General features: G+C 42.2%; 14 protein-coding genes across 19 annotated transcripts; 9 read left to right on the top strand and 5 right to left on the bottom strand.

Moving 5' to 3' along the window:
- Positions 1–45,668: 45,668 nt before the first annotated feature.
- LOC118115973 (SLIT and NTRK-like protein 3) lies at positions 45,669–62,043 on the bottom strand. The gene is made up of 7 exons (XM_035167238.2): positions 61,651–62,043; positions 58,376–58,656; positions 57,953–58,204; positions 57,708–57,823; positions 56,522–57,451; positions 55,082–55,301; positions 45,669–48,274 (listed from the first exon to the last, which is right to left on the bottom strand). The coding sequence occupies exons 2-7, from the start codon at positions 58,589–58,591 to the stop codon at positions 47,135–47,137; spliced, it is 2,874 nt and encodes a 957-aa protein (XP_035023129.1). The 5' UTR covers positions 58,592–58,656; positions 61,651–62,043; the 3' UTR covers positions 45,669–47,134.
- Positions 62,044–68,559: 6,516 nt separating this feature from the next.
- LOC118116556 (nardilysin) lies at positions 68,560–92,645 on the top strand. Its single transcript, XM_035168319.2, has 32 exons — positions 68,560–68,912; positions 69,472–69,849; positions 70,884–71,139; positions 71,529–71,610; positions 72,883–73,036; positions 73,759–73,832; positions 73,997–74,092; positions 74,290–74,412; positions 75,710–75,767; positions 76,736–76,809; positions 77,280–77,349; positions 78,021–78,098; positions 79,526–79,646; positions 81,852–81,910; positions 83,577–83,631; positions 83,715–83,819; positions 84,549–84,672; positions 85,000–85,086; positions 86,363–86,482; positions 86,605–86,656; positions 86,977–87,127; positions 87,281–87,408; positions 87,572–87,734; positions 87,888–87,919; positions 88,182–88,320; positions 88,411–88,458; positions 88,551–88,603; positions 89,523–89,606; positions 89,848–89,938; positions 90,168–90,284; positions 91,557–91,646; positions 91,864–92,645. The coding sequence occupies exons 1-32, from the start codon at positions 68,575–68,577 to the stop codon at positions 92,077–92,079; spliced, it is 3,816 nt and encodes a 1,271-aa protein (XP_035024210.2). The 5' UTR covers positions 68,560–68,574; the 3' UTR covers positions 92,080–92,645.
- A 6,135-nt stretch (positions 92,646–98,780) lies between these two features.
- LOC118116554 (protein FAM163A) lies at positions 98,781–110,618 on the top strand. 2 transcript variants are annotated; one of them, XM_035168317.2, is made up of 5 exons: positions 98,781–99,182; positions 99,757–99,878; positions 106,584–106,686; positions 108,117–108,231; positions 108,913–110,618. In XM_035168317.2, the coding sequence occupies exons 4-5, from the start codon at positions 108,139–108,141 to the stop codon at positions 109,288–109,290; spliced, it is 471 nt and encodes a 156-aa protein (XP_035024208.1). In that variant the 5' UTR covers positions 98,781–99,182; positions 99,757–99,878; positions 106,584–106,686; positions 108,117–108,138; the 3' UTR covers positions 109,291–110,618. The 2 variants fall into 2 exon arrangements, with proteins under 2 accessions (XP_035024208.1, XP_035024209.1); XM_035168318.2 differs by having other exon boundaries at positions 108,114–108,231.
- Positions 110,619–112,519: 1,901 nt separating this feature from the next.
- Positions 112,520–117,049, top strand: LOC118116513 (rab GTPase-activating protein 1-like). The gene is given in 9 exon segments (XM_035168249.2): positions 112,520–112,994; positions 113,610–113,690; positions 113,838–113,948; positions 114,653–114,757; positions 114,853–114,936; positions 115,058–115,129; positions 115,341–115,604; positions 116,583–116,700; positions 116,703–117,049. Coding segments are annotated over 9 exon segments (1,065 nt in total). The 5' UTR covers positions 112,520–112,883; the 3' UTR covers positions 116,822–117,049.
- Positions 117,050–117,207: 158 nt separating this feature from the next.
- On the top strand, positions 117,208–120,478 carry ebi3 (Epstein-Barr virus induced 3). The gene is made up of 6 exons (XM_035168379.2): positions 117,208–117,477; positions 118,002–118,116; positions 118,277–118,382; positions 118,995–119,109; positions 119,256–119,419; positions 120,090–120,478. The coding sequence occupies exons 1-6, from the start codon at positions 117,390–117,392 to the stop codon at positions 120,243–120,245; spliced, it is 744 nt and encodes a 247-aa protein (XP_035024270.2). The 5' UTR covers positions 117,208–117,389; the 3' UTR covers positions 120,246–120,478.
- An 8-nt stretch (positions 120,479–120,486) lies between these two features.
- On the bottom strand, positions 120,487–122,284 carry odf3l2a (outer dense fiber of sperm tails 3-like 2a). The gene is made up of 5 exons (XM_035168378.2): positions 122,236–122,284; positions 121,641–121,745; positions 121,335–121,457; positions 120,911–121,052; positions 120,487–120,832 (listed from the first exon to the last, which is right to left on the bottom strand). Exons 1-5 carry the CDS (start codon positions 122,282–122,284, stop codon positions 120,487–120,489), a joined length of 765 nt encoding a protein of 254 aa, XP_035024269.1.
- Positions 122,285–125,284: 3,000 nt separating this feature from the next.
- Positions 125,285–144,854, bottom strand: crlf1a (cytokine receptor-like factor 1a). 2 transcript variants are annotated; one of them, XM_035169164.1, is made up of 9 exons: positions 144,433–144,854; positions 140,102–140,380; positions 138,035–138,164; positions 135,063–135,232; positions 129,683–129,840; positions 128,477–128,551; positions 128,296–128,389; positions 126,331–126,519; positions 125,285–126,158 (listed from the first exon to the last, which is right to left on the bottom strand). In XM_035169164.1, exons 1-9 carry the CDS (start codon positions 144,506–144,508, stop codon positions 126,142–126,144), a joined length of 1,188 nt encoding a protein of 395 aa, XP_035025055.1. In that variant the 5' UTR covers positions 144,509–144,854; the 3' UTR covers positions 125,285–126,141. The 2 variants fall into 2 exon arrangements, with proteins under 2 accessions (XP_035025055.1, XP_035025054.1); XM_035169163.1 differs by having other exon boundaries at positions 126,335–126,519.
- A 10,312-nt stretch (positions 144,855–155,166) lies between these two features.
- On the top strand, positions 155,167–171,505 carry keap1a (kelch-like ECH-associated protein 1a). Of its 2 annotated transcripts, XM_035168704.2 has the most exons (13): positions 155,167–155,393; positions 158,262–158,356; positions 161,098–161,880; positions 162,808–163,007; positions 163,227–163,383; positions 163,886–163,978; positions 164,260–164,406; positions 164,858–164,964; positions 165,739–165,868; positions 166,675–166,871; positions 168,652–168,857; positions 169,530–169,706; positions 170,721–171,505. In XM_035168704.2, exons 3-13 carry the CDS (start codon positions 161,668–161,670, stop codon positions 170,897–170,899), a joined length of 1,806 nt encoding a protein of 601 aa, XP_035024595.1. In that variant the 5' UTR covers positions 155,167–155,393; positions 158,262–158,356; positions 161,098–161,667; the 3' UTR covers positions 170,900–171,505. The 2 variants fall into 2 exon arrangements, with proteins under 2 accessions (XP_035024595.1, XP_035024594.1); XM_035168703.2 differs by lacking the exon at positions 158,262–158,356.
- A 25,612-nt stretch (positions 171,506–197,117) lies between these two features.
- zgc:110158 (uncharacterized protein LOC553590 homolog) lies at positions 197,118–235,897 on the top strand. 2 transcript variants are annotated; one of them, XM_035168558.2, is made up of 18 exons: positions 197,118–197,335; positions 205,588–205,660; positions 207,376–207,437; positions 212,550–212,634; positions 223,759–223,848; positions 226,822–226,905; positions 228,018–228,077; positions 228,204–228,270; positions 228,855–228,919; positions 229,128–229,189; positions 229,315–229,360; positions 229,688–229,723; positions 229,833–229,887; positions 230,083–230,153; positions 230,755–230,833; positions 230,926–230,954; positions 231,070–231,171; positions 232,989–235,897. In XM_035168558.2, the coding sequence occupies exons 1-18, from the start codon at positions 197,280–197,282 to the stop codon at positions 233,157–233,159; spliced, it is 1,293 nt and encodes a 430-aa protein (XP_035024449.2). In that variant the 5' UTR covers positions 197,118–197,279; the 3' UTR covers positions 233,160–235,897. The 2 variants fall into 2 exon arrangements, with proteins under 2 accessions (XP_035024449.2, XP_035024451.2); XM_035168560.2 differs by having other exon boundaries at positions 232,704–233,132.
- Positions 235,898–236,573: 676 nt separating this feature from the next.
- Positions 236,574–241,458, bottom strand: LOC118116714 (ankyrin repeat domain-containing protein 34B). Its single transcript, XM_047341667.1, has 4 exons — positions 241,246–241,458; positions 240,501–240,683; positions 239,757–239,964; positions 236,574–237,878 (listed from the first exon to the last, which is right to left on the bottom strand). The coding sequence occupies exons 1-4, from the start codon at positions 241,456–241,458 to the stop codon at positions 237,013–237,015; spliced, it is 1,470 nt and encodes a 489-aa protein (XP_047197623.1). The 3' UTR covers positions 236,574–237,012.
- A 2,552-nt stretch (positions 241,459–244,010) lies between these two features.
- LOC118116622 (RNA polymerase II elongation factor ELL) lies at positions 244,011–252,720 on the top strand. Its single transcript, XM_035168421.2, has 11 exons — positions 244,011–244,405; positions 246,188–246,232; positions 246,590–246,711; positions 247,435–247,595; positions 248,477–248,778; positions 249,078–249,202; positions 249,680–250,275; positions 250,370–250,436; positions 251,026–251,197; positions 251,470–251,514; positions 251,629–252,720. The coding sequence occupies exons 1-11, from the start codon at positions 244,271–244,273 to the stop codon at positions 251,755–251,757; spliced, it is 1,899 nt and encodes a 632-aa protein (XP_035024312.1). The 5' UTR covers positions 244,011–244,270; the 3' UTR covers positions 251,758–252,720.
- Positions 252,721–253,174: 454 nt separating this feature from the next.
- Positions 253,175–259,168, top strand: d2hgdh (D-2-hydroxyglutarate dehydrogenase). Its single transcript, XM_035168037.2, has 10 exons — positions 253,175–253,337; positions 254,540–254,917; positions 255,002–255,059; positions 255,135–255,274; positions 255,950–256,143; positions 256,274–256,442; positions 256,581–256,724; positions 257,042–257,184; positions 257,469–257,634; positions 257,767–259,168. The coding sequence occupies exons 2-10, from the start codon at positions 254,575–254,577 to the stop codon at positions 258,045–258,047; spliced, it is 1,638 nt and encodes a 545-aa protein (XP_035023928.2). The 5' UTR covers positions 253,175–253,337; positions 254,540–254,574; the 3' UTR covers positions 258,048–259,168.
- Positions 259,169–259,889: 721 nt separating this feature from the next.
- Positions 259,890–267,624, bottom strand: acvr1l (activin A receptor, type 1 like). Of its 2 annotated transcripts, none has more exons than XM_035168038.2 (10): positions 267,468–267,624; positions 266,164–266,247; positions 265,236–265,490; positions 264,495–264,709; positions 263,861–263,960; positions 262,849–262,995; positions 262,155–262,430; positions 261,349–261,546; positions 261,126–261,256; positions 259,890–260,068 (listed from the first exon to the last, which is right to left on the bottom strand). In XM_035168038.2, exons 2-10 carry the CDS (start codon positions 266,234–266,236, stop codon positions 259,937–259,939), a joined length of 1,527 nt encoding a protein of 508 aa, XP_035023929.1. In that variant the 5' UTR covers positions 266,237–266,247; positions 267,468–267,624; the 3' UTR covers positions 259,890–259,936. The 2 variants fall into 2 exon arrangements, with proteins under 2 accessions (XP_035023929.1, XP_035023930.1); XM_035168039.2 differs by lacking the exon at positions 267,468–267,624 and adding an exon at positions 267,224–267,452.
- A 2,355-nt stretch (positions 267,625–269,979) lies between these two features.
- LOC118116365 (otolith matrix protein) lies at positions 269,980–278,149 on the top strand. The gene is made up of 10 exons (XM_035168040.2): positions 269,980–270,048; positions 270,838–271,047; positions 271,205–271,341; positions 271,753–271,855; positions 272,034–272,219; positions 273,281–273,455; positions 274,099–274,166; positions 275,613–275,797; positions 276,140–276,311; positions 276,495–278,149. Exons 2-10 carry the CDS (start codon positions 270,957–270,959, stop codon positions 276,503–276,505), a joined length of 1,128 nt encoding a protein of 375 aa, XP_035023931.1. The 5' UTR covers positions 269,980–270,048; positions 270,838–270,956; the 3' UTR covers positions 276,506–278,149.
- Positions 278,150–278,529: the final 380 nt, after the last annotated feature.

Genomic DNA, 278,529 nt, shown 5'->3' with positions numbered 1-278,529 from the left:
CAAAAATAAAAATACCATTGCATCATCAGATTGTGGGACAAATACTGTGGACTGCGGCTGCACATACTGTAAATATATGCACAGAGGAAATATATGTAAATGTATACATACATACATACATAAATATATATGCATGTGGGAACTGGGAATCCTAAATTAACCTTCCCTCTGTTCTTTTAAGTCCCAATAATTTCCCTTCAGAATTTAATTCTGCTGTGGTAATTTTGAAACAGGGCCCACGAGACAGGGCCACGTAACATATAAACGAGATAATGCAAGACCTGTCTTGAGCTGAGGAAGTTTATGTGTGAACGCAAATGTCCGAGTGAGAGCCTCCGAACTTTCTGAGGACTTTCTCCACCTGGCTCCCTCAGCAGACAGTCAGCAGAAAAACAAATGAGAGCAAGGAGAGTTGAGCTACAAGCTAAAACCAAAACAATGAGCTGAAAGATGCTACAATGCTCCACAGAGCTGAGGGGTAGGGAGGGAAAGTTCCAGATAACGTCCGGCGCAAACCGACTCAGACATTTCCCTCAGAAAATTTCAGGGAAAATGTCTGAACTGCATGTCTGAAAGCAGCTAAATGAACTCTGCTGAAGAGAGGAAAACCTCCTTGAAGATAATAAAAATATTTTTTGTGGTACAGTGAATGTTTTTGGTGTAGCTTTACCAAAAGTCCTACATGAGCCAAAGGTACAAGTTATTTTATTTGAAGAGTTTATTTACTTCTTTCTTTGAATAAAATAAACTGTTCCACATCAATTTTGTTGTTACTGCTTTTGCCCACTCATCAACTGTTGTTTAGATCCACAGGCCATAGTGGCAGATTCCATTGTTTCCAGGAAACCATGCACCACATGTATTAGCTAATGCAGCTCACACACTTTTGTCTCTATTAAATCTAGATAGATGTTCAAGTTCAATTCCTGGAGAGTTTAAATAGGACTAAAAAAAAAAGTCCTTCTCTGTCATATTTAGTTTTGTTTGAATGATTTTCACTGTCAAGTTAAATCTACAACTTCTTTCCCACCAGCAGTAGAGTCACGGGGGATTTACCTGGAGGACACTTAACCCACCACCCATTCCGATGTCTTATTAGTGCCCGTGCAGGCTGCTGTATTTAAAGTGACGGCTGAATGAAAGCAGCAGCTTTGCATATGTTTGAGTGCAGCAGGTCCTTCAGCACTTTGTGGTGACTTAACACCACTTCTGCACAAAATCAGTCGGCCAATGTCTCCACCTGCTGTAGGAAATCAGTTCGGACAGCACAATGCAGCACATATCACACGTAGGATGATTAATGTGGACTCCTGCTGAACTCTTATCTGTCATTGCACCATTGTACGACTATATTTTACCTGTGGTGTCCTGAGAATCAATATATTACATATTTTACTACCTGCCATGTTTTTTCCCCCAGATTGCAGCGCTGAGGATTGTCTTATCATGTGGTTGAGGCGCACACTGTTCAGGACATTTCTGATGGGCCCAGCAGATTATCATCATCACCACCATCATCATCATCAGAGCCATTATCCGCTCGACTGTCTGGATTGCTGCTGTCTCCGGCATCTTTATTGCATCTGTAAGTGTGGTGGCAGGAACTCAAGTACACTCGTAAAATGAAATTGAAACAGGCTAAAGACTAAACTCCTACTGAAGTGGATGTTCCTGTTATATTTCTGACTAGTGCGTCAGGTCAACAGTCGTCATACTGTGCATTTAATGTAAAGGTCAGGAGCAGTAATTACCTCCGCCAAGAGGTAATGTTCTCGCTTATGTATCTGCATTTGATCTTATTTAGGTAGCAGGGTTATGCAAATTTTCTGAACGGATTTCCAGCGGATCCGAATCATTGGGCAGTTCCAGGAATATTTTTTCCTGGAACTGGAAACGAGATGAGGCATTCTTTTACATTTTTCGTTGATTTCTCAGTGAATAATTCATGGATCTTGTTGAAAAAATCTGACATTTTTAGGGGATTGGTATCAATTGTATTTTAATGTGGTTTTAAAAGGGGTGTAGGCTTTTTTCAGCTGCTGAATGGTAATTAATAGGGATAGAAACCTGTAACTACCACCTGATAAACATAACGTGGCCTGAGCTACAAGGCTTCTCCTGATTTAAGGAGACTGTTGGGCTTTGGTGGCGATATGCGCTCTACTGTGAGTACCATTCTCGTTTTAATCAAAACTTGCTGCACACTGCAACTTAATTGCTTATCAGAAAACTAAAGAAGCCTTACTGTGTAGATATCAAATTTGGTTATATTTAAAAATAAGTTAATGTTGTTTGTTGTTGCTCCTCTGAGGAAGGTATCTTTTTCTTTTTTTTTTGGCTGAAGTCGTTGAAGACTGAAATATAAGAAATTAAGAAGAAGAAATGAAAGAGCATGTGTGATTATGTTGTTGTTATTGCACTGATAACAAAATGGAAAATAAACCATAGAACAGGCAGATTGCTACTAAACAATTTGTCTGAACAACACAAGTTATTGTGAGCTGGAATCTTCAGCTGAAGTTTTCTGCCGAAAGCTGTTTCCTGCTGCTGAAGGGTTCAGCGATTAGAGCGGTGAAAGTTATCTGAAGCAAAAACATGGATGGATTGTCTTTATTATCCCCCACGGGCAATTTGGCTCACAGTAGTCCACGCTGATGCTCACATTACTGAAAAGAAAGAGACAAAATAATAAATACAGGACAAAAATATATAGACATACGGTGGGAGTCATCACTTTGAAGTTGCAATGAAATATGAAAACACAACAGGACTCTTCATCCTTGTTAAAATGTTGATGCAATAGCCAGGTGACCTACAGCTTGTTATCCATCCATCTATCCATCCATTCATCCATCAGACCTTCATCTGCACCACTTATCATTTGAGGGTCACAGGCAGGCTGGAGCCAGTCCCAGCTGAGATTGGGTGAGAGGCGTGGTGCACCTTGGTCAGGTCCCCAGTCCATCACAGCGCTGACATACAGAGACAAACAACCATTCACACTCACACCTATGGGGAATTTATTGTTTCCAATTAACCTCTTTATACTGCGGGAGGAAGCTGGAGCGGCCCGGACAGACACAGGGTAAAGACGTGACACAGAAAGGCCCTCGTCTGCCGGCAGGTCTTAACCCAGAAACTTCTTGTGGTGAGGCAACAGTGGAAACCACTGCACCACCATGGCGCCCGATGATGGAGCAAATGATCACACATATTTGTTGGATCCGGCCCTCCTGAGGAAGGCGTAGCTCCTCCCTGGTGGCAGGAGACAAACCTCTGGGTGGAGAGCGTGTTGAGTGTACATCCAAACTTTTTTTTACCTTATAATAGCATCTTCAAAATTAGTTTAATGACACACTGACTCGTAATATGAGAATGGTGTCACTTTCATTTCCACCCGAACACCTTCTTCTTCTTGAACCGACAGATAAAATTAGACAAGATAATCCTTTATTAGTCCCACAGCGGCATTACAGCAGCAAGAGGGCAGTCAAAAATAGACATCAGCAAAGTAATGATAAGTAGCATGCAATACTTTTAAATGTAAGGAGAAAATATAAATGGAATACAAACGATTATATACAGTGTAAACAGAATATGAACAGTGTGAACTTATCTACAGTGAAATGATTGCATACAAGCCATTGGGGTTCACAGACAGAAATGTACATTGCAGTTAAAAAGTGAACCTGGGTTAAAGTGCAGAAGTCCATTAAAGGTGCATGCTTCACTGGTTGTACAGTCTCACTACTGCAGGAGGAAAGAACGACCTGCGATACCTCTCCTTCAGACACTTAAGGTGGATCAGTCGGTCCCTGAAGGAGCTGCCAAGTGCTGTGACGGTGTCCTGCAGGGGGTGGGACTGGCTGTCCATCAGAGACAGCTTCGCCATCATCCTCCTCTGTCCCACCACCTCCACTGAGTCAAGCGGCTATCGCAGGACTGAGCTGGTCCTTCTAATCGGTCTGTCCAGTCTTTTCCTGGGACCAGTTGAAATGCGGCGGACCCAGCAAACCACTCCAAAGAAGATGGCCGATACCACAACAGAATCAAAAAAGGTCTTCAGGAGCGCCCCCTGTACTCCATAAGACCTCAGTGTTCGCAGCCTAAATTGCCAGAATCAGATCCAGCAAGTTCAAGAGTAATGTCGAACAAAGTTTATCTCCAATATTAAGCCAGGAAACATTTGAAATATGAAGAATTCTAAGCAGAGTTTGGTGTATTTGTAACAGCAGCAGCTCGTCTGGTTCAGGAAGCTAAGGATCATGGGTAATATCCACCACTCAATAACGATTGGCTTCATTTTTTCGCTACATGAAACCCACTTAATTGCTCAGACACGGAGCCCAACAGAATTTATCATCATGTGTGGCTGCAGAGGGCGCTGTTGCTCTGTAAAAGTTATATAGTGTTTCTTTAATTAACATGTTAACAACAATGAAAGAGTTAGCTAAACGATGCTAAAATACAAAAGCTAAGGGATATTGTAGTCCGGCGTTGATCACTACAAGTAGAACCATCCAATCATTACTGATTGTTAATAGAAATATGGTAAGTGTAGTTTAGCTCTAATAAGGAGAACATCCAATCGAAACAAATCAAAACATTTGTGACTACAGCACTTTTTCCTTTAAGCATGTGAAACCTGCAGTTTTCTTTCTGCAGTGCTGTTGGATCTGAAAGAAAGAGCTGCGCCGTCATCTCAGCTGACACTCACTGTTGCATTGTACTCTGCGTTGTACATTGAACCTGACACTGATTTATGCTGACCAGCATGTTTCATACATCTTAAAAGTATCGAGGATGTTAAAGGACAAATGTCTCTGGTCTTTCTGCTCCATCAGGTTTGTTTTTTCGCCACACACAGACACACACATGTATTTTCCCTGCTGTCGGTATTGAAGTTGAACTTAAACGCTATTACACACCAACCCCCCCGCCCCTCTCCCCTTATTTTGTTTCTGAAATGTTCTCACACTTTCAAGAAGCAATGCCGTCTGACCATTGATTTTCATGGGAGTGTTGCCTTCAGACCATCCTGGTGGTGTTTGGAGCTGGGGGCCACAAAGACAGAGCGGCGCGTGATGCAAAGGAGGCATTTGAGCGCCTGCTTTGCATTTTATCGACCTCTCACTCTTTCATCAGCAGCGATGAGAACTTCTCCTCAGCCACGATAAGAGGGGCATGTAGAGGGATGTAAATTTAGACAAGATCATAGAGGAAGCTGCAAGGCTTAACCAGCCAGAAGTTAGACAGATAAATCAGGTCAAACAGAACAGGGGGACCGGAGCAGCGGGAAGCATATGTGGAGAGTTTGGATTCAAAATCGAAGATCCATGGTTTTAAAAGAAGTGACACGCACCCCATGACCACATGCAAATGTGTTCGTTTTAATCTGTATTTGCATGTGTGATGTTTTCCCTCTAACGCCCGGGAGCAAATTCAGAATCCACCAACAATGTGGCATGGTTAATTATGTGTCCTTTGTGCTGCATCTCTCACCATGGGAACATCATTGGTAACACACCAGTGCTGTTTCTGTGCTGTGATGTTCTCTAAATCCTGACGGAAAATCTTCAAACGCACCGTTCCTGGGCAAATAATCACATAATTGGTTTGCAACAGCTTTTTCGAGGATTTCAGAAACGAAGGCGAGGTTGGATGTAGGTCGATAGCTGGCTGAGACATCTGGGTCAAGAGTTGGCTTTTTAAGCAGAGGTTTAATTACTGCAGCCTTAAAAACCTGCGGCACGTAGCCTGTTAATAAAGATACATTGATCAGATCTAATATGGAAGTGTTAATTAAAGGTAAAATATCCTTGAACAGTCGAGATGGAACAGGGTCTAAAAGACAAGCTGATGGTTTGGATGAAGAAACTATTCAAATAAGCTCAGAAAGATCAAAACAGAAGACGTTATAAATATCAGGTGTCACGGTTGAATCTGAGGTTACTGTGCCGGACACAACATCTGTGCCAGTCGGGGGAAGGACATGATTAACTCTTTTCTCTGACGGTTTTTATTCTATTTGTAAAAAAGCTCATGACGTCATTGTTACTGAGACTTAATGGAAATATTTGGCTCAATAGAGCCTGGATGAAAAGAAACCTGGGTTTGATCTTAGTTTTCCTCTATTAACGATGAATAATTACTTCTGACACTACGGAGGGCTTTCTTTCCGGGCTGGGTGACATGTTTGTGCCTTGAACCACAGAGCTGACGTCCTCTGATTCACCAGCGACAGCATCCAGTGTGGTACGCACTGAGGCTGCTGCACTATCAGGATCATGTGTGGGAGTTAAGCTGAGATATAACTCTCCTCCATTGTATCGACACATGCTGTAGTGGTTGTCTTAATCTTAATTAGATTTTGATATATAACTCCTCCTCCGTTTTCCTTTTGATGTAAGTAATTTAGGTGGTCGGGGGGCGGACACAGTTTCTGCAGGGTTCTGGGTCGGGTGACTGCTCTAATGGAAGTGCAGAGAAGCGTGAAAGATGAGGACCAATTAGTGTGAATTTACACGGTGCTTTTCAGAAACTATTAGAAAAGAATGGACACGTGAAATAAATTGTCCTCGAGGAAAACAAACAAAATCACAATCATCCTCGTTGTATTGGGGAGGTTTCAAAAGACAACATTTCAATACCTCAGCTCATTAAACCTAAAGTGTCTGACACAACTAAAGCTGTTTTCAGACATGAACTCTGTGTCTGGACATTGTCCGGAGTTTGCCTTTCACATATGAACAAAGCTGATCCCAAAACATACATGTTAACAACAGGAAAATGTCCCGAAAATTGGGTCTGGAAATTTTCCCTTGACTTCACATTCCCCGTATGTAGAACACAGCAGGAGATTGTCGGAGTCAGACGTGATCACAACAACAGGAAAACATCCTTCAGGCGAGGGGTGGAGCCTTGGTAGAACATTCAGGGGGCGGGATGTGCCACTGCGGAAATCACGTATTATCGTTTTCAGCAGCTCAACTTTAGCGGAGGCTCATATCAACAAAAGCTCTCGAATCTAATAGTCATCCTGTTTAGTTGACATCTTCGTCGGCTCCATTAATTGCAGGGCACCTCTTGTTCATCCTGAGATATTTGTATTCTTTTTGTTTCTTTCACTTTCGCATATTAGAAACATCAACATGGCCACTTGCTGTTTTTTTTAACTGCTGCATTCTCACATAAGCAGGAACAGTTGTTCTGAGCAGCTAACTTAGACATTCACATACAGCCCAGATTTCAATGCAATGTCTGAAAGCAGCTGGCGAGAGTAAGAATATGTTTATTTGTGTATGCATGCATTTGACCTGCGTTTTGTGTTTGCCTACACAAACAGATCTCAAGTTAGAGTGAGTACTGCTCGCTGTACCGCGATGGACAGCCGTTGGATTTGCACACGTTCAATTCTCCACCTTGAATATTGTTGCTTCTACAAACATTCGCACCTGGGAGAGGAAGCCCTGTCGGCTACTGTCGACTGCTGAGCGGCTCCACTGGAGCATGTGAGTGCTAACTGCCTTTCTCATTCATTTTTCCAGTGCATGCTTTCCATGAGCCGACCCGGGGAGCTGAACCAGAATTTGCAGTCTCCAGCTTTTTACCTTGAGGCTGCCAGAGCATTGAAAATATTTATGGAATTACTTATGTTCTCAGCTACATTAGATCACAATCTCCGTTTGGATGGATGTGGAGGTGAGATCGCGGCGCTGATAAAATGCCTCTCCAGATTCCTAACGTGTTCGCGTGCGAGGTGCAGTGAAAGTGGTCGCCCACTCTCCCGGGGAAAAGGGGAAATTGACAGATTTAGGTTTCAACTCCTGAGCTTTTTGTGAATGTGGTGCAGAAAAAAAAAAATGACTTAAAAAAACAGCCAAACAAACAGGATTAACTGCAGCCACAGTTAATCCCATTTTATTGCAGATACCTCTCTGAGTGTGATCCGCATGATCTGTTTGTGTGTGTGTGTGTGTGTGTGTGTGTGTGTGTGTGAACATGTGCATTTGGACATGTACTGCTTGGATGTGTTCATGTGTGTGTTAACGTTTACAGGCATTGTGTTGATGGAGGGATTCAGAAGCTGAATCTCCTTTTTTTAGCATGAATAAATTATTGTGATGGCAAGCATCTGTGTCTCTATGTATCTGTGCCTTGCACATGTGTGTGTGTGTGTGTGTGTGTGTGTGTGTGTGAGTCTTAACGTGAAACACACGCCTGCTCTGTAAATCAGCTCCCTGAGGTATCACCACCTCTCAGCTCTCTTCACATTTTGTAGCCTCATTTTCAGCCGCCTTGCACAAGTTTGCACGAAGTAAAGCGATACAGCATCAGCAGTAAGTGTGTGTGTGTGCATCCATGTTCCTCTGAGCAGCATAACATGTTTGATGAGGGCAAATGTGTAAATGAATAACTATATCGTTGCTTGTTGTTATATGTGCTAATTGACTTGATGTTTCCAAGTCATTAAACTGTGTATTTCCATTGGCCGAGGGGCAATTAGCTTATCAGGCGAGAGCACACACACACCCAACCCCACATACACACACATACATACACAAGCACACGTACACGCATGCACACACACACACACACACACACACATAGATACTTGACAGTTTGATCAATGGATGTCTTTCTGACCATAATGACTCAGTACAGCCCCCTTTCAATGCAGCACAGCTTGAGTCCAAATACAATAACCTTTTATCACACACACACACACACACACACTTAATAAAAGGCACATCAATCTTAATCATTGGCACCTTTAAAGACAATGCACCCGAGAAGAGAAGGGAAATGGCAGATCCCTAATTACTGTCTCACTGTTGTTTACACCCAATTATCAAACACGAGCACACATTCATACTGTATGAGGGCTAACTCACGCACATGCAGACACACACACACACACACACACACAATCGAAGGCACCGAGGGAGGATGATGAAGTTTCTTTAAAGAGAAATTGGTCTCGTGGACCCAGACGAGCTCTTAGTGCCACAAATCTTCTCTTCTCCACATACTCTACGTGCACACACACACACACACACACACACACACACACACACACACACACACTCAAGAGATTCATGGATTGGTTGTGCTCCTCTCCCTCTGAGTGTAAGTGATCTATTGATCTGGTGGATCTCTCTCCCAGTGACCCACCACTGAGTTGGGAGAGCCAGCCGTCCCTGGAGATTGGAGCAGGTAGACCGTCTCCCATTGATTAAAATGAGTCATCAACAAGCCTTAAGACTGCATTCATTTCACATCACGATATTTCTCACAACATTTAACAAAAAGCTGTCATTTACAGCCTTTCCCATGTCACGTGTTAAAATGTAGCTGCTTTTCTTCAAACCATATTTTCTTTAGTCCCAAACGGATAAAACTTGGATGGCAGTGGGTACTAGGCCATCAACAGTCCCCTTTAATTCTGCATCAAATAAGTCATGTTAGTTTGGACATAGTTCTACAACTATTAAAGATATATATAGACTGTTGATTCCCAAATGAATCCACACATTGGTGATAATTACATGTTTCTATCTCTATCTGTTACCACACGGCGGCTAAAAGCCACATTTCAATCTGCTAGATCTGTTTTTTAATGTGGATCCGCACCAAATTGCAAACACTCAATGGGAATTACTTTATGTAATTATTAAAATTCATCAAGTTTCTTATCTTGCAATGAAAAAAGTGATTTTAACATTGCTGGATCTGCCTCTTTTGCTGCTTTAAGAAACACACTGAACTCCAGATAATCTCCTGAAATTATCCGGAGGGGCTGTGTGTGAGAACGCGATGCCAGAGTCAGTTGCTGTGGACTTTCTCCGGAGTTTCTCCCGCCAGCCCCAGAGTAAAATCTCTGAGTGAAGCAGTGGGAGAAAACAGCAGGAGACTCACCAGGAGTGGGAGCATTGATGACGTTTCTAACACACAACGGAAGCAAAACAGAAAAAAAAAAAAGAACACAAATATCTCAGAGGAGATAAAAAAAGAGGTGTCATTCATGTTGAAGACCCAAACGCAGATCCGAGAGTTTCTGGGGTGCAGTGTGCTACAGACAAAAACACAAGATCTCTGCATACCTTATGTCCTGCATGTCTCCAGCATGCTGCGCCACCCTCGCCTGCCAAGGAATCTCCAGCAGCGTTCTATATTTATAAAAGGCAGAGCCCGAACCCAATTGTCAGACATCTCCCAGAGTCTCGTCTTAAAATGGCATTTGTCCGGATCCTCACCACAATGTTATTCTTTCTTGATTGTCCCATCCTTTCACCAATGTTTTGTGGAAATCTGTAGTTCTTGCGTGACCCTGCTGACACACACACACACACACACAGGGGTGAAAACATAACCTGCCTGGAAGAGGGGGGTCACGGCCGTGGAGCTTCGTATTTGACGCGGCTGTTAGATCTGTTGGACATGAGACATTTAGGTCTTAGAATTTAGTGAATGAGAGTTGAGCCAATAGAGCGTCCTCACAGGTGTAGTGTAGCCACCGTGTGTGGTGAGCGTGAAAATGCTCATGCAGAGTGGAACTTTTCCCTGTGGCCTGTGGGGACTCTGGCCACAGTCTGCATTGATTTTCTCGGAGGAAGTCAGCTGCTGTAAGTGGAAGGTTTCTATTGAATTTATTCAGCCCTTTCCCTTTTGTTTTCTTCACATCATCTCTTGTTATTTTCCCCCTTTTGTTTTGACTTCCCTTCATTCAAATCATCCGTCCCCTTTCCCGCTGTCTGCTGTCTTTGCCTCTCTCTCTTTTATTTTATCTCTTTTCCCTCCCTTCCTTTGTTCCCCTCTCTCGTTTTCTCTCTTTCTGTCTCATTTCCATTCTGTCACTGTTTCCCTCTATCTGCTTCCTCCGCTCCCGAGTGTTGTGTTTTCGTCCTCTGCAGCCGGCGCCCGCCAGACAAACAGGACAGTAAATTTGCATCGCAACACAAGAGTTCGCCATCACCGTTCCACCTCGCGCTGACGTTTCCTCCGCCGCCTCTGGCTTCCTTCTTCATCTCTTCAAGAGCCGCTGTCGACAGGCTGCACAAGGATAATTGAGAGTTCTATAGATTGCATGGGGAACATCGATTCCCGCCTCTTCTCTATTCTTACTTACGACTGCACCTCCTCACCTGTTTTCACTTCCCTCTCTCTCTACACGTCTGTCACTCTCCCTGCGTCTTCCTGCCTCTTGTTCCTTCTGTGATCACAAGTTGTAACTGCTGTGATTCGCCGCATAGAATGATTCAACCACCTCCTGATCTATCTGTCTGGTAATCTGTCTCTCCCTGTCTGTCTGTCTGCCTGCTGCACAGCACATCATTGTTCGTGGTGGCCAAGAAGAGAGAGCTGGATGGAGAAATAACCTTTGAGGCCGAGAAAAGAAACTAAGAAAGAAGCAAAAACAGAAAGCCTTGGTGCACTTTCTCAAATATCGAGTTGAACTCCCTTTTGTGCATAACAATCGTCTCTAAGAATAAGAATCTTCTTCAACCTGCCTCCACTTTATTTACAAAGGCTTGTTAAAATGTGACATTGGTAAGGTGGTGTTGCTTCTACCAGGATTTGTCTGCTGTGTTTTTAAGAGGAAAAAATGTCCTCAAGTCAAATATAATCACCGTCTTTCAGTTATGATAATCCATTACCTTTTAGTGCAAGTAAATGTCAGTTTTTATACTTCCTTTGGGCAATTAAAAGAGCACAACAGTGTTTTGAGCTCAGCAGCAGCAGGAGTTTGACTAGAGGAAGTGGGCAGTTTGCATGCAAAACACTAACGTCCATTTTGCACCATGCAAACAAAAGCAGCTCCTACTGCAGAGACATAACCTTTAACAATCCAAGGAGAAAGAATGACGTCTAAATGACGAGTGCTCTCCTCAGAGTAAAGTGCATAAGCAGCGGAGCAGTGAGGCGCCAGAGACATAAAACAAAAACAGCTTTTCGCAGATATTTCTCAGCCCTGACTCAAGATAAGGATGCTGGATCTTTTTCCTTTATTTTCTTTTTTAAACAACTCCTCCAACCAGAGAGCAGATGGCTGCCTTTCCTTTGCTCTTGTAAGACTGGGTTATTTGCACATTGATCTGTCTTCCACTACTCTCCTTCACTCCTGATATGGATTCTTTGGCTCGGCCTTGACGAGCTCGCTTACTCAGTCATCTTGATCTGCTGCCGGCACCGAACTGCAAACAAAAACAGCCGACTCCCATTTAATTTCTGCCACTATCTGGTTTGCAAACACTCATTGTCATTGTTATCAACGGAGGTGTGTTACTCTAATGTCCACTTCTGTTACAGTGTGTAATGAAAAATGTTTTCACATACCTCTTATGCAAAAATCCAATTTCGGTGACTCATTCTGTAGTTATATCTATTTTTCCATCTCTGTGGCTCATGAATACTTCCCAGAAAGTGATTGGATAATGTCAACAATGCATCGTCACCCATCCAAAATTAAAATACTTTTTTTGTGTGTGTGAAATGTTGACTGTGGAGATAACCAGGGCTGGACAAGGGCCCTAGAGCACGTCAAGGATTGGAGATATGGTGTCTGAGCAGCTGGTGAGTAGTTGTTATGGGACCCACAGTTTTGAGCCTTGCCCCTGATAACAGCGACATGTCTCTGGTTTGTAGAAAAACCCAGTCGGTACACAATACAAAATATTTATTTTATTGAATAGTTTTCATTTGACATTGAAAACATTATAATAAATTTGAATATCACCCTTATCAAGACTGTGGAAAATAAAATAACAGAAATGATGTGTACCATGTGGGAAGTGCTCAGTACAGAGATTGCTGTATTTTTTAGCTTTATCACAACATCGCCAAAGAAATCCATTTTTGATAAACACTGAATCTTAAATTTGAGATGAGTAACAATTCAAGCTCACAACCCGGCTAAGTAGATAGCATATGTTGGTTTATTAAACTCACTTTAAATTTAGTCGTAGGAAATGATAGTTGTATTTTCATTTGCAACAATCGCTAGTCGGTGGACTCCGCTGTTTGTATGGTAATGCTAGCTGTAGCTAACGTGGAGCTAAATTTGGTAGCAGCAAAGTCCTCATGGGCGTAATGTCGTTTAAGACAAGTAAAAGTCTGCCTCTCATTTTAACCTCATTGAAATAGAATATATAAATGTGCAGGTCTTTCCTGTATGTACCTTAAGAAAATGTGATGTCACAAAATAAAATTTGGGTGCAGTTGAACTTTAATACACAAAACCTTACCTTTCATGTTTTGGAAGTTACTCTAATATATCATGTAGTTGTATTTTTCAATATTTTACTGAGAGGAAGGTTTTCTCGTTAACGCCGAAGCCTGGAAGTCTTAAAATGTAATTCTGACTTGATCAATTCCTGAAAGCAGAAGGCAAAAAGTAAACATTTCTTTCGAGTCAGGTGATGGTTGGTATTGCACGCTGCTCCGAATCATCATCACTTAGCGATATCATCACTTAGATGTTTCCTATATGTACCTGTGAAAGTTGTAATGTTAGATGTAGATTTGTGGTGAACACATAACTTCCCTTCCTGCAGCAGATCAATGTGAAAACATTTTTCTAATATTAAACTTCCAACAAACATCATTCTGCACAGCGACGCTCAAACCGAGTGAAGTCAAAATAACTCACTTTAGAGTGCAGGTGAACTTTCATGTTGAACATTATGGTTCAGGCTAAACAAAACCTTTCCTTTCATGCTTCGAACTTTACTCTAATATTCTGTCATTGTATTTTTGCACATTTTCCAGAGAGGACGGTTTCTCGTTTATTCAGGAGCCTGGAAGTCTTGAAATATAATTCTGACTTTATCATCTCCTGGCAGCAGAAGGCAAAATGTAAACATCACGACTAGGTGATGGTTAGGTAATGCACGCTGTTCCGAATCATCATCACTTAGCGCTGCTTAGTAGTCGTACAGGGTGACCTGTTGCACGGGCGCCATCCCAGTCTTACTGTCTGCTTCAACTTAAAACGAGCCGCGGCTGAAGGAGCTGTGGATTCATCGATTCCACCTCGAGCAGGAATACAGAACGAAATTTCTCTTTGAAAGTGGTCAGAATTTTAACTCTCCGTCTTCACAGGGTTTGTGCTGACAAAGGGAATTTACAGCATTGAACAATGGCAATTAACAACAGGCAGTGAGGAGAAGGAGCAGGCTGAGGAGGGAACGTCTTAAGAGAGAGATGAGAGACCCTTTACTTCCTCATCAGTAAATCCTTGCTGACGGGCTCCGAGGCTTCTCCCTCCCATGCTTCTTTTCCACTCTCTCTCTCCTTCTGTTTTAATGAGCGCGCGCGCGCACACACACACACACACACTTTCACTACTCAGCCCCACATGCATACTCTGTATCTCAATTCCTTTGCCCATGTTCTTTTCTTTCTCTTTTCACACCACACACACCACACACCACACACACACACACACACCCTCTTAAAAGCAGAGATTGCCTCATTCTATCATCATTGGCCTTATTTTGAGTGAAGTGTGTGCAGGCATATACCGCAGAAAATACCCCACCTAAGTCAGGAGGAGAGCAGCGTCTGGTTTCTTTCAACAAAGCATTACATTAGACTCGAAACCCCCTCCTCTGTTTGGTGTTAATCTAATGGCCGATTACCCCACCTGTCATCATGAGAAAATGTGGAGGAAAAAAAATAAAACTCTACCTGACGCCCGTCTCCTCCGCCTGAATGGGGATGAGAATTTTCTTGTCATTAGTTTGTGTCTGCGTAAGTGTGTGTGTGTGTGTGTGTGTGTGTTTATGAATGCGTATGTGGAGCATGTACTTCGGGGGTCTGCATGTATGTGTTTCTATAATGGTGGGCTGCTGTGTGTGCATATAAACGGGGATTGTTGATTCAAGCAGAACAATCTAAACAGTCTAAACAATGCCACTTTACAAATCCCCTTCTCTCTCTCACTCTCACTCTCACACACACACACACACTGTGTGCTCTGGCATGTGATCTGTGAGAACAAACCTCAGAGTGGACACTGTGACGGGGGTGATAGCTCTTGTTTATTTGCCACTAGAGCCGAATGTTTACCACAGTAACATGCAGGTGTGTGCATTCATGTGTGTGTGTGTGTGTGTGTGTATTTGTGTGTGTGGTGTGCATGGGTGTGTAAGTGTTCATCTGGATAAACGTGTATATGCCTTTTGTGGACCAACTCAAGGCTTTTGGTTGCCTGGCAACCAGATAGAGAAAGTTTCACCTACAGTAAAATGATTTCACTTCGACGTTGACAACACCCAAAATAACCAAACCTGAGCAAACACACCCACCTCCATGTTAACACACACACACACACTGTACAGTGCACGGCTATTACGAAAACCAGGATTAACTGCGTTGTGACCTTTGTTTTGATCATCTGTATAATGTGCATGTTAGCATCCTCAGCGAGATCCAAAATAACCAAAGCTGTGCAAATACAAACACACACACATAACACACTTGTAAATAAAGACGTCTTGGTTAAGCATGCAAATTGTGAATCCTGTTTTGTTACAAGCTTTTCAAGGACTTAAATGTGTGTGTGGTCTTGCACTGGAGCGAGTGTTTCCTCTTTGTGCGCCTGAATCCTTGAAAGTGAGTTACAGTGTTTTCAGTGTCTTCCGCCCCCTGGTACGCTGCCTGGCTGCTTTGAGACCCATTAAATTATCCACAACCCCCCCCCAAAAAAACAAAAAACAAAAACAAAGCAAACACCAACAAAAGATGAAGGCTCATTTTCTGCAGCCCCTCCTCGCCATCTCCTCTCGCCGTCTCTGTCGCTTTGCCCGCCACCTCTTGATCCCGCTTCTTCCATCGAGAAAATAAATGCAATCCATTATCTTTATGGACAAGAAGAGATACAAGGACAAAGAGAATGAAACGCCTCGCATCGCTTCTTTTGACACATTCATCACAGTTGCGACGAGCACGATAGACAGGCAGCGCGCCTCACTTCAGCGGCTGAAACAAGCCCGGGTGCGGCTTAGGGACCAGAGAGGCTGCAAGTGACGCCCACACTAATGTTCTAATCTTATTCCCGGGCCTATATTTGGAAGCAACCCATGTAAATTTAGCTTCACGGATGCCTCGACACACCCAAGGCGCTTCGGTTCCTATCTCACATTTGAATAAGTCTGTTTTTCATCAGCAAATCTATTCCACAATTACACAGCGGATAATTACCTACAGCTGAATATGGAGGATGAAATCATTATTCACCGTCAGATTATTAATCACGACTCCAGACCTGATCTGGCCCCTCAGCTGTGAAATTGTAGTTCTACTTTAGCAAACAACAATAATGGACTGTACTGAGTTAAACAGGCTGAGAAGGAGGGAGCCAAAAAGAGAAGGAGGGAGAGAGTGAAAGAGAAGCTGAAGAGAGACTGAGGAGGAGGAGGAGGAGGAGGAGGAGGAGGAGGAGAGGAGAGAGAGAAAAATATTGACAAGAGAGGAAGAGAAACTCAGGTGGAAAACGACAGAGAGACAGGGCAGGGCGAAAGGAACAACATGGGAGAGATGAGTTTGCTGAGCGGTGTGCTGGAATCCAGAGCAATAATTACTGCGCCGCTCTTTCCATTGTGTGTCTTGGGAAGCCGAATCCAGCCACAGCCAATTTCTATTCATCTTTATTGAAGCTATTGTCAGTATCCTGGCTGGCAGAGAGCGAGGGGAGAGAGACTGAGGTGGGAAATGGGACAGAGGGAAGTGCTCGGGGAGAGGAGACAGAAGGGGACGGCTTGATGCATGAAAGGATGAGAGGTTCCTACACCTGTCTGGCTGCCTGCTTTGGCAACGCACATATGGTAATGGAAGCAGGTTTACCGTCTGAAATTTGCTGTGATTTTTAAAAAAACAATTGGTCCTCCAATTTCACACAGAAGTAAACAAAAGCAGGCTTCTCCTTTTTAGCTGATGGCTGTGAATCATGTCGGCTGGAACGACAACAGGGCACAGCTCACGAGCTTGTGTTTCAACGGAAACGCTGCTCATTCACTTTGAATAATGTGATGGCGAACTGCGATGTGGCTCCGTTGTTTTTCGCTTTTTTTTTGCTAAAAAGTTGAGAAAACACCGAACCTTTCAAGTGACAGGTGCAAGCCAATCAAATAATATCAACGCACAGGTCCTGCCCATAGACTACGTAAAGATGGACGACGCATCTCCACTTCCTCCCACTATTCAGAAAGGAAGCCAAATATCCTGGAAAGGAACACTGCTAGCTAATGTCGAGGACATAAAACGTCAAAATTAGCCCAAGGAGAGGGGGTGTAGAAAGTTGTGTGAGGGCTGACAGCTCGGAGTTAGAGCACCGCCCTGGTGGGTGGGATGGGAGAGCTCCACGCCTTTATAAGGACAGGTGCTGGCAATTACTGCTTCTTTGTCTGAAGCCTGGTAGATGGTGACGGCTCTGTTTGTGCAGGTAAGGAAGACTGGGAGAAAGAGATGGGTTTTATTTTTCGGCTTGAAATCTAATGAGGTTTCTTGTACATTCAGTTGTGTGGCTGTGTCTCGAGCCAGATTTCTGTGGCCCAATGCTCGAGAGGAGAAGATTCAGGGTTCGCCTCTCCTCTGTTTGAGCCACAGTACAGAGTCGTCCATCCATCGTCGCTGTAAAGTAGGGCCTCATATTGACCAAGGTAATGTTTAATAGCAACATAAAGGGTGATCCCCTCTAATGTATTTGGTTGCAATTTGATGACTGACCTCGTCAACCCCCCTCTTCGCAGATCAAGTGCCAAACTGCTGCTTTGCCTATACCAGTGTTGTCTGGCCACTGGTTTCTGTATTTTATACTGTTGGTACGACGTCTCAGGCATCACATTCCTGATGGGACTGTTCGACTTTTAATAATTGTAGTGATTTTTTTAAAAATATTTTGTGACCCTGAACCAACTGAGTCTCACTCTTTTCCTTGTTTTAGGTAAGTGGTAAGTACGCTGCCTACATAATAGTCCCTGCTATTTGTGTGCTATTTATGGGTTGTTTCACTGTGGTCTCAGTATTTCAGTTATTTTAGCTTTTATAAAGATTACGAAATAAAAATGATTTGCTCTTACTTACAATCGTCTATCTTTTTCCTTAGTTCCTCCATTCTAGTCCTCCCAATATAAATATTTAATTGTGAACTGAATGCACGTCTGTGCTCTTCTTGAACCCCAAGAATTGTATTGCCTCCATGCACACTGAGGTCATTGGGGTCTAGTATGACCCATAAGCTGTTTTAAAGACACATTTTCAGTCTAAACACTGTCGGGTCACATGTGTTTGTTTGGTTGTGGAGTTCATTTCCCTTGCACTTACCTTTAGCATTGCATGGACAGCTAGCATTGGATGTTAGCACAAAAGTTGTGGTTGTCAGTAACTGTCACGAGCTATTTTTCTATGCTCTATAGCTAGCTAGTAGCCAGTTAACCTTGCGAATCCTAAAAGCATATGAGATGCTTAAAAATCCGTTTCCAGCTAATGCTTGAAGCCATCAACCCGACAAAAGGGTCCCTAACGTTTGTCGTAACGTAATCCAACACAAGAATTGTTGCCTCTGCCAAGGAGATTAAGTTCATTGCTGTTTGTCTGTCAGCAGGATTTGTCAAACTACAGATTATCATGGAATTTTGTGGAGGAGTAGGGACATGACTCAAGGAAGAACCCATTAAATGGGCTTATATAGGAATTATTTTTACTCTCCTTAACACGGCAAGAGGCGTTAACCTTGATGTTAATATGTCCAGAATGTATGAGGTATACATTCTGGACATATTAACATCAGTTTCCATTACAACAGAAACACAGTGGTGTATTGTTTTGTACGGGAGCTCTCTGACACTTGGCCATGCGTCCACTCAAGCACATGCACGGTTATATTGTGGCTCACTTCAAAGTTCCATTGTTCCTACAGAGAAAAGTTTACTTACATAAGACGACTATAACAGCACCCAATCAAATGTGAGACCGACTTCATGAATAGTTTAATTATGCTGCGAATATTACAGTCGGACGATATCACATGTCGTAGCGTAGCATTAAGCAGCATATGGGTTTGTATTATGGATGATTTCATTTACTTGTGTCGAACAAATGAAGCTGATCCATTCTGAGGGAAAAGTTGCAGTGCAGGCAGAGGTCGAGCTCGTCTAGTAGACTTCGCTGTGAAGACGTAGCTAAGCAACCTTTTCATTTCCAGCAGACATTATGGATCTTGCACAAGCTTAACAGGCTTGGCACAAGTGAAGAAACCATCAGAGGAGTGTGTGACTTACAGGATCTTTTGTTGTCTTATGAGTAAACGATAAAATAAATGTTACTGTTTCTCCAAAGCTACCAGCAGCTACCGGGATCTTTTAAGACATGAAACATTTTCTTGTTTGTTACTCAATGCATGAATTGACGTTGTGAATCAATCTATACACCTAAGATGTCAAAATGGTTACTTTGACCTTTCCTTTTGCATTTATTGGCTAATTCTCTCTTTTTGCGATGTTTGGCTCTTGAAGTGCGTTAAAGTTTTAACTGGATTAAGCGAATCGTAAATATTCTCCTCACTTGAGAAAGAAAGTGGCAAAGCAACATTCCTGTGCACCCCAGCAGCACTACACCTATGATGTCTAATCCATTTCTTACACTTTTGCTCCATTTTTTTTTTTGACGGTTTTTAAATGTGCAGTTACGGTTGCTAAGCTGTAATTGGATAAAAATGTTCTGTTGTGAGCAGGGTTTTATGTAGGGCATTATACATGTATCTGTCTGCATCTGTGCCTCCGTCTGTGTTTGTATTGTTGTTGTTCCTGTTCTTTTTTCCGAGGCTTGCTGGGAGCCATGACGAGTGATGTGTCCCAGAACAATGATATTCAGGGGGGTTGTTTTTTATAACATCCCCTCTGTGTTGGCATTGAAGCCCTTAAACAGGGCTCTGCTAATTTCCATGCATATTGACTCTGCTGTCGTCTTTGGATGCGTCTCTACCAAGACCCATCACAGAGGGAAAGTGTTTTCTTTAAGACGTATCTTAGCAGAGTCAACCTTGCTGAATGCCCCTTTGAAGCGATTTTTCACAGCCGCAGAATGTTTTCAGCACTTTATTTAAACACACACACTCACACACCTCCAGAGGAACTCAGGAGCAGTCAACCTACAATACTGGCAGCTTGGGGAATCGACTGTAACCACCAGCATTCAGGCTTTAAGTTCTTTTCTTCCCTAGACTCAATATAAATTGTTGAAACAAATACAGAACTAAAAACCCAGTCTTAGAAATGACTGTGTACTGAAGAACGTTATATTTCTAAGAAATGGCTATATGTACATATGCCTTTTCCTCGAGAGTAAATGTAAATTGAGAGATGTCAATACAGTTTGTTGGCTATTCTTTGCCACAAGTGGAGACATATATACTACAATGTGCAAACATACACTGGATATAAAGATGGATGATGCATCTCCACTTCCTCCCGCTACCCAGGAATGAATCCAAAATATCCGGGATACAAATGCTGCCATCTTGCACATTTGGAGTCAGAGTCTGTGCAGTAGCGATTGGGGGATGGAGCCGAAGTGGCAAGGTCCCACCAATATATGCACTCGACCAATCGTCAGTCAGTCTCAGCTGTCAATCATGACGTTTCGCCTCATTTTTATGACCTCAAATACCTTTTAAAACCAACCCTTCTGGCAGTGTGCTAAAACGATTTACAACATCCACTTCAGCTAGCCATCAGGTGGTGTTCAAGATGCTGTTTGTGCAAGTTCGTACCATGCCATGGGAATAAATTATATTACCGCCCAAATTAAAAATGACACTTTAGACCTTTGCTCAGATGGAATAAATAAAAATGTTTAAGAGGATGGATAAACTGGGTTTTTAAATCATTGACTGATTCGTTTAAGGTCACACAAAAAGCTTTTCTAAATAGAGTTTTCAAACGTCATGTCCACCAAAAGAAAGCCTCACTGTAGATACCAAATAGGGATACTTGTTCAAAAATTATAAGGTGTGCTCAGATAACCAACTCTCACCAACCATGACGCGAGGCACATGAGAACACAACATGCCAGACGTCGACTCTCAACCTGCAGCTGCAGATAAGAGAATTGCCTCCCCAATCTGCAGAGGGTGAGATGGACCTCATGTTTCTTGTATGAATTTGGGCACTTAAAGGTGACTGTGGAGAGATGAGATTCTTATCCTTGAGTGCTCCCTCCACTGTTGGTTGGCATTCATCGGTTGGCTCAGTGCCCGGCGCTTCAGTTGTTAGTGTGCGGCGTGGACAACATCAGCCTGACCTGCCATGACACTGCAGTAATACTGTTTCAACAGGAAACAGCATAAGGTGGGTGGAAGTCCTTGTCCAGCTAAACACCACCTTGCAGTCTGTTTGACACGTTGGCACTTTCAAGCGGGTTTCGTTTAGAGCAGCCAAAACAAAGGAAAAGGTATCACACTGTAGGGAATGCTCTAAAATTAAAGTGTAACAGAAAACAGCAGAGCGGTGGAGATAAGACCTCTAACAACCACTGACAGGAGGAAATTAAGAACAGACACTGTGTTTCTGGAAGTTTCTACACTACGAAAAATCATCTTCAGAAAAGGTTTCTCTATAGAATCAAAAAATGGGAATTATCCAGGTCCTCTACTGATTAACATTTCCAAAAATGTGTTGGACATGTACCTTTAGTTTTTGTATGGTCCATGTCTCATCTGCTAACATGGAGGAGGTGGGGTTTACAGCCTGTACTGCAGCCAGCCACCAGGGGATGATCATGATGTTTTGGCTTCATTTCTTTGAGCTATCATATCGTCCTATCAACGGTTGCAACACGCAGCTGTTTTTTAAAATCCTCCTTTACACTAAATGCTCAGAACCAACTGCTGATAGACACAAATAACAACTAGATGATGAACCTAACGGAACATTAAGTACACAAATAGCCTCATATTTCCCCAAAAGTTGGTACAGCTAAATGAGTTAGAATACTTACATTAATCACTATTCATTAATACTAACTAAGTATTACTAAATTCTGGATGTTTAAAATGCAACATCAACTAATATGTTTAATTATACTGTAGACTTTAAGCCTAAGATAAAAACAAGTATGAGCTAGTTCAGTTATATAACCGAAAATCATACGTTTTCTGATCTCATTCCTTCTGTCAATATAATATTGATACAGTATATCTCCTGGCTCTCGTATAAAGCAATGAAGCGGCAGAGAAAGAAGAACTACAAACTGTGAAGCTGAGATAAAAATGGGACTTCTAAAAACATTTCACCCTCTGTTAGTCTTGACTCCTGACTCCCTGCTTCCTACACTCTCACTCGAAATACACCTTCCTTCCAATCACATCGCTGAAAATTGTCAAATGGACAAAAGTGTATATATGGAGCCAGAGACATCGAAAAGCATTTGATAGTAGGAACAGAGAAGAAGGCAAAGAAGAATCAGAAAACAAAGAAGCCTTGACAAATTTAGCGTAAGGGTGAAAATTCTATGGGTGAATTAATGGAAAAGGTGTTAATGTTAAATAATGAAAATGTATTTCTTGGTGAGCATCAGAAAGAGGCAGAATATGTGTGAGGAGAGGCAGTACAAGTAGAAATACAAAGACGATAACATGCAGGAAAGGTCAGACACCAGATTCAAACCCACAAAGTTACAGGCGCACAAGGTTTGCCTCTGTTGAGTCCTTGCGATCCATTAAATTGACCTCGGAACATTTGTCAATGACTGAAAAATGCGGCTCCCTAACAATCAGTTCGGCTCATCAGGCTTTGCCGCTGCCGTCTCTGTGCTGTCAGGCTGTTTGGGAATCAGCAAACTGTAGTAAACAGTAGGATGTTTTGTCAACCAGCCTAAGAACACAAAAGAAAATGGCAACTCTGGAAATGAAGATGATTTATGATTCATGCCAATACTGGTGTTACTAATCCCGCCAGGGCAGGAAGCACAATGACAACTGTTCGTACAACACAAAAAGTGCATGATCAGATTGTTGCTGAAAAAATACATCGGTAGAACCTTTTACTAAAACCTTTCCCCCCAAACTACAGATTCATTTATAAAAAAGAGAGACCAATCAGAAGCACATATATGCTTCATATTTACTGTTTGTCAAGAGGAAAATAAACTAGATTATATGAGCTTTCGTGATCATGTCTAACTCTAATCCTAGTCTGAGAAACTGTGATTCTGGACTGTAAAGCACGTAAAATTCCAACAGCTCCCTTGAATTAATTTAGCCATGCAAGAGGACAATAAAAAAAGCAAATTAATCAGAAAGGCAATAAAACACAGACATGGAAACAAAGTGTGAATCTTACCGAGCTCTTTGATTCTCCAGCCCTATTCCATTTGTGTGCTGTCAAAACTCTAATTACTGAAGGTAAGCCTGACAATGTTTTAAAAATTGTTGTTCTCAAGAAGACAAACTGCTTCATTATGCTATCTTGATATTGACAAATTGACAAACAAATTTAGTTGATGAGCAGGTACTCAAAATGAAGAAAAGACCATTTCACAACACAAAAAAACTAATTGTTTCGCTAAACGACGCTACCAGGCTTTGTTTTCTATTTAAAATGATTCTCACAGATGAAATTCACAGACAGCGATGAAGACATCAAGCTCAATCTCAATCTTTTGTGATCTGAGGACCTTGTTTTTGCCTCATTCACTACAAACTAGCAAGGTCACGGGACATGAAATCAAACCTTTACCTGAGCTACTGTGGCACTGTAGGCTACTGTGCCACATGTCGTGTTACTTTGAGCAAATTTAAATTGATTTCCCGCGATCAGTTCCAAAAGCGGCACTCCTCCATTTATAAACAGTTTGAAGAGAACAAGTACAACCAAAAGATGACAAATGACTTATTTGATTTCTAATTATGCCCGCATTACTTTTGACTGACAGAAAACCATGAATTTTAAACAGGCGCGAGGCATCTTCAGTGTTGGATGACAGGAGATATGACATGATGTATTACACAGGAAAAAAACACACAACGACAGAAGGACTGGAGGACAAGTGGGCTACAACAACAGTTACAGTTAGTCGCTCAGTGTGCGTGTGTATCTGTAAGTCTTCATGTTAACTGCTAACATTTTTGCGCTCATGCTCAAAACCATTAAGCTAATATGCGGTGGTTTAACAGTTTTAATATTTACCATGTAGACATCTTGATTTAGAGGTGTACCATGTTTTGTGTCGAATGTTAGCATGCTCACTGCCATACTAAGCTAATCCCCATTAGCATGTTTGCATTGTACCTGTGAGCACAGGCTGTATATAAAGATGGACGACGCGTCTCCACTTCCGTCCACTGCACAAAAATGAGGCTAAAATATTCCTGTCGCAGACGATTCCGTCTTACGATTTTTACACCATTTGTAGTCAGAGTCTACGCAGCAGTGATCGTCGTATATACTTGACCAATCGCAAATCAATCTCAGCTGTCAATCTTGACATTTGACCCCGTCTTAGCAATTTAAAACAAACTTACTTGAAAATTTAACTAACATCTGTGTGAAACCATCTTTGTAAAACAATGATTGGGCTCTGGCTTTTTTAGTTTGGGGCATGTCTCATCTGCTTACATGGAGGAGGAGGGGTTTATGACCCGTACTGCAGCCACCTGCCAGGGGTGATCCAGATGTTCTGGTGACGTTTCCAGGATAAGTCGAGGTTAAATATATTAGAAAATAAAGAAATAAGTCCACAATGAAACATAAGTGTAAGTCTGTCTTGTTTCATCCTTGACAGATTTATATTGTGTGTGAAATGAATGTTTTCCATTTCAACTAAACTAAAGGACTTAGAATTTTTTCATATTTGGCTGCTCAGTACTAATATTTAACAATTTGGTCCTTTATTTCTAGTAAGACTATCAAGAAAGGTTTTTTATGGAACTGCCAGATGTTTGAATGAGGTTTGACAGGAGGTTCAGGGGGACATTCTCCTAACATAGTAACAAGTGACAACATTTTCCCTCTGACACAGATATCCAACAAAAGCCAGTGACAATATCGTGTTAAGTTGCTCTGTCAGCCTCACCCTGGGTCCGGGTCAGCAGCTGCCTCTACCCGTCACAGACATCTTCCCCATGCGGACAGGACAACTTGACAACGTAGTGGAAGGATTTCATCCCGGAGAGCGGTGTGGAAGCGGGGAGCGCTCACTCTGCAGCCACTTCTGGGGTCAAAGTGTCCCCAAATGTAAACTGAGAGACAGTGTGATGATCGAAGTCTTTGACTTTAAGTTTTTGCAGCCATACTAACAAACTTCTATGCCATTAGTATGCATCACATCAGATCAAACTTCAATAACTAATTTACACTTTTTTAGAATGATAATGTGATACCATCCCAAAAACCCCCAATGCAATAATTATTAGACATCAGTCAAAACAGCAGAATACAAATCATTAAGAAGTGAAGAGCTGTCAAACCTAACTGTTAATATTTATCGCTAATAATATTTGTGAATTCAAAAATTGCAAACTGTGTCAAATCTGCCCTCAGGCACTGGCGGAGAAAAAAATATTTTAATGAGCACCTCTGACAGCTGGTAGAGTGTTTTTTTTTATTAGCCTATGTCATTTACACAGTTTCCCTTTGCCTGGAGTTATCAAACTCATTGAAAACACGGAGGAGAGTGCCTCCTTTCTAAAAATATAAACATATAAAAAGCACAAGTGGCGATATATCTCTGTTATCTTTTCCCTTTTATCTTCCAGCGAGTTAAATTTGGGTCCCAATTTGAGAAGCCCTTGGCGAGTAACAAAGCAACTACCAACTTCTTCTTTTCTGTTCTCTGTTTTGCTTCAGCGGCAGCCCACCAAGGCGCCTCCTGGCACCCCAGCTGGCTGCTCAGCTACAGTGCAGGAGTAATGGCCACGAGGCTCCTGTTATTCTGCAACAGCGTTCTCCGAGTTTCCTCCCCGATCTGCGGCCTGTCCGCACGGCCACTGAGGCGTTTTTAATCGTGGCCTCTGATAGTGGAGAGGTATCAGGGAATAGAGCGAGAGACTGATGCTGAGGCAGGCAGACAGCGACCGGGAGAGGCAGATGGACACAAGCACACACTCAGACACTTGCATGCGCGTGCACACACACACACACACTCACACAGTTTGTGCCCAAAATTCTGTGACTTTGAGTGAAAGCGTGACTGTGACAGTTCTGCTGTGGGGTTATCAGTGGCCAACAGAGCATGCCCTGACACACACATACACAAACGCATATATACCACCCCCTGCACACACACAGAAACACACACACACACACACACACACACAATCCTGAGGGCTCTCCAGTCACTCTTATGTACAGTTCGAGTCTGATGGGAGCAGACTTGGCCTTTTCCTTGCCTGCCATCATCTCTCCTCAGCCTCTCTTATTCCCCCGTCCTGCACCTCTCTGCTCCCTCTTTTCTCCTCTTATCTCTCAGCCCAAAAACCCTCCCACCATGCCTCTCCTCTCACCTTCTCATCTACCCCCCCCCCCAAACCCACATTATCCTCTTAAGCAAAACACCCCAATCACATTCTTCGCCATCATTGGCAAGTTTATTGCTGAGGTCACACTGGCAGACAGACGAGCCCCGCACACGCATGCATGAGCGTAGGTGCCCCCGCAGATGCCAGCGAGGCAAATATGGGTGTCATCATCTGAGAGATCATACCACATGAGCAGGACTGTCTGTCTGGCTCCCTCCCTTAGATTTCTCTCTCTCTCTGCAATAACAGTTTCACACTCCCCTCTCCTCTCCACTGGGAGACAAACATTAAAGGGCTTTCTCATAATGAGGGAAACTACAGAGAAAAGACCCAAAGTACACACACGCTCACACTCGCATGGGGCACGCACATGCACGTCGAATCGTGTACACATGTCCCATAGTTACATAAAGGTTATGTAAAAGTCATGAATATTAAAAGGACTGCTAGTGCTCGGCTGTCATTAAAAGTGTACGTACGCTCATGTGTGTGTGTGTGTGGGGGATTGTTTGTGTACACGTGCATCATTAAAATACCTAATATTTCATGAAGGAGCAGGATGGAGGTGATCCTGGAGCAATTTAATTAGAGCTGGTCGTGCAGGGATGGGAACTCTTGTCAGGTGGTGAAGTTATAGACAAGCTCATCCTCCATGATCTGACAGTCAGTGGTTCACAATAGAACAAGAACAATACATTATAATTACACAGGGACAATAAACTATTAAATATGAACCCCCTTTTTGTCTTTCAGGATCACCACAGCGAGAGATTAGATTAGATCATCAGACCTGACAATTACTATTATAAATAGTTTATATCATAAGCTGTACATAAAACACGTTTCCACTTCCTCTCGTTGTACAAACATGAGCTAAAACATCCTTTGTACACTCTGCTTATTAGTCACAGTGGTGCGGAGCCGCGGTATTGAGGTCCAACCAATCACGAGCCAGTCTCAGCTGTCAATCGTAGCATTTCACCCCCGTTTTTATAGCATAAAATATCGAATTAAAACTAAACCTATTGGAAAATGAATACTTGAAATGATAGAACCCATCTTAGTGAACATTTTTTTTCAGACATCTACTTTTTAGTTTGGGCCATGTCCCACCCACTAACTTGGAGGAGGCAGGGTTTGGGACCTGCACTGCATCCAGCCACCAGAGGGCGATTCACAGGATTTTGCTGCACTTGGGAGGAACTGTCATGTCGTCCATCTATATACGTCTACGGTTTTTCCCATAGAATGTACTAAGACACACTTTTGACTCGTACATTGACTCACTTTTGGAGCTAGCCTCAAGTGGCCAGTCAGTGAACTGCGGTTTTTGGCACTTCTGCATAGGCTAAATTTGTCAGCCACTTGGTTTGTTCATTCTCGTTTGCGTCGTCAAGTACTGCAGCCCTGAGTGCAGCACACGCTCAGCTATCAGCTGGTTAGCATGGTTAGCATCCTCTGTCATGTGAGCAGCCTCTAACACTGTATAAAACTGATTGGCCTCACTTTTGGGAGCTGTCATGTCGTCCAGTCCACTGTTCATATTCTTCTCTCACAGACATATCATTAACGTGCAAGGGACCAACTTTACATCCCCACCTGGAAGCACTAATAATAATCGTTTTCCCTATATAACAACGATTGCATGCATGAAAAATGAATCTGGAAGGTGTTTGAGACGGGTGAGTTGAGGTGAGGCCAACCTTTCACCCACAGATGATTAATGCCTCATGCCTCAAACCCAAGAGTCAAAGAGTTACAGGTTCACGGAAAAAAAAAATCATTCTTCTTTGAAAAGGGAAAAACTGAATGTTAAGGGATGAAAAACACCCTCATACGTGGGTTGCAGTATGAATTCATGCTGCACTGTTGTAAAAACTTTTATAATGAGATAAGTTACATTGAAACAAGGTTATATTCTGCGAGTTTCATTCATTTCCGTCCAAATATTTATGATATTTATAAAAAATGTTGCTACGTGCTGTAATGAGGATCGGCCCGGAGTAAGCTGCGAGCAACCCACGCCTTCAATAAAATATGAACTCGTAGTATTCTGAAAGGTATGATAATATAATATTTACAGTTATTACAATGTAGCTGCTTGTTCTCTTCAGTTATGCAGAGTGCAGTCGAGGGACAGACTTGTCTCTGCCGTTCGGGAGCCTGTAAGATATGATACAAACAGACACTTTGGCCATAATGAAACTCGACAGCTTTTTCAGTAGGTGTTGTTCCCACAGCTCGTAGTGATTTCCCATATCAGGCTGTTCTGACTGCTGACATCAAATATAAAAATAAAAAAAACCACAGAGAGTTAATGAGGTTCAGGTGCAGCTCCCCGTCTCTTTCCACGGCTACGACCCGACGCAGCCACCTCAACACCAACCGAGGCTCCGACTGCCCTGCATCACCAGCGAGTTTGTTCGGTAAAACTGAAACAGCAAGATTTCAGGGTTTAGCTGCAGCCTTGAGCAAAAGTTTCATTGCTACAGAAGCTCGTGCAGACGTGTGGCTCAGCTCACCGTCGCTGCTTCTGGCTAAAAAAATATCGATCCAAGAAATAATCATCTTGAAACTAAAAAAGTAGTCTGGCTGTTGCAGAAAACAAACCCCGACCCATTAGCTCACTTTTACATGCACAGACATCAATCACATCATTCAGTCTTAACCGTAGGATTTGGAATGAAGTCCAGTTTTCAGTGGTCTGAAAGACTTGTTGGCCTTGTTTTTGAATTTGAATTTCCATTATTTTAAATAGATTATTCCCTGTTTTACCCGGATGTTTCATACCCTGCGTGTCTTTGCTTGTTTTACTTCTCTGCCGTGTCCGAAATCACTCACTAATCACTCTATATAGTCCACTTTTTGCTGAGCTCACTAAATAGTCCTCTATATAGAAGACCCTATAGCAAAGTATGGGTTAGTGAGTGAGTGAGGGATTTCAGACACAGTCATCGTCTTCCTCGTCTGGTTACCTTATGTCTGTGATCGTCTGTCTCACCCTAATGGGTTTCACCTGTTCCCAATTATCCAAACCTCCCATTTGTATTTAGTCTGTGCTCCTCAGTCTTCGCTGTCAGTTCATCTGTTTCGTTCCCTCAGGTTTCCTCTCAATTTAGTTCTTTGCACCTGTTCCTGAGTTTGTACCTGTTTTGCTGCCTGAGTTTTGAACTTTGGATAATTTTTTTATCCTCTCACGTAAACTGGTAAGCCGTTTTTTGTTATTAATTATTTTACCGCACACCAAACTGCTTCGTCCTGTCTTTAGTGTACCCCCGGAAACACTTCAGTTGTGTTGGATTTGGTGCTGTGAGTGTTAAGTTGCGTTTTGAGTATTTTCAGTGCATATTCTCTTTGCTGTGTTGTCAAAATGTCAAAAGATGTTTTCTCCATTTGCATGTGTTGCAGTACGTTGAGTTCTCAGAGCCACTGTGGTTTTAATCATGTTGTTGTTGTTGTGCATATAGACTGTTGAATCAAATGGACAAAGCGTCTCCACTTATCTACGTTTGGTGGAAAATAATCCATTAAACAACAAGCTAAGATGAGGGAAGTTCATAGCCTCACATTGACCCATTATGCTTCACTAAGATTATAACTGAGTATTCTGCGGGCACATTGTTGAAGGTGGATTTATCGGTTGGGTATAAAATGTGTCGTTGCAGACATGGACACTTGGTTTGTACTGAACAACACATTTCAGTACATTTGAAGGACTGGTTTGGCTTCCTCCAGAGACAGGTAGATGTTTTACAACCTTCCAATGCCCAGTAATGCATCAAATTTAAGGCCTTCCAGTCACAGGGGTTTGACACTGAATCAAAACCTAAAAAGCTGTGTCGGTTACAGAGCGGCTGCCACTGCATTCGTATATAAGTTATAACCTTTTCATTCAGACACTTCAAAGACCTTCTTTAAATAAAGTGGTATGCACAAAGTACGGGATAAAGACAACATTCATCTTGAAAATGCTTCTGAAAAAAACGTATTCAGTTTTCAGCTGTTTGCATCAACTTAGCCTTGAGCTTATGCCGCGGCAGTTCTTCCTTTTTGTCACACATATTTACCCGGCGCGACAGCGTGGCTCGTATTGTTTTCATCCTGAGTGTGTGTGTCATCGTGGCAGAGTGTGATCTACTGTAGAGGGAACCACCACTGAGGCACTTTCAGAGAGCGGGTAAAGTCTGGACCCAATTCTCCGGACTTTATCCGCAGGTCATGTCTGAAAACGGCTCAAGGGAGCATCACAACTGTGCAAGAGGCAGTCACATTCAGTCGTGTAGTTGAGATAAAATGTACAAATTACAGTGCAGAAAATGTACGTGATATTTAGCAGTTTAAGTAATTTAGTGCAGTTAAAACCCATCCTCACATGCAAAAAGATGATGGGACGACTTGATTGATTCTCATCCATCACATCATTATACTAGAGATTATTTTACACATAAACCTTGCCTCCTATGAAAAATAATGATGAGTCATTCTTTTAAAAAAGAACGGAGGCATAAGGGCTGACTCTGTTCAAAGAGCCTAAGTTCCCATAACTATTGCTAATTATCACTAAACACAAAGTACTGAGATTGATGGGAATGTCCTTTGTTTATAGGTATTTGGTCAAAACAAAAGCAGCCGATAAACTGGACATTTTGAACAGATGTTTGAGAAAAAAGTTGAGGGTTGGCCACGTGAATACCTGTACTTCTTTACTTTCCAGTTTCATAGCGAACCATCCAATATTTAGTGAGATATTTCAATTTGCACCCAAAATGTCAACGGACCCGTTGGCACCGGAGGAAAGGTTAGGGGATCACAAAAGTCAATTAAGATTTATGGTCATTTCGTGGCAATCCATCCACCCACTGTCGAGATATTTATCTCAGTCTGGATCAAAGCGGTGAACAAGGCTAACAGATCGACATTCCCATCCCTGCAGCCAGAACCGATAGTACAGCTCAAAATGTTCATGAGTCGTAAATTAAAGCTTTTTTACAAGTAACGCTGACGAATTACAGCAAAAAAGTTAAGAAATCGACTTAGCAAACACACAGTTGTTCTTCACAATGTGCGATAACTGATCTATACAGTGCTAATAAATACTTAAACATTAATTAATCAAATTCTTCTCACTGGCTTTGAGAACTTGATATTATCCCCTAATGTGCACAATTTTTATCCTTAAATATTTAAGACTTTTTGTATTTCCTTTTTATTCAGTTTTTTATATATATTTTTATATTCTTTTATTTGCATATTTTAAGCCTGCTCAGTACTTTGGTTGTTTTAAATGTGCTATATAAATAAACTTTGACTTGGCGTAACTTGAAACCCATTATCAAGGCCATTAATCACAACTTATAAACCATCTTTGTTGGCCCTAAAATTATTTAATGAAAAGTAAAAACCAGAATTAAATGTTTTTCAAATAAAGGTGTTTGTTGCAGACTAAAAACTAAATAGTGGACAAACTAGCAACTTGCAAAACAATGTTTTGCAAGTGGAAGAGTTTTTCAGTTGGCAGAGTGAATCACACCTCATTATTTTTCACTCTTCTGTCTTTGACCTACACAAAAGTTAATGTGCAGGAGACTTATGTTTCAACACATTGAGGTCCTTTAATGTGTTCTTGTTTCATTTCAAGAATCGTGGTTGGTATACAGCCTGATTAATTATTAACGTGATATATTCTCCTGCAGGGGATTTTTTAACGCTCATGTTGTTGTTGAGCCTGAATCATTATGAAAGCTCGACTTGGATCTCACATGCTCTGCATACTGAACCAAGCCGGGACAACTGCTATACATTCTCCCACGTAATGCGATTCCTCAGAGGAGGTAACTGCCTGTGAGAGCGACGCAGTGAAAACCTACAAGGACATAAACACATTCCAGCGACAGCGAATGTCAGCGGTCAACAATTTATGAAGTCGTGCCAAAACAAAGGACGCCGCGGAATGAAAATGTTACTTGAGGTGAACTGTTATTATTACTTCCAGTCATTCAGGGCTGCAAATAAACATACGGATCATTTATGTGCATTGAAATGAACACAGAGTGAAGAGAGTGGAGATAATAAATGCAAAGATGATCTCTGAAGACTGAGGCCTTGTCCACACTTAGCAAAACCAACTTATTTGACTGTGTTTGAGCCTCTCATCCACACGCAAACATTTTAAGTCACTAAAGCAGAGATTTTTACAAATGCCTTCAAAAGTAGAAACTCTGGTTTCTATGTATCTGTGTGTAGCCCTCATTTATAATGGAGTCCTTGGGAAATGATGATGTCACAGCTTATTTTGTGCATGTTGTTTTGTGTAATGATGCGTCAAAACAACACCGTGACACCTCTTTCCAATATTTGCACGATAACGAAGAGCAAAGAAAGGAGATCAGGTGTGACAGGCATATAAGTAAGTTAACATTTATGCAGGTTAATCATAGAAAAAGTCTATATTGGCTAAAAATATATTTAAGACATAAGCTTCAGCTTCAAGTTGATATTAAAAGCTACTGATCGTAAAATTATGTTAATTGTTCTAAACGGAGGGATATATATATATATATATATATATACATTCAAGAAATATCCGCAGTAGTGTAGACGAGGTGTAACATGGCCAGTCCAGTCCAGTGAGAACGAACTGAGCTCAACCCTGAAGATCAAGTGTAAACACGTGCTCGGTGTCAATTTCAGCTTCTTTTTTTGATACCGTTTGATCTTGAGAAGAAAGAGAGTAAGAGAACGACTTCAAATGTGCACCTTAAAAGAAAGTGAGGTAAATAGAGTGGGGCAGATGGAGAGGGGCAGAAGGAGAGATTGTGCGGTTCAGTGTTTCTGCGAGGCTGAAATGAGAGAAGGTGAAAGTGCTGGGAGGCAGCCATGTGTAATAAGGCAATAATGGAGTAAAGAGAAATACAGCTGTAACAGGTAAAAATGTGAGCTCTTAGAAGCAGCGCATAAGGAGCCTCGGCACTTTCCTTACCTCTCACATTTCTACTGTTAAAACTGGATTTCGTGTGTGTGTGTGTGTGTGTGTGTGTGAGTGTGAGTGTGTGTGCGCGCTGGTTTATAACCAGCTCATTATTTGAATAACAGAAGGCACAGACTCGGTCTGGATGCAGAGCTGCGGACGTGCTAATTCTGCATTTGCATTGCAACATTTAAAAAGCCCTTCTAGGCTGGAATGAGTTGAACAGAGCAGCACATTCTGCTCTGCTGAGTCTGCTCAGCTGTGCAGTTTTCGGGTAGTTTGCTGCGTATTTATTCGATTCAACAATTGGGTATCTGCAGCCTTCTAACCCCCTTGCAATGTCGCAGGGTAATCTCACTTATAATTGCAAATTCTCCGTCATGAGAAGTTTTGTCGAGCTTGGAAAAAGTAGAAAGGAGGCCGGTGCAGCATTTGGTCGGGATCTGGACGGCTTAATAATATTTTGAAATGATCTACAGCAGCATCTTCAATCGCTGCAGTCGACATCAGCAGTCCCCCGGTCTCCCATCGTCCCTCATCATTGTGGGAATGAGTGACATTCATTGTGCCATCAACTGTCCACATGTGGCTGAAGTGTGCGAGGGCTGTTTCTATAGAGAGAGAAACAGCGGGGGGGGGAGGCAGAAGTAGAATGTCCTGTGGAGTGAAGGAATGAGAGAGGAAAATAAAAATGAGGGAAAACAGTAGATTCTAAAAATCGATTTAAAAAAAAAAAAGGTTTTAAAGCTTCTAAAAACACCCACGGTATCACTGTAATTCCTTTTTTATTATTTATCACACCTTTAAGTCCTGAAACATTAAGTCAATATAAATCAATTAATTTAAAAAATAAATAACGTACATTTCTAAAAATTATAATCAATTATTTAAGTTTGCTGGTTTTAGTTTCTCAGCTCAGACGATTTGATGTTTTTCTGTTTGTTTGTTTTTTTTACTGTAAATTGATTTTTGAGAATGTCTTGGATGAAACGCTTTCAGCTTTCTAAAACTGTTTCACTATTTCTTTGACATGTTATGAACCCGTGTTGTTCAAACTGTGGGGCATGACTAGACAGAGAAACGTAGAATGGATCTAAAGTTTTACCTGGGAGAAATAAACAGCTTGTCACCGCGCAGGTAAAGTAATTAGCACCGGGGCTAAAATGTGTAATTTAGACAGAAAAAAAAGGACGTAAATCACAAGACAGACAGATTATTGACAAGAAAAACAGGTGGCGCATCGAGCAAAGATGACATCTAGCTTGCTCAGGGGTTCGATGTCAGCTGGAGAAGAGATTAAATTATATATACATATGATTTTGAACATCAATACAACAGCAAATCAGTTCTATAAGTAAAGATATAGTGGAGTAAATGTGTCCCGATCACTCTCTCTGTGTGCTGAGATCTGAACCTTTCTCTTCACCAGTCCAAGCACCCATTGCACACGTTAGAGCGTGTGCATCCCTTTCTATGACACTGTTAGCCTTCCTGACGTTTATACAGTCTATGGGCTACACGCACCACGTCATTACTGTGCAAACCTTAACAATGATGATAGCCATGCTAACTAGCTGCTAGCCACCATGCAGGATCCCTGAGTGTGTGCTCGCAAGAGCAGCAAACGAAACTGAACTAAACTCATGGACAAAGCAAGCGGTGACCTCCGGGGCCGATACATGAAGCCAATGCAAGAGGCGCAAAAAACTGCAGTCCACTGAGGGGCCACGAGTCAATAAGTCTTCATATATAGACTATGGGACAAAGCATTGACTGTTTCTAAAGATGGACGACATAGCAGCTCCCTAAAAGGGAAACCAAAATCGACCTCCTCCATGTAAGTGGATGCGACATGGATCAAACTAAAATGTGTCATAGTACACGTCAAATAAATGATTCTAGAAGATGGTTTGTTAAAGTGCTCATTTTTGTGCTAACTTTGGTTTGAATTAGTTCTTTGATGCTATGAAAACAGGGTAAAACGTCATGAATGACAGCTGAGACTGACTCACGATTGTTCGAGCATGTGTATCGTCAGGGCCTCGCTAACGCAGCTCCATCGTCCGCTACTGTGCAGACTTTGGCTCCAAATAGAAAAGATAGCACTGCTAGCATCTGGGATATTTTGGCTTCATATCTAAGTAGAGAAGAATCGTCCATATTTATACGAAAAGATAAAAACCCACCCTGTCAGTTGAATGTTTTCAATGTGAAGCAGCAGCGGTGGGATGTTTGACTTAGATGAGCAGTAAGTTAATAACACAGTTCTGTGAAGAAAGTGAACAGTAAACAATGGGACTGTTATCCATGAGATACAAATTGTAAATTACATGCTACGTAGTTTTTCTGTGAATCCCTTGTGCTTGGTAGGTAATCTGAAACCGGCGCAGGAATAACCACTAAAAGCCACTATATAGTGAGCTAATTACTGAATGTAAACACACTGAATGGCTGATGCAGAAAAGTGCCGACCTTAAATTGTTTAAAATGAGACCGGATGAAAACCTTTAGGATTTGAACTTAAAATGCTGTTTGATTGTTTTTTCCACAATATGAGTGGTTCTTCAATTTCACCCCACTGAAGTAGGTTGGTAGGACATTTTTTCAGCTTCAGACAGAAAAACATTTAACATCCAGAGACCAAACAACGTCTGCATCGATCTAAAAAATGATTAGTAGACAAACAGACTGGTGCCGTTCGATCCCAGTCTTCCCCATCTACATGCCGAAGTGTCCTTGGGCAAGATGCTGAATGCCGAATGGCCCCTCATAGAAAAAAGGGTTGTGTGAATGGCAAACTGTACTGTCAAGCACTTTTAATGTTTATTAAGACTAGAAAAGTGCCATATAAATACTGACCATTGACCATTTTAATCCATATTCTGATGATAATCGTTGGTTGCAGCATTGCGCTCAATATCAAGATTTTTAATATTCACAGGGTTAAATGAAGTCATCAAACTGAATCAATCACAGGGGAACTGTCAGGAGAGAGTTAGTAGCCTGAGGAGGAATCTGCCCGAGCAGCAGTGAGTCACAGAGTCCCCGTCTCATGAACTGTGAACACTCCCAGCTTCTGGCTTGTGTTTGCTATTGTGGCCCCGACCCCCTTGTCCCACCATTGTTAATGATAATGTCAGCGGTGACGGGTGTGTGTGTGTGTGTGTGTGTGTGTGTGTGTTTGAGGAGTGTGCTGGCTTTCATGTGCTCTGTGTCGGTGCGTATCAGAGCAGAGTGTGACCAGAGGTGACCCAGTGGTGTCCCTGCTGGTCCGGAGCAGGGATAACACCCTCTGGAGGCAACGCTCATTAATCATCCCATTCAAACACACAGAACGCAATCCATCCTCCCATCCTCTCCTCCTCCTGCTCCTCCTTCCCTCTCCTCCTCTTCCTCCACCACTCCGCGGCACCAACGCTCCGTAATGGGGTCACTGCTCCCATTTAACAGAGACAGACAGAGGAGAGGGAGAAAGGGAAAGTGAAGGGGCTGAGGTGGTGGTGGGGAGGTGGTAAAAAACGAAGTGAGATTAAATAAGAAGTAACAAAGGGGGAGGGACGGCGAGGGAGGCAGAAATAATAAAAAGAGGGGGAGGGAGATGGGGGCGAGAGGGGAAGGAAATAATTACAGAGGGAGGTGTTTGAAAGTGGGAGCGATTAAGAGCAGAGGGAGGGGTAATAGAGTGAGGGAGAATAAGTAAAGGGGGTAAAAATGTGCTGAAAAACAGTAAAAGTCTTTCTCTATGATTAATGTTGCGCAAGAGAGAAGCAAAACATTGTGTTCTTTGGAAATGTGGAGAAGAATCTTTGGAATATGCCGCTGTGAGGACCCAGCACTAATTATGTGACTTTGTGTGTGTGTGTGTGTGTGTGTGATTCACTCTAGCGCTGGAGGACAAGCATGTGTACATAACCAGCACACACAGGGATGCACAAACGCTGGTGGAGGCAACACACACGGCTAGCGTGCGATGCCAGGGGACCTCGGTAGAAGTAGGTTCCTCCTCCTGCTGCATTATTCTCTTTGGAATGTTGTTTTTATTTCCTGGTTCGAAAAACTGCGGTGCATCGCCCCCGGTTATCTGCCATCATGCGCACACAACACAACGCAACACAACACACACTGGATCGTTTCACTCATCCTCGTCCCATTACCACTTTTGAGAAAACAGCCTCTGACGGATGCCCCAAACAAAAAGAGAAACTGGAGGCCAACAAAACATCTGAGCCTGACAAGAAAGAAGAGAATAAAAGTCACTTTCTCTCCCTGCCCTCGAAATAAAAAGTTCACTCTTGTTCCTGGTGGACGAGGCCCCTGGAGACGTTGATGTCCATCTACACTTTGGGAAACTCAGGACAAAATTAGCCGTGTCTCAATACAGGGGCCGTGCCCTTCAGAGGCTGCATCCGGGCAACTAGACAGTCCCATTTGTAAAGCTCCTGAAAAATGCGTTCTTCCATCTCCGAGAAAAAAAGGCTCCGATTGGGTGGATCCTTTTCGGGCCAACCTATCCCAGGATTCATCGCGCTTCTGTTTTTCAAAGAGAATGTCCGATACTTAACTATTAGGCTTCAAATCATCTGAACAATTAAAGGTGCACATGTTAAAAAGCAAAGGGGCATTACAATTTTCTTGTTGAGCCCAACTGCAGTGCTGTTGCTAGGCGACAGCAGTAGGGCGGGGCACGACCCACGAAGACCGCCTCTTTTGTTGGCCCTGTAGACCGCCAACGGAGGCGGACCCTGAATTGGGACACAGTGATTGACACCACTCTCATATCTGCACTGTGTATGGATATTAAAGAGTCGAAAGGGACAGGTGCATTGTGGGATTTTAAATACGCAAAGTCTGTTGTAGTCTTATATCTGAACTGTAGCAGCTTATGGAGACAGTGAATGTTAAGAAAATAAATCAATCTGAAATCTGAACACACAGATACGACAGATATTTGTATCACTTACATACGCTCTCAAATAAATGCTCATAAATCTGTTAGGAAATCTTTAAAAATGTTCGTTATTACTCCAGACGCCATCATGTCTGTTTCCTTTAGCAGCAAAGTCTTTCAGTGCGAGATGTCTGTGCGTCCGAGGACACTGAAAACAGGAAAAACATAAAGTCTGGGCTGAAATCACATTGACTATAGTTGCATCATTTCAGATGCAGTTGGCACTTGGTCAGAGTTTGAAAAGCTTCTGGTCTAATCCGTATGAAAAACCCATGCAAAATACGAGTTCTGAGCGGTGAGCTGCAGAGAAATACCAAGACGTCACTGAGCCTGGCCAAGAGAAGCCTGGCACATAATGACCCATAAAAACAGGCAAACTGTCGTCTTTGTACAGATCAAACAAACGAGACAAAACGTGTTAATTAGGGAGCTTCAGAGGTGGTGTTAGGCCTATTTTGTTAATGTACGACAGAGCAAGGGCTTCTTTTTCCAGTCTTTGTCCGTCCATCTATACCGCGGATCCTTTGAGGGTCGCAGGGGAGCTGGAGCCAATCCCAGCTGACACTGGACCAGCGGCAGGCTACACTCTGATAGGTCACTTCGTGTTTAAAGTTAGGGGGTTTAGGTGAAATCGGATGGTCAAATAATTCCTGAATTATTATTTCTTATCAATTAATAATGGCTTGATATACCTTAAACTTGCCAGATAATACTAACTAGCAGTAAAGCCAAAGTAGCTAAACTAAAATGGAGGTTACTTTTTGTCCGTGGTGTAAATTCAATCGAGAAAACCAACCACTTTATTTTTCATCTTTATCTTTTTTTTCTTCTAAAACAGTCGATATTTTTCATCCAGTGTGACGTCAGATGACGTATGATTATTGCAGGGGTTTTATTTATCCGCAGGAGCAACATACAAACAACCACTCGCTCTCACATTCAGCAGCACCATGCCGCCCTGTCTTATACAGTATTTAACAGATAAGTGAGTGGTATCAATACTGCCATCAAACCCTTCAACCCAAAACCATAAAAAATGTAATGGTGAGCTAATATGCGTCTGTTTCTGTCCATAAAGGCGTTAAACATTAAACTGCCACCGAGGAAAAGATCATGGCTGCTCCTCGTAGTTGCTGTGAATCCAACTCGCAGAGGTCTGGGCATTTGGTGTCGACACAGAGCTCTGTCTGCCAGAGAGGAGGAAGCTAATTTATATAAGAATGGGATGGAGATTAAGACCTCTGTGGGTATTATGGATTTAGGGAATTAAGCATAATGGATTTCATGTAGGGCTTTCTTTTACGAGTCCTCCGTTGGAAAGAGGTACGCGGTCTTGAGAGTAGATCTGATTCATTCCGCGGCTGAAGAACTGGCACGTGCACATGCCAACCTGCTGTCATTCAGTAAAAACACATGCACATTCCTTTTTTTCTTCTTACGCCTGTATTCACATAAACAGCAGCTCGCTGGGATAAACTGTCCGATGCCTTTTGTCTTCCCCAAGTGGTATTTATGATGATTTTTACACTTCTATTTCACACTGGTCTGGTTTTCTGAAACAGTGATAACAAACAAATAAAACGCACTATGCATCAAGTGTCATGGCGTGTGAGAGAAAACACAATGAGGGATAAAATCAGGCAACAGCCTTAAAACGTCACCTGGAGTGTTTTTCTGATCACGAAGCTCCAATATTCCGTTTACGTTTTGCTCTGCGCCGCTAAATGCTTAACTGTGCTCATCAGCAAGTTGCTCTCCTGTTTGTTGCCGTGCACGTAGCACCCAGTGCTTTTTTTATTTGCTGCTGGAAAACAACGTTGAAAAGATCTGCGGTATTAAATCAACACATTAAAGCTGCGGGCCATAAAACTAAAGCTGAAACCGGCTAAACGTGCTGAGTCGCGTTCTGGTTCTGTCGCACGCCTCTCGTATTACACATTGTAATTTGATTCATCGTTAATATAAAAGCGTTGATTAGTGCAGCTCTTTAAGATGCTCGGCGGAGGCCACATAACTCGTGGCGATGTCAATACTTGCAGTCAATTCTCTTCACGATTGATAGGTTGATTAAGAAGCTCCAGACTAGACCCACACCGCATTGTCGCAATGCCGGATTCATTTTAACTTTCAACAGTCTCACTAACATTTGTGTGTCTGGTTTTGCAAACACAAGACAGATTTCAACTTTATACTATTGACTTTGTTATTGCAGCCTATTCATCTGTGGTGTATATATAATACCCTCGACTGTATATGATTTAAAATAAAGATAAACTGCCCCATAAACAAAAAAAATTCTGCAAAATTTGAATTTATAAACCACAGTGGGTTGAGTTAATAACCTTCAAGTCTTCCTCTTTGACTGTAAATTACTATTTCAGCTGCCATTTAATTATGTTCATATGTTTATATCCTGCAAGATGTTCTTTGTGTCATTATCTTTGCAGACGTCAAACTGGGAGCCAGCGACAAGCCAGTGAACATGTTAGCAAACAGGACTAATGTCTTCAGATTTAACGTGGTGCCTTTCGTAAGCAGAGCATGTGAATATTAATTATATGCTTTTTCTATTTTCAGAGGTTACTTCATTATTTAATTTCTATAATAATATCACACATGCTGTCATGCCCAACAGCAATTCATTTATCTAATCATTTTGAAAATAGATTTAATAGGTTTTCGTTTGAAAGAGGTCATACATTGCATTGTTATCGTTGTTTCTTGTTCGCATCCTTCATGAGCTTGCTTTACTGCGGCGTATCCTCAGCTGATCTCATACATGATGCATGTGTGACTCGTACTACACACAAGTATTGTGTTTATTTTTGTTCATACCACTATAGCTTCCATGGTGCTTGTTGTAAAGAGGAGGAAAATATTGACACCCATTTGAACGAGTCACCACGTTGACAAAAACATGCAAATCCTACATTTATGTCTATTTTGTTTCTTCATTGCACGTTGACATCACGTGTGTTTACGCCACGTGTATAATCTCAGCAGCGGTGCCACCGGAGCGTGACCGCACCAGAAACTCTGCAGGAAAGTGTGAACTTTGCTCCATTGAATTGAGACGTGCGTTGCAATAACTCTAGTGTTCGAAAAAGTAAAGAGAGCGCCCAGAATTCCCCCAACTGTGCACAGCACCCATAAATCACAGATACGCCCCTGCAACCAGACACATAAACACAGTCGCGCTCCCAGTTTTCGGAGCCGGCCCTTGGAGGGAGAGAAGACATTCTAGGTTATCTCTGTGAACGGCTCCCTCACCGCCAGATAAACATGTTGTTCCAAACACTGGTTCAACACACGGCGACGGGCGCAGATTAAAGCTGACTTAAGTTTATCATAAATGAAGTGCAAAGTCGACAGTTGTGTGGCCCACTGCCTCTCAATACTAAAACCACCAGCTGGGGTATTTACGTGATGGGAACTGTGCAATTGCAGCCACCAGGCATTCCAGTGCTGAGGTAGGCGCTAATCCTCCGCTCCTGGCTCGCTCCTGACAGGGGAGGAAACAAGTCGAAACAGCAGGGAGACACGTTCACAAATCAGAATTTATGGAGCGATCAGCTCTGTCTTATGGCTTTTTCAGAGAGAGACACTGATCCCGAGGCTCTGCAGTTTTTGTTGTAGCTCCCAATCCAGCGAATAATCTGTACACGGTGATTATTAAGAAAGTGGAACATTGGATTTTAAGAAATAAATAGTGGCGATAGCTGAGCGAAGTCGGATGTTAAATCACTGTTTCCAGCATTAATCTGTGTTCCTACTATTCATTGTTACTGTTAAAGACACGTGATGCTGGTCGTCGCACGTTTCATTGGTGGAGGCTAAAAGAAACCCGAGGTGAACAGGGTCTTCTTACAGCAAGAGACTTCTCGGATATGTGATATTTAAGAGACTTAAATGCTGGTGAAAAGCTTTTAAAAGTGATTTATGTATATTACTAGAATGGCACTCACAAATACCTCCTTCTTAAATTTAAGCTGCACCAAATTGCACACACTCAAAGCTCTCAGTTCCCTGAATGTGTTTTGTTTTTAATCAAGATCTGTGAATTATTCCTTGGGAAATCAGTGGAAATGTCAAAAAACGCCCAATCTCGCAATGTTAAAGAAAGTGAGAACAAACTCCTGGATCTGGCCTCTGATCCGGATCTGCACCAAAATGTACTATGTTCCTCCCTGACCCTTTTCACATGCTTCCACCAAGTTTCATTGAAATCCGTCTTGTAGTTTCTGCTAAAATCCTCCTAGAAAAAAAAAAATCGCTGATGAAAAAACCTAAAATATCCTTCCATCCATATTCTCCTTATTCAGATTTTTGATCTCTCACACAAAAACCCTCAAAACTCACTTAAATGTGCACAAAGATTTACAGCGACACGAACGCGCACTTTGAAAACTCAACCGTCATGTGATGTTTTCAACGTCAACCGGGCCCGTTCCCTGCCATCTTAGTGTCTCCTCACCAGCTTACTGAGGCGGCAGAATGACACAGCAACAGACACATATCAGCTTACCATAATAACACCTAACCAACGTGCCGCGTAATCCACCATTTTGCCTCACAACACTGTAAACAAGCATTGTGGAGCTACAATGGGAGACACGGAAATCTTCATCTTCTGACCGTTGCTGTTCGGTCGACACGTAATTGAGCTGCAAGTCTAATGCCGAGATAATGTGGGTGGCGTCGTGTGCCGGGGAGCAGACACAAAGCAAAGGCGGCCGGAGACGTGTGAGAATCCACTTGGCAAATTCAGTATCTGTGTCTGTTTCACACATCTACTGTAAATCTTTCCGTCTCACTGCCGACTGTAACCCTCCACTCGCGCACAAATTAACAAGTCCTCCCGCAGCCCTAAGCCTGGAAACACCCGCTCGCTGATCTTTCTCCTCTTCTTTTCATCCCCTCCCACCCTCCCTCAAATCTCCCTCTGTCCTCTTTAGTCCCTCTTTCCCTCCCTACCTTCTCCTCAGCATCATCTCCTTCTTCCTCCCAGCATCCCCCCTCACCCTCCCCTCTGCGTCTCCCTCTCCCCCTTTTCTCTCCTCCCCTCCCTCCCTGTATCTCTCGCTCTATCCGTAGGTATTTCCCTCGCCGATGTTGCCCATTGAGAACCAGTGATTGTCTGTGGGTGAGAGCAGAGGAGAAGAGTGGAGCCGATTACTGCAATGCAGAGCAACCAAACAACATCACGGCGCTGCAGCAGACTCCTGTGTGTTTCCATGTGCGCTTGTATGTACAGTTTGTGTACATACTTAAAATGGACTTTGTTTGCCTTCGTATTTGCGCGTGGGGGAAAGTGTGCACACATCTGCAGCACTGATACAATGATGTAAATGTTTATGCAAGTGTGTCTGTGAGCGATGACCGGCTCAACCACAACTATTTGTCATGCCCAAACACCAAAGCTTCTGCAGCTATGCACCATGACTTTTAAATAGATCTCTTTTCACTGACATCAAACCATGGCCAACTGTGCATTTTTAATACCCTGCATGTTTATGCAGAGAAGAATATGGTTTCATGCCTTCACACACACACACACGTACACACGCTTACTCTGAGAAGATCTGCCTATATTGCAGCTCAGGCTAAATCTATTATGCAAAATGACAGTGTTTTAATCAGGCTAATTGTCCAGCTCCTCGCCATGTCTCTGCCATCTCTACTTAACCGATGCCACAGCAGCCCTGTGTTTTTTCCCCCCTTTCTTTTCTTTTTTTTTTAAGGAATAAATGACACAGCGGTGGAGGAAGAGCAAGAGGCAATCTAAGCCACAGAGGCCCACAGGCGTTTGAAGTCTAAAGACTCTTTCATCCTCGACTCTGGGAAATGAATGATTTTTTTTCACACAGTGACAGGACAGCTCTGACAGGACCCAAACACATGAACCATGGCAAAGCTGTCAGATAGTCAAACACACATATATGCGGACGCGGGCAAACGGGGAGACACAAGTGCAAAAAATACCTAAAGACACACATGTACACGCAGCTGGAATGAGTCCAGAGCAGGAGGTGTCGCAAAAAATCAGGCCCTCAGCGCTCATGGGAGAATTGAGCATTAAAAGTGAGATGTAGAGAGTAGAGAGAGTATAGGATGCAGAAAATGATGCTATAATTAGTTGTTTGTTGCTTTAACTGGCATTTAGTTTTAACTAGGCGTCTTTGTCTGCAGACACAATGGGGCTGATGTGGCATGAGTGAACTACACAGCTTAGAGGATTAAGGCCGGACCGAAGCTGTGGCGCCGCACTCGCTCCCTCCGTCACGCACAACAAACAGACACTCAACGAGCTGCACAAACACCTCACTGCTTCACACACTTTCCTAAACACACACACCTCCTACAAACAAAGGCACACCCCTACGAATGCACACACACTCACGAAGTCCTGCGTGTACGCACAAACTCACCCACAGGGGGATTATCTGTGCAACAGAGTTCTGAACACTGAGAGTGAGGAGGCGTCTGAAGAACTGCACTCATCACCGAAGGATGGCAAGAGCCGAGCAGAAACAAAGCAAAAACACACACACACACACACACGTACGTACGCAGACACACTCCGCTGTGAGCTACCTGTGTGTCGAGCAGCATATAGAACAGCATCTCTGTGTCCATCCTGTGAGGCTGAGCTGACAGCCGGAGCAACGAGAGGGAGAGAGAGGAGGGCGAGGAGAAAGAACAAAAGAGAGAGGTGAGAGGGGTGGCCAGGAATAAAGAGGAGAAGGAGAGAGAGAACAAGTCAGATGGAGAAATGAAAGTGGTGGAGTTAGGGAAAAGGGAGAAATTCATTAAGAGAGGAACAGAGCTGGTAAGAGATGGAGCAATTCGCGACCTTGGTCCCCGGGGCCACCGGCCTTACATGTCCTTATCTCACAGATAGCCTGTATTGATTTTATACCATTAATGTGGTAGATTTCACACTATTAGCTTCTATCTCCACCCTTTAGTGTGTGAGGAACCCTGCAGGCGCTCAGCTTTGCTCAACTCTCATCTGATCTCTCCAACACGCTGCGTGGACAAGCTTACAGGCTTAGCATACCTCGAGCTGTTTCTTTCATGCACCATTAAAGCAACAGAGACGCAGAGAGTGAGTGTGAATTTATGGGGGTCAGGGCGTGTGTGTGTGTGTGTGTGTGTGTGTGTGTGTGTGTGTGTGTGTGTGTGTGTGTGTGTGTGTGTGTGTGTGTGTGTGTCACATAGCAGCTGCCATCGCAAGGTTTTTACGTAGCACCCTTTATTGTATTTCGTGGGTCGGCGGTAAGAAGGCTGAACCAGATGCAGAATCATCCTATACATTAATATAACATGATCCCTTACAGGAGAGCTTCAACACGCAAAAACTTAGAATAAATATATTCACAACTGCCTCTACTATTGGTAGGAGATGAAAGCATAAAAAGGTACCTCCGTAAAAGATAATCGATAAGTGGATAGAAGTGTCTGTCTTTTTTCTTTTTTCGACAAAAAAAAAAAAAAATGCCTTCGTGTCCTGTTTTTTTTTTTCCTTTTTTGCCATTCAACTTTCCTCTGAGAAATATTTAAAAATCAATACAATAACCTCGATGCTCTTTTCCGATGAAAGAAAACATGGTGTAGAGGTCCTCGTGGCCCCATTAAGTCTAGCTGATCAAGAAATCAAAAATGCATCCATCGCCACAGTGTCTTTTTGTGTGACAGCCTTCCTTTGTTTTGTCTTGCATTCAAAAAATAATTATCATTTCTCTATCCTCTCTTCCATAAAACCAGACGCCTCTTTTTTCCCCCTGGTGATATCGCACAGCAACCAACCATTCACTGATAAGTCCCTCTGGAATCTAGCTCCGAAGACATTCCACTGGATAAGCAACTTAAGTTAACTGGATGAGATGAAAATGAACTGAACTGCATACAAACAACTCCAATATTGACTGGGTATATTATTATTTTTGGCTCATCCAGGGAATGCAATTATTCGGCGCCTTTGATTGGTTTTAGTCTCAGTCGTCCATCAGCGTCCCATCCGTTGGTAGTCAAACCTCTTTGTTTAGATAAATAGATCTGTATTCATAGAAAAATAAGCATTGACCACACTGCTGGCTGTTCATTGCTAAGGCACTTGGCTGTTTTTCAGTAATTTCTCTCCCTCTCGCGTCGTGTCTCCATCTCAAGTGTCCGCCCGGCTCGCTCCGCACCTTCCGACTGTCACAGTTTGTGACTCTGTGTTTGATGTTGCACAGACCTGGTGTGTTTTCACCTCCACGCAGGTCTTCTGAGAGTGATAATATGAACATAAACGCCCACCACCGCGCTGTCTCCTGCTCAGCGTGGCACTGAGTGGAAAAAACAGAGCCTTGGTTCTTTTGCGATCGTGAGGTGTAATGGAGGAAAAAAAATACTGGAGTAGCTGCAGCGGAGGTTTTGCCTCCAGGCTGAGATCTGGGATCAGCAAATCCTTGCCAATCCTATATGCCGGTAGTGGGGGGGGGAATAGAAAAACTGACCTCAGCTCGTTATCCAGGAATAAACATGGTGTGTAGTGTAGTCCTGCTCCCCCACAGGCTCCTCTCAAAGTCATGCCAGCCTCTGTACAGAAGTCATTGTTACTGGATGATTCATCACCCGAGAGGGGGATGATGAGGAGACGAGAGGAAAGGGGTAGCAGGAAGAGTAGGAGGGAGGGGGAGAGGGAGAGGGGGGAGGAGTGTTAGAACTGGTACGAGCGGTCCAGCACCTCCATGTAGTCCGGTGTGGTCCTCAGTCTGGCTCTCTGCTCTCCCGCACCCTGCTCGCTCTGGCTGCTGTTACCGCCGCCCGACGTGGAGCTGAGGGTGGTGACCACGAGCATTTGGTCGGGTCTGGTGTCCTGTTTAGAGTCTTGGGGGTGGGGGTAGCGGGGCGGCGGCCTCGCGTACCTATCTGGCAGCTCTCTGAACTCTGGGGCGGGGAGTCTGAAGAGGCAGTCCACCAGTTCGACTTTAGGGGTGGGGCCTTGGCTGTCTATCACCGTGGGGCAGAGGATGCCGTTGCCATGAAGGCCGGGGAGCGGTCCCATTGCTCCTGTAACAGTGTTGATGGGTGATGAGGACACCTCCAGAGACCAGTTCCTCTCCTTCTCTGCTGCAGAGCAGTATCCTCCCTCGCTCTCTTTGGAGGCTGCAAATGTCTGTTGCTGCCGTGGTCGTTGTTTCACCGCGGCGTCCTGTTCCTCTTTGTAGATGGGTTTGCTACACATGTGCGAAGCTGCGGTGGGGTCGGGACCTTTCGATGCAGCCTCAGGGGGCAAGATTATGTCGTAGACGTGATTGTGTTCCGGTGGAGGAAGGGGCGGCGTCTCTGGGAGGCCGTGGTGGTGGTGGTGGTGATGGTGGTGCGTCTGCTCAGTGAAGATGCCACACTCCATCTGGATGCCGGCCAAATCCACCTCTCCCTGGCGACGGAACGGCAGCTTGTCCCTCCTCCTTAGGGCGTAGGCGATTAGTGCCGCTGCCGCGAAGAACGCAGAGACAAACAACACCAGCAGGCTGAGTACCAACACCGAGAGAGGGATTGAATCCTTCCCCGGAGGGATCAGGGGGCCCAGCCCGGAGCCGGGGTAGCCAACCGATACACCCCTGTCTGCAGCTGTGGAGGTGGCTGTGTGCTCCTCCGGGTCCTGGTCCTCCTGGGGCTCCAGCTCAGGGCAGAGCAGCTCCATGGAGAGGGAGCGCAGGTCTACGCCTTTGGTCTTTTCCGGGGAATGGCAGACCACCTCTCCCACCACCACAACCGCGCTGAGCCCCTCCAGCCACCGCTTCAGTGGAGCTGCTTCACAGTTACACTCCCACGGGTTCTGCTGCAGGTCCACCTGGAGAAATACACAACACCACAGCGCATTGTCATCGTGTAACAGAACACTAATTACTGGTCTGCCATGCAATGCAAATCCATGAATCACTTTGTGCAATGTAAACAAAAATAGATAATTTTTCTGAAATGCTCATGATGTGTATAAGTAACTTTAAATGTCTGCAGCGTTGAAGAATAGGCCAGTAGCTCACACTCTAATAAGATGACAACAAGAAAAATGATCATCCCTCTGCCACCTTTTCTCTCACCAGCAACAATACCAGCATTTGCATAACAGAGTGCCGCTCTCAACAGTGCCTAGTGTCTTTAAATGATTTCTGTTAAATATGCAAGGGTTGAATAGCACTGATTAATGTAAATAATGCCATTATAGGGTCATCAGCACATCGAAGTGCTTACATTTACTGAATGGCTGCGCACAAGCGTGATATATTTTCCGTGATACGCAGCAATATGAGCCGTGACCAATTCAACTCGTCCCACCCACAAGTGCTCCTGTTAAAAGCTGTTCACACACGCACTACAGCAGGTTACAGGATTATTTCAGTTTACAATAAAGACCACTCAGAGTTTACATAAGTGGTTATTCACAAAACTCACCGGCAGGGTTTTGTGCGACGAGCATGAGAGAGCATTCCTTGTTTTTAACAATAGACGGGATGTGATGCAACGCTCCCCTGTGCCGTAATCCAATAGGTGTGCGCATAAATCCATTTCATTCGCTGCCATATTGATCGCGTGTCCTAAAACAAACTCAAATATTCACTTTGCCGCACTTGAAAAAAAAAAAGGGGGCTAAAGCAGATTATGCACAAAGGGAATCACTTACATCACGTCGTATTGTCTGCAGAACTGATCCATTCCGTATCTTTAGCAATGACACTGGCAATGAAAGCCGATATTCTCTTTGTCACACTTCCAACGAGCCTGCACGAATGCTGTCATGCTAATTTGGTTAGACTGTCTCCCTGGCATGCAGGAATAGATGGATGCTCTACGAGATGATTCAGCATTGCTGTTGCGGGAGCCATGGTGCGAACACTTCCCCATGCCTCACACGGAACAACAGGATGCTCCTTCACTTTATTGAAGTTGGCCCACTGTGGGGTTTTTTTTCCGTGTGGCTCCCATAATGAAATAACAGGAGTGGAAACAACAACTCAGCTGCAGTTTTGACTCCGTTGTATTAAAGGTTCTCTGAAAAGTGCAGCGTTGCAGGTTTCTGTATTATTGTGACATCTGGGCCATAATGTGGCATGAATGAACATTAATAAACCAGGTGACATTTTAAATAAACACTCCATGACTAAAATGTCAGCTTGTTTTGAAGTCTCATAACATAACCACAGTCTTACATCTGCTTGGAATTCCTGAAGCATTTCATTCCCATGAATTGTTTTGTTTTCACGCAGATCCAGGGGCTTTATCCTCTTTTCTCTTTTGAAACCATCTGTCTTACATGTCCAACTCGGTTTACAATTTATACGCCTGGTCACCCCGATGTGTGATTTGCCGTCAACTTGTCAATCAGCGCGGTGTTGTAGAGCGAAATTATAGGCGCCAGCCCGACAGGTGCTAGTCGCAGCGGAAATGCAAGAGCATGACCCCATTATATAGATTTTATTACGAGGCTTTCAGTAAATTCATTCCACATTCCAGCACGACTCAGATGTTACAGATCCGACTGCAGCATTCACTCGTTTGATGCTGCATATTTGAAGAAATTCATTCAAAACACACTTTGGAATTTCCTTCGCCAGAAAATATTTTTAGTCTGACTTAAAAAAAATAGCTTTGTTTTTTTTTTTTATTGGAAACCGCCACATTTACCCAAAGAAGAGTTAATTTTCTCTTGTGGGTTTTTATCCCTATGACTACCGATCAAAGATCAAACAATAACAGTCCAACACTTACTGGGGAGCCATAAAGAAAATCCCATTAAGGGAGAAAGTAAGGATGTTCTCCGTGAGCCACGCGACTAAAAACTGCTGCCAAAACAGCAACATCCTGTCAGTCATTACAATTGTTCCAGTTAACTCACAGGAACAGAGTCAATATAAGCAGGTTTTTTGGGAAGTTGTGGTGCAGGGATTCTGCTGTAGCCTCTGGTGACGTGCCGCCCCTGAGCATCAGCTTGCCAAGCCTTCTCCATACTGATGCATGCGTTTCATAGTCTTTTGAATAGTGCACAGAGCGAAAATGAAAAGAGTGCATTTGAAGAACGTGCCAAACTGTGTATATTGGAAAACTTACTTCATGGCTACAGTAAAGGTATCATGTTATACACACAAGGCCAGTGAGGTGCGTCAATGGAAATTCATTCATGTACTTCTCTCCATCAGTCTGTGGGGGGGGAGTGCATTCCACTTCTTTCTTTTGAAGTGTCATAATTTACTTTCATAGTGAAGTCCCCCTCCCCTTTGCATGCATCGTCAACTTCTGCCTCAGATAGTGAGTTATCATATTTCCCGGAGTGACTTCAGTAACCCCTCGAGAAAGGGCATGAACTTGTTCAATCCATAGGTCTGTGTTTCATGTGGGTGGAGAGGGAGCGGTGGTAATAGCAGAGAGCAGAGAGCAAGTGTTCCTGGTCCAGTGAGGTCATTGTTAGAGCAGAAATTGGCATCTCTGCCTCTGTGTGATCGCTGAACATCAGTGCAACATTATGAGAGTAGAGGAAAAAACTCCCTTGATCTTTTATTCTGAGGGGAAAAACAAACATTGACTTTTAATGCCGCTGCATTAGATATATGGATTTTCTGTTTGAAATGTATGTGGTAAACATGGCATGTGTACATGTAGTATGTGGACATGTATCATCTTTTTACACAGTTTACACACACTGGCTCCCACTCGGGCAACTTCCCTTCCCACGTGCACCTCCTCTGGAGAAGGTGCGGAGAATCTCTGGAGTTCAGTGGATGTGTGAAAGCAGCTTATGTCTGTACAAGGGAAATCTAGCAAATTAATTAACAGTGCGAATGTTCTGTAACTAAACTGCTTAGTTGTTTATCTCAGGCAAATGTTAGGCCTTAATTTAATGTATTTATCGTATTTAATGTTTTTACTCAATGTCTGGTTTGATGCAAATTTCTCCCACGGACACAATAAAGGAAACTTAATCTTAAAACGTTCTCATACCCAAATTTTGTTTCTTCACATTTCATGATTGAATAAATGCTACTAACTAATATTTTTGTAAAATATTGTCCCTGTAAAAACTGCAATATAAACTTTTGACCTAGTTGGGTAATAATGCAATTAACTTTCAACAGTGCAAATAGAAGTACTTAAGTAAACATTAACATACTGAAATAACACTGCAATAATAAATCTAATACTAATTATGTCACGCCATATCATCCACCCCTACAGTGAACTGAATGGAAGTGGTTATTAACACACAATTACTCCTCCCTCTGAGTGGTAGGAAAATCCTGCCTTTCATTTTGCAGGGGAAAATAATCTTACTGTACAGCCAGTGAAAATGGCTTCATTGGCATTTAATGGTAAATCTGAAGTACTGAGACAGACAGTCGATAGAACAAAGGTCTATTTCCTGTCCTAAAAAAGGAAATGTGTGTGTTTCCCAGGGGACGGGCAGAACAGTCAGAAGCTTAGTACTTTTAGAGGCTTTTATCGAGATACTATATTTATGTTTAAAACACCTGTGGGGGTCTTGTGTTTGCTGTGCGGTGAAATATCAACTGTTTATATTGCAAAAGGATCTCAAGAGTTTCCACTGCATAAACACATCCAGCAGTTTATACTGTATAGTGTTAAAAAATAGGTTTTTTCTACGTAGCATGTGGAACAGTCAGCTGAACACAATGGCCTGAGCAAAGTGTTATATTGAATTAGATTTGATCTGGTAAGATGTTAACGGTTATAATCAAGTCTATTACCCGACTCTCAGCTGAGTTTTCAGACTGAATCAATGTTAATGCGATTCACGTGGCCCGTGTTAATGGTCAACGGAAAAAAACATTTGATCATCCTAGCAACTGGGTAGTCGACCAATCTGCACCTGCACCACAACTCTTTACAATCTTTAAAATTCACTATCATTAGGAAGTAGAACAGTAAATGATAATAATATTTGTTGGTGTAGTATATAGTACTTATTGGCCACAGTATTTATGCTAAGCTAACAGACAAAAGAATACGAAGACCAATACCCTTCTTATTTCTGTACACTATACTATAAAAAGTTATAAGTTTAATATTCATTATCCTCAGTATTTATGCTAAGCTAAGCTAATGTATTGCTCACTGTTACTTCATATAAAAGTGTACAGATATTAGAGGGGTATTCATCTTGGTATTTGTTGGTCTTAGTACTTTGTCGTCAATCGCCACATTATTTATGCTAAGCTAAGCTAATTTACTGCCGACTCTAGTTTAAGACTCTAGTTCTAATTGGTCTTCTTATCTTAATCTCTAACATAATAAATACATATTTCCAAAGATTGCACTGTGCTTTATTTGTACATGTAGACTACTGAAGACCCCAGATATCAGAATCGAACTGCAGTGCACACTGGTTAATGTAGTAGTAGTAGTAGTCTTGGTAGTAGAGGTAGTAGTAATAGAGTCAAGTAAAATCCATCATAGATGTTTGACATTCAATGCAATGGTTTTCCTGTCTAACCAGACCCTGGTGTATAATGTATTATTTCCATCTATCTTCACCAAGTGTGCATTGTTTTCTATCCGACATCTCTCAAGGTGAAATGTTCCTGTGGGCAAATTTATTCACTGTAATAACGAGCAGGTGCTGCCAAACTGCACGTTTTTATGTACCGAGAAAGACATGCATCCCTGCACTGCACATATTTCTGGCATCCTCTCAGATGCCGATTCACTTTAACTTAATTTTATAACCTATTTCCGGTTGTTATTAGGAATTATAGCATACAAATTATAATTTTCTCCTCTTTTTTTTAAATAAAGGAGACATCAAGGAGGGATTTTTCCCCCAAAAATACCAGTGCATGTACGTAAGTGGGTGTAACTGTATAATCCCGTCCTTGATTGTGACAGTGACTCTAAGCTATACATGCTGCTGCTTTGTGATTATCAAAATGGACTGTTTTTTACAGCAGCTGCGAGCTTCACCCTGCTTCCATCTGTGTTACCCTTTGATTTCTACTGTGCAAACACTGGCTCCAAAAACATACGCCAGCGCCCAGAAATCCCACTTACCGAGCTTCACACAGGCCAGCAGTAAGTCAACAGGTGATATCAGTGTCACATTATTTTTCTGCCGTCCATGGGCAGCGCTAATGTGGCTTTGTCAGTGTACTAACAACCCAGGTAAATGAATGAATTCAATTACTGTGCCGCAGATTCTGAGCACTACAATGGTGATACTGCTGGGCTTTATGAATATGGCCCACAGTGTTCTTCCATTTGGTGAATGCTGTAATGCTCATAGACATCAGAGGCGTAGAACAGCACATAACCATTATCCGTCTCCACGTGGTTCCTCCGGCTCCATAAACCACCGTCGATCTTCCCTCGAGCAAATATTTAGAAACCCACACTAGCTAGGATCAGGAATTTTTCACGGAGCAAAAACGGAAATTCACAATGACGTTCGGGCTAATCCACACACCCACCTTTCCTCATTCTACTCGGGCTGTCTAAGAAAAGCCTGGTACACTAAATGTGCTGAAGTGAGAGGAGGCAGGATGAAAATAAATGTAATATCTCGGGTTCGGCCGTTATCAGTGGCATTGTGCACAGCAACCAGCCTCATAATGCTGCAGTTAAATGTGCGAGGTGAGGCCAAACACAAACAGTGAATTTAATACATACTGTGCAGTCTAAGCATGCTCGGAAAAACTTGAGGGGTTCAGCTTTCCCCGCTTTAGCCGGTGATTTATTAAGACCACTTATGCAAATCGAGACAATTGCAATTTTCCAATTAGAATACCTGGGGCACAAGCAGAGTCCCACATGCCACAGAGGAGCTCTCAAAACAACAGACGACGCAGATGATGGAGGAAACTGCAGCTGTGCCAGAGACCAGGAGATCAGGGGCTGCCAGAAGTTTTAAATGCAGGTTTGTCTTTTGCCAAGATTTCAGCTCGTTTTGTTTATTTCATCAAGCTGTGAAAATATATGGTCTCAGCAATGACAAATGAAATAATTATGTTTTTTTTTTTATTCATTAAGTAAGTCAATGGGGGTATTCCAATTCAATAATCAAAATTTTTCACTCTGCCATTGTTGCTCAACGAAATACTAACAAAACGTTTTTTGGCCTAATATTGTAGCTACATTATTTGTGTGTGTGTGTGTGTGTGTGTGTGTGTGCAACTGTATGCCAATCCAAGTGTGCGTAATCAAATTTCTAAACGTGTAAAAGAATCTGCAAATGTGTACTGAGATTTGAGTACACGTACAGCAACTTGTAAATGTGTATTCAGAATCCGTACGTCTGATTACACAGACGTACAGAAGATACAGTTAAACAACTCTCCACAAACACACACATGCACACCAGGCCAAATAATTGCATTTCAATCTGCGTATGCGTAGGTTTGTAAACACACAAGGATTCTGAATACACATTTGCAGATTACTGTACACATTTGTAGAATCTCAGTGCACATTTAGAAATCGGATTACGCAAACGCAGGTTGAGATACAAATACACAACTCTCCACACACACACACACACACAAATAATATTTCTACAAAACTGGCCCAATACAGTTGTTCTGACTCATTTACATACATATTACATGCAAACATTTCCTCAGTCATTAAGTAAATACAGTTTTATGTTTGCACCGACCTGTACCAGTCCGGTGAGGTGCTCCAGCACGCCCTCCATAGGAAGCAGCAGAAGGTGATTGTTTCTCAGATTGAGACGAGCGAGATTAACTCCTGAGAACACGCCAAGAGGGAGGCTCCGCAGCAGGTTGGCATTGAGGAACAACAGCTGGAGGGACGGCATGGAGTCAAGTGTCCCGGGATCTACCTCGCTGATCTCATTGTACTCAAAATAAAGGTACCTAAAATAAAGGAGAGGACAGTGTTAGAGCGCCAAGACACTGATGATGGAGGATGGTGAAAAGAGGACAAATAAGTAAACCACTGCATTAGATCACAACAAGTCAATACGATCGTCTGTCTTTGTCTCAGCTTGGTACCAAAAACATTATTATTTTGATTAGAGCACAGGGTGAATTCCTTTTGAATCATTTTATTTTGAAATATTGTGCAGGTTATTTACCTCTCCTGCACCACAGCACGGTAATTACATCAAGTCATAACAGAGATTTGATTTAATCTGCAACCTTCCCTGTTCACAGCTGATTAGACGATCAGTATCAAATGATATTGTGTAATTTAACACTGATGACTACTTACACTTGCCTTGACATGCCTGATCATCATGTTAAATTTAAAGTCCTTTGCATTTTTAAAGTGTTTTTCAATAATAGAAATCCGCAGAGGCTCACCCGCCCTAGAGTCACTGACAAAGGCTAACGAGAGGTTAAGAGGAAAACTTTTTGGACGTCCTGAGAGGATCTTTATTATTGATTTATAGTCAAATTAACAGGGCTCCAAATTTTCTGATCTTTAAATAAAGAGCTGAAAGCTAAAGAGTAGAAGATGTGCTGAATATGAAGATACTATGACACAAACCTTTTTATTCTATATATAAGAAAAGGATGAAAGTTTACTTTAATTAACCGAATAAATACAATAGCTCACTGTAGATATTAGCTGTGTACATTATTTGCCGAGGAATTATTTTCATCAGCTTAATCTGACAATGATACATATGCATCTTTCCTACGTGTTTTTTTTTTTTTTATAATAAGCCCTTCTCATAAATGCTAATTCCTGGCATCACCCAGACGTCTCACTGCCTTATCAACACCTCTGTATGCAAATACAAAAACACATTAATTCTCACGTTGTCACTCATACCAGGCTGACACTTCACTTCAGCGGAATCAGGTGGTGTGACTAACAAATGACAATCCTGGCAGAGAATGGGCACCTTTCATTTCAATCAAACTCCAGCATAATGGTAATCAAAATGTTCTGCTCTGCGCTGTGTCACCATTACAGAGAAAATAATTCCCACATACTTATAAACAAATGTCTAAATACCTTTGCTGACATGTGGTTTCGGTTAATGAATGTGTTTGAAGTGCAGCGAGGGCAAAGTGCTTGAAATGCTGTGAGTGATCCCAAAGCAAAAAAAATAAAAAAATCCTACCTAAGATTCTGCAGCCCCAGGAATACGTGGGGGCTGAGCCTCTCCAGGTTGTTGCCATTCAGGTAGAGGCTCCTCAGGCTTGTCAGGCTGGAGAAGGCCCCCTCCTGCAGGTAAGAGATGCGGTTGTCCCCCAGGTGAAGCAGGTCGAGACTGGAGAAATTCCAGAAGTCTGTGCGGTAGATCCTCTGAATTAAATTTCCACTCAGGTAGAGCTTGCGGCCGTTGAGGGGCCGAGGTGTGAGCTGGGACACGTTGAGGAAGCCGTTCTCCTTGCAGTTAACAGTCAGGCCGAGGTCTGTGATGTGCAGGTTGCAAGTGCAGCCCAGGGGACAGATTATTGGGATGGGGGGTCGTGTTTGGTAGCCGGCCACGGGGGGATTATGGTTGGGCATCAGACTGCGAGGAGTGGGAGATGTTCTGGAGGGTCGGGGCCTTTTCGTCGGCCTCAGGTGCCTCTCTCTGTCTTTGCGCTCTGCTGAGGAGGAGGACGAAGATGTGGAGGAGGTGTGAGTGTTTTGGCGGGAGCCGTGCACCATAGAGGAGGGTTTAGTGGGCCTGACTCGCCCTGGGTGGGCGTTGGGTTTAGAGATAGGGGGCGAATGACGGGGGTGCGACCCTGCCGTGGAAACACCCCCCTCTGATTGTAGCTCTTTGTCCGGCAGGTCGGCACACAGCGCCTTGCGGGGAATTTCCCTCAGGTCCTTGCCGTGAAGGTGGAAGGGATACTCGCATGTAACGTCCCCAACAACAGCCGTGTAGGGGATCTGACCCAGCCACTGCTGAAGCTGAACGGCCTCACAGCCACAGTTCCAAGGATTCTCCTCCAGCTGTAGCTCCATCAGGGAGCGACCAACATACTCCAGGGTCCCAGCATATGCCAAGCTCTTCAGACGGTTTCCCCGCAGGTCCAGATGAGTCAGAGACACAGATCTGGTGCAGCAGGAGGGGGGTAGTAATGTGGGTTAGATAATGTGATAGTAAGAGAAAACATTGGCTCACACGTTCCTTTGCTGAGAAATCTGCTTATCTGATGATTAATCCGTCTTTTATAATAAGAAATAATATGCAACAGAAACACTAATTCAGCATCAGCACAGACCATCTAATTATGTCTGACAATGATATTTTACACAGATCAGTCGTGGCGTAATTCAAAAGCTTTGCAGTAAAATAATGGGGATGTCACCTGAACAGATGAGCAGGCAAGATGGGGATCAGGTTGTCATTGAGGATGAGAACCCGGAGCTTGTAGAGGAACCTCAGAGCGCCGCTGTCAATTCGTTTGATCACGTTGTAGTCGGCCTGGAGGTAGGAAAGACAAAAATGTGTCGCACATATAATTCCTGCACCTGCAAACCACTGTCTGCTCCTGTCACAGCCATCTATTATAATCTTGTGCAACTTTCTGAGGGATTATGATCTCAAACCTACCTGGAGGTATTCCAGAGCCTCTAAACCAGCGAAGGTGTCGTTTCTGAAGACCTCCAGCTTGTTCTCGTGGAGGTACAGGCGTCTTAGTTTGGCCAGCCCGTTGAAAGCTCCCACTCGGATGTCCTGGAGTGCATTGTTGCCGAGGTTTATCGACACTGCGTTGCCAAGGTGCTGAAACCCGTTGCTATAGAGACGCCTTAGAGAGTTCCTCTGGAGGTTGAGTTTGAAAGGGCGGACCCACGACTGTGACACCTGAGTGATTAATTAGAGGTCTGATTAGTTATCGTATTCATTCAACACTTAAAAACACCCATAAGCCGCATTAAGGAGCGGATATTAGACTTGGAGAGTATTTTAATCATGTAAATGCAATAAAGTGCAGCGCAGTTCCACGTGAGAGTAATTGTTGAGAGTGATTGATACCTGGGTGACATTAGTGAAGCTCCGCCCGTCACAGTGCACGTGCAGCACGCCTTCTTTGACCTCGCACGTGCACGGCTCGAAGCACGGCTCGTCCACTTCCTCCTCGGAGTTGTCCACCAGAGGGGTGTGTGTGGAGGTGGGGGTAGGGGTGGGGGTGTGCGACGCCCAGGACAGACACACACACCCCAGGGCCACTGCCAGAGTGACCCACTGCATCCTCCTGCTTCTCCTTCTCAGCTCAGCAGCCTGGGGCTACAGGCCGACATCGGCCCTTCACCGCACTGCACACAGATACACGCACACACATGGTTAAAAGAGGGCAAGCAGCCAGGAAGGCAACAGCAAAAAGTCAGTTCAGGATGAATCAGATTGATGATACATCACAAGCATACTGAAGCAGTCAGAAAATAAGAGTTAAATCGCACGGACTGGAGTGCCACAGGGAAAGAATTACATTCCATTGGAATAATGATGTATAAGGCCGGCTGGAGGCCACTCTATATGCAGCGATACGAGCTGAACCATGGGAAACATACATAACATGTATTTATCACTGGGAAACAAGGCTTCGGGTTTACAGGGAATCACAAAAGCAAGAAATGCTGATGCAAAAACAACAAACTCTCAGCTGCTAAAATGTTGCTCTTGAATTAGATATTCAAATACTGACATTGAAAATCCATAACAAAGGCAAAACATGTGGGCTAGTTCACCTGTGAATCACATTTTATCATTTTCAAAGTGGCTTTTTTGGACGAGTGGAGGGAGGTGGTGCTGGTGGTGGGGGTGCTGGTGGTGGGGGCTCTGATGAATATATTCATCTGTATTCTCAAATGTTCGGCGAAGCTGAAATGTCACGCACGTGTTGTTTTAATGTATGCAATATGAATATGGGTAAATTCAAATCAGATTCATAATGCTCCTGTCTAATGAACTGCTCCATTTAATAAGATGAATGGCAATCAGACAACAGACGGATGAGGCACAAAATAACCGGGTATTATAAATCAGCAGAATATGTTGGGTTATCAGCAGCCATCGAGTCCCGTCATAATCATTACTGTGATAATGACAGTGGAGTGAAAGCGTCGCTGCAAATCAAAACTCGTCAACGTTTTCAAAAAAGGTCTGATGTGGAGGCAGCTCGGTGATGAGCAGGAGCGTGAACTGACAGTGGCTGTGCTGACGAAGATGATGATGATGTTCATGAGAGTGGCACGGCAATAATAATAATAATAACAGAACGGGAACTGAGTTGCTGTCGTCCAGGAAACAACAAAAAAAAAGAAAAAGGAAAACAGCTTAGATTCTTGATAGAGTCTTGCATGGGGGATGTTTCCTCTCAAGTCTTAATGAGATCTAAATTGGATAAAGCATCTCGACCTGCTCATACACTGTTGAACACTGCCACGCGAAATGCAATAATGATCATGATGGTATGGTAGCTGTAATCATACAGCAATAATCTGGCATCAGCGAGTTAGACAAGGAGGCAGCAGTGAAAACATCACCGCCCGGGAGAGGAAGAGCAATCACAGAGATGATTATGACGGGGAGAGATGAAGGCAGAGGTGGAAACGAGAGGAGGAGGAGGAGGAGAAGTGGGAACGGGGAGCGAAAAGGAAAGGAGCAAAGGAGAGACAGACAGATAAAGGAAGAGTAATGGGCAGAGAGTGTGGTACAAAGGGAGAGGAAACGGGTGAGGTGCGGAGAGAGGACTGGGATTGCATAAGCATTAAGAAGTCAGTCAGGGCTGCCACTCAGGACGAGAGCTCAGAGTGAAACCGCTGAAATCTGATATCGATTACATCAAAAGCCCTCCTCTCGCCCTGCACACAATGTACGCCTGCCTCGCAGAGAAGCAGTGCTGGAGCCAAGTTGCCTGCGAGTGTGTGAGTGTGTGAGCAGAAAGGTCAAACCATATCCAAAAAGTATGCCTTCATTGCCTGCCAAGTGCAGGAACAGGTAGCTTGACACATGATGTAGATGAGTGTGTGATTTCGTAACAGGACCGGCGTAAATGCTGCGATAGTTGTTGGACAATCCTGGAGAAGCGTGAGAGGAAGGAGAACATGTTATTTCCACGTATGACGAGGGAAATTCTCCCGTTTATCAAAGTGTGAGGAGCAAGTACACTTCACACGCGCAATGCAGGACAATCTAGGCCAACGTGCTCGATGGTGTTTGACAAATTGGAATACAACGAGAAACACAAGCCATTCAGATGTCCCAGTAGATCCTCATTTCCATCCAAGAAATGCATTGTTTATCGCCGGGCCCGAAGGCCCCCCCCTCGTACATGATGAGATCAATACACACTCCAGATAGACCACTAGGATCCCTCCTGTTAGAATCTGCTTTGTAGGACGGCCATGTCTCCTTAACAAGAAGAAACACAGTCAACAGTCGAGCCTCTTTTTCCAATCAGCCAAGTGGACTAGTCAGCAGTCGGCATTGCTGTGCATCATTATGTTAACAAGAACCGAGAGGACTCGAGTGTTGACTAGTGACAGCACAGCAGAATTCAAATCCATCCATCTATCAATCTATCCATTCACCAATCTATCCGTCTCTCTGTCTGTCTGTCTGTCTTCATGTCCATCTGAGAACAGGCCTGACACAGGTGTGGCTTCTCCTCCTCCTTCCTGTCTTTTCTTGACTCTCTCTGACTCTTTTGAGTTTTTCTTCTTCTCTTTCTTCCCTCTCTCCTCAGACCTCCACACACTGACGCAAGCGAGCCACAGATGACGGTCACTGCTTCATTCTTCGCCGTATTATTCATGTCACATAATTCCAGTGTCTACCTCTCTCCGTCCTCTCGCTCTCTCTCTCTCTCTCTCTCCGTCCGTCCGAACCCACAGTCTCACCAAAGCTTTTACATCATGGGCCCCTGCCTGCTCCCACAGCACAGACCTGCACTATCAGGCAACCAGCAGCAGCAGCAGCAGCAGCAGCAGCATCACTGATCAAACGTATTGGGGGGGCTATATCAGCCTGGATAGCCCAAAGCCCTCCAAGAAAATCAATTAGCCCCCTCTCCAACATTACAGCAGACAAATTGTGATAGTTAGCAGAATTAAAGCATGACCAATTAGGGCAGTCTAGTCATTAACAGAAGCTATTAAGACATTTACCAGGCTATGTATGAAAATCCTTGGCAGAGTATAACGCAATCCAATTGCTTTCCCCATTGTCTGTGTCTCCCCCACCAGCAGCTCCTTCACATCCACACATGCAGCGACGCTCAGCAGAGCAGGGATGCGGGTAATACTCACTCTGTCCGCCGCCAAAGAATTAAGGAACGACCGAGAAAACACTTTAGAGGCTGACTGTCGACATGTCGTTCACATTCAGCCGCACTCCTCTCTCCCTCTCTCTCCTCCTGTAGCGGCTGAGGCGGATGGATGGACGGGGGTGAGGGAGGGGGGGGTGCCAGAGCAAGAGGGGGGACGTGATGAGACTGCAATGAGGTGGAGGATAAAAACCAGAAGAGGGAGAGAGAGTGAGGGAGAGAGTGAGTGAGGGAGAGAGAGAGAGAGAGAGAGCGAGAGAGAGCGAGAGAGAGAGAGAGAGAGAGAGAGAGAGAGGCTGGCTTTAGGATGCAGGACCGCTTCTCCACAGCGCAGCCCGTGGGAGCTGCGGCACCGCGCACACCGCTGGACAGGCGTGCGATGTTGCGCGGAGTTTTCGGCGTGCGTAATGATGGAGAATCCTCTCTTCATCTCCAACACAACCGGCTAATTCATGGAGGAAGAGAGGGAGGGAGGGGAGGGTGGGAGAAAAAAAAAGAGAGAGAGACGGAGGCGCCAGAATTAATCGCGCAATAAAAGGCGGCGCGCAACTGCTCCTGGTTTGTGCACATGGGGCGCATATTACGCGCGCTCGGGGTGGATCCTCCTCCTCCACTCCTCTCGCCAAAAGGAGGCTGTTTAAGTTCCTCATCATAAACACATTACACAGAAAGACACAACAAGAGGCGCAGACAATAAACTTTCCCCTCACGTTGCCCGCGTGTGCAGTCTGCTATAAAAAAAAATGCCCCGACTTGTTCAGCCTTACCGACAATAATTTATAATCTCATTAGTTTATTCATCTCTCTCCTTCTTGCCCTTAAGCGCCGACGGGTTTCGTGAAACCGGTGCGCGTTACCATGGCGACTCGTGCCAGCTGGCTTCGTCGCGCACAAATCCCCCTTCACCCTAACCACCACCACGCACGCGAGCACGCACGCATCAAAACTGTGGTGACTTTCATGAGTGAGGGGGGAGGATTACAGGGAGGCCTGGAAGATCACCTGTCCTGCCACATGGAGGTGGTTGGTGCAGGGGCCCAACAGATGCCTTGGAGGTACAGAGCAATGAAGACACCTCCAGCACAGCTTCTTGAATGTAACCTTGTTGTAGTGATTTTCATCCCTTTGAACTCTTTTGGTAAACGTAATGCAACGCTGAACCATCCAATCAACATCTCATGGTTACAGCGAGCTCCACCAATCAAAGACCTTGCTATTACACCTGATTGTTTTTCTCTAAACCCAGTTGATATCATTCGGACTTGTGGCTTCTACAGGAGCATATAAAATCATTTCACAATCTTGAAGCTTGTGGTAAGTCTACCTTGGATGGTTAAACAGTTAAAAACACCCATAAGCCGCATTGGCTGATATTCTCTATTCATAAAATGAATGGGATATTTTTTTCTTCCGGAACCGAGCTGTAGAGCTCTATAGACCCCTATGTGAGTCCCGGTTGTCCCCAGTGGACCAATGGCAAGGGCTTCCTCCATCAAGGACACCATGGTGCCATGGTGTTGAAAACAAGCGCACACAGGCGTTCCAAATAACAGTCAACCGGTTTCACGGCTACAGGAAAAGATTTAATAACAACATGTCTTCCGCATTACTGAGCTGAAAGTTCAATTTTCAGTTCAATTTCACATTGATTTCAGCGTGCATTAAGGTGAATCACCTTGAGGAAATGGGAGAGGTGCATCTCTCCCATGCGCACATGCTCTCCTCTTCCTCTCCCCACAGCAGTGGAGGGGAAAGCTCTCCCTGGAGATTGCTATCAGAAACAGTAACAGAGACGGTTCCAGTAATATCAGGAAGATGTAGATGATGGTTATAGATTTCAGGGCTCTCAGGTGCATTAGGCTGTATTACAGCCTCCCCACAAGGCTACTTAATGCTTGCTTGCAGTGGAAACAGGCCGGCGGATGCAGGGCATGCATGCACGGTCATATGATTACATGCATTTGTGGAGATTGCTTACAGATGCATCCGCACTTTTAAGTATGCAAGCGAGGCTGCAGCTAACGTATATAAATGAGGCTCAGTGATGCATGGGTTTTGGTGCTGAGGTATCATTTCCAGTTTTAAGATTGGTGATGCCGGATCTAAGGCAGGGGTAATGTGATCCCAGACCTGAGGCCATATCGTCTCCCTGAGAGTGCAAGAATGGCCGTGACGGAGAATCTGGGAGAAAAACACCTTCTTTCCTCACTGTGGTGCTGTCATTGAACCGTGGAGGCTCCCTAAATTAAGAAAACAAACGGAGAGGAACTGAGAGAAGATGGTTATCAGGCACCATCAGATACCTGCGTGACTGTTCTCTAGGGGCAGGAGCCGCTCTGAGCACATAAAGCACTTTTTTGGAGCGTTGACGGGGCCTCTAAAGTAGGGAATCTATTTATACTGGCCTAGTGCTGTCTGTGGAGCTGTCCAGTGCTGAAATGGATGGGGATTCATGCTGTTTCATTTGAGCCACTTCTCCTTTCTTCCTCCTCCGCGTTTGCCTTTCCCAAACCCTTTTCCTTTCTCCCATCTGAATTTCGTCTGTCAGATCATACTTAGATTCCTTCTATTTCGCTCCCCTCTCTTTCTTCCTTTTTGCCCCTCTCCTTCTGTTTCTCCCTTCTTTATTTTCTTACTTTGATTCTCCTGCGGGTTCTTGTCAATTCAGACTGGTTTACATGTCATTCTTTCCTTGATTCCCTCACTTTTGTTTTCCTCTCCTCTCATATTGCAGGAAGTGATCATCCCATTTTTGCGGCTCTCTCCAATTATCCTTTTGTTCGCGAGATATCTACGGGGACTGGCTTGCATGCACGAATGAACACACACTCAAGACTCGAGGACAAGCAGACACATTGACAAGAGTAAGATCGTAGTTTCCTCCCCTCCCTTGCCAATCCACGGGTCAGGAAATCTCCTTAAAGCCAGGCGCTGTTCACATACTGTTGCCCTCGTCCCTTAATTCATGTTTTGGTTTCTTTGGGGGCCTGCACTGCCCCCAGTCTAGTTACTCAGTGGGATGAGGCAATCAGAGAAGCAGGCAAGGGCACTCTGTGCACTGTGGGAAGGAGGAGGAATAGAGGGAGAGAAGGAGCAAAAGGGAAAAACAGGTTGTGGGAGACAGAGATGAGAGAGACAATGAGCAGTGGGAACTTGGAGAGCTGGCTGATATGTGTGGTGATGGGTGAGAAGCAAACAGATAAAGGGGTTAGATATAGGGAGGGAGTAGGGGGAGGTTGGCCGGGAGGGCAGGTAGTTCTGTCATTAACTCCAGATTAAAGCAGAGGGCAACTCCAGACGACTCACCTCTGATTCACACAGTGGTACTGCAGGCAAGGACAAGCCTCCCGGGAGACATGAAACACACACACGCACACATGCCGAAAACACAGCAGTGATTCATACGATTACCCGAAGGCTCATAAACACACACACACACACACATATAGGCATAAAACACCCCCTCCTCATTTAGCATAACTACACACAAGATACACCGTGACTCACAAGAACATGCCTCCCACACACAAGCCACATACAGAGAGTCCATGCAACATGCGCACACACACACATCATTGAACTAATTAATCAAATCTCCTGTTTTAATTAGGATTCAGATCAGTTGCTATGGGAACCTTGCCCCCTTGGAATCTTAAGGTAAAGACTCTCATTGCTGCCGCTGCCGTCTCCAATGACTCTACAGGAAGCTGACTGTGGAGCACAAATTCATAATACCTACAATGATTCAGCTGGCTGCGCTCTGCATTGTGTTTTCATGCAGACAAGTTACACTGGAGAGGCCTGAGGTGCCTCGATCTGAGCTTCAAATTGGGCTCAGTCATTGAGAGGAAAAGATGGGGAATTATGACGTCTCAAGTTGCCGCCATGCATAATGTCGCGCCTTGAGAAGGTCATATGTGTGTGTGCATTAAAGGTTTGCTCTAACATGAGTAGGCCAAGTTTCCATGTGGATAATTCCCTGCTTATCCTAAGTATCGCCGCAGCTCCTGCAGCAATTTCACCCAAACAATGGCTCCGTGGTTGCTGTACTGTTCGCCTGGTGCTGGAAGTTTTACTCTCAAAATATCACTCACTGTGCTTTCACAAGGGCTCCATTAGTGATCAATAGTTTATGTTTGGGACTACCAGCTCAGTGCTTTCACTCTCTGTCTGACTGCTTTAAAGCAAGTTGGAAAATCAATATGCAAACATTTCTGTTAATTTTAATCAGGCTGAGGAAATGTTTACACACCGACTAATATCTGGGCTCTATTTTAAGCATCGTGGAGGTTTTAGTGTTAATACAGTTTCATCTTGCGGGGCTGATAGACGCGCTTATCTCAAAAGACGAGGATGAAAAGGCTCAAAACTGCGGTGGAGCCACCCCGCCTCCGTCTTTCCACAGTGTATTAATATCAGCTCAGGTGAAGGCTGGACTTGATGAATTAAAGGAGGAGAGGATGCCAAGTTAAGCCATTAGGATACAGAAACTCGTGAGTGTGTGTGTGTGTGTGTGTGTGTGTGTGTGTGTGTGTGTGTGTGTGTGTGTGTGTGTGTGTCTGGCCTGCCGGTTGTCATGGTTGCAGTGTTTATCACCTCTTTCTGCCGACAGAAGCCCAGGGGCAAATCAGATTGGCTTCGGACAGAGAGACACATAGAGAGGGAAGAGAGTTGGTGAGTGAGAGGGAGGACATATTGGCACAGCGGAGGGGTGAAATGCCAACACGCTGCAAAGCGGAGGCTGAGGAGGGGCATTAGACAAATGTCAATGTGGCTTATTCATGATAAGATTTTTGTTGTGGACCATTTGACTGTGATCAAAGGTCTGATTCAGCTGATATTAGTCAGTATAAATCAGTAATTCAAATTTTTATGATCTAATCACCTTAAATGTCTCTATTCATTTATTATTTTTTGTGTTTACTCCTGTCTTAAATACTAATACCCTTAAATGCCTTTCTGCCCTGTGGACTATTTATATCGTATTTTTATTATTATTATGACCTTTAGTATTTCAGTATATAGTATTTAATACATTCAGCTCAATGCAACTTAACAGCTCCTTTATTGTGTTATTGTTTTTGTGAATGTTTGTCAGTGCATGTCTGCACACAGGGGTGGGGGAACTCCATTTTACTTAAGTTACAAAAAAATAGACAAAGTACAAAAAAATAGACAAAAATTTACTTAAGTAAAAGTAAATGTAGCACATTCACTTTTATACTTCAGTAATAGTACTTGTTTTGAAATATACTTTCCAAATAAACTTGCCCAGCGTAGTTCATTGATTCTTTGACGAGCACTTGCCCTTCAGGCCCACCTGGCCTTCAAGATTAATTAATTTGTTTTTATATTGTATTATATTATATTGTCTTAGTTGAATATCACATACAGAGTTCATTAATTGATATACATTTTTAAAAGCCCTTTAAATTCGATGATTAAACCCATTGGTGGTGCTTTAACATGAGACTGAGAAGCATCTAAATCCTGGACCATCATCAAAAATAAAGTGTAAAATTGTTTCTGTGCTTGCCACCTAGCGGGCCCTAACCCGATCATCCCAGTTTACTGCCATGTGGAAACGTGTGGGGGGTGCAATTTCCACAGTGCACGGGCGGCTGTCGTGTGGCTCACAGCTCGCGTGGTGCTTCACATTCACTTCCAATCTTACCGAGAATTTAAAACCAGAAAAATGACTGAGCATGACATTTACCGACTGTGACAAAGCGGCGGGTTGAACGCTCTCCGGTTAGCAGCCATTATCCTGAACAACCTCTCCTCAGTCTGACAAGACTCCACCTTGCAGTATTATCACATGTATCATGTACAATACTCATAGATCACATTCATCATGTCACATTAACACACTGTTCCACAAATGTCATAGTAATACCTGTATATTACTATGATATATTATGTACTATAGATATATTTTCCATGTTGCAGCAAGCTCCCGTGAAGGAAAATGGGCAGAGATGAAGTTTTGGATTTTGGCTCACAACTTGCATCCTTTACATCACATGACAGCAGTGAGGATGAGAATGTACTGTATTGTCTTTGTTAAATTTATCTTTTAATCTCATATAGTGATCATTAGCTGACAAACATCTATGAATAACACCCATTGGTGACAGTTTAAAGGGATAGTTCACCCCAAAACGTAAATTCACTCATTATCTATTCACCACTTTGCCGATGGAGGGGTGGTTGAAGTTTTTGAGTCCACAAAACACTTTTGGAGCTTCAGGGGTAAACAGTGTTGCAGCCAAATCCAATACAATTGAAATAAATGTGAATTACATCATGTTTTTAGCCTTAATGTCCGCTCCTCCTAGTTACTCATCTCTTCTTGTAAAAGTCATGAGTTCTCGCGATAGCTGCAGCAGTAACTAGGAGGATATCAGAGGATATTTAGGCTAAAAACACAGTGTAAATGATGCCGCCTCGAGTCGACTTTGAATATCGGGGCTTACCGACACTTGGATGACACCATAGGAGCAGTATGGAGACACTTTCAGTTTTTTGAAGAAGTGGTCGCCATTTATTTCAATTGTACTGGATTTGGCTGTTTACCCCTGAGACTCCTAAAGTGCTTTGTGGACTCAAACACTTCCCCCACAACTCCATCGGCAAAGTGGTGAGTAGATAATGAGTGAATTTGCACTTTTTGGGTGAACTATCCCTTTAATATGAGAAGCAACTAGATCTTGGACCATCGTCAAAAATCAGGTGTAAAAAATTGCCCGGCGTCCCTCGCGGCCTGTGCCTGCCACCTAGCGGGCTCTAACCCGATCCTCCCGGTTTGCCTCCGTGTACAGGTGCATTAAGAAGTGTGGGGTGGGGGGGTGTAATATCCACGAGTGGCTCTCAGCTCACAAAACGCTTCACAACCACTTCCAGTCTGATGGAGAGTTTAAAACCAAAAGAACAACCGATCGTGACATTTCCCGGCGAGTCGACCACCCTCCGGTTAGCGGAACATTATCCTGCACAGACCACAGACAGCAGCTGCTCTCATACAGATGTTCGGACCCGTGCTCCTCTCCGCAGATGTTCCTTCTCCAGCCTCCTCCTGACTGCACAGAGCACATGTGCTAGCCAGGGCCGCAAACCACGCCTCTTCTCTCCCTGCAGCCAATCAGAGCCCGGCACAGTTAAGCCCCGGTTCTCCTCTCGGCCAATCGCAGCGCGTCTTGTTGCGGGGTCACTCGCCGAGGCTCCTCTGCTGTCACCGGGAGGAAGGTTTGTCACCGGCTTCTCTTCCAACTTTCTCCTTTAGCTCCTTTTTCACTTTAAATCACTCGCTAGCCGAGGGAAGCTAAAGCTAAATCTAAAGAACATCCCCACTTTACATTTCTGCCACTAGCCCGTGGCAGCCATTGTGTTTACTTGTGTGTGTGTACGTAGGGAAAAAGTGTTGTCATTCCTTCTGTGGTGTGTGTAGTGTTGTTGTGTGTGTGTGTGTTTACTGTGTGTGTGTGTGTGTGTGTGTGGGTACGAGGGGGTTCAGGGTTTGTGTTTGGGGAGGTCTCGTATTTTAGCTGACATTCAGCTGAATAGGGCGAAACCACCAGACAGCCAGTGTGAATAGCTGTATTGTGTGTGTGTGTGTGTGTGTGTTGTGTTGTGTGTGTATATATATGTGTGTGTGTGTGTGTTGTGTGTGTGTGTGACCTCCAGGCCTCTGCCACACAGACACTCTTGGTTCATCTGTTTTTTTTATTTTTATTCTTTGGTCCCACTGGTTGTCAGGGATTTTCACATTTCCTCCGTCCTCCTCTGTGTGTCTGTCCGGGATCAGGGTCTCCATCATAGCTGTGCTCAGGCTGACACGTTGGACTCTGCCGCTGCTGCTCAGGAGTAAAGTACCGGAGATAGAGAGCTGCCCTGTTGTTTACGGTCGCACCTTGCTGTCAGCCCGCAGTGCCACAGTGTCGTCATCATCATCATCATCATCAACGTTATCATCATCTCTGCTGAGGATGCCGCAGACAAACAAGTCCAGAAAAGCCACGATGCCTGACTCCTCATCTTCTTCGGGAGCGGCTGGAGAGGATCCGGAGCCGGCGTCCCGGGAGGTGAGCCTGGCTGCCGGGGATGCACCAGGAGGAGGAGGAGGAGAGGACAATGTTGGAGACAGCGAGATCATCAAGTCCCCCAGTGACCCCAAACAGTACAGGTAAAAGACTCTCTCACAGCTTTGGGGAAGACTTATGTTGAGTTGTGCAGTATAACTCAACTCTCCTCAGTCTGACAACCGTCATTCATCATGTCACAGTTATAGGATAGTTATTACACAACTTCATCATACAAGTTTGGTGCAGATCCAGGATTTTTTTCCCCCACTTTATCTGATCTTGAATTCATGGATCTTGATGATAAAATATGGCACGTTCAGGGGAATGATATTTATGACTGTGCGCAATCTGGTGCAGGCCCGAATAAAAATCTGGATCCAGTAAATTTAAATGTGGTTTCATGAGGGGGCCGTTTGGCCTTGTCAGAGGTATGTGCTCTACTGAGTGCCATTCTAGTTTTAACAGAGATTTTTGCTCCTGGGTGAGTAAGTTTAGCTTTTGGACTTTTCTTTATGTGCAGAAAATGACTAACTACAAATACAAAGACAAAATATTTATTCAAATCTGAGGTAGAATCCTCCTCATTGTGATTCATTCATGTTGCTTTATGGCCCAGCCTCTTCCATGCTAGATGCTGCCATTCCTCTGATTATTTAATTCATGCACTGTACTATATACTTGTTACTGGATTGATCTCCTCTATTCAGTTTATTCTCTGTCATTGTTATTAATATCATTTCATGTGTGATGGTATTCATCAGGGGATTTTTTTTGGGGTGTTTGTGAATGTGAAAGTGCTGGGAAAAAAATGACCCAGATCCACTAACCCAGATCAAAAATGATATCAACTTCTTTTCCAGCCGAATCAGTACAGCGTTATTGAAGTTTGATGGGACGATTTCATGCTATAAGCACACACCAGTGCCTCGGGCCTCCGTGGGGCATACACTGAAAATTTGCTGTGAGAAAACAAAGCGAGGGAGTCTCACAGGGCATAAGATGCAGGCTGAAAATAAGACATTTTGATTTAACAGCCCGTTGAAAGCAAGAACAATGAAAGCTGTAAAACACGATGGTACAATACTATTTCTCAAAGCTCCCTGTGCTGTTTCACCTTTGACTTGACTCTATTCAGGTACATTGTGCTGGAGAACGGGCTGCGAGCGCTGCTCATTTCAGACTACAATGGACTGGCCGCGTCGGAAGATGAGGACTCAGATGGAGGTGAAGAAGAAGAAGAAGAAGAAGAAGGGGAAGAGGAGGAGGAGGAATCTGGAGATGAAACAGAAGACGAGTCTGAGGAAGATGATGAGGAAGAGGACAAGGGCAGTGATGATGATGAAGATGACGAAAAGGAGGGGAAGAAGAAAAAAGGAAATTCAGAGAAACAGGTACTAGAGGTTACTGATGTGGATTTTTAGGGGCCGAAGCGGATACAGATATTAGGGACTAAAACATTTCCGATACAAATATATTGGCTGATATATATAAAATAGTTTTATCAAACCATTATGACAAAGAAATGTAACTGAGACTTTATATTTTACAATTTTACCATAAACTTAAACAAACTACTGTGCCCTTCGTCATTCAGTACATCACTGTTTCCAATTTGTGTGTTTTTAGTAGCTTTTGATAACAATAGACATCAGGCCACAAATGCAACACATGCTATTAAAATGAATAATTTGTTGGTTTTGGTCTTTTTACGAGGTTTGTCCCTTAAATATCTCTTTTAAGTGCATCATTAGATTCAGACGTGACTTCCTGTGTGTTTCAGTCTGCAGCTGCTCTGTGTGTCGGAGCGGGCAGCTTCAGTGACCCCAGTGACCTCCCTGGCCTCGCCCACTTTCTGGAACACAGTGAGTATTTAACCTGAGAGATTCAGGTCATATCCTTGAGATGGTGTTTCTCATCCTTTATTTGGATTCAATTGTTTATTCATTCTCAGATCCATTCTTTGATATCACTCATCACAGTTTTGATTGCATAGATGATTTTTGTATTCACTGTGCCCTCTTAGCCTCTATTGTCTAGATTTACTTCTGTTAACAATGTCTGACGTTTCCCAGAATACCCCTCTCCCAGGGCCAGGTCTACCCACTTTGGACCCGCAGGGAAAACATGAGCTTTCGGGCTTCTTGTGACCCACTTTTCCTTGATGCTGGCCGTGTATCTAAACAGCCACTAAATACACACAAGCCGTTTTTAGACATGAACTCTGGAAAATGTCTGGACATTTTACTGACTTTGCGTCTCTTGCTAATTTCATGAAAAGATGTTCAGCCCATATCTGAAAGCATCAATTTAGTTCACGCTGCTTCACAAATAGGACTATCTGTCGAGAATCTGCTTTACATCAATTTTAGTTCCTGGTGCCTCTATAAGAGATTTAATAATGAATTGACTACCAATCAAAAGACCCAAACTGGGGTGTTATAGCCCCTCAGAGGGCCTACTCTTCCTGATTGGTAATCCAGCCTTGCTTCCTCTAACGGAGAGGAGGCAGGAACTTGTTGTATTCAATGTGTTCAAGAAAGCAAAAGACTTTCCTGTGGAAAAAAGAAACTTGTACACATCTCTCTGAATTCTGGATTTCATTCCTGGCTATTGATGCTGCTGTCAGCTGAGATATTGTTGTACCTGTCTCCTCTGCTGATGTGACTGTTGAACATTGTTCCTAAATGTTCAGTCTGTGAGGAAACCCTTGTTCATTCTCACCTCCTGTCATGACAACTGTTGTCGAAAGTTCACAGTAATTTTGAGAGCAGAGTGTACAGATCTATCAAATTCTGTCGTGGCTCACCTACAACTGTAACTGTCCATCTGTCTGCATGAATCAGAAAATCACAGTTTTAAGGGACATCACTAAGAAGCTGTGGTGAATTTTTGATTTATAGTCTTTTCTCTTTTCTTTTCCCAATCTCCTCCTTCATCTCTTCTCTCTCTCCTCTTCTCTTCTTTCGTTCTTCTACCCTCTTCCTCTCAACTATTTGCACCTCCTCCACCTTTCTCCCTGCCGACTCTCCTCCATCTCGACTTCTTTTTCTCCTCTCCTCTCCTCTCCTCTCCTCTCCTCTCCTCTCCTCCTCTCCCCTCTCCTCCCCCCTCCCCTCCTCCTCTCTGTGTCTCAGTGGTGTTCATGGGCAGCGAGAAGTACCCTCTTGAAAACGGCTTTGATGCTTTCCTCAAGAAGCACGGAGGGATTGACAATGCTTCCACTGACTGTGAGAGGACCATCTTCCAGTTTGACGTCCAGAGGAAAAGCTTCAAAGAGGCTCTTGACAGGTGAGGAAGCATCAGAAGCATTTTCTTTTTTTTCTTTTTGCTCTTAAGAAGTGGACCTCTAGAGAACTATGCAGTGATTTACAGATCACACACAACCTTCCTTTATTCCTGAGGATAAAATAAACCTGGTAATGAACATTCAGCTACTTAAAGCCACGTCCTAGCATTGTTGTACATTCAGAGAAAACACACTGTCGTGTTCTTGAAGATATAAAATCAAAAAACGGGACAATTCATTTGAATCTTGTCATATCTGCTTCACCCGTGGATTTGTCCATCTCTGCTATAACTTCTGTGGCGAAGTCGGCTGTTTTTTCCTTCCACTTTTGTACGTTTAAATGTTTCTCTTTTGGATATATTTTAATTTTGAACTTTGAAACTCTTGGTACATTTACACTCCATCCTGTGACCCATAATATTCCAGGAATTCCTGTTTTATTACCACTGCAAATGCTTATATATTGTTATTATGTGGGAAAAGTTTTTGCTGTCAAATAACATCAAAATGGTAACAGTGGCACAGTGGCTGCAGTTCATTCTTCATGTTCAGGTCTCAGAAACCACTGGTTTATGAAGTGAACCTACTGATTGGGACAAACGCCACAGGTTCAATCAGTCCTTGTCTGTCTACATCTGATTGGGTCTGTCTGACCTGCATCCTGTCCCATCTGGCTGCTATGTAGCCCCCTGATTATGACCCTTGTGTCCTGTCCCCCTCTCAGGTGGGCTCAGTTCTTCATCTGCCCCCTGATGATCCGGGACGCCATCGACAGGGAGGTGGAGGCCGTCGACAGCGGTGGGTCTTTTATGAGGTTAAAGATCGGCATTTGTGCTCTGGTGTAAACTTTTCGTCATCCGCATTGGTTTTGTTCTCCTTACGCAGCTCTTCAGCACGCCATCAGTCACCTTGTTTCTCTGTCGTCTTGATTTATTTTTTCCATCTCTCCTTCCGTCTGTCAGAGTACCAGCTGGCTAAGCCTTCCGACTCCCACAGGAAGGAGATGCTGTTTGGCAGTCTGGCCAAACCTGGACACCCTATGGGCAAGTTCTGCTGGGGTGAGTTGGCAAACACAACCACTGGGACACATAGTACACACGAGGGCCTCCTTGGGGTATGTTCAGCAATAACAAACAGGAGAACCAAGACAGACGCCAAGTTTACGGTCTTGCTGACAGCCCTGCATTTGTAGACATGTTTCTCTGCTGTGTTTTGTCGTTGTTCTGAATTGATTGCTCACTTGTGACAACACTAGGAAATGCCCAGACACTGAAGCAGGAGCCTAAGCAGAAGAAGATCAATGTCTATAAACGGCTGCGTGCCTTCTGGAAGAAACACTACTCTGCCCACTACATGACTCTTGCTGTGCAGTCAAAAGGTTTGGAAAATCTGTCCCATTCATTATACATCACGAACTAGTCAATTTGTCGATTGGTAGAAATGTCATTGTTTTTATTTATTTTACACAACAAATGAAATGATTAAATGAAAAAGCAATCTGTAGATAAATACACAATCAAAACGGCCATTAGTCGTAACTCTAATAAGGATTCAGCTCAGCCAACTGTAGATAATCGTTCCCAAATCAACTCAAATTGCTTTATTTCTCAAAACAAATCACACAGTACAAACTATCTGACAGATTTTCTTTCAAGCTTTCGCAGAAAATATCACGCAGCTAATTAACTACTACAACAAAGTAAATTGATGACGAGTGTTTGTGCTGAGAAAAAGCATCCTCATGAAACTGCGAACATCAGATTCTATCATGTTTGATAAACCCGCCTTCACCTGGAAAATCAAAAGTTGTAAAGTGTCACATTGATCACTCACTGCTGTAAAACAGCCATAATTGTTGCAAAAGCATTAATAAAATAATAATAAAAGAACTTGAGTGGTAGTCAGTAGAGCTCATACCTCAACAGATTCAGATTTTTAATTGGTTCAGCACCAGATTTTACCTTGATGTCAGTCCCCATCAAATTCATCAAATCCCATGAATTATTCCCAGAGAAATCAATGTAAAGGTTGAAAATCACCCTTTAATTGCACTTTTTTGTTTTATACACAGGCAACACTATACAATCGCTAGTTTGCATTTGAATAATTTCTGATGCTGCTTTATGCTTCAGTGTGTTTGCATTTAAAACTGTAGTATATTTATATCTTCTACTTCTATAAGTTAAATACATTACTGCAATATGTTAAAATAATAATAATCGATGTAGTGTAGAGTAGAGTCTGACTGAGGACAAAGCCGATACTGATATTAGCGAGTTAAAAAGCTCCAAAACCGATCATTTATAGCCTATATATATATAAAAACACTATTAATGATCCCTAAGATCTCGTTATCAAACCCTTATGTCAAAGATATGTAATTGAGCCTTGTATATTTTACTGTTTAACCTTAAAAATGATCATAAATAACAATAAATATGTCTGTGAGCGGCTCACATTGGCTGATTTTTATCGGCCCTCCCATAAATCTCTCGGGCTGTAGAATATATCTGAGGGCAAACCAGTGAGGGAAGTAATTGGACCTTTTTAAGGGCAAAATGCAGTCAAAGCTTGAAGGCAACACCACAGTTGCTTTAAAACAAACACTCTGAACTCTTAGCCAGAATTATTAAGGCAACTTTAATTCATCCTCCTTCACTTGCTCTGTCCTTTAGAGAAGCTGGACACTCTGGAGGAGTGGGTGAGAGAGATCTTCAGCAAGGTGCCTAACAAGTGAGTATTGAAGAAGAGACTCTCAGTCACGGTGATGAGGTGCTGGTGTGATAATAGATGGAGTCTGAATGTCCTTTTCAGACTTTGCTCGAATGTAAATGTCAAGCCTCCCTCCGTCTCGGCTCCTTTTTTCCTCTCTTCGTCTCAGATGTAATATTTTTTTTTCAACAGCGTGCACCTGGAAATGATAATTTCTCCATAAAGTTGAGCTGAATTTATGTTTTCTTACAGAGCTCCGTTTCTGTTTTCTTTATGAGTCACTGCAGTAGGATTTTTAGAGAATAAACTTGCATACCACTGCTTTCATTTCAGTTAAGGGATTACATGCTCCTGCATGGGTTAAATGAATTCTCTCTCATCCATGAGCTTATAAAATCTTCTCAGGCGACTTAAGCTGCTTTTAGATTTAACTAAATTAATTTTCATCAAGCTAAAAACATATGAATAGTTGACATCAGGAAATTCCATCCAGCAGAAACAAGATACTATTTTTGTGATGTATAATTATTAATTGAAAACAGTCGTCCTTAAACTTACGTTTTCAGCGATCTCTTGTTAAAAATATCTGTGATTTCAGTAGAACAAAAATTGTCTCTGTTTTCATGTATTATTCCCTGGGAAATTTGTGGAAATGTAAAAACAAAAACTTGCAATGTTAAAGAAATTGAAGAAAAGTCCCTAGATCCGGCCCAAAATGTAATTGGTTTCTTCTTAGCCTGTGTCTTATCCCTTCACCAAGTTTCGTGGAAATCCGTCATTTGGATTTTGTGTAATCCTGCTGACAAATAATGAAACAAGTGGACTGGGGTGAAAACCTCCACCAGGGAGGTTATCAGATGTTAACGAAACCATTGTGGTGGATGTAATACCCTTTTATTGACGTGTGTTGACACACTGACATTGTTTAATCGATATTAGTCGAGTCTTTGTCATTGTTGCTTCTTCTAATCCTGGTTTTGTTTCTGAAGTGGTCTGCCCCAGCCTGATTTCTCTCATTTGCCGGATCCCTTTGAGACACCGGCCTTCAACAAGCTCTACCGAGGTACCGATCCAGCTCACTGTTTCTGTCTGAACACAGCTGCTGTACTCTAATTCTTAGGAGCGTTGGTCTCTCAACCTCTAAATAAAAGATACTAGAAAGTAAAGCAGAAAAGAAATGATTGGACTGCACAAAAGGAAGATTATTCTTTCTTAGATTTTTTTTATTTTCATTAATTACTAAATAATGTTTGCCTTTTCAAGCCTCTACAAGTTTCGCACTACAAAAATTTCCGAAGGAACGATTGTTTACACTGCCGACAAACCTGTGAATACATGACATCAGATACGATTTTTTCAAAGTCACAAAGCTTTGTGTTAATGGAAGTCAAAGAGGTTGGGGACCGGTGCTGTAGAAGAAATCGACCGATGAGCCACAACATTACGACAGGCAACTGGTTTTAATGATGTGGCTGATCAGTGTGACATCCAGCTGTTTGTTATCTTGTGTTTTCTGTGTTTGTGTGTTCACAGTCGTTCCCGTGAGGAAAATTCATGCTTTGAATATCACCTGGGCTCTTCCTCCTCAGGATGAACACTACAGGTGAGCTACATACAGCAGAAACAATAAAATAATCCAACCTATTGCATCATCGCATGCTGCTAAAACTATTATCCACCTTCTATCTTTCAGACTTGGATTTTATAATGCTCCTTTCTCTGCTCTTCCTCACTGTGCTACTTGAGGTCTTCAGCTTTTTTCAGAAACCAGCAGCTACAATCGTCTCTCTTCACTGGTTGCCAGTGCAAACTAGGGCTTCTCTTTATTTAAGACCACTTTATTTATTGGAGCTAATACTAGCACATACACCTCATTACCAATACCGATAATAGAAATTATAAATATATATATATATTATAAAAGAAGAAAGGGCAATGATTTGTAAATAAACCAGTGATTCTTTTTTTATCGACCAACTGATACTGAATTTGGTCAAACTCTAATTCAAACGTCCTTCTAACACTCACGTTTTTAATGTGTTGTTTTTTATGGTCTTGTGTATTACCATGCTACATCTTAATTCTGCACTCTAAATAAAACTAGAGAGAAATTGCGTCATGCCGTGTCCTTGTCTCCTCTCTGGAGAGTAGTGGCTTTTCATATCGACATAGAATTACAAGAGGCAACCGACACCAGGCTTTGCCCTGATTGTAGACTGCATCAATGTTGTTGTGTTTTTCCTTTTTCATGCTCTTTCCTCTTCTTTTTTTTAGGGTGAAGCCTCTCCACTACATCTCGTGGCTGATTGGCCATGAAGGCACAGGAAGCATCCTCTCACTGCTCAGGAGGAAGTGAGTGTTATTGCCTCGGTCTGTCTGTTTGTTTTTGTGTCTGATTTGAGGGCACTCCACAGCCCACTTAAAAGGTCTTCAATTTGCTCGGTATACATGAGCCTTTTCACGCTCTGAGTGTATCGAGCCCTATCTTCTAACTATACACTTCGCCTGCCCACTCGACGATATGATTCGTAAGTTCTCGTCCCTGGGTGGATGTGGTCGTGCGAGAGCGTTTCCGCCTCCGGTCGCTAAGTGGCAAAGCGATTCGCCAAAACTCTTCTGCTGTCCCACAATACAGTGAGCGACCCCATCCAATAGTCCCTTTACCAGCAGCGCCACTCGCAGCGCTTGATAGAATATTCCTGTTTACTGTTAGTGCTGTTTGCCATTGTTGATAAGTGACAACAGTGACATTTGAGTGTGCTCCGTCTCAATTCCCAGTCGTAACAAAGTGCTGAGGCAGTGGAGTGTTTTTTTTTTTTTTGAGTTCAGACAATCACAACATCAAGGGCCGAGAGGGTGGTTTGAAACCAGGCCACTGTTGTGCTCACTGAAAGAGAGGACTTCTCCGTGCATACGTCATCACACACACACACACACACACACACACACACACACACACACACACACACACACACACACACACACACACACTGTTTGAGTTGCTGATCCCCTGCCTTAACCCTCTAAAGAGCCATACTGGTGATTTAATACAGATTTTAGTGACTGTACTGTACAGCAGATCAATAAAAACCTGTTCTCTACATCACTGCCGGTCTTTTTCAAAAAAGTCCATCATACTTTATTTCTCCCACCACTAGTTTGAGTTCATTTCAGTGCAGTATGAAAACCTTCAGAGATTTAAAACTTTCTCTGTGTGATCAATCACAGTTAACGTCTTTTCTACTTGTGTGGTAATGCAGTGCAGACATTTTTTTTTTTTTAACAACTCGAAGAGATAACGTTTTTCATGTTTAAAAGACTCAAACGCTGCAGACAAATGCAAAATAGAATGATACATGGAATTCCTTCATTAAAGGTTTTTTTGTATTTTTAAAACATGACCACAAAAGTGTATTTAATAAACATGAACCACCGCCGCTACAGAGCGCTGGTCGCCTGTTTAATAATAGTGAATGTATCGTACGTCTAAATCGCACCAAAATCCACAATACACTTTCCTGGGTCCTTCACGATACACATACGAAATTTGAAGCTGATAAAATAAATGGTTCTCGCCTCCTACAGACAGAGATTTTCATGCACTGGTGGCACAGACTCTGGGATCGAACCACTGACCTGGTTTGTGGATTACCCTCTCTACCTCCACCCACTTGCCCTTAATGTGCATTCTCTTTCAAGGTTATGGCAGAGAGTGAATCTTAACCTGCCGTCCTATTTTTTAAATCTTTGTGCGTGCGCCTGTGTGTGTTTGTGTGCAGGTGCTGGGCCATGGCTTTATTTGGAGGAAACAGTGAAACCGGCTTTGACCAGAACACAACCTACTCCATCTTCTCCATCTCCATCACCCTCACCGACGAAGGTTTCCGAAACTTCTACCAGGTAAATAAACTCTATCTAGTTTTGATGTCCAGTTCATGATCATTAATATTATTTCTTGTCCGATTATACAGAATCATTGTGTTTTTTGCTTCTGTAACTAAGATTTACTCTTCATGAACACAGCTGCCGTATTTGTCTTATTTTCATTGATACATCAGATCATTTCAGGAAAACAATCTGTTATCAGTTGCTATGACAACTCTTGTTTAAAGCAGAGAGGCACATGGCAATTATTCAGCAGGCCCAGTGTTATCTAATCTTAAGTAGTTAATGGAGAAAATGTTTCAGTTGACAAACTTGCATTGATAACTGCTGTATAAATAATGTGTCGGCCCTGAGGAGGTTGTTTACTGCGATGAAGAACACTTCATCCTCCACTCCTCCTTTCAAAGAGGATGAACCTGGAGTCTCTCGGATCAGAGACTGTCTGTGTTTTTGAATCACGGTGCAAATGCTGTCAAGTGTGGCTCTCGAAGTGCGATGAGTAAGTGACGCACTTGTAGCATTTTGTTATCTGGAGATGCGAGACACATTTCAGGCTCACGTGGTAACAGTGGGAGGTTGGGAAGATGTATCCGTGCTCGAGACTGATCCATATGGAACACTGATATTCGCAAGTAAAGAATCTCAGACACTCTCAAATTGCCAGATATATATGCAAACAAAGTGTTATTTAACCCTTATGACAAGGACATGTGAGGCTTAACCATAAACCTTATTATAAAAAAGAAAACACAAATACAACCAAATATATAGAACTTCAATTGAGACATTAAACATAATGTTTTTACGGAAAATGTAAACAATTGCAAACAATTTTTGCGTTGTTTATTCTGTGAAATAAACGTTTTTGTATCTGCAAACATAAACATAGATACAGATGTGAGGGGTTCATATCGGCCATTTTTAATCGGCCAACCGATTTATCGCTCCAGCTCTAATCAGTGCGCTAATGGTTGATTAAAGGACAGGTAATGATCATGGCCATCATCTTAACTTGAGATATGGTTGTGATTAAATGATTCAATATTTTTATGTTTCGCGCCGGCAACAGCCAGTGGCCGGAGGCATTATGTCGGGTCTGTCCTTGTCCTTGTGAACACAATATCTCATGAAGGTTTTGAATTTCACTCACGGGTGATCTGATGGAATTTGGTGGTCAGAGGTCAAAGGTCACTGGGACCTCAGGCTCTTGTGAACGTGATATACCGGGACCATCCAAATGGGGATTTCATTAAATCTGGCACAAACATTCACTTTGTCTGTTTGGTCCATAGCCGCAAGGTGTTTGAAGAAATACAGCAAAGTGGAAGAAACTAAAGCAGAGTACTTCTGTACCTACCTCTGTAACTACCTCTGAGCAGAAATTAGCCTTTATTGTGTAGGAGAGACAGGACAACATCCAACATCATACACATAAATCCTTTGTACAAGTAAAACATATTTAAATAAATGAATACCATAAATAATAAATATGAGACCTGGAGATGAAAGTGAACTTTTCTTGACCAGACACTATTTGCATGTGGAACAGACTTGGAAACATGACGGTAACCACTAACCTTTCTGGACTCTCCTCTGGTTGCCTGGAAACTGCTGTTGGCGAAGAAAAAGCCTAGTTCCCAAAATGTCAGACTATTCCTTTTTATAAGGGTCTGCAGTTCAAGAGTCGACCTGAACACGTTAAAATACTCAAAAGAAAATCTCGAGTTAAAAATAAAGTGCTAAAGGTTTACTGTTGTTGAATGTTCCCCTTTTAAACTGCTCAGATTTAAAACACAGTGTTCTGTTCTGTTCAAACGGTCGGGTCAGGACGGAGAAATATTTTGTTCAGAGTTAATAATTCTTATGTTTTAGGTGGAGCTGACATTTTCATTTCCATGTTTGAGTCTCTGAAAGAGGACAAATAAATCCACGCATTACTTCCTGTTTAGTTTTTAAATGTCATCACCTTTTTTTTATGACTGTCAGAGCTCGTTCTAATGGTTTTAAAATATCCACGGTCAACATGATTGGCAGCCTCTGTCTCGTCAGTGGGATTTTTATGGTTTATCAACATTAACGCTGCATTTCTCATAAGCCCAATCATTAATGCTGACAAGGGGGGGTTACATTTGACATTTTAGCATCAAATGAATTGGGGGAACTTAATAAAATTATAAATTAAAATTAATGAAATCTAATTCTTCTCTGTGGTCTTAACAGGTGACTCACCTGGTGTTCCAGTACCTGAAGATGCTGCAGACGCTTGGACCACAGCAAAGGTACTCACTCACTCACTCACTCACTCACTCACTCACTCACTCACTCACTCACTCACTCACTCTCACTCACTCTTTCTCACTCACTCTCATTTCTCCACTCCCTCACTTTCACTCACTCACTCCCACTCACTCACTCACTCACTCCTCACTCTTTCCTCCCACTCACTCACTCATTCTCCATCACTCACTCACTCACTCACTCACTCCTCACTCACTCTCTCACTCTCTCACTCACTCACTCACTCTCTCTCTCACTCACTCACTCACTCACTCACTCACTCCCACTCACTCACTCACCACTCACTCCACTCTTTCACTCACTCACACTCATTCACTCACTCACTCTCTCACTCACTCACTCACTCACTCACACTCTCATTCACTCACTCACTCACTCACGCTTTCACTCACTCACTCACTCACTCACTCTTTCACTCACTCACACTCATTCACTCACTCACTCACTCACTCACTCTCTCACTCACTCACTCTCTCTCTCACTCTCCTCACTCACTCACTCTCTCACTCACTCACTCACTCTCTCACTCACTCACTCTCATTCACTCACTCACTCTCTCTCACTCACTCTCTCACTCACTCACTCACTCACTCTCTCACTCACTCACTCACTCACACTCTCATTCACTCACTCACTCTCTCTCTCACTCACTCACTCACTCACTCTCTCACTCTTTCACTCACTCACTCTCTCTCACTCACTCACTCACTCACTCTTTCCTCACTCACTCACTCACTCACACTCTCATTCACTCTCCCACTCTCTCTCTCACTCACTCACTCACTCACACTCTCATTCACTCACTCACTCACTCACGCTTTCATTCACTCACTCCCTCACTCTCTCACTCTCTCACTCACTCACTCACTCTCTCTCTCACTCTCTCACTCTCTCACTCACTCCTCTCACTCACTCACTCTCTCACTCACTCTTTCACTCCTCTCACCTCTCATTCACTCACTCACTCACTCCCTCTCTCTCTCTCTCTCACTCACTCTCTCACTCTCTCACTCACTCACTCACTCACTCACTCACTCACTCTCTCACTCACACTCACTCACTCACTCACTCACTCTTTCACTCACTCACTCACTCACTCTTTCACTCTCACTCACTCACTCTCTCTCTCACTCTTTCACTCACTCACTCACTCACTCTTTCACTCACTCACTCACTCCACTCACTCCCATTCACTCACTCTCTCTCTCACTCACTCTCTCACTCTTTCACTCACTCACTCCCTCACTCACTCTTTCACTTACTCACTCACTCACTCACTCACACTCTCATTCACTCACTCACTCTCTCTCACTCTCTCTCACTCTTTCACTCACTCACTCACTCTCACTCCTCCTCTCTCTCCTCACTCACTCACTCACTCACTCACTCACTCACACTCACCTTGGTCATACTCTCTTTGGCTTATGGGTTAATTTTAAGGTCGGAGGTAGTGAACACTTCATTATATTTCATATTGAGACGATAATGTGATTGTTTGGCTCTTGTACTTTTTCTATTTATGCCTTTTGTTATTTTTGTTATTTTCCATCATCTTTTTCTCTGAGTTATTAATTTTGTGACATTTGAGACTTAATCTGGGATGAACATAAATAATAATTGTGTGTATTTATCTGCACGTTCATGCAGAGTGTACGAAGAGATCCAGAAGATTGAAACGAATGAGTTTCACTACCAGGAGCAGGTGAGAAACATCCAAACGTCCACAAGCTGCTGTGTTAGATAAGTAAGTTAATGTTCTGTTACGACTGATTTCTGTTTCGTCAGATTGATCCAATCGAGTATGTTGAGGACATTTGTGAGAACATGCAGCTGTTTCCCAAAGAAGATTTCCTAACAGGAGATCAGCTGATGTTCGAGTACAACCCAGAAGTAAGTACTTCACTGGAGAGCCTGACTGAGTACAAATTTCCAATACCGATATATCAGACGATCTATTTATAAAATATGGCAAAGATTCTTAAAATGACTTTATCAAACTCTTATGACAAAGAAATGTAGTTGAGGCTTGACATTTTACAGTTTGAACCTAAACTTTATCAGAAATAACTATAAATGAAAAGAAAACATATATACAATCAAATATATAGAACTTGAAAGAATATAATTAAAAACCATTAATGTAAAATGCACATACAATTTTACATATTGGCATGCACAAACTTAGATGTATTACCAATGTATTTGTTCTTTAAAGTAAAACATTTCGTATTGGCACGTATCAGCGCTGATATTGATTTGTCTAAAAGGCTCATAAATCTAATAAATCGGTCAGAGATGATCCAGGAATCCTTTATTTCCTTTTTTTGGATAAACACATCATTCTAATGTGGGAAAAAAACTCTATTTTATTATTTATTTTGTAGCTTATTTATCGTAGAAATATACTTTTAAGCAGTAGAACTTTGCATATTTTCTGCAAAGCCACATTTTCCTCTTTTTGGCTTTTCTGCTTCTTATTGCGATCGACTGCTTGAAATTGTTCTTAAAAAAATAAAAACAGTGCAGAAGTGAAGAGAAAAAAAACAAAAAACATACTCTCCTTTCTTTGCTGAAAGTAGTTTATTTTTTTGTACCTGTGTTGTCTCTTTGTGTTTGTAGGTGATCAGTGCGGCTCTGTCCCTGCTCACCCCGGAGAAAGCCAACCTGATGCTGTTGTCACCAGAACATGAGGGCCAGTGTCCCCTGCGGGAGAAGTGGTTTGGAACACAATACAGCGTGGAGGGTGTGTTTTTGTCTTTCTCTGTGTGTTTATTTGCTTGTTTACTGTCACAAAACAGCTCCTTCCCACAATGCAGAGATCCAGTGAATACTTTCCCCTTGTGTGAGGATATTCAGTCTGATCTAAGCCAGAAACAGAAATGCCAGCATTTATCTCTGTCTCTTTATTGGCGAACAATAGTGTTGAAACAGCATTTAAATGTTTTTAAAAAGTGTAAAAAACTGTATTTCAACTTTGTTGCGCTAAAGTCTTAAGGTCCCTCAATTTAAAACACAAATCTAAATTCTAAATACTTTGTGTCATGACAACAGCCTTTTTCTCTCCTCACAGACATCCAGCAGGAGTGGATGGAGCAGTGGACGGGCAACCTGGAGCTGAACAGCGACATCCACCTCCCTCAGGAGAACAAGTTCATCGGTGGGTGAATTTACGTATTTATGCTGCTTGCCCACCAACAGATTTCAGTTTGTTATGCTAGTAGCAGGCGATGTAGCCTATGGCCTCAGGCAGAAATGCTGAGTGGGCTACAGAGATCTCGTAGGCTCACATCGTTCCCGCAGACATATTTGTTTTCTCTTTCAAACTTGAAGTCCTCAGCCGCAGCCAATACCAACTCAATGATGACTCTATTTCATGGGAATCAGACTTGGATACAAATCTGCTCTGGTTGCCCGAAGATATTATGTCATGTTGAACGATTCCTGTGAACACGATATCTCATGAACGCTTCGAGGACATTTCTTCAAATTTAGTACAAATGTTCACTTGGACTTATGGATGAACTGAGACCCAACATTTGCATGATTCGCTTCACCTGCTCAAGTTAAAATATTTGAATTTGAGCAAGAAATTCATGTGACGTGAAATCACTAAAGTCAATCGGTGTTAGTCAATCAGCACTAGGAGGTCATCAAGCCGGCCACTGGTCAGCCTCAGGCAGCCAGTCATCCAGATGCAGATGATGAAATCCCCTGAGCTACTTAAACCAGTGGCTGATATACAACACAGATTGACAATTGTTGTCACATTAACCCTGCTGAATGGGAATTTAGTTGAAACCTTGATAAGAATAATTATTTATTTTCCTTTCTAGTGATAACAACAATCCTGTTCTTGTGCTTATAATATTTGATGCTATTTAATATTTTGAACATTTTGATATTTATGCTTGCACAAAACACCATGGCAGATTCCTTTTATGTGTAAACCTACTTGGCAATAAACCCTGATTCAGATAAAAAAAAATTTGTATAAAACTTTCTGGCGACACTTGACTACAGGTTTACAATTTTCAACTTTCTTTCACCACCAATCTGACTGATGCATAAAAAGTTATTCAGCTACCTCAACAGACGGCAATGGTTGATTTACTGGAGCATATTAATGAAAGGTCAAGATTTTTTATTCTGTCTCAGCAAACAAGCAGCTCTGGTTCAATTCTGACCAAACTTTAAGGCCTGATACATTTCGGTATTCTGACAAAATGTGGAGAGAGGGTGCGTCTTCAGTGCTCGCCCTAAGGGTTCCTGAATCATTTATTGGGGGGGGGGGGGACACGACATCTTTCTCTGCATTGAGTTACTGCATGTTCATCCCCTAACTGGACATATTGAATTGTTGAAACTCACACATTATTTATGAGGTTTTACCAAGTGGAATGATGCTGATTCATTGTTTATGTGCATTTGTTCAGCCACTGACTTCACCCTGAAGCCCTCTGACTGCCCAGACACAGAGTTCCCCGTCCGGATAGCCGACAGCGACAGGGGCTGCCTGTGGTACAGGAAGGACAACAAGTTCAAAATCCCAAAAGGTGAAATGTGTTGGAGTCTGTGTTTGTGTGTGTGCATCATTTAGCATGCAAGCTGTTTTCCTAAAGACATTTGATATCATTAGAGAGGTGTTGATACTTGTTTGTCCTCTCTCCTGCTGCAGCCTACATCAGATTCCACTTAATCTCTCCTATAATCCAGCAATCTGCTAAAAAGTAAGTGCAGGCTCAGATATAATCTTGTGAAAATAACATTTGTTTCTCTTGTGCTGTAACCCTCATTAATATCCTGCACCCCTCACTCTTTTTTCAACTGCACCTCCTTGTCTTTTTCATAATTATAAAAAATATTTTCTCCTACTCTTGATTCTCACCCTTATTTCCTCTTTCCCCTCAATCTCATCTATCTCACCCCCCTATTTCCTCTACCTCCCCCTCCTTAACTTCGTTTCGTCTTCCTTTCTTTCTTTCCTTGTCACTTTTCTCCCTCTATCTACCTCCCCATGTCTTTCCTCTCTCTGTCCTCCCTCCTTCAGCGTGGTCTTGTTCGACCTGCTGGTCAACATCCTCGGACACAACCTAGCGGAACCGGCCTACGAGGCTGAAGTGGCTCAGCTGGAGTATAAACTGGTGGCTGGCGAACATGGCCTGGTCATCAAGGTCAAAGGATTCAACCACAAACTGTCTGTGAGTGAATGTATCAGGAATAAATTAACTATTTCGTCATAGTGTTAATCTAAAAACACGTTTAAGATTAAAACTTATACATGAATTATTTCCCCAGTATGTATTGTTCACATTAGTTAATTATAATAATTGTGTGTCTGGTTTTCTGTGCAGCTGCTGTTCCACCTGATCATCGACCGCCTCGCTGATTTCTCCGCCTCTCCGGGCGTCTTCAGCATGTTCTCAGAGCAGCTCAAGAAAACTTACTTCAACATCCTCATCAAACCTGACAAACTTGGCAAGTGAGTAAGACTCATCCTGTGTCTTTGTCTTTTTCTGACTCACTTTCTGATTCATCACCAAGTCTACGATGCCTTCTAGTGGTGAAATGTGACAACCTCAAAGAGAACTCCTCTTTCTCTCTCTCTCACTCACTCCTCCTCTCCCTCCTCTCTTCTGTGTCAGGGACGTCCGTCTGTTGATGTTGGAGCACTCCCGCTGGTCCATGGTGGAGAAGTGCCAGGCTCTGACGGCCGGGCTGACCAGCGACGACCTGACGGAGTTCAGCCGCAGCTTCAGGACGGAGCTGTACGCCGAGGGACTGGTGCAGGGCAACTTCTGCAGCACTGTAAGTCCACCGCAGCTGGAACCCACACAAATAGGTTGATTAACAATAAAATTGGTACTTTCATCGACTGATTCCGAGTGAACTTGACTTCCATACTCTATTTCTCTCTTATCTCTACCTGCTCATTATCATTTAATTGTGTTTCTTCCACAGGAGTCAGCGCAGTTCCTGCAGTATGTCACAGAGTAAGTCAGCTCTTATCCTGAATGCTCTCTAATGAGAACACTAATACTCTACAATCACAGATCTGTAATTTGCATTAGCTTCGGTTGTTCAATGATCCCCTTTTTCACTTTCTTCACTTCTGCCTCTTTTCTTTTTTCTCTTCTTTCTCCCTTCTTTGTTTCCTCCTCTACTCCCTCGGATCCTTACCGGGTTTGTTCTCTCTCTCCTTTCCTTCCATCCGCCCTTACTCTCCTTTTCTCCTCCTCTCTCCTCCTCTGGCAGGAAGCTGCAGTTCTCAAAGTTGCCAGCAGTTGTGCCAGTGATGTTCAGAGTGGTGGAGCTTCCTCTGAAGCACCACATCTGTAAAGTCAAGTCGCTCAATAAGGGAGACGCCAACTCTGAGGTCACAGTTTACTACCAGGTAAACACATCTGCACACATCTGTACAACATACACATTTTAGCATTTTTTGTTTTTATTCCCCATTTAATTTTCCTTTACATTTATCTAGTCTGGCCCCAAGGCCTTAAAGGAGCACACACTGATGGAGCTGTTAGTGGTGAGTGTTTCTCTCTCTTTTTTATCCACCCATTCCTTCATTCACTCTCAGTCCATCAGGTCATCCCTCCATCTTTGTTGTCTGTTTTTCAGATGCACATGGAGGAACCCTGCTTCGACTTCCTCAGGACCAAAGAGACTCTGGGGTGAGTTTTTTAAAACTGTATTTAAAAGCATTTCTGACATTTCTGGAAATTATAATGGGATGAAGCTTTAATTTCTCCTATTCAATATTTATAAGCATAATACATTCATACATTGAATTAATGGATTATAACCTGCTAAATGCTAAATATTCATACTCCAGCTTCCACTTATGAATGACTGTACAGGAGGAGTTGTAGCTGTTGACAAATCTGGTTACAGCTGTGTTATTGTCTGTTTATAAACCATTTATTCAGTTTTTATATACTACTTATGAATTCGAAATAGGAGGAATTATAATCAAGCATTACAAAATCAGCTAATGTTTCTATTAAACTCTCACTTCCACATTGGAAAACCCGTCCTTACAAACTCGCTTTTACTTATATACTTTCTCATAATATCTTTTGAAATTAGTTTACTTTCAATTTTATGTCTTGTCAATATTTTCTGCCTTAACTTGTATAGAAAACAAATTTAAATGTTGATACTTCTTAGATCCTCTTCGATGTATTTGTCAACATTGAAGCTCATTGTTGGAATTCTCTGTGAAAATGTGCTAAATTACTACATTTTAATCGTTAGAATTTTTACATACATGAATATAGTCAAGACAAGGGTGTATATTGATATAGTTCCAGTTAGTGTCTCTGCCTATATGTTTGTCTTCATTCTGAGTTTTTATTGTATTTTAAAAGAGCAAGCCTGTGCTTTAAGTGACTGGAGGATTTTCTTACTCTGCATTTTCTGCACCAAACTGCTCCAGTGACTTTGAAAAAAACGCTTGTCACATTTAGCCAGACTTTAGTGTTTACTGTTAAACTACTATTTAATTCAATTCCAGCCCTTGGGCCTCCAGACTGGCAGGACAGGAAATATAATGCACTTTATTTTCTTCTTTTTTCATTTCTCCTGCCGCAGGTACCATGTCTTCCCGACCTGCAGAAACACCTCGGGTGTACTGGGGTTCTCTGTCACCGTGGAAACACAGGCTACCAAGTTCAAGTGAGTCTGAGACACAATCGTAACCTTTTATTTGCCCCAAAGCAAGACGCGATTTATCTCAACCGCCTTCCCAAAACCAAGGTGTAATGTGTCTTACTGTTCACCCAAATCCAAGCTGCAATTTATCTGTGTGGTTGTGGAAAGAGGAGAGAGAGGAACTGATGAATGAATAAAGGAATCAAATATACCCGAAGCCTATAATATATCTCTTTCCTCTCATGAACTGTATTTTCCCTCTCAGTACCGAGCTGGTGGAGTTAAAGATTGAAGAGTTCCTGGTTTCATTCGGGGACACGCTAAATGCTCTGACTGAGGAGGCCTTTAATACTCAGGTCTGTGAGTGTGTCTGTGTGTGTGTGTGCATTATTTTGTGGGTTTGTCATTTTCCTATGTTTATTCAAAAGGTGAAAATGATTATGCAAAAAAGTTTCAGAAATGTCCAAGGATGATCTTTTCCTTGGTTGGATTAAGAGGACATTTTGTAACCATAAGTGCACGAGTAACTGCATAAGTAGATGAAGTGTGTAGAATTAGAGATTTGTGTGTGTGTGTTATGTACAGGTGACTGCTTTAGTGAAACTGAAGGAGTGTGAGGACACACACCTCGGGGAGGAGGTGGACAGGAACTGGGCCGAGGTGGTTACACAGCAGTATTTGTTTGACAGGCTTAACAGAGAGGTGAGACACACACACACACACACACACACACACACACACACACACACACACACACACACACACACACACACACACACACACACACACACACACACACACACACACACACACACACACACACACACACACACATATACACACACACACATCTTTAGCCAAGTAAACAAACAAATCCATACATCCTATTCTCCTCTGCTTACATGTATTGATAGTTAGTTTATCCCCCTGTTTGTAACTCTAACTTGATCTTTACCACAGACTGCTATCAAACGATTAGATGGCAGTAAAGTATGTGGGAATATGCTATGACTATTAAAATATTGCTGCATTCTCTTACTCTAACTTTATCCCCTATTAGTCGACCACATATGCCTTATTCTCTGAAATGTGCCCCAATCTTTGTCATACATATTCAACTTATTACTCCACCAAGAAGGTTATGTTTTCATCTGCATTTCTATAATGCAGATTAACAAGATAACACAGAAACTACAGGACGGAATACCATGAAACCGGACGCGTTATGGGTCAGGGTACAACCCATCAAATTTTGGTGGGGATCTGGATCAGGGGATGGATCCAGGAACTTTTTACCTCTTTGTTTAACATTGCGAGAACACAAAATTACTCATATGTATGAGTATATGCAATGTGATGCAGCTTGCTTGGATGTAATGGGACTGTTGTATGTGCTCTCTACTGAGTGCCATTCTAGTTTGGATTATGTAACACTCAAAACAAACTGGTCCCATGTGCTGTTCATTCCTGGACACCACCTCCTGACGTCAGCTGATTTCACACCTAATATTAGACCTCTAAGATCCAGAAGAACATGAAAATAAACTGTAAGAGGTGCAGCTCTGACATTTCATCTCTTTAATCTGGCAGATGAATAGCAGATTTTTTTTCTCCCATTGGCATCAAGTATCGGACCACCTGTCCAGTGTAAGTCCAATTTAGCTGAGGCTTGGTCTTCATCAACTCCAGAGGGAAAGATCTGGCTTCCTATCAGCAGGTTGTGTGCAGATAGTAAATGAACTGGTGGAATTAAAGCAAACTCTAAATGAGCTGTAAAAACTAAAAATGGTGAAGCTTAACGAGGCTTAATAGATGGCCGACAATTGTGTGACGACTAACCCCCCTTTTCACAGACGTCATTTGATTCAGGGTTGATATAAAGATATTGATTAATAGAGGTTTAAACTTCCTATGAATGTTTTTTGTCCGTCAGCCCAACCAGTGTTCTTCTTACATCAGTGTTTCTGTGTTCAGATCGAGGCTCTGAAGCAGATGAGCAGGACTGAGCTGGTGTCTTGGTTCCAAGAACATCGAGAACAGAACAGCCGCAAACTCAGTGTGCATGTAAGAGATGCCTGTGTGTGTGTGTGTGTGTGTGTGTGTGTGTGTGTGTGTGTGTGTGTGTGTGTGTGTGTGTGTGTGTGTGTGTGTGTGTGTGTGTGTGTGTGTGTGTGTGTGTGTGTGTGTGTGTGTGTTTGATGGAGAAGATTAAAGATACTTTGCATTATTCTTTATTTTTGCACATTACTCAACACAGTGAATGTATCCCTGTCTCCTCAAGGTGGTGGGATTTGGTGCTGAGGAGAACGATGAGGACGGCAGAGGTAAAAAACAAGAAAGCAAAGACGAGGATACAATTGGCGCTACCTACTGTGAGGTGTCCAAACTCACTTTCCTTCCCGCCTCACCCAAGCTGGCAGGCGCTATTGCCATCATGGATATTTCTGCTTTCACTAAAGGCCTGCCCCTCTTCCCCTATCACAAGATACTGGAATGAACTTCAACAGACAGAGGGCTGAGCTCTGAGCCACATTTGGGGGATGCTGCCTCATTAGAGATGCAGCCGCTTAATATGTGGAGGTGAAGGGCGGTTGAAACGGCTTCGGCTCCTCTCCTGACCTGGATTCTGTCTCTGGGGCCCGGCTGTTGATTTTAGTTAACACTGTGTGCACAAGCAAAAAAAGCCTGGAAGTGATAATAGACTTTTCTTTTAGCCAAGTGATAATCAGTTCTGTTTTCTCACACTCAATTGTTTTATATCCTCAGACACTGGGAGTGTGGGAGAGGTCTTCTCTTCCACTATTCCACATCGACTCAAATTCATGAATCAAAATCTCATTTATTTAGTTCTCTGAGCTCTGCTGATGAATCGGTCTTTTCACTGGTTATGTCGCACTGCAGGTTGAGCCTCATACCGTTTTAAAGTTGTTTGAACTCCACATGTACGTGTTTGAGTGATCGTGTTCTGGATTTCTTGCTCTGCCGTGCACTACTGTTATAAGCTGACCTGGATTGTGCCATGGAATGAAACTGTGCTAAGAAATAAATCTGTGACTGAACGAATTGGAGCCTACAGGAAACATATCTTTTAAGTTGTTTTTTACAATAGAACATCACTTTAAACCAAACAGATGGCCGAGTGTTTCCACAACCCGCTGTCTGATAACCGGTGAGATCTGTCTAAAGTCACAAGTGTGTGCATGCTGATGACTGAGTATGGCATCAGCTGTTTAATTCATGCAGCTTTAATGTATTTTAAATTTGTACAGACTCTCCTCCTTCTCTCGGAGGAAAAGGTTGTTGCAGGCGATATTGTGTGGGTCTGTGGCTGGTGACACTCCGTACTATTGAATGTAATTAAAAACTAATCCGGAGCCGAGCCGAGCGGAGCGTGTTGACAGAACTGACTAATGTGCCCACAGGAAGGTCTCATACTGTCGAACACAGTAGCCTCACAGACTGAACTGTATAGCAATAATATAAAATGGATGGCAAACCAGTTTGTCCACATTTGAAGTACAAGCGATGTGTGTTGCTGCTGCAGCTCTACGTGCTTGTTCGACACGTCATTCCAAAAGCGTGGTGATTAAAGCGCTGCTGTAACATCCTCCGTTCAATTAGTAATGCCACCCTCAAGATTTTAGAACCTGGCTGCAGGGATTTGCTTCTATTCAATGATAAGAGCATTAGTGATGTTGGTCTGATGTGTGATAAGGCCTGGCTCGCAGTCAGGATATTGAATGGGGTTTAGTTGGATGCTCTGCAGGAATGTCAGGTTTCCTTTCTCTTTCATTTTCACGAGTATTTTTAGTTATTTCCGTAAAGAAAGGGCTTTTTAACTGTTGCCACTATTGCACAAAATATAAGGAGCAGCAATTATATATCCCTTAATTCTTTGCTAACTAATTTTGGCCACTTGAGGGCAGTGGATGCACACAGCAGGTTAAAAACAACAACTGACGTTATCATCCATTGCGTAGTTTTTAGCAAACATCCTGCAGTTACTCTTCATTTGGTGTCGAGGGTCTGTTAGCGTTGTGTTTTGTTTGATTAGGACAAATCTTAACAAACTGAACTCAATCATTTCCTGAAACAATCTTTCTAATACTGATTCTAGTGATTCATAACAGGTTTGCATTTCATTATTTTCTTTCAACCTAGCGAACGCAGATGCACTACTCACTCTTTTAGCTCTGTTTTGGTCTCCACCAACTCATCAGATGATAATCTGTCTTTTTAGCTAAACTATACACAATGTTCTTCAATAGTTTCAGAGCTTTCACCTACTTGGGAGTGAAGCAACAGGAAAGTAGTAATAAAGTTTTGGGTAGGAGCTCAAATATCAGTTTAAGTAAATTATCTTTTGGACAATGTTACATTGAACATTAAAAGTATTCACTTATACAACAGGTGTAAACTTTTACAAGGAAGGAGAAGTATAGCCTCAAGTTTCTGTTGATTAACTTATATATATATATATATGCTGGATTCACTAAAAGCAGTTAATGTCACCAACGTACCATTTGATGTATTGCTTTGAACAGAAAACTTAAAAACGTGATGATTCTGGATTTCCAAGGAATGATTTTTCTGTGATCTACAAGCAGCTTTATGGACATTGTTATGCTTCGGACATCAGAGTGAACAATCCATGGACTGTGTAAGTCACGAAACAACCTAAACACGTGGGGAACTGCAGAGTTGGACTATTCCTCTCTGTCCTGTGGGTTAATTGCTACAAGCATTTTTGTGGCCACTTCGATAGATCTTGTTCCCTGCAGATGTTTTGACAAAACAAGCAGTTAAAGCAGTATAATTGATGACATTAAGGCTTTATTCCATTTACGTTAGCCAGTCCCAGGGTCCTGATACTGAACATGCAGGTTAACTGGAGAGGCTTCCTGGGACACGTAATTAAACTGTGGCATTGTCTCACCTGCTTGTGCTGCTATAAGTCAAAGTGTCTGCTGTGACTAATGCCTATTCAAAGTAAAGAGCTTTGCCCAAACAGCCCAAAGGCAAAGATAAAGTTTGTAATGAGAGTCATCGACATACTTAAAGCCATATTGTCACTGTTGTGTCACATAGTCTATATATAGGGATGGACAACATGACCTCTCCCCCAAAGTAAAGCCAATGTGTCTTGATTCCTCCTGGTGGCTGGCTGCAGTATAGGTCATTAACCCTGCCTCCTCCATGTAAGTGGATGGGTCATGGACCAAAATAATAAGTCAAAGAGCTTGCCAAGTCAATTTTAAGATGTTCTCTGATTGTTACTTCTCAGACTCTGCTTCCAATCGATGTCATTTTCACATGATTTCACATTCATATCCTGGATATTTGGGCTTCATTTTTGGAGGAAGTGGAGATGCGTTGTCAATTTATATACAAGATTGTGCCGTGACTGTGACAAATGTATTCTATATATTAATTTAAAGTGCTACAGGGCATCAAACCTGCAAATAATGCTGATGTGTTCTGTGGAAAAGAAGTGGAGAATTGGATATTGTACGTTACAATATTCAAAGAAACATGAAAAGCTGCTAAAAGGAAGTAAACCTCTACCTGTGGGGAACATGGTGTTGTTACACTTTTAGTCGTCCAACATGGAATTCACTCGACAGGTTCTGGGTGTATTGTAGCAACATGCAGCCCTGCACGGTCCCACAGAGCGCTCGTGGTGATAAACAGATCTAATTAGCTTTCAGTTTATTGTGATCTGAGCTGTGTCTCCCTGGTTGATCCGCTGCCTTAATCTCTTCCATGGGGAATACAGGATATTAAGCAAGGGCCGGTCGTCCCACATTACACCAGAGCGGAGATACTGTAGCTTTGATAGACAAAACTGATTATGTGATTATGAACTACGAGCAATGAAGACAGGCACGTTTGAGCTTCAGAAAAGCCTTGGACCTGTTTGTACTGGTACCAGACACCACGTGTACTAGAATCCACCTTTTAAAGAAGAAAAAGCCTTCAGTTCTTTGAAGGCTAAAGAACTTGAAAATCAATTTTCACACTTTAAGCCCCAGGATCTCTTAAAGGTTTAGTGATGTCTTTATGTGCTGAGCTCCGAGGCCGCAGACGGCACTTGACTTTATTTAGGTGTTTATGAAAACACTTCTAAGACTATTTGGCCCCTGGAGGAGCAGTGACAGTTAGGGCTCCTTTAAACCTGGTGCATTACTACAGGGCACTCACTCCGGCTGATATCACCAATTCTCCTCTGATATTTCCTTCACTTTCTTTCTCCTAGTGTTGAAAGCAGGTGCAGTATATACGTCTTTTGAGAAATAAATCAGGTTTTTACCAGTATAACAAGATTTACTGTAGCTATATACTCTTGTCATCATACCTCACTACAGTACAGCCGACCATTTTCACCTGTCAGTGGCAGTAAAAGATTTAATAGTTCATGTCAAGCTTGCAGTGAAACATTTTGATATTTATACCTTCTCTTTGCAGAAAAGGTTCAATTTCAGATTCCTTGTAAACATATATATATATAAAAGTCTCCTTTAGAATCATTTGTTGTTATTGGAGACATTTTATTAACCTTTCTGCAGGTCAAGAAAACAGGTCTGGGAGTTAATGTCAATTCTATGACTCTGTGAGGCTGCACCATGCTGCTGTTTGGAGCTTTTGACGAAGTGCACATCAAATACATTTTTCTCAAAGATGGTTTCTCTCATTTTAGACATAGTTCGTTTTTCTCGTAAGTTTGGTTCTAATTAGTTATTTGATGCTATTAAAAACAAGGTCAAATGTCATGATTGACAGCTGTGACTGACTCGTGATTGGTTGAGCAGGACTTCACTTTATTTAGTAGTAAACCAAAGTGCTGCACTAATTATAAATTTGACCTTATTTTGGCGCTATAAGGAAAATCAAGGATAGACAAAGTTATCACAAGATTGATGTTCACACCACAATCATGAACCTCATGGTGACGCCAGAGGAACAAAATCAGCAGGATACATCATCTGGGACCAGATTCCAACGCGGTCCATCCAGTTGCTTTAGATGTTATAGTCTAAGACATTACCACCCACAGAGCCACCCACCCTAGCACTGCTAAAAATAAACCTATCATCCGTTTATCTCCAAATGCTACATGAAAAGCAGCAACTTATTTTAAAAACAAACCATCAAACCTCAGAAAACAATATGCATTGGGAAAAAAAAGGATATATAAACCTGCCAGTCCCTACATCATCTGTAGTTATCTGTGCTTTTGAAGAAAATGAGAATCGGCTTCCCCGTGTTGTCTCGGTGTGCAACAGAGAGCAGCGGTGTCTCAGCACGTCTTTGGATCGGGAAGTCATAATTCAGCCTTTGGGATGTGTAACTGTGTCACAAGTAGTATTGCCAGTAAATGAACTCAGCCTGCGCTGTCAGCAGTAACTGGTGGTCCCGCTAAGAAAGGCTTTGTGACTTAGTCCCGGAGAGTTGTGCTCACGCTGTGTTCGACTGTCACAAACCATTCTGTCTCACGCGCTCTCGCGCTCCATCTCGTAGACTGAGCGCATACGCGGAGAGGAAGCGTATCACAAATGCATGCAGACAAGCTTGCCCATGAATCAGAGAAGATTAGATTTGTTCAGTGCGCACAAACACACACACACACACACACTTTGTCTTCACCCTATGAAAACTTTCCACTGCTACACTCTGTGTCATTCCTGTTGTCATCTGAGGAACCCTGCCAAGGCAATAATGAACTCAAGTCATGAGGCAGGGGGCCATGCTGGGTGGATGTGTGTCGTCATGTGTGCACACGTGTGTGTTTGTGAGTATCTCAGAGAAAATGAGAGGGAAGGTAAATGGAGGAAAAGACTGAAGAACGAGGCTGGACAGATTTCCACATGTTGTTTGTGTGTGTGTGTCTGTGTGTGTGTTTCCTTGGGCCGTGTATAACATTGTGCTGGTTTTAAATTAATCAGTGCAATGGGGTGTATCTTCTAAGCCGCTATAATGTGTCGGCTCCTTTATTTGATTCGAGCAGTAATCTTAGAACTCCCCACTGGCCTTCCTTCATCGGCCCCGTACTACAAAGCTAACGTTGCCACAGAGACACACAGACAGAAGCAGGGCAGTGCCAAAGAGATGAGCCATTTCTCTGGATTAACATTATTCTTAAACAAGTGAATCCAGCCGGAAATCTCCTCATTATATGAGCATTATGGTCAAGACGGACCTCGTTGGAGTATTAGTTTGCGATGGTTGGCTTCAGCTGCTTAAGGGCATTAGAAAGATGAAGATAGTGAAAAAAAGATTTATGAGTAATTATTTAGTTACTGTAAAGCCCTTTTCAGGCATGAACTCCGAAAAATGTCTGGAAAATAAGGTTCGGACATTTTTCAGAGTTCGCCTATGAACACACAGCAGGAGATTTTCTGTGTCAGATGCGTTCACAACAACAGGAAACTGTCCGGAACATACGTAGCATACAGGACATAACGTTGAAATTCCACTGTGGAAATCACGTTTTTATTTACAGCACATTGAAACTGGCCCCTTGGTTACGCAAAATAAAACAACAACTACGGAACCAGTTTCCACCAAATGTGGTTCTGAGGGATGAAGCCTGGACCTGAAAAGAAGCCATTAAAGTTTGATGCCGTTTTAAGGGATGGATTTTCACTTTCGTCAACTACGTTTTGTGACAATCATGTATAAAGGTTAAAAGCAGAAACTTGCTGTGGCTTTAACATTAAATTTGTCTCTATCCCTAAACAAATTTTATACCTTTTTAAACTTGTAGATCATGTAAGAACATGCAGCCCTCTATTTAAAATTAGCCTGACATATTTGTGTTATTATTATTTTTTCAGTTTTGGTCTGTCCCATGTTAGAAACATCATCAACACCTGCTCCAGGTGGATCCTCCGGAGGATCTCCTGCTGAGCTCATTCAGACATTCTCAGGAGTTTTTACTAGGAGGCCTGATGGAGAAACTCCAGTGAAAGTCCTGAGCCACTCACTCGGACATCTGCGTTCTTACATTCTGCCCCTCCGGAGAATGTCCGGAGTTTACTGCAACAAAAAAAGCAGCTACAGAGTAGGATATATTACTTTTAAACCTTCATCTCAGCATGGTGACGACCCCCTGCCCACATTCACCATGTCCTCCACCTCCATCACCTCCATCCTGGTGAGGAGACATCACACCGCCCCTTGTGCCCCTCTCCTCTCGCCACCCCGCCCCACCGGGACCGGTGGTAGCTGGTGCCAAACCGCCCCCAGGGAGCCGCCGACGAGGAGGAGGAGGAGGACGCAGCCATGCCGAGCGACGACACTCACCAGCCGGACCGCCGCCTCGTCTCATCCGTCTCCAGCGCCTCACACGGGCGGAAGATGCCGTGAGACCCCCCCGCAGGCCCTGGACGGCACCTGGCTGGGAGTGAGGTGGAGGAGCGGCGGACAACGGACGGCGGATAATGACGTGATGGTTCCGGTGGTGGAGCGAGCAAAGCGCGGCTGCCGGCGCCTTTAATGACCGGAGCTGCAGAGGAGAGCACCGGACTCTGACTGTGTGTGGACCCGCGTGTGGAGACCGACACCGGAGGAGGGAGACGGTCTCCAACAGGTTCCGTGAAGGTAAGACATCATGGAACCATCCGTGCGCCCTGAGCGGCTCTGCGCATCAATCTATCCGCTTAATTGGGTAAAAGATGAGGCCAATCAGTGATGGAACAGCCGCTAAATGGAGCTGCAGACACCAGTGGAGTTTGACAGAGGCTGTGTTTGTTTCACGGAAAGTATTAGTATACATTGTTATCCCTGAAATATGTAAATCATTCGTATATACTGTAGTTTGACATTACTCCAAATGATGAGCATCCTGTGGTGAGAGGTGAGTGGACCTGATTCTACCTCCTTATAATAATAAAATATATGTTTGTATTAGAATAAGAAGAAGAAAATCACATGCAACATGTAGTTTGTGGGTAAAATCAATATAAATATGTATTTATTTTTGCACGATTGTGACCATTTTCATTCAGATTTAATGCTTTAGATAAACTACAATCTACAAATATTCCAATGGGCCAAAGAGCAGTGACAGTAAATGAATGGGGGTTTACACAGGAGTGATTAATGCTGGGGGTTTATGATGTGAATGAAAACTCATCCATCTGACTGACCTTCTCTGTCCCTTGCAAACAAACAGGCTCATTTACCGGAGCTGCAGGGCCGACCATTCCCCTGCCGAGGGCCGAGGCTTTTTCCCAGGGGGCTTTGCAGCACTGTTGAGGATGCCACACACCCCAGATGCTGACTTCTATGGTTAAGGTGTGTGTTTGAGAATCACAGTTCAAAAGGGAACCAGCTAATACCTTTTTTAATGAATTTTTTACTTGCAACGAATTTAACCCCTGCTCATTTTATCAATCAAGATCTTACAGTTTAATGAACGCTCATGTAGTCACGACACCTTATAGCATCTTCAAACACAGAGAGAGACCTGGATCACTGTCGGTCATGTGGGGAAAAAACGGATGACCGCATTCTGTTTAGACTATATGAAAATGAAATCATCCACCCCCCCCCTCTTGTATTTTTTCTTTCCGCTCCTTTGCCGCCTTCGAGCCCTCCCGCTCTGACGGTGGGCAGCTCTGTCCTAGATGTGGATGTGTTCCTCTCCTCACACGCCGAGATGAGTGCTTTCAGAGGCGGACGAGGCAGAAAAGTCCCGATTTTTACTACCTGGCTAAATTGCCCCCGTGATGGAAAAATATTGTTAAAGGGAACGATACTTGAATAATTGAAGCCCCGCGGTTTTAAAATTGCAGGGACTAGCTGTGATTTCCAGCGCAAAGTCGGGAGGCCACCGCAACGAAATATTCATATGATTATTTAAGAATGGATAAATCGGAGAGCCACTCAGGTGCTGCCACCCTCTCGCTCCATCTCTCCCCCCCACTCTCTGTGTTAGGTTTCTATCTGCTGTTGTAAAATCCCTCAGCTTCTCTTAGGGTCGGCCGATCTGACCCTTTTATTTCGTGGACATTCTCAATTGAGTAAATAATCCACATTTCGAATCGTGCAGATCGCATCATTAAAAGTTTCTGTGTCAAAGTGATACCGTGCAACTTTTTAACTTAAAATAGCAACTTCGAATTTTATATTGATGGTGCACTGACTTGGAACGGGGAGAATGGTGTCTTCTTCTTGCTCTATGTAACTTCAGTGAGCGGGTACGATCACGTGTGAGAAGAGCGTAATGGACTGATTGTTGTGGTTCAAAAAGCCACAATCAGGTCCAGCAAGTTCAAGACCAACGTCGAACTATAGATAAGTTATAAAGATTTAGAAATCGTTAAAAAACAGATTCTTATTCCAATATTCAGTGAGGACATTTCTGTCTCAGGAAGCTGCTGTGATTCAGTTCAGTGAGTAGGACAACGCAGTCAACACATTGATGGGCTTTGTTTTTTCTTTCTTTACATGAAAACTATGTAAAAATCTTCATCTATTGGACACGGCGCCGAATAGAATTAATCGTCACTTGTGTTACCTGCTGTAATTTGTATAGAAAAATTACAGCCACCATAACTTAAGTTTTTAATTGGTGTCATTTTTGAAAAACCCAATATTTGCTGTCTTTTATCTAATCACCCCGTGATGCTGCAGAGGGCGCTGTTGCTCAGTAATAGTTACATAGTGTTGTTTTAAAGGTTCAGTGTGTAAGATTTAGAAGAAAGGGATCTATTGGCAGAAATTGAAAATCAAATAACCCTTTATGTTTTCACTGGTGTGTTTCACCTAAATGGTACAAATTGTTGTTTTCTTTACCCTACAATGGGCCCTTTAGATTTACATACTTCATATTCAGACAGGGAGCGGGTCCTCTCTACGGAGGCCGCCATGTTTTTTTACAGTAGCCCAGACTGGACAAACTAATCACCTTTTGAGTTTTTATAACAACTGAAGGTTTCCAGAGGTTCTCTTTCATGTTTCATGGAGGGTGAGGGGATGGGTATTCAGCTGCGACATCCAGCTTCACCACTGAATCTTACACACTGAACCTTTAAGATCAATTTTAAAAGATCGGCCCCTGCTAACCAGCCTGTTTTTAGTTCACTGACTGCAGCGCTAAGCCAAAAGTGCGATTCGTTGTGAAATCGTTTGTAAACAGAAAGCAGAATTTTGGGCTAAGAATGCGGACACACATCAATATTCTTGGTCAGAATAAAATCAAGGCAAAAACAGGCTGCAGAGATTTATGAGTTGGGTCTTTAGTGGGACAGACTTTGTGTCCATGCAGAGAATCGTGATTTAGATCATGCATTGTGATCCTTTACCAAAAAAGATTGTGATATGATTTTTTGGGCTAGATCGCCCTCCTTAGCTTCTATCACTGTCTAATATCTTCTATCTATCGGTCTCGAAGGGGAGCTAGAACACGTTCAAAGCACCAATATCATACCACCTGCTTCACATAGTTTTATTCTATTTATCTGCAACGATTTCTAGGTCCCCTTCATTTTCTCTGTTAATATCTTTGTAAACTGAAAATGTTTGTGTTTTAGAATGTGGGTCGGACAAAATAAGTTTTCTGAAGACTTAATTTTGGGCTCAGAGAACGTGTGATGGGTTTTTTAATTATTATTAGCATTTAGATTGGTTTGCATGAAAATAGGAAAATGAAACTCCTGGATCCTCAGCCTGAGTTCCGGCCATATACTTCCACATCTGGGCTGATTCCAGCTGTTGGCTGACAGCAAGATTCTCTGTGTGCACCAGAATGGGTCCAGATGTGGAATCTGAGAGTCATACTGTGCGTGGACAGGACCTGGGCCGGGGAATAGGGCACGTATTGAGCGAGATGTAAGACAAAAATGTGGCACAAGTATTTGCCAGAATAATTTTTCCATCTGAAAGACAGTTTGATACAACTAGTTGGCTCAAAGTGAAGAAACTCAGGTAACAGAGACCAGGAATCACTGCTCCTGGTCCAGAAATACTCCGGCACATAAACCCTGCGAAACTGACACTTTTAGTACGGATTAAAGAAACGACATGTAATGTGTTAATTAGTGAGATTTAGAGGTGCTTGAAAGATGATGAATACTGCTTCACCCTGTTTTCACTCTACGACTGAAGCTAAGCTAATTGGCTGCTGGCGCCGGCTTGATTTTAAATGGACGGACATGAAAGTGATGTCAGTCGTCTCATCTCGGTATCAGCACGAAAGGAAATGATACATTTCCCCAAAATGTCAAATTATTCTTTCAACTTGTAGATAAATTGGATTTTGTAATTAAACTTCTCCTTGAAAATCGTCTCTAATTTTTGTGACTTACTCAGGCGTCACATGGGAGAAAGTTTCAAAGCACCAATCATCATCACATCATCCCACCTGAAACTTCTGAGGGAGGCAGAGTTTTTACCTCTCCAGGTTTTGCTGCGATCAGGGATGTTTAATGTTGGATGTGTGTGTGTGTGTGTGTGTGTGTGTGTGTGTGTGTGTGTGTGTGTGTGTGTGTGGTTGTTATCACCTGTGTGTCTCTCTGTGCGTTTATCCGACTGCTTGGATCATTTCATATCCCACAGAGAAAACTAATTAAAATATGACGCCTCTCTGAGCTGTGTCGAGAGACACCAGAACTTCTAAATATACCTCTGCAAGTGGAGTGTGAAACCTCTCCACCTCTCTCAACATTTCTCACATCATGAAGGTTGTAACTGCATGATGCTGTGGTGGTTTAATCATGTGAGCATGTCTTTCTTTTAGCACAAGGATATGGATATTTTAACAATTTAATAAAATGTTTTGTCAGTTGTTTTTTTTGTTAGATTGCTGAAAATCCTAAAATACCCAGGAGTTTCATACACGCACACAAAGGCTACCTTCAAAATCCCCTGTGAGTCTCAGGGATACTCGTCTGCTGCACAGTGAAGAAGTGGGGCTTTTACTTTCTGTCACTGAAGCTCATCTGACAGATACACACAGTATAACAACTGTAGTCTGCCAGTCACCTGGGACTCGTACACTTAATGTCTTCAAAGAGGTTAAGTGTAGTGGACATCAGATGCCTGTTGGCTCATCTGAGTCTTCCTCATCCCCCTCTTCATCCCTGTCACTTCTCCATGTCAGCACTTGACAGGATTTCTGGCAGATCCTCTTGCTCCTTTTGAGTCACAATGAAATCCAAGGATGGTTATGTGTGTGCGTTTCGTTGGATTTGTGTTTTCCAGTTCAACCAGACAGCTGTGGACCCTCTGAGAGCCACACATGAACTGCATCGGTTAAGATGCTCTGACAGCGTTAGACTCGAGTCTCCCAACCTCCCTCGCTTGGCTTCTTTGTCTCTCCAGTCTGTTGGAAACTCCCTAATCTGAGGCTTTACTTCTGCACTCCCTTTCTAACATAATTTGCTTGCGTGTTAGTCCAAATGACTAGATTCCTTTGCTTTGTCTGTGTTGATATACATCAGAGAAGGCCACAGATTCTGCATAAACCTGCTGCAGCAGCTTCAGCCATCTTAACGCAGGTCTTAAACTGAAGTGATGCCGGAGACCAGGAGGGGAATGGTGTAACGGTGTGGTGGAAGAGGAGGATGGGGTTTGAGAGTGAATGGGAGATGGAGTGTAAAGACAAGACAAGAAGCATAAGGACGACTGAGGAGGTGGAGCGGGAAAGTGAGCTAGAGAGGGAGGAGATGGAGAAACGGGGAGCATGAGAGACTTCACATCGCTTTTAACGACATTATCGTTGCCCGTGGTGTATATAATTTAGTACGATGATGCAATGGAAGGAGCTGCAGCGAGTGAGCTGTCTGGGAGGGAGGCTCACATGCTCATTTCAACTCACACACACACTTTGCTCTGTGTTAGAGCTTCATTTACATTCAATGTTAGGTTGAAATTTATGATTCTCACCTTATCTTAAAACAATTTTTAAGGGGTACGCCAGTAGGCGATTTGTAGCAGGGATGAGGGCGGATTTCATCCTCCTTCATAACCTGCCAGTTCTGCCATCCCCTCTCTGCAATCCCTGCATCTCGAATGTGAGGGCTGCGTGTGCAGGTGAACATCCTGTAGTTAATGCTGCCAACTAAATGTTGGGATCCGCAGTATATTTTAAAATGTTAAATGTTCCACACATTGCTGAGTTATTTTGCACACTCACTGACGGACAGGACCCTCCCCCTGGTATAAGCGAACAAATCACCCACTGGGGTTCACCTCAGAATTTCTGAATCCTATTCAGACATTTACACAGGGAGGAAATCTCTGGCTGGATTTGACTTTTGGTAACATGTGGCTCAGCAGCCGGGCACCAGACCAAAACCAGCCAACCCTGAACCAACATGTTAAATGTTCTGGCTGAGATTCGCCAGTTATGACGACACAACAAGCGCCAGAACAGTTCAACCTTTTCATTAGGAAAGATGATGAAAATTCACTGCAAATTGCAGCCTTGGGAGGCTCGTAGCTTTTCACCAAATTACATTAATTCACCAGTAATGAGAAAGAAACTTGAGTTTTTCAATCAATTTAATTAGGATAATTAAATGTGGTTCTTCTGCTGAGAAATATCTGGATGTTTCAGTTAATCAGCTTGAACACTAGATAAACAAAGTCCTCTAGTGTTGTAATTACTATAATGGCAGCGCTTAAAATGAATCATTTTGCCTCAAGCTTAATCATATAAACGTCTAAATTAAGGTCAAATGAATGTATTTTATGTACTGATATATGAGGTCGTTTTCACTGAGGGAATTAACGTTTGGAATGTGCGTTTATTTGGTATTTGAGTACTGTAACTTGACTGTTAGTGGATTGCGTGTTTATGTGTGTGTGTATGTAAGTATGATTCCTAAGATAAACCCTCGTGACACAGAAATGTAATTGAGGCTTGATATTTTACAGTTTAAGCACAAACCTTTCACTATATATAAAAATACAAGCACATATATAGAACTTGAAAATAATATAGACGTTAAATATACATGTTTTTTAGGTAAATTGTATCTTTTCGAAATTATTTATTTGCACATATTAGACAACATAGACACCAATACTACATCAGCAGTTCGCTGATATTAGCCCTTAGAATCAACTGATCAGTTCACATAATAATTTATTGCTTTCCCTCAGAAAGAGCTGTTTATAAGAAGGTCTATTTAAAGCTAGACGGTGTATTTACTGTGTGCAGTGGAGATAATTATGCGTGCAGACATATTGTGTTGTTTTTAGCTGAGAATATTTCTGCTGCTGTGTGAATCAAGGCTGTTTTGGTAAAAACTACTTACCTGCATCGTGGAACTAGAACAGCAGGGATGAAGAGTTTCTGTACAAACCTGTGTGATTTCTTGATTCAAATGTGTCTTATATAGTCAGCAGAACATTAAATTGCATGATTTCTTTCTTTGAATAGTTTAATAAATGCATCTTTGCTCTTGTGTCTTAATGAGCACCTTCAGTATTCAGTGAATTCTGTCCACATGACGACAATTATCCATGCGACTGTAAGCGCTGCTTCTGAATCACTCACAGAAACCTAAAATGACAGGAGATGCACGTAGGCTTGTGGTTTAGTATTCTGAAACTATACTGCACATATGCATATAACACACAGGCCATATGGCTCCTGTGCAGAGTGGGTGATGCCTGTGTCGTCGTGCTAAGTCCTGAGTGAGAGGTTCACATCCCAAATTGTTCTGGTTTTGAGTCTGTGCAATTTGTGCCCTTTTATGCATTTCATTGCAAGACCAGATTCCGAGTCATGAATAATAGTTAATAGTCGTTTACTGTCAGAATCCTACATGTCAAAGGGTTTCTGCCTCTCCAACGTGAGGATTTGCTGCCTGCTTCTTTTCAAATCACAGGAAATAGACTGCCCCTATAGGAATAGCAGTTTGAAGTACATCACTTAAGGCTGTAATCTAAATCTAATTGGTGATTTAATTCATCCAAAGAGCAGATGAATCACCGCTGAGAATAATGCTTAGCTGCAGCCCCGCGTTTCTCTTCTCTCTCCCCCTACAGGAGTTCCAGTGAGAGGAGGTCTTGAGAGTGACACTCCGCAGGCCTGTCATGGTTTCCTACCTGTCACACTCCTCCATCTCTGCATCTCCCGCTGTCTTCTAATGTAGGTGTCCATCTCTTCTACTACGACATCACTGTGCTCAATAGCTCTGCAAACTGCAAACACGTCTGAAACTTACCAAGCTTTTACAGTCATGTGTGTGATGTAGAATTAAACATGAAGGACGATTTGTGATTTTGATTTGCTCTTTCATGGAACAGCTGTTTATTTTTTACTTTAGCTCTATTCAATCCATTAGTTTTGAGTGCAAGCGGATACAAACACACTGCAAATACCTGCTTTCACTTTCTTTATATAGGCGTTCTTATTGGATTTTATATAGTGTAGATGTAACTGCCAGCTATGGAAGATATTTTGGTGACACTGATATATTGCAGCTGTCCGAAATTTCCAATAGCTCTGTCTCGGAGGCTGATCTGGGGAAATTTGTACTTAGTCAGAAAGAGAGAGAGCAGTGGAAAAAACGAACGAGTGCACAGGGCACGAGGGCTCGGGGGTTGAGTGAGACTGAAAATTAGGTGAATCCAACAACACATGCATGAATTTTCACTTAAATGAATGGGAATATTACTTACGAGGATATGTCCAGATGATTAACTTTTGGTGCTGATCAGTCAAATGTCAAAATCAACAGAAATATAATCCCCAAAAAAACGTATTTTCTAATATATTGTAACATAATATTGAACAATTATTCATGAATGGAATGACATGATCATGATGTCACTATGAAGTCAGGAAATTATGTTGTAGCGTTAAGCATTAACTTTTGACACAATCACATTTTGGGGGGATTTTCCATTTATTCACAGTCATATGAAGAAACGATTATGCAATTATTACATACATTAATATAAAAGTTAGCTTTACCTGTTTAAGGAACGTGTGCATCCAGGGTAAACATCGTCTGTATGATGCATTTTATTGGATTTTCTTTTGTTGTTTTGTCTTTTAATCTCTTGGAACCATGTTGGAAAAAGTGATACAGTGAAATAGTTTCACTTGAACATGTTATTCCTTGGAATGTAATTTGTAAATAAATCATATCAAGTCACATCATGAAGACACCAAATTAGGACTGAGTAGAATCATACTAACGACCGGTGAAGCTGCTCCGTGGGTTCGTCGGGGCCGAGCTTCATATCAACACACTTAACTTTAATTTACCACTTGAATCTGTGTCTGTGAGGCCTGTCACAGCCCCGGCTGCCTGAAAACAGCTGCACCACAACCATCCAGTTACAACATGTTTCATCAGTTGCAGTTACATCACGATGGCACATGAACATAATATAGCCGGCATTGGTTATCATTGCCGACATTAAAGAAACCTTTGGACGTGAGTTTGCAGGATAGTCTTTTAGCTGCACTGAAATCCACATGTCTAATGAGCTCAACCAGAGTTTCTCTCTCTCTCTCTCTCTCTCTCTCTCGCTCTACTGCTTTCATCATCGCTCCGCCTCGCTCAGAAGGGTTTGATGGAGAGCTGGTCGAATGTCAGCGGGAACTATCGTTATAACCGGAGGAATTCTCGCCGGAGTGATACTGCTGTGCATCGTAGCAGTGCTCTGTTACTGTAGACTCCAGGTACCACTGTGTGTGCATGAATCTGAAATGGATAGATGGATGGATAGAAAGCAGGAGCACAGGAAGGGAACACGAGATTTGAGCAAAAAAACAAGAGTCGAGAGCATAATGAGATAAATATATGAAATATAACTGTGTAAACTTAAAAATATAAACACAAAAATACAGTATACGAATGCAAATCATACAGTTGTGCAAAACCATTTGAAGCCTTTGCACTATAAAGCTTTTTGTATACGACTTGTAAAATATAATAACTGAGCTCATTGATCTGTGAACATCATGAGACATTTGAAATTAATGAAATGAAGATAAGATTAAAAAAATGAAATTGACAAAAATAACTATTTTGCTCATACTTAGGTTCATAATGTTCCCGTGTGTTATCACTTGAAAAGGTTTAAATGCTCTAATGCTCAGAAAACACATCACTGTCCTCACACTGTCCATCGCTGCTGCTCCTCTTTTCAGCCTCTGTCTGTAACATTGGTTTTAGCTCCTGTATCTTTAAAGGGATAGTTCACTGAAAAAGGAAAATTTAGAAGTTGTACATTTACATTCTCAAAAAACCTATAACAGTGTTTAGTGTTTAAGCATCCTATGTTTCCTTTAAGCATCCAAACCCTGAACCCTTCTTTCTCAAACTCACTCTCCCTCTGTCTCCTCCCTCGCCCTCTGCAGTATTACTGCTGTAAGAAAAATGATTCTGAGGTGGACGTGGGCTCCTTGGTGGGAGAGGACCCCCTCTCTCACTTTCCCTGCAACGCCTGCAACGCCCTCGCCATGGACGGCGCCACTATCACCCCCGTCTCCCTGGATCAGCTGGACACGGGTTCCCACCACAGCCCCTGCCCCACCTGTTCGCCGCGCCCCATCCACTCTGGACTCGCGGACGGAATGCGTAACGGAGGGGAGCGGCTGGGCTTCCACACCTACTACGAGAACCCGTCCGTCTCTCTTCCTCTGTCCGCCAACCCGCAGGGATCCTCTCCTCTGAGTTACTTCGGCCCCTCGGACATGTTCCCTCCACCGCCGCGCCCCTACAGCACCCAGGTCTGACCTCTGCTGCACCGCCACACAGACATATAGATTTACGTACATACACCTGACATTCGCGAGCACATGTGACTAAATTCAGGTGATGGATTACAAAACAGCACAATTACACTCACACACCCACATTACCGCACACGCTCACTTCAGCCACAGATTCATCCGAGGAAAGTGACCCATAGACTGAGCAGAGCCTCTGTGTGGGCAACAGATCCACGGACCAGCAGAGGGCAGCGTGAAGTGCTGTTACATCAGCAGGGAGGTGGTTAATCAGCCTCACTTTGTTTCACGTGGGACTAAAATGTGTTGTTGCCGATTGGATCATAAACGTGATCCGGTCCACATTCAGGTGTGGACGCGCCTACACTGGTGCCGTCATTCAGGCCACATGTGAAAGTGGTCAGATACATGTGAAGGTGGTCAGAGACACGTGACCATGCATGTTCTTTATAGTGTGACCACGTAAGGGCCCCACGCACAAGTCAGTGTTCTTTCTTTTTTTCACAAAAACCATGTTGATCAATTACAGATGAATTATGAAAAACAAAATGTTTGTTGCCATGAAAGTTTATTTTATAAACTGCACTGTTTTTACAAACCAAAAGGAATTGAGTTATAAGAATTAATGAATTACAAATTGAATTTAACAAAATCACTTTACCACCAAAAATTCCACCATAATCTTTTTGGTTACACTTTAATGTTATTGGTTCATATTTTCTGATTCATTTCCAAATAATTTCACAATTGAATCACATTTTCTCGGGTGTCACAATGTTTTTTTTGTGCTAATTATTCAGAAAAGTAGGAATTTCCTCCCAAAGGAAAAATGAAAGTGCAAAAAGTGTTTAAACATTCCTTGGGAAATTAGTGAAAATGTTTAAAAAAACATCTTGCAATGTTAAAGAAAGTGTGTTTGGGGGGGAATCCTGGCTCCGCGCCCTGATCCAGATCCATACCAAAAGTTAAACAGTTCTTACCTGAGCCACATCCCGTCCTGTCAATAACTTTTGCGTAAATCTGTTCGGTTGTTTTGTGTAATCTTGCTAACAAACAAACGAACAAATCAACAAACAAGCAGACAGGTGTGAAAACATAATCCGCTTGTCGGAGGTAAAAGGTGGATTTGTACTTATCCAATAAGATTTTGAGTTCTCTTTCCTTATTTAACGCAAATATCAGAAAAAAACTCATGAACAAGTCAAGTCAACTTTCTGTCATATAGCCCAATATCACAAATCACAGGTTAGCCACTAGGGGGCTCTTGCTCACAAGAAGACAACCGGTAACAAAATGCAGAGTCTAAAACATGGACCACCACCACTTCTTTGGTTCCCCCCTGCTGCTTATTATACATGAGGGCTAACAGTTTTTCTACGAGGCGCTCGTTTGGACAGAAACGACTCGGCTCCATCGGTAGTTTCTACTGTTGGCGGAGGAAAAGACGTGAGGAGAAACTCCCAAGTCGGAGCATTTTCGTGCATCATGCAATTATCTGGAAGAGTCGAGTTTCAGTCTGCTAGTAAAAAAAAGTCCTTTACTAAAGTGAGAATTAATTTTGCTTCTACTTTCACTTCAGGTTTTATGAAATTGTGCTAGACTTGTGTCTTCCATAGGATTTGATGGTATTAATATGTTCATGTTTACAGATTGAGGTGGATGAAAAGAAGATTTGAGTTTTGTTTTAGGGAAGTGACAAATATATAAGGTTCATGTTTTTATCTAAAGCCATTATATCTGCTATAGAGTGAGGAAATGCAGTGTTATTCCACAGTATATGCCTGAATCTATATATTTTCAAGGAGTATTGTAGTTTTTGTGAACGGTGTCAGGGTTTAGATGTGTTTAAGTAAGTTTGTACCAAATGTGAGTTTCTCCATCTACTTCCCTCGTGGATTGTGAGAGAATGGAACATTTACATTTGGAAATGAAAGTTTACTTTGTCCAATTATCCAACGTTGTTCTTTAACTGAGATAAATATATGACCACAATTGTATGAAAGATTATTGATGAAAAGACATAAATATATTTATTCACTGTATTCTCACAATGTTCCCACTGAGCTGTGAGTTACGATTCTTTCCTCACCTCCCATTGTTGTGAATAAGTTTGTGCTAAATTACAGTAAATATGTAAAATGACTTTTTGTTAATTTAGCGTTCGTGTTCACCACTTTGATATATTCACGCAACACATATGGTTCCCATTGTCTGGTGAAAGGTTTATTTCTAGCGGCCACCGGCTCTGTGTTGTTGTTGCACCACAGTGACCACAACAGAATCAGAACTGACACCTTTATATTTTCAGGTTCCTTGCTTTCTTCCGATTGTTAAAAAATTGTATTTTTCAGATTTGTCTGTGTGAATAAGTTTTGTTATACCCTGATGCACAAAAGAATCCACCGTGTTTCACAAATGGTTCCTTTTTTTGAGGAGGAATAAATGTTTATACATCTGCCTGGACTTTTTTGTTGTTAGTCTTCAACCACAATGACAAAACAAAATCACCAACGTTTAGGGACTCGAAGATAAAGTTGAGTAAAATCAAAGACGGAAGTGAGAGGGAGCCACAAGCCGCTGAGAGAAAGGGAAGTGAAACCTACAGGGGGGAAACTTAGGTAATTTGTCATCCATCATGAAAGGAAAAGACAAGAAATTGAGTGAGAGACGTCGTGACAAAGTCGGGAGAAACTTGCGAGGGAAAATGTGAATAAAGGGGAATAAGTGGGCGGAGGTGCAGACTCCTCTTTTGTTATTCTGCAAAGTCATGCTTTACCTGCCGGACCCGTTTGCTCTCCTGCCAGGCTGCTCAGACCACGACAATAATGTGTGTCACACGGGCACCTCAGGGGAAATATCACAAATACCACATCACTTACGTCACTTCCGTCATTTAAAGTGGGTCCATGTCAGTGTGGCAGCTTCATACTGCGTCTGTGTCAGAGTATGAATAAGAAGAAAGTGGAAAATGGATGAAAGTTAAGATGAATGTCCCAAAAAAATGCATTGTGGGATCAAATTATTGTTGTTAGTGTTGTTTAAGTGTGTGTGGGTTGTGTTGTGTTGCGTGTTGAAAGGTGAGCGCTGCAGTGGGTGTATCTGAGGCTGTTGTTCTGTCACACACTCTCTCAGGTCTCATATAAACCTTGCTGAACCTGTTACTGCCTGTGCACCTGTAACACACTCTCTCACACACACACACACACACACACACACACACACACACACACACTCCCTCAGATGACACTGTGTCCAAGTGGCTCGGCTCTCTGGTGTGAAAGGACACAGCTGCTCTCTACCTGTTGGGAGGTATATCTCTCTCTGTCCTCCACCTTTGGACTGTAAAGCTGAGTTTCCTTGTGTTGGGAAGACGTGGACTTTACCCCAATCGTGCGTCTTTAGTCCTTTTTACGCTCTCATGCTGGATTCACCGCTCGCCTGCGTCACCGTGAGTCAAAACAAGACGTCTTCCCCTTCAGGAACTCACCTTACATCTGGGGAATCGGTTGTGATTTCTGGAGTTGGAGGTGTTTTTCCTGCACAGGCCTTGATTGTTTGAGCGAGCGTGAGCAACTAGCCAGGCTGCGTATTTGGGCAAGATGATGGAGGAGGTGTCCACGATGATGGCGTACGATGCCAAAGTTATGGAACAGATGAGCGAGGAGGAGATCCTGGCCTGTCTGGTGGCGGAAACGGGACCTAAATTCACAGTAAGACTCACTGTTGCTTGGATTTATCCAGTTAAATAAGCATTTCAGAGCGCCTCAGCTGATCCCGACAAAAGAACAACACTGACCAAAACCGTGGCACTATTCTAATATTTGTAGATGTATGAAAAAGCTACTACTCATTCTGAAACACTGTTGTGGATTTAGTTGAACTTTCACTTCAGTGTATCTTCAGGAAATCAGTGCAATGCATCTAAAAACATACAGATACACAACTTGGATTCACAGGATTTTCCTACAGCAAGAGGGGAATTGTCAGTAAAATCATTATAAGTTAAAATAAGTTAATTCCAAAAAAATTACTTTAGTGTCATCCTATGTGATGATTTGTCATTTGAGACATTAGAAAAAGAATTCTGTTTTGTTCATTTTAGATATTCAAGATATGGAAATTGTCCCCCCCCCCCCATGTGCTCAGCTATGTCTTATCTCAGTCTTATCCGGATCTCTTTTTGGGGCCTGCTCTTGATTTGTTGCACTCGCTCTGCATCCGGCACCAGATCTGTGCGGAGGAGATATCTCTCTTCATTTCAGTTAAATATGACAGTGTTTTCCAAATTAGTGTATTTAGTTAGATCTGATTCTTTCTCCCCTCAGGTTCCGACAAAGAAAGCTAAGCTGAGGGAAAGCCGGCTTCAGATGATGGAGGCTGTAGAAGATCCTTTGGACAAATACCAGGTCAGAAATCTTTGACTTTTGACTTGATTTAAAAACCCAATGTCTTTGAAGCTCAGCCCTCACATGCAGTCACTTCCTGTATCAGCAGAAATTAAATTGTTTAATTGTTTGTGAGCCACAAACCCTGATAGTTGAGTGTTTTTTCAGAAGGAAAACCGTCGTCTGGAGCAGACCAGCCTCCGTCTGGAGCAGGAAAACGACAACCTGGCCCATCGACTCATCAGCAGCAAGGTCGCCCTGAGGAACGCCCTGGACAAGGTGCGATTAGCTCCCGCCCTTCATAGAAAGAGCCAGAGTTTCTTTTAAAAATACAAAAACACCAAAACTGGTCTTTGCTTTAAAAAAACTGCAATAGACAAACTGACAGTGCTGAGCTAAGCTCTCATTTTATCCAGAGAAACATAAAGCATGCATTTATGATTAAAGATGTCTTTTTTAAAAAGGAAATGGTTCAACAAATCCCTGAAATGATGGGGTGCTGCTTTGTGTGTTTTAATCCTGCTCAGCACATTAAGCTTTGCCAAATGTAAGAAGAAAGCACCATCTTTTCAAATGTAAAATAATGAGATGGATTTTCCAAGAGTGATGTTCTGGAGTTAAGCAAAATTATGAAATGGTTTAAATAGAAGTCGTCAATGTTAAATATATTCTCAACTCCCACATTTTGTTAAAACATTTTCATTTACATTTAATATTTATATTTAACATTTAAATCTAATATTTAACATATACATTTATATTTAACATTTTTTTATTTATACCAGTTATTATAATGATATATATATATAATTACTATAATTATTACCCTTGAAAAATGCATTGAATTATTGTGCATACATTTTTTTCTGTTTTTTATGTGTTTAGTTTTTCTAACTAAACCTGGAAAACCGTAGATTTTTTTATTTTTTATTAGATATTTAAAAATGTAATAATGCATCGAGGTGTTTGTGGGCTGTTGACAGGCGGAGGACAAAGAGGACGAACTCGCCAAAGACCTCGTGTGGACCAGACATCTCCTGCAGGCCACAGAGGAGGAGAAGATTGGGAAGGAAGAGGAAGCTGCCATGGTAAAAACTAAGACTGGTTCTACTGCCTCCCACAGTCATTATAATAATCACTTTGTTGTCTGCGTTAGGGCTAAAATGATTTCCTCCTCTTACAGCTGAAGGAGGTGTTTCGAAGAGAGCTTGAGAAGGCTGAGCAGGAGGTCAAAAGGTCATCGGGCATCATCGCAGACTACAAACAGGTACAGACAATCGTCAGGGTTAAGAATCGGGGTGTACGCTTTAAATAATATATATATAATAATAAAGAATTCAGTTGTGTTTTTGCTTAATGATGTTATTATCAAACGCTCCTCCGCTCAGATCTGCTCCCAGCTGACAAACCGTCTGGAGAGGCAGCAGACCGCCCACAGAGAGGAGCTGGATTCATTCAAGGTGAGAATAAAAAAAACTTTCATCTCTTCTTTTTTTTTTTTTTATCTCTTTCAAGCCACATTTAGAACAGAATGTTGAAGGAAGCAATTTTCCACGCTTTCAAGAAATTGTTAACACGACTCGGCTGCGTAACTTTCTCATTACAGATGGTTTATTGCAGCAGGTGTCAGTGATATTCTCATCTCACATATCTCATCCTCCATGTTTGCAGAGTGCAGTGAAGGCTTGTTCTCGCTGTCAGCACATTGTGGACACAGATGAACCCTCGTCTCCAGCAGCAGCAGCAGCAGCAGCAGCTCAGACAGGAGGCCTCATGATGACCAGCGCTCAGGATGGGGACAGGGGACCTCCTAACAAGGCGGAGCAGAGGAGGCAGGACCAGGAGAGGGAGTCCCTCAGGGCTCAGATCAGGGGGCTGGAGCAGGACTTGGCGCAGACCAAACTCCAGATGGTGGAGGCTAAGTGCGAAATCCAGGTAAATATCATGCTAATCGTGCTTTTTTACCTTAATAACAACAGAAATACAACTTCTACTCACAGGAGCTTAACAGGGAATGTTTGCTGCCTGACCTGTAACTCAGGAAACTAAGTGTCTCAACTACCTTCAGTTCAGCCATCAGACCCCACTGACATGAAGCATTTCCATTTCGCGTAACAGCTTGAGTGTAGAAGACAGGACAGGATTTCCCAAGGTCTCCACGCTGCTGGTGGAAAGCAGAAGTGACAGAGAAGATGTGAGCAGGAAGAAATAGCAGAAATTAATTCATAAAGAAACAAAAACAAAATGTGAAAGATAAGATTTTCCTCATTGAAAAAAAGCTTCTTCCCTAAACTGACCTAAATACGCTTAAATACGCTGAAAAAAACAGGATCCAACAATTTTCCAGAAAAGCCTCTTGAAAGGAGAAATGTCTTCACTTTGAATGATTTCAGTTAAATGATACAAGATGAAAATATCAGTATTTGCGTTGTTTTTTTTTAAGTATATTAAATGGGTTCTACTGTAAAATGTATTATTCATGTAGGTCTAGTAGTATTTCAGTGTACTTAAAACAAGTATATTACCTTTTACTTTGATTGTACTTTCTTCTTACATGCAAAATAACAGTGTCCATTTAGTATATTATTTAAGTAGACTCTGATCAGTATAAACATAATGGGTATTCAGGTACTACAAGAAATGATCCCTGATGAACTAACTCAGTAAATTTGACCGGTTTGATTTAAGAACAATAAAGTTTGTTATTTGTTAGTTTATTATACAGTATGCCTGTTTGTCTACCTAAATTATTTTTCTATCTTTTACCTCAATATTACAAGGACTTCCAGAGAAATACAAGAGCATAAACATTACAGCGGCACAAATAAGAGCTGAAATTAACATGTTAAACTGTAAAGTGCACATTTATGGTAACATTTCTAAAAGGCTGTTCATCTGTGTTTATTCTTCCAGGACCTGGAGCACCAGAAGGGTCTCATGGCCAACCAGTTACATGCAGCAAAGAACAACTGGATCAGCAAGGCCTTCACGTCCCTGCGCACATCCAGTGGAGGGACTCAATGGTATAAGCACAACCCAGGGACGGGGCGTCCGCATTGGGCTGGAACCTCCACCGTGGCTCCCTGTCCAGAAAATATGTGACAGCTCAGACTGTGGACACTGATCAGCTGGAAATGGACATTGTAGCTTGATCAAGACTTTTTAAGTGTGAGCCGCACACTGTGTTTTCAATGCTATCGCTGCTATTTGTCATTTTGGACACTAGAGGACCATCTGGAGCACAAAGAGGAGCAGAGGGAGAAACTGGACAGGTGCCGACAAGTTCTCTCCTGTCTCTTCACCACTTTCAAAGAACTGCATCTTCTTGTACATAATTATTTCATCTGTAAACAATAAAACACAAATGTTAAATACTCTTATATGAAACTTGTTGTTTTTGCTTGTGACATAAGGAAACTTGACACATCAAAGTGAAACAATTGTTTCTGTGGGAGGTAAACCACATTTGCACATTTGCGTGCGAGTTCCTCTTTCCTTTTCTGCTTTTAAAGAGCTGATCAGCCGCGACACACACACACTCACACTCAGGGAGAGAGCGAGAGGAGATTGTTATCTCTGAACTTTGACTGGTGTAGTAACTGGAGGAAACGGAGCAGAGAACAAAAGAATAGTATTGTCTGTGTCAGGCTTCACAGGGTTTTTAGAGATATCTTTTTAACAGACAACAATCAAGGGCAGAATTATTGTTCTCAAAGACTGATGATGGCTGCGCTGTTGTTCACTGTGACTCTCCTCCTGTGTGTTCTGGGAGGACAAGCACTGGACCTACTGAGAGCTAAATCAGGGGGTGAGTACCAGTCTGTGCCGATACGCTCACAGTTATTGGCTTGTGCTGTGTGTGGTACATTGTGTGTGTTTTGTGTGTTTGTGTGTGTGAATTAGTTTTAACCAATAAGCTAAAATAGATATTATTTAATAACCATGTTTTATTGTATCATAGTTTTAGGATTGTGCTTTATACAGTCACTTTAATTCTGTCATTTTGTCTATTTTCATCTTTTTACAGAACAGAAAAATGCTCTATTTTATTTATGTAGCTTAATGTTTTTTGTGTGTATGTGTATTTAAATTTTTTTTGTTTTCATTGCGTTTATCTTTTAAGTGATAAAGAAACTGGGAACATACAAATAAAATAATTACATTAAAAACAATAATAATAAATAGTTATCAAAAATAGTAAGAATAGTCAAGGAAAGATAAGTAATATTAAAACATTATTTTTTTCATGGATAGAAAAACACGTTCATTTTTTAAATGCTCTGCTTGTATTATTATTTATATTTTTTCACAGAATGTGTTTTGTTCCACCAGTTCCTCCCCCCGTTCCACGAGTGCATTGCTGGTGCTCGAGCTATCCGAATGTGACTCTTTGCTCCTGGCCTGAACCGTCCCACTGCCCACCGACACATTACGTTGCCACCTACAGGTAAATCTGACAAATTAAGCAACTCTTCTTCATCCTCCTCCTCCTCTTCCTCCTGCTGGTGCTGACCCAAACAACTGACCCCTTTTAGTAGCATGGACTGCAGTTGTTGAGTGTCATTAAGGAGCTTGTTTGTATTCATGTAAATGTGTTTGTTTGACAGTGAGAGACACGGGCAGCCAATCACAGAGCAGTGTCATCTCATCCCACCCTCCCATAATTCTTCATCCCCTACATCATCGTCATCATCATCATCATCATCTGAACAGGTAGAAGGTTATTTGTCCTTGCAGTTGAGAGGTTTTCCCTTATGTACAGAAGCAGATTTGAACCTAAATTAAACTGAGCACACATTATTACGGGTTTGGATTTGTGAAGGTTTTAAACTGTAATGTTGATGATACTCCATTTCCAAACTGGTCACAGTGACTACATCCATTACAGGAGACCAGCGAAAATAAGGAGCATTGTGCTTGGTTTTGTTGAGTTGTGTGTTCATCACAATAATATAATAAACTTTATTTACAGTAACTTTCATACATAAATGCAGTTCAAAGGGCTTTAGAAAAAGTTGAATAAGATAAAATGATTAAATAAAATAAAGTAAATGCATAAAATACATAAAAGTACATAGAGGTACATGAAACAATACAATAGTTTTAGTTAAAAGTTGTTTGATCAGCAAGTAACATAAAAGATATAAAGTAATAAGCAGATATTTATCTTTATAAAGGGATACTACAAATAAATAAAATACACTGTCAGTATATATAAATTAGCAAAATACTTTCAATTATAGATTCTTTCAAATTGAAATATACTATAAAATACACTTACCGTTAAGATGTACTAACTGGAATCAAATCTGCTTTCTGCTCTAGTGGCACTGCCAGCTGCCCAACCTGAAGCTTCTCACCGACTACATCATCAACGTCACGGCTGTTAATTCTGGTGGAAGCAGCTCCTACCTCTCAAGTTTTATGTTGGAGGACATTGGTAAGAACTGGAACCATTTTTAAAAGTGTTAAATGTATGTTAGGTGTGAGTTACTACCATTGATGGAGATGCAGTTTTACATCTTGGCTTGATACCGATAATATAAGAAGAAGCAATATTCATTTTCTCTGTCTCTGGTTGTGCAGTGAAACCAGATCCTCCCGTAGACGTCCGGGTTTCCTCTCACAGCACCAGAAACCTGCTGGTGCAGTGGTCTCCTCCGTCCACCTGGACCAACCTGCACATCTTCCCCCTCAAATACCAGATAATGTACCAGTGGGAGAACAGGGGCATCGCATCGTCTGTCAATGTAAGAAAGCGCTTCATCAGAATCTACAGGGTTAACAACAACGGAAATGATGTGATATGTGAAACTCTTTAAAAAAATCCTTGTTCCAAAAAGTGTTCTGTAAACAAATCCTTGTTACATTTGTTTTTTTTATGTCTCCTATAAATTTTCAATTGTTTGATTGAAACAATTTAATATTTTATTTAAATCATGAAATTGCATTATTATCTTTTCTGTTTTGTAAATATTGGCCTCTTCGCATTATCTAAATATTATATATATATATCAGCCATATATTATGGCTGATGTTTATCCTGTGTACACTAATAAAGTCTATCTACAAAAAATGATTAACTTGTATTAGTGGAGGCATAAATGAACGATAACTGTCATTTGTAACTGTATTATTACCAAAAAGAAGAAGTAAACATAATATTCAAAGGGATTATTCCCAACCTGGCAACCCCAAAAGTGCTGTTATTAGTCAATCTGCTCACAGATGAAGTATTCTAACATTAATAAAGTTAGAATCCATAATAAACCAGAACCACATATATTTCCAGATGATAAATAACATTAAATCTTTCATGGAGACGATTTGTGTTAAATCTGCATATGCAAACCTCAGCCGTTGTGTTTAATTTCAAACTGAGGATGTTAAAAATAATACATTGTATATTTTGTCCTCCAGTTGGGTCCGTTTGAGAGCGCCCAGGTGGAGCTGAAGGGGCTGAGCCCGGGGAGGGAGTACCTGTTCCAGGTGTGCGCCAAGGAGCTGCTGGATCTGGGCAAGTGCAGCAACTGGAGTTCGCCTGTAAACATCACCTTACCGAGGATGAAGCCTTAGACTCTCACACCCTGTTTTATTTATCTCTCTCCTTCTAAGCTACCAGTGATCATTGTTGTTTTGAGTGCACATACAATGCAAGCAAAGGTCATTGATATTTAAAATTTATTTATAAAGAAATTTAATTTTTGTATTGTGGTAGTGTTTGTTGTAACACTGTTGGTTTTATTGTCAAGGAAACAGCAACATTTCTGTGAAAAATAAAATAAAAATAAAGCTTTGAATAAAATCCACCGAGGAGTCAGTCGACTACATCCAGCACGAGCGGGGTGACAAACTCAGAGTGTCTGACCCCCAGAGTGAAGGACGGGGGTTTGGGAAGGTGCACGTGAAACTTCTCCGGGCTGTACGCTCCCGGGCCGGGAATGGTCGCAGAATAACTGGGCCGCTTGGTGCGGCTCTGCATGGTGAAGGAGGGCTGGCGCTGGCGGTAAATGTCTGGGTTGGTGCTGTTGTATTTTCCTGGTCCCGGGCTCATGGAGAGATCCTCAGAGGGAGCGCCGACCTTCCTGCGGCCTGAGAAGCTGAAGCTGTTACTGGAGGGTTTGTTAGGAACGTGGCAACCGAGCAGATTTGGGAGACTGTAGCTGGTGGAGGAAAGAAAGTTCAGTTAAATTAATTCATTTAATTAGTTAAATAGTTGATAAATGATAGTAGTAATAAACCTGTTGGGGGCTGGTACAGCGTCCACAGAGCGGTATCTGGTGCGGCTGCCGATGGTGTAGGATGGAGGTCGGCTGTGAGCATTGAGAGGTGGAGCCTTTTCTGGGCTGTAGGCCCCGGGTCCTGGAGTCGGGAACAGCTCCCCTGAGAACACACAAAAAGAAGCTGGCTCAGGAAGTCTGCTTTTCTTTATCACCTATATGGAATTGAATTGAACATCGTACTGTTTCTCATGCTGGTATCTTCAGATTTTTACATTTCTGTCAGCTCAACCTTTATCATTACATATGTTCTATTTATATATAAGATGAGTAAATCAACCACATACAGACAAAAATGGTTATTCGGCTATGCTCTCCCATATACTTGATCCCAAAACATCATAAATAAATATACCAGAATTACTTGAGATGTTTTTTTTATCACCTTTACTTCCTGTGCTCCTTCCTCGGCCCAAAATAGAGTAGGAGGGCGTCTCCATTCGGCCAAAGCGGGTGACCTTTGCGTCAACGTGGTACCTTGGTCCTGGGCTGGAGTCCACAGAGACCACTAGAGAAAAAAAATACAAACACAAACAATCGGCCAAAGACAACTTTTGGACCAAACCAATTCCAGACAGTGTATGTAGTAAGTAACAAGTTCTAGCTGGTTGTGAGTCAAAAACTGGGCCACTGCAAACCAACAGAAAAAAAAACACATAGCGTCCCAAGAGATTTCCATATGAAAACTCACTGCTGTTGCGGATGTGGAAGGAATATGCAGGGCTGCTGGGTTTGGTGAAGTCATGGTTGATGTATCCAACTGTAGGGGGCAGAGCGTAGCGTCCAGGGCCCGGACCTGAAAGTGAGAGAGAGAGAGGGAAAGAAGAGGAGGAGGAGGAGGAGGAGGAGGAGGAGGAGGAGGAGGACAGTGATGAAAATGATGCAACAGGCTTAGTTACAAGCAACAGAGGTAGACAGCACACCCACTGACTCTCTGGCTCGGCCTGTGTTGTCGCTGATGATTTCCATATGTAGCCCTTTGACTGATTTTCTATGGTTATGCATTTTAACGTCCTTCCTCGGCTTGTTTGGGAACGGATTCTAAACAAAGTAGGAGTCTCAAACGAGTATGGAGCAACGGCTGTAGAAATGCTGTGTGAGAAATGTTATACCAAAGCCAGTTCAGCTCTAATACAGTCCATGTGGATGTTAGAGCCACACACACACACACACACACACACACACACACACACACACACACACACACACACACACACACACACACACACACACACACACACACACACACACACACACACAGTGGGATACACATTTCTTAAACTGACCTCTTTCTCTGGCAGAGATTATGGGCCGTCTCTTCACCACCTCCTCCATACTGTGCCAACCTCTTCGTCCTCGTCCTCTCCTCTTCCTCGGTCACTTCAGACACATCCTCTTCTCTCGTGTGCCTCTCTCCAGGTGATCAGCTCCCTCCCAGGCTGAATTATACATGGCCACGAGGTGAAGAAATCCTATATTGACAAGGGAGCTGGGTACGCCCCAACCTGCTCTCCATTTCCTTTTCCCCCTAAGGTCCTTTTAAGACAAAATATGTTTGCGTCTGTGGCCAAAAGTCGACTCTTTCAAGGCTAAAAAGAAGATAACCATTGATTGTTTGGAACTAAAATGTCAAAGATGATAGAACAAACAGTTTAGCACTGAATTCACAAAACGTACTCGTAAAGTGCTCAGTTGACGTAAAACACTGCAGCATTACTCATGTCAGCTGGAGGTACTACAGTTTTTCATCTTATTCCAAGTCACTACAGGTAACTTTAGTTCAAATGAGCGTCGGTGTGGGCTATTAAAAAATAGAAGCACTCACATTGATCTTCTGTTGCATGTGGATATTTGACAGACTGAACGACGCTGTAATGAAAACCATCGAGTGGCGAGCATTATAATCTGACAGTCCTTTTCTAAAATAAAAAAATCATATTTTAAATCAGTTCAAGTGATTCATTACCTGCCAGAGCAGCTGCTACATTTAATTCAATACTTGGCAAAGAAGAAAAAAAAGGCTTTTAAATGTTGAATAATCTCCAGGGATCTTTTCATTTCTTTCCTCTTTTCTATTGGTTAGAAAAGGAACCATTAGAGGTAAAAGCCCAAATTTACAGCACTCAGCTGTGGAAAGTACAGTAATGAAATATACTCATGTACTGAGCCTTAGCAAAATGTTACTTTTACTTTTTTTTTTAACTTTTTGGTATTTCCATTTAATGCTGCATTATGTGACTTGTGTGAGAAAAGCAAAGAGAGAACTCCCTGCTAAACCTTTCAGATGGTTTTGTTTAAATTACAGTTGGAGGCTCAATAAACGAATATGAATTGGTGTTGCACAACTTTTGTAGGTTATAGCTCTATTCTTTTACTCAAATAGAATATTTACTGCAGGAATTGTACTTATAAAGGAGTATTTTTACATGATATAAGAAGACAGAGCATTTTGGTTTCTCACTTTCTTTAACATTGCGAGATGGAGCATTTTTCAAAGTTTTCTTAAATTTTTCATGGAATAATTCATGGATCTTAAAAACAAAAATCCAGCAGGTTTAGGAGACTAATATCTATGAGTGTGGGGGATTTGGTTCAGGTACAAAGAAAAATCTGATTCCAAAGAATTTAAATATGCTTTCATAAGGGGAAGTATGCACTCTACTTAATTTATTTTTCTAATCAACTTCATGTGAGAGGCAACTTTCAAAAGCAAAATAGATCTTCCTTCCTATTTCCTTTCCTATGTTCCAAAAATATTCACATGTATAGATAAGACTTCTGTACGTTTACTCTGGAAGAATTCTTACAGAAGGAATTTTACTTATAATATATTTTACAGTGTACATTAAGTAAAAGGAAGGAAAAAAACTTGACAAACACCTTATGGTTGAAATCCTACATTTTTCTGATAGGCAGAGTGATATATAAATATATAAAAAAGATAAATACGTTTGAAATATATAATAACCTCGATTTCCTCCCTGAAAGGTTGTGTCAGTGCTTTTGAAAACACTTCTTCAAAACGTATTTCTGCGACTGTGACAATTTCAGGACACAAAAATTGGTTTTCGTAGCTGGAAACCTGCGACTAATTCTAAAGTAGGTCACTTTGTCTGCTAGTTTTCACCCAGACAGCATCGGAAAAGTGTCAACTGTGTCAGAAAAGCCCTGAGGATGATTAACTGCTGCTCTCTTTTACTTTCCACTGAGAGAAACTCAGGTAGACATTCAGCCTGTTACTCCCTCGTTCTTCTGATGTTCTGTCCCCCGAGCACAAAGGTAACTAAAGCCTTTAGTGCAGAGCCATGACCAAGAAAAACGCCACACTGGTTAAATATTAAGCACCAGTGACTCTGAGTGGTCACAGGATCAGTAACAAGACTCTGCAGTGTCACCGGCAGGAGATTAACTCGCTGTGACGACAGGAAACAGTGTCTTCAGTTTCCCTGATAAACTTTGGGACAACGCAACTTCCAGAATCAGACTACGCAAGTTCAACTAACGCTGAACTACAGATCAGTTAAAAAGACGTAGAAGTCAATAAAAACTGTTAATCTCTGCTACCCAGTGAAGAAACCTAGAAAAAAAATGTAACTATCTAAAATATTAAGAGTTCTAATCAGAGTTTGGTGCATTTGTAAAAGCTTTAATAGACTTTTTTTCTCTACATGAAAACCACCTAATCGTTTGGACATCAACAGAATGAATCACCACTTGTGCCTGCAGAGGGCGCTGCCGCTCAGTAAAAGTTACATGTCTCAATTCAGGGGCCGCGTTCTTCGTCGGCTGCATTCGTAGAACGATAGCGTCACTAGACTGTTCCAATTCGAAGGCTCCTCCAAATGTGTCCTTTCAATCCCAGAGCAACAGATGCTCCACAGGGTTGACCCTTCCCGGCCCAACATATCCCATGATTCAAAGAGGTAATGGCAGCTAAAAGCGAGGCGAAAATGTTTTAAATGTAAGTACTCAACCGAACAGCTAACGGAACATATGTCAAAAAAAACCTTTTCAACGAATTTTAGAAAGAGTGACGCAATAGAAAGACTAGACCGTCTTATTTCAGTTCGGCCTTCGCAGTGTACGCGTTGGATTGAGACACAGCTAGTGCTGCTTTAATTTTCCATATGTGATTCTGGAGGCACAGGGGGGCAGCTGGGATTGGCTCCAGCCCCTCCGTGATGGATGAATGGATGGAGAGATATGTGTTGTAGATGCATCATCATGTGCAAGATTTGATCCAAAAAATGAACTAAAGATGAGATTTTGTTTCCATATCATTGGTCTTTTAGCCACAGAATCTGCCATAAAAGTCATTTGCAAACTCAGTTTTTCTGACAATATTTTTTATAGAGCAACATTACAGATTGATAACAACTTCAGTCATTGATATTTCTTTACTAACTAAACATAACTTAAGAAATAAAACATAACTTTATACAGTTTTAAATATGCTGGTTCAACTCAGTACAAAAATAAAGGCAGTGAAAAAGTTTCCATACCCAAACACCATCATCACATCATCAGTCACTCGGAAACAGAGGAATCCTGGATGAACCAGTTTGGCACATTATCCACTTATATAACAAAGCATGAATTACAAATACTGAATGATAATTTGGTACTTTTCCTTTTCCCTCTTTCATGAAGCTTTGGTGGGAGAGTCCATGGTTGTTGAACAGCCACTAGATGGTGCTTTGAATCCACAGGAGAAACCTCCAATAAAAGGTCACAGAATACTTTTCGGATGCTCCTGCTTTGCTTGGATCTGTTTCCGACCACCCCTGTGCACGTTTAGAGCCGGCACATGTCAAACGTCTTTAACTGGTGTCCAAGTTATTCATGCTACAGTTTCCTGTGTGAAAGCAGAGTAGTCCACATGATACCAGGATATCCGTGACGTGTCCACCCTCCTCAGTCCTTGCCAGCGGAACATGTTTGCAGGCGGAAAAACAGCGCTCGCACCTCGACCGGCAGAGAAAAATCCCATCGCTTCTCTTTGGATGTCCTCTCACGTTTCATTGCCGGTATCCGCACAAAGTGTCCAGAACAAATTGTCTTTATAATTCCCATATACGAATACAATCTCTTTCTCATTCCTCATACACAGAAAGACAAAAGCAACAAATCACACGCACTCAGTTCTTTTCTTGACTTGTTTTGTGCCTGTGAAAGGCAGCATGTGCTAGGATTTATCCCCTTGGAGAACCTGAATTAAAAGACAAAATCTGTTAAAAATCATCTCTCGTAAAATAACCGACTGTTTTTATTTTGTATGTGTGTGTGAGGCCCATGTCTGCGTGCGTGTCTGCGCTTTGCATTTGATCACGTGTGTGTGTGTGTGTCTGCGTTTGCGTTATCGCTGCGTTACTGATGCTTACCTACCTGGTTGCGAGTTTTGTGGGATTTCTGCATCAGCACTCTCCACTGGTCGTACAGCTTCATGGACATGCTGCTGCAGCCGTAGGCGTGTTTCCGCACCCAGCCGAAGAACTGCTTCAGCTCCCTGCGCAGGGTGGAGTTGGAGTCCCCGCTGGACTTGGAGTCACAGGAGCCTGACATCAGCCGCTCTGCACGGTCAGAACAGAGGGAGGGAGATGAGAAAAGAGAAGAAGTTAGAGATAAACAATCACGTATAGTTCCAGATAATAACAAATTAGGGGTTTCGAGATAATGCATATCGCCAGGAACTACTTTTTCTTGAGTTTTTGCAACATATTTGATGATTTGTACTTTTTGGGTCTCATAGTTATTTTAACTAGAACGTCATCTACCTCCACCAACACACAACATCAGCCCCCTGATCTGGATCTGCACCAAACTGTTACGGGTTCTGTCCTGACCCACACTGCCTCCTTTCATGTTTCCTACTATTCCGTCCAGTCGTTATTGTTCAATACTGCTAACAATCTGTCTGTCTGCTTATATCAGGTATAAATACTTCTTTATGAGAAAAACTCCAGCATTATATTTTCTACTTGAGGAAAAGTACATATATTATTTTTTATTTAAATGAAACCATCTGAATATTTCAAATATCAGCTCCCTATATATGTTTATTTCATCACAATCCATGAATGAATCTCTCTGAAATCGTTAAAAATGTTCTAAAAGACCCATCTCGCAAAGTAAAGAAAGTCATTAAACATTTCCTGGATCTGTCTCCTGATACGAATTTGCACCAAAATTGAATGGCTTCTTTCCTCGGGTCATTTCCCACCCAGACACAAAGTTTCATGGAAATCGGTCGAGCAGATTTTGCGTAATCCTGCAAACTAACACAGAAGGAAACATCCCCTCCTTGGTGGAGGAAATGAAACCATGTGAGAAGTTCACATCTTAAATGTCTCTGATCTGATGATGACTCTTTGACATCTGACATGTGAAAGTGGCCCAAAGAGACAGAGCTTTTATTTGAAGGGGGCCACAGCCAAGAACAGTTGGTAACCACTGATTTAATCTTTAGAAAAGCATCTTATTGCATGTGTTTCATGTAAAATAGCTAGAGACAGATAAATAAAATATAATGAAGTAGGAGTAATAGGTATTAAAATGCTCAATTACCTTATTAAATTACAGTTATTAATCACATTCCAGCAGAGTTAGAGAAGAGAAATCCACAAAGAAGAATTTAATAACTGCCAAGGATGTGTGGTGTCCTGTTTATGTGTGTATGTGATATAATATTAATATTAATGCCACTGAATGATGCAAACCCTGATCAGTCTGGTGCTTCAGCCAAAGTTCCTGGCTTTCATGGAAAGGTCTGGGAAACCCTTGAAGGAAAAATTCTGAACTCGTGTTTTCATAGTTGTGGCCATAATTCCTATCAGTTACGATAACATTTACTCAACAATTGCGTTGCTAAGGTCTGGGGGAAGCAGGAACCACAGGCAGCCCACAGCTTTATGACATCCAGTAGAGCAAACAGCAGGAGTAGTGAGACGAGCAACAGGTTTTTAACAAATCAAATTCGGTTCAGCCTCCTGTATCGGCCTTTTCATCATCGTTTCTTTGGGAGGCAACGAGAACATTACACGTTCCGAGTCTGGTTTGATTTTAAGGATGTTTAACAATGATTTGATTTAACTGATGCATCTGCTCCAAATTAAACTGCCAATACAATACAAAACAGAGTGAGGACATTGAACAAGGACGGTAAAGTAGCACAAGTTTTGTTCTTCTCAGAGGTTTTCCAGTTTCAAACAGTGGGATGTGTGGTGCACCGTGATATTAAAAAAAGTTCGCTGATAAAATATGCCCCCGCAAAACGGACCTGAATACACAAAACAAGAAAACTTAGATTCTGTGTGTGTGCGTGTGTGCGTGTGTGCGTGTGAGCTCACCGCTGTGGGGTGTGGATGCAGCGGTGGGATGGCTCCACTCGCTCCAGATCCCAGCTTTGCGAGAGCCGTAGATGCCCACAGGGTTACAGCGGACCTGAACACAACATTTCAAACTCATCATCACACACATGGACACACACACACACACACACACACACTCAAGGATCCGACTACACCATACCTGGACAAAATAAACAGTTCCAGGTCTGAGTCCAGCCAGTCTACAAGAGGTCTGGTTCCCCACGTCATCCATCACCTGGAAAAGAAGAAGACACAAACACAGAATAGTTGAGCGCTGGAGGTCTGACCACAATATTAAATACCAATGGGCATAAACGAGAACACAGGGAAAATCAAGATGTAGAGAACACAACTATAATCCATGTACGGACCTAAACATGCACACCACATTGTTTGATGGCTCCTGATCAGCATGTTTATGAAACTATTTTAATGTAATTGCGCCCGCTGGGTAAAATCTGTTCTCTGTTACTTATTACAGAGCTGGATTCACTGGGACACACACAGGAGAGCGTGCAAGGTACAGACAGGAAAATAGATACGGGGAGAGAAACACACGCGCTGGAGTTAATAATCTGGTCTAATAGTCCCCACTTTCTCTCTGGCATTCGGTCTGTAAACACTTGTTAGAGAGCGACTCCAACAGAAAGCAGAACATGGAAATTACAAGCATCGGAGGGCTAATGACGTGGCGCGGCGAAAAGCCAAATCGGCAGAAGTTAGCGCCGAGCGTTTTTTTTTACAGCCATATTGAAGACATTAACAGCTGAGATGTATCCCTCCATTCCTGAGCATGACCTCATGATTACGGCCACTTTTTCTGAAGGGAGACAGCGTTTTTTTGTTTTCACCACCAAACCCCTTTAAGCCACTTGGATTCGAAGTCTCCTCTCTCCGCCTGCGAAACGCTCTCATCCCTCCGCCGTCTCTCCACTCCCCTTCTTTTATTTTCCCACTTTGCGAGCAAAGACTTGCTTACATTACATCTGTGTAATTCCGCCTTAATTACTGGAGAATCTTCACTCTCACCCAGAGGACTCTGCAGAGCACCATCTGCGCGGCTAAAGGTTTCACACAGTATTTTTCATTCATTAAAAGCTCAGATAGAGGTAAACACAGTGGCTCTGGCCTGTGTTTTTCCTCCTGCTCGGACCTCGACTGCTAGATTTATGACTAATGAAAGTTTTTTGACGAGCCCAACTTTTAATTCGTCTGGCAGAGGAGGCTTCAATCAGACCAGATTTGAGGTGATTACAGCGCGAGGATGAGAACCAGCTGGGATGCGGTGTGTGTTTGAGGCCGGGAGACAGAGAGAGCAGATTCATCCTCCATCCATCCCATAACCGCGTGCCCACTTGTCCTTTACCTTCCAGTCCTGGCTGTCCTCCAGTCTGTAGCGGATCTGGTACTTGGCCTGAAACAGGAAGTCCTTGAGAGCGGGCGGGGCCTCCCAGCGGACGCTCAGCTGGTCCTCCAGTTGCCCGACGCGACTCACCATGACACCTGACGGAGGGTCCGTGGTCACTGGAGGAAGAGATGGAGGCGGTTATTGAGTAAGAAGCAAAACACATCCAATCAACACCTTCAAATGTGAAATTTTGTTCTTCACCTAAATTAGTGTAAACTAAAAATCTTTGTTTTTTTATTTGTTTGTCCGATAATTTTATTTGAAATGCTCCTAATTACTCACACTGAGCGTGTTACTGTGTCTAATTTGTCACTATTACATTTTATGCACAGCTACATGAAGTTAGTTCTATTGGGTTAGGGTGTTTCTGTCCATTAGTCTCTGTTCGGCCTTGTATTGATCTCTGCCGACTCCGGAATGAAATAGTTTCCTCTTATTTCTCCACTGTGTTCACTCACTAAGTTGCTGAGCAGTGAACATCAGTCAAAAACAGTAAAGCAGTGAAATTAAAAAGGTGTAAAATAGAAACAATGAGCGAAAAGACTCCCAGAGCTTTTTAGGGAAAGTGTAGAATTGTGTGATAACAGGTTAGTTTGAGCAACTTCTGATTTGATCCATTGGTAATTTAGAAATATTGATAAGCTTCAAGGATTTCAGCAGCATTCAATAGAACAAAAGAAAATAAAAAAACTCAAATGGCACGCAGTAGAGTGCATTCCTCCACCAGGGTCCAACAGTCCTCTTATAAAATCACATTTAAAATTCACTCGATCCAGATTTTTATTTGGATCTGCACCAAATTCCACACACTCATAAATATCAGTCGCCTAAATATGCCTGATTTCTTTCATCAAGATCCATGAAAATCAAAGAAAATATTGAAAAATACCTTATTTCACAAGGTTAAAGACAATGATAAAAACCCATGTCACATCCTTCCACCAAGTTTCGTGGAATTCCCTTTTGTTCAAGTTTGCGAAATCCTGCTGAAATACAAACTATCTGACTAACAGACGGGGGAAAATAATAGTAGTTGTTATTAAATATAGTGAATATCATTGGTGTAGACTCCTAACTGTACAGGGATTTCACACAGGGCAGAAACTGTTTCTTTTAATCATTACATCCATTAACAAGTTTATTTCTATCCTGAGAGGATAATGAAAAACCTCTGGTGGACAGATGGCCCAGATTTTCATTTCCAACCATGGCTGCAAAACTCCACAGCTCAGGGGTTTCTTCATACTTAAGGTTAAGTTTGCGGGGTCAGAAAATCCATTCAGTACAAACAGTAAGTGGTAGGAGTGACGTCTGCGTGTCAGAGCACATTGAAGGATTGTTCGGCGTTGGCTGAGGTTTGCGGTCAGATGCCTTCTGAAGGCTGGACTTGTGCGGAGCTGGAGGAGGCTTTTTCATCTGACAGTGATTATCTTTTTCGACAAACAAACATGTGGTGACAGACCATTACTTTAACTCTCCGCCCGTTTTGTTCTGGGCCCTCGAGCTCGTTTCGATGTCAACGTCAGTTCCTCTTCGCGACGTCGCCCCACAGCGGCAAACAAACAAGGCGACCCGGGGGAAAAGAAGAGGATGGGGAACGACTCACTGGAGGAAACGCCGGAGTTTCGGAGGAACCAAAGACTGTGCAAAATAAAAAGTGTTTGTTCAGACGGCTCTCGTGGGTGAAATAAAAAGGATTAAACCCCAGTGGGCTGCTACGGGGGCCATCCCTCCGAATAATATTTATTTTAAACACAAAAGTGGAGAGTAACACTGAGAATAGAAAAGTTTTAAATGTTGGAAAAAACTAAATCGGGGATGGATTATGAGGAAACAAGGCCCCGTGGTTTTTAATTATTTTAATTATTTTAAAAGAAAATTATTCATTCTTATTTGAGATCATTACAGTAGTTATATTTTATCCCATTATCTTATGCTAACAAATTAATCCGTTCATTGTCTTAGGGTAAGAGATTACTTTTCTCATGGTGACAGATTCAAGTTATTTAATTTTCACTTTTCAAAATCGTGTATTGGTTCGATATATATTTCCAGTTTCAGGCTGTTTACTCACTAGAACCTCTGTCCACTGTCTTATTACCATTATCAGCCAGCACTTTCCTTATTTCAGTTGCAATCCCAGAGAGGAAAGCAGCAGTGAGGGGGTTTCCTCGACTTTCTTTGCCCTGTGATTCACCTCTCATGCTGCGAAGAGGCTGATGTCTGCAGCTGGATCTGAGAGCAGGGCTGCAGGAACGACTCTGAACTTCGAATAAATTAATTTTATTGCGAGAGTTGAACTTGTAAGATGCTGCACTGAAGGACTGAGCTCTTAAAAAGCTGCATATACATTATTTAGCACCAAGTATAAGGTCTTACAGAATTTTTAAAGTCTAGATAACGGGTTTCCTAACTGTGTTGTTTCATTATTATCTTAAGATGACATTGAATTCTATCACGTCATTCTGACTGGAAATCCTCATTCATTTTAATCCAACTTAACATTATAGCGGAGAACAAACATTTTAAATGGTATCTGTAATAAAGAACATGATTCCTCTGCTTTTTATGATTTTAGCTATAAAAGTCCATGAGACATGACAAATTGCAGATGAATCATTAACACACTGTATGTCGTCATCCCTCGACACAGCGGTGCATGTTGCCTCTCGTCACTCGGTGGAGGGGGCTCCCCGTGACTGAGGAATGCAGCGAATACTGTAGGTGGAGGCTTCTGCCTCGCCTTCATAACTGATTGGACATGACCGGAGACGCGGGTGACTCACGGCAGCCGGAGCACGCAGGTGTGGTTGCTGTGTTTTATGACACGCTGCTGTTGTGGAAACTACTCGACAGAAAAGAGCGGCAACGTGAGCGAAACAAAGCGAATACACACACACACACACACATGCACGTACACAAGTCCAGAAACCGCCTACACTCCAGCCCGCCTCTCTGTTTCTATACTGTTACCAGGCCCTGCCCTGCCCTGGGGATGTGTAAACAGGTGTGTGTGTGCGTGCGGGCGTGCATACATTAGGGAACGGAGAAGGATTACAGTTTGATGGACACTTGTTTCCTTGCCAGTGACGTGTTCGCCCCTAAACTCTATATGGTGTTCTCATGGCACATTTCCCCGACATCGTTAGGAGCGTGTTAGGAACCAGGTGAAGCGTTCCAAGGGAATCAGGTTGTATTATGTCAGGTGTAAGTCTCAAAGCCTCAAAGCCCAAACTCCTCGGGCCTCAGGGGTCTGCAGTCGGCTCAGAGACGGGATTAGGTTCGAGGATCAGTCTGGAACATTCCAACACTACATAAAAGAGCGTAAGCGACTGCTTTCTGTGTGTGTGTGTGTGTGTATGTGTGTGTGTGTCCAGTGAGTATGAATAAAGAGAAAATTAGCTCATCAAAGGGAGAGGGTGTTTCCCTTTGTCACACACCTATGCCTGTCCAGGTGTGGGCATGCATATGTGTGTGTGTGTGAGTGTGAGTGTGTGTGTTTTTGTGATACTGAGAGAAGAACTGGGTCTAGTTTCATGCTCCGTTTGCTTAAACCGCACTAAGCTAAGCAACGGACCGCATAACAAAGCTTTAAAAGGAAACACTGCTCACTTCCTATCAGTGTGAATCTGGGCAAGAAATTGCAAACAACTTTCTCCGACAGCCGGAGGCCACAGGACTCCAGCCAGTGTCCTGCCTGAAGGAATAAAGGAGACGAGGCTGTAGAGCAAAGGATTACTCTTCTTCTGAGAGATGCCTACTTGGGGCTGAAGCTTAAGTCATTCATGGTTCCCAACCTGTGGGTCACAAGATGAATCTGAGGGATCACGAGGTGATGAATACACGTTGGAATGAACCCCTTAGCAGAGTTATCCCCCTTGTGCCGCCTTTAATTAGCTTCATGGTCATTATTAATAACTTTATTCCTCACACAGTATATATTCTCTATAGGCTTGTTCCAGCTTTGTCTAATCTATGGGAAGTTAATGATGGGATGAATAGTTAAACCCAATAATGTGTTTTTAGGGTTGCAACATTTATAAATATGTAAATACTTATTATATTTTGTGCATCATTTTATACACATTACGCATATTTGGTACTTTTGGGAATTTCCACTTTAATAAAGAAGGGAATTCAGAGAGCACATACCTCCACCAAGGCTAATGCCAAAGTTCCTGGATCTGCCTGTTTATCCCGATCCGCTCCAAATGATCGTGTCCCACCCCTCCACAAACTATCTTGGAAATCGGTTGAGTAGTTTTTGATTTATCCTGCAGACTGACCCTGACCCCCTAACACTAACAGACGGACTGGACTGGCGCAGATTAAAAATTAAGTTCAATGAGGGTTTTAATCAGTCATATCATGTGGTTTAAAAAGAGTCAGCTTTACGATTTTATTTTGTAGTTTTATTCGCTCAAGCACTTAAAATGTCTGCCTGTTAACCTGACAAAGACGACCCCTGGATGGTGCCCTGCCCTTTGGATGTGTTAAGAAACTGGATACAGCCGTTCAAGATGGCAGCCCAGGCAAGTTGCAGCACGTCATTCCGTTGAAACCAAAACTTTTAATTTTTTACATTTTTGTAGAGTTAGTTAAGAAGATTGACAAATGGGGTTGACAAATGCGTTCTTCCATCCCTGAGAAACAAAGCCTCCAACGGTTGGAACCTTCCCAGCCCAACCTATCCCAGGATTTATTGCACCTCAGTGACAAACCATTTTTTAAAGAAGTAATGGCGCAGTCGATCAACGATACGTCCAACGCTTGAGCATCACGCTTCAACTCAACTGACCAGCTAATGTTACTCAAGTTAAAAAAAACACGCGGCATTAGAACTTTCTCGTATAGTCCAACTTCAGCTCTGTAGCTTGGCAACAGCAATAAGGGCGGGACGAGCTGGTGACGCAGATCACGGCAATCCTCCGTAGACCAGACTGTCTCATTTCAATTTGGCCTTAGCTGTCTACTCAACCGGGTAGAATGCATCTTTGGAAGGATGCAGCCCGTGAATTGAGACCCAGCCAATATGACAGTGGTATCGATTTTCTCATCTAATGCTTGGCAAGAAAGTGCATTTCCCACAATGTCTGAACATTGGTTTCGAAGACAAACAAATAAATCGTTCAAAGGTGTTCCGAGGGCCCAGTTAGCTGGATGAGAATCAACACGGTTATTTTAACCATGTCAGTTTTATTCCCTAATTTTTAAGGCTCATAGGCCTAAGAGTTTGGTTTCCACTACCCCCTCAGCCTGAGGGCTCGCTAACTCTCTAAACTCTAGAAAACAGCAGTTCAAAGATAGAGGGTCAAAGTTCACTTCTTCTCACACTCACCTACGTCTAGGATGTCAAGGGTGATGACATCAGACGTGGCCCGCCCCAGCTGGTTGGAGGCCTCCACCCAGATCTCATAGGGCGTGAAGAGGTGCAGGTCGCGGGTGATGCTGCAGGAGTACGGCTGCGTGTGAGTGTAATCCTCACACTCCTTCTCTTTCCCATGCCACCTGGGAGGAAAGAGAAAATGCTGAAACACCTCTGGACAGAATTCAAAGGCCTTGAATAATGCACTCAAGAGTTTATCTGGCACTATAGTGGTTTTATGAAGTGCTTATTTACACTAATCTGACTCCAATAAGAGATCTCCATGCAGTTGGTACGCCTGTGGGCAGTGCATGTCAAGTCACTTCTCTTTTGGTGTTTTTAAATAGCTGATTTAATGATAAAAATATGTGAATAGATCCCTTACATCGCATCTGAAACTCATTTTTTGAAAATGTATCGTTCCAGAAAACCTGTTTTCCTAATTCTCATGAAATTTGACTTTTTTACGGTTGAAAGGTTTTTACCCTCTGGCTACCTCTGATGTTACTTCTCTTAAAATGAGGTCTGCCAAAGACGTAATGTATTTTGTCCTGTTTCCAGCTTCACTGTAGCTTGTTTCTGGGGCGTTTTTGAGGCATGTCAGTATCATTTAAAAAAACTCTCTTGAAACATGTTGATTTTGAATGGAAACTTGTGCAATGGGCTCAACAATTGGGTGTTCAACCCATTTGAACACTGATGTTTTTCTTGGTTTTCACTCCCTTCACCTATGACGTGGGGACTGCATGTCTCTACATGTAGTAATTTTCCAAATAAGTGAGGATGGTTAGAAATACAATCAACTGACCGTTCGCTAAATGCTTTCTCTCAGCTTGTCCAATCATAGCTTAGTAACTGTTACTGGGCATGGCTGGTTTGTCAACCTTTAGATATCCCCACATGTTGAAGCATTGTTCATGGTGCTGCCGTAAGAGCCGTAGACTCTATACAAAGACATAGGAGGGTGGTGTCTTTTTAAGCCTAAACAAAACCCAAGCACAAGATTAAAAGAAAGATCAAGATCAAAAGATAACCACACTGTTTAAAGGGGAAGGCATCTGTAGTTGGGATCGTCTCCATGCACAGCCAACTGGCTAACTTCTTGCAGTTCACTGTGAGTAGCCTAACTTACTACTTACTTACTTACTTACTTAATTACTTACTTACTTACTTACTTACTTACTTACTAAGGAGCACTAAATAATTTTGTGGCATTACAGTTGGCAACTTATAATAAATGCTGATAGTTGACTGATAGCAGGTGGATTGCTGAGGACCCAGGGAGGTGCAGTGTAGGTTGTATTGTTTTTTTTGGGATGAGTGGTTCTTAAGGAAGCTTGAAACTTTATTTTTCTACTTTTTTCTTGACTTGAAGAAGAAAGACAAAAAACCTGAACCATATCAAAGCAGCGTGCAGCAAAAGCTATAAACAGGATTAACACAGGCCAAGCAATCATCCCCCACTGACTTTGAATGGGCACTAGGCTGAACAAAAACTCCATTTACAGGCACCACTGGGCAACATTATCCAACAAGGAAGAAGTCCGTCTTAGATTATGTTCACATGCTTCCCAGTTCATCTCACGCCACAACTTTGTAACTTGTTCTTGCGACTTTAGTGTGTTCGTGTGCGGACCGTGGAAACAACATGGACGCTATAAAGATGTCAACTTTTAGCGAGAGTTGTTGCAGTACCAGTACAATCCCTGAAACCACTTAAATATTGCTTTACCTGACTTGTTATCAGGGTCACTGCTAATACAGCAGTATTCTGACACCACGACTGCACTATAACATATATTTTAGGGTAATAGTGGCCGCTCTGTCCCGCTCTTGCTTGGATTTGTAACTCATAAAGGTGCAATAATCATAATTTCAGCAGACAAAATTCTTGCTGTTAGTGACTGGCTAACTTACTTTTTATCAATTTATTTACAGTTTATTAGCTGTGTCTAAATTTGGGGGCCGCATCCTTCAGAAGCTGCATTTGTAAACTTTACGTCTGAGCGGCGTGACCAGACTGTTCTAATTCGAAGGCCTCTCCAAAATCGGGCCGACAAATGTGACCAATGTTTCCACCCCCGAACAATGGAGGCTCCACCTGGTAGATCCTTCCCGGCCCAACATATCCCATGATTCATTGCATTTCAGTGACAAATTGTTTTTCAAAGAGGTGTATAGAGCGGGTCCTGTTATGTGTCTTTCTACTTGTTTTCATTGTTCAGAGGAGGAGTCCGCCATTCCAAGCAAGATTCGGATCACTTTCACACGCACAAGGAACTTACTGGAGATGACGCATGCATGTAATTCAGTCTGTTTGTAACTCTATGACATTGATATCAGCCCCACTGTTAATTGTTTGCTCTCCTAACACTTTATCGGAGATGTATCGAGTCGCAAATGCAAACCGAACATTGCATGTGTAATGTGGAGCAGTCAGAGGAAACACATTTATCTGTCATGTATTTGTAAAGATAGCACTGACCACAGCTGGTGATGAACTAAGAAGCAGCAGATATGTTTGTCATTTTTCGTCAGCGGATCCTTTCTGATATGAGGGAGCGAGTAATGAAAGAGGTTCTCAGTGAACACAGCAAGTTGTTAGATGAGTTTCAGGTGACACTCCTTTCACAGTGCTCTGCTCTGTCAAGAAAACTCCTTGTAACCAAATCATTAATGTAATTCTAATAGACCGACTGAAGTGTACAGATACCAACTGCTCTATTGTGTTTCTACTGAAGTAGCTGGAGTATTTGCTGTAGTATTAAAGCGTACTGTTACTGCCAGTAACCAAGAGCAAGTGATCCAAAATCAACCAGGACTGAAATCTGAAGCATTAGAACATTATTATCTTTGAAGAAATTCAATTTCCAAACTAAATCATGGATTAGATCATGTTTTTCATGGTTTAGCCGCAGTGCGTGTGTGTGTGTGTGCGTGCATACCTGAGTTTGAACTTGAGCGTGTACTGGGTACTAATGTTGGTCTCTCCCTTTCCTCCTGGGGCCCAGCTGCAAGTCAGGTCTTTGGTGTTCCTGGACCAGCAGGTCAGATTGACCGGCTTCTGTGGAGGCACTAGGATGGAAAGAGGGAGAGAGGGGTAAGAAATGGGTGAGGAGGGAGGAGAGAAAGATGGTGAGAAAGAAGTTAGAGAGAGAGAAGGTGGAGGGACATTGACTCAGTGAGAGAACAAAGTTACCTCCAACCATTACTTTAGCCCCTTCCTCTGGAGTGTAATTCACCCACTAGTGATGTTCCTCAGAAATTGGTGTTTTTTTCTTAATTGGCGTGTGTGTGTGTGTGTGTGTGTGAGTGTGTGTGTGTGTGCACCTTCTGATTTGGTCAGACTCAGGATCCCTGCCAACATTCCTCCTCTCTAAGAACACAGGGTTCTCAATGCCAGTGTTGCACAGAGATTAAGATCCCGACTGTGTGTGTGTGTGTGTGTGTGTGCGTGTGTGTGTGTGTGTGTGTGTGTGTGTGTGTGTGTGTGTGTGTGTGTCTGCTGCAGCTCATGTACTTTTATCTCTCTGATGACCATTTTTAATTTCAGATCTTGAGAGTGAGGACATTTTTAAAACTTGAGCACATTTTGGGTGGTCCTCAATTCTCCAAAGGCCTTTTAAAGTTTAAGAATAATGAAGGTTAATTTTACTTGTGTCTTATTTGTGTATTATTTCTTATTTCTGTTATTATTGCTATTGGTAATAATAAAATGGAGACATCACTTAAAAAGTTGGATTATGCAAGAAACATGAGTTAACAAGGTTTAAACAAACTTAATTTGATTAAATATATAATGATATCGAATAAATAATTGGCGAAAACCAAATATATACATTGAAAAAAGCAAATATTATCCTTAAGGCTTGGTTTTAGTTTTCTGGCTTTTAATTTGATACTTGAAAACTATTCACATTTGTTTTCTTGTTTTCTTAAGACTAGAAACAGCTTGCTTAGCTCTGTCCACTACCAGTCACAAGTAGTAGGTTAACATGGGGTTGTGTGCTGGACTGTGGCAAACTCATATTGACATTAAGGCTCCTGGGAGTCTTTGAGTCTTTATGCTAAGCTAAGCTAACCAACTGCTGCAACTTTATGTTTATAAAACACATGAGAATGGTATTAATTAATTAATCCATCAGCAAGACAGAAATTTCGCCTATTTGTGAAAAAACTTGTTTCTTCAAGGTAAGGAATCCCCCCCGGAGATAATTAAATTATTTCAACGTTTTATTATGTTATCACATCAACAAGGTCACCCAATAAAGTTCACTGTAAAAATAAGAAACTGTATTTAGGGGTAGGTAATGGCCCCATAATACTGAAGTATAAGTGTGTGTGTGTGTGTGTGTGTGTGTGTGTGTGTGTGTGTGTGTGTGTGCGTGTGCGTGTGCGTGTGTGCGTGTGTGTGCGTGTGTGTAAAATGTCAGACCCCCGCCCTATGAGTAATAGTGCGAGTAATGGACCACACAGGTGGTCGAAGCATCACACAGTGACACCCACTCACGGAGGCCTCTCACTGGGCCTGAAGGCAAGAATACTGAACATAAAATACAGCCAACAGGGACTTAAATCTGCCCCCGACTTCGTTGTTGTTTCCCTTTATTGCCGTTTCCTTTTCACTTCTCTCGCTTCTGTGGTGTGTCGCCCTCATCCTGCACTTTGTTCTTCCTGTTAACAAGCTACTTTAAGAACTCAAACTGAATTAGAAACAGAGCCCTCGCAAAATAAACATCTTAAAGTATTTTGACACCTGAATGAAATACTTAGTGGACTAGATGGGTGCTCGGAGATTGCGTATCTCCGCCAAGGCTATCTCCAATCTCGCCATAAATAAATTGAAAAAATGTCATGGTAATCAGTTCAGTAGTTTTGGAGTATTCCTGCTGACATTCAGACAAATGGCAATGAAAATATAACCTAATTGATGGAGGTAATAAGACATTTCTACATGAATGAAATCAAACACTCGTGTACAGCACTGCAACAATTGACAAGCTTCAACTTACTCCCGACGTAGAGGCAGGAGCCGGCTAAGATGTGCCCCTTGTGGTTGTGACACACCAGGTTGTCTCCGGACGTTTGCCTGGAGGCGTTGAGTCCGGCCAGCGTCACACTGAGGTTGGTCGGACTCAGCACTCTGTAGATGGAGCTGGGCAGCTGTTGACCATTCAGCGTCCAGAACAGAGAGTTTGCGTGGACGCCGAGGTCGGGATGGACCCAGCAGCTGGCCGTCAGGTTGGACCCCATGCGAAGGACGGGGTCCTGGGGGTAGATGATTGCTACATCTGGAGGAGGGCAGGAGGAAACGACACTCAGTGACGTAAGAACATCCTCACTTCACTTTTCTTGTGCTACAGAAGTTGGTAAGAGCTCAACATTTCAAGCAGCAGCCCACGGCACTAACCAATCAAATTGTACTCAAGCGTAGGCACTAGCCAATCAACTCAAATCCTGCCTGACAAACTGAAAATGAGCCTCGACCGAGGAAGCAGAGTCGATGAATCTGGTAAGTGTTCATCTGGTTGGAGTTTATTTCCCTTTAGCAATGCATGGACCGCTATCCTGACACATTATCATAAAGCCAGCTGTGTTGAGTGTCCCAAGCCGGAAACTGATTGGTTAGGGTTGTTGCTATGGCGATTGTGCCCGCGTCAAGCGTTAAAGAAAGTCGTACATGCGAATGCTCAGTTAGGCTTCGGACTTATTGGACCGTAAGTCTTTGGAAAGATGTGGGTAATTATCAGGCATAGGTCACTATTCATTTGCATTCTGGGAAATGTAGGATTTGGGAGTTTTACCCTATGAAAGATAAAAGCGAGGATACCTCGATCTGTGCTGCCCCCACTTAAATCACTGCAGCACCAACCTGAGGATGCTCGATTCTCAGTCACATTCATCATAGCATCTAAATTACTGCATGAACAGATGGTTTCAGATAATCTCAGATGGTGGAGTAACCTCGGATGCACCAGCAAGAGTTTGAAAATCTGCTTGAAATGTTCCGCGTGGATTAAGTTTCAGTAGGTTGATATTAGATCAAATGTGGGGAGAGGTTAGAAAACTCACTTGAAAACATGTTGTCAATGATGTGAAAAATGCAGTTTTAGAGGACAACACATGTGCAAACTTTATTTTGTGAAAGACTAACCATAACAAGTTATTAATGTTTGTGACTTCATTTTATAATAATCATAAAGTTTTATAATCTTTTATAGTTTATTTTCATAGTTTCATAATTTATAGATTATTGTTTTTCAATTTTCCTTCTTGAATAATCAGATTTAGTCTCAGTTGGTTTCTTTCTCCCGTGTTACAGTAACTCTGCACAGCTGTTTTCTCCTCTGGGATTTTCTGTTTATTTCCAATAAAGTGGTTAAATATATCAATTATACGACTTCTACCACTTATATTCATATAGTTTTAAGCAGAATATAGTTGGTCTTCCATTTTATTTCCTTTCTAATATCGACACATGTTGCCCACCTAGGTCGACGGCACTTCAAAACCCAAAATGTATGTGTGTGAGATGATTTTCTAGATTTTTTTCGAGGACATGACTGAGCAGTGAGTGAGAACGTCAACACTTTGTCAGAAAACCTGCAAATCTGCGCCCGCGGGGCCACAACTTTCCGTCTGGCAGCCACCTCACGCTGACAGACACTGTGTGGTCCCTTTTACGCAGGAGCCGCCTTCGAGGAAGTTAACTCAGCTGCAACTCCAAACCACCAATAATATCATGACCCCCATCTCCGGCTTCCACCGGCTTATCAAACAAACACATGGGCAGAGTGCTGGTTGTCTTTGTCACCGGATACAGTGGACTGAAGGCATGATTAGCCAATAATATACCGATCCAGCTGAATAACAATCAGTGTTTATGTATTCCAGGCGCTGAGGACGGGACGTTGGTGTGAAGCCCTCCAACAACTCCCTTCTTCTCACAGTTCAAACACCAACAAAAGAGAGACACAATTATTGCTGTTTATTGTCTCTGCTCGACACGCTCAGCGGACGAAATTGCTTGTAAAATCGTATTTGTTTGGAGAGGCTGAGGCTGATTGAGGCACCGGGGGGGGAGGTTTAACCCGACCACAGTGGAACATGGAGTCACTGCACAAGTTCAACTGAGAGAGGAGAAAAGGTTTCATCTTTGTCTGGGTGAGAGTAGGAGGTCTCCTCATGAAGGGTCTGTGACCTTCGCTGTCCTTTCTCCAAAGGTTCACGACGTCCATTTCTCAACTATTTATTCTCCACTCATCCGTGCAACCGTCCAACTAAAGCCCGTCCTTTCCTCCGTCTGCCATACGATATGAGGACATGTGGAACATTTTGAGAGGCTGGCCAAGTGGAGGAAGTCACGCAACATTTAGTGACAACGAGCCGTGCGAAGCCATCTGAGAGGAGATCGAAGAGACAACGGCGGATGGTTTCAAATTTACAATTCAGGTATTTAGCTTGTGCTCTTATCTGGAGTGAGGATAAATCTTCTCGAAACGTCAAGTCAACTCAGGGCGAGCACAGGCAGGACAAATGGAAAATGTGTGTATGAGGAGAGAGTTTCAGATTAAAAGACGTTGTTTTGAGGGGTTTCATGTATTTTAAGAGTGAAATATTTTGTATTAAATGATCACATCCAACATAATTACCCCCTTACACGACCACGAGCTGCATTAAATAGCTAATCACATGTTAGAAAGAAGATTCAACGTTGAAACTGTTGTGTTTCGGTGGCATCTGTAAACCACAGCACGCTGAGTGAAGGGGAAGCACCGTCCGTTACGACAGCGAATAAAACCGTAATGACCAATTAGGCTCTATAAAACACAGCAGAGCAGGTTAGGATCAAAGCCCATTGTCTCGTCTGAGCCCGGACGACTGGACTTCCTTTTATTAGTGCCTTTCAAACAGGATGGATAACAGGAGCTCGTCTGTGTGGAGCTGCACTGTGCCAGTGAGCTCACCATAAAAAAACTAATCCAGCCACTTAACAGGGGAAGCGGACATAACTTTGATTTATTTACGTTACTGTGCATTAAGCTGCCGGTTAACATGCTCCCCCCCCAAAAAAAAAAACCCAGAGCAAATGATGTCACTGATTCAGTTGTGGTCCGTGAAGCCCTCATGCTCATGCTCCCCATGTGTTAAACGAATTACGGCCTGACTTGTTGAAATTCAGCCTCCTGGGAGATGAGTCCTCTGTGTAGGGATACGAGCAGTGTACTTCACATAAATAACAGGAGCTGTCAAGTGGAGGGAAAAGTGGCATTTGTCCTTTTTTTTTATTTGGGAAGATATAAACCTGGGTTGATCCAGTGATTCCCAAGTGCATCATTATTATGTAAAACCATCTTAGGAGAGAATTGGTCTGTTATTTTACATTTAAAAAATACGATAGATCGAGTATTACCCAATGAATGATGTGTGTGATTTATATCTGTTCCTATATGGGATTTACATTATCTTAAATTCGTTTGTCCTCTTATAGAAAACGTTTGTATGTGCTCCTTTAGTTAAACTGACATTTTATAATTATAATTTAATTTCGTATCAATGACATTTGTCTAATTAATAAGGTTGGGCGATAAAACAATATCAGTTATTTAATCAATTATCGCAATCTAATTTTTGCAATGTAATTTGCGTCACCGTCCTAATTACAAAAGATCAATATACATAAATGTAATTACTTAATTATTGCAATGTAATTTTCATCAATGACAATATGACAAAATTCACTGTATATATACGTGCTAGTGAGCAGTTATAACACATAATTGATCTTTCTAACATCTATAAAATGTGGTTTATTCATTATTTATTAATTGTCTGCTCATAAAGACAAGTTCAAACCTTTACTCAGGAGCAAAAATCTCTCTTTAAACTTTAAAATATATATAATGTGACATATTGTGCTAATTGTTGATGTGAAAATGTTTATCTTTATAGATTTTCTGGGCCATATCCCCCTGCCCTTATTATTAATATAAAATATAATGTTTTTGTTCATTTTTAAAAACACAGATCACTGATATCACATCTTATGATGCTCTTATGAAGGCTTGTATTTTTTTGGTATTGTTTAAGTTGACTCAACCCCCTCTACGATGTGTTATGTGCTACTATCTAAATCCACTTTGGCTCCGGTTGTATCCTTGAAATCAGGAGCAGGACAGTGTCACAGTGTTTACAGCTGAGATCTCTGGGTGACACATGGATTAAACTGATCTCAGTGGACCCAAAAAGAAAAGAACAAGAAAGAGCAGCAGCCTGCCCACAACTAAAAAACCCTTCCCCAGCCAGGAGTGTGTGCATCCATGGACATCTGTGTGCAACTTACGTGTGGACAGGGACACCACAGTGCCCGGGCTGTGCAGCGTGAGGAAAACCAAGCACAGATCCAACAGGACTTTCATTTTCCTCCCACGGCTCCTTGTTAAAAATGTGCCCCTCGACTCCTCGTGTTGTTGTGATGTCGCCTTTCTTCCTCGATCCTGGACAGACTTTACGCACGGGACCGAAAGAGAGAAAAAAAGAGAAAACAACGACCCAGCACGCTTTTTACGCAGAAAGCTCCAGGTTCCAGGAGGGAAGGGGGCGCACGAGAAAAAGTGTGACCCGGTGGAAAAAGTGTGCGTGTGCGCGCAGCCACGAGACGACACCGTCCTCTGTGGAGCCTGAAAACACTCAGGGCACCACGTCCTGTTTTGCAGTCTTTTCGTCTTTTAATGCTTCCTGCAGCCAAATCATGCACAAGTTCATACTTTCTAAGCCCCTCCTCCCTCTCTCTCTCTCTCTCTCTCTCTCTCTCTCTCTCTCTCTCTCTCTCTCTCTCTCTCTCTCTTCCCACACAGTCACTTCCCCTCTTCCGTCCTTTCCCTGCTCTCTCTCTCTCTCTCTCTCTTTCTTTTCTCCACCTCTCCGCCTTCAGTGATGGGTAGGACAGAGAGTCAGAGCCATTCACTTTCACTGAATCACTGAGCCTCTGTTAGTTTCCATGCCTCAGGTCTCCTCTGCAGTTTTTCTCCATAGGAGGCTGTTGAGTCACAGTGTTACAGGAAAGGCTCCTTTCCTCTGTTTCTCTCTTTGTCTATGAGGAGTGAAACGTGCTTTGTGTTTTTGTCACAATAAGAGAAAACCCATTTCTTTATTGAATTAAAATGTTTTGTGGATATATCAATGTGTGTGTTTTGGTTACTTGGAGACTCTAAATTGGAACAGATTGGAGTAGGATTCTCTAATATGTTCTCCATGTCCAGTAATTACAGACTATGGTTGTTTGTTTGTTTGTCAGCAGGATCACACACAATCTCCTGCTTTCCAGGAAACCTGTTAGAAGGATGGGACCCGGGCCAAGAAACAACCCTTTACATTTTGGTGCGGCTTTTTTAACACTTTCTTTAAGGAGGGAATAATTCATGGGTCTTGATTCTAGTTAATTTGTCACCAGGCCCGGGTGGAAATGCCTGAGATGTTGTGGCCTCTAAATGTTGCAGGTCTCAGTGCTGTTGCTGACTAATCAGCATATTTTCACAGGACAAAATAAAAATCATTTAAGTCTTTATTATAGCTGAACATTTCCAACAGGTTTAAATGTCTTCCCCTTCTCATTACTTCACTGTTAGAAAACCACGACACATGAGCCATATTTTCCTTTTTTGACATTTTCTTCCACTGGTCAGAAGGTGTCACTGCTTGTTGCCATGGAAACATGGCTCCTAATTCAACTTGGGCTAACGTCTATAACCTACAGTAGGTTATTCTAAAAGAAAATTTAAATTCCACAACACTACAGATGAAACCGGCATTTGGGATACAGTGGCTGTTTTTGACAAATGTCATAAAATATGACAGTGATTTATCAAAGGAGGAGCCTTGTTACAGGAGTAAGATAAACTGGTTAGTCTAAAACAAACAAACATGTCACTCTGTTTTGCTTACAGTTCTGTTGTGACGTATGCAGGTCACTGTTGTAGACACTGACGGAGGATGAGTCAAAACACCAGGTCGTTAAATAGCCACAAACCATCTCACTTACTGCAGATTTATTTCATATTTATTTAGTACGAACTTTCCGTCTAGATTGCATTCACCAAATATGTAAACAAACACACATACGCTGCTTCTCAACCACAGGAGGTTTCCCCAGGAACAAGGGAACCACAACTAGTACCACAGAGAGCAGGATCTAAAATATACAAATACACAAAGTCTCTTTTTGGTGCGTGGGTGTTTCCCAAAAGTAAAGGAACCTGTGGTGTGGAGCTCCACAGCGCTGAACAGTTGTTTTTATTTCTGACACCATTTTTAAATGTCTGTAGATGCAGATAGATGCAGATAAAAGGACACGTTGTAGAAACAGCAGTTGTAAAAAATAAAAAAATTGTTTGCATAATCCTGAAACCCTGAAACTGAAGCAGATAAACAGAATTAAAATATAACTTTAATGATTTACATCTGTAAATTTGTAAAAAGATCCTATTGGAGAATAAATGCATGTTGTGGAGTCTCAGAAAAAGTTGTCAAGGTAATTCTCTTTGAAAAAGTGTTCAAATATTGTGCATTTGTATCATCCATGGGACAAGCATCTAACTTTTCATTTTACAAGATTCAAAATGCAAGAGAACAATCACAGAGTCACAAATTAGAGGTGAAATACAGTTTTTCTCTAAGCAGCGATCAAAATCTGTGCTGTCAATGTTCTATAATTGAAAGCATGTGAAACAATTGCTTTTTTCTCAGAAATAATAGGGCTTAGATCTAAAAGCTTAATTTGACCTTCAATTTTTACTAAGGAAGACAAGAAGAGCGACTTTATTTTCCAATAAAGAACCTATTTTCCTCTGCAGAGGACGAGTTGAGTTGTGGTGTCAGCTGAGTGGCTTAGCCGGTCAGGATCTGAGTTGTCTGAGGCAGGAAAGTCTGCCATCTATAGACACCAGAGATGAGCAGGGAGCAGCCAAGGAGCGGAAATGCAACCTCATCAAATCACATTGAGATTTAGAATAGAAATCCACATTCAGGCCTCAGAGTGTGTGTGTGTGTGGGGGGGTGGGGGAGAACACACACTCTCTTCATGTTCAATGGGCGCTATGATTAATGTTTGACTAATGGTGTTCAGAGACAAGCACCAGTTAGTGTGTGGTTGGGGCAGAAGTGAGTCAGCACGAGTCCAGGCAGGAAAGCCAGGATGACCTTTGGGTCCCGGCCCACAGCGTCCCCCTGTCCCCTCACTCAGAGGAGACTCTTGTTCGAGGCTCAGTTCCCGCTTGTGTCCGGCTGCCGCTGTCCAGGAAACGTGGAAAGGGGATTTTGTGAGAATGTCGTTGTGTCACTTTTCCAGGCAATGTGCTGTGATGCTCATTCACAGGGTCATAGTTAGAATAGTTGATTTATGACGGGCAGTCGTCACCGTCTGTCCCTGTCGGTGAAAGTGTTGTGTCACTGTCTACACACACGCACACACAGCCGCACTAGAACACACAAGTTAGAACGGATCTCCTCGTTAGGACCCCGCGTTGACCTCATTTTGGACAGCCTAACCACAACTCACATCCTGCGACTAACCTTAACCAGGAACTCCAAAAATGATGCTTTGCTTCAATATGACCAAGCGTTGGTCCCCATGAGGTCTTCTTGTCAGTGTTGATGCAAGAAGGGGTCCCAAAGAGGTAACAAAAATGAGCACACACACACACACACAGACACACACATACACACATGTTACATGGACTTGCATACATTTCCTGTAGTCTTACCATAACCCTGACCACTGACCCGACGCTTTGCTCCTCAACAAGGTCTCTGATTTTTGTCCCTAATTGGACAGGCTCTCCCAAATTAACTGGTCTGTAGTCTGGAGTTTGTCCCCAAATGTAGCTAATTCTCTCTCTCTCTCTATATATATATATATATATATATATATAAATATATATAAACATAGACACATCTAGGTTATAGGATAGAGATCTGGCAATTTTACTTGAGGATCAAACTTAAACTGGAGGCATTACAATACCCAATAATGATTGTCATAGGTTATACTCCTACTGTCAAAATTCACATAAATACATCATATAAGACAGTGTTTTCTCTTTTGGGTCTTGAAGGATGAGTTGATTAAGTTCTGCTGACAAACTGGATGAGCAGCTCATCATCATCAAGAGACTAGAAGAGTGAACATCAAACCGGGGGAATAATCAGAGGGACGGCGATGACACGAAAATGGAATTACAGTGAGATGAGAGACACAGAGAGGACAGAAAAGTTTATGATTTGGGTTTGAGACGACCGGAGAGGCAGCAGCCACTGAGACATTTGGAGCGGGGGCAGAAAGAGGGGGAATAAGAAGAGAGACTGACAGAGACAGAGAGAAAGAGTGAGAGGGGGAGTAATCAAGGAGAATCAGGACGTTTCCTCTGTTATACCCACAGGCCCAGACTGAGCCCCAGCTCCACAATCCTCCCTGATTGGAGGGAAGGGTTTGTTTGAAGAGGAGGTCAAGGCCATCAGTACCTTGTTAAGGAAAAAGTTGTGTCCAGAGGAATGAAGACGGCTGACTCCTTCCTGAGGAATTCATTGGGGGACAGTGTGTGTGCGTGCGTGTGTGTGCGTGCGTGTGTGTGCGTGTGTGTGTGTGTGTGTGTGTGTGTGTGTGTGTGTGCGTGTGTGGTGTGTGTGTGTGTGTGTGTGTGTGTGTGTGTGTGTGTGTGTGTGTGTGTGTGTGCGTGTGTGTGTGTTGATATAGACACTAAAAAAGAGGCAGTGGAGAGGAGGAGGAATCAGACCGTGATTTAAAGAAGACCCATCAACCCCCTCCTCACATAGTTTCTAAAGCCAGGATAACACTGGCATTCGCCGCAATAATGCATGACAGATGTACATCAACTCTCTCTCTCTCTCTCTCTCTCTCTCTCTCTCTCTCTCTCTCTCTCCCTCCTCTCATATGGGCCCAATGTGTTGTCGGTGATGGGCATCATGCATGGAGACGTAAACTGAGAGGAGTTGTCCACTGTTAGTGATTGAATTCTGACTCTAAGGGCAATGAATGTTTATTAGAGATGACACCGTGTTGACGTCAGCACCAACGATGCTTTCAGTTTTATATTTGAACCCTCTGGTTTGTCTGTGATGATAGATAAAATGTGTGTGTGTGTGTGTAAAATGTGACAGAGGCAAACTGAATTCAATACATCATCAGCTGTAACAACTTAATGGACTGACGGAGCTTCCTTAATTACGAGGTTCTACATTTTTGAGTGCTTGGATTGATTGACTGATTTATTGATTGGTTGATAAAACTTTGTCTTGCAACACAGCAGCAGCTCCATCCAAAATTTAAGACAGTAAATTAGCGGATTAACGTCTCATTACGTATAAAAATGACATTATCAGTGTTCTCGTGCACTCAGTTCTCCCTGGAATAATAAATCAGTTGCTGTTGCATTTCAGAAAATGTCTAGTTTTGCATTATTCCTCCTCCATCCCAACAAATGTGTAGAATCTTGTTTTTCAATGTTAAACCATTTAACCTGTTTGTATTTCCTATGGAAATGTTTAAGATGAGTTATTTCTGTCAGGTGTAATTGTTGTGAATGTCTTGTAACAATAGTTTAGTAACCAAATGAACTTCTGGTGTAGTTCATTTGCCTTGAAAGCCTGATGATGTGATTATAGTTTGTCACTTCTTCATCACTGTTTCCTCGGCTGACAAAGAACAATCAAGTTACCGCTCTAAATTCACTCTGTTCAGCTTAAACTCACATGTTTCCAGTTTTCCCCCATAAATGTCCCCTGAAGTGCCATAAACGATAGAATAAACTTTCGTGCGTAGTGTGTGATATAACCAAGGCAGTTTTACTGTCATGGGAAAGTGTGTGTGTGTGGCACTGACATTTGTCTTGTATATGGCTGCTAACTTCAGACCATCTCTAAAATCAGTTTATCGTTCTATTGTTGGAAAATCATGAGACTCAGGCCTCATGATTGCCATTCCTTTTATTGTTTTCACTTGCACTAAGTTATGATTTTATGTCTACATCTTTAAAATTCTTTGGAAAATTCCTGGGCTTCAGATGTTGAAGCAGTTTTGTATGAATTATTGTCTCTGGATCTTATGTACTTTAGAGTTTAACAATTTGAAATGATTATTGCACTGATATAAAGTTGGGCAACTCTCGAGAGACAGATTTATTTGTTTAATAAAAAGACATTTCCCATAATGCAACTTTGGGGCCTTTCATCCTCTCCTTATCTCCTGAATAAGCATTTATTTCAAACCAAACCATCTGCGGACTGAAACACAAGCTTCCTGTTAAACAAGCATAGAAAAAGCCGGATGATCTGGGTTTATTTTTCAAACTGGTAAACTTTTGCAAAATCCACAGAAGACTTTATAAAGCTATTTTCCACGTACGACTCTGAGTCAGAAAACTTATCTCCACGTGTGAAATCGATTGTGTGGCCCCATCATCTCAGAACGACCTGTGTCTATCACCGTTTTTCACTTGTGTTTCTGTATTTGAGCAGCAGGGGGCAACATGTGCACAGTGCATCTCTCTCATTATCACACTTGAGCTCAATAAAAGTCTGCGGGGCTTCCATCAAACACAAGCAGGGACCCACTCCACCTCTTTAATTCAAAAAGTGTGTTCACAAACAAACAGGGTCTTCACGGTGGAGTGAGACATGCATGAGCTGTTTTATGTGGAGGTGTAAAAGCTGAAGCCAAGAATAATCCAAGGCAAGGCTCTCTCTCTCATTACTGACTCCTGTACTGGCAGGAAACTGGAAACTGGCACGAGAGGAAGAGGGAGAGGAGAGGAGAGGAGAGGAGAGGAGAGGACATGAGGGTGTCATCTGCAGAGATTTGCAAATGTGTGAGGAGAAATCAAGATGTAATGAGGAGAGGATAGATGCAGTAGAGGGTGCAGCTGAGGGAAGGAGAGAACACAGAGGTTCATAAAAAAGAGGGAACAGCAGACGTACTCACTGACAGAGCAGAAATGTGGCCGGCCCTGTGCTGAGTCATGCTGCAGTTGTACTTTTTTTCTTACTTCCTTGTGGCATGTTGTTGGCCTTGATCACAGTGTCTGAGCAACAGCAAAACAAAAGTGTTTGATTTAAGCTTCAAAATGCATATATGAGTAAACATCGATGTCAATTTCAATTTCTCTACATTACTTTTTTCACATAAATATGTTTGTTTTGTTCAGTGATCAGTGTTGTAGTTAGTTTCCAGTGGTGAAATATAAAACAGGCACATTTATTCAAATATTGCTTGGAAAAAAATCTTCTTTAAATGTTTGTTTCTGTTTAGTTTCTGCCTCCTGTCTCTCCACCCTGAAACCCTGCCTGCAGTTCAGGAGCCTTTTCCAGCTTCTGATCTCCGCCCACCAGTCTACAGGATTGGTGGATTGGCTTTGTGACATCATAAACTCTGGTTATCTGACCTAGTTTAAAAAAAAAACTAAAATTAGTTTATTTTTAAGCTGAAAATAATTAATAAAATAATTTGTTTTCACTGAAGTGAGACTGTTAACATCATGTAAGACCCTCTGACCCTGAAGCACATGTGGAAATGAAACCTGAACCTGAATCCATAAAAACGTTGTGTTTTTATGGATTTCTAATTAAACTACAAATGATATTTTAATAATTATTAAAATATAATTATTATAATTATTTTAATAATTATAATCCATCAAATGACAATGTGATAGTGATGATAGTGTCCTAGGAGTCACTTATACTAAAATAACTATAGAGTTCATCTATGACCGCCGCGTTAAGAAGCTGATCGATGGAAAATGTTTTCATGGCCTCTAATGTGTCAGTAACTCTGGTCTAACAAGAAGTTCCACTTTGTGCTTGCAGGCCTCCGTCAACCAGTTCAATATAACCACAATCTCTCCGACTGCTCCTCAGTTAAAGTGTCAAATAGTGGCAGAAAAATAGGTTTTTGCAGAATGTTATGAAGTCACCGTGTAATTGACCTTTGACCTTTTGGATATAAATGTCATCATTTTATCTGATTAGATGTTTGTGTGAGATCTTGTCAAAAATAGTGTGTGATTTATTTTTTGTTATGGTCACAAATGTGTTTTATGAAGTCACAATGATCTCGACCTTTGACCTCCAAATCCTCGTCAATTCATCCTTCAGGTCAATGAAATGACCTCCAGGTGTTACTGAGATAATGCATTCATAAAAACGAGATGAACATGACGTCACTGTGACATTGACCTTTGACCTCTAGTATCCATTCAGTTGATCTGTGAATCAAACGTTTGTGACAAAGTTGAAGAACTTCCCTCAATATGCAAATACATATGAAAAGATTCTTATACACAATTAATTATCCAGTAAAATATCAGTGTAATTCATTCTTATCTTTCACATCGGTCGTCGTCTCCTGCACGGTTATAAAAATCAATGACATCACAATGGATTTGTTGTTGTGTCTTTCATGCAACCGTCTGGCCGTCGACCTGTGACACAACACATCCTGGCACCGCATCAGCAAGTTAGTTTTGTTTTCATGTTCCATGTAGGTGGGTGTGGTGTGAGAGAGCAGTCAATAAACCTCACGCAATAACAAGCAGGATTCCTGTTGATGTCAAAAAACAGATGTTTACAGACCACTGAGGCCAATGTTCAGTTGAGAATTCAAATTCAGTCTCAGTGGAATAAAGTATCTGCTGTTATTTGGTAGATGACAGTGAGATATTCACCTTTATGATCAGGATTCCTACAAAATGCAAGAACTCAACTCAACTAATATCTATCTTTACACTTGTTAAAATTGCTTAAAGCATCTATCTGCATGCAAAGAAATAAGTTTGAAATAAACTTGTTTTTCGAACGAATCTTCACCAATTTCGTATGTGATTGTGTTTCATGAGCGCTCCTGGAGGAGAGCAGCGCGCTGGCCGTGTGTCAGTGATTGCTCAGATCAAGGTCTGTGTTTGTTCTCAAAGTCAAACTCATCCACCGCTGCAAACTGACGAGGGTGTGGTTGTCACCTCGCTGAGTACCGAGGTATATGTGACGTGTGGTTGTGTGTGATGTGGTCAGGACGACAAATATGTCTAAGATCATCGCAAGGGGCGAAACTTGGGCCGTGCCATTGAACGGATGAACATAGTTCCATCACAACAGCAAGAGAATCGATACGAGCAGTAAGATCTGGTTCCACTACAACAGACAGAGAGTCAGTGAGACCAAATACAATCAACTGATTCAATCGAAAGACCAAACTTTATGCAAATATTCCAATAACCAACCAGACAATAGCAGTAAACACCTGAAACAGTGAATAAATAATACTCATAATAATAATAAGTCATTACATCCACATTGTTTATTACACTTCTGGATTTAGCTTTCTTGGAAAAGAGTGATCTTAAGTGTTGTGGAGCAGAAACTTAAACCTCTGCCAGAACCTCTCCTGCTGTTTTTGTTGAGAAATATTTCTGTCCATCCTCTTGAAAGATTTTTTATCAAACCATGTGGAAGTTTTATTTTGCAGGTTTTATCGGCTCTTCAACAACATTTCCTCTTGTCATTGGAAGATTTTGACAGAAGCAGATTTTTACTGATAAGTTAAATAAAAAATCAAAAGAACAAATGGAATTTAATAAATAAATAAAGACACATAATTCTGTTTATGGACATTATGTCATCGTGCTGGTTTTTGTGTGTCTGTGGAAAAATTCTTGTGAATGTCGTAACTCTGAAAGACATGCTGATTAGATTGTGGTGTGCCTGCTGCACAGATTATATATATGAATGATTTACAACTCAGAACTTTAGTGCTGTGTGCATGTGTACATTTACCATTTACATAATGATGGAACATACAAGTTTCGCTTGTTCTGTATATTTGTTCGTCTTATTATCTTTGCCAAGGAAATAGTGTTTGCCCGGGTTAGGTTTTGTTTGTTTGTTATCCGGATTGCGCAAAAAACGAAGGAACAAATTTCCATGCAACGTGGTGGAAGGATGGGACGTGTACCAAGAAAGAAGTCATTAAATGTTGGCTGGAATCTGGACAAAGATTTTTTATTACTACTTTCTTTATAAACTTCTGAGATGGGGGTGGCTTTTTGTTGTTGTAATATAAATCCTCGATCTTGGTTTAAACTCTAGACTGATACCAGTGTGTGTAATTTGGTTCAGAGCCCAAGACAAACACTGATCTATTGGATTTAAATGATAATATATATATTTTTTTAGCTGCTGGACTGTAACAAATACAACTAGAAACCCGTAAATGTGGAGTCAGGAAGCAACAATTATTTTTAATAGTTTTAAAACATGCCCAAAAGTACATGAGGCGCAGAATTAAGGGGGCTGCCGGGCCTTGGCAGATGTGTGTGCTCTATAACTGCCGTTCCAGCTTTATCTGAGTAAACAACGTTTATGTGACCGGATTAACTTTGTTTCATTATTATTAAGGGAATAAATCGTGGATCTTGGTGAAAAACTCTGGACTGAGTGTGTGTAATTTGGTGCAGAGCTGAAAACAAATCCAGATCGAGTAGATTTAAATAATGTTTTTTAGCTGCTCTCCTGTAACAAAAACAACCAGAAACCTGTAAATATCACCAACTTTTATGTGCCCAGGTTAACTTTTAACATTATTATTATTATTGCTGTTGTGTTATATTATTGTATTCATTCTAAGATACAAACAACAACATGTAAATATAATCATAATGAATGGGTCTGAAAGTGATCAAAAGAAAAAAGTGTCACTTTTAACATATCATAACTATATCAAACCCAGTGGTGTTGCCTTTTGTAGTTTTCCTCCATGGGTCAATAATCTCATTCACATGGGATCATGTTAACAGCTGATATGTCACTTACTCTGTTCTTCTAAATGAGGTGTGTTATTATAAGATTTAGTCTCACAAAAGCATCTGTGCAGGCTCTGGAGGGCAGGATATAGACATGATATATGGGCAGATGAATCACGGTTCGGGTTTCCTCCCCTGCTCTGTCGTCTTTCAGCTGAGTAACAGTTACATAATCGATCCGGGCTCAGTTTCAGTTTGAGGAATGCTGCCCCTGACTTGGAGCAGGGCTCTGAACATGCGTAACAGGGAGGCACGGTCACGTTCCTCCTCCTCCTCCTCCTCCTCCTCCGAACATTGTGCCGCTTCCTCCCGCAGATCTGCGTCAGGACGGAGCTTGAGGGAAAAGAGCGACTCTTCCGCAAACTCTGTCAAAGTGCGTGCGGAGGAAACGAGCCCAGTCGCTGGAGCCGAGCAGCCGCGGAGGAGCTGCAGCTTCCAGGTGAGTTCAGCCGCCGCTGCTGCTGCGTGGAAGCTTTCCATAGTGTTGCACTTGGTCAGAGGACGCGCCCTAGTTTTAGAATCACTAACATTCAAACGCGTTCCCGTGAGTGTGTCTGTGCGTGTGTGTAAAGTGTGTGTGTGTGTGTGTGTGTGTGTGTGTGTGTGCGTGATCTTGCAGCAGCACTCGTGACACTTATTACAGCAAAGCTACAGCAACAACACACACTTACAGTAAAACTAGTTCATTCTATCACCCATTCAGTTTATTTCCTCACTAGTGCGCCCGCACACACACACACACACACACACACACACACACACACACACACACACACACACACACACACACACACACACACACAAAGTGGAATTGAAACTTTCTATCTGAGCAACAACTTGAGCTGTCTGTCTTTCTGTCTGTCTCTCTCTGTGTGTGTGTGTGTGTGTGTTGTTGTGGTTCGGTTAGGCTTAACCATGAATTAGTCATGGTAGAGGTTAGGGATAAGGTATTTAAATCAAATATACTTTATTGTCCCATGACAGCAGCTGCAGAACAGTAACAAACAACAACAACAACAACAACAACAGAGGTATTGGTGGGTTAGGGGTCAGGATAGGGGACTATAGCACAATTTAAAAAGTGGTGAATCTGTTTTTTATTGTCATATCACTACTTATTCTTTCTGATTGAAGTGTATATACAGTAATGTACGTAGCTACAGCCCATAGATGCTAGTTTTAGCTGAAAACAAGAAAAGATGAGGGGAGGAGGAAGTCCGGGTCGGGAAAGAGTAAATATCAGGGTTATAGGTTAAATTTGTAAATATGAAAAAATGGTTTGCGTCTGTGTCCTACCAAGGATAGTTGTACAACTGTGTGTGTGTGTGTGTGTTTGTAATGATTCTTAAAAACTGTCATTGAAAATGAATCATATAAAGGAAGAAGTGTTGAAACATTCAGTCAAGTAATCGATTAGTCATCCGCCAGAAAATTCATCTGCAGCAATTGTAATGATTAATAATAATAATAATAATAATTAGTTGGAATAATATTATATTATTATGATTTTTTTTTTTAAATGTTGGTTGCTACAAAATTAGTAATTTAAAGACGTCTGTTTAGGCTCCAGGATGTTGTGTAATAATAATAATAAGCATCACAATCACAATTCACCAGAGGCAAAGTGGCATCATTTGATTTTCTTATTGGTCCAACAAACAGTCAAAAAGCCAGAGATATTTAGAGATTAAATAATAATAAGAAACTAAGAAAAACAAATCCTGGAATCAAGCCTGTAAAAGCAGATTTTTATCTTCTGATTATATTCCTTTGTGGTTTTATTATTTTAGTCTTTGAAATATCAAAGAGCATCACAGTTAAGCCTGAGGTGACGTCAAACTATCTTTGTTTGTCTGACCAGCACTTAAAACCTGCAGGATTAGTTAACCACAGTTATAAGCAGCAAATTCTCACATGTAAGCATCACATGTGAGAAATATCCCAAATATTTAAATGTTTTAAGTTTGAGGTGCAGTGAAATCACTAAATTGTGACCAATTAATCGATTAATTGTTAGAAATAAGCAAAACAACAACTATAACATCGTTTTTTTTGCTGAAATGCATCCGTCCATACGTCTGATCATTCCATGTCTTTCTGTGAACATACATACATCCAGACTTAAGGAGCTGATTTCTTAGCTTAGTGATGAATGGCACACTGTGTATTCAGTGTTTCTGATTGATATGGTGAAGTGTGTGGTTCAGAGTCCAAATTGAGCCGTTGCAGTCCTTCATTCTCAAGTGTCGGTGTAGTAGTGCAGTAGACGATGTAGTGTGCAGCACTTGGCTGGAGGTTTTACCACCAGATGTCTTCAGAGGAAGCTTTTTTTAATTCATAAATCCGGTTTGACTCTTTTGCTGCTGCTGTAATTCTACAATGCTCTATTCTTCTTCCGGGGAAAGTTATTTCAGAGCAAACTGAAAAAAGCACCTTTGTCATCGGCAACCTTTGACCCAGTCAGCTGGAAGGCAGGCTAAGAGGTGACAAGGCAGAGAAGGTTGTTTCGCCGCTGGTAAAAAACATTCTTATAAAAAAAACACGTTGTCATTCCAGCTCGGCAGTTTTGGACGGGATCTTGTCAAAGGTTAAGCGAGGGTGTCTTCATTCCTCACCAGACCTCCTGTAATGTGTTATATGTGCAGCTGGGAGCTCTTAGGTCAGAGTCAGTGGACTGTCTCCCATCTGCTCACAGCACGAGTCTGTAAATGGTTAACTCGGCCTCCCTCTGCCTCCTCTGGTTCTTCAATCCATTCTGCACTGAGCTGAGGCCTTATGTAAAGCAAACAGTGACTATGCATTTACACAGACGGCAATATTCCAACCACATTCTGACAAAGACATTATTTCCATCATGTTTGCATGAGTTGCTCGCACTGTAGTTACTGTAAGTGACATATTGCATCGTGGCTATACCCATAATGCTGTGCAAACTGCGGCGACTCATTTTAAAGATGTTTTATTGTATTTTTACTGTGAATACTGCATTTATATTCCACTTAACATGTTGCAGAGCATAGTCTGATGATGACTCATGTCAACATTACCTCCAAAACTCGAACCCAGGGTATTTCGACATCCCAAAATGCTGTGAAAACTTCAATAGAACGTTATAATGTGATCAGCACGTGTACATTTCTACAAATGTGCATGGATGTGAATTTGAATAAGTGGGTGGATGCAGGAGATTTGTGGTAATCGGTGTCTTTTTGTCCTGATAATGAAATATTGGTGTATATGTAAACGTGTCTATCGTCTTGATGCCAAAATGATTGACTAACAATGACTCATTCTTTGTGTTTGAAAGCTTCGGAGGAGGAGGAATTCCACAGATCTCGTCTTTGAAGCAAAGGCTGGGTCAATCAAGCCTCCTCCCCTCATTGAGATGTTAATCTGCCAAAAGTAAACAGTAACCACCACCTGCAGTGTTACCGGTCAGGACCTTGGTCAAACAGCGGTTTACGAAATCCCTTCTGGAAATCGATAAACTGGTCCGAACTGATGTCAGGGTGCTCTCACCGTGTTCCTGCAGACTTGAGCAATGCTTTATATAGTAGCCGAGCTCTGGACAGTGTGTTTACACAGTAATTCCCCGTTAACCCCCTTAAAGCCTGATCCGGGGAGCAGGACAGGCTGATATATCCAAGCACAATGGACCTTTATGGAAAACTGAGTAGTTCACTGTACTAATGTCTCTCACTTTCTGGTTTTACTCCCTCCTGGATCTCTTTTCTCCTTCCTACGTCTTCCTTCAGCCAAAGAAAATGAAGGGTCCTTTTCCTCCTGCTTTTTATCCAACTTTGTTATTCTCTCACTCGCTCCATGTTCCCCTCGTAATCTCTCCCCTTCCGTCTCACACTTTTGGTCATATGACCGGCACACAGGGCTGGCTGACTGCAGGGTGAGAGGTGAGGGAACTCGAGGATGAACAGCTTTCATTGTGCAACCCTGCAAAGCTGCAGTCCTGCTGAGCAAAGCAGCAACTTCACTCACTAAATTACTGTACATAAAAAAACATGTACATGCTATTGTCTTTAAGGCTTTCACATAAGGAAGCTGTGGCTAAGTGACAGCATAGCAGAAGTCTCCTCTTGCTCTCAGACTCATTTTTATTAGAGACAGTTACACTTAGGGTCTAATTCATTGCTCTCCTATTATGTCAGAGGAAGATACTGATAATAATAAATATTATTATTAGTCTGCTCTGATGCGTCTGTGCTGACGACAGCCACAACCCGAGACACAATGTTCCCTTCAGGGAATTTCTACTTTAACCCTAACCTATTAGACACAAACTAATTCTTCTGTCATACGGGTTTGATAATAACATCTTAAGAAACACTGCAAATTTTTCTGTTTGTTAAATCGTTGACAACATTTTTTACTCCCTTATATGGGCATGGGCCCCTGAAACTCCGGCTTTAGTTAAAGGTCAATGTCACTGTGACCTCACACAACATGAGTTTGGCCACAACTCAAGAATTAGACACAAATGTGAAGACATTTTATATCCAAGAGGTCAAAGGTCAACCTCCTCTGCTACATCCAAACACCTTTTGGGCCATTATTCTATTATTACATCATAAGACAGTTACAGAAGATAGATTTTCTTACCGATAGATCATATTTCACATTTGGTTCAGATACTGAATATCCTCATATATTCTCGTATCTCGTTTCTCACCACAAAACTATTCTCTGATTCATACCTCTTCCATTCTGCCAAAAATACACCAGCAACTATTAGATTACTTCAAAGCATTGACGACATATATCTTGAGCTGACATGGATGTAAACTGCAACTTGATTGGTCGGCAGAGGCACTCAACTGTCAGGCGGCAATTCTCGTCTAGAAACCGACACAGTGTGGAGTGATTTCAGTCGTAACATAGAAGTGAATGTCTGGTAGGGATCCATTCATACTTTGTGCTGTTTCTAATAGTGTGAATGTGTGTTCTGCTATTTGCAGAATCTCCGCCGCTCCTCTGTGACTCACACACCGAGTGTCAATGTTCACAGTCGACTATTAAACTTTTGAGGGGATGAAGCAGCACTTTCAGGCCCCTGTGATCTCACTTTGATAAAAAGGATTCCGGTTGAGCTGCGACAATTTGTCAATTAATGGATCACGTAATCCACCGTCAGCAGCTATTTTATAATCAACTGATCATTTTAGTCCTTTTTAAACAAAAGAGCCAGACGTCTCCGAGCTCCAGCTTCGCATGTGTGGGGATTTAGACAATTGTAGAAAGGCAGATTTTTCTCATTTTATCAATGATAAAAAATAATTGTTTTGCCAGAATTCAGCCGGCATTCCAAGTGTATACCTTCTATTCATCTTGTTCCCATATAGATCCTATAAATAAATAGCGCATTAGAGCTGGCATGGGGCGCCTATTGATGCTACAGTCGTCTGCATCGTCCGCAGGTTCGATTCCAACTTGCTGCCCTTTGCTGCGTGTCTACGCTCTCTCTCTCCTGCTTTCATTCATAATCTGTCCTTTCAAATTCACCTCAAAAACTACACTGAAGTGACAGAGCTTTCATTCCCTCGGCCAAGGAGGTTATGTTTAAGGTTTTTACCCGTGTCTGATTGTTGATTTGTTTGTTGGTTGGTTGGTTTATATGTTTGCAAGATTATGCAAAACTGGTTTCCACCAAACTTGCTGGAGGGATGCGTGTGAAGAATCCATTCAATTTGGGTGCAGATGCAGATTTAGGGACGGATCCAGGATTATTAGATTTTTTACTTTTTAAACTATGTTTTATGAGAAATACCACTTCCTTTTGTCTCTTATACTATAAAAATATAAAATATGAAAAAGTAGACATTAATGTGTAGGATTGTTTGGCCTTGATAGAGGTATGTGTTCTACTGAATGTCATTCTAGTTATAAATTATTAAAATAAGAAAATCATTTCCTGCAGTAACCAGTCTTCAGGCGGAATCTGTGGCATAAAGCAGTTGAACAGAAAAACGTTTCTGTTTAAAGATAGAAGGAAGTGAAACTCTTGAGTGTGTGATTCACAACTCGGCACGAACACGAGGGAAACACGACATCCTCCCTCCATTAACTTCTTCTCAAACCAGCAAATGTCTCATCTTTCTTTACTTTCTCTATTTTTTTCTCCGTCTTTGCAGGATAAGCATTAAACAGACAGAGTCCCCGCCAGGATACATGTGATTGAGCCGACCTCTTCTAACTTCTCCTGTGGAAACACATCGCAGAGGACTCTCAGGAAAAGTCACAATGGACTTTGAAAAACCCTGAAACCGGTGAAAATGTGGACCAGCAGAAATGTGATCATCATGGTTTGACTGGTGCTTTGAGAACAAACACTGTGTGCGTCATGTTGGAGCCAGGCTCTGTGGAGGAGGGAGCACCGTGTGGTTCAGCGTCAGCCTACAAGTTTCTTCACCCACCATATTGGTGCAGAGAAACATATGAACTCAACGAATTTAATGCAGCGACTGGATTTTCCTGCGGACTGCTCGCTCTGCCTGCCAGCTGTTGCTGGGATCACCAATGGATAAAACCATTACTCTGTTTGGACACCTCATATCCTGGGAAATGTCTACGCACTGAATAGAAAAGGATTTACTGTGTTAAAACTCGCACCCAAATGGGATAAAAACTCAATACTGTGAAAGACTTTAAGAAAAGGTAAAAACTCTGATAAATTTGGAGTACCCCTCTTCCTCTTTCCCACGATGCATTGCCCCTTAAGGAAGAAACGTCCCACGCGCGACTCTGACTTCTCAGCCATCGTGGTTCCCTCGATGTACGGGTCTGGTTACCTTGACTACACGGTGGAGACCCACGCTTCCAGGTCCATGAAGGTCATGGATGAGTTCAGGCAGCACGAGATGTTGTGTGACCTGGTGCTTCACGTCACGTACAAGGACAAAACCGTGGACTTCAAGGTTAACACACAAAACATCAACACCTTTTTCTTTTTGGTTCAGTTTCAACATAGCACTGTACTGAAACTAATTATATGTAGGTGCAATATGGAAAAACATGAAATTGGGGAATATGATAAATGGGGATGTGCACAATTAGTCCGCTAAATTATTAGCTCGTTGGCACCAGAAATATTGGTCAGTTAAACAACTTATTAATATTATTGTTATTATTATTATTAACAAAATGAAATGTACATACATTTACTCCACACATCCAACAAACCTCAGTATCTTCACATCTCATCAACCTTAATAAAGAATATTTAAATACATAATAAACGTACATCCCATATTTTATCCTTCATCAACAGAAGCTTCGACCACAATAACGTCCATTACATTCTCTCCTAGGTGATGTTATTGTTTACCCCAGGCTCAGAAGTTATTCACTTTCTCAACAAACAAAGCCAATTAATTACTAACATGTTATCGATCTACAATACCAGTTAACTGTTGTATCTATTATGTAATGCAGCTGCTCACCACTGGGGCTGCAGACAGTAGCTCCCTTCTCACTGTCGTACAAATGACATCTCAAAACAACACGCGCGGTTTGGCAGTATTTTTTTAGTATATTTTAATACAGAAACTGAGGGTAATGTTGCATGTCGGCTGTATAACAATAAATGACTCATAACCACCCGACTGGAATGATGCATCACCACATTCAGCGCAGGTATGTGGGCGTTGACCTGCGATTAAAGATGGCTGCTGGTGCTCAAACTACTAAGGTTAATTCAAATGTGTTGAGGATTAAGTTTTGAATTCAAGTCTCGGTCGTGGTCAAACATTGGAGAAAAAAGAGAAGTAAACTATTATTTGTAAAAGAAACAAAGCGAATGCATCATTTCTACAGTAAAAAACAAATCCTCTTTTCTTTTTCAGGTGCACAGGTTGGTGCTGGCCTCATGTAGCCCCTACTTCAGAGCCATGTTCACCAGCTGCTTCAAAGAGCGGCACGCCTCGGAGATCACCTTGCGTGATGTCTGCCCCCAGGTGGTGGGAAGGCTCATTGACTTTGCCTACACCGCCCACATCACAGTGGGAGAGAAATGTGTGTTGCATGTCCTGATGGCTGCGATGAGGTAAACATGCACAAACAGTAGCACGTTGTGTTGGGAAGATAATCCAGAGTCATTGAAAACAGATGAAACCAGAAAACCCACACAGACAAACTCGGATTTCTGTTCTGCTTCTCTGTTAATCTTTCAGAATTTACCAGTTCAATTATTATTTTAATGAAACAAGTAAATAATATAGGCAATAATGATTTTTCTGTCCCTGTCTGTTCTTTTTTGTACAAGGTATCAGATCGAGGACGTGGCCAAGGCGTGCTGCGATTTCCTCACCAAGCATCTGGAGGCGGAAAATGTCATCGGCATCGCTCGCTTTGCCGAGGAGATCGGCTGCACGGAGCTGCACCAAAGAAGCCGAGAGTACATCAACACACACTTCAAAGAGGTGAAGGGCAAATATAGAAAGCAGAAGTACGCTGCTGGGGGACTGACTGACACTGAACACCCACCTGCACCTGTAACCTGCACTGGGCTGTTAATCATATGGTATCCATGACCCAATGCATACTGTGCTTTATCATCTATTTTACTAGAAGTTGAGACCATAAATACTTCAGGAAAGTGTTTACTGATGTTAGAAATCAAGTGAGAAGTACCTTCTGTCTCATAGCCAGTGGAGTCGCCCTCTGCTGGTCATTTCAGACAGTACAGGTTCCAGGCCCAAAGAGCACATGTGACTTCACAACCTCTCCAAGAATAAAACGTTTTTCAGAAGTAAAGTTGTTTTGGTTCATTTTCCCAGTGATCTATCTTGTCCTGCACTAGATGATGTATATTTTTGTCCGTGTATATTGTCATATGATTTCCCATTCTTACATGCCAGCTTATTTTCCAGTATCTTTGAGCTGACCTTCATCTGACTTCTCTCTCGTGTCCCTGTGTTGCAGGTGACTAAAGTGGACGAGTTCTTCAGCCTGTCTCACTGCCAACTGCTGGAGCTCATCAGCCAGGACAGTCTCAAGGTGCTCTGTGAGTCTGAGGTGAGTGGCACTAAAACAACTAATTCAAACTTGGCTAACAGGCACAGCTTAGTTTTTTTATGATTTATTTATTTATATTATGTTTGCATTGCTTGCAGGATTGTATTAATAAAACGCAATATGAACAGTGTTGTATTTTGTAAGATAACTCAACTGTGTCTCCTTGTGTAACAAACAGCTAAACCATTTATTGAGTTCTACTGAAAACTATGAATCTTTGAGAAATGCATTTTTGTGAAGAAACCCACATGTTGTTTGGTTTCTGAATACGTCCACGTCAGGTGTACAAGGCCTGTACAGATTGGGTCGGCTGGCATATGGAGGGCAGAGCCCAGTACCTGCACGCCCTCCTGAACGCTGTTCATATCTACGCTCTGCCGCCAAAGTTCCTGAAGAACCAGCTCCTGTCCTGCCCCATCCTCAGTAAGGTAAACCTCAGCCACGCAGTGTATTTACTATCAGTGGAAACGCAAGGGCAGAAAAGATTAGTATATTTCATTTTAAAAAGTGTATTTCTTTAAATTCTCACAAAAAATGCATCTTCCGGTTGAACAGTAATAAAGGTTGATATGTTTTAAGTACTTCTTTATTTCAAATAACATCCTTCTCCCAGGTTTTCAGGAGGTCACTTTCTAATTTAATGTGTGCTCAGCCAACTCCGTCTTCATCATCACATTGAAACCAAAAATCTATATTTGTTTTATCGAACTATTCCCAGTAATAAAAAGAAAGTAGAAAACTCATTTTCTATATGATTCAAAAAGGACACCGAACAAACCAGCTTTTCCCGATTGTTAAAACAATATTTTATTATAAATAATTTCTCATTCCCAAACTCTATTAAAGGTTTTTATTTTCTCTCTTTTATTTTAACTCCAGGCCAACTCCTGTAAGGACCTGCTCTCTAAAATCTTCCAGGATATGACTCTGAGGAAGCTGCCGCCGGCTCCAAACCGGGGAACTCAACTCATCTATGTGGCTGGCGGGTAGTTAATTCATTTCCTCAACAGTTTCTCTAGTGCACAAAACATCTACTGTTACACACTGTGTAGGTTATATTAAATATTATGGGACCCATTTCTGATACTTGCAGTTCAAGCCACCTCACGGATCTAGAAAGTGTCCCAGTCTGCCACCTGGTGGCTATAAGCATGTTCTCCCTTTATGTACAGAGCTATTCTACTTGTTGACCTATGTTGCCACTCTTCTAATTTGTTTCCAGTTTATTTAAATTCTACATGGATATGACAAGATTCTAAACACAACTCATCCTCCTCAAACTCATCATTGTCTGTTAGAAATGTTTTTTAACCAATGTGGAAAGTTTAAAACTAAAATATTATATATATACTGTATTAAGATGATTTTCCACTTCTGATGCATCTTTGAGTTCCATCTAAAATCACTGTTTCTCTTGAGCTGATTTAAGCTGTTTGACTGACATTTTATCATAATATAAACATTATATATTTTGTATTTTTATTTAGTTTTTGTTTGTTTGTTTTGAACCAGCAAAAAAGAGTATTAACATATTTACTTCAATACTTACTTACTTACTTACTTACTTACTTGCTTACTTACTTTGGAAGTGCAGCTAGACAGATAAAAGGATTTATTACAATAACCACTATGTAATAGAACATTTCATACATGTATTAAAGTCATTGTCTCTTTCTTCCTATGATAAAAGTACTCATACTTGTTACAAAATACTTTTAAAAGCAAGAGATGATCCTAATTGAGTTCTCGATCATGGTCAGATACCAGCAGCATTCCTTGGCGTCCATGGAGGCTTATGATCCCAGCAGGAACGTGTGGCTCAGACTGGCTGACATGGGAACGCCGTGCAGCGGCCTGGGAGCCTGCACGCTGTTCGGACTCCTCTACACTGTAGGTTACACCACCAGTGAAATGTCATTGCAGAGAGTTTGAATCTCTGCAACACATTTATCAATGACACAATACATGATCTGCTATAGGGGTAGGTGCTATAGGTTTTTAAGATTGGGACATTTTCTGACATTTACTCTCTGACAGCATGGATCTAAACTACATTCACAAACCAACAGACTGATTAACTGGTGATTGTCCAAATTCTATCATGTATCTCTGTCACAGCGTCTCCTTCATGCTTAATGTATTTGAAAAACAATTTAACTGACTGTGACGTGGCCGTGGTTCGTTAACGCTACTTCTCAAAGGATATTTCTCAAAGCAAAGTTACTAGGCAACATTCAATACTGCAACAAATTTTGTTTGGAAGTATCAGAAGAATCGTGCCAAGACTGTTTCAAGTGGGTCGGTACAATCTCACTGATCTGTTCATCAAGAGAATCATAAATCGTATCATTATCATCAACAACATCAGCATCTACTTCTGCAACTTGAATTCTGAGCACTTTAATATTATTATTTATTGACTAGGGATTACAACCTTGTTTTATATCTCAAATAATGTTAAGAAAACAGTGTCACAATTTAGCTGTGCATTAAAAAGATTGTTTGGGAAGATCTACATTAATATAGTGACATCTGAAAGTGGGAAACTGTGTCACCGTTCCTGTTTACATCTCGTATTTTATACTTTACGGATCTATTTTCTCACTCAACCCCTCGCTGATGAAGGACTGATGTTTGTTTACAGAAGTCGGAGCGATCCACATCATACATTTCAGTCCCTCGTTTCATGTGTCCAGGTTGGAGGCAGAAACCTGTCGCTTCAGAACAACACCGAGTCCAGCGCCCTGTGCTGCTTCAACCCAATGACCAACCAGTGGAGCCAGCGCGCCTCCCTCAACATCCCCAGGAACAGGGTCGGCGTGGGCGTGGTGGACGGCTGCATCTACGCCGTTGGAGGTTCCCAGGGCTCGACGCATCACAACACAGTGGAGAGGTGAGACGTCTCCACTGTGTTTCACTGTGTGTGTGTGTGTGTGTGTGTGTGTGTGTGTGTGTGTGTGCGCGTGTGTGTGTGTGTGTGTGATGATTTATTTAATTTAACAAGGCACTCGAGAAGTAATTCGATTTTAATGACATCTTATTTACCAGGGTGAACGTAATGAACACGGATTTCCTCCCCTGTGCGCACACACACGTTCTCAGATTAAGCGCAGTCACCTCGGTGTATGGATAAGTATGGATAATGGCATGAGAGCGATGGGCTGAATAGCTGCCGTTCAAGCTCAAGAGCAGCGGAGAAGTTCTCAGGTATCTCTCTTAGTCTAATTAGTCGACAACGCAGCCTCTTTGAAAAACATGTCGAGACACACTTTCCCAGGAATGTCGATCTGCCCGGGAATGCTTTACATTTCCTAGTTTCCACCACCAAAGCAGGGAGGAGCCCTGATGCTGTTATAAATCAGTTTTAATCACTTAATAAGAACAAACTGTCAGGTCTGAGAACAAACTCGATGTTTTTCTCTTTGATACCATTATCTTTCTTTTCCATATCTGAAGAGCTGCGCTTCAAATGTGACCGTTTTGTATTGAGGGGGGGGTATAGATTCTTAAAAGATCAGAGTCACAATAAGAATTATTAGAAGTCATCAGACGGCACTTAAAAGGTTTCACATGAGACGCCGCGAAAACACAATGAGAGCCGATAAAGCTGCCGAAATGAAAATTCAATGGGAAGCACGTCAAAGAGAGATTAGTGTATTTATAGCAACAGTTTCCGCCACAAAGGGCTCAGGTCTTCCCTTGTGAATGTGAGCAACATGCAGGAGATTCAACAGGGGGTGACACCGTCGTGCCGGTTGCATAAAGCGCCTTGTTGCAGATGCATGTGCAATAACTCCAGGGTTCAGAGCGCAGGGTCGTTGTCGGCACGGTGACCTGAGAAATGACTTGAATTTAGTGGTTTTCTCAAGGGCACTCCGCCGGTGATGAAATATCACAGCACCCTCGTGTCTGCGGCTCAGTCGTTGGTTTACAGCCGGACCGTAAACCAACGACTGAGCCAATGACCTCTCAATCATTAACCAGCAGGAGAATATGCATCATGACTGAGCTGTTTGCCATTGTTGTTATAGCCAGTGTTATTTTCCTCTGCAGACATTCTGCTATTAAAGGGATAGTGCGACATTTTGGTGGATTTGCTTATTTGCTTTTATGAGTTAGATGAGACTCTCGTGTCTGTTCATTAAAGGAGTTTTTCTTTCATCAAGTGTGTTGAAGGGTTTTTCGTGTATGTAAAAGTTCTGCACATTTAAAAAGTCCGGGATGAAGGCAGCTCCTCTTCCCGACAGAAAACACAAGATCCTATTATTATATATTTTGTGTGTTTAATTTACATTGATTTGTTCTTTTTTGTACGTTTTGACAGGACATTCAGAAAAGCATTGTTGACACCGAGTGAAACTTGACGTCTGCTGATGTCCTGTAGACGTTCTCATCTCTGTCTGCTCGTGTTGGTGTTAATTCCCCTTTAGCCTCTAATAAAGCTTGTCAACAGTGGCCAAACATGGCTGCCAGCTTAACCTAATCCACTTAAAGTTGACTGGCTCACGTAGACTGAGACTGTTGCTTGCTCACGGCCGCTCCACCTCTGGATCATTTCAAGTTCTGCAGCACCGACACTGCTTTTAATCAATTAATAGAAATGACTCATTTGTAGTGTAACCGTCAACAGATTACAGCCACGTTGACCCCTACGTCTGCTGTTTGCTCTACAGGTGGGATCCAGAGTCTAACCGCTGGTCCTTGGTGTGCCCGATGTCGGTGGCTCGTCTTGGGGCCGGCGTGGAGACGTGCGGGGGGGCTCTGTACGTGGTGGGGGGGTACGATGGACAGAACCGGTGGGACACTGCTGAAAAGTACCAGCCTGAAACCAACACCTGGCAGCAGCTGGCTCCCATGAGCACCATCCGCAGCGGACTAGGTGAGTACGTCTGAGATTCGGACAAACACAATGACGACATTTTTAGTTTTTGTTGTGTGTTCTGGTCTTTAAAGGAACATTTTTGAGAAATATAATTATTCACGTTCTGGCAGAGAATTACATGATGCAGCTTGCATATCTGTATGTTCAATGTAAAGCCACAGCCAGCAGCTAATTAGCTTACTTTAGCGTAAGTAGTGGAAACAGCGGGAAACTGCTCTTAAGTTGAAAAAAGATCTGAGGTACCAGCACCTCTAAAAGTCACAAATTAAATATACATCATTTCATTCTTTCATTTCGAAAGAGTCCCCCTGCACCGCAACTTGTCAATTTTGATTTTGCACAGATTAAAACACACAAATTTCACAAATTTGATTTTACATGTTAAATATTGAGCTTGGTGCTGGCGTGCAGATCGTGTTACCTTCAGGTGGAGCCAAGCCAGCTCTCTACCCAGTTTCAGCTTTTATACCGTGCTCCAGGTTCCAGCTCCATATTTACTGTACAAATATAAGTGTGGTATCAATCTTCCCATCTAACTGCATGAAAGCAAATAACCTCTTTCCCAAAATGTCGAAACCATCCCTGAACATCTTCTCTGTGTGTGTGTGTGTGTGTGTGTGTGTGTGTGTGTGTGTGTGTGTGTGTGTGTGTGTGTGTGTGTGTCTGCAGGGTTGGTGTGTGTGAATGGTTACCTGTACGCTATAGGAGGGTTCGATGGGAGGAGCCAGCTCTCCTCCGTGGAGCGCTACAATATAGGCAGGAATGTCTGGGAGCCCAGGGCGTCCATGCAGTTTGGCCGCAGTGCACACGGAGCGACGGCCCACCACAGATGCATCTTTGTCCTCGGTCAGTTACGTCACTCAGCAGAATGGTGGTAGAGCACATACTTCCGCCAAGGTGGCACGAAATTGCACACACTCACAGATATCACTTCCCTTAATGTGCCTGATGTTTTTCATAAAGATCCATGAATTATTTCCTGGTGAAACAAAAAGAAATCCTGGCTCCACCTCAAAATTTAAAGGGTTCTTTCGTGTCCCGTCCGTCCACCAAGTTTCATGGAAATCTGTTCAGCAGAGAACAGAGAAACATGATTTACTGTCCCTCCATTTTGAATACATTATTTTATTTTACTTTATTATTCTTATGATTTAATACGGAATGATTTCCTCTTTCTCCCTCGTTTTTTTCTTGTGTGTGTTTTTAGATGATGCTTGTATTGATACTCAGTCAAGTCGGTTACATGTGTCATCACTAACTAGCATATGGACAGTTTCAGGTATTCAGGCCCATTCAAACTTCTCATGAGTCAGTCAGGAGCTCTGAGTGAAACCTTTCTCATAAAAAGTCGGTATCATTGATATATTTTTATATTTTTATTTTTGTGGGCTGTTTGTGCAGCAACTACTGCTGACACTCGTTTCATGTTGTTTTACTTCGTACTAGAAAATGTGTCAACAGACTTAAAAACTTGCACTTGTGTTGTTCATGGAAAGAAAATAATAATTCAGATTCATTAAGACAGTTCAGGAGATCACTGGTTTTATTTATTTTATTCCCAATGTGATTCAGTGACTGTGTTGTTTAACTAATTAGCGGAAATAATTTGTTGTTAAAAGTGAACAGACTTATAGAAGAAAGATCAGGAGGTGATAACAAACCACATCACTAAATTAAATCATTGGAAAATTATCTCTTTAAAAAGAATCTTTCTATAAAATGAAAGATAAATTGCTTAAAGACAAAATAATTGCATTTAATAATGAATCGATGCTGCTGTTGAACAGTTCCTTAATTGCTTTATCACCAGCTTCATTAAACAATGTGTGTGTGTGTGTGTGTGTGTGTGTTTCCATTCAGGAGGCTTTAACCAGCACGGCTTCCTGTCCAGCGTTGAGTGTTACTGTCCAGAAAGAAATGAATGGACGTGCGTCACCAACATGCCTATTGGACGCAGCGGCATGGGCATCGCCGTTACCATGGAGCCGTGCCCTGGCAGCCTGCCAGAAACGGAGGAGGACGAGGACACAGCCACATAGGACATAAAAATCTACGTCGACTACGGCTCCAAGTGCCCAAAAGACAAAGAAAAAGCTTCCAACATGAAAACTTCTTTACCTCCTGTATCTCTGGCCTCACGGGTCCCACACTGCCGGTAAAGAGGAGGAGCAACTATAAACAGAAAATATCTCCACATCTGTTAAAAACTGAAAAACAGGACCTGCAGTAATAAGGTGCTACAGATGTTATCTCAAATAATAATGCTATTTATTTCAATATTGTCCCTTCACTGTTTTTAATCTCTTTCATTGTAAATTTGCAAAGTGAAGTTCAGGGTCCTAATTTCTAATTCTGTGTCTGTGTCTGTGTCGAAATGAGGACTTAACTCACGTGTTTTCTTTATGTTGTGCCAAAAGTGGGGTCCCCCTCCAAACTGCCATTTGTAAACATTTTGTCAAATTAGTTTTTTCCATTTGCTAGATTTTATTGTGTGTTTCTTGGAATCAAAGGTGTGAATGATAAATATCTTATTTCTGCACCATTTGTTCGGTCTTGTAATTTACATTTTTACCTCCACCAGGGATGTAAACACCTGTTTGTTTGTTTGTTTATTGTAAAAGCAAAATTAAACAAAAACAACGCAATGGAAGGATGTGAAATTGGTTCTGGGAAGAAGTCACTAAATTCTGGTGCAGGGGTCGGATCCAGGGATTTTTTTTTATCACTTTCCTTAACATTGGCCGTTTTTGACATTTTCACTGATTTCACCGGAAATATTTCATGGATCCTGATGAAAAACATCTGGCACATTTAGGGGACTGATATGAATAAGTGAGTGAAATTTGGTGCAGCTGGATTGCAGGAGGTTTGTGCTCTGCTGAGTGCCATTCTTGTGTCAAATGCACTGATGTTAGTCAAGACAAACGGGTTTTACTGACCTCTTGTGATCTCTGTTATCAGGATGCACCCACACACTGTGTAACAGCACGTGCACGACCACTAGATGGTGGAATAAGTCCAAAAACAGCTGCACGCTGCAAACGAAAACATTTTCTCTGTGGGGGTTTTTTTTTCTTGTTTTCCATGTCAAAGATCTCCTATGACAGTGACAGTGTAAAAAATAACAAAGCAAGAGAACAAGGGCTCCTGCATCTGTTTACATGCTGACAAACCTGGACCCGTTCCCAGAGTGAACAAGATATACAGTTGTGCACACTGTGATCAGTGATATCCCGTTCGGATAATGGATATCTGTCCGTGGTTTGTGGCTCAGTGAGGATGATTTGAAGCAGCACGAGCTCTCACAGAAACCTTTCTTTCTGCGGTCCCTAAGAACGAGCGAGGCTGCCCGAGTCACTCCAGCGTTAGTCATCAACTGCAGACGTCACTTGTGTGTTTACTTCTCTCTCTCTCTCTCTCTCTCTCTCTCTCTCTCTCTCTCTCTCTCTCTCTCTCTCTCTCTCTCTCTCTGCACTGCTCTTCTCCATCTCCTCCATGGCTTCACCTGCAATTATCACAGCAGGCCGCCAAAAGAAGACGCTTCTGGACGGAGCCATTATTCAAATGCGGCCTTCGGTCGTCTCATCACGAGACTGTCTCATCTGACAGAGAAGAGACGTCCATGAAAGGAGAAGGGGGAACCTGTTCATGTTTGTTTTATGGCTCCTCTAGAATAATAGAGAAGCAGGTGATCACGGCCACATGTTTGTCTTGCCTTTGAATCTAGTCTCGCTTTTCAAAACTCAGTGCAGCGAGCGTGCATTGTGAACGGGCGTTATTGACAAAGCAACCTGTTGGCCGACGGGCAGAGATGGAGAGGAGAAGGAGGAGACGGAGGAGGCGGCTCCTGCTCTGTTCTCAGGGCCCCAGAGAGGGAGAGCGGAGACAGGCGAGGGAGAAGAGGGCTCTTACTCATTACTTACAACCCGACACAAGAGCAAGTGACTCACATGGCGAACGCATGACGCAGGCATCTCACTCACATTTGCACATGGATACACAAATGTGTGTGTGTGTGTGTGTGTGTGTGTGTGTGTGTGTGTGTGTGTGTGTGTGCGTAGACAGACACAGTGGTTCTTTATCCGTCACACAAAACACACATGCATATATATGTGTGTGCGTGTGTTTGTGTGTAGACACTAGTGCAAAACAAAGCTGGCCGTCTCTTATTCACAGGCTGTGGAAACAGATTTGCCTCAATGTGTTCATTGTCTCACGAGAGGAGGGGAATCGAGAAAGAGATGCACCACTGTACAACAGGGAGCTCTACCTTCCACAGAGAAGGGGCTTAGGAAAAGTGGTACAAACACATTTGTGGTTATTGTCCATCTTTTGCACACTTGCTGCACTAGCACTGAGCAGTCGCACAACCCCAAGATCAGCTGTCGGAGGAGAGCAGCCACCTCTGACAGAGCAGAGAAGATGCCTGGTCTTAGGACATGTATGAGAGATGGAATGATTTCTTGATGCGAACAGAGTCAGTACTTTGGTGTGCAGTGTTGTACAGTTACACAAACATCGGGCCTGAGACCTGCTGTAGAAGCTCCTGCCTTCACACAGTCTCTGTCCAGCTAGTCATATTCAAATGTATGGACATAGGGAAGAGATGCAATCTAAAAGGAGACGATCTGATCATCGATCATTGCAGAACAGAGGTTGCAACTGTGCAGCATGTTAAGATGTGTGAGTATTAAAGAGCCATTTTCTGGAGTTTGCCATTCACATATGAAGAACACAGAAGGAGATTTTCCGGATCAGACGTCCTCACAACAACAGGAAAATGTCTGCAACATTCAGGTGACGGTTGGTGTTGAAATGATGAATACATTCTGCTGTGTGTTTGTTTGCAGTGCATTGAAGATGGTGGATGGAGATGGAGGAGACTCCACTGACGTAATGTTTTGTTTTTGCGTTAATAAGAGAACTATACGAGCATTTGGACGCATTCATTTTAGAAACATCATCAACACGCCCACTAACTCGCTGGGAATTTTCCAGAAATGTTCCTGCTGCATTCTCCCATGGGCTCATTGGATATTTTCTGCACGTGTTACAGGGGGCGGAACATCATCAACACGCCAACTCGCTCGCACTTTCCAGACATTTTGCTGTGGATGTGGCAGGAAGACGGTTAAAAAAATGTGCAGAGCAACTGACTTAGAACTTTGCGTTCTCACGTACAGCCTCTCCAGAATATTTCCGTAAAATGTCTGAACTCACTAACGTACTGTAGGTTGTAACGTGGAGCCATAAAGTGTTTCTCAAGTCCGTTCACAGGTTGAAGGAACCCTGAAGGGGCCGGGGCAGCAGCCTGTGCAGCGGCTGAGTATTACAATGAGGCTTATCCTGTTGGATGTGGCTTATTCGGCCTTATTTAGATCTGCATGCAGGCGGGAAGCAGAACTGAGCCTCTATAGTATCTGAAGAGGTGGGGGGGGCTTTAATTCTAGTGGGCCTACAGCTAGATGTGTGTAGGTGTGACCTTGGGAAGTGATGACCTCATCAACATCCCTGCCTGCAAAGCTAATCTGTTACGTTCTGAAGGATGCTCCTACGACGGAGCCACCCATGAAGGTGACATTGGCGAGCGGGCCGGTGGCGTGGAAATACACCCCTCAGCGAGGAGGCGCGTGCAAACACATTCAAATGAGGAGGGCGCGCGCACGGCGACGCATGCGACTACTGTACACGCATGCAAATACTGTACCCACCTCAGTCACCTGACGTCGACAGGAGGAGGCAGGAACACTGTCGCGTCCCCTCGAGAAGGTGCTGCAGAGTGATGGTGGTTAAAAGGTCAAACTGTTCTTTCTTACCTGACCCCGATTTCAACTCTGTGGCCCAGCACTTCTTTAAAAAAACCTTTATTGTTCCAGGAAATGTTGGACGCAAGAACTTCCTCATTCATGTACAGTAGTTTGCTCACATCTGGGAATAGTTGAAGAGCTTCAGAACTATTTGATCCTTACTGATACTAACATGTATGACGGTGTTGGCCAATAGCTGCTCTGTGGCCGAGCCTCCTCTGTGTCAACACATGCCCTTGAGCAAGGCACGTCCAGCTCATGCAGGAGTTGGGGCTGCTCGTGGGGGAGAACGGAAGACAGACTGGTTGGTGAGGCTGTTCTAAACGCTTGTGGGGGAACTGAGTGGGAAGCTGAGCATATGTGCACATGCACCGAGCCAACGTACGTAACTGTTTGTGACTCCAGGACACAGTTCTGTGAGTGGCTCTGGCTTTTTTATTCCCTCTTCTTCATCTGAATCCATCTCACTGCTCATCCTCATTTATTTGTTTGTGTTGTTATGCAGGATTTTATATCGAATGAAGTTTCAGTAAAACATGGAGGAGGTGCACGCTGCTGTCGCTCACCGATCCTGATCCCGAGCATCATCACATGAGAGAGTCTGAAGGTTGAAGTGACACATGCATTCACAACATCTGCAGCAGGAGGAGGAACCGTCTCAACAGCACTATTTGTTCATAGTTTAACAACATGCATGATGGGGAATTTCACATTTGGGGAGATTTGTTGAAATGCAATGAAGTTTGGAATCAAATGCTCCTTCAGGGGGGTTTCAGTGTGTGTGTGTGTGTGTGTGTGTGTGTCACTGTGTAATGACCTTATACCTTTTTACCCGTTTTGCAGATTGTTGCAGGTTTCATTTAGGGTTTTTTCTCCGCTCCTCCTTCGGGGACACACATCCCTGAGCTGTGTGCGTCGTGGTTGTGATCATAGTGAGGCTGCTGTTGTGTTGCGTTGTGTGCTGGGAGCCTGCCTGTTGTGAGCATGTAGTGCGGCCCGACTGGTCTGTGTGTTCACTTCGACTGTGTTTCTCTCAGACTCGGAGGAAAGCATGAGTGGACGGTTTCAAGCTCCCCTCTCGCTGAATTGATTCTACTATGGGTCCTGCAGAAACACGGCGCTCAAACACGGGGGAGGACGACTTAAAAACACCCATCGCTCCTTCCCCTTCTGCACCTTTCCGCCACCCACGTCCTGCAAATCCACGCTTATATCACCATTGTGCGTTTTGTTAGTTCGCCCAAATGCACAACTTCGCCCGAGACCCCTCGCTTCCCGGAGAATGCACGTTCCCGGCTCCCCCTCTGTACCCAAACGTGGTATATTCCACAATTTATTCCAGGGAAAGACTGACAGTTTTTTGGGTCATGAAGCAGCTGTTCAAGTCAGTGGCTCACCCTCCCTCCGCAAGAATAAGGAATTAGTACATTTCAAATTAGATAACGACAAACGTTGGTGCAAGAAGAAGGGGAAACGTGTGACAATGCGTCCGCTGCGCAAAATAACCCGTTTCAACATGTGCACAAAAATATATTTTTATTTACTAGTCAATAAAAATATTTTATTTTCCAACACATTAACAGGAACACTGTTTGTGTGTTGTTTATGTATCTTGTTTGCTGTTGTGTTAGTGCGGTGGAGTGAATAAGTGGAGCAAGTTCCTTTTTTTATATATATTTTTTTGTGATGAAGGATGAGGACAGATATCTCACGCAAACACACACACACACACACAAACACACAGTTGTCCCTCTATAGTTGTGAGGACACTCGTTGACATAATGCATTCCTTAGCCCTTTACCCTAACCTTAACCATCACAGCTAAAGGCCTTACCTAAACCTAATTCTAACCCTCAAACCAAGTCTCAACCGTTTGTGAGGACTGGTGAAATGTCCTCACAATGTCAAAGTGTCCTCACAATGATGGTATTGAACCACAATTGGCCCTCATAGCTATAGAAAGACACGCACACACACACGCTACTGTAACAGACCTGCTTCTGAAAGTGGAGTTGAACAACGCTGGAGTGACTGTTGACCCCTCCTCAATAAATCCAGGCAGCGTTGGGTTGTGCCTCGGCAATCCATCAGCCCTCTATAGAGGTTTAAATTAGAGTTTTCATTGTGGGCCCCGGTGTCGAGTCGACCTAACAGACTCAGCCACTCAACATATTTATCATACATTTCATGATCAATACGCCTCAGAACGCCGGGAACGCCCTTTTGTGGAACCCATGCATCCATTTGTGCTTTTGTCCTAATACTGTATGTGTGGATAATAAGAAAAAATGCTGTTCAAGCGAGGTGGCTGAATTTGTGCGCAGTGCTGCTTACGTGTGCTGCTGCTGATTATTTTTTGTGCATGTGTGTCTGCGTGTGTGCACATGCAACATGGGTCAAGCCCCTTGGAAACAGCAGCAGAGGTCCTCTGCTTTTAAGTGGATTAAAACTCCAGCACAATCCCCAGGGCCAGCAGGCATTGGACAGACCGGGTGTAGTTTAGATGAGGACTTAAGACTGATTATCTCTCATGCTGCCTTTGTTTTTTCTGCTACTGTTGCGTATATTGGCACAGTATATGGAAATCTGTACATGCTACAGCAGCGAGGCAGGTATTGGCCATTCGCTCTTCATATCGCTGTTGTTGTTGTTTTTTTTTACATCTGTGTCGAATCTTCTGCCCAGAATCAGCCCGTGCTCCACTTTGAACGTCAGCTGTTCCCAACTTTGCCGGGCTGCCGCAGTGGAAAGATTCCTCGGCTCTGAATGTATACCTGCAGTGTTTATGTTTAGTCTGCCGTCGTGCAGCCTGTCTTATCTACGCTGTAATATGCGAGCTGCTGTTATGGTTTCCCCAGGACCCGGTGTGACACTCCCATACTCCTCGCAATGTGTCAGCGCCAATTAACCAGGTCAATATTCCTTTGCTCCAGTTGTTGCAACTCGGATCCAGATCCTCCCCAGTTCAGATTTTGAATGTCTCATGCAACAAAAATCCTTTAGCATCCAACTCAAAATCGACTAATGCCGCGATATCTTCTATAAATAAGATGTTATACTAATTATATTTCTCATTTAAAGCTCAATATAGGCACATGGATTTGTTAATAATGATAAAATCTGAAAGAACCCTAATTTATTTTCATTCTTACGTAATTTTTTTAAAATATAATACGAGACATATTTTCTTTAACATTTGTATTGAGTGATATATTGTTGTGAATCCTGTGGTTGTTTTTCTCTTTATGACCTTACATGATCTTCATAACCTCTTTAATCTTCTTAGGATTTATGACGCTTGGAACCGATGAAACCAGCCTTTTTTTTTCACTTCCACACGTCAGAACAGAGATTTGTTATTAAGTGAGCATCTCCGGGCTTTAAAAAGTTATGACAATAACAATGTATAAATGAAGTTACATACTCTGGAGTTGCAACGCTCTGGCTGTGGATGTGGCTTCTGGAATCACATTATCTGCTCTGTCTCTGTCCGTCCGTGTCACTGTCGACTGTAAATGACCCAGTGATGCTGTAAAATGAATGTTTAAGGAAGTAATGACACCAAAAGCAGAGCAGATACAGTAATCAAGTTTGTTCTTTATTTTATTTTACAAACTAGAGAGTCTTGGTTTTAGACACTGATGTATATTATCTGAACTCTGTGTCATTGTGAATCGATATAACAGTGGAACATGTAGGATGAGGTTTCAGCCCTGAGGGTTTTACAGTTTTTTTCTAACTTTGTTCAAATATTGTTGTGTATATTACAAACTTGGGTGGCACAGTGGTGCAGTGTTTAGAACAGCAAATAGGTTCTGGATTCAAACTTGACTGGCTGGCTGGGGCCTTTCTGTGTGGAGTTTGCACGTTGTTCTCGCCACATTTTCTCCAGTTTGTCCGGCTTCTTCCTAGAGACCAAAGCATAGATTGTATTTGAAGATGGATGACGTGTCTCCACTTCCTCCCACTATCGAGAAATGAGGCCAAAATGTCCCAGATTTGAAAGCTGCCATCTTGTGCATTTGGAGCCAGAGTCAGTGCTGTAGTGATTGACAGATGGAGCCATAGTTTTGAAGTCCTGGCGATACACACGCTTGACCAATCGTGAGTCGGTCTCAGCTGTCAATCGTGACATTTCACCTAATTTTAAAGCATCAAATAACTAATTAAAACCAAATATACCCGAAAAATGTAACACTCAACAAACATCAGTGTGATAACAACTACAGAAAATCTTCTTGGAGAAAAAATTATTCATCTTGTATATTAACTTTTTTGTTTGATCCATGTCCCATCCACTAACACGGAAAATAATTTATGGCCCATACTGATCCAGGCGATAGATGGTTCCTGATGTATTAAAACAAAGAAATCTGCTGCTTTGTCAGGAATAAAACAGAATAGCAACTGCAAACCTCTGTGCCTCCTATTACTGCTTCACAATAAAAGGCTCTGAGTGTTTCACCGGCTGAATGCTTTTATTGTGAAGCAGCATCAGAAGGTAATGTTGATTGTGTTGTAGTAACTTGTTCAGATACAGTGAAAAAGAGACTGGACGGAAAACATATTAATCCTGATAGGAATTATCTAAAAATTCAAACAGTAATTCTGGATTACATCTCTCCACTGGCTCATGTGAATCCTATGTGAAAATAAATTGAATTCTTTGTAAGAATAGGGGACAGTTCAGTTTAGTTTATATAAGGATCCCCATTGGAAGCACATATATGCCTCTAGTCTTCCTGAGATCCTGAATGTAAAAATACAATAATACAATGATAATGATAATGATAATGATAATTACAGAATGTATAGACTGACTGGCTGAGTAAATGCATGCTAAGAATTGCACAAAAGAAGAGTTATTATTAGCTTTGAACAGAACATGATCTGGACGTCACAAGAGAATATTATTTAGACAGGGATTGTAAGCAGCATTCCTCTATTATACATTTAACCCCAAGTCTACCTGTGTTGCTTTGTCTCTGTATTATTTCATGAATCTTTTATTCTTAACAAGAACCATATAGTAATGACTTAACATTAATCTATAATGTGTTACACTGCTGTGTTGCTAGCGAATTAATACAATAAATTAAATATAAGGAAGATAGTATTTCCCATTTTTTGCTTTACTCCAACGGCTGTAGGTTAAAATATTTTAGATTAACAGATAATAAATGAAAAAAAAAATTGTTGGACCAACTTAAAACTTCAGTTGGTAAAACAAATGTATTAAGTTTGTTGAACTTAAAGTTATGTGTTGACACAATTGCTCAATTTAGTTTGAAAAAACTCAATTCATTTCAATTTGCGTGTTAGGTTAATAGATACTGTTCTTTTTTCCAGCATCCTATAGAGTGTCTATCGAAGGTCTGATCCTAGCTCTGCTTAGTTCTTGATATTGCAGCCACTTGTATGAAAAGAATGCATTGACTGTGACAAATAGAAAAAATGCTGGGTCGGTTACATTGGGTGTGCGTTCTCTTCAGGTTGACTTAAGAAACCAGGTGAGTTCAGGTTGTTTGGCATGACTTGGTTGTCACTGATAGACCGAGAAAGATACATCTCTCTGGTGTAAGTATAGAATTACAATAATTGCACAGTGTAGCCTATGTACAGAACAATTGCAGCAACCATTGAAGCCATTTGCCAAAACTTAAAGTATCATCCGACATATTATTTTTCTCCAGAGCAGAGTTGTCACATTCTTACACCCAAGAATAACCTGATTAGAAAGACCCTAAATCTGACCCTCATGAAGATCCATTAATCTTTCAGCTATTGTCACACGTCAGCCATTCAACCAAGTGAACACTTGTTGGACCCAAACGATTTCTACGGTCAGAATAAAAAGACCCAGATTACACAGTCATTACATTGTACCGTAAAGAACAGGTTCCATCAATCTGTATCAATCAATTCTGGAATGTATCAACAACAAATGCAACATTGTATCAAATATGTCAGTTCCTCAGTCATGTTTTTAATCGACTATTTCTGATGTCAGGTCTGAACAAATAAAAAAATTACCCCACTGCTGTTTTTGAGGCCTTGTGTTGACTTCTTTGTGGTCCCCAGTGAGGGATCTGTTCCATTATTCAAGAGAACATGGATTTGTCCATATCTGTCCACATTTTGGCTTTGCACTCTCACCTTGTCCTCACAAACTTTTCAATCTTTGTGATTTCTCATGAATTATGTTGCCAGTAAACCATCAGCTGACTGACGGATGAGGCTTTTACTCTTAATTCTATCATTTTTACCAAGCCTCTCCTCCTTGCTCACTACGCATCTGGTTTCTCAGGACGCTTGTGGTTGTCTAAAGAATGATGTTAGGTTTTACATGGGGATGACATCACCCCACCCCCGATTCTCAGTGTTGCCGTGGCTTTAGAAAAGCAGGTTTAAGTGGCCAGAACACGGTTGGTTTTAGTGTCAGAGAACCTGTTCCTTTCCCGACGAAAACGCTCAAAATTTTTTTCAGAAACCGATTCCAACATCTGCCTCATGTTGGAGGAAAAGCCTCAGGGTCGAACTGGGATCAGGCCCCACAGAACCCCACTGTGCATGTGTGTGCAGGATGCATGTATACCTGCATGTACATGTGTGCACGAGAGTGTGTGAGTGTATGTATATGAGTGAGTATGAGTTTGTGTGTGGGTGTGGATGAAAGTGTGTGTGTGTGTGTGTGTGTGTGTGTGTGTGTGTGTGTGTGTGTGTGTGTGTGTGTGTGTGTGTGTGTGTGTGTGTGTGTCTACTCCCGCCAGCCTCTAATGGGGATCATGTGAGTCAGCAGCACAGACACACAAAAACATGCTAACCCCCACCCCCATGCACGTTCCGCATTAACACGCATGTGCACGCACGTACACACACACACACACACACACACACACACACACACACACACACACACACACACACAACACACACACACAGACACAGACACACAAACTGGTGCTTTACCTCCCTAGGAGTTGTTCTTAACTCGCTGACTGAGGCACGCTCTGTTCGTGTATGTGTGTTTGTGTGTGTGTGTGTGTGTGCATGTAAGTGTGTGTGTGTGTGTTTGTGCGTGTGTGCGCGTGGCAGAGCACACAGTTTCAGAAGGATTGGGGGTTGGTGGGGGGGTGGAAGGCGAAGGGGGAGGAGGGAACGCAAGGAAGGGGGTGAATAGAGAGAAAGGAGAAAGATATGGGCAGTGAGCACGGGCAAACGGATAGAAGAGGTGTGTGTGTGTGTGTGTGTGTGTGTGTGTGTGTGTGTGTGTGTGTGTGTGTGTGTGTGTGTGTGTGTGTGTGTGTGTGTGTGCGTGTGTGTGGAGGAGCAGGGAAAGAAAAGGGGAGCGAGTGGAGAGGGAGAGACAGCAGAAGATCGACAGGGAGGATAGAGTGAATGGCTGAGAATAAGAGAAAGAGAGAAAGAGAGAGAGAGGTTGAGGGGCCCAGTGCAGGGGGGAGAGGAGGCCCTGTAGTTTTGGCCGAGGGGCGAGACAGTCAACAACACATGTATCCAAACCTTCAGACAAAACTCTTCATCCAGGACAATAGCAGAGCAGCTCATAAACCTGCTACACACACACACACAGACACACACACACACACACACACACACACACACACACACACACACACACACACACACACACACACACACACACACACACACACACACACACACTGTTTTATATATTGACATTTGGGTCCATTTCTAAAGTTGTTTCCTGTTGACCTCCAGAAGAATCAGTGTTGCCCTCGTACTAACTGACAGGGATCTGAATACACTGTGAATGATCAGGGGTTCGTTCAATGACCTGCACACGCCCTGAAGTAAGAAAACAACAGTCTTCCAAATAAATCAATGTTTAAAACTAACAGAAGAAGGATTTCAGGTCCAAGCAATCTGCAAAGACAACTTTTTTTCAATGCATTTGTCTTTATTGTCAAAATCTGATGCCTACATTGCCCACAATGCAACTTAACCGCCGGTAGTTTGGTCGGAAGTTTGGGTGTGTTATGCTAGGAGCAGCTAATGTAGCCCCTAGCTGTTATGTCGTGTTCCGTTACACCTTGGAGCTCGGAACCTCGGACTGATGTCACAACCGAATAACCCGACTTGAAAATGTTCCAGTTGCACAAGAACAGTACGATGTGTACGACAAATTTGATGACAGAAGTAGATAAATACTACTTCACTACTTTCACTACTGTTGATACACAGAGCACCCATCTTGGTTTTCGAAGTCGGGGGTGGTGAGGTTCCCCCGACCTTCCGAGTCAAAATTCCGACTTTGGGGGACGTTCCAGTTGCAACTCCCGACTTGGGGCTCTGTAATTCTGAGCTCTGAGGTTTAATGGAACACGACATAAGACACCCAAATAGCAGCTAGGGGCTAAATTAGCTGCTACTAGCATAACACGTGTAAGTAGCAGTTGGGGGCTACATTAGCTGCTACTAGCATATCACATGTGGGTTATGTTAGTCGGAGCTAGCCCCTAACTGCTATACGTGTGTGGGCAAGAAATCTCGAGTAAGTCAAGTATCTTTTTCTTGTATAGGCCTCTATCTTAAAACCCTTGATTTGGGAAAAACTCCCCAAAAGCTTCAACAGGAAGAAAAGGGGGGAAATCTAAGGAGGAGCAAAACCGCCGGGAAATTAAATTGCAGTATGGACAATAAAGTTGTTTTTCCATATGTGCAGTAGTAAGCTACTCCAGATGACCCAAAAACAGACTTAGATGTAAAAATGTGTTGGTTTTCTAGATGTAAACCAGTGCCAATTTTGTTTTCTCCGCAGCAAGCGAAACATCACACAGTATGGACTAATGATATAGCTGGGCTACCTGCTAGCAAACAGTTGCCTGTTTATTTGCCTGTTTACACCTTAAACTGTGACTAAAGTTGGACGACACATCTCCACTTTCTCCATTTGTACAAAACTGAAGCTAAAATATCTCAGATACTGGAGCTTTCATCTTGCACTATTGACGTTATTTGTCTGCACAGTAGTGTGTGAAGCTCAGGCTAATCGTGAAGTTTCACCCTGTTTTTATAACATCAAATGACTAATTAAGACCAAACATATTTTTGACACGTATGTGACTATTTATTTTAGCCCATGTTCCAACCAATATCATGGAGGAGGCGGGGTTTATGACCTTTATTGCAGCCAGCCACCAGGGGGTGAACAAAACAATTTGGCTTCACTTTTGGAGCTGTCACATCATCCAGCTTAACATACAGTCTATGATTTAAATATTTAGCAGACATGGAGCAATATGACTAGCATTAGCAAAAAAAGCGTTAATCTTGATTTAAGTTTAATATTCACTCTCCTGCTCTGTGTCTGTCTCCACTAAAAGAATTGGAACTGGCTCCTAAGTCGCTAACTGCTTTACCTTGCTCACCGGCTAGTCGCTAACTCTGTCTCTCTGTTTTTTGTTTCTAGGTGGCTTGTGTTCAGCGGGCTTAAATAAAAACAGGTGCTTGCTGCGGCGGGAGATGAGAGCAGCAAACTGAACCAAAACAGTAAAGTCGGAGCCTCCGAAACCAAAACAAGGGGCTGAAAGACATTTCAGTGGAATGTAGAGCTGAAGGAACTGCAGAGTCAGAAAATCATTAGCTGTGGGTTTGTCTCAATAAGCAATATGTCAATACACAGCAGGTCTATAAAATATTGATTAGTGCAGCTTTACGATTATCGAATTGTAAAGTTGATTATTTTTTGGCGCTCTGTTCAGTTTCATTGTCTTGGTGCATTTACACTTGGATGGGCATGAACGTCTCCCGGCTGAATCATCAGTAGAACAGATGAGCAAGTGTCTTAAAAATAACTGGTTGGCTGATGAAACGTGCAGGCCAGTGAAAATAAAAATAAAAAGAGAGATATCACCAATCTTCCTTGAAATTTGGTCGTATGTTCCTCCAAAAATGAGCAATCGCTAAATATAACACTTGGTAGAAAGCTCATGAAATATTTAGAGTTTTCTTCATTTTCAGATTCTGGAGGAATTTTGCCAACTATGTGTGGTGTTTGTTCTCAGTTCCCTACAATGAGGCATCTTTTTTCTATTTTGCTACAGCTCTGATTTCTGCCTTTGACTTTCCCCATAGCAACAGCAGCCGAGGCTTATGGGTATTGTAGTGTTAGGGAAGTATCCACCGTACCAAACTGGTGGAACGTGATTTATTTTAAACAAAGCTGGGATCATCAGAGTTAACAATCCTAATATAATTTAGATTATCTAGAAGGCTCGAACTTTGAGGTATCACCACAAAAACTTTTAAACTGTGGTGAATTTATTATTATTGTTTATTATTTGGTGAATACTTATTCTAAAGCCATGACAACACGATACATTCACAAAAGAACGCAATTCAATGCACTCCCACAGTGACAGTTTTTTATAATATTAAGAGCGGTTAGAGGACTGTGAATGGAAAAGTCGTCATGGTCACTTGAGAAAAGAATGCAGGCCACACCGTTCTGAAGGTGACAGAAAAACAGCATCTAAAATTACTCTAGCTAGTTGAAAGAAAATAACATCTGTAGACTGTCTACGCAGCCAATTATACCACCGCACACCCGTGCTTGTGTCTCTGATGAAAAAATAAGAAAAAAGGTCGTGTAACTGTTCAAACGTTTTCTAGAGGACACGCAATCTGGATCCAATTTGACATCCACGTCAACATATGTTTCTATCGCTGGCGCTCGGGTCAAATGTAAATAAAAGACTGTGAGCACTTTATGCTATGAATTCTTCACACAAAAGCAGAAGAAAAAAGAAAATTGCCCCACAGATGAATCCATATAAAATGTATGACTTATGCTTTTGTAGTGCGTTGAATGAAGTGTTGGCCCCATGTGAAGGTGAAGAATTTGTCTACGTTATATTTTTACTGAATACACTTATATTTATTGCTTTATTGGACAGTTTCTGAATTCAAGTAATGTCAGAGAAAACAGCAGCTTGACGTTTTCAGCTGAACATGTTTCATGTAAATGTTCAGGAATGACGCAGAGATGAAGGATACAGAGTTTTTTCCAGCACAGATACATTTGAAATTCCTAGAGCTAAATATTATCTGTAAAAAAAACAATCACTGCATTATCTGATTATGGTAAACTCTTTATTTTGCTGTGTAAACATTCCATTCCTTTCAGTTTTGGTCTTTGTTCCGGCATCACTTGGACATTGAAATTAATCCGACAGCACAGGAAGGAGCAGTTTTCGAACTCTGACAGCTACAAGATGATTTGAACAGAGGTGGAATGGTTGAAGTGAACAGAAGGAGAACCCACAGGAAATAGAACGAGGCAGGGAAAAGAAAAGGCATAAAATAAGAGAAGCTAAACACGTGAAAAAACAATTTTACTCATTGAACTTACACCGGGCTCCATATCTGTTATTCACTCATAGCAGCAGGGTGCATGTACGGTAAAATGCATGTTAGCAGCTTAACTCCACTTTTATGAGGTATGAGCTTATGATCGGTTACATTTTCCTGGTCACTAAACAGTTGGTGATATGAGGAAATATTTCTCTTCTTCAAAATGAGCCATTCTATCGCTTTTTTTTTCCCATATGAAAGTTTTCAGATTTAATTTGTCTCTTAATTTCATTGTGCTTTAAGTGTGTCAGCTGTGTGTCGACATGTCAGTGCATGAATTCAAAACCCTCAGAAAATACTCTACAATACTAAATAATTAATGTGCGGGGTCAAAGGAGACGGTCTCCACATTTACCCATGATATTGAAACATATAAGAACACATATAACATGCAAAGCCATATCACCAAAACCTTGATATTATTTATGATTATATCCTACTCTGACATTATTATTTAATCTGACAGCAGTAGACAGAGATGGAAATTAGCCCCCAAAACACAACTGATTGCAAATTAAAATGTAGTCTTCACAGATGAGTCTCTGCAGCGTAGTTTAAAAAGGTTAAAAACTACTATATGACTTATTCCACATGTTTTCATTGTTTTTGTTTTCGAGAGTTGGATGAGAAAAACAACAATGTACAAAGTTTGTATACAACGTATTAGTTTATTCCATACAGTGACAAAAGGTAAAGGCAACCATTTGTGGCTTCAGGGGAAGTTGTTGGTGTAACTATTAATACAACACTGGTGGTTGTTCCTTCCTGGTATTTTCCTGTCACGAGGAGTTTGAGAAACACGATACATGTTAATTGTCGAGCTTTAAAGGTGCTGATATAGGTGAGTGGTTTTTTCAACTTTGGACTCAGCAAGGCTAACTGTTTCCCTTTGTGATCAGTCTTTATGCTAAGCTAAGCTAATATGTCCAGCTCCACAGATATAAGAGCGGTCACATCTTCTCATCTGACTCAAAGGACTCTTTCACACCTACCTTGTTTGGTACAGACCCTCTGACCTTATAGTTTGGTCTATAAAATACCAATCTAACTAATTACCAATACGAAATGAACTAAATTAACTCATTCAATCATTTTCACCATTCAAACAGATTTTTAAATGCATTTTAGAATACAAGAATACAAAAAAAGACTAATTTACAATCAGCTGACGTCAGATGCCCACCCATCTACAAACCAATCAATGTCAGGTCTAGGTAGAACCAGCCCAGTCTTTAGTCTGCTCCCTAACTTGCACTGGGAAACTAAAACTAATCAGATCTAATGTAAACAATACAACAAAGACATGAACCTTGGTTCGTATTTTCAGGTGTGAAAACGGCCCAAGAAAGAAATTGAATACCCGTATTTTGCTAAATGTTTGTTTGTGTATTCCAGTAAAAACAGAAAAAGGTGTATTTTCATTATTTATGATATGTAGCATGTATTTGAATTTGAATGTATTTGAAACTTAAACAGAAGTCCATGGACTTTTGAAGTTAAACCTTGGTTTTCCATGTTGAGATGAGTTTCCGGTGTTTTAAGTGTCTGGCTTTTGAACGCACATGTTTATACAGTATCTCAGATGCTTTCTGCGCTCTACGTGTGTGAATCTCCTCCTGTGAGTTTATGTGTGTCAGCCCCTGAAGGCATGTCGCTGTCAACCCTGGGAACTTGTGTCTGACTGTAAGTCCACAGTCCTGCCCTGTCAGAAATAGGCCGACTAGGTTAGAAAATGTTTCATAAGCTTAGACTGACCTCTTTCCTCTCTGTTTCTCCCTCTACGCCATGCTCCCTTCCTCCCCCCTTTCTATTTCTCCTGGTGTCGCCGTCTCCCTCCCTCTCAGCCACAACGATAAAACAGTCAAAACACACAAATAGTATCATATACTTTCATGGCAATGTGCGTACCCACACCTGAAAAGTTGACTTTTTGCTTCACTGCACCATATTCCAACTTCTTCGACAACTCCCCCTTTCTTCATTTTTAATCTCTCTGAAAAGTCTCCGCTCTCATTAATATTTCCTGCATTCTGTTTTCTGATAGCTTTGTGCTCCAAGAGTAATATCCTCCCCGCTAAACTGACTGAGGGAGGTGACTGAAATACTTGAACGCATATGACACAAGAGTGTGTATTTATACATGTTAAGGTACACACATGTGCGTGCAGGTGTGTACGGGCGCTTTGTGTGTGTCTGTAGTCTCCGTTCGTGCATGCAGTTTATGGTCTGCATATGCATTGTGTGTGTGTGTGTGTGTGTGTGTGTGTGTGTGTGTGTGTGTGTGTGTGAGAGCATGTAATTGCATGCATGTGTCTCCGTGTTTGTCTCTGTCTAACATTTAACTGCCATCTGAATCTGTGGCACGTACAGCAGAGCTAAGAAACAGCAGATAGACAGGAGGGAGGCAGGAGGGAGAAAAAAGGAAAAGTGTATGTGTGTGCGTGCATGTGTGTTCGTGCATGTATGTGTGTGCATGTGTGTGTGTGTGTGTGTGGTGGGTGGATGGGTGGATGGGTGTGGGGGGGTACAGGAGGGGAAGGAGCGAAGGAGCGAAAAAGTAGAGAGGAGAACAAGTGAGGAGGAGAAGGAGGGAGGAGAGATGAGGACAGAGAGCAGAGGAGGAGAGATGTGCAGAGAGACAGGGGAAGCATAAGAGAGAGAGAGTAAGACAAATAGAGATACAGAAAGAGAGAGAGAGAGAGAGAGAGAGAGAGAGAGAGAGAGAGAGAGAGAGAGAGAGGAGAGGAGGGGATGGGGGTGGTGGTGGTGGTAGAGGTGGTGGAGGGGGGCATCAGCATACAGAGGCAGTCTGTGGTCTTCCAAGCAGCAGCAGCAGCAGCAGCAGTAAAAATAGGGGAGAGGAAAAACAACGATGGCTTGAAAGATTAAATTCCTGTTGGAATAGGAAGTGCAGAGAGAGAGAGGGAAAGGGAGAGGATGGGAGGACTGGGCGCTGCCGCGGTAACCATGCTGGTTTTGGGTTTTGGTTCAGAATCCAACATAAAATTCCCAAACACAATCAAACAGGAACAATTGGTTTTGTGGGCTTCAGTTGACAACTGGGCGAATAGATGTCTGGATGTAAAGACACGATGAGAACAGATCACCCAAAATTACAAATAGAACCCATAGATATTTTCGGGAGTTTACGTTTCACACAAAATCTCCAGAACACTAATGCTAGGGGTGGTGCCTGGGTAGATCATGCAGGATTTTTTTGTGTTTTGTGATTTGTTTTGTTGTATTTCCCCCTTTTGCATCCATCGCCTGTTAGTGTCATCGACATTCCAATTCACTGGCTGTGAATTCTCCAGACAAGGAGGCTGAAAGGGAAGTTCCTGAAAATGACATTTGCATTCTCACATACGGCCTCTCCAGATTATTTCAGGACAATGTCCGGACTTCAGAACATGTCTGAAAGCAGCTCATGCTTCTCCACCACAGATATTTGCATCTAAATGTTGAACCACCAGCATATCAATGGGATTGAATGGAATGAAATCTCTGTTGACATGGAACTGTTACTCAATTTATTTAAATAACATTATTTGAAAACCAGTTCTACTGCATCATACTGACTTCAGTGTTAAAAGGGTCTAACACTGAGGTCTGACATTGTTTTAAGTAGTTTCACGATTACTTGGGTATTCAAATTTGGGTATTCGAAGCTCCGTCTTGACTCCATCTCAACTCGACACTGACCTAGTTTAGTTCTCGGCTGCTGAGATCCTAGTTTGTAAACCCAAACTTTGTAACGAGGCGTCAGATCTCACCCGTTGGATGTCAGAATCTTTGGTTGCTGACAGTTTACCCCGGCTTCCTGCTCCTGCTAGCATTGCTTACATCTTCCTTTGCCTCGTGGATAAACTAGCCAAACAACCATTACACCATTTTTTTCTCAATTGTATTTGTTGGGTGTGTTCAGGTATCGAAAGTGTAGTAAAACTTTTGTCTGTGAAGATATCCACATCACAGTTTATATATAGAATTTTTGCTTTGCTATAATCACACATTTTCAAACACTGGATTGTCTCTGAGGTCCATGTTTCTTCTCTGTTAACAGCCAGGGTGCAAACTAAAGGTACAGCCATAAGCTGCAGTGATGTATTAACCTACCTGTGTTTTCTGTTTCTGATCAGGAACTCCTGCTCTTTCTGTTATTGTGTTCTAATCTCTTTTCTTTTTTCCGTGCCTGGGAGATGCTGTCATGCAGCTCTGGGATACACGCAAACTGTTTTTCAAACACTAAACGTACAAATTTGCATCTTCCAGGGAGAATTTGCGTGTATTTGCGTGTTTTGTATTGCCAAATTCATTCATGACGCAATTGTGTCACCTAGAAATTCACCTGTACACACCTACACAAAGGGATATCTCAAAACCCTCAGCAAATATGTCTGCATGGCTGGATACCAGTGGAGGAAAGTTGAAACAGTTTTGTTTTGTTAGTCAGGTGATCCTACTCTGCTTCCTAGTCTAGTTTTCAACTATATCAAGCATCTCGTCCGATTTATCTCGCGAGTCATTTGTTCCAAACCTCGATGTTGGGTCTATATTATGTGTCTCCAATCCCTTGAAATATCCAGAAATGAAGCTAAAAACTCCCGGATGCAAACGTCGCCGTATTGGACATATGGAATCATTTCTACACAGAAAAGCCACAGGGGATGAAGCTGTGGCAGCGAGGTCACATCATTACCCATACTCGACCAATTGCAAGTCAGTCTCAGCTGTCAATCATGACATCTCACCCCTGGATTTATAGCATCATTACTAATTAAAACAAACTCTTCAGAAACACAAGCACTTGAATAAACATTACAACCAAAAATGACAGAAACCATCTTTGAGAAAAATGTATTTGACGTGTAACATCCATATACCTATCGTCCATCTTTACATACAGTCTATGGTTGGGATCAACATAGACACCCTGTATGAAAATAACACAGTGATAACAGAACAATGTCAAATATTTGTGGGGTTGCTTGATAAATCTGGGTTCTAATTATCTTTCAGTTGGCTGGATAACGATTCCTCCAAATGTCAGTTCAATTCTCGCACCCTCTCATTTTTCTGTAACAATGATTTGGAATCTGGAATTTAATTGATATCACACAAAGCAGATCTTATTTTTTGCCGCATTAACCACAACTCACAAAGGAAAAAGCCTGTTTTTACAAAAGAATACTTTGGGGCGGGGGGGAGGAAGGAAGTGATAGCTAAGTGCTGGAATGGGTCCCACGTCTCTCTCTTAGAAGCCAATGAACTCTGATACAGAAATTGCAACAAACCGACTGATTGGCGCGGCAAATGATGCCATTCAATTAGAAATGAACATGTGAATGGAATGTGCTTCTGAGAGGGATCTGGAGTGATGAAAAATACAGGTTTGGCACGATTGAGCTCAAACCTGTTTGGGGATTGGACACGTGTGTTTGTGTGTGTGCTTGCATGTGCGTGTGTGTGTGTGTGTGCACTCTCACTGATAGGATAGGGGCTTCGTTAGGGTAATTACAGCTTTGCTATGTAAATAAGCCTGTCATAGAGGAGAGAGACACACCCACCTCTTTTTCAGACCCAATTAACCTAACTCCCCTGAAATTTACATTCATAACAATCTCCAGTGCACACACACATGTGCACACTCATACACGTAAAATCCATTCGAACACTATTGCCTGCAGACTTTATCAAAGTGCAAATATAGTTAGCAATAAATTCTTGCACGCACTAAAGTTTTTCTTTTCCTCACAGAGCGAGTCTTAGACACCAGGCAAGCGCTGAGTGTGTGTGTGTGTGTGTGTGTGTGTGTACATTTGAGAGCATTTGTGTATATTCGATCCTGGTTGCACCGGTAGACTACAGCTAGCCAGGTGATATCTGTATGCATAAGGCATCACCCCAGGCTAACTGGCTGCTGGAGCTGAGGTGAGCAGCATCTATCATCTCAGGCCGCTGATGAATGTCTGTCCTGAGTGGCTCCGTGGTGTAGTGCGGGGAGCACAGAGAGCACGAAATGACTCAAGGTGGAAGGAGAGAGGAGGAGGAGGAGGAGGAAGGAGGAGGAGAAAGGAGGAGGTGGGGGAAACAAGGTGGGAAGACAAGGGAGAAGGGCACAAACGAGAAGGAAAAGGGAGAAGGTAGAGGATATGAGAGAAGAGCAAGAGTGATGAATATAAGATTGAGAGAAAGGCTTGGAGAAGAAGGGAGAATATTCAGTAAGGCTGCGTAAGAATGGAGGGATGGAGATGCACTGGGGAGAAAAGAAGAGGATGAGTGAAGGTGCTGAAGGAAGGAGGCAAGAGAAGGAACAGAAGGAGGAGTGTGACGGGTGGAGAAGCACGAGCAGAAGCAGGAGACAAGAGGAGGAAAGACTGAAATGGTGGAAGAAGGGAATTGGGGGAGGAGAGATAGAGAGAGATGAAGGCTGTGGGTGCACGAACAAGAACAGAGGAAGATAGTGGCAAGAAGGCAGGAAAGTGGGTCAGAGGAGAGGACGACGATGTGGAGGAGAAGGAGGAAGCGAGTGATGAGGCAAGATGGAGAGAAAGATACCAGTGGGAAAAGCGAGAGGGGGACGGAGATAGGAGAGAATGGAGAGAGGGATGGTAATGATAATGAAGTTTGTGGCCAGGTGCCGAATACCAAATAATGAGGGCAAATTAACATGCGTTCAAATCCAGCCATTGGCACATGCAAAAATCTGCGTTTACAACTTGGTACAGTGCAAGTACTGTAAAAAGCCATTTTCCCTGTTGTGGGACTATTGAAGGGTTAATATAATTTGTTCAGACCAAAGAAAACTTGACAAATCAAATCTATTTGATCATATCAAACAAATGTGGGAAATACAATTTGAGTTTACAGGAGGCTGTGAGAGGTGATGGGAACAATCATGGCAGTGGCATGTTATTGACATAGTTAACGTAATCTGGCCTATTCTAAATCAGCTCCACATGATTTCACTATTATGGAAAAATAATAAAGAATGCATATAGACGGACAACATAACAGGTCCCCAAAAGTGGGCCCAATCATTTGGATGGTCCCCCTATGGCTGGTTGCAGTATAGGTCATAAACCTTGCTTCCTCCATGTTAGCAGATGGGATATGGACCAAACATATTTTTTCTGTACTTTTAGTTAGTTGTTATCACACTGATGTATATTCAAGTGTTAATGTAAAAGTTTAGTTGTGATGACCTTAGTGAAGGAGGTTGTGTTTTCATTGGCATATGTTTATCTGTTTGTTAGTTTGCAGGATTACACTAAAACAACTACAAACCAATTTCCATCATCTAGGAAATGGAGTAAATCCAGATAAACGAGAGGATCCAGGAAATTATCTTCATTTCTATAACATGGTTGGATAGGGCGTTAGCCTTGGTGTAGGAATGCGCTCTACTAGTGCCCTTCTGGTTAGTTATTTGATGCTATGAAAACAGAGTGAAACGTCCGCTGACACTGTCTATCATTGGTCAAGTGCAAGCTTTGGCTTGGATATTTTGGCTTGTGGTGACGCCATCTCTACACAGTCTAAATTATTGCATCATTGCACATTCAGAACGTTTACAGTTATTGTCCATGGTATGAGTTGCAAAATTATCTTTGACAATGACATTGACTAAAACAAAATCTACAAAAACACCATTGGATGGTTGGTGCGGTGAGTTTGTGGGGAAAGAAAGATGGATGGACAGGAATGAAGAAACACCTTATCTGCTTATCTGCTTATCTGCATTTGGCAAAACAGAACTAACGGCAACAGGAAGTACAGAATGACACCGTTTGTGTTGATTCTGTGCAAAGAAGGAAGAGCCAGTGTTCCCGGGGATCATTGGGTTCTTGGATCAATACTGGCGCTATGATGAGACAGTGATAGAGTTTGTGGTCTAGAGCTTAAAGGATACGTACACCATCACTTTCTCTCCTTCCTGTTCTCATTCTCTCACTAACTAAACCTTCTTTGTTTAAAAAATTCAACTGATTTTCTCTATGCTGCAGTTTTTCCCCTTTCAGTGGGATTCATACTTTATAAATATGAAAATACCAGCCTCAAATCTTCTAAATAGGGGGAAACAAAACCTTTGGAAAATGACAGCACAATCCTGTTCGAACAGGCTTTATAATCATGACTTTGCAATAACAGTAATTTGGTTGACCACCTGATAAACAGATAGTGTTTATGAGATATGTTCAAATGTTTTATGCTCATTAAGCAATATATTCATACACTTGCTGAGATTATGAGATAATTATATCTGGACAAAAAGGGGGAAATGTATGAATTTTCATTTATTGTTTTGCTATCACTAGAACAACCTGAGAATCTTGGTCTCGATGTAATTTCTACACAACAGCGTATTCAAAGTTTAGTGTGATTGTAATCTGAAATACATGTAAATATGAAAAGATTAAGATTGAACATGATAAAATGATGATTCAGAATCAGACCAGTTGTTTTCAGTAAATATAAATACATGATTCTACATGTAAATCCACAAAGCTCAAACAAAAGAAGTCAAATGGGTTTTTCTTGCATTTTTCTTGCTTTGCATTTTTGAGTGAATTAAAATATGTTTCAACTTACACGAATCATGAGGACATTGCTAACGTTTACAGTATGTCACTATTTAAATCACGTTACTCTATATCTATTGCATCTGTCAGTATGTGTGTTGCTATATGTAACATACATGAACTCAGTGGGGGGAAATTCCTGCCATTTATATCGAAGATGCCTCTCGCTTCTGTTCTTTCTTTCTTCTCTTGCTCTTATTATTCCTCCGTGCTTTAATAGTACATCTGCTCATCGTGAGGTGTTTGTATTCTCATGTAAAGAAGCTTCACCAGCGTATACATGCAGACGTGTTCTCTCTCTCTCTCTCTCTCTCTCTCTCTCTCTCTCTCTCTCTCTCTCTCTCTCTCTCTCTCTCACACACACACAAACACACACACACACAGACAGTCAGCTGTGCCCTTCCCACAGCAAGTAGCATGAAAAGAGAACACACTGCCTGTCCCTGCCTTACACACACACACACACACACACACACACACACACACACACACACACACACACACACACACACACACACACACACACACACACACACACACACACACACACATACACAAACTCTGCAACTGCCTGCTACGCACTCTTAAAGGGACATGACACCGACTTATACATCGCAGCCAAGTGCCAGCATCATACCCGGATATTAAATGAGTACATTTGCAGCAGCTGTATCATCATCACAAGCAAACAATTTACGGGGTAAATAACATATAAATAATTAATAAACTCTATTAATAGTTCTGTTTTTTAACAAAACAGGAAGCCAACGTGTGCGTGTGAAGGTGCTTGTGTAATCTACAGATGTTTTTACAAGTAACACAACAAATAGCAACAGTTTGAGAATGATTTTTTTCCTTCCCCTCATGATTGTGTGTGTCTGTCGTGTACCTGAAAATGTATTTACATTAATGTTGGTTAAATGCCAAGGCCACATTGAAATCGAGACAATTTATGCTGTTCTGTAACTATCAGAAACCTTTGGAGGCAAAAAAAAGACATGGTAAAAAAGTCGATGTAGGAGCCTTAACAAACACTGCAAATGATTAATTCAGGAAACATGATAAGAAAGAACAAAGTGGACTAACAGGAGTAAACTTTTCGTCAATATTGTAGCTTTCTGCTTGTCTAAAACTTTCTCTACTATCTCCAAAAACATCTAAAGCAGACATGTTTTGTCCTCAAAAATAGATACAGACAGTGGAATCTTTCCTTATGAATTAAATAACAGAACAAAATTAAATTATTGAATAAAAGCAAATTCAAACGATCCCTTTGTTAGTTGGGAACTGCTCCCACCTTTGTTGTGACCCTTGGTGGTCTCTGGACCCCGCTTTGGCAACCAAGTATTACATGAAAAACAAATATGATTCATCCTTTTTACAGTTACTGCATGAAGTTGTAGAATAATGAGGCACTTTTGGTTGAAGTTGATGGTTGTTCCAATGACGACACTAGATAAGTACTTGGACTGAACATAGCAGCACTAAAGGGACACACAAAACAACCTAGGCGAGTATTGGGCCCTTCTCGTTAAATAGAACATCAATGTGCACCATTAGAACATCATGGCTGAGTAACGCGTCAGAACTTGGTCCCAGTTTGAGAACCAAGTATTGCATGAAAAGATGACCACCTTTTTACTGTTACTGTATGTGATCAGTTATTTAGATATCTATTTGGATAGAGGCAGTCTGAGGGTCAGGATTGATCAATAATGAGGCACTTTTTGGTTGGGGTTGATTGTTGCCCCATTGAGGACACTAGATAAGTACTTGGACTGAACATAGTAGCACTAAAGGGACACACAAACCAACATAGGTGAGGATTTGGACCCTTCTCGTTAAAGAAAACATAAATGAGCACCATTAGAACATCATGGCTGAGTTAAGCGTCAGAACTCTGTCTCCAGTTTGGGAACTAGGTATTACATGTAAAAAAAATGCATCCTTTTTACTGTTACTGTATACAGTCAGGTATTTAGTGACATTCATAGGCAGTCTGAATGTCAGGATTGAACAATAATGACACACTTTTGGTTGGAGTTGATGGTTGTTCCAATGGCGACACTCGATAAGTACTGGGACTGGACATAGTAGCACTAAAAGGACACACAAAACAACCTAGGTGAGGATTTAGGGCGAATCAAGCTCCCTTCTCGTCAATGTGCACCTTTAGAACACATCACATGGCGGATTCATACCATATCAGAGCTGTTAATATCCACAACTCAGCTCGGGCATGAGAACACGAGCGGCCTGAACTTCGGAGACAAACTTGAACTTGAGCGAAGTCGACAGAAACGGAGCCGCTGCGCCTTTAAGAAGCCCCCACCGGCCGAGAGCAGGGGGGGCGTGAGCTGAATCCAGGAACAGCGATTGAAAAAAAAAAGCTCCACCAGCGGACCGTTTCAAGTTCCCCCCTCCGGCTGAAACCCTGCCTGATTTGTGGGCAATGTTGGGGATGTAGAAAAAAAAAAAAAAAAAAAAAAGAAAAGGAAACCGGAGCGAGGAGAGCGCAGGGGAGAGAGAGGGAGACAACACTGACCGGGTAGCTATGGAGATAGTAGGTTTTCCTGGTAGCTTTCTTTGACAGGTGTCGAGTGGGATAACGTAAAGTACCAGCGCGGCTTCCAAGATGTACGGCAAGGGCAAAGGAGCTGTGGTCCCCTCCGACAGCCAGGCGAGAGAAAAGTAAGTCAATTGTTGCAGCCGCTCACAACAACAGGGTCAAGAAGAAGAAGCAGCAGCAGCAGCAGCAGAAGAAGGAGAAGAAGGAGAAGGAGTGTGCTAGCTGGCTAAAGTTGCTAACTGGTGGTATCCCTTCAGCAGCGACTGGCTTTTTGTTTTATTTTGTAAACTTTAAACATGCAAGCTATATTTTTAAAGAAGTGATGCTGTGCTAGTTGTTAGCTTCTTTCTCTCTCCCCCCCTGCATCCTACAACTACACGGGCATGACTGCTAAAGTTAGCCCCCACTCCTAGCTTCACACACACATATTGCTAGTTTCACTCTTGTTTTCTCTCACACACACACACACGCACACAGTTTGTAGTTTGTGTTAAAGTTGCAGCACTTTCTGGAACGGTTGCTTGTGCACGTGTTTCCAGCAGTAATGCAGAGATATGTGGCACCCCACCCGGGAAGCATCGGACGGGGTGGGGGGGGGGAGATCCCACTTCGGGTCCGGTGTGGAGGAACAATGCTCTCGGAGCGCTGCTGTAGCTAACCCTAGTCGTAGCTTTTGTGTGTGTGTGTGTGTGTGTGTGTGTCGCCCCCGGTTGAAGCAGCAGGTATAAATAGAAAACAGCTGTTTGTGGGGAGCTTTGTTAGAAAATAGCACCGGGACGTGTTCCAGGAGTCTCCGGGCTGCATTGTACCCGTGCTTGTGCGCTCGCTCAGCGGACAGCCTCTCCTGCGATGCCCGGGCGGCGAGGAGGAGGAGAAGGAGGGGGGGGGAGCTGCGCCTCATAACTTTTGTGGCCCGTACAGATTTCCTCCACGCACCCCGAGTTGCACGAACCGGTGCTGGTCACCAACACCTCGTTGTCGCCTCCGTTGTTCGCTTTGAAAAAAAAAACTCATACGTGGGGTTTTCAAGTGCGTTTCGCCACAAAAGTTGCAGCGGTGTTAGCCTCCAGAGCTGTAGCCCCTCCACGATCCCTTTGTCTGCGTGTCTCTGTCTCGATGCCCGTTGTTCGCCCGGGAGACCCGTGCCGTACGGTTACCAGCCCTTAAATCGTAACCATAACCGACACACCTTTCATATTAATCTGCATTGTTCATTTCACAACCCTCCGTGTTTCGGTTTTTGAAATAAGAGCCGTCATGTGCAGCGAACTCCCCTTTCCTCCTAGCCAGTGTTAACAAAGCCGCCTGCAGACCTCTCCATGCTGCCATTAAACTTTGTCAGATTTGACTGTTTCTGAGCCATGTGTTGTTATTGTTGCGTGGTCGTCCCTGTGATGGGGCAGTTGGATCACACACACGGGTAAATAAGATATAGGAGCCTCCACAGAGGAGAATGCTGCTGGCTTTGTTCCTGACACCACAGTGGATGGGGTTGAGCACCACACTACATGGCTCACTCACTTGGCTCCCTGGACCAGTCAGCAGGTCGGGGGACCTGAGGTGGGACACAACTGCCAAGACTTGTGTGTCCGTTACCCCCACAGGCTCACACCCCACCGCTGCTCCGCCGTGCACCCACATTTCCTCATGCTTTTCCCCTTGTTTGTCTCCATCCTACCTCCATGACTCTCACCTCCCATCCTTCGCCTCTCCTCAAAGTCCCCTATCCCTCCTCGCTCTGCTGCTGAATTATTGAGACAGACTGAAGCGGCTGCTCTCAGCTTTGCGTCAGTTTTTGAGAGACAGAAGAGGAAAGGAAAGAGGGAGATACGGTGGGCAGACTCATCCATGTTTCAAGAGGGGGTTTTGTCGGGAGCCTCGGGCAGGATGTCAGGTGTGCCACTGGTGTGCATCAGGGAGATTTCTCACTCGGTGGGATTAGGCTTACAAACGCACTAATGTCCCATCTCAGGACATAACAGGGAATGGCAGGTCAGGAGGTCACCTCACATGGTGATGGAGGAATAAAATTTTGTTTCAGCATGATAAAGGAAGGGAAAGTGCAGAAATCAGAAGGGAGTCGCTATGTGATATGAAACTTTGGGGTCACCAGGCCTTGCAAACTTAAAAGCTATGGAACAAGGGATGCTGGAGACATCTTTCATGCTTTTTTACCTTTCTTTATAAATATGATTTTACATTCTGGCTGTCAAAGTCTCCTTCCATCAAGACTTGACTGCTCCTCTGATCCCAATCTACCACCTACTGCTTCTTACTCCAAAAAAATGGGGCATGCCCCCTCTAACGTTCGAGTCAAAACTAATTTCTCTCCACTATCCCACAGCGTTTCCCTCGTCTTCTCCTCAAACTTCCCTTCCTTTTCTATGAGCAAGCTTCTGAGCTTAAATAATGCAGGAGGCCAGGTGCTCACACACGCAGCCCCTTTTGCAACCCACACAAAAACACCCATACACACACCACACATAAAAATTTCATTGAAGGCCTCTGAGAGGAGGGGGGCTCTGCGGTGTGATCCATATATCTCCAGACATAGGACAAATGTACAACCCTCCTTTAGACGGCTGTTCATGTAAGCAAGCCAGTAAACGTGCAGCATGTGGCGGAGAGATGCAGTATCAATATTTGAAGCGCTTGCTTTGTCGCGGCGCTTCCCATGAGCCTTTTAGGAGGCGTTTAAAAACTGTTAAATTCAGGACGGGTCAAGGGAATTGTCCTGTAGGTGGTCAGGTGTGATTAGTAACCTGCAAAGTGCAGGTGTGTGGGTGGTCCAGTACGAGACTGACCTGCAAGTGGCAGTGACTTAAACTCTACACCAGCGGTCACAGAGAGCTTTGTGACCTACAAATTGCCAGGAGCCTCGGAAAGTGGTCAGATTGCCCTGGCTAAATTGGTCGTGTGTGTGTGTGTGTGTGTGTGTGTGTGTGTGTGTGTGTGTGTGTGTGTGTGTGTGTGTGTGTGTGTGTGTGTGTGTGTGTGTGTGTGTGTGTGTGTGTGTGTGTGTGTGTGTGTGTGTGTGTGTGTGAGCTGAACTGCAGTCTTAGGAGCATCAGTCATTTGTGAAACATCCAATCTGTCCCACATTCTATTGAATTAAACAAGTTGATGCGGGCAGGGTGTGTTCTTCACAGTTTCACATGTTTTTCTCGAACAATGTGATAGATTTATTTACATTTGAATATTATTAACCAGTGTAAATCACTCCAGGAAGCTCAGAATTCATTCCTAGTCCTTTGTTTGCTCATCTACATATGTTTTCTTATCTCGGCAACTATCTGACAGGGGGCACACCCTCAACCATGCTCTCTGAGCAGGAGGGCCCGCTGTATAGCTAATGCAGGCCTGCCAAATTCATGTTCAACCCTTTCACCTATTCATACCAGTCAGACATTAATCTGTATCCATCAACGTATCCATCATACATATAGAATTGTTTCGCAACAGTGGTTTGATACAGATAAAATACAAAAATTACAACAAATTTGTTAGACGAGTGCAGAGAAAAGTTTCAGTTTTTTTTCTGTGCGTCTATAATGAAAACATTAGCAAAATATTTTTATCAAAAACCTTTTTTTCCATGACTGATGATGTGATTACAATGACACTGACGTGACTAACACTAGACAATGACGAGATGCCACCGTCAGTAAACAGACTGTATCAACATGCCATATTGTTGATGATAAAATATAGGGAAAAACAAAACTTCATCAAAACCTCTTTATATTTTTGTTTTTGGAAAAAGGAGACAAAATTTCAGTGTTTTGAATTTTCAAACAATGACATAAGTTAAATGACCTTTGAATGTCTATGCTGCACATTTCTCTTCCTGCGTGACACCACCAGTAGTGTCTAGCTCTCACTGATGAGATAGCCTGACGAGAACTTGCTACGCACTTGAAGTGCTGTTGCTTAGATAATATACAGAAAGGTAAAAGAACATGACTGCAACACAACAGGTAATAATTTGGAGCCACTTAAAACACTTACGCAGTGATTACAAAAGGCGAGTTGTCAAGTACTTGGCTTGCCGTGAGTCCAAACGAGTTCCAAATACTTTCTTTACAAACTTATTTAAAAGGCTGATAACAACCTGTTTTAAACACGCTCAAACAAATGAGCACCTCACTATTAGGGCCTACACAATTAGAAACATCAACACCGGTCTGGGTTGTTGTACAAGTTTGATTAAGGGTTTTGCTTTTTCTCGTTACATTTTAATCATTTTGCAAGATTAAGATTGAATTTGTAATTGGGATCATCAGTTGGAAGATATCTTATTCTAAAGCAGTTTGGTGAAGTTTGACTAAAATGCTCATTCTTGGTCTTAACTGAAATTGAACAAAAAACATTTTTTCATTGACTAAATCTAGAATAAAATGTTTGATTTCCAAAGAAGACACTAAAACATCCAGTGTTTCAGGCAGCATAACCTAACAAAGTTCAAGGTTGCATAAATATAAGAGACACTAACATGGACTTTGTTAATCTCAGGACTGAAAAGACTAAAACTATAATAAAAATAGCTTAAAAACTTCCTCTAAATTCTCAGTCTATTTTTTTGTCCTTTAAAATAACACAAAAGCATGTTCAGCCAACATGGTGTCTAACCGAAGCTCAGCCCAGATCAATGGTCATGACGCCATAGGTCAGACCTGACCACTGTATTGGTCTCATAATGATCAGGAGCTTGTATCCTGGTATGGCTTTTTAAGGTCCATGTTATACAGGATTCTTTTGAACAGCCTTAAAATTTGATGAATTTGTTTGGTGAAGAGTTCATGTGTAACAACCAATGAGAACTTTTTAACTTTCTGATTTGAGATTTTTTACTGATGTTAAAAACACATCAGTATCATAAAACTTTTGCGAAACCACCCGTCCAGCTGTTAAGATCCTGTCCCCACAACCTGTTGTGGTTTCTCTGTGAAGGACATGGTGTTATCATGTAGCGGCCATCGGCTCCACTCCGCAGCTATTGTGTATTTGCCTATTTATATATTTTACAGACTACATTTGCATACTAACAATGCATATTTTAAACATTTGCATACCATTAGTAGTAAAAGCAGGTCAGACACAGACCATCTCTCCTGCAGTTTTTGGCATTTCTCTTGCTTTCCTGTGCTCACCTCATCTTTACCTTGACTTCAAAAAAATGTGCAGAAATAGCAACTAAATGAAAGTGTTCTCACAGAAAAGTGTGCAGTGCTTTACTATTCCCCATTCAGCCATTAACAGGTTTATTTATCTATGGTTATTTATAGTATACAAGTATAGAATATTAATCAAATGCTAATGTCATATTTGGCTGCAGGTAATTTGTAACACTTGTTCCTCAATGGGCATTCTTAAAAAAACACATTCAAAGAATACAAAACAAAGACATGTATGCAATCATACTAGACACTAATAGCAACAATAGAACATGCTACAGTAGAAGAAGGGAAAATACACAGCAAGACATATATTTCATATATTTCTTAAGAGTAATAAGACTCTTGTCTTATTACTCTTAAGAAACCTGGATTTAAAATCAACTTTATTTTGATCAATGCTTCAACCATTAATTATTTCCATTATCAGTTTATCTTTACATCAATAAAACATTAGAAATCAGTGGGAAAATGTCCATCTCATTAACAGTCCAACCACCAAAATCTTCAATTTGCTTTTTTAATACTCAGATTCCTTAAACCCTCTGTCGTGATATTTATCATTTTGCCAGACTACACACAGAAGTTGACCTCTGTACACACACACACACACCTTACAGTTCTACTTCTCTAACCTCTACCTGTTTTTATGAAAAGGTGTTGTACAGTTCTCCAGATGTGCATCCTGCTGTTTCACCTTGTCATTGAGCATCATCGGTGCAAAGGATGCAGAAATGTAAATAGGTAGATTCACCACTAGCAAACTGAGTGCCGTAATTAGTCTTCAAGACGTACACTGGACAGCGGGGATCCCGCACTGGCGCTGCGCGCGTGCGCGTGCGTGTGTGTGTGTGTGTGTGATCACGCTTCTAACTCGAAACAGATGCAAAATTTAAAACTATATCTCCTGGTGAAAAGTGTGTGTATATATATATATATATGTATATGTATATATATATATATATATATATATATATATATATATATATATATATATATATATATATATATATAGAGAGAGAGAGAGAGAAAAGACATCAATGAAGATGTAAAGAGAGTTTGTGGTGATAAGAGCTGACGACATGTCGGAGGGCTGTAAACAAATCCACGTGATCTCTGAAGCGGAGTTAATACGTCACTTCCTGTCTCGGTCTGCTGCACCCGGCTGCTCCTCCTCTCGCCTGAGTAATACGGAGGATTTGATGCTGTTGTGAACGCATGTCTGAAAACAGATGGAGTAATTGCTGTGAGCTTATCACCTTCCTATCTGAACTTTTTTACCATGCAACAAAACACCATCGTAAGACGCTTAAATGGACTTTACGTGTTTGAACAGACTTGACCTTTCCTCTGCAGTCACAGCAAAGACACCAGTAGAAAGTTTAAAAAGCCTGTCAGTGGCTCAAAAACAAACTGCACAACAGCCTGATTATCTCAAAGCCATGTTTCATTGATCAGAAAATTGACTAATGATGGGGACCATGACACTGAGCTACTGTCCTTCTCATTAGGACCTTATTGGCCTGTCAGAGGACTGTCTGCTCTGGGCACACAGGGCACTGTCATATCCACGCTGCTGGTCGATTGATGGTCCATTAACAGCCTATTAAACACGGCTAAGTGAAGGAGTTAGGAGTACAATGTTGGGCCAATAGGGGTTTCCCACTCCGCAGCATGGTTCTCGTGTCTGTTAATAGACCCTGGTAGATTGCCATTTTCAAGTGAGGCTGGCCTGTTATAATGGCAGTGATTTTAAAAAGAAAGGGGAAAAAAAACCTGCCAAGAGGTTTTGAAAAGCGGCTGGAATTAGTCAGAATGCTTGTCATGTATGACTTTGTGGTACATTCAGACAGAACGTAAGTTTTTAGTAAAGCTGATGAGTGATTTTTAGGTTCTGTTGTGATTTGTAGAATTTGGTCATGTAGGGTTTGTCAGACACACAGAGGGAATGTTTGAAAACCCTTTTAGAGGTGCTGTTGAGATGATGCAGCCCTTTTCCATTGCAGGACATTTTCCAGCAACCCTGACACCTTTGGAAGTCCTCAGAAGCTTTTCTAGAAATGGGAATTGATGAAATTCAATTGATACCAAAGCCATTGTCCATTCGGCTTTTGCAGTATGTGACAGATGTGTAGTCATAGACTTATTTCAGAGGAGGAGAGTGTAAATTATTTTCTGCAGCTACAATATACTGATGTCCCCTAAATGCCTCGTGTGCAGATTATCGGTAGATGCTAGCTTGACAGCTGCACACTGAGAAGCCCCTAGTTTTAACTGTCACTGTTACACACAACTCAAACAGGTGTGTAATGAAAAAACTGAGTCTGATCAAATTTACAAGATAAGATGTCTAAGTCGACATTAGGTGATTTTTACCTTCCTGGGCGAGTTGTTCAAGTGGAGCTGATATTACAACATTTACCCTCGGCAACAGATGTGTTGATCATTTTGGAAGCAGTGGCACTTGCATAGATTGTCAAATGCACGGCGTTCCCCGAATTTAAGACCGAGTTGTGTAGGCATTTCAGGATACTGCTGTGTGACTGGCATACGTCTGAGAAACTAGTTCTTGCTCCAAGTTTGATGTCAATAAATAACAGTAACATTAAGTTGACGTCTGGCTGACAGTAGGGCCATACGTTTCTTGGTCTCTTTGTGTTTCGCTCTCTGGTCACTTTCAGGACTGTGTGCTGTGACTTAAGTGAGAGTGAAATACAACCATTTACTACATTTGCTGAATGGCAACAGGCAACAGCGTTTATAAACTGCAGCTTGTAAAAAATATCCTAATGAACACATGTACGATATGAAACCTGCTCTGTAATGACATTGATAATCCAATGATCTCAGTCAAGGTTTAGTTTTGACTCTGTACTTGAAAGCAATGGATTGACATTAAATATTGAATTATAATGTTTATTAGCTGGGTTTACTGGTTAATATGGATGCAACAATTTCTTCGTGGTGAAATAATAATCAAGTAATCAGACAAGTTTTAGTACGAATAGTATTTTACAATAGAACATGGTTTACATGGCTCAGGTAGGAGAATGACTGCTTTAAACCACCTTTCGTTTTATTAGCTAACACCTTGATGAGTCTTGCAGGTCTGAAATGTAAAGGAGATTGATATCACAGCAGTTTGTAGGAATAAAGAAACTGAACTAAGTTTGTAACCCTTTTTTCTCTCTGCTTCCCAGGTTAGCGTTATATGTGTACGAGTACCTGCTACATGTGGGAGCACAGAAGTCCGCACAGACCTTCCTGTCCGAGGTAAGATCCTAAACCAAGTCCTGACCAAACCTTGAGAAACTTAATTATGACTGTGAAGCCCCTTTTGCACAGCATGTCCAAGGCTGCAATATTGCCCCTTTACTCATCTTCACAGCTGTTGTGATTGTGGAATGGGGGCCATTACTGTTTCACCATTATCCTGAATTGCCAAATCAATGTGTAAAAAGGAAAATGACATGACGATACAGACTTCAAGCCTTGTCTTCTTTACGGGAAATAGATGTATCTCTGTCAATTGGACAGAAGACACTGTCGATTAAAGAAATGACCCCATTGGTACAAGCAGCTTACTATGACTCATCGTCTGTTTAGCTGCATATTGTGTGCGACAGTATCAGTGTTTCCACAGACGCCACAATGAGACATGTTAACGGTCTGCTGTAGTAATAAATGAATAAATGGTCGCAAGTGATCATCAAAGGAACAATGAAGGAAGTTGGGTGACGTTGTTATACAGCATCAGAGTCCGTATGGGGGGGTCTGGTTGTCGTGGTTGGATGGTTTAACCAAACATTAGACTTAGGCTATTGTCAATCTGTGATATTTGCGTCAGTCTATAACTTCCACCACGTGTTTATTATAGTCACCATGACGAGAAATGACCCTCACTTAGCACTTATTTCAACCCAAATCAGGATCCTTCCTTAAAACTAACCATGTGGGTGTTTTTCCGTAACCAAAAGCTATAAAAATTAAGTTTCATCACACCAGAAAAAACTGTTTACCCATTACATTTCTCCTGCGGCTGATTGAGGCATAACTTTAGGAAATATGCCTATGTGCAGTGTCAGAGGGTTTAAGGACTTGTTGGAATGTAGACAAGCTTTCTTCATTACTAAAGCTCTTGTAGCTAACGTAGCTGTGAGCCCTCCTAGACACACAATATCAGTGCAAACATGCTAAACACGATTAGAGTGCAAGGTGTAGCATAAATTTTTCATAAGGTAATTCTATAAAGTTACACAAGCTCGTGCTCACTGTTGGCGCTTGTAGAGAACAACTGCTGTAGTTGTCAGTGGACACAGTAGACTTGTGTAGTCTCAGGGTTGTTTGTATACATTTCCAAGCCTCCGAACTACAGACAGGTTAACAGTGAACGAGTGAGTTATTCTCTGGCTTCGTGAATGTAAAAAAAAGAAGAAGGAACAGGACAGAGACATGACAGAGAGATGAGGAAGCGGGAGATGGAGATCGACAGAGGCAGAAAGATGCCTATCTTCACGTCGGAGGCCATTGACAGTTTGAGACTGACTGATTATATGTTCTTAACCCCTGGACCTGCAGACATAATCCTCTCTCTAGTGGCCGCAAGTGACTCTTCTCTCCTCTCTTCTCTCTCCATATTACTCTCCTCTACAACTCTCTTCTTCTACCTCTTTTCCTCTCCTCTTTTATTTGTTGTGCTCCTTTCTCTCGTCTTTCCCCATCTCACTACAATTCCTCTTTTTTGCCTGCTTTCCCTCCTCCTCTTTCCTCCCCCACTCTCACATTCTCTCTTTTCTTCCACCACTCCCCTCTCCTTATTTCCACTATCCCCACTTTATTTTCCTCCTCTCCTCTCCTCTTTCCTTTTCTCTATTCTCTCCTCATCTTTTCTCTTCTCCTTTCTCATCTTTTATCCCTCTTTTCATATGTCTACCTCTTCCTCTCCTCTTTCTCTCCCTCTCTCGTCTCCTCTTCCTCTCCTCCTGCAGATTCGATGGGAGAAGAATATTACATTAGGGGAGCCCCCTGGATTCCTTCATTCGTGGTGGTGGTAAGTTTTTCTCCTTTTCTATTTTTTGTGTTTGTTTTGATATTTGTATTAATTTTAATTCCTGGGTTGTGAAAACAGATTGTATAGTGTGTCTCACGCTGTGTAGACACACACACACTCATAAATAGGGCTCTGATGTCCATCCCGACGCTACATAATTCATTACTGTCATATGCACAAACAGCTTCATTAGAGCGTTCATGGTGTGGTGGCTCATGAAAGAGACACAATTCAATTTTGTATTTTTGAAACATGTAAAAAACATACTTAGGTGTAACATTTTAATTTATCAGCTCATCCTGGCTTGTGATTAAATCTGCCGTCCAGAGGTGCAGGGTCTCAGTCTCAGCCTTGGGGTTGACCAGTCTCACCGAGGGCGTGACCCCCTCTCCGTCTTCTACTCTTTCCCCTCCTCCAGCTCTCCATCCTCACCCCCAGTTCCTGAAACAATAGATCCAGATGGTTAGGAATGGACCCCCTCTCTCTATGCACTCCCCTCCCCCTCCTCACCTTTTGTGTTCCCCCACCTCCCACTTTTCTCCTTTGTTCACGTGGGAGAGGGATTCTTAGCAGATTAACCCGTTGCATTCCAGCTTCCTTTGTGTCACCTCTCCCTCCACTGTCTCCCCCCTCCACCCCACCCCCGTCATTTCTGCCCTTGGCTAAGATTTGACCTTTTGGGGTCAACACCTCAAGCCCTGATCAGCAGTTTCACTAATTTTTGGATGTCTCTGGGAGATATCAGGATAATGTCACTTACATTCACAGTAAAAGTTTTACTTACAATGTTTACACACGATCAGTCCATACTACTACTACTACTATTAGTCCATACTACGTAGCCTTAGTTTCAAGAGCTGTTAACAAAAACACATGTTTTATGCAGCAGAATTTATTCATTATGTTTTGCATAGGGCCTGCTCTACCCAGGCGCCACCACTTACCTGAATGTTCCAAGCATTTCGTTGTTGTGATCGTGTCTGACACTGGACAATCTCCTACTGTGTTCTTCATATGTGAACTCCAAACTCTGAAGTGTCCATACCCATTTTTCAGGAAATTTTCCAGACTTTATGTCTGAAAATGGCGTATGTTGCATTGACTGAGAAGAGCATACAAAAAAGCATATAAACCCATTATAACAGGAATGTGCTGCTGCTTCCTGGAAAACCGAGTTGATGTAAATTTACATCAATTTACAATGCTCTTTTTACCACTGAGGAATAACTCCAGATTCCAAAGTAATGGCATTAGATCCTTTACCTGTGGCAGATTGCTCTTTAGGTTGAACTGTGTAACGTCCAGCTCATGTGCATGTAGGACTGTTTTACTGAGACTTGAATCAAGCTCTTCTTGACTTACCTGGAAAAAGATTTCAAGCTCTGTGAGCCGAGGAGAGAGTGAGAGTCTGAGCCAGGTCAGGAGATAATCAGAGCAGAAAAGAAAAGGCTACTGACACATTTTGCACCAGATTCAGCTAATAAATTTCTTGTCAGCAATTTAATAGTTTTTTCTCCTGTGATATTTTCAGATTTTTCTCATTGTCAGCAAACCCTGTTAAAACAGAATTTAAATATGTTAGTCCACACTTAATGCTTCTGGTGCCCTTTCATTCCCTCTAAAATCTTTTGTAAAAGGTAATTACATTTTAATAAAAGGTTAAATTATAATAAATAGCAATCAGCTGGACACAGTATACTTAACTCAAGCAGGAGTGAGTGGTTTATTTCTGGAGACTATTCTTATCAGATTTGATGTTCTACTCAGTGTTTTCAGCACCATGTGGTATTGTTTCAAAATAAAATACAAAAACATGTAAACAACAAACTAGTTTTAAAACAAAAATGACATGAATGGGGGAAAAATCTAATTGTTAGTTGTCTTTTTCAACAGATTTGTCATCAATAGGAAGATATAGTATCAATTTATATAATCTATTTAAAAACTCAACAGAGGTAAAGCACTTTATATTCGAGCAAAATATTATACAATTGCAAATCAAAGTGTTTGATGTTGTCAATCAGTAGATAAATAAATGAAGATTTACTGCAAGTCAAAAACTTCATAGTAAATACTAATATTTACTAATGTGATCATTTATTGCTTCCTTTAGCGTTAGTATCTTTTCACTTATCTCCTCCTCAGGAAGACAAGACCACAGCTTCAGCTACAGAAAGCGGGGAAATGGAATTATAGATACACAATTTAGCTGAAGGACACTGCACTGGAATTGTACATATTACAAAGGAAATCATGTTTAAAAACCTGTGGCTGTAAAATTACAGACTTATAAATATACTGAATATACTCTTTAAATTGTCTTAAAGTACAGTGAAACCTCAGGGGGTGGCTCTGCTGAGTCGGAAGAATGAACGTCAGGCCAATAGAGCACCATCAGCAATATGAGACCAAGGACATGTTTTGATGAAAAGAAAATGAAGCAATAGAATAATAATTTGAAAGCACACAAGGCTGGGTAAATCTAAAGAACAAGTTAAAAGTTCTTGTTCAATTAAGAACTTGGACCTCGAAGTTCTTTTTTAACACATATACTCTACATGGTACTGCAGAAAAACAAGAACATTTAATAGAAAGTATAAACGTATGTTGTTTTTTATAAGCTTAAAGGGATAGTTCACTCATTATCTACTCACAACTATGTCGATGGAGGGTTGGGTGAAGTGTTTGAGTCCACAAAACACTAAAGGAGTTTCAGGGGTAAACAGTGTATCAGCCCAGGTGACCTCTTCTTCAGACATTACAAGACAACAGAAAAAACATAACAGGCCTCCATACTGCTCGTGTGGTCTCATCCGAGTGTCCGCAAGCCCCGACATTCATATACCACTCAAAACAAGGTCGTTTACACTGTGTTTTAAGCCTAAAGTTCCGCTACCGGAAGTATCGAAGCTAGTGGACGTAGCCTCACGATGGTGTGACCGAGGGTCCATGAATGCACCCGTAGGAAGACATCAGAAGACATTTAGGCTAAGAACATGGTGTAAATGATGCAGTTTCAAGTCAAAATTTGAATGTCGTGGCTTGCGGACACTTGGATGACACCACACCAGCAGAATGGCGGCATGTTATATTTTTTCTGTTTTAATACGTCTGAAGAAGTGGTCGCAATCTGCTTCAATTTTTCGATTCAGCTGCAAAGTGGTGAGTAGATAATGAGTGAATTTTCATTTTTTCGATGAACTATCCCTTTAAGAAGTACAGCTTCTTTTTTCTCATCACATTCATTCATCTTTTAATTATATATGAACTAGGCAGGAACCAATATAGTCTCTCATCCTTCTGTTGTCTTTGTTTGGGCTGGTAATAAAAAAGGATATATTTTTGACTGAAAGGTTTAAGTTCAACAACTTTAAAGCGTTTCCGCCAGTTGGTGTCCTTGAGAGGAAACACTGACACACTTACCATGTGGGCGTCTTTGTAGCTGAACCCTGCACTCTGACCTTCTCACAGAAGAAGGTTAAGTTTGGAGGGCAATATATCAAATGATGCGTGCTGCACACTAGAGGATTTTCAAATATCTTAACTGAATAAAAACTGACTAAATCTTAACTGATTTTAAAACCACAAACATAACAGATTTTTACCTCTGCCAAGGAAGTTTGGGTCGGTGGGTTTTGGTTTTTAAGCAAGATTTTTAAATTTTTCCTGTGAATAATTCCTGAATCCTGTTGAAAAAAATGTGGCTTATTAAGGAGACTTATATCTATGAGTGTGGAAAACTTGGTGCAGCTTGATTTAAGAGGACTGTTGGGCCGTGGTGGAGGTACTGTATATGCTCTACCAAGTGCCTTTCTAGTTAATCTTTTAATTGGGAGAATGCACGCACTAGACGATCCAGTTGAGACACAAGACCACACACACTTGGCGTCTTAAAAAAAAAAAGGTTTCTGAGGAGCGATTCCAGAAACTGTGGAACTTGCAGAAACGTGCGTGATCACACACGACTTTAGATTAAAAGCAAACATGGAGGCGGCCTGCCAGAGTCGTCAGCTGGTTGCATTTGTCTGCGTAATGTTTTGCACATTCAACTGTACATGTTTAACAGGCACTCATACTGTTGGCTCAATTCCACAAGTTAGTCCTATTCTACTATCCACTTGGTACAGGAAACAAAATCAGCCATGTTTCGGGTTCTAAACACAAGTATACTGTACAACATCTGGTTGGTGAGGCCTCCTGGTCCGCTTGCCCTCATTGGCCATTGCAAGTTTTTCTCATCTAAGCACTGTTCCCTTTAAACTTCATAAGTCTTGATTCGAAATCAGCAAGTTCCACTTCAATGTGCTCAAAAGTGGAGCCTAAGAAAATATTACTAGGTGTCTGAGTTTGAGATTCAACATGTCTGTGTGCATTGCAGATTGCCAGGGCATGTGAAGTGGCAGCCTGATTAGTGTTCACGTTAGCCCAGTCGCTGTTTGGCTTGGTTTATAGCACTTCCACTAAATCAATGCACAAAGACTGATTGAATTTAGACCTTTTTAGACAGGTAGCACCCAGGCATTTAGTCTTGTTGTCTATGTCTGTGTGTTTTTGAGACAGAAAACTGTATAGAATCAGTTGATGTGTATAATATGTGTGTGCGTCAGAATCTCATTGTTCTTGTATGAATCAAACGATGAGCAAATTCCTTCACAATTAGGCCATTTGCCAGTCAACACTTGTACAGGAGGTTATTTCAGGGATTCACTTTAGGCAGTATGAGTTAAAGTTTAAAGTGTGTGTGTGTGTGTGTGTGTGTGTGTGTGTGTGTGTGTGTGTGTGTGTGTGTGTGTGTGTGTGTGTGTGTGTGTGTGTGTGTGTGTGTGTGTGTGTGTGTGTGTGTGTGTGTGTGTGTGTGTGTGTGTGTGTTGTGTGTGTATTGTAAGAGAGTGAGAGGTTGATTGAGGGGCGACACTGGCATTGTGTCCCTCTTACAACGATGCTCAAGTGTGCAAGAGGCAGTTTAAGAGCGCTATGGAGATAATGAGAGTGTGTGAATGGGTTATGAATAGCTGTTACACATTGGCTTGTATTGCTCTGTTTGCTAACCTTTGACCTCTTCTCTCTCTCTCTCTCTCTCTCTCTCTGCTCTCCCCAACCCCCCCATTTCAGTGTATTCTGGGATTTGTATTGTGCGGCTCCAGACCGAAGGGAGACATGCGAGCACTCCAGCGAGGCCAAGGCCTTCCATGACTACGTAAGTGACAGATGGGGCTCTGTATGCTGCCACTTTTTTTTTTACACACAGGTTTTTGTTTCGTTGTATGTGAAACTGTACACATTTTATTGTGAGGTCAAGTGTGTAGGAGAAGCTTGAAGCAGCACCTCAAGGACATTTTGGACGAGCAGCATTATCAGTTTTATGGATCAAACTTTAAAAAGTTTCAATGTTTCAGTTCAAACTACAGGCACCAGCTCACTGGAAGCAATTTCATTTAATTAATAACCACATTAGAAATCACAGTTTTTATTGGTAACCCATACTGGTGTCATTCTCAAGCACTTGAAAGAGAAATTCTGTTATTTTTAATTCTTGCTGGTTTCAGAGGTCAAAGGTCACCTCTTTCGAAGTTTGTAGGGATTCCTCATCCTGCCCAAGGATGCTTCAGCGTGTCTTTCGTTTGCTGCCGTGCATGCTCAGGTCATTTGTAGTTGGAGTCCTACAACGTCACCATCCCATCTAATATTAATGTAAAAAAAAGTGCCTTTTTTAACACTGTACCTGTATCCACTTGTGTGTAAATGTCATGTGTTGTGGTTGACACTGTCTGTCTTCAGCTCCTCTGGACCGTGCGTGCGTGCGTGCGTGCGTGCGTGCGTGCGTTGTATAGTGTGGGGAGATAATGGAATAGAGTTCTAATCCGGTAATCCCAGCACTGGGCTGAGGCTAAGCCAGGGATTTGTGTGTGTTCCTGTGTGTGTGTGTGTGTGTGTGTGTGTGTGTGTACATGTGCATGCATGCGTGTATGCGTGTGTGTGTGTGTGTGTGTGTGTATGTTTGTATTTTTGGACAGGGGGCATCTTTGGCAGCTAGCCCAAAGGAGGAGGGTGGAGGGGCTCACACCCTCAGTGCCAGCCAGCATGCCAGTTAACCCTGTGTCTTTTGTGTGCGTAGATGGGTGTGTGTGCTACATGTTTGCTTGTAGTCTGCTCCTAACAGTGATAAAGCGAAGGAGACGGGAAGGGTTTAATTTTGGCTCCGGCCCCCCGAGGCTAGTCTCTGAGCACAGGTCCTTTTCTACTGGTTTCAAAAGAACGAGCCGGTTTGAGGCATCGGCAGAAAAAAAATATTTCACCCGACCTCAAAAGAGTTTCTTAGTCTTTGGAGAATTGCTAGATTGCAAGCCAGCGTTTAAGAAGCATTATCACAGTTCTCTCTGCTGGGTGCAGACACGCAGCAAAGGTTCATGGTTACTTTTTTTCATGTTCTGACACAGGATATAAAATGAATGCAGTGGTTGTAAGACTGTTACCTTAAAGTGATTTTACAGTTAGTTGATGTCAAGTTTTGAGTTCAAAATTTTAAGTGTGTAATTGCTTTAAGTGTCTGATCCACAACAGACTCAGCTTTGCAGAGTTCAGATAGAGGCTGTTTTTCCTTCTCTCATATACAATTTCATATCAATATTTTGATCTGTTTTTAATTAAGCTATCTATGCAGACTTTTAGTTGAGGCTTATATGACTTAACATATCTCAAATATGGAGTGAACTGGTTTTAATTTGAGGTTTTTAGACCCTCGTGTAATTCTGAACTATCTATGAAATGTTAGACAGTCAAATCCAGGTAACGAAGTAAAGTTTTTGAAGAGTTCCGACATATCAATAGTGTGATTTGACAAATCTTAAGTTTCACAAGATCATCAACAGAAGAGGGGAACAAACATTTCAGTGACACACATTTGTGCAAATTTTATGGACTTTCCTCACATCTTTGGTGTGTGTGTGTGTGTGTGTGTGTGTGTGTGTGTGTGTGTGTGTGTGTGTGTGTGTGTGTGTGTGTGTGTGTGTGTGTGTGTGTGTGTGTGTGTGTGTGTGTGTGTGTGTGTGTGTGTGTGTGTGTGTGTGTTTTCAAAGGAAATTGGTTAGTGGGGGGAGGAAGACCAAGTGTTGACAGACCAGGAGGAGCTAAGAGAATTTATTTTGTAAGCATGACATAGGGAGAAAGCTGGGAAGGCATGTAGCAAAGGGCCAGGTCAGAACCGAACCTGCTGGAGGACTGAAACCTGGGTGAGTGGCTGCAGGGTGCCAATGCTTCCAGGCAGGGGCGGACTGGGACAATAATTCAAGCTGGGAATTTGACTCCTTTCCAGACCACCCTTTTCGTGCAGAGCGCCAGACCTATAATTTTGTGGGCTAAACCTATTTGTTGATGTAACACATATCTACATCAGAACTGTCATCGTGAAGGGAAAGTCTGTGGAAACAGGTAGTTCCTCAATGACAGTCTGTTATTTTGTTGCTTGGATTTAAGATTTTCTTCATTATAAAGTTTGACTAATTATTCTCACAGTGAGATCATTAATATTTTAAGTCTCAATTTTCTCTGAAATAGTTTCACACGCAGTTGTAATTTTTTTTTATCATTAATTTTAATGTTTATCGTTGCTTCATTCAGTTCATTTAGTTTGTGTATTTTAATTAATTAATTAGTCAGTTATCTCATTAATTTATTCATGTATTCACTGACTGAACAAACCATTTACAGGAAGGTCGCTTTTATGTTGAAATCCCTCTAACACGCTCGTAACCTAATGCTCAGAAACAATGCGCAGCGTGAAGTGAGTGAGGCTGGTTTGACCACAGACCTGTGCTGCTGCAGTGTTGGCGTCACTTGACTGACCTGAACCCTTCATGGCGAACATGGAGCTTATTTTGCAGTATTTGGCTGCATCTCTTAATTATCTCTCTCTCTCTGCTCTGCCTTTCTCTTTCTTCTGACCACGACCTTCCATTTCGCCGGTGACTTGTTAGAATACTATCAGAGGCGGTAGCACGGCTGCTACAACCATTTCAGATAGTGGAGCTGTATTATCTTTGGCTGCTACGTGATTTGCCGAGAGACGTCGCTTCACACGTCGTTACGTCAGATAAGTTGATTTGAAAGGTCCGTCACCTCGTTCCTGCTTGCTATATTATTGCTGGTCAAGTAATCAGTTCAAGGCCAAAAAGACCATCAGGCCACCGGGAAATGTGCCGGTGCTCCGATGTGCTCTCCTCCACTGCTGCTAGGTGAGCTAGCACACACTCTGCATACGGAGGTTTGAGTCCTCCTGTGTTTTACCATGGCAAGATAGATTGTAAAGACATAAACATTTGCCACCAGCACTGTGTCAACCTGCAGTGATGTTGTTCTGGCTCCTCTTGATTCCTTCATCTCAGCAGTCCTCTCTTTTTCTTTTTTTTTTACCTTAGCTGTTTCTTTCTTTATGCGTCTGCCCACGTATCTCTCACCCTCTCTTCTTTTTGTCTCTGTAGCATTTTGTTAAACCCGTTCACATCATGTTTTGTGGTTTCTCTGCGACACCCCCACATCTGCATCTCTCTTCCCTCCCCATCTCTCTGTTCATTCTCCTCAACTCTCCGCCTTTTTCCTCCCACCCTCCTTTTATTCCATCCTTTACTCTCTCCTTAACCCAGCACACATGTACGCCCCCTCTCATCTCTTCGTCTCACTGGCCTTATCGCTCACTCCTTCTATCCAACCCTCCTCCTCTCTCTCTTTCCCCTCCTCCCTCCTTTCCTCCTCACCACCACTACTACCTCTATTCCCGGGAGAAGATTGATTGGCTAATCTAGCTGTTTACCCACAATTCCTAGTAGTGCTGAGAGGAGAGGGCAGTGTAGGCTACAAGAAGACACAACCAGGAGACAGTTGAGGTATCTGAAGATGGAGCTGAGTGGGCAAATGTTGAAACGGAGAGGGAGGGGTGTGGAAGATAAGTTTTATTCAAAGTTAAGTAACTGTAGGAGGTGTATGTGTGACATTAAATCTGGCTGTTGATTTTAGCAAAACTGAATAACTATTATTTTAATAAAATTATAAGTCTTACTTTATTCAAACGTCATGTTTCTTTAAGAACTACCCTTGGCTAATTTAGTTTTTCTTGTTGAATTGAATATTGATGAAATATTTAAACTCCAATATTTATTGGTGACTGTTCACTTCACATCACTTATTATTAAATATCTTCAAAAAGCAGCTCACAGATCCTTTCTAACATCTTCTATTGTTTAAAACATCTGTTAAACCATTGATTTTTCAAACATAACCTTATGCAGTCTTGATTGCATTTGACTCGATAGTAAGTCACAAACCTATTCTGCAAAAATATAGTTGCATGCGTTCTGTTAACCCTGTTCTGCTTCCTCTCACCAGAAGAATCAGTGTAATGGAAAAAGTGAAGAAAGCTCCATTAAACTTGATAATTAACTGTGTGATAAAAGTTTGGAAGAAACTACAATACATGTGTTGTACAGCCAAAAGTGTTACACCAGGTTGTCCTAAAACTTATCCTGCATCAGATCCAACCTAATTTCAAACTACTATAAAACCAACTTAGTGATAAAAAACTAAAATCATTGTTTTCTTTCATTAGAGGGCAGAGGCTGAAGAAACTATACTGGGAACGTCTCCTGTGCTTTATGACATCTTTCAGTTACATCACTGTTTTCCGTCATTCAGTAAAAATTCTGACTTGGACCTTTTACTTAAGTAAAAGTAGCAACACAACAATATAGAAATACTGTTAAAAATAAAAGACCAGATTTCTGTAAATATAGAACTTAAAACTGCGAATTTCAGAAAAATGTATATATGTTTTTGGATCAATATTATTGACATCAATATGCACATCACTTGCAGATGGTAAAGGTGGAGCTACTTCTAATGACTTTATATGATGCTGGCCCCCTGGGGATTAATAGAGTATTTTTAAATCTCGCTTTAACCTCTAGGAGTATATTGTTATTTATTCGTCAAGCCTCTGTAACTGCTGTTTGAATTAAGTGAGTGATGGACAAAAATTATATTTGATTGAACCGTGATGGAAAAAGAGGACATTTGTTTAATGTTCGTACAATAAATGATCATGTTGTCGTTTGTAGGAAAGGGAAAAGACGAAACATCCGTCTTCTGGAGTTAAAACTGAATTAAGTTCCCAGTTGTTCTCATTCTCCTCATATCCATGTCTTTGGCCTCTCTGCTCCTCCTCTGAAGTGTTGGCTAAGTGGATGTTGTGTCTGCAGCATGTATTAGTGCTGTCATCCAGTTTGTGTGTGTGTGTGCACGAGTCCGCTAGTCTGGTTCAGTACTGCTACCTTGGCAGCAGCGTGTGCGTGCGTGCGTGCGTGCGTGCGTGCGTGTGTGTGTGTGTGTGTGTGTGTGTGTGTGTGTGTGTGTGTGTGTGTGTGTGTGTGTGTGTGTGTGTGTGTGTGTGTGTGTGTGTGTGTGTGTGTGTGTGTGTGTGTGTGTGTGTGTGTGTGTCAGTTTTGAGGACCAGCTGGGCTTTCAGAGATTTTACGTGTGTGCGTATTTGTTTGTCAGACGTGACGGTGAGAGTAGCAGCCGTATCCTGTTGCTTCAGAGCAAAACGCACTGTTTTGACTGGGCCGATAAATTAGCCAGATCACCACTGTCAGCTATTTTTCCTCCCGTCTCCACACACACTCACTCTCTCTCCTGTCCTCACTCCTTTGCCTCCCCCCTTCCTCCCTCCCTCTCTCTGTGCGCTAAGGACAGCGGGTCAAGGAGACAGTGATGAGGTACATATCAGTGTGAACCAGAATGTAGATTAGTACGCACTCCAGGCAGGGACGCACATAAATACAGACACACACACACACACACCCTCGGATACATTTGCTGTCTCTCCCCTCTCCATCCAGTGTTGTCTCTGTCTTTATCCCTGTGAAAGGTATCAGGCAGAGGTCAATAATGTGTTGAGCACTATTGATCTGTACGGTGGGTCCTATGGGCGAGCAAGAGGGAAATGGAGAGGGAGGGATCAATGCTTTTCTGTACAGCCCATCTACATGCTGCACGGTGCCAGCCAATCAGATCATTAGTCTTTTGTTCTCTGATAGGCTATTCATCAACAACGCGGGCTTGTACCGAGCAGGAGAAGCGAGCGCAACAGGGTTTCCTCACGGGGAGCCGCTAACGTGGATTAAGACGTCAGCGCATTTAAGATATTTCGCCACAAAGACGCCGTGGTGGTGCCACAGAAGGGTGGATGGGGTTTATTACACGGTACTTGAGGGTTGTCTCGACTGACACTGAGCAAACGTTTAAGGAATCAAAGGTTGTAGCTTTATGTTGCATGTCTGCTGCTTTTTTAGCCTGAAGCTCTAAACCTGCTTCTTCCCACAGACCAAAATCAGATTTAGTAGCCTCGGTAGAAATAACCACAGCATGAGAGTTTGCAGCCATGCGATGCCTGCCTCTGCAAGACACGTCTGTAACATCAACTGCATTGTCTCTGGGGAATTTAATGATCCAACTAATGATTTAATTCATTAATAAATCTGCGTATTTTCTATGCTTGATCAATTATTTGCTCTTTAAAATGTCAGAAAACCACGAAACACTCATCACAGGTTCCCACTGTTTCCTCCCAACATCAGTCCAAACCTCAAAAGTCGTTTTCAGCCATGAACACCGATTATTTTTCTGAGTTTGCCTTACATATGACGAACAGAGCAGCAGATTGTCCAGGTCAGACGTGTTCATAACAACAAGAAAATGTCTGAAGCATTCAGGCGAGGGGCTGGCGTCTGGGTAAAGCAGCAGGAGGCAGGACATGACGTATAATTTCTGCTCCAGAAATCACATGTTGTTTACAGCACATAGACGTCAGCTTCATCCCCTTATCACCAAAAGCCCTTGAATGTAATTGTCTTTCTGAGTTGACGGCTGCGTCTTCTACATATACACCACCTCTTTTTAACTGAGGTGTTTGTATTCATTTTGTTTTTTTTCAGTTTTGCTCCCGTCGCATATTAGAAAAGTTTTTAACACGCCCACTCCCTTGTTGTGAATTTTCTGCTGTATCCTCACATGCGCTCCACCATGACATTCTCCGGACATTGTAATTAGGGGCTGATGGAAAAAAATCTAGAAAATGTTCACAGCAACTGACTCGGACATGCGAGTGCAGTGCATCTGGATATAGTGAATTTAAATGTGGTTTGATGGTGGAGGTATGGACTAGTTATCTCTGACTTTAATGTTCCAACTAATGATTTATTTAATCCATTACTCTGCCTGTTTACTATTCTTAATTAATCATGTTGTCCTTGAAATGTCAGAAAACTATGAAAAACATTCCCAAAATCTCAAAGGTGTCTTTGTTCTTATTGTATAAGAAGAAGACAAGCAGCAGATGTCCACATTTTGATCAGTTGGCATCATTGATTTTATTTTTATTGCTTGTTTGTTGCGTTACGGCTTGAAAGAAATGCTCAGGTTAAGAGTTCTCCACTCGGAATCAGTGAGGTCACCGCATGTTATTGTGTATTATCGATAGCCAGGTAACATAAAAACTTTCCTGATGTAATGTTTTTTGCAGACGTAGCTCTGCAAAGGAAGGCCATTAAAATATAGTTTACAGTTTAAACCGTGTAAATATTCCCAGACATTTGAAAATGTGTCCCGTGGGTTTTGTTGAACTTTCAGCCAGCCTCAATGAAAGAAACGTATTCTTCTCCTTTCTGTTGCATGTCAGGCATTAAAGCCCTTTCAAGTCGTGCTGCCACCCAGCGCTTCCCTCGCAGCGCGTGCACTCCTTCATTAACAGACTTTTCCATACGTTCAGCCCCAGAATGAATAATTCAACTCCACTACAAAAACTCCATGTTCATTATATCAACTAATTAGTGCAGCATTAACGTCTGCTCTCCACTGTGCCGTCGTATTGAACTGGTTTCTTTTTGCGTAAAAGGTGCACTCTTGTTTTGTGTGCGTTCGCAGTCTCAGTTTACCCGCAACAGTGTCAACAAAACAAATTCCTGCAGACTTACTTTCTCGGCGAATCAAGTTATTCTGATTCAAGGAGGCAGCCTTGTTGCAAAAGCTTTTTTTTTCCTGACAGCCTCATACTTCTGAGCCCCGGAGTTGAAATTGAAAGGTAGATATCGGCAGTACTGTGGGTGCTGCTACAGAAACTAAAAAAGCACTGTTGGATCCTTTTGTATTTCCCCAGGCCAGATGGTTTTAATAAAGAGCGACTGCATACTAAATCTACCTTACGCCTTGCTGGTGGCTACTGCGCCTCTCTGTGTGTGCTTTTAGTTTGCATTCGGTTTCATTCGGCAAACTGAGAATTCACGAGCATATCGTTGGTCATTAATAGTGTCGAACAATAATGTGACCAAGTGATTGATAGTGAACAGAATCTCTCTCCTTGTAACATTATCTTCTTTTGTTTTTTTTCCTCCTCCATCGCCGTTTTTCCCTCCTCTGCCTCACTCTCACATCTTCTAACTCACTCTCTCTCTCCTCTATCTAGCTCTTGTGCTCTCTCTCTCTCTCTCTCTCTCTCTCTCTCTCTCTCTCTCTCTCTCTCTCTCTCTCTCTCTCTCTCTCTCTCTCTCTCTCTCTCTCTCTCTCTCTCTCTCTCTCTCTCTCTCTCTCTCTCTCTCTCTCTCTCTCTCTCTCTCTCTCTCTCTCTCTCTCTCTCTCTCTCTCTCTCTCTCTCTGCACTCCTGGAGCGGGGGATGCCAGGGGGACAGAGTGCAGATAGGACCTGTCTCCATAGCAACAGCTTCTGCAAGCTGCTGACACCCTACTGGGGGGAGGCTGAGGGGAGGAGAGGTTGCGATGGGGAGGAATAGTACAGGGGTTGGGGCACAGGGAAGGTGTGTGCGCGGGTTTGTGTGTGTGTGCACCAGTGCTGGGAAAAATAAGTGAGGAGGGTCACGGAGAGGAGAGAAGATGGAGAGGAAAGTGTGCAGAAGAAGAGAGTGAGGGAGATGGATGGGAGGGAGGGAGGATGGAGAAGGAGAGAAAGAGGCAGCCGACCCTGCTCCTTCCCCAGGGACTCAGTGGCCTGCTCATGTTCACTAGCAGAATTAGCATAAAGATGGGGGAGGTGTGTGTGTGTGTCATTGTGTAAGTGTGTGATTTTTTTTTTGTTTCTTCTTCCTTTTTTTCTAGTTTTCATGTGTGTCCGTTCGTCAGGAGAAAAAGGGCAGCGAGTATATTTGTGTACATGCGTGTAATTGGGAGACTGCGTTGTTGTCCAAGCATACAGTGTGTGTCACATAGCTGTAGTGTGTTCGTTAAGTGTGTGTGTGCTGGTGAAACAGTGGATGCGTGATTGTGTGTGTGTGTGTTTGTGAGGCCGACTCCCTCCCCTGGGTCTTAAACCCCCTCTCTGTTCTGGTCCTGTAGCCTGTGGTTCTCCCCTGTCTGCCTCTCTGTACTGAAGGCCTGCACTTTATGAGCCTGTGATGCAACTCTTAGTGTGTGTGTGTGTGTGTGTGTGTGTGTGTGTGTGTGTGCTTATGTTTGCCCGTTCTTGTGCATATGTGTGTGTTTGTTCTGCCGTGCTTATGTAAGCGCTCAGAACATGCGTCTCTGTCTATGTGTGTTGACAAGAATACAGTTATATCATATTTAACTCCCGGGCTGAATCACCACCCCCCCCCTCTTCTATCCCACGTTCTGCTTTTATTCTTTTATATTGTTTGACTGACGTAGAGGAGATTGGAATCAGTAGTGTTGTTGTTGCATGTGGCAATATGATGTAGTCAAGCAGCAGCTAGCATCAGGTTTAACTTGTTTTTGTTGCTTCTAAGCATTTTTGGCTCTCCAGCCTTTTAACAAAATCTAATACTTCTTCATTTTGGAATTTGCATATACTTTCTGCAAAGTTAATATTTTATGATCTAATAACAGGGCTGTTGCACATTATGAATTCATGGTAAAATATATTTCTCATAAGATTTAGGATGTACTTTTTTAAGTCATAATATGAAACATTTTGTTTTGTTTCCTTGAATGAATTAGACAGTAATTGGTTAGTTATAGTTGAAGAAGTGAAGAAATAAACTTCTTCCCAGACAGAAGGATTATTTTGAGTCATTATTTCCTCCTTTGCTTTGTTAAAACAGCTTCTAATGATTAAGACATAATAAAACTCAACATATTAGCTGATGATGTCTTATATTTATCAGTAATGTAAATACTTCAATAAAAAATGTAAAGATGTTTAATTGCATTGACTAGCACATGGATCTGAGTCATTCTACCACCAGTAAAATCAATGTTGAATGATTTCCTTTTTACTTAAGAAACATATGTTCAAATATCGTAGTTTTAGGAAAGATAATGTATTGAGAGAGTTGTGATCATTTAATATCTAAAACACTTAATCTTGTTAAAGTGCTACATTAAACCAAATCCTTCAAACCTTGATATTAAGAAAAGCACCAGTCATGAGCAAAGCTTTAATGTAAGGGAGAAATATCTTAGAAAAATGTCCCCTGTGATAAATCACGGTACAGATATGGTCTTTTGGACTTAAGTGAGTAGCTGGTTTTTGTGAGACACAATGTGACACACTCAATATATTTCATTTTCAAGCTTCATGTATGTTTGATTATTTGAATGTCAAATTTTTTTTATGCCTAGCTGTTCCTAATATTTGTATATCATATCTTCCACATCAACCAGTGATTCAGTTCAATGTTATCATACATATTAATATCAGTCAGTGCAAGGAGTCACAGTCACATTGTTTCCATAAGGGTAGAACATTGGAAATATAGATATAGTATAAAGGTTAAACTAAGATTAACAAATAATTAAACGGTAACCACACTGAGGTTCTAAAAAATAAAATAAAATGTGTAAATGCACATGAATAATAATCCTATCATTCATTAGCTGACACACTGTGGACTAACTGAGCTGTGACCTCAGCTCTGCATGTGTGTCTATGTGACAGCACACGTCTCAGGACAGAACCGCTCTGATTTCTCTGCAGTTTTGGGAGAGAGAAACATCTGAGTAATATTTTGTTGCTATTTCTTCTTCAATCCTTCCTCTTCACTCGTCCACAGAAAGGGATGATGTGGTTAATGTCGTCCTCTCTTTTCCACAGAGATGAGGGCACAGTTTAGAGGTTATAATCGAAGACTCTTTCCTGAATTAACCATTAAGGTATAGATGCAGGGGGTTGCTGTGATTGCAGGTGCAGACACTGCCCCCTCTAGTAATTTGGTGGCCAGTGCATCATGCATGTAGATAGGTCTGAAGTGCAGTCACACACACAAATACACAAAACACCACAATTAATCTTGTAATTTTGTATTTTCAGAGCGCAGCGGCAGCGCCCAGCCCAGTGATGGGCAACATGCCCCCCAACGACGCCATGCCAGGTGGTCCCATGCCCCCAGGCTTCTTCCAGGTAGGACCCAGCCCCCCCCCTGTCACTGACCTGCTCACCTCGACTTAAGATCTCTCTCACTCCCAATTCAACTACACAATTTAAATTTTAGGCAACATTTTTATTTCCATTTCAAAAACAGAGGAAATTATGTCTAGTACCTGTATACGTATTATTACACACATACCCTTAATGCCACTTTATTCTTTAATTAAAACACACAATTCACCAACATGAGAGTAACACTCTTTACTTTCACTTACAAAATCTGCTCTTTTGTTCCTGGTTTTCCTCCCTTACTGTGAATTCAGGTCCACTTGACTGTGGATAACACGAGGAGGAGATCCACCTCTTTCACAGTTCTTGCTGCACATGTTTCAATGTTGAATAGAAATAAGAATAACAAATAGTGCTCCTATCAGTGGGCTAGGATTATTGAGCAATGAGTTATTTACTGATTTTAAATAAACTTTTAAACTTTAAAATGTATCTGAAGAAAATCAAATCATCAAGATGTGGTTTTCCCAGGATACCATTACTTTATTTAATGATTGTTAATCCTCATAAAACAAGTTTGTTGCTCATAATTGTACCCACAATTTTTACATTGGACATAAAATTCTTATTGGCGGCTCTCATATGTTAACCTAATTCTTCATATGACACAGTTACAGGTTGGGTGCAGCTCTCCCACATATATTTCCTTTAATCCCACATTTGTCCAAACAGTGTTTATTCCACTCCTGACACTTGCACTCACCACAGTCTCCAACGCTCACACTCGTCTCACCGTGGCTCTGCTCACTCTTCGCTGCCGCTCAACCGATTCATGATACAAACCATCCCATACTCATCCTCTCTCCACCCCTCCATCTCCATCCACGTCTCTGTCTCTGACCTGTCCTGGCTCTGGTTTTTGTGCGGGTAATGGCTGTCTGAAGAGTGAAAACACAGCAACACACACACAGATATTATACAAACACATGCAGGCGAATGAACGTGCACACACTCACGAACAGAAGCACACACACGTTCACCGTGAGGCAGCGGTGTGATGGACAGCTATGGCATTTGGCAGGAGGCACGATAAGGTGGTGGAGTAGAGTAGGAGAGAAAAAAGCGAGTGACAAGATAGAGGGAAGGGGATGGAGAGATGAAGAGGGGTGAGAGGAGGAGGAGAAAGAGAGGAAGAGGAGGGGAAATATTGAAGATCAGTGCCACACACTGATTGTGGCCCAGTGTTTGTTTCTGTGGCTACCGACCACTCGCATTGTTTGTTGAGAGTGAGGCAATGTGCTGAGAGGGTGGAGGTGCTGGTGGGGGTACGAGTGAGAGTACCACTGTGAATAAGCAAGGGGAAGGGTGGGGGGGAGAGAGGGTGAAGAGAGACGCATGGAAGAGCTATTTATAACATTGGTGCGGGAGTGAGATTGGGCGAGTGTTTGAGTGTGCATGTGTTCTTGTGCGTCTCTCTCTCTCTCTCTCTCTCTCTCTCTGTCTCTGTCTCTCTCTCTCTGTCTCTGTCTCTGTGTGTGTGTGTGCTGCGCGCTGTCTTCAAGGGACCTTAGAGTCAAAGCTCCGGTTGTTTTCTGATGTGGCTCCTGCTCGTAGTCAGAGCTGATGTTAGCTCCTGAAACCTGAACGATGCCTAAACGATACTTCTCTCATAAAAATACACACAACTCATCAGTAAAATGTTATAAAAGAAGCAGAAATGATCATCAATCATTAAAAAAAAACCCTAACTGTTAAAAAAACTTAACCACAATTAAATAATAATAGTCTAAAATTGGCAAGAATTCAATCAGATACCATTTGAGCAAAGGTTTCTAGGTTCTACGAGTAATCAATTTGTCTGGATTAATCAGCAACTATTCAGGATTGACAAAGGTTTTAAGATTTTTTTTTTTTAAGGCAAAATGCATTTTGGCTGGTTCTATCTTATGGCAGTAACCTAAAACTTCGTTACTGATTTAATAATAATTCAATCCGAGCGCCACTTATATTGTTGGATGTGCAAATGAGTTCGTGCTACTTCAGATCTTCTGCAAATACTCTGACTCTTAGACTTTTCATTTTTATTAGGTTATTTAACTTTTATGCCTGTAATGGCTCAACACAGGTGTTATCTATTACAGCCTGTTGAGGTAAATGGACAAATTTCAGGATAATTTGTACCTTCAGACATCTCTGCTGGCTGCACATTGGTGCACGTGCCCCCAGACTCACTGAGGTAATCCATATGTGTTGTGTTTGTTCGCGTGTCCGGACGCCTGGGAGGGATACGTGGAAAATTCCATTTGCTGTTTTGTAAATTGGCCAGATTTTTATTTTCTTCTGACAGCTGGAAAATTGAGGGGGAGGGGGTGAATACGCTGATGGTGGTAGAGCAGAAGAGGGGCCGTGGCATAATGAGTTATTTATTAGGGGTCGTTAACCTCCCTTTCTTGGAGTTAAATGTCAGCGGTGTGTGGACGAGCCGGGGGTTGTTCTCTTTGTGGACGGTGTCGCACTGAAGTGGATTCACATCCATCAGGAAATACAACTTTAACGTATTTCCTTTATTTCCACCATCTTTTCTCGGATTTGAAGTTGCCACTAGTGCCTGTCCTGCCGCAGGAATCCTTTGGCAACACTGCCCCCATGTGGTTATAACGGAAGAACTACGTTGTAATCCTCTGACCTGGGGGTCCTGAGGATTGTCTCTTCCTGCCACACATGTCAAGCCCATCCCGCAAAATTATTATTATGCTTAACTGATTTTTTTAAAATCTCGTTTCGACTTAATTGTTTCCCATTGGCTTTAATTCTGTGTTTTGAAGGATAACAATGACAAATTTTCCCAAAATGTTCCGCTGTCCCCCCTCTCCCACTCACTCCCCCCTTCTCCTCGTCCTCCTCTCTCTTTAATAACTTTTGATCGGGCAATTCCCTTCAGGTGTAATCCGCCCACCTGGCCCCTCCCCTCTCTGACATCGCTCTTGTTTCTTAAAGGGACCACCCGGCTCTCAACAGTCCCCCCACGCACAGCCCCCCCCACACAACCCCAGCAACCCCATGATGGGACCCCATGGCCAGGTAAGACACGAACACTTTCTCTCAAACACCCCTGTCTCTTTCATTCCCCCAAATCCCCCTCCACACACTCACCTCCCCGTCGCCCACACACAAGCTCTTTCTCTCTCCATTCACCGCTCGCACACGTTCTTCTTCTTATTTTTCTTCTTCTTCTCCTCCTCCTACCCTGGAGCCCTGTTAGTTCTAGTTTTGTTCTGGCTAATTCCCTGTGGATGTCGGCCCCTCCAGTTGCCAGCTCCGTTATGAAAGCGGAGCATCCAGAGGTAGCAGGGCCTGCTCCTCTTCAAGGCCCAGAATCGGTTGTCCCTATGTGGGATGAATAATTCACTCCGTGCCCCTCCCCCAGAGCAGCTTTTGTGTGTGTGGCAAGGGGGTTGCACACTTTTTTGCTCCTCTACTCTTAACACACATGCACTCGCACACGGCTCCCTCCCCTCTGCTTACTTGTTCTAGCACCTTATAAATAAAACAGGGGACGGGCTGTGTGGACACGTCACATATACATACAAAAACACATGGGCACACACATGTACGGACAGTTGACACACACATACAGGACTGTCTGGGTTTTGGGCTCCTCCACCTGTCAATGTGATAACCGCATTTTCAGTGCATTCCCCATTAAAAGGGAAGCTTTCGTCCCCGTCAGCGGCAGAGCTTCATTCTTGTGGTTTCTGGTTTCTGTCTTGTGTGCGAGAGAGTGCGGACATGCTTCCTCTAAGGTTTTTGAACGGTGTTGTCGGAGTGAGGTGTCTCTAACTACACCGGGCCGACCACAAGCCGAATCAGCTTACACCACAGCGACAGCACACACACACATACACATACACACACGCTGACCAACACAAATCCATGCTGTGGGAGTATAAAGAGAAAACAGATTCTGGCTCGGGTATATTTTCTCATGTTTTCAGGCTGATGTGTTGAATTTGATCTTTCAATGTCATCCTCCAGCCACACCGTGTTCATTTGTTTGTCCTCGGTGCTGCCTCCTGTTCGAGTGCTCATGGATTTATCAATAATGAAAATGTCGTTTTCTCTCTCTTTCTTCCCCCCCCTCCCTCAACTGCCTTTATTTTCTCCCTTCCTCCATTTCTCATTTCTCTTTCCAGCCTTTCATGTCACCGCGGTATCCAGGTGGACCGCGCCCCGCACTCCGAATGCCAAATCAGGTACTGAACTGGATTGTGACTTTGTTGACGCACTTTTTTTGCTGAGTTTCGACAACTTTGAATGTCCTACTTAACACGATTGTAGCAGAATGTTAATTTTTTTTACCACGTCTGGTCTTTTATCAGCCTCCTGGGGGAATCCCTGGATCTCAGCCGCTCCTGCCAAACAGTTTGGACCCAACAAGACCGCAAGGTACGACTGGGGCCGATGTCGTAGTCCCAGGCCTGAGTTAGGACGCCTCATAATGAAATATATTTGTTTTGTGTAGTAGACACAATGTTTGTAACTGACTCTGTTAGGACTGTAAGAAGTATTTTAATTATTGATCTATCAATCCATTAATCTAAAAAATATATTTTGAATACAGATAAATTCAAACACTTGGCAAATACTTTAAGTCAAGTGAATATTCTATTACTAAAATCCTTTTCAGTGTGATATTAATGAACTTAATTAGTACACTCCAGTCAACAAACTCTTGGCTTGTTGGCTTATTAGATAGTTTTATTAGACAGTAACTGGACTGAATACTGTCTGTGTGTGTAAGACTCAGGAAAGGCTCTGTGGTGATATTAGCTGCAGAAGCCAGAGGGTTACAACTAATGGGATTAGGACGGAGTATTGTCTGTGGCTCGTCTTAATTCCTGACTCTGAGAGACGAGACATATGTGTATTTACATGGGCACAGGAATGTGTGTGTGTGTGTGTGTGTGTGTGTCACTGTCACTGTCACTGTCGCAGTGTGTGTTTGACTCTTTCTCATCTGTTCTTCTTAGGACATCCTAACATGGGTGGACCAATGAGAATGAACCCTCCTCGAGGAATGGCCATGGGCCCACAGGTATGATGACACACACAAACTTGGTCTTAGTTTGATTCTATGTTAGTTGCAGCTGCTGTTAGCAGTTACAATGTGTTTTAGGGATAGAGTAACACAAACTCTATTCTGGACACATATTACTAGGAAATGAGGCCCAAAAAAGAAAATAATAATCTTTTTTGAAAAATTCCAACCATCTTCTTAGTGTTTCTCATGTCTTGTCTTACAGAACTATGGAGGCATGAGACCTCCTCCCAACTCTATGGGTGGTCCCATGCCAGGAATGAACATGTAGGTTACAACATTCAAATTAAACTCTTTAAACTTTTAATGTATTTAAAAACAGTCCCTAATTTTTTTAATTTCTATTTCTCTTCAATTCCCTCTCTTCCGTCTCCTTTCCTTTTCCCCCTCAGGGGTCCCGGAGGAAGAGGGCCTTGGCCAGGACCTAATGCGAACTCGGTGAGTCTGAATCCTGTTTTATAAAGCTGACAGAATTAAAGCTTTTTTCAACCATGTGGGAGAGGTTTTAATTTATTGTGTTGTTACACAGATATTAGAGAAGAGTTTTATCTGTCAGTTTTGGAGACGAGTACTTGTGCCCATTGTTTCTTGTAAGATATTTAAAGGGATATTCAATAGAAAAAAGTACAAACTCTCTGAAAACTTACAATTGAGTTAAAAAACGTAACTTTTTAAACATTTTTAAGCTCCAGGAATGAAACATGTGTTGCAGGTTTCGTGTCCTCTGACTCTCAGTTCTGATTGTCTGTTTCCTCTCCCCTGCAGATAGCGTACTCCTCCTCATCTCCAGGAAACTATGTGGTGAGTTTAAAATCCATCAAAAACCAGTGTACGAAAAAAGTATGTTATTTTACTGATGAAGATGTTCTGATCAGTGTCATTCTGACATCCAACATTGCTTGATTCACAGGGTCCTCCAGGAGGAGGGGGTCCGCCAGGAACTCCCATCATGCCCAGCCCAGGTGGTGCGTCACCAAACTATGTCCCCAGCAATAACACTTGTCTTAAAAAACAAGACCTCACTTCCATTTGTCTCCCCTGACTAAACAAGCATGACTTTGTCCCCTCTCTCCCACCAAATCACTTTTCATCTTTCATGTCAACATTTAACATCATCTCCCTGAAGTCAAACAACTAAAATCTTTATTCTGATTTCTTAGATTCAACCAACTCCAGTGAAAACATCTATACAATGATGAATCCAATCGGACCAGGAGGCAACAGACCCAACGTGAGTCTTGCATGTGTTTTGAAGTTCATTTAACAAAAAGCTCTTGAAAGTTATTCCATAGCTTTAACTTTTTAAGCCTAGTTTATACTTGCACGTGTAAGAAAAGGCGTAATTTTGGCTGGTCGTGCACCTCCCAACATCTCTATGGAAAATCTTCTGCGACCGCTTTGTCAAGGCAAAGAAGTGAGCACAAGCCCGAAGCGATGATCCTGTAGGAAACAAGCAGGCGCCAAAACAGTTCTGTTAGTGTTGCTTCTTCTTCTTTGCCTTGTTCCGGTGGGTTTGTTGTGTTTTTCACAGCTGACTAAGGGGAACGATGTTTTGCGTAAAAGTCACATTCGTGCACGCGATGTCAAATCTGTCAAGCATAACCGCAGCTTTCGACTTATAGACTAATAGATGTTCATGATTAGAATTACACAACTTTCACAATTATTCCAGCTCAAATAAGCTTTTAACCACGTCACCGGACACCAGCACGATTCAGCATTAGAGTAACATTACGCTGCCACACTCTGGAATTGAATCTGTAAAATAATACTATTTACTTCATTCTGAGCTACAAAGGTCACAATCATTCACCTCTACGTCTTTTTAACAGTTCCCTATGGGACCTGGGCCTGATGGACCTATGGGAGCCATGGGAGCCATGGAGCCACACCACATGAACGGATCACTAGGTGGGTTTTAAAAACAGTGACGTTTCAAATCACTGACAAATTTGAGCTGAAACGTTGAACAATTGATCAACTTCTCTCCTCCTCGTCCTCAGGGTCTGGGGATATGGATGGGTTGCCAAAGGTGAGTAAAAATCTCGTAACTTTTCCTATTTGCTCAAATATTACTGTATAACCATGACGTTTCAACGCTTGAATGTGCGCATATAAATATTTTTTTCTATCGTCTCTCCCTCCAGAGCTCTCCTAATAACATGGGGGGCATGAACAACCCTCCTGGAACGCCGAGAGATGACGGCGAAATGGGCGGGAACTTCTTGAACCCATTCCAAAGCGAAAGTGTAAGTAGAGCGAGTGAATGGCATCTCACGACCCCTTAACAGTTATCCTTGACGCCCTGACATAAACCAGTGGAAGAATGCAAGCAGAGGGTTCACCTGAATTTGTCAGTATTGCTATTTTTCTGGTTAAGTTTGTGTCTTGTCCCTGTTTTTTGTTTTGACGTCAGTTAGTGGTGATGATTACAATTGATAGGTTTTTGTCGTAGGCCCTATAATCGTCAAACACAGCTTTACCTGACAAAGTAGAATAAGAAATGCCAAATTCAGATGAGGTTCCCATAACTTCAAATAGAGAGCGTAGCAGCATGAAGCACCAGCAATCAACAGGTAACCACAGTCAAATAAAGAACCGCAACACCTGCTAGTTTTCCTGCACAGTTCACACTCGCCATCTCGCATCCAAACATTTTATTACCGTGATGATTACGACACATCACATGATTAGAGCTGATTTCATGTGCAGTCAGATCCACTCAGAACCAGAAACTCGTGGTGCAACAGCAAGAACCAAGTATCTCTTTATCTGGGTCACGTCTCTGACCTGTAGTTTTAAGTGCTGCTTCTTGCTTAAACACAGTTTTCATCCTGCCTGGGACACAGCACTGTAAATTAAAAATGCAAAACGCAATCAGTCTAAACGGTCGTTAAAAACCGGGCTGTAACAAACATCTGATGTTCTGCTTGCATTATAGCCACTTACTTCTCACTTAGGAATCATTCCGTACCCTCTGTATCAGTGATGTGATTATGGTTGATGTACTCTTCAGTGGAAATACCTTTTTCTATTTCATTTGCTAGTTATGTCTTAGGGTAAATAAGGAGTTAGGAGCACAGCAGGTGGAGGATGGTACTGCTCCCTTGCATTGTTTAAAATTGTGACTCTAACTTGTCCTGCAGAGCCACAGGGTGCTCAGGCTGGAATTATGTCTGAGCCCTAATACCTTGATTCAACTAATGAGCAGTAGGACTGGGTATCGTTTCAAATAGTCTGACCGATGTGGTATTTTTTTATTGTAAAATTGATATTAGGGTGTCAAAAATATCCGATACTGATATATTGGCCAATATAGCAAAAATTGGCAATGATTCCTAAGATGTCGCTTTTTAAAATATCATGAGCTCTAGTTTCAATGTTAATGTGAATTAGACCAAATGCCAGAGTGTTGATAACAATGACTAAGCTGTATTTCTTCCATTTCTAACTTTGAGGAATACCATGTGGTCAACAAGATCATTTACTCAGGGAAAACAGAACAAAATAGGCCAAATTCTTATTTAAATCAGTAAAGTTTAAGTTTGTTCCTAAAAAAGTCCAGAGGTCAGATACCCAGCTCTTCTCCACAGAGATTGAATTATTGCATTATTGATCATTGGAGTCAGACCTATTGGAGAACGGTTAGAACCAAAGTCTGTGCTTCCTCCAGCTTTGCAGGGGCTGGGTTTGAGCGCCCTCTGGTGTTTGAATGTTGTCAGTGACATATCCACTCATCTGTGCCCTCCTCCCCCTTCCCCCCCTCTCTCTCTCGTTTCAGTATTCACCCAACATGACGATGAGTGTGTGATTTTATTTTTTTATTTTTTTTTGTATTTTTGTTTAATCCTCCCCAACCCCTATTTTTTTTTCTTCAATTCAATCCTTACATCACATCGGATTGGACCACCTTCTCACACACACACACGTACATACACACACACACACACATACACACCCTTTGCTCCTTCCTCCTCTCCGCCAACACGGGATCCGCTATTCTCCCCTTCCCTTCCCCCCCGTCCCCCCCACAACCTTCTCACTGGGGAACTCTACGGCCACACAGCCTTCCGGGACAGCCCTCGAGCATGCTGGGACTCTAATTAAGACGGGCCCCCCCGGAGCATGCAAGATGGCCGGCGGTCTGAACAGGAAGCAGTCACAGAGCCACAGGAAGAGCCTGCTCTCTGACTCCGGCCCTGGCCTCCCTGGCTTCTTGTCAGGGTCTAGACAATGAGCGAGGGATGGAGGACGAGCGCAGAGAGAAAAGAGGGAGAGAGGAGACTGGACAGAACAGCCCTCCCCCGAGGACTAAGTCTCTTTGCAGCTGCCTGGAAGCTTCTCAACTACGACTTTTTTTTATCGTCTTTTTTTTTTTCCTCCTCCCGTTGTTGTTGCTGTTCCCGACAGATTCAGTGGAGGGTCGGACTAAACAACCCCTTCGCCCCACACATCGTTCACCCTGTGTGTACATTTTTAACAGAGGTGTCGTGATGATCGGTGAACTCTTTATCCCCCCCCACCCTCTTTTTTTTTTTTTTTTTTTGTGTATGTATTGTATCATTGTTATTTTTATTATTGTATTATTGTTATTAATGATATTGCTATGATCATTTTAAGATTAGGTTCTAATTTCTGTTGTTTCTAAGGGCACATGATTATGATGAAGTCAGTACATGTGCACACAAAATCTGAACTTATTCGCTGTGTAACACTGCCCCCTGCAGGTGAGATTTGATCCATCATGGTACTGATCGGGCCTGTTTTTTAAAAATGTTTTTCACAGGTTTCTTTAAAATCGCTAAATTGTGAACTTGTTCATTAACTCACACCAGAAGAAGTGGCTCCTCTTTTTTTTTTTTAGTAGCTTCCATGCAGTGAAATGCACAGCTCTATTTATTTATGTACTTAATTTGTCGTATAAAATCATTGTTACTTTTTCTTTCGAAGTGTTATCCCTGGTCTTTTGTTAACTGCAGAACTAGTAGCAACCGTGTAAATATGCAGATCCTCTCTTTATCTCCAGCTGACGTCATCAGACCCGTCTCTCCGAGCCCTAAAGGTGCTGAATCACAAGTGTCGACCTTCTGTTGTTTTGGTTTTTTTAAACCCCACTCATGCTGCTTCCACTAACGCTGCCCACTTCGGTCACCGCTCACTCCGGTGTGAACGTACGCTGCATTTGATCGTCTCTCTGCTGACTTGTAGTGAACACTCGGATTGTTTTTCGTTTGCTGATGAGTCCTGAACACACTGTGATGTATGTCTGTGCTTTTTGGGGGGGAAATTTGCTTTCACACACACATACAGTCGTGTAGCTTGCAGACGTTTTGTTCTCGTACATGCGGTGCTCCCCCTTCGTGGTCGCTCCTGGTAAAAGGACTTCTGGCTCTTTGCTGGTCAGATCCTTGGGTGTTTAGTTTTTTTTAATGTCGGAGAAAAGCAGGCTGTAACGAGTGGCCTCCCTCCCTTCGCTCATCTCGTCCCCTCCGTCCTTTCCCCCCCTCTATCTCACCTTTCCAGCGGGCCAGCGTCAACACAACCACCCACGCTTCACCCCTCTCTAATTTCATTTGTACAACTCTTCATCTTTTCGATTTTAGTTTCTTCTTGTAAATACTGTAAAATGCATTTTGATATCATTGACATGTTTTGATATTTCAGATCACAACTTAACAGTGGATCAGAAAAACTCGCTGATTCGGGGCAACTTGTGTGTATTTGTTCAGAGATGGTTGTGTCTTTTACTCAGAAATAATATGAATGATCAGAAACTGGAGCTGCTATAGACTATTATGCTATTTCACCTCATCACAAACAGAAACCTGGGGCTTTACTGTGCGTCCGATCTGTAGCGTCGGGGGATGTAAGAGGTCGAGGGAGGACGATTTTTGTAGTCGAGCGTGTGTGAACTCTTCGCTAACTCGCTGTCTCACACATGCACACATACACACACGTAAACTCCCCTGCCTCTGTGTTTTGGAATCCGGTTTCGTTTGTGGCTGCAAAGAAAAACCACAACAGGCATTTTTTTTTCACCATTTGACAGAACAGACTAAAAGAGGTAAATCTTTCGAAAATGAAACTTGTCCCTTCTTTACCTCCGACGCACTGCATCTCAGCTTTTACCCTTTGAACACAACCAGGTCACACACATACATACATACATACATACATACATACATACACACACACACGCACACACAGGACACTGGCTCTCAATCCAACACACCAGGGACCAGAGTACAGACTTTACTATGAAGGATTTTTTTTTTTTTTAACTATTTAAAAATGGGGCGGGAGAAATGTTCAAGAAAGTAACGAGGAGAAAGAGAAAAAAAAAATTATGGACAGATTTGTTTGCGAAGAAGAGGTAGAGGGAGCGGGAACAGCGGTTCCCTCCCCTGTACTTTGAAATACTGTTGTATAAAAATGCAGTCAAACTTCTCTCTATCTTTCTGTCCTGTAAGTAAAGCTGTCACAACGTTGATCATTTCTGTATTTCTATTGTGCTGATGTATAATACTGTAACATTCAGGGGGAGGGGGGGGAGGGGGTTACCAGAGGATGTTTTTGGGGTGCGGGAGTAAAAGATTTTTCCGTTCAATTCCTCCAATTATTTTTTTTTTTCCTCTTGATGACAAAGCAGTATTGAATATGAGGCAGCCTGTCCTTGGGGAGTTGCTTTGTATCTCATGTTAGGGTAGTTTCAGATCCTAAATGTCTCGTGTAGTAAAATAAGAGGTTCCTTCTTCGTATGTTTCTTTATATTGTAAAGTTTCTTTAGATTAAAAAAATGTTGCTTATTGGAAAAAAGGTGGGAAAACTGCATTGATAATAAATGTGTTATTATTTTTTTTTTTGTTTTGTTTTGTTTTAAGTTTCATCAAGTTGTCAGTCGTTTTTGCCTGTGTCCCCCTTGTTGTAGATACATATTAAAAACAAATAAAATGACTTCACTCCTTTTGCCATGAATGGAAGCATTTTTTCATCTGTTTTCATAGATTTATTTCCACAAAATCGTACTGTTTTTGTTTTGTTCTGTTGAAATTAGCATCCTAGTGCGGAAAGTGCAGAAAACTGATTCCTGGAAAGTATCTGTATTCCAAGAAAATTGATTAATGCAGGATTTTCCAACTCATGGGCGGCAAAACATGTTTTTCGGGGCCAAAAGATAACAGGGAAGAGAAGTATTTATGAAATGTGTGTTTGTTCCATTTCAAATGATTTTGAAATGAATAAATCCCTTTGAATGGTTCTCAGCTCATAGACCTGGGAAGAGGCGTTACGAGTAATTATATTTTAGAAGGAAAAAAAAGGTTGGATGCCCCAGTTTAAAAATACCTTTTACATTGTACCCTTAATTTCTCAGTTTTTATGCTGTTAAACTGTGGCATCAGTCACACTACGAGGAAACAGTTCAACGTGAAATTACATTTGTATTTATTTTATTGTACTAATTCTATAACAATTAAATGTATCAAAGCAAGTGAACCCAATAACAAGCTCTTGTGTACGGCCTGAGAGAAGCATATATATCCCAAATCCTTCAGATTATAGCTCTACCTAGGGCTGCAAATAATTACTTCCGAAAAAATGAAATTACTGTTTATTGTCTTGATAAATATCTTTGAATTGCTGATGGCCATCATTTACAAGAATCAGATAAAACCCTGAACATTTTCATTTAAGCGTGATAGAAAAAGCTAAACCGGCAAATACTCACTAAGTTATTGACATATTCCTGATTCTTTAATACAAACTCTACATTGTGATCATCAAAAACATAGATTTCTACATTAAATTGATATGTCTCTATATGTTGAGGTATTATCCTGGTGCCTCCTGAAGCCAACGCCCTCTTTGGAGCTCCACATTAAAAAGTCAGATTTATTGTAAGTTACGATGTTTAAAGTAAATTGTTCTAAAGCATTTTGTGCTTATAAGAAAATGTATAGTTGACAATGAGGATTCAGCGAGATGTGATCTCAGATAAAGAAACAAATCTATCCTTGAACTATGGAAACTGATTCATTTCTCATGTGGAAGCATCTTCTTACAGAGGGATGACGATGCCTCCAGCAGAAGTCTCAGTCTTGAAGGCCCATGTGGTTCGTCCTGTCTCCTCTGATCTGGTCGAGCTGCACCGAGTGACGACGCAGTGACCTCCTGCTCCTTTCACCACAGCAGGAGGCCACAGGAGCCACCAGGGAGGTGAGAGAGAGGGAGAGGGGGAGCGGAGGGAGTAGTGTCGGTCTCCCAGATGCTCCTGACGAAGAGGAGGGTGTGGAGGGCGGATGAGGCAGAAACACCATGCTCCTGCTTTTAGGGAGGGAGCTCTGGCTTGGTACCTTCAGGTGAGAGTCTGATTGGTGGACCAAGGGCGGGAGGTGAAGCGGAGGCGGGACCACCGTGACGGAGGGGAGGGTGTTCCTGCGGAGGTGGGAGTGAGGTGATGGGCAGACAGGAAGCTTAGTGACAGAGCTCCTCTGGGTCGGTTGGTCCAGCGCTGACCCCGCAGGCGTCAGACTCCTCTTGGAGATCAGTCGGCTCATGGTTGCCTGAGAGGAGCTCGCCTCTGTGAGGGGGGGCCCGGACTGAGAGACCCTCGGAGGGAAATCCTCACAGCCCCTGTTGTAATTCTCTCCTCCATGTCTGTTATCCCCTCGGTGAACCAGGCTCCTTTCTTCCACCCTGAACTGATGGAAATGTGACTCCTCATCCTCATCCTCTCTTCTCTCATCTTCACACTCTCCTCCCCCTCGTCTTAAATCCTCGCTGCCTCCCTCCTCCTGCCGGCTCCTCTCCCTCGTGCCCTCCTCATAAGCTCTGTTCAGACAGGCCAGGTTGTGAATGGCCAGCCACGGTTCAGATAACACCCTGTGTCTGGGAGTGTCACAGCGGCTCAGTGGACTCAGCTCGCAGGAGGGACGTCTGCTGCTGCTGCTGCTGCTTCCTCTTTTAGCTGATGGAGGAGACACAGTGTGTGAGTGTAAATCACATGTAAAGTAGTGCTGGTCATTCCATACTATATTTCATTCTACATCATTTTATATATATATCGACTGAAAAAGTGACAAAAATGATCTTAAATTCTCAAATTAGCATTTCAAAATGCTATGTTGTCGTGTTGTCTTTTTTGTATAAGAATACATAACGATGGATGACACGTCTCCATTTTCTCCTACTTTCCTAACCGACCAATAGCGTGTATGCCTCAGCTGTCAATCATTTTGTTGCATAAAATAACTAATTAAAACATAACGTAACTGAAAAATTAATATTGGATCAAACATCGGTGTGAAAATGACAGAAACCATCTTTGAAAAGAATTTATTTAACGTGTAGTTTGACTTTTTAGTTCGGTCCATGTTCCATCTACTAACATGGAGGAGGCTGGGTTGAATCTTGAATCTTGAATCTTATACTGCAGTCAGCCACCAGGGGACGATCAAGATGATTTGGCTTCACTTTTGGGGAGCTGTCATATCGTCCATCTTTATATATCGATGTCTATGGATGTTTGAAATGTGTGTGAATATGTTTTTGTGTGTTTTCAAACATTTTCTTTTGATCTGCAAATATCACAGAAACACATCAGAGAACAAAATTTTTAAAAGTATCAAAATGGCAACACTGAACATAACATGAAGATGCTGGGAGTGTTAAAAATGTCCTCCAGATTACAGAGACAGAGGTAAAGTCAGTGGATCGGTGGATTTAGATCATCAGATCTGATGACAACCCATTCAGCTGTTCTTAAGATATTCAAGTCTCGACTGTGGCCCAACCACTAACCTGTCTCTAGTGTGGGCAAACATGCATTAAAGTTGCAAAGGTGTCTTTAAGATAAGGTGAGTTTTATTCTGAAACTGTGCCTAATCTGCCACCATCCTAACCAGCCTCATGTAGGGGCACCCCCCCTCTCAGGCTCTCTCACGGATTACGTGTCAGTTCCTGTAGAAGAAGTGCAGCTTCTTTTATTGTAATGCACCGTTTAGAGTTGACTTCACTTCACCCTGGCAACACGTTTTCATTTTCTGTCTAGACGATGCCTTTATTAAACTCTGCTCCGCCACAACCAGCAACCAGGAGAGTCTGACACTTACAGATAGTACTGATCTCAACCTCAAGATGGAGAAGCCCTCACTTTACACTATACAAAGCAAAGTAACGTTTTTTTTATTGAATTTAGATTCCTCACAGATGGACCTTTGTTCTCGTGCTTCTAGAGAATCCTTCCTTTAAGAATGAAAACACTATTTGACAAAACAATTTTCCAAGAAGGTCCATTTTTGATCAGATCACACACATTTCCTCAGCAGAGAGATTTTGCAGATAATGTTTAAAAGCCGAGATTGAGGTTTCAATCTTCACCTGGTAGGTGATTCATAAAATGGGCCTTGTGGTGAGATTATTTTAATCAACCCTCAAGATTATGAATTATTTCCTTGGAAATTGTTGAAAATTTAAAAAGAAAATTATTTTAAAAACTCCCCGGATCCACCCAGAAGGTCATGTTTTTGTCTTGATCCATGTCCCATCTCTCCACCAGGTTTTGTTGATATACCTGCAGGAGTTTTTGTGTAATTATGCTGACAAACAAAAACAATGAACAAACAAACAAACGGACAGGGGGTGAAAACACAACTTCCTTTGTCGGGAGAATGCCTGAATATTTTCAAAGCTTACATGCTTCCTCTGCAGTGAACATAACGTTTGCTTTTGTTCTTCTTATTAAAATGACCTGGTGTGCAGTAACGTGCACGCCCAACAGCATCATCGTGGAACAGTGACAGTGATTATTATTTTTCCACTTAACAGTTTCACTCACTGAAGTTGAAGATGTTTTCTCCCTCAGGTGAGCTGGGCGAGCTTGTCTTCAGGACGATGTCAGACGGGGACATGCAGGACACCGGCGAGTTGTTGGGGGAGGGGGGGACGTTCAGGTAACGTCTGGTCACTGGGCCTCCGCTCACACCAACCTCTGTGGTGATGATGATGATGTCACGACCCCTGGCCCGACAGGCGTCCATCAGCACCTGCGGAACACGAGCACTGGTGAGAGGATCTTTGACCATTAATTGAAAGAGGAAAAAAACTGAAATAAAAATCCTGGGCCTAATACTGTATTTTACTTTATACTTTTACTCCATTACATTTTACAGGGGAATACTGTTTTATTTAAGTAGTCCACATTTATCTGACAGCTAAAAAATTGACTTCCTTTAAGAACCAAGAATTAACATCCAAAACACATAATAGATGTATAAACTATGATGCATTGTTCTAGATTTAGATGAATGCATAGTTGTTGTTTATTGTAAATAACTGCATCTCACTGTCTCACAACATTAAAACACTCCTAATACATTAATGATAATTATCAATATTATGTATATTATTATATAATAAACATGTAATAAACATGTAGGTATTTCTTCCACCATTTTTATATGTCATTATGAATCATTAAAACTCAAGCTCTCTCTTCTCATCTACCCTCCCTCCTCTTTATCCCCTTACTCGTTTTGATTTTTCCTTTCCCTCTGATCACTCGTTCCCTCTCCTGACTGACCTCCAGCGTGGGTTGGTGCTGAGCGTTGATGGCGTACACCAGAGCTGAGGCTCCGGAGTGGTCCTCCATGCTGGGGTCGGCTCCTGCAGACAGCAGGGTGGATGCCACCTCAGCTCCTGCTCGCTCCATGCAGGCGTACATCAGAGCGGTGCGGCCGGCACGGTCCTGTACGTTAGGATTTGCCTGGAAAAAGAAAAGAAAACATTGAATGGTTCTTATTAACATGAATATAACTCATGCATCACATATACAGCATCATATTAAGCCTCGGTAAAGGCCCAGTGTAAATTAGGAGTCAGTCAGACTTGTTGGCTCTTCCATGTTCAGAAATCAAAACGTAAACGACATTAGAATGATTGTTAGTTGCTAATGATCTTCTGATCTACTCATTCTTGGTTTCTGCCTCTCGAGTGAGAGACACTTTATGAGACACTTGCTCTCTAATGCTCCGTCCTCTGTATAATCAAGTATCTTGCCTCAGAGAACACTGTGTTCTGCTCCACAGAGCCAAAATGTTAAGGAACAGTTTGATCGGTGGACGAGGACACAAGCTGATACATTAGGAACCTGTTTACTATGCATTAAAAATACACCGCTCTTACTGCAGGTACAGGTTTATTATGCATTAGAAATGCACCTAAATCAATATCTGGTTGAGCTTACATTCAGACTTGTATGCAGAAAATTGGATTTAAGTGTGTGCTTTCTGGGTTGAAATTGGAAATATCAATTGGTGCGGGCTGACCTTGTTGTGGAGCAGGTATGTGAGGAGCTTCACTGTCTCGGGCCCGGCCGGCTCTCCTCTCAGGGCCTTACACGCAGCCAGCAGCGCTGTCTCTCCTTTGGGGCAGCGCCCGTTGACCTGAGCCCCCCCGTCCACCAGCAGGCGCACCAGCCGGAGCTTACCTGAGGCTGCTGCACTGATGAGGGGGCTGCAGTCAAACAGGGGGTCTCCCATCGCCTGGAGAGAGGCCGGAGGAAAACACTGATTATTTGATTACTCCAATTTCACTTGACCACATCTTTTACCAACTATGTCTCGTAAAATCTGGTCTATATAGCACAGCGATGCTAATGTTATCCCAATAGTATTATTTTTTCAATGTATATGATTATATTTTTTAATGACCCATTGTATTTTGGTGTTTTTTCTTCACTAAATTGCCTTTTTTACTCACAAACAAATACAATTTCCCAACAAAAATAAGTTAAATGAAAGTATGAAATGCATAAAAAAAATATAAAAACTAAGTTGAAATGTAAATTTTAAGTAAGATTTAGTTGCGGTTGTCTGACAGATGTCTCATTCAAACTGTCACTAACTGTGTCAATGAATTTGGCAATTATTGTGCAACATGGGTAAATATTATGTCTAACAAAAGGAATTTCTCTAACCTCGTCAGAAACACAGAAGTGCTTCTCTCCAGTTTATCTTGTCCAGTTTGTGAATTCCAAAGAACCCGGCTCTTGAGTGAATTTTTTATTATAGTTTAGCCTGAAAAAATAAAATAAAAAAACCCCTAAAGAAACTAGAGAAATGACACTTAACGTCAATTACAAGAAATGTGTTGATTATTGTGTCATATGGGCAAAATGTATGTACAATTCTCAAACTAACTGTTAATTACAATAAAAAGCTGGAAACAGGCATCATTCATAGTGAGTCAATGTAGATTCAATGAAAATGAAAGTTATTGTTATTATAGATGCTTTAAAAATCAACATGGATGTGACATATGCAATCTGCAGGGTGATATATGGACAGATACCCAAAGCAAATGTTAAACTTACCTTGATTTATTCAGAGTAGTTGCAGAGAGAAGTTATTATGTTTATTCCATAATTTCCTCGACCCATTGAAAAGTTCTGGTCCTCATTCCGCTGACCTGCGAGGACACTACCTTTCATCCGCTGCCTCAGTCTGTGACTCCTCTGTTCTGATCTGTCCTCGCTGTACCCGCTGGGCGGAGAGCGGACGCTCGTCCCGCAGAGAGCGTTCAGAACAGTTTCCAGTCCAAAATGTCAACTGCACTACAAAGACCCACAAACCCTTTGATTTGTGTCGGCTTTGAAACAGGCCTCATCTGCCTGGTGGCCACCGTCTGCGTTCAAACACACACACACACACACACACACACACACACACACACACACACACACCACTCCAATGCAGACACACACACATAAACTCTCAGCAGCTTTTTTGAATATATAAACTATGTAATTCATTTATTCTCTTTTTTCATTCAGTATTTGTCTCTGCCTTTTGTTGTCTGTTCAGCGACTGTTCAGTGAAATAAATAAATTTGACTTGAATGGATTCATGAAGAGAGAAAGAGATTCAAGCTCTGAGCCTGTGTCTGTGATGAGATCAGGAAAAACACACAACCACTAAACGTAGGTCAAACAGAAAGTTGGAGCTGAACAAGAGAAAAGGTTGTGTCTCTAAACTTATTGGCTGCAAAGGTTGATGCATTACTTCTCTATATGATGCCTTTTTCTGACTTCATAGTAACATCATGATGATGTCATTCCTACCATATTATCATTAATTATTTTTTGATTTATATAAACTTCCGGTGTCGTCCATAGGAAGCAGCAATACCTTGAATTAAGAATGCATGACATAATTTTCTGACTTTAATCTATCAAACTCATTAAAGTGAATATCAGTCACATTATATTGATTATCCAAAAATAAATAAATACAATTTTCAAATGTGATAATATAACAGAACAATAACTTTTCATCCAAGGTTACAGAATGTAATGTGATGTCAAACAGTGTGTGCTCAGTATTTGAATATTTCATATTACTCAGTAATATGAAATCTACCAATTACAAGGCTTGTTGTTACATTTGAATCTAGTGATATTGTCTTAGGGCATAGTTTTTACAGAATGACTTGTCTTGTGTCACCCAAAGGACAGAAGGGTTTAGGGACAGTGACGAAACAATGCATGACTGTCCCCGGTTCAGTTCCACAAAAGATGCATCTAACGTCAATGAATTTGGCAATTATTGTGTAACATGGGTAAATATTATGTCAAACAAAAGGAATTTCTCTAACCTCGTCAGAAACACAGAAGTGGGAGGGGCACAAACATGCATCACTCCAGTTTGTGAATTCCAAAGAACCTGGCTCTTGGGTGAATTTTTTATTTTGAAAACAAACAAAAAAACACCAAAGAAACAAGAGAAATTACATTTGACGTCAATTACAAGAAATGTGTTGATTATTGTCATATGGGCAAAATGTATGTACAATTCTCAAATTGATTTCTCAACCTTTTGTTGTTGTTGTTGTTGTTGTTGTTTTACAGAATTGGAAGAGACACAACCATGCATTGCTTTTGTTTATGTTGTCCAATCTTTGAATTAGAAAAGAAAAACACATTCTGGTGAAATCCTGCTGTGATTAAATGTTTGTAGTTCTTATCACGAATCTAAAAAACATAAAAACCTGAAGGAAATGACGTGATCAGTCCCACCAGAGAAAATCCCTGCGTGTGAGAGGAGGGGTCAGGAGGAGTAGCAGCGCGGACGTAAACTCGACGTCACGGTTTATTTATGTCCGCGGGCCAATCGGATCCCTCCTGGGCCCCGCCGTCATGACGTAATGCGATCTACTCCAGAATAGCGCGCGGCGGCGGCGGCGGCGCTGAGCTCGTCTTTTCTCCGGGATTCTGGCGCCGGTGCTCGGGCGGTAATGTCTCAGTGTTCGGTGCGGGCTGAGAGAGCCTGACGCCCGGGTGGAGGAGGCGGCAGCATGTCGGCGCTGCGGGAGAACCACAGCTACGGTCTGTCCAGCGGGGAACTGAGCCGCGGGGGGAACGTCTCCGTTTTTCACGTCAAACTCACTGACAGCGCGGCCAAAGCCATCGGCTCCTTCCAGACCGGAAAGGTAGGTCCATGTTTATAACCTCCGGTAAGCAGCCATCACACGGGATCATGTTTGAATCCGCCACTTCCGCGAGAGCAGGCTCACTTCAGAGCGAGGTGGCCGGAGAGGGCGAGGGCAGAGGCGGGTTGGGGCTTTGTGCCCGAGCCCAAGTTGTTGTGGTTGTTGTCTGTAATGAACCTGGTTCCGTCCCCGACACGGAGACGCGCCGTGTTGCGTAAGAATAATGCGGAAACTCTCCTGTGAGACGATGCTGCTAAAAAAGGCCGCGACATTACGAGCTGGAAGTGTTAGTGACTGTAGGAGGCAGGGGCGGCTCGAGGGTTTTTCTTAACCAGGGGCCCACAGTTCACACAGAAGGGGGTTGGGGGGGGGGGAGATGTGTGTATGTCCAACGTCCATCGTCCATGCACAATTCCTGATTCGGTAATGGTTGATGGTAAATAGTCTGTGGCGACTTGACTTCAAATCAATATATCGATCGTTTCAAACTTACGATTAATGAACAATCGTTTTATGCCCCCATCACTTACCTAACCCTGGCTACCCTAAGTCCTGGCTGTGCGCGTCACGTTACGTCTCGTGTTGTAAATACTTGTCTCATAAACTCTAGAGCGAATCAAACAAATGCAAAGTAAACTGTGTCGTGTACGTTTCCTCATAACTTCGGATTAGTGTTTATAGTTAACGTGTAAGGTGAGGGCAGGTCAGCGGGGGAGGGGGGAGGGAGTACATGCAGCAGCACGGTACAAGGAAGCTGCTGCATAATTAACGTGGCGGAAACCCGACATTTAACGAATGCACGCGTTAGGAATTATCAGCTTGATTAAGTTGGTGAGAGTTTATAAATGTCGGTTTCGGTGAGTTGCCGAGCCTTTTTCCTTCCACCCATTCACACACATATTCATACAGTGCGAGGAAAGGAGTGAAGAGAAGGAAAGGACGAAGGGAAGATGGGATTTTTGGATTGCATTTGAGAGATGGAGCACTTATCATTGTTTGCCAAAGGTATCCTGAGCTGCAGCCAGTTTTTTATCTACGCGGACAGATGGACAGAGTCGAAATCAAACATTTTGATCCAGTTAATCATAAACGACGCAGACGCTGCAGGAAGTCCTGACCAGAGAACAGCACATGTGCACTTCCCCTATTCAGTAATTCCTTGTAACAGGGACAGGAAACTCCTCAGAGGACCAATGTATCATCACCTCTTTTCTGATAAAACCACCCGTGCTGCTGTCATATCCCTTCTTTCGTTTGTAATACAGAGAGATGCACAGGAAGGAGGGGTGGAAAACACCTGATGCATGACTGAAAACCGACACACGCACAATACTCTTGCAGTGCACATACCTAGTTTCTTTATTTAGCCTTTAAGTGTTGCTATTCATAAACCACTTGGCCTGATCATACAGACAAAACACACACACACACACACCTCCATGCTCTGTGCTGGAAGCCACATCATTCTGTGCACCCATCAACAGGTGGACTCACAAATCCTCTCTCCCCCCCCAATGAAAAGGTCAATTAGATTCCAGTCATCGCACATTTTCCGTCCGGACCACAAACGTGTCGGCGTGGCCTCTGCAGTTTCCTCCAGGCGAATTCACCCCAGAGAGAAGTGACACTGCATCTGGTCGTGATAAGATGGTGAATACAGAGCAGCGTGTTGCCGCTACTGGTCACAGGGGTCACTAATGTTAATATTTGTCAGGAGTTTGTCACATGTTTGACTTTTAAATAGTCACTTAAATTGTAACACTTTTTTTCTTTCATTTTCAGGGCTGGCCTTCACATCCCACTATCTGTTTTAATGGAAACCAAGGGGTAAGAAGAAGGACTGCTCTGCCAAGATGTATTTTGGGAGCCGATGCTTATATTAGTAAAACAAATTTAGATACCAGAGTCAGAGTATTGTTATCAAACCCTTATAACAACAGAAATGTGAGGCTTGACTCATAGAACTTGAATTAAGAAAATAAACATCAATACACATTGTTTATTTTGTAGAATAGATGTTTTCTTATTGGCACATATCATCACAGAAACACTGAATCTAATATGTCTACGAAAGGCTCATATCGGCAGATTTTAACACTTATAATAATAATTAGATTTCATACATTTTAAAGATGTTGTATCTGATCCGTTGTATCTGATCTCTGTTTTTTATTCGTCTTGCAGAGGATCTCTATCCCGTGCTCGGAGAATAGAGATGACGTCAGGACGTTCACCTTCGGCGTGACGAACGTCGCCCGTGACAATCCTAATGGAAGCTTTGACTGTGTCCAACAGCTCAGCACAGGGTAAAGCACAGAAGAATAAATTTACCTGCACCGATTAAACACAAGTAACTTTTGTCAGAATAAAGATTTAAGATGTGAGAGCTACATTTTAGGGGGAAATACAACGTGTAGATCCTTGGTACTCAGCAGAGTTTGCAGGATGAAAAGTTGCAAAATTCAGTTTGGAGGCAACAAGCAAAGCAATCATGTGATAAATATAGGGTAGATTGCACGTTTTACTCTAAACAAGGAATTCAAAACCCACTCATGAGGGCTGTGAGCGTGTTTTGTCTGAAGCGATTACATGATTATATGTTTACTTTGTAGTCTATGAATAGGATTAACTGGGAATGTGAATGAGTTTCAATATTTTAAAATGTCTCCACTCCCCTACTGCTGTGAGAGAGTCACCCCGCTGGCAACGTATCTTTTAAATGCCAGACGAAACACGGGGCTCCTGACTCACCGTGAAAAGGCCTCGCAAGCTGGAAACGTAGAGATGTGAATTCGTCACAAGTCTCACAGTTATGCATCAAATTAACTGTTGAGTCTTGACAAGAATATAACAACAGTGTTTGTAGCTGTTTCCTGAATGACATGTTAAATATGATTAGTGTGTGTTTTTCACCTGAGAAGCAGTTATGCACTGAAATGTTTTGAGTGTTTAATGGGAAATATATAATGTAGAAGGAGTCCTGATAGCTCCGTCTGTACTCACTGTCTTCGTCCTCCTCCTCCTCCCAGTGCTGCCAAAGAGCTGTCTTGTCTCGGGGTGATTCAGAAGAAGATGACAGTCAACGCCACAGATGACTCGTACGATAAGGCTCGTCAGAGCATGGCCCAGGCTGAGGAGGAGACACGCAGCCGAGGGGCCATCGTCATCAAACAGGGGGGGCGCTTCCAGGGTAGGAGACACAGCAAACACTCCTGCGTGCTGGGTTATACAATGGTTAAGGAATAACACTGACTATGATGGTTAAATCCCAAAGAAAGAAAAACGCAGTCAGCCATATTGCATTGGTCACCATAGCAACATGTGTGGTAACCAGTGACAGCAGTCTTCAGTGTTTTCTCCTGCAGCATTTTGTCCTTTTGTCTGTTTTCTACTGAGTAAACCTTCTATACAGCGCACACACACGTGCACATTCACATACAGTATTATGACTGTGCAGTATATTGTGCAGTGGTTTTACATGGGTCTCTACGAACACTGGACTGTGTTCTGTGTCACACGCCCTGCAAATATACATACACATGATCAAACCAGTGATTTCGTTTTTTTTTTGTGTCACCACTGTCATCTTACTTGTGACCACCAAACCACTTCCTTCTTAACAGATACGTTCGCCATCATCATGTTTCACTAAGCACATACAGCACATACACACTAGTTCTGATGATTTAGTCAGTTCAGAGGAAGCGTGTAAAAAACAGAACTACAGGCTTGTGCAACCGTGTTGTTGTTTCCTAAATTAGAGAGCAGCTTCTTAGAACCCTCAATGTGAGTTTCCTGTAAGGTGTAATGGGTTTTTTTCTCTTTTATCCACGGTTCTGCCACAGGACAAATATGATGATCCACCAATTCTTCCTCCCTGTCTTTGATCATACACATTTACAAGAAAATGCAACATTTGGGGGAAAAAACCTTTACAAAAACAGCACAAGGTCACCTTTTGATTTTAGAAACCTCTGTCACGTCCCTTTGAAATTTCTTTTTGAAGATATTTTTCGCTTTATTTGGGAATGGGCGTCTTTTGATGTGTGATTTCCTGCTCCCTCGGCACAGGCAAGAAGGTAACGGTGCGAGCCCCGGCGCCTGCGCTGGCCAGCCTGACCAAGCCCAGGCCGTCATCCCAGACCTACCTCAGCAACATCAAGAGAGTGGGCGGAGGCGTGTCCAAGCTGAAGAAGGGTGCCTGTGTGTCGAACCGGAGGAGCATGGGCGATGTGCAGGAGAGGCCGCTCAGGGAGAGGCTGACACACTTGCTGGCTCTGAGGCCGTACAAGAGGCCTGAGCTAATCCTGAGGCTGCAGAAAGACGGATTCTCCGCAGAGGACAAAGACATGCTGGACTCCGTAGTGATGGAGGTGATTATTTCCTGTTTGACCCAGATAAATACAGGCTTCAGTAAAAGTACACAAAAAGAAAGATCGTGCAGAGAAACACAGGGGCTGTAAAAACAACACTTGGCTGCTGGCCTTTGTTTTTTTCAGCTGTGACACTAAATACCATCAATGTGTAAAGTGGATTTTTAGACACATATGGGGATAATAGATAAAACAGACCCAAAAATGTTTAACTGTGTTAATGAACAGATGAAACTCTTAACACTGAAACAAAATCCTTTCTCACTTCTCCGTGTATTTGTATGTAACTGTGTTCGCAGGTCGGACAACTCAGCAGTAGAGACAACACGTTTGTGCTGAGGGAGAGTCTGTACAAGGACCTGCGGAAGGACTGGCCAGGCTACAGCCCAGGAGACCAGCAGCTTCTTAAAAGGATCCTTGTCAGGTAACACACACGAGGAATGATGTGCCCCCATATTCATATGAGGAAATTGCACAAGAAACAGTGATAAACAAGTTTTCTTGACGGTAACTGTATATGCAGACTGTGCCAACTCAGCACTCTGTAGCATGAAAACACAACAGAAAGCCTGGAGAGTCAAATGGAGCTCTTCCTCTGCCTGCATTTATTATTAAAACGATAGAGAGGACACCTTCCTGCTTTTCTTACTTCAATTTAGGAAGTGAAATTTGTGTTTCTGCAGTTGTTCAAGAGATGTAAAAAAGAGGCTAATTTCTTAAAAGGCAACAGACCTTTATATTTCATCTTTTAATTAGAATTTATTTATATGTGATATTCACTCAAATTTACCTTCATCAGACTATTTGATTTTCATAAAGAGCTATTCAGACAGAAAGTGTGTTTACATACATGTATATGACTGTATATGAGGTTTTATGCACAATATCACTGTCTGTGCAGGAGGCTCTTTCAGCCACAGCAGAACCTCCTCACTGCCCCTGAGGCCCAGGTCAGCCCCCTGCGAGACACCCCCAACTCCTCCCCAGCACACCGTCCAAAACCTTCCCTGCCAGAGGAATACACCGACCCTCTGGCCAACAAGAAGCCCAGGATCTCCCACCTGTCCAGCAAAACACCCAGTGACAAGTCCAGATTGAGGACTTCTGAACAAGTGTCTCACAAAGACGGTGCAGGGGCGAAGGCGGCTGACGGGAAAAAGAACTCGCTTGACCCTCGGAAGCTGTTTGACTCCCTGTCAGTCGCCTGTCAGCAGGAAGACGAGGTGGCTAAAAGGCTCGAGCCGTCTCCCTGTGCTCAGGAGGAGGCGGAGAGCCCAGGAGACCTCCCCCTTCCCGACTCTGACCGCCCGCCGTCCCCTCTGGTAGTGCCTGATCTGAGCAGACACACAACAAAAAGGAAGAAGAGCAAACACAAACACAGAGACAAGACGAGCGCAACAGGCCTGGTCAAGGAGAAGAAGAGGTGTAGGGGAGCGAAAGAAAGGAGAAAAGATCACAGTTCAGACGACCCAAGCAAAGTCCTGCTGGATTGCTCAGGTCAGTGCTGCGAGATGTTACGATGTGACCTCAAGCGTCAGTGTGTCAGTATTTTAAAAATAGTTTGGCAATCTTTCTGTCTTCTTTCTTTCAGAACCAAGTGAAATTATGTTCGACTCTCCTGAGCTTCAAGTGGACGGTGACTCAGCAGATTATTTATCGTAAGTATGTTTTTATTGGTAGATGTGACACAGCATGTTTCCACCTCTGGAACTTTTCTCCAGAGATCAGGAAACTTTGCAGGAGCTCAGTTTGTGAAAATGGGGTCGAACATTAAAGTCACTGACTGGCCAAGTAAGCTGGCATTTTCCAAACCAGTTATCTTACTTTGGTTTGCTTTTAGTTTGTGGCTAACAATAATCTGAAAGATCTTTTGACCAATAAGGAAATCACAACATTACATGCATGCACAAAGTCAAAGTCAAACCTTTGAGACATCAGTGGAGTAATTAGTTTCATCCTCCTGTGGCTTTGGCCCTGATGTGGGAACTGGAAAATAAATTAAAATCCTCTAGAAGAAAGTTAAGCTCCAACGGAGGAAAGTTCTTGGGAAAGTTAAGTTTCTGGAAATTTAGCTAGAAAAGCTTTTCTGCTCAACTCTTGTATTAAATGTTTGTTAAAACTTGTTTGAGATTCGCTTTACTGTCCTTCAAGCTTTTTAAGATACAAACCTCTTCCAGGTTGTTAATACTTTGCACATTGTAGACGATTGATCTGACAGTGGTGTCTCTCTCTACTCTCCCTTCACAGGACGTACGCAGTGATTGGCAACCACGACCAGAGGCAGAGCCACAAAGAGGACTTCAACAAGGAGTACAATGAGTACAGAGATTTACACGCTCGCATCGACGGCGTCACCCGGCAGTTCATGGAGTTGGACACACAGCGTAAACAGCTTCACCAGGAATCACACAAATACAAGGTAATAATGTTGTTTTATTTATATTACTAATACGTGGCTGATACCTTTGTCATACTATTGTACTACCCATCTGAAGCTAGTAGCACATTTAGCCATACTTTTTAAAATAATGACTGCTTTGAATATACTGAATATAATGCAAATGATGCATTTAATTTGAAAAATTTGGATTTTGAATTGTCGCTCACAGGTCATAAACCTTACAGTCAAATTGTGTTTTTTGTGGTCTATCAGTATAACTACATTGTTATTTCTTTGTTTATCTCTTGCAGACGGTTCATAATCAAATTGTTCAAGAGTATCGCAAAATCAAGAAGGTAAGAACTTTCCAAATACTTGCCAGTATTGATCTCACCACTGCTGCAGATGACGAATACTTCCCCTCTTGTTCTGTCACATAATCAAGCTTCCTTTTCTTCATTTCCCTTCAGTCCAACCCAAACTACAACCAGGACAAGCTCCGCTGTGAATATCTACACAACAAACTGGCCCACATCAAGAAGCTCATATCGGAGTACGACAAACACCAGCTCAGCGTGGACCACTCCTGTCCCAAATGAAGCCCCCCCCGACTCTGAGACGAGTACAGCAAACACACCGCAAGGCGACGGAGGTTCACGCCGCTGAGCTGAACGCCATCGAGCTGGATTGGATGGCGGCGGCTGAGTCTACTCTCTTCTCTTGAGACCTGCTGCAGATGCCGGCGGAGTCGTGTGGGAAGAGCGGCAGCGGAGCGTTGGGTGGAAGCAGCTCTCTAACATGAGCTCTTTACTGAGAAGATGAGACGTGATCTTTGAAAAGCTGTGAGCTGCTGCTTCTGTGACATGATACTGCCGAGGCCCTGAGCAACAACTGCTGAAGCTCTGAAAGCTGAAACTTAGCTCTTATTCTATAAAACAGTTACATGTGGAGAGAAGGTGCTAATCTTCCAACACACCTGTAGATCCCCGTCACACATTTGAGTTGTTTAGTGAGTGAAATGTAAACATCTAAAATGGGTATTTGCTTCTGTGTTCTGTCAGCCCTCAATCAATGTTCACATTTAACGCTGGAAGCATGAGACAACCGCTCGCTGTACAGACCCAGACAGCTCGTTACCCCAGTGGGCGGAGAAAAGATGGCGGCAGGGATGCAGACGTGCACAACCTGAGAAGAGGTCTGGTGAACTGAGACTTGATCAGTGTTGCTGTCGGCTCTCCTCAGTTCATGACTCCTGAAAGTGGTTCTGTCTGGGCTTCATAGTATTCCACTGCTCTTTTACTTCATGTCATTATTTTTCTGGAACACACGAGACTGTTATGATGATCATTGTGTGAACTGTATTCAGGGAATTTACAGTGTGAGCGGCGGTAAAAGTAGGATGATTTAAAGACATGTCTTGATGTGGAGTATTCAAAGTTGCAGCGTTATTGTTACTGTGGGCTACTCTGGGCTATTTTTGCATGCTATGTACTTCCTGCAGAATGCACGAGGAATAAATCTGAGGTTTTGTCCAACTTTTAAATAAAGTAATTTGTTAATGATTTTGTATAAACTGACCCTGATTCATAACGCTGTTTATAAAACCAGCAAAAACATTACACAGTGTTTCAATTACAAAGACACTAAAGTTTTAGTTTTAGTAAAATATAAGTAAAGAAACAATTAAGATGTTATCATTTGGTGGATTCAATCTTAATGTTGGTTTATTTCTGGGGAGGCACCGGATCCAAACTAGAAATAATATTGTGTACCATAACTTAATAGTAGAACATATGCATATCTTTATTGTAAAATAGGTCTACCTGAACTTCTTTATGTACAATTATTTTTGGCTCTAATGCATTTTGAAAGCCTTTTTACTTTAAATGCTTTCCCAATTTAGGATATGTCATAATATGCATATATAACGCTTATCATTGGTTATTCGGTGATTACCGTTAGGGCCACGCCTATTGGTTCAATCTGAAAGAGACGCGTCCTCTGATTGGTCCGCTCTCTTCTTCGCGACCTCCGGCCGGTGACTTCCTGTGTTGCAGGTTGTAAACACTGACTCCAGTTCAGCCAAGTGAAGAAAACCTTCTTGAACTGTGTGACACATTTCACCGGAGGACACGAGAGAACCCGCAGCGGGATGCGGACTCTCAGCTGAAGCTTCACGGTGAGTGACGGAGGGTCTTTGTCGCTAACTGAGCTAATGGAAGCTAAGCTAACTGGAGCTGCAGGGTTTTAACTGGAGCTGCAGGTGATCAGTGACGTGAGGAGTCAACACGTTCTTCTCTCACTCGTGTCAGACACAGATACAGAGAGTGTCCATGTGGAAACTGTTTCAAACTACACACACGTGTAAATACAGGAGTGTTTCAGGATACTGGACAGAAGTCTGTGCCAATGGAGATAGTGACAATACAATATTTGAAGTATAAGGTCATTTAAAGACACAAGTGACTGAGGCAGAGTTTTGAAGCCAAATATAAATACAGATTTAAAGATAATTAACTGAAGTTGTGCGTTAGACTAACACAGCCTGTGAAATGATGGTTCAGCAGATGTAAGTGTATTTAGAAGACAGAAGTGAAAACAGTGCAAGAGTAAAGCTTAAAATGCAAGAGACTAGAGGTGTCAAAAATATAAAAGTTTTCACAAAGAAATAAGTCGTTAGTTTCAGATATTTGAATACATCTTTATAAATCAAATATGATGAATATGGGGAAATTCAGATACTGAAAATGAAATAGATCATTTATTCAAGTCAACTTTCGATAGGAATGTGTGACAACCTCATTATTACTTGTATATTAACACAAATTCACCTTCCACTTGATTTGTTTATCTCTACATATGTTATCTCAAGGTGCTTTTACATAGTACGGGTCAAGGTCTTACAATATTATAGAGAAACCCGAACAGTTCCCACAAAGAGCCAACGCTTAGCGACCGTGGAGAGAAAGCAACTCCCTGTTAACAGGAAGAAACCAGGAGAAGAAGCGCAGCTCGTGTGAGCGGCCATCTGCCTCAACCGGTTGGGATTAAGTATCTCTGTCCCCAAGTCAATCAATCTTGAAAAACTTTATTTGTAACGCCCCTGTACACAAACCGCAATCTGCCTCTATAATGTGCAGCATTATCTGCCCTTAACCCTCAATTAAAAACTACCCAAAACAGCTAATAGATAATTATTCATACCGTTGAATAATTAACGTGAGACAGTAGGCGTGGCTGCTTCATTACAGCAGTGGATTGCTTGTTAACAATTAGAAGCTAATAAGCTGACACACGAGTAGAAACATGAATATAGTATATGTTGTACTATTTCTATGTTGTGGTAACAGGTTTGTGTTTCATCCCATTCCTTCTCTGCAGCCGGTTTCTCCGCCCGTCATACAAACTCTTCAGTTATGGCAGGGATTTTCATGAAAGCATCAAAGCTGAGGACAGCTCTGAGACACCTGAGCTCCCGTGGCTCCCTCTCATCTGCAGCCATAACCAGAGTCTCACCTGCCGACCTCTGCGGGCCGTCTCTCCTCTGCGGCTCTGGGCAGTTTGTAGCCTCCGCTCGGAAGCTACACACCGAGGCAGAGGGACAAAGGCCGTCTCCGGCCGCAGCCCCAGAGAGACGGCCTTTCTCCAGAGTGACTCCAGAAGATTTGTCCTTCTTCAGAAAGGTCCTACCAGGCGGGACCATCACTGACCCAGACCTGCTGGAGTCAAGTAATGAAGACTGGCTCAAAACAGTGAGAGGTGATGATGATGAGGAGTTGAAATCAGCATCAGGATTAATTTTATCATACAAATGAAGTTACATAGAACGTATTTCTCATGCAGGTTCCAGTGAAGTGTTGTTGAGACCTCAGACAACAGAAGAAGTTTCTCAAATACTCAGGTAAATAACAAACAATGAGAAAAAGGCTTTGTACAAAAACAAGTTTTTGAAAGTGTCTTATTTCCCCTCCTGCAGTTATTGTAACAGTCGTAACCTGGCAGTCAACACTCAGGGAGGCAACACGGGGCTGGTTGCAGGCAGCGTGCCAGTCTACGATGAGGTCATCCTCTCCACTGCGCTTATGAAAAACATCCTCAAATTTGATAGCATCTCTGGTAAGTTCACAAATTCTGAAGTTTAAACCAAAATGAGCTGTATGTATCTTTGAAAAACTGATTAGAATCATTATCAGAATGAACAACTTCACACACAATTTAAAGGTTCAGTGTGTAGAATTTAGTGACATCTAGTGGTTGCATGTTGCAGCTGAATACCCCTCACCTTACCCTCCCCTTCCAAACATTAAAGAGAACCTGTGGTAGCCTTCAGTTGTCTTAAGTTTGTCCAGTGTGGGCTACTGTAAAAAAACATGGCGGCGGAGAAGACCCGCTCCCGATGTAAACATAAAGTATTTCAATATAAATGACCCATTCTAGGGTGAAGAAAACAACAATTCGTACTATTTATGAGACATTTCCAACATATAAACTAATTTGACTGAGATTACTCCCCCACTTCAGATTAGCTGAGATTGTTCTCTGGAAGAATCATCATGAGTCCCCCCACACACACACTGCTGCAGCTTGTTGTATTAAAGGTTTTTTTCATTTCTAACATTTCATGTTTCCAATTTGCACCAAATTCACCACTGCACTTCCCAGGACCCCCCCAGCAACACACCTGCAGAGTTTGAAGTAGATCAGCGGTTATCAAGGCGTATTACATACATCAGTACACATACGTACATATACACACACTGACAGTAAGATTTCTCCTTAACGGTGTTTCAGGTATTCTAACCTGCCAGGCAGGTTGTGTCCTGGAGAACTTGTCTCTCTACCTGGAGGAAAGAGACTACATCATGCCACTGGATCTGGGCTCAAAAGGCAGCTGCCAAATTGGAGGCAACGTGGCAACAAACGCAGGCGGACTGCGGCTGCTGCGATACGGCTCCTTACACGGGACTGTGCTGGGTGTGGAAGTGGTGAGTGGAGTAAACCACTTCAACATCTTCACCACCAAGTCTTGTGAGGAGAAGTGTGAGCGCACATGAATCTGATAGTAAAGAATAAAATAATTGATTGAATGTTTGTGGATGTGTGTGACACATACAGGTGTTGGCAGACGGGCGGGTGCTGGACTGTCTGACCACACTGCGGAAAGATAACACCGGATATGACCTCAAACAGCTGTTCATCGGGTCAGAGGGGACACTGGGGGTCATTACAGCCGTGTCCATTCTTTGTCCTCGGAAACCCAAATCTGTCAACGTGGTTTTCCTGGGTAGGTGGTTTCTTCTTCGTCACTCAGATCTGGAGACAAAAACTGTGAATTTAACAATGCGATGAATTTCTTCTTGTACATCCCAAAGCTAAATCCAGTCCCCTGTGTGTGTGTGTGTTTGTGTGTTTGTTTGTGTAGGATGTGAGACCTTCGAGAAGCTACTGCAGACGTTTCAGCTCTGCAGAGGCATGCTGGGAGAAATCCTGTCTGCTTTTGAGTTCCTGGACAGTGAATGTATGAGGCTGCTGAACACGCACCTCAAATTACCTAATCCCATTTCAGGTAGGCACGCACAACAAAAGGTTTTCACGAAGTCGGCGTACTATATCTTTATGAGACCTTTCTGCCTTTATCAGCAAATGTTTATAACTGCTGATAAATGATAGCATACTTACACGCTTCATGTGGCATTTTCATGTATGTTTAACTATATTTATTACCCATTATAACCCATCAGTTATGGATATGGGAAGATGTGACTTAAAGTATACTTACAATCTCATTTTAGTGTGTTACAAAACGTTTATCAGTGTTTGTATGTGTCACTTATAAATACTAACACACATGTCAACCTCCTCCTCTCCTCTCCCCCCCCGCAGCCTGCCCATTCTACATCGTCATAGAAACATCTGGATCTGACGCGACACACGATGGAGAAAAACTCCACAACTTTCTCGAAGAGGCGATGAGCTCTTCAATTATCTCTGATGGAACTGTGGCGACTGAGGATTCCAAAATAAAGGTAACTGATGAACACATTGTTGGTTTTCTAGTCTCTGTACTTGATTTTATTGACGATAATAAAAACTAGAATGGCACCGAGTAGAAAGCATAACTCTGCCAAGGCCAACAGTCCCTTTTTAAATTCAATCAAACTGCACCAAATTGCACTCTCATAAATATCCTATCTTATAATGTCCATGTCTCAACCTTCCACCAAGTCTTGTGGATTTTTTTTCCCCATATAGTTTTTGGGAAGGGCCCAGATATTAATAATGATCTTTTTTTCCACTTGTAACTGTTCAGGCTCTGTGGTCGATGCGGGAACGCGTCACAGAGGCGCTGACTCACGAGGGCTACACGTACAAGTATGACATCTCTCTTCCAGTGGAGCAGATCTACCAGCTGGTGACAGACATGAGGAAGCACGTGGGCAGCCGAGCTAAGAGTGTGGTGGGATACGGACACGTGGGTAAGAGCAGAAGATTATTTTTTGAAATACTGGTCTGAAAGAAAGAGATGATTTCTTGGCGTCTTTGGTTACAAAACCTACAACAATATATCTGCATTTTGAAATTATGTTTACTTCAATCTCCCCCTGCAGGTGATGGTAACCTCCACCTAAACATCACATCTCCTGCCAAAGACCCGTCTCTCCTCGCTGCCATCGAGCCGTTCGTCTACGAGTGGACGGCCAGGTACCAGGGCAGCATCAGCGCTGAGCACGGACTGGGCCTGAAGAAGAGGAACTACATCTACTACAGTAAACCCAGCCAGGCTGTGGCTCTCATGGGCGACATCAAAACGCTGCTCGACCCCAAAGGCATCCTCAACCCGTACAAGACTTTACCAGACGACCTCATTCGACCTCATACGACCTCATAACCCTCCTGCTGCTTTGGAGTAAATAGTAATGTATAAAAATATCACGCAGGACTGATCTGCACGTGGTTTTAAGGCAGCTCATGCCGTCTACCTGAACTGCAGGTTTTGCACGAGACAGCGTTCACCAGGTAAAACGCAAACTCTCACTGATCTGTACTTTTATTTTCATGTGCACAAATCATAACTTTGAGAACGACGTCAACATCAACAAGCTGCTTACTTAGTCTCTGGACTGAACATACTCCAAATTAAGTTACCTCTAAACATTAACAACCTGATAATTATGTATGGGAATAAATTAAAGGTGAAGCTTTATGTTCAAGCATTTGAATTAAGAAAGAAAGATGAAGAATATCCTGTGTCTGTCCAATCTGTCCCCTGCCACTGTTTTAAGAACCTGTCCTTGAAAATGACCCGTAGAAATACGTTTTCTAAAAATCAAAAAACAGCAAACAGTCGAGCAAGAATGCAGTAAATGTTTTATTACATATAAAAAAGACAAAGCAACATTTGTTTTTTCAAAACAAACCCAGTATTTTTTGAACAAGTTTGTTTGTAACCGCACACGTCAGTAACTGTCTTTTTTAAATAAAGCGATTTCCAAATGAAAATGGAGTGTTTTTTTTCCCATCATTCAGGTAACTTGTAGTGTTGCATGATGGGAGACGAGGAGTGAATTGAGGCCCAGCTCGCTACAGAAAGTCTTCACCCCCATAGTCTTAAAAAAAATAAAAATACACCAGCTCAGCACAAACAGGTCTTCCTTGATTCCTCTCTGCTGACACAGAAGACCTTTAGTTGTAATTACAGTTTATGAAGAGTCAGGCAGAGAGGAACACATTCTTATTATAAGATACAGAATAATTCCTATTGGCAGGTGCTTACTGTTTGTTCCAGGAAGCACCTGAATAAACATGTAACATTTGTGGTGTTTCGTCGCTTCGGCTCGATTCCTTTTCCTCTATTTCTCACCAAACTGTTTCCTACTAGCTTCATTAATGAAAACATGGGTACAGAACGTTCATTAGTGTCGATGCCTATACATAAATTCAGTCCATTTCACGCACCATCAGTCTTACATATCCTCAGTAGTGTGGTATCAGTGGAGCTCCAGTACATAAATATCAAACTACATTTATAAAGTTTCAAAAACAATTGCTTCTATTGGCTCTTTTCCTTTAGTTAGTGTGTTTTTGGAGTGTGTACTTGGTGTGTGTTTGTTGGCATGTTGTGATAAAGCTAAATGAGTGAAAACATTTCCGATTGTCTCTGAGCAGAATGCTGCGACCACACGCCAGAACCAGTGGCTTAGAAACTGAATTGTAGGCGACTCAGCATGTAGTGTTTTGTGTGTGTGTGTGTGTGTGTGTGTGTGTGTGTGTGTGTGTGTGTGTGTGTGTGTGTGTGTGTGTGTGTGTGTGTGTGTGTGTGTGTGTGTGTGTGTGTGTGTGTGTGTGTGTGTGTGTGTGTGTGTGTGTGTGTGTGTGTGTGTGTGTGTGTGTGTGTGTGTGAAGAGGGAACCCAGGGCAGTCCTAAATGGACATTAAAGCTTCACTACAATAGGCCATCTGTGTTATTCACACTCAGTAACAGTCCTCAGTTCAAGTCAGTGCGAACACGTTGGCAACAGGTTTGTGTCCCGTGGCGAAGGCTGTTTTTCTTTTCAGACAGGACAAGTCCCAACATCTGTATTGGCTTCGAGTCAGAGAGAGGGATGTTGAGGGGGAGAAGGCAACCTCAGAGAAAGGAAGAGAATGTGAGAAGAGAGGGATGAAGCTAGATGACACTTGAACTCCGCTGTTCTTCCACCTTATCTCGTTGAAGAAACGCATGGCTCGTCTCACCCCCCCCCTCTGACACCAGGCAGCTGCCTCTGAAGCTCCTCCCTCTCACGACTCCTTACCCTTCTCCAGAGAGCTGTGGATCTTGTCCAGGGTCTTCTTGATGCGCAGCGCCGTGAGCCTGGCCGAGGGGTTCTGGTACCAACACTCCTTCATGAGTTTGACCAGGGCAGAGAGAGTCTGACGGAGGAAGACACAAAGAAACAGACAGTGAAGAAGAAGAAGGGATTCATGCAGTAATACACCCGTACTCCATGATAATGTGACTGCAGGTTTTCTGGGTATTAGCGTACAAATATATCACGAGCATTGGTACAAATCACTTATCTATTTATCATTTATCTCCACAAGACTAACGGGTGATGGCGCCACAGCAGCAGCAGCTTGTGTGTGGTGTGGAAGAGAAGGAGTGTGGTGACTAACTTGTCCTGACTTGTTTTATTGAAACTTTAATGCATCATGACCCAGCAGATTATGTGATTTAATGTCTTTTATATTGTATTTATTGTACATCTTTTGTGTTCAGCTGAGGTTTGGGTGAATACTGCCGCCATTACTGGAAATTGCACCATGTTGACAATAAATACATCCTTGATCCTAGAAGTTGCATCCACAACATCCATGTACTTGAATGAAAAAGGCTGTACTGTGAACTTTTAACTGGTCTCCAAAGCAACATAAGAGCATGAGAAGGAATTCATGAATTAATCTGCATATTATTAAGCGTCTCAAAGTATAATGTCCTGGAGCCGAGGGTGATAAAATCAAATGTCTTGTTTTTTTCCAAACCACAAAACATTTACTTAACTGTGAGACCAGGAGAAGCAGTAAATTATCACACTTGAGAATCTGAATGGAATCTAACGTTTGACATCTTCGTTCTAAAAATTTATTATTATCATCAAGATATCAGCCTGATCATCGCTGATATTTAGAACAACTAATTGCTGTGATAATCAAATCAGTTGAATCTTTTAAAGCAGTGGTTTCAAACTATTGTGGCTTGTGCCCTCTTAAAAAAGGAAATTATGTCTTGTGAGTAACGACTAACAGGATAAATACGCCTATGAGCCCAAACTTAACTTTGGTTACGCAGCAGGAACTCAAATTCAAGTGATCGCTTATATCTGACGATATTTTTTAACCACAAGTTGTGTCTTTCCGTTTTTGACATCAGAGGAACAGCGAAGATCATTTCTTTAAAGTGGGTAAATAAAAGTGAAGATAAAACACTCACAGGATCAGAGAACCAGCGATTGGGAATGAAAGGCCTCTGCTGCTCCACACACACCACCTTCCTCATGTCCTCAAAGCTGGGATCGTTTGGAACCTGATCATAAAACGGAGGCTTGTACTCCTCAACGATACCTGGAAATACAACATTGGTATTAAAGCAAACACACTCTAACCCCAGAGGCCTGAAGTTGATTCCAAAACACCAGCGTATGAAACGGACTCACCGTTGCTGTATGTGCGTCGTGCTATTTCCCACAGCACCAGTCCAAAGGCCCAGATGTCCACTCTCTTGTAAGCATCAAAGCAGTCGGTCTGAATGGTCTCGTCCAGCACTTCAGGTGCCATGTAGCGCTTGGTGCCAACCTTTGGATTGTTGCCCACATCCAGCACGTTGTCTGCCTGGAAGTGGGTCACAGCCAGTCCTGGAACGCGCATCAACATGATATTGTAACTTCCAACAGATCTGTCGTGTGGCACATACCCACACAAATACACCCCTGGTAAAAGAGGTTTGGCAGACTCTTCAATACTTTGTTCTACATCGATATCGTAGACTGTTTATAAAGATAGACGACATGACCGGTCCCACCCTAAAAAAATATAATGAACGAGACATATAGATCAAAGTGTCAAAATACAAAAGATGGTTTAGTTATTTTATGTAGCTCTTATCACACTTATGTGTATTCAAGTGTCAACTATTAAGGTAACTTTTCCAAACATGTGTATCGGTAAGACCTTTTCGTCCGAGTCATCCTCTGATCACTACTACACAGACCTGAGCCCGAAATTACATCATCTGTGCAAGATGGCAGTGTTCGCATCCAGAATATTTTTGGCTAGTGGGAGGAAGTGGAGACACGTCGTCCATCTTCATACATAATGCATCTTACTGAACATAAACTAACATATTTTGAATGGTGTTAGTGTTTTGAGCAGGCATCTCTTGTCCCATAAATGGCGAAAAGAGAAAATATTAGACTCTATGAATAAAGGTTACAGAAGATAAAGGAGTAGAAATAGAACTGACCCAGGTCTGCGATGCAGCAGCGCAGCTCCTTTGTGACCAGGATGTTTTTGCTCTTCAGGTCCCGGTGCGCGATGGCCGGTTTCCCCTCTGTGCCGAAGATCTCGGTGTGCAGGTGCACGAGGCCGCACGCTATTGACGCCGCCATTGCCAGGCCCTCCGACGTTTCCACGGCAACCCGCTGCAAGTAGTCATAAAGCGAGCCGTTCTCATGGTAATGGGTGATGAGCCACAGCTGTGTGCTGGAGTTTCGAGAAGTCATGTCAGATGCCATGAAGCCTGAAAGGAAAGACGGAGGAGCCAGAAAAGACAGGAATGAAATATAACTGAATCAGACACTGTATATAATTATCATTAGATTGTATTATAATATGTTGCACATGTTACTAATTGCATTCTCTCTCTATGTATCAGTGCTTTCAAACATTGGAAGGTGGCAAGAACACAAGAACATTAAATTAAACATAGATCACAGCAACATTTAGCTTCCAAAGAAAGTAATTCAAGCAGAACATTTGTCTAATGGAGCAGAGATAATCAAATCACTGAAGCTGTTTTCCTCTGAAGCTCAACTACTGTATATCCTTGGTAATGATGAAAAGAAAAAAAACTGTTACAGACATTAAACCAGGGGAGAAATAAACTCAACCTTCCAGTCAGTAAGAACTCCCATCACATTTGTGTGCAGCAGACTCACCCAGTATGTTTTCGTGTCGTAGCAGCACTGTGTTGTAGATCTCGGTCTCTCTGAACCAGGACTTCTCGTCTCTTGAGGAGAAGATTTTAACAGCCACGTTCTCGCCCTGCCACTGACCCCGCCACACTTCTCCATATCTGCCCTTACCTGGAACAAAAGAGGGAAGACAAATGAAAGATGGGAAGCACAGGAAGTCAGGGCAGAGATATACAGATGTCCGTCCTTTTTGTATTTAACATTCTGTGAATTCTCTACATTTTCCATTTGATGTTATTTCAATGTTTTGGTTTTTCATGGTATTTTATGGCTACATTCATGTTCTGGTTGTTAAAGCTCTCTCTGGTGTCTGATTTCTCCGACACAGTTTCCACATCAACAACCCATCACAGCACAAAACCACATTTTTCCAATTCCAAACTGGCACAAACTGTAGCGTATCGTACTGAAGCACAAGACAGGATCCTGTGGCATCTGACCCACATACTTTTATTTAATTTCTCAAAACTTACATCGCCACTGTAAGACAAGTGTTGTGAGTAACAAGCGACTTGTGTTGATTTAATTCAGAGAAAAATGATGGGACTTTCTTTCACACTGTTTATCACATTTGTATCTTAATACAATTTACCATCTAAAAATACATGTGTTTGATAATCATCCAAGAAGAGTTGAATTGAGGAGACTATGAAAAGGATCTGAATGATTGATTATCTTCACAGAGATCAGTGTCTTCAGTCCTTGGAAAAAACTGATGAGCAGCAAAACCAAAGGGCATGAAGGACGACAGCCTGCGAAAGACACTGACACTGAGCTCACTGCTGTGAAGCTAATGTTCAGATGAGGTTTTCTTTTTCCTGATTATTCGGAAACCATCAAAGACATTTCTGAGCTATTGTCCACTTTCTAATTTATGTTTTTTATGATTTCTGATTAGTTGTAAATATTCCTCTGACTAAATCAGCTGATGAATAAACCAATCAAAAAGAGTTGAATCCAGTCCTGCTTCACTTACCTACACACTCCATCAGACTGATCTGCCTGGCCACAGTTCTCTGGACAAGGAAGGGAAGACCCGAACCCGAACCTGACGTACACGAGTGATCCAACAGGTCCTGCAGACAGACAGACATCAGTTTAGTTTTATATGTCATAATCTTCTGAAGGAGCATAGTATTAAACCCATCACATGTAAGTGCAAAGCCATTCTGCATATTCTGCATCAACTATCATGAAAAAGGGTGCGACTGTAATAACAAACCAAATCCCATTCGTGGAAGTTTCCAATTCTACAATGACTGGAAAAAACATGCAAATGTTGTATAATAAGACTTGTAAAAATGATTTTAAACATAAAAAGCTATAAATACCTTCTCAGTATTATTATTTCAAAGAATTCAAATCATGTAGTTTCTCAATCAACAATTTGTAGACACCCTAACAAACCTTAATTGAAAGCAAAAGGATGACAAACTAATTTCTCAGAGCAAAGAATACCCATTAAATACAAATGTACACATTTTTTAAGTAAGGAATGAACACAACATCAGATAATTCATCATTAGTTCAACAACAGGAACATTTGCATGTGAGATGGAATCCCTCTCTGCTTTGTTGTGAATCTATCTTCATGCTGTCGTCTTTCTTACCGCTAAAGTGCTGTCTCCCACATTGGAGGAGATGAGGCCGTCGATGGCTCCCTGCTCGGTGTCAAATTCCTGCAGCCTGTGCAGACGGCCGTGGTGGAGCCTCCTGCAGGCCAGTACCGATACCACAGAGAGCAGAGCCAGAACCACCACTGGGCCGAGTACAAACAGAGCCAAGGTCTCAACACGATATCGAACTGGCTCACCCTCTGGCTCATCTTCTCAAGGGTACAGATAAATTAGGCAGAGAGGGAAAAAAGGAAAGAAATACATAGTTACATGACTTGTCTTTTTTCAGAAAATCTTATGGACACAATAAACGATAATTTCCTTGCTGTAATCATTACCCCGACAAGGACGTTATGCTTTCCCCCCTGTCCATTTGTTTGATTGTTGGTATATTTGTTTGTCAGCAGGATTATGCAAAAACTGCGTCACAGATTGCAGTAAGACTTGGTGGGAGGATGGGACACAGGCCAAGAAAGAACAAATACAATTTTCAGGGGGATTCACTAATTTTTATCAAATTCATTAAAGTTGGGAGATATTTTTTTTATTTCCTATTGGAATAGTTCAGGGATCTTAATGGGGGGGGAAAGCATATTTAGAGAACGATATCTAGGAGTGTGTGTAATTTGGTGCAGCTTGATTGAATTTAGGGCGCTGTTGGTGCTGTTGGGCCTTGGTGGAGGTTTGCGCTCTACTGATTCTAGTTAAACATGTATTAAGCTGCCATTCACGTACCTGATGGAAGCAGAGCCATGAGAGTGCTCCTGGTGTTGTTGCCGTTGCACATGGTCTCAGAGCAGCAGGTAATGGCCTGGTGGAAGGACGGCGCTGTGAAGCAATGCAACAGGATTTTTTCCGGCCCATTCAGGCAGCCGTGCTCAAACTCCACCCTGCTGCCGCCCACTATGACAGAGGAGAAGCACCGGGTTCCCTGGCAGCGGGTGACCTGAGGGCATGTTGGGCTATCACACAAACATACCAACTGTCCATCTGTGGAGAAGAAGACGATCCGAGTTCATCATACATTCACAGGACATAGAAGCACATTAACACTGAATAGATTCAAGGCAGTAAGCCAATGGAGAGATTTCTGTCTCACCAACTTTCTCACTCACATCAAGCTGGCCATCTGGCAAAATGCAACTGCACTTCCACTAAAAGACACTTGATTGGCAGTTATTATACCAATGAATTAAGTCTGTAGTGGTCATAAAATATAACAAACACTATAACATTTAAATGCAATTTAAAAAGGAAATGGAGTGCTGTCTGTAAGTTGTTCTAGATCTACACTGTCTACTTCATTTTTATTGCCCATTTTTTCAAATACTAATGACACACTGTTACTGGAAATGATGTGTCATCATGTATATATATTTGGAATTAACACTTTTCAAATGACTCAATCTGGGAGGGACAACTCACTGCTCAGTGACCTATACTGACATCACAAACCTAATATCAACTTCAAAACACTGGCATTGAATTAGTCCCTGCTGCCACTGAGAAAATCAATGCCTATATCTTTTATGTCAAGTCTCACAAACAATTGCTCATAGTTGGTGTGAGTACACAAAAACAACAGACAGCTGAAAAAATGCCTCATAATCTGCAAACAATAAGAAATGTGTTTAGAAATCGAGAAGATATTTGAACACGGTACCTGAGCCCTCAGCTGATGTGTGCAGGGCCTTCAGCAACAGCAGCAGCAGGACATGGACACTGCAACGACCCATGTTTCAGTGCACTGACGGAGGGAAGGAGGGAAGGAAGAAGAAAAGAAGAAGAAGAAGAAGAGGAGACAGTGAGAGTTCACATGAGTTCACTCTTGTAAAGAGGATAATTACATTTAGCTCCTCTATGTTTTCTGATTATCCCTGACAAGACTGAAGACAAAAAGGAAGCTACAACTGCTAATGGTTGAGTCCAATGAAGCCAAATGGTGCTTTGATTGCCTGTGTCAAAGGTTTAGTATAGAAGATGCTGCAAAAGACTATAAGGAAAAATACAGTGCCGGTTTAAAAAGTTGGGTCCTCACTTTGACATAATATAAGTAGATAAATGGAGAGATGAGATAGATGAGATATATGCTATATTGACCCTGAGGGAAATGTAGGCACCCAGGAGCTCACAAAACAGTCAAACACAAGAGTATAAGAATAATAAAAGGTCAAAATGAGTCAAGAATAAGTTCACTGCAGTGAGATGAAAGTCACCAGAACTACTACACAGCTGTCACTATACAGAAGTGTGTGCTACTGGAGATATTGACAATATAATATTTGAAGTATAGGGTGATTGAGAGACACAAGTAACAGAAGGAGAGTATTGAAGCAAAAGATAAATACTGATTTAAAGATTAATAGGTGAAGCGATACAAAGATGTGCATTAGACCAACATAGCCTGTAACATGATGGTACAGCAGATGTCAGCTTAATAAAAACAAAGTGAAAAACAGTGCAAGAGTAAAACTTAAAGACTAGAGATATAGAAAATAGAAAATCAAATAGCGATAACATATTTGAGCTGTTATCATTAGTTAGTTTCATAAAAACAAGCTAATCACTAGTAGCAGCTTTAAAAGTTTCATGTGTTTTGCTTCAGTGAGGCTAACAGTGAATGTAGCACTGCTAAATAACAACACAAATTCCGTTAGCACGATTACACCATACATGACAGTGTGTGAGCCTCTGGTTTTGACCTAAACTCTATTAAAACACACCTTAGTCCGCGGCTCCTCCTCGGTGGACCTGCCACACCGCAGGTCGGTGTGTCTGCGGCTAACAGGCCACCAACAGGCGCTTTTATTGACCGTCCACCGGCGCCTCGGCGGCGCCAGGCAGACAGACCGCCGCCCATTAGACCTGCAAGCTAAGCTAAGCTAGCTGTGCAGCAACAAAGCGCAGCCCGGGCAGTCTTGGCGACTTCTGGGCAACAAGTCAGCGACAGAAACGAGAGCCACGTACCTGTCGCACGCGGGGAGCCGCTTCTAACTCATCCCGCGGGGTGCGTGTGTCCGTGGGCTGCGTGTAAATGACGGTATTAGCTTGATTAGCGGCGTCAAAGGAGCCGACAGCGGGACCAGTGCCCTGCCCACCCTCAGCCGCCCGTGACGTCACCACAACACTACCGCCGAGCTGCATTGTGGGGCGGAGCAGCCGTCCAGCGGGCTGTCACAACAATTACCACAACACCGGTGTAGTAATGCTCATGGTCTGTATTCGTAAGTATTGTTACTCAATTGCTACACTCTTGATTAAATCTTTTAAATCTTTTCTATGTGACTGTTTTTATTAATTTATTTTAACTGTGTTGTTTTGTTGTTGCTCGTGTTTCAAGGTTCAGTGTGTAGAATCTAGGGACATCTAGTGGTGAAGTTGCATGTTGCAGCTGAATACCCCTCAGCTACACACTGGACCTTTAATTGTTTGTGGCTGATTGTGAATGTGTCTTGTTCTCAATGTGATTGCCTGATTAAATAAAGATCAAATACAAATAAATACTTTGCCTGAGTATATTTCAATTTGTACTTTCTTGGAATATTTTTATTTATTTACACTGCTGCTCATAAACAGTTCATTTATTTCATTTATACACCTACTACTACTCATTAATCTATACACTACATTTCAGTGGGTAATATCGTGCTTTTCACTCCACTTAGTTTATTTAACAAATTTAATCACCAGTTACTTTTTAAGTGAAACTTTTACATTTAAAACATATGTTCAGTTTAGGAAATACAATGCAGTTTTGTAGATTAGGATGTAATAAGGTAAAATTAGCTTAATGTTGACAGATACAACATTAAAATGCTGTTTAAACCAAAGGTTTTTGCATCAAAAATTGTATTTTAACACTTTGAAAGAAAAAATTCTGCATGCTTTTATTTTTTATCACATATGCAAACTTAGCTGTAAATAATTCAATACATTTACATGAATAACAAAAACGTTTGAACTGTACTGCCTTTTATTTTGTGTTTCGTAAAGTACTTCTTATATAGTAGATAATAGTAAAACATATTTAAGAAAAAAAACTGCAATAAGGTGCCAGTAAAATTAAAAAAGTGCTCATGATAATTGTTATCATTATGGTGCATTAATAAGCAAGCAGCATTTTAATTTTAAATTGAACTTTATAAACTGTACAGCAGCTTAATCTTTTAGTAAATCATATACTCAGACTGGGAAATCATGGAGTGTCTTTTCATTTTTACTCTGACAATTATACTGTTCTCTCTGCGTAGGTGAGTATTCACTATGTAATCGAATTTCACGTTTACAGCTCCACAGAGAATTTAAATCAAGACAGACAGTAATTATTAAAGCATTCATGGACAACTTCAGGTGAAAAGTATCAATCAATTGTCTCTTGATGTTAGTCAATAGTCCAATAACATCCAGTAATGATTGATTGTGTGATACAACTTATAATATTGGTCAGTGTTTGTCAGTCTTCTTGCTTTCAGTCTTTTCACACAGCCCAATTCCACTTAATGTGGGACTTGCTTTTCTGCTACTATGTTATAAAACGTGGCTTAAATTTCAAGTTATTTACTTTATCAAGTAAAGCAAAATCTGTGATGTGACTCGACTTGTTACAGTTTGAATGAAATTAGATAAATGTTGGATTTTCTGTGAATCAGTGTTTGTCTCATGATCCACTGTTTATGTGATCTGAGTGACGGTCGACATGTGACGCTGTGACACTTTTTCTACTAGTGACTGAGTGAAATTAAATGTAGCCTCCACTAACATCATCACCAATAGTGAATCAACACATTGTCAATGTTTGACGGATCATGTCCCTTCTGGTTTAATGTGATTATATGTTGTCAGATTTGTGATGTTTGCATTGACAGAGCAGCTGTGGATGAATGAGAAGTGAATTTGAATCTGTTTTGTTCAGAAAACAAGTGCAGCCCATTTAACGTTTCCTGTTTACATGTTTTGTATTAATTGCTTGTTTTGTATATTTTTTTAATGAGCATATTGTTTGCTGCACTCACTCTTTGAGCTCTGATCATGTTTTTACCCACTTTCTCCTGTTGTGATTTCTCATGTTAATTGTTGTAATGCTGTTTTAATGGCTAATTTAAAATCTAGCCAAGGGACAACAGTTGAAAAGCAGCTTTTTGGCTGACACCACATGGCACATTTCTATTGACATTGGTCGTTTCAAATAGTAGGAAAATAGCAGAAGTGCTTTTCACACAGCAAAATACATATTTATTCTGTGCATTTATTGTGCCCGAACAATTTTGATTAATGCTCAGATTTTTCCTCGGTTAACTGATAATTAATTTTGTCTATAACATTTTAGAAAATAGTGAGAAATATCTGTTAGTCCATAAGCCAAAATGATAAATTTTCACAGCGGATGTTTTGTGTGATCAGTTGTCACCCCCTGACCAAGTGCTAATGTTGGTTAAAGCTTCATCTATTCGACAGATTGCAACACAAGCTGCATCGAGCTCTGGGAAGCTCCCTGCCTGCAGTTTCCCAGGAGAAAACCCTATATGCACTCACCATTACTCTTGGGAGAGTATGTATTTTGAGTGCTTTATTTAAAAAGTCCCTCAGAGCTTCCATCTCCCTTCACCCCTGCATGCAGAGAATCAAATACACTCCCCCACCTCCCTCTGCCGCTCTGCAAACCAATACAACCCTTCAGCAATGACCCGGAGCAACCATGCAGATCTGATATTGCATATAACACTGCAACTAAAAGATGGATATGAAGATTAATCCATTTCACTTCTCACCTGTTGAGATTTATTTCATCCTTGGTTCACTAAGTGTGTGTTTGTGTGTGTGTGTGTGTGTGATAGAGAGAGTGTGTGTTATTTCGTGTGTGGGCCTTTGAGAGAGAAAATGGAGAATTGTATCAAGTAGCCGAAATGTTTTCCCTCCACTGGGTCCTGTGGCCTGGAACAATAACCGGCGCTGTTTGTTCTTGCTTACCTGGGGCTTCGGTCTCCGGTGAGTCGGAGCGAGCCCCCGCCAGTATCTGTTCTGCACCAACACAGCTCCAGCACAGAGACACATTGTCCGCGGCCTTTTTAATTAAAGACCCCAGGTTGACACTCAGTGCCAGGTGACCTGAACTGCTCCGAGCCTACATGCGCCCACCGCTGTCGTCTCCACTGGGGATAAGTCTCACCGATAATTGGAGGGGGGGAAACACTATACTGCTATCATGAGATGGAGGAAGGATTATCTACCGAGGGCTTTGACTTAAGAGGTGGGGACGGAGGAATAATGTGATGTTTTCTTCTTTCTCCATCCCCCCATTCCCCCCATCACGCCCTCTTCCTGTCCCTCTCTGTCTCAGGACCAGGTTATAAGAGAGGAAGTGGGCAGGTGTGTGACTTTTTTCAATGAAATTTGCCGGCTCTTCACCTGGTTTGTGTTAGAGAGATCGTCCGAAGCAGATTTCCTACCAGAGCCAATATGGAGGGTCTACAGAGACGTCTGCCTGTAGCTTTCCTCCTTATTCTGCCTCTACTGTGTGTCAGCGCTGTCTCCAATCCAAAAACTACAGGTAGATTATGTCTGTGATGATCTATGCATGTTCAAAAGAAATGTTTTCAATGTTTCAAAAGGCAGGAGTCGAGGTGCAACTATTCAAAGTTTGCAGGTGTATGCTCTTGCTTTTACCTTTCACTTCATTTGCAACTCTTTTCTATTGTTTTCTCCAGTTTCCTGGTGTGTATTGTCTGATGCTGAGGAGCAGAAGTGTCTGGATTTGGCCGGGAACGCCACAGCTCGGAATATTAGAGGAACGTTGCAATGCGTCCGTGGCCTGAACACCAGAGATTGTATCGACAGAATCAAGGTACCTAAAGAACCAGTGATGGGAAAGGGGATTGTCCAGTCTGCTTTTCAAAATGTGATCATCATACTTACTTACATACTCAGTTCCAAAGAATATGGCATTTTATTGTGGGGTATAAGTTCATCATTCACACTTCTTAAAGACTATTTTACTTTTGACCCTTTCCTTGTGGCCACATCTTCATTAGCTGGTGGCATTTTGTTCTAACCCCCAAACCCCTTGCCCTAATTTATCTGTGGTTTATTCTTATAGCAGATCCTGTTAGATAAATGTCATTTGAAATCGTTTCAGCTCTGTGGAAGAGGTCCCAAAGAAACATGAGTCATTGCTTTATATCTCACGTCACAGTTTGGAACAACCAAACATCCGTTATTCCATTTGAAACCGACATGATGAATGTGTTTTCCTCAGAATGGGACAGCGGACGCAGCCTCCATGTTTGCAGATGACATTTATGCTGCTGGCCTCTGTCACGGACTGGATCTGGCTGCAGGAGAGTCCCACAACGGAGTTAGTAAGTAAACAGGGAATCAGTCCAAATAAGGACTAAACTCAAGTGATGCCCAAACATGTCAAAATGAACATGCGGATCCCATGTATCTACTGTGTGCATTGTATTTTATTTTAAGTCTTACTCCTGATATGAGAAATGATTCCCACTGGTTTTCTCCTCATCTGTTTTTTCCCTCCAGACGGTATTAGTTACTACGTGGTGGCGATGGCTCGTCGCTCCTCATCAGACCTGTCCCTGCTGGAGATGCACGAACGCAGCTCCTGTCACCCCGGCATGCGAACCACAGTGGGATGGACCGTCCCTATTGGCTACCTGGTCAACACCTCCCAGATCAGCGTAGGGGAGCAGTGCAACTTCCCCAGAGGTGAGACGGAGTTGGACACAGGGGAAGAGAGATTCAGTGAAAATGTTGTGTGTGTGTGTGTGTGTGTGTGTGTGTGTGTGTGTGTGTGTGTGTGTGTGTGTGTGTGTGTGTGTGTGTGTGTGTGTGTGTGTGTGTGTGTGTGTGTGTGTGTGTGTGTAAACCTTTGTGTGGATGGTATATGAGAGGTTCAGATGGAGGAGGGGGAGAAGCAGTGATGTGGAATAAAGAGGTGAAGGGATGGAGGAGAGTGAAAGTAAGAGGAGAAGAGTCTCTCTCTCTCTCTCTCTCTCTCTCTTTCTCTCTCACTCTCTCTCTCTCTCTCTCTCTCTGTGTGTGTGTGTGTGTGTGTGTGTGTGTGTGTGTGTAATAATTAAAATGGACAAATATTGTCTTTGTATCCATGTAAATACTACAACAGTACAAATGGAGGAAAATGAAATAACTGACAAAACCATATAAACAATTACATTAACAAATTGATTGATTTAGTTTTTTTATGTTAACCTTTGGTTTTATCTATAATTATTCTTGTGTTTACATATGATGTATTGTAAGGTTTCCTTGGGTGATTAGATTATTATAAATATTATTATGGCTGCATCAGACGATTATCTTCCTTTTGTTCAATATTGATTATTTGTTTAGATAACCTTTAGAAAAAAGTCCATTATGATTTGCTAAAAGAATCTTCCCATTGACGCTATCGTCTCCCATGAGACGATTTGGCCTCAGTCAACTTTAGGTCTGTTTTTGTTTGTATCTGCCTCAGTCTTATCACAAATTTGATTAATTACACATTGCTTGAAAGCTCAAATTCTCCTGAGTCGTAATTGTTCTTCCAACACATTTTTAAATCGGCATAACACTGCATCTGATTCACAGCATTATGGTACATTCTTTTCCAGCTTATGGACAAAATCTGGGTCTCTGGTAAACTGGTTCGAGTAATTTAAGGAGGTGCAAGAGAAGTTGGTCGTTTGACCCACTGGAAGACATTCTCTCCTTAAGTCCTTTACTTCCCTCCACTCGTCCTCTCACTCAATCTCCTTTTTTTTCACCAGTGGTCGGAAACTTCTTTGGTTACAGCTGCGTGCCGGGTGCCAAAGACCCCCATCATGACCCCAGAGGCAACAACCCGAGGAACCTGTGCGAGGCCTGCATAGGAGACGAGTACGACAGACACATCTGCGCCAGCAGCCACAGAGAGAGACACTACGGAGAGTCGGGGGCATTGAGGTACAACACTGACAATAATAACCTGGAAATGATACACTAATGGCACCCAGGGGAGGTGTAGCTGCTACGACCTCTGCCTGAGTGTCTGCTTCACTTTATTCTCTTCAGCATGTTCTGTCTCCATGAAGGAAACATAATGAGTAATTAGAGCTGTCTGAAATAAACTAATTGATGATGGTGATCAATAAGTCTGGCGTGCCCCATGGTGTCTGTAGAAGGTATATAATATTACATGGTGGAAATAGACTCCATTCATTAAAGACGATCATCATAAGAGGAAATAAACAACTGGAATGGTCACCCTATGTGCTGTATCTACATTTAATGTCCATTTCAATCATTGCCTTCATGTTATAATTAAAGACAATGGTATGAATTTGTTCACTTATATATTACTGTGCAGGAGTTCTCAGTAAAATGGCCTTTAGCAAATCAGTGAGTGTGTCTGCGATGGGAATAAAATGGCCACGGGAGCCGATTTAACAATTTCCTAAAGTGCCTCAACAGTCAGCAGAGAATTTACTTCTGTAAACAGAGTCGTGCTGTTTAAATAAGTCATTCCCGAGTGCAGTTCCCCTTTAAGTCATGTTTTGATCCATTTAAAGATTAACAGTGTCTGATTATTTGTGTGTTTTTATTTCAGATGCGTGGCTGAAAATCTGGGGGATGTGGCCTTTGTCAAGCACACAACAGTCTTTGACAATTTGGACGGTCGGTGTTTGAATTATGATGCATTTCAGAGACTACACCAGTAATTACACAGTACAGGGATATCATTTTAGAATTTAATTATTAATGATGAGGGTTACTTAAGGCCAGCAGAGTGCTAGTCCCTGACAAGACACAGGATGTCAGTGTTCCACAATATTTCTCATATGAGTATCACAGCAGCCAATAAAGAAAAAAAAAGAGGGGATAAAACATAATTGAGAAAGGCAGGCAGGGACAGGAAGGGACAGACCGACGGACATTTTTGTCCAGAAATGAAAAGCCCTAATTCCCTGTTTGGCTGCATCTGCTCTTCCGCTTTGGGCAACATCCAAAATGAATGGTGATCATTATCACGGTCACGCTAGACAGACTCCGCTGGTGCAGCCGAGAAGGAGCAGTTTGACGCCGGCTCAGCAAACAGCGCCGCTGTTTAACGAAGCACGCTTTCTCATATGGTTCAGAAATGTCTGGAGTCAGACCAATTAACTGAGGTCAAGAAAACACAGACGGTCTGTGCTGGTGTCTGAGGGGAAGGAAGTAGCCTCGAGGTGGATTATATTTAGGGGTTTGTTTGCTACTTTAAGGGAATTCCGGTATTTTTCAACCTGGGGCCTATATGTTTATAAATGTGGGTGCGTAGATGAATGGTTCTTACAAAACCCTTCGGAATCCATCCAGTAGATCCAATGTAATCTTAAGGGGCAACTGTGACTGTCCACAAAATGTCCACTAAAATAAAAGGCTCCATTTGTTATTTTGTATCTTTGCTACAAGTCTGGCAACGTTACACATGTCTCGCTCAATGACAAGTCTTCAGGTTGAAAAATACCAGAATCCCCATTTAAGTTGTAGGTGGTAAACTAAATCTCCATAATTCAAAATGTGAAATTTGTTATATAAACCAAACAAATTGATTCATTTGTCATCAAAAGCAAAGAAGAAAACTACAGCAGTTAAATAATAATCTGCTTCACTTCTGTATAAAAATGTATAAAAACCACATAATATAATTAACATACAGAGAATAAATACAGGGAATAAACGTCCATATATTTAGTTTGAATCAAATTCAAAGACTTTGTGTCCTTGACTCTGAGTTTCGGCTCAAATGACGACACAAGAAAACTGATACCACTCTCGTGACAGTAACCAGTTTTTGATTTGGTGCAGTGACTTTCTGGAGCCTGGAGCAAATATTCCAGGATTTCTCTGCGGCTGGTGCTGCTGATAAATCCCCATAAAACGCACAAGTTGTCATTTTTCCACTTCATTTCTTGTGCAGTTAAAATTAAACAAGATATAGTGCTTTAAAGCTGCTGCTAGATGGATTTTGTTACCTTTGGATGGAGCCAGACTAGCTGTTTACACTTGGCAGTCATTTCCCATAATGTTCAACTCCTTTAATTAAATTAAATTCTGACAGACCTTCCCTCCTCTGCTGCCCAGGTAAGAACCAGGAGTCCTGGGCTCTGGACCTGGAGCTGGAGGACCTGAAGCTGCTGTGCCCAGATGGGACCGAGGCAGGCCTGGATGAGCATGAACACTGCCACCTGGCAGCCGTCCCCACTAACGCTGTGGTGGTGCGGGTGGAGGACAAGTGCCGTGTCTGGAAGTTCCTGGAACGCTTACAGGTGGGTGTGCGTTGAAATTGCATGTGTGTTTCTGTGTGTGTGTGTGTGATATCATCCCCAGTTATGTGTGTTCATGTCTATCTTTTACTCTATCTCTTTGGAGTCTGTGGTATTGATCTGCACGTCTCAGAACGCAGGTATCTGCTAAACTGTCATCCCTCTTTCTGAGTGTGTGGGAGACGCCAGGATGACTGATACATCCTGAGCTGATCCCCTGGCTACACACACAGACATCCTCGCATTTCCAAAGGAACCCACACACGTGTACACACTGCACGCCAACGCACATCACTGCGTGCCCTCGTGCATTAAGTGCTGTCACACACTTTCTCTCGCCTGCAGAACGCATTTGGCCACGCCAAGGAGGGCTTCCGCCTGTTCAGCTCAGCGGGCTATGGCGAATCTGATCTGCTCTTCAGTGATGCCACCCACCACCTGCAGAGGGTTCTGGGTAGCTACTCCTCCTGGCTGGGCCCCACTTACACCACCATGCTGCAAGCCTTCGAGTGTGAGGGTAAGAGCTGTTTGCCTGTGTGGTGTAAAAGTGTGGTTATGTGTTTTTATGTGGATCTGGTGACAGACAGACGGTAGCTAAGTGGCTGGAGGATTTCTCCTTGTGTGTGTGTGTGTGTGAGTGTGTGTGCATGTGTGTGTGTCCACTGCAGCTGTTCTCATTATTGTACCTTCCCTCCAACAGGCTTCTGCTGATGGAACAGGAGGAAGACATCCAGTGCCTCATCCCTCCGTCTCCATCCTCCCGTTCTGCCTTCCCTCCCCGCCATCTGCGTCTCTCCGTCTCGCCATCTCTCCTCTTCTTTGCTCGGCTTTATCGTGTTTTTGTTTTCTCCCTGCGTTCTACCATCCGTTCTCCACTTCTGCATCCTCGTTCTCCTCCGACCTGCTACGTCTTCTTATATGCAGGCCGGCAGGGTAGGACATCTCTTAGAGGGGCTAATCGGCTAAGAAACAAACGTGATTAAAAGGACGCTGGGAAGAAAGGGCAGGAAAAAGAAAAGAACAGGATAAAGTTAGAAAACAATAGATAAGAAAATAACAGGTTAATGTGTTGTTGTAGTTGTTATAATAGGCCTATTGACAGGCTGTTTCTCTGTGTAGAACGTTTTTAACAAGAGGTGGGATTACACCAAGAGGAAGAAAAGTGCCCCACAATCACACACACACAGACACAGACACACACACACAGACACACACACACACACACACACACACACACACACACACACACACACACACACACACACACACACACACACACACACACACACACATACACACACAAACACAAACATCAAGTTAATGGTTCCTACCCCAAACGTTTGTTGGGAGATTGTGTTCTTCTCAGCTTGATGCATCGGTATAGCAGCCTCCCCCCCCCCTCCTCCCACAGGGTCCATCTCTGACACTGAACAACAGGGTGCTATTAACTACGAGCTTAGAACACTCAGTAACTCTGTGTGTGTGTGTGTGTGTGTGTGTGTGTGTGTGTGTGTGTATTGATACGATTGCTGCTTTCCCATGGGCTTGTATAGCTTTCGACTTTGGATCACTGCTTTCTCACCGGTCTGGTAAGGTGGACCGGACCGTGCCGTGCCGTGCCAGCTCACAGTGTCCTGTTACACTATACAGCGAGGAGAGAGGGGGATTAGGGCTCTAGTTGCCTCCAGTGACCCCGGAGTGAGACTATTTTAACAAAAAGAAGCCTTAATCATCCCAAAACATGATCTCCCCAAAACCCTTGGACTCTCCTGCTTCTGTTTTTTATCTACAAAGCAACACATACAGGAATATACGTCATACACCCTATGTGGTTTATACTCTGCATAGCAAGATGCTGATATGATAGGTGGCGATAGTTACTAACGGGAGGAAGTTTGAGGTCTGAGCTGTGCGTCTTATCAAATAGTTGTCACGAAGAAGAGTATCACTGAGATCATGTGTGATGGAGGAATGGTGATTGTCAAGAAAATGTACAAAATCATGTATCTTCCGGTTGCTATCATCAATAAAGGATCACCAACCTGTTTAAAAAGATGTACTTGAAGAATCCTGTACTGTAAAACTGCATAACTATACTTCACATTCTGTACCACGAAGAAAATAAACCAGTTGGTCGGTTTTTAAAGTGTTAAACTGTGGCTTTGGCTTGATCACATCAACATCAAACCAGTTAGACAACAGAATTGATTTCAAAAACAGTATTTTTTAAAACTAAATCTGCTGTCTTCTTTTTTCTTTTATTAAAATGTTGTCACATTTAATCTCCCGACCACACCTGTTACCTCTCAGTCCCTCTTCATGACAGAAGCTGTATCAGTGAAGGGTATTGTATTACTTCCCCTCTGGTTTCTACCATTGGTGCTGTTTGTTTCCACATCTGTCTTGATGTAAATACTCCTCGCTGCCTGAAACGTGTAGAGCTGCAATCCCTCTTCTTTCCAACCAATTAAACGAATGATGAAGAAAAAGAATCCTCTCTTCCTTTAGTTGACTTCTAGTTATCCTGGAACAGCTATGTGATATCTGTGTGGAAATGAATTGAGCTCGATATCACCTCTCCACACTCGCGTCCCTCACTCTCACAGTAAGATAGAGGCTGTTAAGTCTCTTTCTGTCGCTCACAAGCGGAAGGAAGGAACAAGAGAGGGAATTAGGAAGAAGAGAAGAGGAGAAAAGAGGTTTCCCAAACACAAAAACCCACATGCAGAGACTCA

Source organism: Hippoglossus stenolepis, chromosome 10, assembly GCF_022539355.2.
Source record: "Hippoglossus stenolepis isolate QCI-W04-F060 chromosome 10, HSTE1.2, whole genome shotgun sequence".
Classification (NCBI taxonomy): domain Eukaryota; kingdom Metazoa; phylum Chordata; class Actinopteri; order Pleuronectiformes; family Pleuronectidae; genus Hippoglossus; species Hippoglossus stenolepis.
This window is presented reverse-complemented; position numbering and strand designations above follow the sequence as displayed.

Coding starts and splice junctions, on each gene's coding strand:
- keap1a (XM_035168703.2), top strand. CDS start 161,668: ATGCATTGCCCCTTAAGGAAGAAACGTCCCACGCGCGACTCTGACTTC. Junction 163,008..163,226: donor GTCCTGATGGCTGCGATGAG/GTAAACATGCAC, acceptor TTTTTGTACAAG/GTATCAGATCGAGGACGTGG. Junction 164,407..164,857: donor CCTGCCCCATCCTCAGTAAG/GTAAACCTCAGC, acceptor TTTTAACTCCAG/GCCAACTCCTGTAAGGACCT.
- ebi3 (XM_035168379.2), top strand. CDS start 117,390: ATGATGGCTGCGCTGTTGTTCACTGTGACTCTCCTCCTGTGTGTTCTG. Junction 117,478..118,001: donor ACTGAGAGCTAAATCAGGGG/GTGAGTACCAGT, acceptor TTGTTCCACCAG/TTCCTCCCCCCGTTCCACGA. Junction 118,117..118,276: donor CATTACGTTGCCACCTACAG/GTAAATCTGACA, acceptor TTTGTTTGACAG/TGAGAGACACGGGCAGCCAA.
- LOC118116714 (XM_047341667.1), bottom strand. CDS start 241,458: ATGGGAGACCCCCTGTTTGACTGCAGCCCCCTCATCAGTGCAGCAGCC. Junction 240,684..241,245: donor CATACCTGCTCCACAACAAG/GTCAGCCCGCAC, acceptor TTCTTTTTCCAG/GCAAATCCTAACGTACAGGA. Junction 239,965..240,500: donor AGCACCAACCCACGCTGGAG/GTCAGTCAGGAG, acceptor CGTGTTCCGCAG/GTGCTGATGGACGCCTGTCG.
- d2hgdh (XM_035168037.2), top strand. CDS start 254,575: ATGGCAGGGATTTTCATGAAAGCATCAAAGCTGAGGACAGCTCTGAGA. Junction 255,275..255,949: donor CAAATTTGATAGCATCTCTG/GTAAGTTCACAA, acceptor ACGGTGTTTCAG/GTATTCTAACCTGCCAGGCA. Junction 256,725..257,041: donor ATTACCTAATCCCATTTCAG/GTAGGCACGCAC, acceptor CCCCCCCCGCAG/CCTGCCCATTCTACATCGTC.
- LOC118116554 (XM_035168317.2), top strand. CDS start 108,139: ATGTCAGCGGGAACTATCGTTATAACCGGAGGAATTCTCGCCGGAGTG. Junction 108,232..108,912: donor TCTGTTACTGTAGACTCCAG/GTACCACTGTGT, acceptor CGCCCTCTGCAG/TATTACTGCTGTAAGAAAAA.
- crlf1a (XM_035169163.1), bottom strand. CDS start 144,508: ATGAAAGTCCTGTTGGATCTGTGCTTGGTTTTCCTCACGCTGCACAGC. Junction 135,233..138,034: donor ACGCTCAAGTTCAAACTCAG/GTATGCACGCAC, acceptor CTTTCCTCCCAG/GTGGCATGGGAAAGAGAAGG. Junction 126,520..128,295: donor TGCATCCACACCCCACAGCG/GTGAGCTCACAC, acceptor CTGACCGTGCAG/AGCGGCTGATGTCAGGCTCC.
- odf3l2a (XM_035168378.2), bottom strand. CDS start 122,284: ATGGAGGAGGTGGTGAAGAGACGGCCCATAATCTCTGCCAGAGAAAGA. Junction 121,053..121,334: donor AAGGAGCACAGGAAGTAAAG/GTGATAAAAAAA, acceptor GTGTGTTCTCAG/GGGAGCTGTTCCCGACTCCA. Junction 120,833..120,910: donor GCTGTACCAGCCCCCAACAG/GTTTATTACTAC, acceptor TTCCTCCACCAG/CTACAGTCTCCCAAATCTGC.
- LOC118116365 (XM_035168040.2), top strand. CDS start 270,957: ATGGAGGGTCTACAGAGACGTCTGCCTGTAGCTTTCCTCCTTATTCTG. Junction 272,220..273,280: donor GCAGTGCAACTTCCCCAGAG/GTGAGACGGAGT, acceptor TTTTTTCACCAG/TGGTCGGAAACTTCTTTGGT. Junction 275,798..276,139: donor AGTTCCTGGAACGCTTACAG/GTGGGTGTGCGT, acceptor TCTCGCCTGCAG/AACGCATTTGGCCACGCCAA.
- acvr1l (XM_035168038.2), bottom strand. CDS start 266,236: ATGGGTCGTTGCAGTGTCCATGTCCTGCTGCTGCTGTTGCTGAAGGCC. Junction 263,961..264,494: donor TGGGAGACAGCACTTTAGCG/GTAAGAAAGACG, acceptor GTCTGTCTGCAG/GACCTGTTGGATCACTCGTG. Junction 260,069..261,125: donor ATCGCTGGTTCTCTGATCCT/GTGAGTGTTTTA, acceptor TTCCTCCGTCAG/ACTCTCTCTGCCCTGGTCAA.
- LOC118116556 (XM_035168319.2), top strand. CDS start 68,575: ATGGAGAGTTTAAAACCAAAAGAACAACCGATCGTGACATTTCCCGGC. Junction 69,850..70,883: donor AGTGACCCCAAACAGTACAG/GTAAAAGACTCT, acceptor GACTCTATTCAG/GTACATTGTGCTGGAGAACG. Junction 88,459..88,550: donor CACTGATGGAGCTGTTAGTG/GTGAGTGTTTCT, acceptor TCTGTTTTTCAG/ATGCACATGGAGGAACCCTG.
- zgc:110158 (XM_035168558.2), top strand. CDS start 197,280: ATGTACGGCAAGGGCAAAGGAGCTGTGGTCCCCTCCGACAGCCAGGCG. Junction 207,438..212,549: donor TTCCTTCATTCGTGGTGGTG/GTAAGTTTTTCT, acceptor CCCCCATTTCAG/TGTATTCTGGGATTTGTATT. Junction 228,078..228,203: donor CACTCCGAATGCCAAATCAG/GTACTGAACTGG, acceptor GTCTTTTATCAG/CCTCCTGGGGGAATCCCTGG.
- LOC118115973 (XM_035167238.2), bottom strand. CDS start 58,591: ATGCAGTGGGTCACTCTGGCAGTGGCCCTGGGGTGTGTGTGTCTGTCC. Junction 58,205..58,375: donor GCTTCACTAATGTCACCCAG/GTATCAATCACT, acceptor TTAATCACTCAG/GTGTCACAGTCGTGGGTCCG. Junction 57,452..57,707: donor TTGCCTGCTCATCTGTTCAG/GTGACATCCCCA, acceptor CTGCTGCACCAG/ATCTGTGTCTCTGACTCATC.
- LOC118116622 (XM_035168421.2), top strand. CDS start 244,271: ATGTCGGCGCTGCGGGAGAACCACAGCTACGGTCTGTCCAGCGGGGAA. Junction 247,596..248,476: donor ACAGGGGGGGCGCTTCCAGG/GTAGGAGACACA, acceptor CCCTCGGCACAG/GCAAGAAGGTAACGGTGCGA. Junction 251,515..251,628: donor AGTATCGCAAAATCAAGAAG/GTAAGAACTTTC, acceptor ATTTCCCTTCAG/TCCAACCCAAACTACAACCA.